The following is a 288,358-nucleotide window of genomic DNA, read 5'->3' as shown; positions in this document are numbered from 1 at the left end:
GGTAGACAGAAACAAAATGCTTTATACCAAACTGCTTTCATGCCGCATATAATTACTATGTATTTTAATGTTTTACAATGAAGATGATACAGCTGTCACTTTACCTATAATGGCAGTGTATTTTAATGTTTTACAATGAAGATGATACAGCTTTCACGCCGCATATAATGGCGGTGTATTTTAATGTTTTACAATGAAGATGATACAGCTGTCACTTTACCTATAATGGCAGTGTATTTTAATGTTTTACAATGAAGATGATACAGCTTTCACGCCGCATATAATGGCGGTGTATTTTAATGTTTTACAATGAAGATGATACAGCTGTCACTTTACCTATAATGGCAGTGTATTTTAATGTTTTACAATGAAGATGATACAGCTTTCACGCCACATATAATGGCGGTGTATTTTAATGTTTTACAATGAAGATGACACAGCTGTCACTTTACCTATAATGGGGGTGTATTTTAATGTTATAGAATGAAGATGATACAGCTTTCATGCCGCATATAATGGCGGTGTATTTTAATGTTGTACAATAGAGATGATACAGTTGTCACCTTACCTATAATGGCGGTGTATTTTAATGTTGTAGAATGAAGATGATACAGCTGTCACTTTACCTATAATGGCGGTGTATTTTAATGTTGTAGAATGAAGATGATACAGCTGTCACTTTACCTATAATGGCGGTGTATTTTAATGTTGTACAATGAAGATGATACAGCTGTCACTATATATATATATTATGTTATGATCTCATCATTATTCTTTTGTAAAGCAATAAGGAATGACGTTATTGGTAGTTGAGACATCTTGTTGTAAATTGTTGTCACAAAGAAATTATTTCTACAAATATAACGTTTGGGAGGAAATAAATTGTGATATGAATCAGTTTCATTAGAACGTGATGCCTTTTAATATGGGGATGACGATGGTCGTTAATCATTTATCATGCTGAATCATCGTTCACGTATTTTCATGTTGTAAGCATAAGGTAATTTTCAGCAGGACTGGTGCCATGATATCTGACGGATAATTTAGGGACGTACCAGTGTTTTATATAGTCTATACCTGGTCAATTTTAAAAATGCTTGAAGTATGCTAATAGTCCGATGGCTTTTACAGTCATTGGTGAAGCTGTTTGTGACAGGCTCACCAACACACATATATTTGAGAATGTGCTCATTTGTATAAATTATCTCCATATAGATGCTTAAGATTGTATACAACGGTTAAAGGTAAACAGCTTGGTCTCTACAGAAAGGTTAGCAGCATGCAACATCCTGATGTCACTAGGAGATACTCATCACACATTTACGTCCATATGTATAGCACTGCAATTTTTTTTTCTCGCTGCATGACGCAATATGATCTGCAATTACCCAGGTAACATATAAACCAAATTGCGCCTGGCTTTACGGTTCGACTTTTAAAATATATATAAAGAATGGAACACAAGCCGCATGATGGGCGCCATGAATCTACGACCGCTGTAGATATTTATTCTTAATGGATTCTGATAAAAACCTGATGAAGATGTTTTCTTCGCTAGTTTCTCTGATAAATTTGCTGTCGTAGACTCATTTGATATGTGACTATATATCATATTTTCATAATTTACCCTAGATTTTGTAAGGGTTAAAGTAAATTGTAATTTTTGTATTAAACCATCTCTAATGTGTGCCGATTTAAGGTTAAGGTATTGAACGTTCGAGAGTTTTGACTTTAAACACAATGTCCCTAACGAATCTGTCAAACATGACCTGTCGGTATAAAGTGTATTGGAAACTTTCATGCAAACAAATACAAATCAAACATTCTTTGAGCAAGATATCGATTATTTCAGTGAGGTAGCTGTCCCAGCAGTCCAATCAGGGGTTGAGGGGCTCAACTGAGGCAATCCAAACTAAATCGGGTATAAAACAACCAGGAAATGATTATTTAGAACATTTGAGTAAAAACCTGTTAGTTAATGCATGGGATTGACTCATAAGACTAGTGACCTGTAAACATAACTGATATTTAAAATAAACATTTTCATAATTTTTTCTGTGTGTGTGTCACTCTCACTCTTTCACACGCTTTTTGATCTGGGTGTTCCTCCAATATTAGTTCTGACCAAATCTATATGAAGCTGAAACATATCAAGTTTTTTTCTTTTTTTTTTTTTCTCTTTCTGTTTTGGGGGATGGGGTGTTTGAAGGTTGATTTGATGTTCTGATTAGAATATTTAATTTGGTGTCGTTTATTATAAATCCCCATATTTGCATGTTAAAAACATGTGTGAGAGTATGTGATGTAAACGACTATAGTGAACATCCCAACAGGCTGAATGCATGACATTCATTTGACTTTGGTCTTAAAGATCCAGATTATCAAAGCGCTTCGCTCATTGGTTGTTCGGTTTGTTTTATTGGACGATTGGGTGTGCTGGGATGACATAGATACATTATACTGACAAATTTACCCTCTCTGCACTCCCGCGAGATGATCTTTACAATAAAATGATGTCACCCACTCAATGATTTGTCGACCTCCTTGTAAGATTTTTATGTCCTACACGGTGCATGTATGTATGATTGAGGTACAATTGATAGAGTTTATTGGATCGTTGTCGAGAGTGATTGTGCTATGTTACTTTAGGGAATCCACCAATGTTGACAGCGGAGACGACCACCATTAGGCAATCCGCTGTAAAATTAGTTTATAGTTTTTCGTTGTGAAATCTTTTGTTAAATCAGCATGGACACAGCACCGTAATGTTTGGTGTTAATGCTTTTAAACCTGAATACAAAACACACGACTAATTTATTTGCATTTGAATCATTAAAAGGTTTTATTCCGAAATTCGGTTTTGCTTGCTATGACCTCTATTCCTTTTTCATACTGTGAGAAAACATTAATTAGGACCGTTCTCGTTGTATAATTATAATGTATCAATGCTACAATAATCAGCTCTATCACAGATTCCAAACGTTGCGTGATAGATCAAGAGTGATTTCGAGTATATTTGATTAACGGCCAAAATTGGCGAGCAATTAGTATGTGTCTGCTACCCACGTACGTCGTTGGTGTGAATCGTGTATGTTTAATGACATGGTTTGGTTGAATGACGTAATATTTTGCTGAACCGCGTGCAAAACAGAGGTCAGGGATCAAAGGAGAAGTACTATCGTGTGCAAAGTTGACGACACAATATGACTTAAAATGAAAATTACTGTGAAATGCGAATTTCAGCAGTAAAACAAAAAGTGGTAATTATACAGGGAATGGTACAAGATACCATGTTGGTCAGCGTTGTTAGTATACTCTGCTAACAGATAAAAGTAAATTCGTTTGTAAGATAATTGAACAATCATAATGTTTTGCGTTTTGAAGAAGTGTGTTGTGTGTCGTTTGAATTCATACCATCAACGTTACTGCGAGTCGCCATCAGAAAATATTGCTAAATGCTAGTGAAGAATTGTTATTTATCTGCAGAGAATTTTGAATGCTAGCTGATAATGGTCAATTGGACATTCAGGACTAAGGGATATATGTGGGGAATTATCAATTGTTAGTAAAGGATTGCGAGATAGAGGCGGGTAATTGTCAGTAGATACTAGGTGATTGTGAGGTGCAGGTGGATAATTGTCAGATTGTATTCAAGGATTGTGAAACGTAGATGAAAAATTGTTATTTGGTAGTGTACGACTGTGAGATGCAGCCGGAGAATTGTCTGTTAGTAGTAAAGGTTGAAATGTGCAGGTGGATAATTGTTAGTTGGTAGAAGAGGATGGTGCGATGCTGGATGATGATTGTAAGTTGGCGGTAGATTGTCAGATGCAGGTGGATAATTGTTAGTTGGTAGAAGAGGATGGTGCGATGCTGGATGATGATTGTAAGTTGGCGGTAGATTGTCAGATGCAGGTGGATAATTGTTAGTTGGTAGAAGAGGATGGTGCGATGCTGGATGATAATTGTAAGTTGGCGGTAGATTGTCAGATGCAGGTGGATAATTGTAAGTTAAAAATGTATATTGTTTATGAAAATAAATGCGCTGTGTGGTTGATAAGATGATAGGAAATGTATGGTAGTGTATACTTCAGCTTATAAAATGTCCATATTGATATGTAAATATTACTTGAGGCCACAACAGCTAACTTTTTCTCCCGAAACAAGCTTTGAAATCAATGAAAATATCAACATTACGGTTAAAGTAGCATTGGTAGATTATGAGTTGTTGGTTGTATGATGACAGCAGGCAATGCAGATGCATGCTACATTATAAACGAATTAAATTTGTCTTGTAAAACATACACTTACCTAGATAATAGAGTTGTAACGTAGAAATATTATAAGCAATATCGATTTTACCGAGTCAAGTCAATTTGTGTCAGCCTTACCGAGGTCTGTGACGACGTATTACCGGTCATTAGGGTACGCTGTGTACAACTTGATATACTTGTCTGTCACGTGATACTCCAGGCTCGTGTCAGATCAGAGACACAAGGCTACGTGGGAAGTCTTTCAGATGTCTTGAGTTCTGTTGTACAGTTGGTAATGTTTAGACGGCATTTGCAAGCAAGATCAAAGAATATCAACATTAACATGTCAACTGCCTAGGCATACAAAATGATATAAACATAACGAGACAATTATCAAACAAGCTTAAAAATATCACAATCACGTTTCAATTCCCAAACCAAAATCCAAAAATGTGTACATTACATGTCAGTTCCTGAGCCAAAATCCAAAAATGTTTACATTACATGCCAGTTCTTGAGCAAAAATGTAAACATTCATTACATGTCAGTTCATGAACCAAAATCCTAAAATGTAAATATTACATGTCAGTTCCTGAGTCAGAATCCTAAAATGTAAACACTACATGTCAATTCTCAAGTCGAAATCCGAAAAAGTAAATATTACATGTCAGTTCCTGAGCCAAAATCCTAAATAGTAAACATTACATGTAAGTTCCTGAACCAAAATCCAAAAATGTTTACATTACATGTCAATTCTCAATCCGAAATCCAAAAATGTAAACATTACATGTCAATTCTCAATCCGAAATCCAAAAATGTAAATATTACATGTCAATTCTCAATCCGAAATCCAAAAATGTAAACATTACATGTCAATTCTCAATCCGAAATCCAAAAATGTAAATATTACATGTCAGTTCCTGAGCCAGATCAGAGAATATCAACATAACATAGCAGTTCCTGATCATAAGTATAAAATGTACGATCCCAAGCCAAATAACAAAAGGAACCATTACTCGGTTATTGCTATGTCGCATGAAGCTTTATCAAAACAAAATTACCCATCCCGGTCACATAATAAAAGCATTACGTGTTAATTCCTCAACCATTTGAGTTTCAATTCCAAAGACAGGGACCGACTATCGCCAAAAGCTGTCAATTTCAAAGCAAGAACAACGAATGTCGACCTAACTTTTCAAATCCCAGATCAGATAAAACGTCAACATAACGTACCAATGCCCAAACAAGATAAAACATTACGTATCATCTCCGAGAAGAACAATGAAAACTCTCTAGAAAAGTTGCCTGATCCATCTCCCTTTTGAGCAAACGTTCATATGATTTGTCGTCTTCAACTTTGATTCGGAAAAGAAACATAAGAAAATCAATTCTCTTTCAGAACAAAGACAATTTATACAAAATTTTCACCGATTTTTGACAAGGTATTGTAGAAGTATAAAATTTTAGTTTTAATATTTCAAATATGTGGAGATCAGAATTTTTGCAATTTTTGGTTACCGTCGATGTGAACATGTGGTTAGTTTTCATTGAGTTTATATACTTTACCGTTAACATTCCAGTCACCCTGATACGAATCAACGAAAAAGAGAAACGTTTCTTCATGCAACTTGCAGTTGTAGACTGCTTAAATATGGGCGTCGTTTTATTTGAAGCGTCACTATTCATCCGGACAGAATTAATCAAACAAGATTCAATCAACCGAGAGCTTCGGTCGGAATGTCATCAAATATTTGTCTCCCATCAAAATCGAAGGGATTGGCCTGTATATATAGTATACAGAATGTATACGAAGTGGATATTTCATATATCTTCGTTAGTGATTTCGATCTGTTTAGTCAGATTAAATTCTCCAAATTAAGTTAAGGATGTTCGGGGTTATCAATTTCTCCCCTTTTCGGAATAGAATAGTAGATAGCCCGCTGTGGCAGTCGTTGCCTTTCATTATATTAGTTTTTCTTGCAATTTCGCTCCGAACTTCATTCAGAATTGGCACTATCGGTAACAAAAAGGCACCTTAAGGTGTTTAAGTACAAAAACTTCACTAATGTCATACAGGGTATTTTATTCTCTCATTGGATGTCAAGCCTTACATCAATAATCCAAATTATCAGAAGTTGTACCTGTCACTGTGTTAGGGGTTACAAACATACGAAATACACTGTTTATAAACACTGTTTATACAGTATATGGCATAAACATTTTTCCTGAAATGTGTGAAGGAAAAATGAACGTAAATAACAATAAATAAAGACAAATGATAAAATAAAATGAAAAAAAAAAAAACAGAATAAAGTTTTGTCTTTATGCTTATGAAATTGAGGAAAAAGATGTAAACTATTTTCGGTGGTGTTGTGTTTTTAAAGTCTTATTGTAGATATATATCTAATACTCTTGGACTCACAAATATTATACAATCGAATCATTATCACATGTAGATGTATATAAGAAATTGCCAGACTGATGTTGACATACAGTGTGTATTAAACATTTTCGGAACCTCAAAATGACCGGAAGGTGTAATTAGGACAACCATTGTGAATTAAGCATGCGTGAAACTAATATATCCGGAGTATAACCAGTAGAAGATCTGCTTCCGCTGATCAAATGTGGTGTGAAGGAATGACCACTGGTCTGAGTGATTTGGGATGTAATTTCCCAGAAACGCTGAAGGACAGTCCATTTATTCTCCCCGCGGGACATTAATTTGCCATAACGCGAAAACACGTGCTGGTGTATTCCATATCGATGGAGAGAGATGCACCACGGAAATATACGTTATATGTAATGTCGTGCTTGCTATACCATTATCAGGAACATGTGAGGGGTGACCCCTTTTACCATAAAACAAAGGTGTTACTCCAGACAATACTGCTATTGAGCCGGCGTATGTATCTGATGGCATTGCAGTTTGATATATAAAAAAAAAACTTTTATGCGTCTAACAAAGCGTGGGCAGAAATATATTGATTTTTTTTTCAAAATGTTTCCATAAGTTCTTTGTCGCGTGACACTAACACAGTGTAATGCCTCTCCCCTACTTCTAAAATCGGAGTTAATTGATACCAATTTGCGATATTAGTGTTTACCTCTCAGACAATGCTATTTCAAAAAAAAAAATGTTCTTAAAGATATAGACATCAGTGAAAATATGCAGCGATTAAAGGGATATTAACTAGAAAACAACAATTGTTTGTGAATCCCATGACGCTAGCGACGTTTGGTGCTTGGAAATGTCAAGCGTATATCTGATGAAGCCATTCTCCAGACTCATCTGGCTTCACTAGATCCGGTTAAGTGGTTGTATTGCTAGAGCAGTTCGGCTTCGTTTCACCTAACAAACGTAATGTGTCTTTGAGAAACACAGAGAAAATCAACAGGACTTGGGTGGTTATATGTATAGTGGGAATCAGCTAATGACGAACAGGTCGCAATTTCCAGATCTAGAGAACAGCGCCTTGTACACGAAACGTTGTCAAATATATCAAATGGGTTTGCAATTATTTTGGAAGTCATTAGTAGATTCATTGCCATTTTGCTTGATTATGTATTGATTATTTTCGACAACACGTGCATTGTTTCAATACCATCGTTACTTCAACGTCGACTCAGATTTACACACCTTTTTCCTGCAAATTAGATAATTTTACCTATATTGCAAAATACAACGCATATTTTTAAATTGTTTAATTTGGAGATAAGACTCTGAAGACAGCCTAAGTCTGTAATGATTTTTTATTTGTGCTGTCTTAGAATATATATTCCAGCAAGAAAATATTCTACATCCCCTCAAGGATAAGGACTTTGAGTCTTTTTAGAGCATTGTTTTGTAAGAAATTCTCAAATAGGCAATGATTTTTTTTTCACTTTACGATTGTATTCTTGATCAACTTACTTGCATTAATCAAATGTTCGAGCATAGTGTAGTATTACTAAAATATTTTTTGCAATAAGACGACAAATCTGAAAAATACTAAAACGGAAAGACCGTACAAGATATTGTTTTATGTCAAAATAAACACATCTTCATAAATCAATTTCTGTTCGAGTTTGATTCAATGAAAGTACCAAATTTTAATTAGTGCAGGAATTAATCAGATAAACGTTGATCTGGGCATATGGATGTCCTTTACAGATTCAGTAAGGGGAAAGAACCCTTACACATGTTTGATGCTAAAAGTAACCAAATTTACCACACATTTGCTGAAGATAGATAATGGTATATATATAATCATTCAATAAATCAAAATGTCACATTATGGTATTTTTAGCACGACATATTTGTTTTCTGTGTTTTGGTATTTGCACGAGACCTTGCAAATGTTGTCATCTGCTACTACATGGCAAGCGAAGAAAAAAAAATTAAAATCTTATACAGAACTTGAATAAGCTCTTGATGCCATGTATACCTACTGAGAAAGGTCACAACACACTCTGTGGCAATTTTTAAAATGGCTGCCGCCCAAGAACTCAATAAAGACTTCATTCTTCCGCGTAGCTGTCGGAGCATTTTTATAATTTCTTAAATAAATTGACAAAATCAATTATTGCAATTTAGTTATTCTTGTTATGTATTAATTAATGTCTCGCATCATCAAATTTAGCCCGAGATTATACTGCTTGATCATCCTCTACTTTAAAAAGTCGGACTTTTTCACCCATTCCGTTGTACTTGCACAAGTTCTTGTAACTGTAGAGTTGGATTTGTTCATAAAGTTAATAAAAACAAACCGTCTTAACTGAAATGGAAAGATTGAATCTCTCTTCAGAGTGATTTCAGGGATTGGGGGCGTGAACTCTAGAGACAAAATCAACATGAACTACGTTGCAGTAGCAACCCAATCTATCACTCCATGAAACTGACCAAAGCAAGAATAAATGCTTAAATGAGCGTAAAGAATCCAATAGGTGTGGATATAAACTTCTTTTACGTTAAGAACGGATAGAAAGCAAACATACACATAAGACACGACATAATTTGGGATATTATGACTTATCTATATACGAAGTAATTTTTTACTTCCACATGCAGTCTTTGGTAATTCCTCGTCTTTGGTCTTAGTGCTGAGCTCCAGTCTCTTGTCTCGGATTCTGTTCGAACCCAATGGCATAAAGAAACAATGTACACTTTATTGTGATTACACTATCAAAACATCCGTAGCGGACCCCATCATCCACGAACACCGTATCCATAAGGTCCAAGATAATAGTTATGGATAAATGATTACCGATGCTTACATGCATTTCATAAACTCGTTTTCTAGGGGACTCAATCCACAGGAGGAAATAAAGAACTTGTGCTTGTGAATGTATGTTTTATGATTAAGATAAAGACACCACAGAAGGTGACTGAGCGTCAAGCGTGGGAGTGAACTACAAGACTCCTAGAGTTCAAATATAGTGGTACCGTCATCGTTAGTGACTTTAATCCCCCATCAGGGACACTGTAAAATAAGTCATTCCTTCGTAGAATAAGAAGCAGAAAAAAAAACCGTCAAGTGACGCATTGCTACTTCAGATACAATTCAGTTCCAAGCCATCTAAATCCATTACCGATCTATAAAAAGTGCGGTTTCAATAACGCTCGGATCCTATTCTATTGTGTTGAATTTCCAGTGAGCATTGATTGTTAATTAACGCACAGTCTCAAATGCACTACTACAACATTAACTTGGCACCAATGATGGCGGAAGGGTTAACGTGACCGTCATATATTGGCAGTGACAGCAATCACCTGGACAATGGCGTACGTGGCAATAACTATCAGTAATGTGCATGCTCTTACAAAAATCGTCAGTGTATTCCATTGGCGCGTCCAAGACGGCCATATCCCAAAAGTTTGAGACTTGTTAGCTTTTTATTTAGTCGTACCACGGTAACCTCATGCTGGATGACTCATATTACCAAACTAATTGCAGGTATGTCAATACATCTAATGGAGTTGTACTCGCTCAAGATTACAGTTGAATAAGTGGCACATTTCCTCGCTCTTTCTGTAGTCCTGCAGAGAGTGTGTGAGAATTGGTCCTGCTGTCCCATTGCATGATTGTAAGAGACACCAGAACTTCTAACGAACTTTCTTCTTTTTAATATATTTCTTTACAATGCCTCCCTTTTTGGCCTTCAGTTAAGCTTTCGCCCCATGAGGATGACTTTGTGATCTGTCTCCTGGAGGAAACATAATGGTGTTTTTTTTTTTTAAATAGTGTCCACTTGTGCTTAACACTAATCATAGTGAGGGTGGTGTGACTGGTTCGCCCGATGTCAGCATAATGTGAGCGGGTGGGATGTCCTGCTGGGGGCTTTCGGCATAAGGTATACTTCAGTCTGGAAGAACTATAAAGTCTCCCTCAGTTCTGCGCTATCAGAGAGAAACCTACATGAACATGCCGCAGGCTCTCAAATATACACGATCTCACCTCCATACACCGGGAGGAAATCATTAAATGAGCCTAGCTAATGCAAGGATGTAAAACAATACAGAACAAATCGCTCTCTCTATTTTCGGTAACATTTGTATATATGTACATGGTGACTTATTGTTTATGTTATCAAAGTCTATCGTTTTCTGCTTTTCGCGATCCCTCCCTTCTGAAAAAAATGGAAAAAGGGTTCAAATGAAAATCTTATCATTATGATGCTGATTGATAACATAAACAGATACGCCGAATAAAGCTCTACACGAGAGACTAGTTTGATCTGGCTATAAGTCTGATTAGATTTTCACGCACCGTGAGAACCACAGCTTAAACTGGAAACACGAAGGCTGCCACCATGTCGTTTACGAGTTATACCAATAATATATATGTCGTCTTTGTAATTACTTACTCATTGGCAAGTGTCCAAACGAGAGTTTTAGTATTATCTATTATTACGCGCGGTGCGTATATCACACGTGCCGCATGCTCGTTAACAATTAACCAATAATCAAATATCATTGCTTGCACATCACGTGCTTTCTGTCATGCAGTGCATGCTCATATATTTTGTATGGTCCCCCTGAGAAGGAAACTGGCAACTGAGAATGAGTCTTAACTTTGAGAAGATATTTTGTGAAAGTGGAAAATTCCTTATTTATCAAATATCGTATTTTAATATAATTTCTTTAATGTCACAAATTCCCATGCAATTTAGTTTTTCTACATTTTATATAAGATAGTAAAGTAATGAATGTTTATTTCCTTCGTCACCCAGCGCTTTTATATCTTAAAACATATCGGTCACAAAGAAGTTCCAAATTATCATTTTCTTAAAATCTCCAAAACCATAACCCATACCTATTTTGAAAAACGACTATAGTTACTTTATTTGTATTCGTCATGCAACTGCAACTTCATTGGGATAGTTGCAATTTTGATGTAAGGTAATTATATCAACCTAACATGAAGAAAGTAATGTAAACCGTATTCGCGTATTAAAAATGTCCTTATAATTCAAACTTCTTGAATGAAGTATTAGCGTCCAGCAAATGGTATAGAGAGACATCCGGATTACTGAAGCTTGTTATTGGAAAAGTGACTATTCCACAATTTTGGTAGATCTTTCGTTTAAAAAGCATTTCGAAAGAAACTGAAAAAGATAAAATGTCGTTTTAATTGAAATAATTGGAAAACATGTTTTTACTTGCAAAATAAATATGTGCTGGAATATTTTCACAAAGATGCGCTAACGAGGATCTTAAAGTTAGTTTGAGCACAGCTTATCGTTAATCTAAGGCAATACATGGCATGAAATAAACAGCTTCCCTGAAACTGAAAGCTTAAATTAATAACTTTGAAGTTGAGAGCTGGCAACATAGATTTCAGCAATATTATTTGTACCCATGTTATAATAACTATAACCCATTTGCAAATGAATGTCAGAACTCAAGTTTATTGAAATTAAAATTATGACACCTATAACATATTTTGTAAAAAGTTTTGTCTTATTTATAACCAATACGCAACAAATTAAAGTTTACAGAATTGAGGTCTTGTTTGCCTAGACTGACATCCAAGTGTATAGTCTATAAGTTGTATTTCAGCACATTTCATACTTTCCATATAATGCGTGTTTAAACTGCTACATACATGTATGTTTTAACTACTGCAAAAACAGTAATCAATAGAATTAATAATATTTTTTCACGAAAATGTACTGATGTAACAATAGCATAAACGGATTTAGATGGTTTGGTTTGATGGCAGGAACACAGATATCCGACCGAACATGATTCCTAACGAGTTTTGTGTTAGAACCATCGACCGTAGAGATAATGGGATTAAACATGTTGTCGTCACCCGATGCAATTATTTGATAACAGTACAAAACATCATATGCAATCGCTGTACCGAACTTATCTTAAATCCTATAGTAGTCAACTTTCACCCACAATCGCAAATCAATTCCGATTCCTGTCGTTAAGCTGCACAATTGGGTTTTGGATACAAATAAATGTAAATTGAAAAAAAAGGAAAATATTAAAATATGGAATTAGAGATTAAAAGATAGCTGCTCCCTAATGTATCCGCCTTCAAATACCAAGAGGGACGTTTAATATTTATCAGTCGGTAAGAATTGTGAATTATCGGAATCCATCAGAAAACATTGTCGAAGTCTCATAAGATATGCGACAAAGCTTTGTAATTGTCATATTTTATGAGCAAACACACTTCCATGACATCAAACCCATTCTGTCCTTGGTCGTTAAAATAATCTGAACCACTAGAAATAACACCAGCTTTTAATGACTTTTGTCAAAACTAAAAATCACCTTTTTTATTTCAGGAAACATAAACAAATGACTCGCTGTTAAATCTGTAGAACAACGGTCAGTTAGAAAGGTTGTCAGAAATTTATCGAATCGCATTAAATAGAGTCACTAGTCAAACAGATGACTACAACCCACGCTTGTTTTTGATATATTACCATTTGATCGACTTTGAATTCCTTCTTCCAGTTTTTGTATTTCCATATCTTTACCTTATAAATTCTATTGAAGCGCACATGTCGCATTTAAATGGAAGAAAGTAAAGTTCCAAGGGAAAAACGCAATAGTTTTAGCAGGTTAGTATGACCGGATAAGAAAATCAACCTGCTGTTCGGGGGATAAACACACAGAATCACGTTATTGACGTTAGCCACCTCTATTGTTTATTTGTGTGTCTATGAAAGAGCTGACCATTAACTATTACTTGTTAGCGTGAATCACCATAGTTCCCAGTGAACAAATCCGTTCTAGGCGCTGTGGTATATGGCTGTGTACTCCGTAATTGATAATGAATTATAAAAACCCGCAAAACTAGAAATCAGAAAACAGATTCACTTGAACAACTGTCTGGTCTACAGGGCACGGCTTTAAGAAATGGAGTGAGATGCACTGCGTCTCTTACTATATCAATAAACCCTGTGTGATTGAACTTACAAGCATGCGAGCATTAACATTAGCTATACTTGCGGCTATTTTAACTAACGATGGATGGCAAAATGCGGTTTCGTCGGCAGCTTTTGCTTGGCTTGGGGCTTCTTCGCACCAAAACAACACACGCTCCATCACTTACGACAGGCCCAGCATAAAGGGATGTCAACGACATATTGATCTATCAATAGAAATGTGAGGTTCTGTATATATTTCATCATTCGCGTCATGTAAGAAAATTATTGTTAATGTTTACACGCTCCAAATGGATGGACCTTTTTATGGTAAATGTATTATCACAGTTGCTGTATAATGTGATCGCAAATTGGTTTGCTTGCTTTCAGTGTACTCAAAGCAGAGTCTGATGACAGCTTCAGATGATAATTTATAGTCGCTGAACCAGAACACATTGAGCATAGGGATAGGTGAAATCTTGTATTACAGTACTAAGTTTGCCATATGTTTGAACTATCAGTAAAATTTACAATAAATTAATTTACATATTGTGCCAACATGATATTTATCATTGTGTTCCACTGAAATATGGACTGCGATAGGCATTTGTTACTTATTCGGTGCATCTGTTTCGAACATTTGATGAACGGAAATCAAACCAGTTTCGCAGAGTATTCTATAGAAAGAAAAAGTTGTCGATTGCATACGAATAGCAATGCTAATATCAGATGAACGGGGATAATCCTGTGATCTTTTGTCAGGTCTCGAAATGTGATCTGCAAAGTTTATTTAGGCTTAATGACATAAAACGAAATCATCGATATTCAGATAAGGACTGGTGATAAAAAAATCAAGAAGACCAACATGGCAATATACACATAATTCAAACTCAACTTCCATAAAACTAGGGCAAACTATCTAGAAAAGGAAATTTAATCGGAGACTCATTAAAAAGTCCAAGAAGAATAAGACCAGGTGTTACAAGAAGAACAAAGGCTTTCAGACAAAATATATGAAATGTACCTGCATCGCTAATGCAGGAATGCACACATGTAAAAAATGTCAACTCTGTTTGATCTTTAACAAGCAATTAGACAACTGATGTTTAATTAAATAATTTGATCAATTGTGTATATATTTGATGTACAGTATGGCGAACTATATAGAATTGAACTTAGACAAATGTAATCAGAGGAGTAGAATCTAAGACGATCTGAATGGTAAAATAATTATATTGAAAGAAAGAAATATGTTGTTACATGGATATTTCTACCCAAGAATCACTGATTTAACTAGTCGGATCTGCAATCGCTTAATCGTCGGCTTACATCGATATAGGATTAGGTACACGTATTGGCATTGATGAAGTCAAAGTGTAATGGACACATTCCCTGTTTTTTTCACTAAAGTGTCATTCAAATAATTACGTTAACACTGAGTGGTCATTACAACAACCAGCTATAATCAGCAATCAACCATGCGGATTATTAATTAATCAAAAAGAATATCAGGTTTATGTATCACCAGCGAAACGAGACTTTGGCGAAAATTGAATCCATCGGCATTAATAGGAATGGGTCGATACAAGCTATTACGCATACCATGGTATACAAAAGGTCAAATCTCAACAAGCAACCCTTGGGTAGCATTAATATAACCGTGGTCATGTAGTCAAAGAGGATTAATCTCAGCTGATTGGATTAAATCTTACTGTTTCCTTTGGCTTAACTAAGTTCATGTAATGGAGGTCAAGGAAGTCATTGTTTTGGAGCTCCTTGTAAATATGTATAAGGAAGGGTTGACAAGACGTTTATTAATTGAATGTATTGAAATCAATTAAAAGGAAATCATGACATATCTGTATACAATTCTATCACATAAACTGCCTGTTTTTCCCCTGATAAGTCGCTTGTGTGAAATACTGTGGCGTGTTTTCATTAATTGTGTACTGATGTTTTAAGTTTTGCTCGCCAGGCTCGAAACATAAAACGTTCCAAGACTTGTATCATAAAATATCATATAAAATGAAACCTCGTTTAAGGTAGTATACACGTGCATCTATTGTAGGTATGTCCATAGAATGTCTATTGCTCATGTGAGATTGAAGAAACTATCAGGATCATTCATGTCAAAGTTTCTCTAAAGTCACATTCGCATTTATCAATTAACAGATGACAAAGCGTTACATTGTTTTTTCTGCTCGCGTGAAATAATACCCATTGAAAGTAAAGTAAAGGCTTTACTGTATTGGCATAAACTGTGATTACATTTCAACTGAGTGAAGACCTTAAACTCTAGATCACGTAGGAAACGGAGACAAAATCACCAGGGTGGCCCAAGGGATAAGTAAACAGACATTTAACTGACAGATGTGATATCAATAGGGTCAGGAAAATCAATTTAAACATCGACAGCTTCTTCCATGGCAGACAATCCTGTTGAAGCGTAAAACACTTATTGAATCATAGTTAAAACTATTCTCATGCTTGTCGTTCGAACACCGAAATACAACAATATGACGATAAATACTGTATTATTATTGCAATTAAGCATTTCTGCGCAAGACTACTTTGTCTCAATTTCAACAACATACGTCTCTTAAATAGGCTGTATCGTAGATGCGGGCTTCTAACAATAGAATTGCATGAAAACTAAGAGGCAAAAATATTTTCTTACAGTCTTCTCCTCGGTATGTATCTGATTTTGATTTTGCTTAAAACATTTTGTCAAACATATCATATCGGGAAAGATTAACATAAACATGTCTCCTGGCAGCCGGAAAAGGAAGTACGAACACACTGGTTTCATCGTAAATTGAACATGAACTACTATCAATAGATATTTCAATAATAGCTGTAGCATTGATATAAATATGTGTTATTATTAATGTTCATAGCACAAATGCAAATCTCTTTTTATTTTGTAAAGTCGGCCTATACCCTAAAATGACATTAACAACGTTATCAGAAAATATGCATCAGTTCCCTTCAAATCATGAGTTGTGACTGACTTTGAAAAATAACCCTCATTTAAAGTAAGCCAACATATCTCATGATTGCGTACTTTATCATAATTAGCCCGTATATGTCCTTAAGCATTATGAAAGCTACCCCTATCACAAACATTCAAATTAGGAACGGATAACGAAATGAGAAGTTTTTGTCGTCTTTTTTTAAGAAGTGTAGTGCACTTGTTGGTTTGATTTGAAGACAAAATGATTTCATTATCGCACTGAATCCAGTAGAGACTTAACAAATGCATGCCTGCTACACTTATTGTATAGTTGGGACCATTTAAAAGTTACATAAAGACAATGATAGTCGTTTTCTCTGCATTTTCGATATCATGATATGGTAAAACGTTAGAAATGTGATAATTAACAGTTTATTATATTACATGGATAAAACAAGAACGCAAATACATCGAATCTCATTGCCTAATGGAGACAAAACTATTCTAAAGTGACAATCTCTTATACTTAAATTTCTTGTTGATATTGATCTTAAACACTTTTAGGAAAATGATAAAGGAATAGATTAAACATAGAAGTGTTACCTCGTATATCAGGCATTCGATGTTGCAGAGAATACAAGACTCTTGTGACATTAAAACTACATTATGAGACCAGGCATGTACTGGTAAGTCACAAGCGTACATGTGTCACCATTTGTAACATGGATGTAGATAGCAAAATACAATCGAAAACCTTTTCTGCTTTCACAAATTGCATTCAGGTTCGATTGAGAAGTAAAAGAACATACGTAGTAGACCAATGCATGAGAGTCATTTTGTTTACTGTTGAATACTTCGTCTACTCAGTAATGTATCATTAGGCTTGCTTCATTATATACCAGCGATTTTCTTAATAGAAAATAATGAAATAATGATACATCATTATGTAGAAAGAATCAGTGAAAGTTCTCCCTAAGTAGTAGTCATTGTAGCTATATATTTCAGTCCGCTGTGTACGTCATCTTCTGGTAAATTAGGAGATTTCTTCTAAAGACTCCCTCATTATCTAAGACAAATAATATACATCGCGTAAGAAAGGAAATGGGTCGACTAAACCCGTATGTCATGCTTCTCAGATATATTGCGTTTCTTCCAGGGTAAGTAGGTGCACATGAATACTTATAATTTTTATATATCAAAACCTGATACTTCTTCATTGTTCACTTCCAGCTTTTAATAAAAGACAAACTTTTGTTTCTAAATATAGGATATTTTTGTCGATAAAAACGACAATTTACCATCAATCACAAAACTTTTCTTTTCTATTTGATTTTTAAAACGTTTACATATTACTTTTCGTATTTTGCACTCGATTTATCGATTTTAGCTTTGATGTTTGATTTTTGGTCTAATTAACACTTAGATGAACTCTTGTATTATTTTTCATTGGTCAGAAAAAAGAAATGAGATATGGAACCCATATAGATACTACAATTCGTACATTCAGAGTGATGTCATTCTTAACTTGGCAGCTTTGATGTCTTGTGTCATTGCCAGTGACTGTTATGGCGTTTTTGTGACGAATATTTAACACTCATATGTTAATTAACAATATAACTTGAGATTGACCAAATTACGCACAATAAATACCCTGATGTTTATGAACATACAGCAAAATTATGAAAATATTACTGAGAATGCTCTAATAAATTCTAGCATAGAAAAGCCAATGACTAGTTTTAGTTTTTACAATAAATTTTAATATTTTTTATTTTATAGTTAATATTTTTTCATGCATTTTTTTAGATAATACAAAACACTTTGTCATATTGATGATCTTACAAGGACAAATGCGGTTTCATATGTCAGGAGAAGGCATATTACAAGAGATATGGAATACCTAGTGTTTAGAGATGAACAAGTGAAGGTGCCAAAGCAAGTATCCTCGTGTGCTCTTATCACACAGTTCATACAGATTGATGTACATGTTTTTGTAATTTCCTATTTTCCAGTCTTCTACTGTGAAAATTCTTCTACTGAAGTCAACAAGAATCGAACAGCTCTATCTTTCTGTAAAAATATATGAAAAAGGAAAACACCTCTTCTCTTTGTACCATGTATAATTTGTATTCAGAGCCTTGCTGACAAAATCAGTAGTTTTGGGAGTCCTTTTCATTCAATGCCAGCTAGTTTGATCAGAAAGAAATATGGAAATTAGGCTCTAGGATTGCAGACGGAGTCGCGATGCTGCAAAATAAAGTTGTTGACTTGAAATTGAAGACACACTCTACTATGCCGCAATTTCATTCTGAAAATTGAAATAGCAATCTTACTTTCACAAAAAATGCTCTAATTGAAATAAGGAATCATTCGAACAAACCGCATCTGAAACTGCCCGATTTATAAGATTCTGTTCAATAATGTCAGACATGGATACTTCCATTTCGTGATATATGCTACGTTGATAATTTTTTAAAGTCGCAATATTGCTGAAACCTGTCATTGCAAAACGCAAAATGTGGTATTCTAATAAAATTGAGGGTTAAGAGGGGAAGTATACTTGACATCTCAATAATTCCAAATTATTCTCGTAAGTTCCTCTTGGCCTTCAGAGCACTATGTATTCAGACTAAATTGGTATTTTTAAATGTCCACGTGCCTTTGTTTTATGACATATATATGCTAACCCAACTTAGATCGTAATCGTTTGTAATTATCGTTATGACGAAATCAACAAAAACATGTAACCTTGCTCAGTTCCTTTCATTAATAATACAGTTGTGAAAGTAGAGAAAATGAGACTGACTGAACCTTGGAATTTTAGTTGGTTGTAAAGGAAAAAAGAAGAAGAGCAAACTGCCTAATTAAAACAATAATTTAAAAAACACTCATTGTATTTACTTCGTAGGTATTTGAAACCGTTGGAATTACTTAAGATTATGTAATGACGAAAAAATAATATTGCTGCCAAGGTTAGCATAATATGATGACCATGAAATCCCATCTTGCTTTGAACTGACGTAGAAAACGTAAAGTTTACGATCTCTCAAAAGACGGAAATCAAATTCTATTCCCACATGTCATTTTTAGATACCAAACACATCTTAGTGAACAATTTTATCACAGAATGAATAGGCTTTGTGTTTTAATTTTTTCAATAGAAGATTGTAAAAAAAGTTAAACAAGTGAATAGCACCTTTTATTGGTAATTTAGAATAAGACAGTGAAAAATAAACGATGAGTCAAGTTGCACCATACAGCGATTTCGCCGTTCTAGGACTCTTCAGTCATGCTAAGGACCTAAAGTTTAAAACCTAGGAGGTGAGGGAGGAAATTTTAAATTGATCGAATCTAGATGTGGAGATGCATCAGCCCCATAATTAAATTAGTTTCGTATTGTTCGTGTATCTGAGAGTTACAGAAGAGCGTTCAGTACACGACATACAAGATACCATCCGTTTTTCGTTTATAAATAAATCTTTTCTTCGTTAAGGAAACAATCAGTTTTTAAACAAACTTACGAAGCTCATGGAAATAACCTCGACAGGTGGTCGTTTATATTATTAAAGAAACGTGTACAGAGATAAACGTACCTTAACATCCAAGATAGTTATTCCATCCCATAACCTATGTTGTGATTATTCTATCTCAGAACTGAAGTGGTATTTCTGCGATATCTAAAGCCACGTAACTGTTCTAATACAATCATACTTGCGGATAAGCCTACCGTTTTTGGGCAGAAGAGCTAGCGATCTTTCTAATATCATTGACGAACAGACATTCTCATGTTGACAGATTTTATTTCGGCTATTTGTATTTCAGTCAATCTGTATCATTTAATGACCACATACATAAAAAACTGCAGATTTCAAAAGTCTTATTGGAATACCCTAGTGAAATGCCAAAACAAGCCTACTATTGAATTACTATTCAGGCAAGGTAATTGGTAGCAAAACTTTGTTATTACATGTCTCATGAGTACACGAGTTAAACATTGTGTCCAGGACCTGGCGGAAGTGACATTGAACCAAACAGCACCTTTCAATACAAATTTGCAATAAGTTAGTAATTACATTACTTTATAAGATTTATTGTCCTTCTAGGACTCGTACGTGATGTTAAGGGCCAATATTTGTAAGCCTAGGAGGCGACTAAGGTAAATCTAATTTGATCCAAAGGAAAGTCAAAATTAAAATAGGGAGATATATTTGCAAAAGAAATTTCGTCACTTTCAGACAGATGATTTTAGAACAACGTCAAATACATGTGTATGTTCTGAACTGTTCCATTATTTGCATGAATTAAACGTGGACTCGTTAGTGATAATAAAGGCATAAATTTGAAGCATTTGTTGTTTAAGTCTCATAGATTCACAGTGGATTATAAACTTTTTTGAAATTAGGTGGCATTTATGATGAAATAAGTTTTTTTATTTTCTAAAAGGAATCTTACTGAAACAGTTTTCAGATTTCATATTGGCCCTAGAATGTCATTGATAATTGTTTTAATGCAGTTTTCTTTATTGTTGTATAATATGTGATAATACATTTATTATATATCATTTATAATACATAATATTATTTAGTCAAAGTAATAGTATCAAATTCACAAGTACGCGGGTTATTCTAAATTATCTCATGTGATAATGCTGAAGGTCTCGCCAACGTAAACATTTTCAAAGAAATGTGTTTTCCATCTCTAACATTCTAAAATGCAATTAACTGATAAACCAATGCAGTGCGAGCCACATTTATACTACAATTCGTATGACGTATGTCTCCTTAATCTAACTGGGTTTGTATCGCGTGGTGAGTTCCTGTAACTCTCCTTCAGATGCAATGTTGCTTCATGTCACTAAATCACTATCTACTGTAAATGCAAAGCGACAACACATTGTATCAGAGCGTATTGTCCATTTCAATTTCTCGTAGAATGGCTTCTTCAGCAATTACCATTACAAAAGCCGTACTTTATAGAAATGTATCTCAATTCGCCTAACCACTACTATAAAACTTGTACTACTCTATAGAATATCGAAGTGCTGTCTCATTTAACACTACTAAAGTATCATATTACTGTCAATTTTCTTTCTGATTTATATTATTTTATCAAAGATAATTCCAGTTCGGGTTTCACCGGGATTATTACTTCGAAGATTCATATTAACACTTATTAGGAGTACATAATGTAATTGTTTCAAATATTACACGGCTTTATCCTGAAATCCCATCCACACATATAGGTGGATTTAACCTAATTTTCCATAGATATATGCATGTAAATACGTTTGTAGTGAATGTCTCAAAGACATGATATATCCGAAGAATGTTCCTGCATTATACTATCACAAGCATAGTTGTTTACCACGATCAACAGACCAATGCTGATTAGATCTCTTGACCGTTTGTATTGGATCCGTGACATCTATATCAGTTTAAGCGAGACGAGGTTCGCTCGTCCATTGGGTCATGATATCATTCGAGATATCGCTTCTGAATCAGTTGGTGGAATCATTGGTCGTAACCCCGCATGTCGCCCTGTCTGAATTAGTGAAAATAATGGCACTATTCAATATCATATACATACACTTAATATTTTTTTAGATATTGAACATTTATGAAATCTCCCCGTTTCTATGTAGCATTTGTTATGTATCATTACTAGTTTTATAAAATTTCAACGCTTTGGTCCTAGCTTCACTGAGGAGTTATAGAATCACGAACCAGTTGTAGGATGTAGTTTTCATTTCGAATTACTTAGACATCCGATGAAAATTAATGATCCATCTAACCGACTTCTCCATTTTTAAAACACACTGTTTTCTTATTGATTTCACCTGCTTAGAACCGTGTTTGCTGCTTATCATCAGAAAATGCATGCACAACCTAAATGATTTTCTGTTCGTGGTGACACACTAGGGCTAAGTAATACATCACAATCACGCTGTACATCCGGACTTGTGACACAAGCTAATGTCATTAAGCCGGATTTCATTACGACAATCACCTTCGCGAGTTAATCCTATCGGATATCGGATAACTCCTAATTTTCGGGCTATCTTGATATGAAATGAAATTTATTGCCGGCTGCATTATCGGCGTCGATTTGATTATTTCTTCCGAAACCAATTATTTAGAATTTTCAAAATATGCACGCTTTTATTATTATATAAATATGATTGACAGTGAATATCTCATAGCATAGCAGTGGTCATTTGATGATGCTTGTTATATGTACACTCTGTTGCTTACTGTTCTGAATGCCTATATATATATATATATGTCCGAGTTTTAGGAGGCTCGACTAACCTTATGATAAGTTGTACCGACTAGTCATATGTAAGACAGTTACTCTCCATGATCTGTGGTATATGATCATCACTTTTTAGAAATGCAAATGCTGTGATGAGATTGTGTTTGAAATGCTGACAAAACTTGAATGCGTATAGGAAACTAGCGGTTCAATTTTGATTTATTCCATAGAGAAACGTCTGTTAAGTATTGTGATATTGCAGTGGCAATTAATTACAAACTTCTCGAATAATTAATAATCGTTTTGAAAGCTTCAGATTTGTAAATAGAAAATGGTAACTTTCTTCAGTGATTTTTGTTTTTAATTTGTGATCAAATCTGTTACTTAAAGACTTTGTGATAGCTATGTGTGTTATAATTAACTTCAATACTCAAATATTTTCTCCTTGTTCGATGGAAATAATTTCGGATAACAACACTACAACATGTTACGTAATGTATCTGTATTACAATAAGAACAGGATTGGTAATAGAGACATTCAAGAAAATTGTTAGGTGTTTACCTGTTATGAATTGTGGTTTATTTCTAATAGATGGAAGTTGTGCAATATTCACTTAGCTTAGCATAGTGCCATCATATAGCGTGGTCGTTGCTAGGTGACAGAATCGAAACCAAACAATTAAAATGATTCAATATTTTATAAATGCACGATCAATGCATTTGTATCATGCTTGTAAATCGACAGCCATTGTTGTGTTTCCCATGTTAGTTGATGTTAGATAGTTTAAAACGCTGTAGTGATTTAGCCAAGCTAACATTAGGTTATTAAAACGAAGAAATAAAACGAAAATTCTCTTAAATATGGCATTCTACGTAATTGTTATACACCTTGTTAAAAGGTTCGACACAAGTTTAAACAGGAAGCAAACCTATCTCTACCAACAATCCGCCTTTGCTCAACGCATTCGCTACAAGTACTTCTCACGGCCGTTCTTGGCTTGGTGTGTTATTGGATATGTTCGTTTGTAAACGCGTTTTTGTTGCAATTAACTTAAACTTCTATGATTTTTGGATGAAGCCACGGAGAGCAGCATTTCAATGAATGTTACATATATGGGTATATCGATTGTAACCAGACAAACCCAGTTAGTCTGAACGTCAACTGGATTTAAGTGTTACCATACGATAACGACTTAAGATTTTTTTAAAATCATAAAGATGCCTGATTTAAAATGTATACATTTTATTCCGGTGATGTTCTTCAAGTTTAAAAGAATTTAGTTAAACATGCGATCATCCGATTATTTTGAAATATGCCGACAGCGTTGTGTAGCTTTCCAACTCGCTTAGTTTGGATTTGTTTCCTTGTCGTAAGGAGGTAATAAAAAACAAGCCATAGTTAAGTCTGCTGGTAAAAGATTCTTTTACAGTAATCATTTCCTGATAACACTCGATCTTAAGCCTATAGGGTTTCTATCCTAAAACAATGGGCAGGAAGCTTACAAAATACCTTCATTTTTAGCCGGATGAAAACAAATGGAAAACAGAATCTGCGTGGGATCGAACTCCGTGATAGTGATAACTTTACAGACATGTAATAAAATACCGTTTCCACTGAAAGTTTGATAACATTATTTATGAGTTTGCTTCTACAGCAATTGTCATGTTCCTAATTACCATTGTTCAAATTTCCGATAGAAAATATGGTTTTGGATGAACAAGCTGATTTGACTAATATGAATACAATTCGATATGGTGGTTTATCTCGGTGACTCAGAACGTTTTGTTTGCTGCATGTAGAAGTTTTTTTTAATATGTTATGGGCTACTCAAATTTATACAAATGTTCATGTGATTGTAAATATATTAATAAGTTAATCTATGAATAAAAGTGTATATTTGTATGCAGACATTTTGTGAAAAGACGCGAGATTAAGGTAAACATAAGGACCTGTAAGCAAAAGGACCTAGAGTTTTTCCTATCAAAGCGTCAGCGCCATATGTCCAGAGACAAACTGAATTTCAGAGTGTAGACAGTTATATACTGCATCTGTCTGGATCCGTGTCTCTGGTTCTTAGTGAAGACAGTGTTATTCCGAGTCTGTATGTGGAGCTTTGTATCTTGTCCAGAGCGTAGTCAGTGCTATAGAGTATGTTTGTTGATCGTTGTGTCAGGTCCTGAGAGTAGACAGTGCTTTACAGAATCTCGTAGAAAATTTTGTTTCTGGTGTTGAGTTAAGACAGCGCAATATCGAATCCACCTCTAGATAATGAGTATAGGCAGTGCTGTACCCAATTTGCCTCTGGATCCTTGTGTCTAGTCCTGTATGTAGACAGCGCTATTAGGAATCCATCTTTAGATCTTTGAGTGTAGACGGTGCTGTAACGAATTCATCTCTGGAACTCTGTGTCTACTCCTGTATGTAGACAGCGATATATCGAATCCACCTATGGATCTTTGAGTGTAGACAGTGCTGAACCGAGTTCGTCTCTGGATCCCTGTGTCTAGTCCTGTGTGTAGGCAGTGATACTGAGAGTTCTTGTGTCTGGTCCCGAGTGTAGATCCTTCTTTATGGTATCACGTGTACACTTTATGTATGAATCCTCCTATTTCGAGTACAAAGAGTACTCTATATTATCTGTGTCGTTCTGACCTCGGACCCTTTACATGAAAATCTAAGGAAAGAATGTAACCAGTAGCCAACTGTTTGTCCTCGGCGATGAAGTCTTTGATACAGCATTACTCGGATAACAACAAAAATATTTATATAAAATCGTGCATTGTTAACTAAGTGACAACATATTCTTCCCTTCGCTATACCAAGTGTTTGCTTCTTTGTGCATATGGTTGTATGTAAGGAAGACTCTGAATGGGAGTCATTGGTTAAGTTATATGAAGAAAATATAGATATTCTCCTATGCATTTCGACAATTAACGAGAACATGTAAGTTGTCTGTGTATTGTCTACATTACCAGGTGTTTCCGTTCTAGTGTTCAGTGTAACATACATTTAAACAATCCAGCCAATGTCTATCCATTAAACCAAATCATTAACAACGCAAACAGCAGCCAAACTCACGAACCATTATAGAAACACTAAAAACTTGTTATTAGTTTAGCGAATTCAACGACGTGTGGGAAATGTTACTATCCAGGGATAAGTGCTATAGACGGCCCATGTTTACCAGATCCCAGAATAAGTCTTCGTCAAAATTTAGTTTGAAAAACAAAACGATAAAACCACACTCGTGAAAAAGGTTCCGCGCTTCAAACACTCCATGTGGATTTTTTTCTGTTGTGCCTATATTGAACTATAAACCTTTGTAATGGTTAGATTGGTTTGGGGTTTACATACCATGTGTTATATGTTGGCGTCACAGAGCTACACGACAGCAATACATCCAGTAAAGTACAATTGTAGATAAACATCCTCTCTGAGATACGATTTCAATTACTCCGTCCAATTCTCAAAACATCTGCCCGCACTACCCGTCGTCAGATTCATTATTGTTGTTGAAAAAATGATGCCGGTTTTCAATCCTGTTTGGTTATCTGAGAATTGCACCGATTAAAAGTCACGCCGTCTAAATTATCGAGGAAATTAATGCCTTTATTTGTTTTTAAACATAATTCACCAGCGCAATTACATTTCAAATTGATTTTCAAATTATTCGAATTTAACTTGTCATTTTAATGACTAATCTGACTTTGATTTATTTTTTTTTATTTTTTTTTTATTTTTGTTATTCTTTTAGAAGTAGCCGAGATATCAAACAAACCTTACAACATCACCTGACAGTTTAAGTTCAGGGCTTTGTGGGAAAATGCAAATCCATGTGGTTGAGTTCCTCGAGCCTGTTCATGCTGTAATTCAGTTTCGTTAGAGATTCAGCGTAGCACATGGAAACACGGGTATTGTACTCTGGGGGACCCTATTTAACCTTAACTAGCCTATTGACCTTACCATTGAGATGATAGTCGCAATCCGTGTTCTGTCATCAGTCACCCGGATGTGAATCAGGATAAACCCAGTAACTGATTTGCTATTGTTAGAATGGTAAACATTCGCTCGTCACGTCGATAAAGACTTGCTCTTTTCAAAGGCCAAGTTCGTCACTATCGACAACACTACATATTAAATTAAAGCAACATTCCACATCGATTGAGCAGTAGACAAGCGAGAAATATTCCAATACCTTGCGTGAGAGATGATTTTTCTCATTACTGTAGGCGTGCATGAATATCACATCAGCAATATAGACTGGTTTATAACACTGTTGTATGTACCGTAGACCGACGTACACTGAATGTCTGTGGTGAAAACATCGTAATTCTGTGACAATACTTCCGCGAGTGAGACAAAGACGATACAAGTATTGTGTACGTATATTTATCCTTGACTTCAAAAAACAATAGAACGGAGAGCACACCCACTAGAAGTTTAATTTAAGCGCCGAAACCTCTTCGTCCATCAGACGTCGATGGGTAATTCTCCTCGAAGGATTACAAGGACGTTCAGGTCAAGATGTTGATTGTGCCATCTATATTGCTTCGGACTTATGTAGATAAACCTTGCGCACTTCAAAGAATAATATCACACTTGCATCCAGTATTTTGCAAACTGCAACTACAACATCTGGTTAGATTTAGACCATCCACTGCAGGAAAGGACAAATAATTATGAAGCTGTCAAGTCTCTTTTGACGTTTGAAAGGAACAGCATCCAGAAATTAAGATTAAATCAAATCGGAAAGCTCACTGTTCGAGCCTTTAAGGAGTTGTCACGGAATTAAATCATCGGTAATTTCTCCAGCAACTGTTGTGGAGTGACAACTGGCAGGCGTTCCTTTCGGAGAAGTTCATTTTGATTAGATAGAATAATTTGATTCGAAAAGTTACATCTGAGTTCAATCTTTATAATCAGCGGTCAGAAAATTTATGAAAGAACTTTGTTTATTTACGAATTTATATGCATGTATATATCTTTTTAAAAATCGAAATCATGAGGCACGCGAAGATGCGACACAACCGCGAGTTAAATTAATAACTTCTTATGTGTAATTCGTTGATTTAAGGACATTTCATACACTTACTCCATACTGTAATTCTGATCAGGTATGACCAACCCATTTGTATTACTAGGACGCTGACACCTTGGCGCGCACATAAGCCTATGACTTCATACGTGACTGTACTTGAGTGATGCCTAGCACAGATGAAGTCAGCACTATTTATAGGATTTTGCAAAACTCAACTGGCGTATCTGATCCAAATATTTCTAAACATCAGAATTAATTATACACATTAGAAGATAAAATCAGTCACGTCTACAGTACGTGTATATTTAAATATATTTGAGTACTTACCAATGAGCTAGAAAAGTATTAAGTCTAACAGATCTATCATCAATGACGTTCATGATAAGAAACGACACAACTCTAAAGTAAATAGCATATCTAACGGGCAGTAACTGATAGACTTTATCCTGATATATATATATTAAGTGTTTTTCATGATCAAGATTAATATCATGTTAATGTTCCCACTTTTGATCTTACTGTGATCTGAGTAAACACATAGGCTATGCAGAAAGCAAACTTTACAATACGCTCAGAATCTACAATTAAGTACATTAACAATGTTACATATTTACGTACGTATAGAGATGGAGTGGTATACTTTATGAAGCAATATCGCCGGGATAGCTATGGAAACCCGCCGTTGTAGTGTCAAAAGGGCAATTTAGACATTTAGAACGACACTGGTCTCCAATTTCAGGATGTGTTTTAAACACGAATGCTGAAATCATTGTTTTAGATACTATCTTTCCGGATTTATGTATGCAATGATCAATACCCCTGTTTATTATAGACAAAACTCAAATCGAGGTCACGACAGAAGTGAGAGGTTTAGACTGATCTCGGTTTCTTGGGATTTCCTTTCAAATCCGATAGATGGATAAATGGTTTCTTTTCGCGTGAGAATTGATTAAACAGAGCCGAGATTGTTCCGTTCTTAAACAAACTGTATATCGGTAAACACGTTTAGTTTCTCTGATTCGACATGGGACGTGTCGTCTCCTCACGTGACTTGGTGGTTGACGCATTGTCGGTCAATAGGCGCCCTCCCAATATAGCGTGGCGACACCCCATCTAAATCACACTGATCCGTACCAACAAATGATACTTAATGAGGCAGGATAAAAATGCAAGAACAATCGGTAGTCAAAGGTTTAGCGACGTGTCTTTTTTTGTTTTTTTTTTTAGCAAAATCGTATTGGAACTATGTAACCACGCCATACTATCAGGTAACATTAGTTTATATAGAATACAATGTGTCTCGGAAAGAAAAGGCAAGGATTCCTTACAAGCTGTGACTATATATATATATATTGGTGAAAGAGGTAGGAATTCGTTTCAGTATATTGAAATCATATTAGGAGACACTGTAGACACTAGTAAGTCAAATACGCAATATGAATGTACTACAATGGGAGGACAAACAAAAGGATCTATATAGATAATGTATTGCGTAAATGACACCAAACGTGCCCTATTTAATGAACCATTCCTATCTCCAATAATCACTTCTACAGAAGATTTCTTGCCAAACCGTCTGACTGCATGAAGTAGAGTGAATTGAGGCAAAAATCTCTGATATAATTTTGATTGATGACCTAACATATTTTTAAGTTGCTTGCAAATAAGAGTATCGCTTATGTCGGATATTGAATAAGTTTAAGTCTTCAAATATACTAAACTAGTTTCGGAGAGCAATGATCGACAACCAGCTCTGAAGAACATCTTCTTAAAAACTGGTCAGAAAGACGTTGCAAAGTCGTTTAATTTCATTTTCAAAGATATTGACGACGGCTTGCCTTTAAATAGCAAGAAATTTATTTTAGCCTCCGTGTAAATCATTCTTTAGTTCATAGCTTGCACTAGTTTTATTGAATTTGAGTTTGGATAATGATTATGTTGACATTTTGGTATTTTCTTGTTGTTTTTCTAGGTGTAATAAACGTTACTGAACATTAGAATTCTGAGACCCGTACCAAGCGGTGTGTACATTTGATGTTTTCCCCATCACCCTGAGCTATCGTTAATCAAAATACCAGATTGCGACTGTCCGTTTTTAAGCCTTACTAGCTGTTTTCCACCTGTACCGGGAAGGCACGGATAAAATTTAAGGGTCCCAGTCCGGTCTACCGTGATGTAGAGGTATAACGATATTTGTAATTACATTAAGCGAGACATACTCAATAATTCATCATACTCGCCCAACCATACGTGGTTGTGGACGGACGTGAACAACCCCACACGTGGTACAGTGTAAAAAAGTTTCGTGGATGATTTGATCGACCGGTATTTGCAGTGGCTGTAGTTCTGTTACTTATAAAACGGAAATAAGTATAAATTGATTTGAAGGAACCGCTATTTTATTGAAGTTATTTAACAATGTGTATCTTAATCGGATTTCTCGTTTTTTTCGGTGTTTTTAAATGAAATGTAACATTTTCACCGCGAGACATGATAACAAAGCATCTCTTTAACGTCACTCCACCGCTGTCTCTCAGCTTTCAGTTACATCCCAAATCACACGCGATGTCGTACGTGGCGTACAGTACGTCTTAGTCATTCTGTCAATATGAAATGTTGTAAGTGACTTAAATATACCAACAGGTGGAATGCTCTCGTTATCGAAGTTCAATGTCATTTTCAGCCGGTAATCAGTAAATATTCACACAGAGCATAAAACGAGGTACATTCGCTCTACCGTTAAAGTGTGCCATTATCAAGAGATTTTCACGACAATGAAATTTGCGCGAGAAACTCAGCAAGATTATGAGAACGACATATGCTATAAACTCACATTAGTGTTACTTCACTGTCCGTGATATATTCCGTATTAAAATTTTCAGGATTTTTTGCATAATTTTTGTTATTTTATAGTGACCCATCTGACATTTCATTGAAAAATACAATATGATTCCGATATGGGAAAAGAAAATCGTAATACGCACTCAGAAACTACGGGGAAAAACAAAAACACCTAACGAACGAATTCATATTGTTAATGTAACAAATATAACTTCCTTTGTTTACTTTGCCAGTACTGTGATGCCCGTTGTGATAGATGTATGGTCCATGATTTAGAAAATGTAAAATATAAAAGAAAGTATAGTCATGTATCCTTGATATACAAGCGAATTACCAACACTAGTAAAACGTATAGAGAATATCGAGGACTGCTGACAAGGCTTTCTGTGATTCCACTGCCTTCATTGTGGCAGCTTTGATTACAGTGGAAACGTGTTCCGCGACTGATGCAGGAAATGTTGCATTATTTGTTTGCAGACTGGAATCGGACCACATCTCTAATGTTCATGATGAACAGAATGTGGACATTGAATACCTGACTGTATCCATGTAACCATAAGCATGATCAAACTAAATTCTAAGTTAATGACTAGTTTCGTTCTCATGTTATAGATATCAAATTTCGAAGTAGTACGCATTCATTCATTTTGAAGAACTTCGGAGGGATTTGTTGAGAAATTACTATTTTCTTTAGTAAAAGCACCATTTGGCCGTATCGTATGATTTCAATAAGGTGAAAGCAAATCGGGTGGTAGTGTGGCACAGAGGCAACACGTTCGCTTTTCATCTAGAAGTCAGGGGTTCGATTCCCAGAGCCAACGTGAAAAGGTAAGGGGTTTGTCCTGGTAATCAAGTTTCATTCACATTAATTCCGATCGCGCGCTTTTATCCGGGCTAACACAATTGAATTATAGAAGTGCTAGTTTGTTTCGTAATTGTTTATATGAGATTTTATACTTCTCATTCATAAGCAAAATTTCGATGTAACGCTTCTGCTATGTCACATAAGGTTATACCTACATACATTTCTGTTGTTATTCATTTTATAAGTGTACTTCGATGTAATGCCCTTGGCTGTAACTTAGCAATAACAATTCAACATTTGATACCTCATTCGTCTGTTCGGTCACAGCCAAGCCTAAAACATGTTTGTTTCCCGTTCAGCTTTCCCTGATTCCTAGTTTTAGAAGCTTTTAATGTAGCAATATAAAAAGTAAAAATGTTATGATCTTCCTTCTAAATAAACCAAATAAAAGCATTTTAAACATAACATTTCTTCCATCCAGTTTGGTGTCAAATCAAGCATTATATCATGGTCCTATCTATTTACTTTTAAACTCGTTTATTTGTGCCAAAATGTTAGGTTATGCACATTCTTATAATATTATGACAGCTTTATCTGTATAAAGTTGACTAAATATAAATATCAATGGAACTCCTTAAAAACGGAACTTTTGTCACATCGGTTTGCGTCCCTGCCACCATAATACAAAAGACATGTTGCCACTGGAGTGCATGTCTTGGTATAGTTAGGTGGCCTGCAACACCTCTACTTTTTTGCACTTGGCCAATGTCTTTGACTCTTGACACACACTTCGTGGTAATACAAACAGATTGGTCTGCATTGTCAAAGGAATTGGTAATCTGGTGTGTCAGTTTCCGTGTCTGTAAAACGTCGGCATTTGGAACACCCTTAACAGCATTGGTGTACTTCACCCCTCTGAATTATTCACAATTCCACGTCTCCAGATACATTATTAAATTCCGTTGAAGACTATGGTCTGTTTTATTCTTGCCCTAATCTCCCCCACACCTGTGTCTGTACTTTCTCCATAGATATCGACTATGCTTTCCTCATTTAGGTACGGTCGACCTCTCGAATATATATTAACGTTACGTCAACAAACGCAAATAGGAAAGTACTAGTTCGCAAGCATACTTCAACAGAGCATGTCTCTAATTTAGAAAGGCTATGTCATTCAGTTAGGAACCCGTTTTAACAAGTTCTAGCTAATATCTGATAGTTTTATACCCATTTTACGTTTTTGGGAGACTCTGTGTATATGTATGAACGGACATAGAGACACTTACAAGCAGTCTAGCTATAGCTATTAACAAGAGCTTTTACCAATTAGTTGAACTATACCCCTATTGTCATCTAACCTCTTGAGAGTGCAAAACAACATATATACTTAAATTTTATGGGAAACATATTCTATGCAAGACAAATAATCGTAATTACTTTTTTTTATCTATAATATGAAAACATCCTCGGCAGATTAAAAGAAAACAAAGTATAATGGCCCTACTTGTAATTTAGGTATTCAAATGCGTCTGTACCACTTGTTTGTTATTAAGAGCGATAGACAATATACTTCATATCATGAACATGTTATGTTTCATGTACATTTGCAAAAATAACAAGCATTTTCATTTGCCTTAACTTTGGTGAACACTGACCTATTATTGCCAAATTAATATCGCACAAATTCAACGTTGAATTGTTATGATATTAGGAGGAACTGAAGGACATGATAAGCACTTGGCTTCATTGCATTGAATCCTGGGGACACTTAGAAAATTCCTTTCGGTACTCGATGTTCACTTTTAGTTCTTTTCTTCATTGTTATAAACAGAAACCGATACCCCTACTCTTACTGCTCATTCTACAATGACCTCGTATCTGTAGAATATGGTACTTTACCTAACATTTAATCATGAAAAGATGTCATAAGACACGTATATGCCAAAACAAGAATCTGCATGGTTTGAAATTTCGTTTGAATTTACCAAGATGAAAACAACTCTAATTGTTACTTCATACAACCAAGACCCGATAAATGGAATTTGAATGAATATTCTATTGTCATTTCAAGTGTCAATAACACATTTTTCACCTAGACGTCTAGGGTTCGATTCCACGAGCTGACGTGAAAAGGTATGGAGTCACCTGCCCGATCACGTGTGGTTTCTCTATGCAAATCGGTTTCTCCCACAGAGAGGCCCAATGTGAATCACGGCCCACGAGATTAATTAAAAGACGCTGATATCTTGTTCCGCAATTGTTGTAATATAAATAGTTTTATATAATAATCATCATTGGATATTTTAGTGAAGATGTCTTAACACTCAGCAAGTCCAAAGCTATTTAAAACATTTGAAGCAATCTTTAACAAATAACAAGTAAACCGACAAGAAAGACAAAAACAACTATCTGATCAGTGATCCATACTTGTCTTGCGATGAGAATACAGAATCTTCAACCAGGTACATGAATTTATCATGGGAAGTATATTCTAAGCGACTGAATGGATTTCCAAATCTAAGAACTCGTTATCATCAATTCCCCGTTCTTCCTATTCCACTACATCTATAATCTTTCTACTAAAAAAAACATTATTCTTTGATCCTAATGTTTCCTATTGCCATTTCTCTAAATGCCCAATTACAATATATATTGCAAAATATTCAACCATGTATTGCATATTCGAAAGGTAAAATATTGTTTAACCTAAACTCATTACCTTTCCAGAAATTAAAAGACCACATGCGAAACTCGTAAATACCACGAGCAGTACGATTTTATAAATATTTATCAATAAAAAGTAGCATTTGCATAAATCTTAATCCTTCAGAAATGACTTGTGACATTTACAGAAAAAGAGGTTAAAATTATTCATATACACTTGCAATGTTTTTTTCTTGCTTGCAGTCTGACAGTGAGTTTTGATTAGCCGTTTCATATAAAGGACTAAAGTGGCTAGACTCCATTTCCCGAACGGGGTTGAGTTGTAAATCCGGCAATTTGTACAAATTCAAAACAAAATAGTTTGACAAACATGTCTGCCACTTCAACGCCACGTCACCACAAATTCGATCTTTGCAGAACACTGATAATTATGTTTCATAAAAAACCACTAACATGAAAGTTAAATCTAATTATACGAACAATGGTTTTGGCGGGATCTTGCTTGTGACCTTTGCGATTCTCATCCCTTTAAGCTGTGTTGAACATGTTTGGCGCCCTCTATCGTAAAGCGTGTGACACTAGGGCGGCAATATGTCCGCCATCAGTCAATGTTGGTATCAATCGAGAACACGATTTATCACAATTTGTATGCTGTATCCTATAATAGGATACCAATGCTACTCTTTACTGGCACATATACATAGAAAAGCAGGATTGAAATAAAATAATGACCATGTTTTGTATGATTGATTCCCTTCCATCCAGGTAGAATGACATCAATTTCTTTATTACTGTTTTTTTCTCGAATTCGAGAATGTCAATGACTGCAGTATTAAATTAAATTGAGGATCATTGGAAGTTGTAATATTGCATCTAATTGCATGTCATTGCTTAAAACAGAACACACTTGTTCGGATCGTTTCCCTCTTCTTTAATGAAAGTATCAACATTTACATAAACAGTGGATTCAAGGGCTGGTGTCCCTGGATTTATTAACAATTAACAATTAAATAATTTCATTTGAAACAATATTGAAATATATTTTGTTTGGTAAAAATATTAGGTTAAAAAATCTGCTGAACTAAATCTGTACATTTCTTCTTGCCAAATTCAGATTTGTGTGTGTCTCTCAGCAGTACGATACAGTTGTATTATACTTTTCGTCAAATATTGTGTTAACGTCTAAAACTTGTGTAAGAGTTTTGTTCACATGTGTGTGTCTCTTGTTCCCAACATCACGACGAGAGATGCATGTTGATTGCGATCATGGGAAAGTTTAGAGTCGTCATGTTGAGTTGACATTTTCATCATAATCAACAATGAAACAATTTATTTCAGTAGTACATGCGCACGGCATGTAAATAACAAAGCCCATTGGTATACATACCAATGTTGTAAACATGTTTATTTTCAGTTTCGTCTGCATGTGATCCCTTGTGGATGGTTCATTACGATATACCTCGCGCATGAATTGTAAAGGACATAATTCACCAATCATGATGTCTGAATGATGGTGCCTCCCAAACTTCTCGTCTATCCAGTATTATGTAAATGTCCGTTGCTGTATTCTAAAACCTCTATTATTAAAAGGTGCCAGCAAGTGCAGAAAGATATAGATTATAAAACATATGCTTTAAAATGGTAACAGTGTTGGAAGAACGCTTTAGACTTATTCGGATTGTACAAAAACCAATAAATAAAACCGATTGAAAGAAAAAGATACTATCTTTACACCGTCAGATTGTATTTCAATCACGGACAACTTTTCATTGTCACATTCGACAATCCTGTCAAAGTTGCAACACGATATGAAATTGTTAAACGTGATACCGCTGGACAATGCAGATACAACAAATTGGTTCCAACACCAATTTAGGGAAACATTTTCTTTGTTGAGTTCATAACACTCAAAAGAACATCAGAGAATTCTCTAGAAACTTCACCAATCACACATCTGTCGAACTTACTAATCTTCAAAGTATTGTCAATTGCATTGATACGTTACCAAAACATGAGTAATTTCTTTTAGCCGTGTCCACAAAGAGAAGAGAAAAATAAACGTAATTGCATAATGAATATAATTTGATTAGTTTTTTCTGAAGAAACGCCTGGCTTATTCCTATGTAATTCTTTCTAAAAAATGTTTAGACAAAAACGAGAAAATCGTTACAATACGGATGCAACTGTGATATCTTGTTTTAAAGTATTATATAAGAGGATATACACTATCTAAGAAAGCTCTTCAGCCCGTCAAAGGTATGCGCTATTTGATAGATTTATTTCGATTTCCCTTGAATACAGCTTTCATGGCGAGGTTTTATTTTATACATGATGTGTATATGAGATGAGAGGAAGCGCTAAGGTCTCTGACGGACTCATTCAATTAACGTAAGAGATAGATTTTACTAAAGCCATCACGATATGTGTTCAATAGGAATTAGCGTTGCGATACAGGCCTGCGACGAGCCAGTAATCAGTGCCAACCTTTCTATATATCGCGCTGAAATGTTCTCCTGATATATGAATATAAACCAATTACCAGCATAGCTATGATAGCTCATACACCACATACGGTAGGACACTCTAGCTACCTACAGCAGTACAAGGAAATCAGCGTATACGTCTCCACACGAAAATCCGAGACTCGACGTCTCGAGTAGAACACCACGTACGTTAGATTCAACAATATGTCTCAAGCAAAAGAGTCAACTAATATACCATATACGGTAAAACTCCACACTCTGTGCATTAAGTGGGAAAGTGAAATGTTTGGTTTAGTTCGGTTTAGTTTATAATTTTAATGTGCTATCAACATACAGGGTTATTTAGAAACAGCCTTCCAATGTAGTGAGATGAGGACAAGTGTTGAATGTATGTGTTCTTGTGAGTTTTGAAAAAAAAATAGTTAGTCAGCTCATACACCATGAACGGTTAAACCGTTTTATTGGAGAGAGCAATGTATGGAATCTCATGAATCACATACGGCAAACCTCGACACTTACTGAATGAGCTAGCAGAGTGTCGTTATTTCTGTGTTCTATCATAATACATAGAAAATCATTGATCGAAAGGAAATTGATAGAAATCAGTCTCCTGATTGTGAGTTCTTGCTCTTTTTACCAGCAAAGTAGGATAATATCACGACACAAAGAATGGTATTACGATTGACCTTTCCCTTCTGGGAGAAAGGCTCCTACATACTAACGACGAGGATAAGAGAAGAGCAATGTCTGAGAAATCTCGAACATCGTATCGGTTAGACGTCTACAACAGCTAACAATAACAGGAAAATGTGGGTTTACAGCTAGAGTGAACGCCCTGAAAGGTCAATTGTATTCTGTGATATTCTGTTAGACTAGCAATCAACCTAAGCATGTTAAGAAATACCCTTCTACAGTTCTTACTTGCTTGTATCCACTTCTTGTGAAACTTCGAGCTATCTAAGAGATCAGAACTGTAAGACTGATAATTAGATTAATTAGATATTCTGGAGACTGTGACTGGTCTAATATTCTCAATAAAGCAGTATATTTCGGGAATCATATTACACAATAAATTAAGGTAAACAAAAGCTCAAATTCCCAAAAATTCATCAAATTAAGACGACTTAAAATCTTTTTCAGTTAAGACATGTAACTGAAAAATTCTAACGTAACTGTAAGATACTTTAATCGAACCTATTAAGGATATAATTTCCATTTTAGTAAAAAAACAAATTTTGCACTATTGCTTAATGAATTCATAACGCCTGGTCATAATAAAACGTATTCAGGATAAAAATCCAACCAAGCTTATATTAAAAAAATGAAAATGCATAAGACCCATTTGATAAATTTTTCATAATTTCAGTTGGAGGCTAATAATTCGGGCATTTCATTTCATTTTGGTAAAGAAACAAGTCCACACGTGCCTTATTTATGTATTCATCAGTGAAATTGATCGTCATACTTTCATGAAAACATGTTGAAGACTAAATGTTCCTTGTTGAAGTAAGGTTCAATTCTTCTTTTTAATCCTAAAGTTTTAATTGTAATAATTAAACCAATATCTCCCTCAAAACAATACAAAAGGTAGTGGATTATACCTTGAACTTTTACTATGTTCTGTGTTGTTCTTTTATGTTTTTGTGATACAATTCAACAAAACACATGCTCTGTATAAACTACTCTAACATGTTTACAACACCATCTCGTTTCTGAGTTAAAATTTCCATGTGGTACTGCATACATATACACGAGCTTCGAACGATAGGGAATCGTATAGATAACTAGGAAATGTTGTCTATAATCTGTATCAGAGATATCGTAAACTTTATCCGTGTTTCTTTTATACTTGTAGTAGCACCCTGTCAAGGTTCTTATCCGTAGACTTTAACACCTACCATTGATCTTAACGGCGTTGATGAGAGCAATGTGTGAAGACGATAAACGGTTCTTATGAGACATTATATGGGAAGATAGGAGCCAAGAAGATCAGATATACACTTTTATTGGTGTACTTAATAGTAAATATTCCGGATGCATAAACACAAACGAAATTATGCCAAAAATACCTTTACAGTGATATTTTGATACGAAATTTGTTTACAGAAATTGCTATCAGCGTGAGCGTGTTTCGAAGTTGTTGGTTCAGTGCTGAATGTCTATGTGTGATCTCAGTTAGGTCACTTTACGACACTTTAAGTGAAAGTCTTAAGTAGGCACAAAGGCCATTTGAACTAACAATATCCGTCTCATCTCTGGTATCCACAAATTTTCTGGCGTGTTTTTTGTTTTTACCTAGCTTCCATCCATGTTTGTTTTCTCCACATTCTGATTTTCTGTGCCTGCTACTTTACTGCCAGCTGTGATAATGTGGCTCCTGTACAAATGTGTTGTTGTCTGAGCATTTCTATATTTCACGACTAATTGAATTAGCAAAAATGCACATGGCTTTTATTGAGCAACGATCGCCAAGCCCAATGAGAATATATTCGCACACTATGTAGGAGTTCACACGTATTAATAATGTTTTATGAGTATAAATGTGACAAGCCTACGTAACATGTTCCTGCAGCATCCATATCAATACTTACTGTCGTAGTATTCGTGTAATTCCATAACAACAGTTGTAACAACGGTTTAATATTCAGTGTACACTATATGAAGCTGTGGTTGAAGGCACTTATTTAACACACACGCTTCAAATTTTATAACGCGTATTGTAAAAGAAAAATTCTGTTTCATGCCCGTGAAACGTGTGAGTAAATGCGTAATAATATTATTATCAGATAATTAAAATGGAACTTCAAAGAAAGAGCTCACAGAAACAATTAAACAATTCCTCTTAAAAGAAACCATATAAGAGATAGCGAAATCTGAAAACTGATAATTGGTGTTTTGTTTGTGCGAGTAAAATGTCGAAGTGTGATTACCAGTAATGATACAAGAATGTTCATTGATGATTCCACTGCGAGTTTTGCTCCGAACGTTTCTTCTATCTAAAGCCTGTCACAGCAAGGCAGAGGATGGAATGCTTGATTTGCAAGGTGTTCCGCCCAAATTAAGGTTTGTGTGTCGCAGTTATAATGATTTTGCTCGGTCTGGAAAGGCAATAGATCAAATGATGTGAAATATTGATGTCGGTGATAAGGATGACCTCATTAGGAACAACCAATTAAGGTTTGGAGGATAGCTACTTTATGTTGACTACCCCAACGTTCACCTGCGGTTTCTCTCCGAAATATGTCTCTACTTCCACAAAAAAACCAAGTCAGCAGCAATTACTGCACTGTCGTTGACAGCATGGCATGGAATACCAGGCAGAGCTCAAGATATTGATATCATTAATAACATCCCAACCTACCGTGATAAATAAACTGTTATATTGTTTGTTATGTGCTTAATTGAAATACCTTAACATTCAAATGCTAGTGTTCCATTCAAGACATAATATTGACAGACAAAGCAAATTGTTTAATTCTATACGTTGCAGCTGTTTAGACACTCTTCGCTGTAGTGTATGTGCCATTCTAACTTGTTTTGAATACAACATAATTTGTCATTTTCATAATTTTAATTTTTTTTTAAAATATAGCTCTTATATTTTAATCAACCTGTTTTTATCTTTTTTCTGATTTATCGTCTATTTTCGAAAATCCAATGAAATTCAATCGATGGTTCTAGATTCATCTTTTCCCACTGTACGAGTAAATTCAATGTGGTGTATAAGCTAACCAGTTAACTTGTGTTAAAGGTACCCATTAATGCCAGCAAGCATGTGTATAGAAACGGTTCACCGTCAAAATGGCTGTTAAACTAGACGGATTGTACTGTCGGTAATGAATATTTTTTATTTTATTTCAAATCAAGTTATGATCGTTTTAAGACAGCAAAATGCGAGGGAAATGTAAGTTTAAGCATTTTTTTTTTGTGGAATTTAACGTGCACAGTATGGAGCTTGCCAACCAAGCTCTGTCATTAAATCAACAAAACAGTCTAATTTTGAAAACTGTAGTAAGCACTTCTAACATTCCAGTTGTGGCAATGCTGCCACAATAATGCGCACTTGTATCGCTTGAGTCAAGGTGATGCTGTCATTCTCTAGAACATGATTTCTTATCAGTGCGCAACTGTGTCAACGACGTGTTAACAAACTCATCTTTCCACTTCAAAACCGATAACACGAGAGCAAAATATGACAAAAAGGAAGGATTTAACTGAAAGAAAACTTGAAAAGTCACATGGAAACAAAATCAGGTGTTTCGGAAGGTTAAGTGTCGAGCGCCTCAGCAATAACATCCGCTTTGTCAATCTTGGACAATCCATTTCACTTTCTTTAAACGGCAACCAGTATTTTGTAAGCGGGCATTTAACAGAGGAAATATGATACGCAAAGAATTATGTTCCACTGAATTGAAAACTTTTTCCAATGATCTTGTAGCGGCTTTGCTACTCCGCAATCGATGACATGGCGTGATGAGAATCGTCCCTATACCTCTATCAATGCCAACTGGGAGTTAATCACTGTGAAAGCTAGTCATCAGTGTGTTTTCAAAGGACACCTCGGAACCGGACAATCAACAACGAGGAATAATTCCATCATACCCATATTTTACCAATCCTGGGGAGCTTAGGTTCGAAAACCATTGATTTCACCGCCAGACCATACATATCTCCCGATGTCAATATTACTTCACTGTAAAACGTACACTTCGGATCAATCACTACCGCAGTCGGATCAGCACAGTTATATGAAATAATTGTTTGCTGTTTTTTACCACGTACTAACCACTTCAGTATGGCATTTCAGAAAAAAAATCTCGTTTTTCAACCCTGAATTATCCAATATCTGTTGATTTTAAGCATGTCCATTATGTCTTCATATTACTTTTACGACCATTAGAGCGATGCACTGTAACCAACTTTAAGTAATTGAGAACGATCTACGACTCATTCTATTAATGTGTTCGTTTATGATCGAGAGGTTTTAATGCATATCACCCTCCCATACAAAAACGGTGTCAATAAATATCATTATTCAAACCGCTGTTTATGAGATAAGTTCTGTAATAACGAATTGAATAGATGTCATTTCAAACGAGGTGCCCATTGGATTTGATCGTTTATCCAATACCGCAAACGCATAAAAATTGAAGTACGTTTAATATACATCACTCCTACAACTTGACTCCAATATTTAGTGTTATCGTTAGACACACTTAAATAGCTGTTGGTACCACTCTGTATTGTAAAACTTAATTGTTCAATTGTCTTCGATTGTTGCGTATTTCCAAACGATATTTTAGACATGTATAACACAAACGTCTTGCAATGACCGTCATGACGAATATTTAAGACTGATCGTGTAATTTTCTTTCTGAAAATATCATAATATTCCTAATGGTACTTTACAATTTAGTCAGTGTACTCTGAAATGGCAAAAACTTACAGTCATATTGAAGTTGTCTAAGAACATACCAGCACTTCGTTTGCATATGAATGAACCTTTATTGGACTTAGCCATGTATCAAGATGGAAACATTCGGATTTTAAATATTCTGTCCCTTATTCAATACCAAAACTATTGATCACGGTTTACCAGATATTGATTCACGTGAAAAAAGTTTAGAATACTAGATACTTTGTCACCCGTGTCAGTAGAAACTTCTAGAAAACCAGATATTGTGTCAACAGTGCAAAGAGAGAGTCTCTATACTACCAGGTATTTTGTCACCTTGTTAATAAGCGAAAATGTAGAATACCAGGCATTCTGCAAACCTTGGAAATAACAAAATCCTTTAGAAAAGCAAGTATTCTGTCAATCGCGTCAATACGGAACATATAGAATACCTAGTTCGTGTTCTGTGGTTTTCTGTTGTCCATGTCATAGTCTACCTATTTAATACCAGGTCATTTATGTCCATCCAATAAGGATCCCCTAGAATACTTGGTACTCTGTCTTTGTAGGTCACCGCCGTTCTTATTCCGAAATAAGTTCTCCGGTAACCTGACTCTCGATCTCCTGCCCTGCAGGTAGAGAGTAAGCAGTTCTTACTGCCTCCATTATGTGATCTGAAGAGACAACTTCTTCATGAAAGATTGTCTTTTCCTTCGTTTCTTCTTTGATTTTGCTTCACTTTAATTGTGCGTTCACATCAATGAGGATTTAAGACTCTTTCCCGTGTCCATGACATACTAAAGACGCAAAAGAAGTTAGGTACTCATACTTAATGTTCAACATTTGGAAAGTCGCATGACCGTATCAACCGTTATCAGTATAATGTGACAAAGTGAGGTGTCTTAGTTCGTTGTCAGTATAATGTGACAAAGTGAGGTGTCTTAGTCCTTTGTCAGTATAATGTGACAAAGTGAGGTGTCTTAGTCCTTTGTCAGTATAATGTGACAAAGTGAGGTGTCTTAGTCCTTTGTCAGTATAATGTAACAAAGTGAAGTATCTTAGTTCTTGGTCAGTATAATGTGACAAAGTGAGGTGTCTTAGTCCGTTGTCTGTATACTGGTACAAGATGGGATGTCCTACCAACTGTCCTCTGTGTTTCTTCTATAAAGTGGTAGTGATAGGTTGGAATTAGCAGTATTTTTGTATTTTTAGCATTTTTTCAGTAGGTAACCATGACAATCACATGTCAGAAATCAGAGGAAATTTATGATTAACACACATTTTATCTATCTATAATGAATGTAATTGATATGTAGTTTATAAATATATCTACATGCAATGATGCATTTTTCATAACCAAACTGCTATACCTGTATATCTCAAACATGACCATTAATTTCAGGAAAAATGCAAATTAACTGCTTCCGGCTACCTTATATGACCATAGCTGATAAGAAGTCATTGTAAACGTGTGCTCTAATTTTGTTTTATGTTTTAGAAGAACACAAGTGTTGATTAGGTTACCTTTAGTTATCATATAACAACCTTTGTTTACACACTCAAAAGTAGAACACAACCTTTAGTTATCATATAACTTACACACTCAAAAGTAGATCATTTGTTCGAAGAAGAAATTTAGGCATGTACTGCAATATATACACTTATATTGCCTAGAAAGGTAAAGTTTAGCACGACCTGTCATTTCGGGAATGGGACTTGTTGTATTACCGTTAGTTGACCTGTTAAATTGATGTTATTGTTGAAGGTTGATGTTTCTGGTTTGTTGTGCGTTCTAATACCGTGGTTATTCAGATCAACACTACTCGAACCAACATTGCAATTGAACATGCGTGCAAGACATCATTTTCGTCCGTGCAAACACGATACCTCGTTTCCTAACCGCCCTTTTTTACCTCTACATAAAGGAGAGTTCTATAAACAGTAAATACTGTTTAATTACAAATATATGATCACATGTTGTGTATATCAATCAGCCCTAACAACGAATGTTCTCGTACTCCATCGTACAGGCCTACTGCTGTATCACAAAGACGTAATCAAAACGACTCCCTCTCAAACCCTGCGTGAATTTTTCGTCTAGTATAGAGAACTCTCTTTTCATTCTAATAGGATTTCCATCAAACGGAAATGCACTATTGATTGCCTGGATTTTGATCAATAACAACCAATAACAAACATAAGGTGTGCTGTTGTACACCCCGTAAAACGTGTGTTGATGCTGTGTAGAGACAAAGACCAAACAGCGACTCACGCATGCGTACCGAACAAGTCGGTCATTTCAGGGCGACGTCTGCACTTTTTGAAAGGACTTTAATTTTCATACATCAATGTTATTTTTTTCTATTGTGTGTTTGACACACCTAGTTACTACATAGTTACTACTCAATCGTTCGTGGTAGCCAGTATGCCATGATGTGTCTTGCTTTAAACTTGTTCTATTCATAGATCTAGTATTCAGATCTATAGATGGATAAGTGAAGTCTACAGAGCCACAGCTATCGGAAGCTAACAGTCCTCGAACAACACGGAGATTAATACTGATTCAGGATGTTTCAAGAAATACATTTTATCTTTTACGTTATTCAACCAATTTGATGAAATATTAGCACTTGACTAATGTTCCAGTATGGATAATTTATTCCGTGTGGTATATTTTCGTGCACTTAGGCATGATGGTTTTATTTCTGGGACAGAACGCAAGATTCCCGATATTATATATAACATAGCTTCTGAAACATTGATGAAATCGTCTTTGATTGAGAGATAGAAAATTGTGTCCTGAGGAACATTATATATTATTACACTGTCGGAGTCCTCCTTGCCAAGATGATACCATGATTGCTTCGATGGCAAATACCCAAAAAATCTCTAAGATAGATGGTGTGAAATCATATGCTATTTCCCATCGATTTCTGCTATTGTAGTTACTTATAAAACTGCCTTCAGTGCTGTCATCTCTTTCATGTCAAATTATCTGTCACATTACGCTTACTTTCGAGAGCATTTTCTATCATCATTTGAATCAAGTTAGATGTAAGGATTGTTAAATTGCGAAAAACGGTCTTCAAAAATACTTGTTAAGAAGACACATTTTATATTTTTAAAAATGAACAGCTGAATCCACAATTTTTCGTCAAATTCAATTAAAATGAAAGAAAATTTCATTTCATTTTTTATTTCAATAATGCAACATCAATATATCAAAACTACAGCGTGTTACCGTAGGTATGTACCACAATATGATTTGACTGGTTAAGAAAACGAACATTGCTTGAAAAATCGTTTAAATCCACCATCCAACCCCTACTCCTTCCATTATATCACTGAATAAAAAGACGGACAGGAAGGTTTCCGTTTGAAATTTTTATAGACAACAAGGAAGTAAGACACTTGAGGCGTCTATCTACCGATTGCTGAAGTCACTTTGTCTCGGATATGGGACATGAGGAAACAGCTGTGACAAAGATGGAGGAGATAATGACACGAGACGCTGAACCAAGGATAATTTGTATCTGTATCATATATCAGTCTCCGGATATTACTAGGAATATGTACAAAAACTGTCTTGTAAATATGCACATATCAAGATGATGTATCACAACACTTTGATGATGGCACCGCCAACCGTTTCTAACAAAAAACCGGTTTGGAACCAATAAGACTTATATTACCGAGATTTTAAGCAAGCAATGTTGAATTCCTGCTTCTTAGGGGAATGGAATATATATTAAATATTGAAGAACATTGTACATCTTTGCTTTTCCCGATATTTTGCAAATTCTCCTGTTTTGAAACATGCATAATCCATCATTTCAAATCACACACTTCTTTTTTCAACCAATGTTAGAGAGACTTTGAATTCTGTCTTTAATTGAAAAGATAGTGTCTACGTTTGGACATGTTAAATATTAATGCTGATCTTAGGGAACCGATCTTTCGACATCGCGATCGTGTTTTACTAGTTTCAATACCATTCACATGCACTTAAGGACTCTTAAGGGACAATAGAAAGACCCAATTTAATCTTTTATTCCTGATGATAGATAATACATACGGACTTAAAAATCTTATTTTGTCCTTGTCTCACATTTTATTCGCAACTGTTGCCACTAATTTGTATCGTAACACAAATGTTCTGCATCTTATCCTTACGAGTCTTTAATATGTGTAGGTTTAAGGTGCTCATAAAAAGGTACGAATGCCTTGACTTTGATAGTGATAGACACACGAGAGGGTGAATAACACATGGTGTATGGAGACTGCAAAATCCTCTAGACAAGTATCACGAGAAATCTGTAAAACAAAATGTCTGCAAGCATTGTAGTTTCAGTTTTCACGGATTCACTATAACTTTGAAATAAATAGAATGTTTTTATTCCAGGAAGTCATGTAATAATCCGAAGGCTTTTCTGTAAATATTGCTTTCATGTTATATATATTCACGATAGATAATAATTAAAACCTTTTGGGAAAAATAACTTTAACAGTAACACAAGGAAGGTACTTGATTGAAGTATCTGTAAAAACAGTTTTTATCTTTAAACAACTAGAAATATATTGTCTCATCATTTCAACATGACATATATAATCACAAATGACTTTTCATAGAAATTTTGTGAAACTAGCTTTCAAAATCAAAACTTAAAAGCGAAATACTTAAAGATACTATATTTTGAGTAAGAATCAAACAGGGCAGTCATTTTGTTTCATAATTTTCAACCCATGACGAAATGAAAAGCACTTTAGTGTATATAGCACTTATGATATACTCGAAAACATATTACATTGGCGAATTCACAGGAAAACCGGCCGATCAGGTTATAATCATACATAAAACAACAAGTATTTTTCTTCGATCAATTTCGTTATTTTAATCGTACGCCATTTACATTATCAAAGAAATATATATCAGTAATGACATAAGAAACTTGTTTGTGACATTACTATCAGCATGCCGTTATTATAAATGTTGTTAGGGTTTAAATCTTATGTTAAATGGTATTTTGTTTTCTTCTCAAACATACAATTTCTTAATCTCGTCATGAAAATGTTGAAGATAATTAATTATGTGCTTTCCTGATAATGTTTGGAGATGATATTTTGTACACTTGGCAAGTTTTCAGCTTTGATAAAATGTTACATGATTAGAACTGTTACATGCTTTATGGATACACATTTTATAGCAAACGTGAACATTTATCACATGCCTGCAGTGATGATATTTTACTTACTTACTGTTTACTTATATATATATTACATTTAGGTCTTTTATTTATATAATGGAGGTCAACAAAATCATCACAAAATCATCTTTGGTATTTAACAATCAAAACATTAAGACATTTCTGTAATTGGCAGCTTATGATTGCATTAAGAGGTCGTGATTTGGGTTTCATGAACTTCTAAGAGTCAACTTAAGTATTTATTCGATCTCCTTTGATTCGGGTTGTATGTACCTTTACCACCAGAATCGTTACAATAAAATGTCTTACATTGGACATTGTAGATCAAATAATTCCGGAAAAGGCATCAACATAATAATGTCTAGAAAGCAAAAACTTATTAATATCTGCAAAGGCATTAACTATTTAATGTCTAGACAGGCCTCAAATGATATGCACCTCGCCTGAACACTGATGTTCGTCGGTAAGACGATACCCGGACACCGGAGAAGTCGCGGAGACGGAAAACCAACCAACCAACCAACCTAAATTGATAAATGTCTGGAAAGACATCAATTGATAAATGTCTAGAAAACATCAATTTATCAATGTCTAGAAAGACATCAACAAATTAATGTCTGTAAAATTATCAACTAATCAATGTCTGTAAAGTTATCAGTTCATAACTGTCTAGAAAAACATCAATTTATCAATGTCCGGAGAGTTATCAACTAATTAACGTCTGTAAAGTGTTCAACTAATTGACTGTCGAGAAAGACATTACAACAAATTATATTCTGTAAAGTTGTCAACTTGTAACTGTCTAGAAAGACATCAACAAATTAATGTCAGTAAATTGACCAACTAATCAATGTCTAGAAAGACATCAACAAATTAATGTCTGTCAACTAATAATCTAATCAATGGCTAAAAAGCAATAACATTATATCTAGAAGGACATTAATTAATTAATTCCTGGAAAGGCTTTTTCTGGAAAATAATTAGCTATTTAATGTCTATAAAGGCATAAATTAATTAATTTCTGGAAAGTCACCAACTAATTAATGTCTGGAAAGTCACCAACTAATTAATGTCTGGAAACTCTTCGACTAATTAATGTCTAGGAAGTCATCAACTAATTTCTGATTAGAATGGCATCAACAATTCAATGTCTACAAAGACATCAACTAATACTTCGGACTGAAATTTTGTTGAACTAGAGCTATATGTACACTCAATGTCAATATGTAACGGTAAATATTTGTCAACATTATTTTGTCCACAAAACAATTTATAACATGTGGAAGTATCCTCTGTCAATGAATATTGATGCGTTCCCATGACCTACAATAATAAACGTGAAAGATGCTTTTGTCTTGCGTGTACTTTAATTGCTTACCGAATGTTGATCTAAACGGTACATTATACAGACATAAATATAGGTTGTTCGGACATTTAAAAAACGTATAAAACCTAAGCGAATGTTGACATCTCGACATATCTCCTGGTAACACCCATGATTACGATCACATCAAACTTGTGGTAGTAATGATATGTCGGTCTGATTAAGAATAATTGAAATTATCCGACAGAAACAAAAAAATCAGTGACTTTCATTTTTATAAGTTTCCTTTCACGCTGAATTCATAGTTTAAATAAATATTTTAAATTCCTTCGGATACCGCAGGAGAATCAATTATCTAAATAACTCTATCTCACGGATATCTACCAATAACTCTCAGCTATTTTGTCTTACGGACCTAATTGGCGGTGAAACGTTTGAGGAATCAGGGCACAGACAGCCACTAGAACTAGTGTATTATTCTAAATAGGTGTTTGCCCCAGTAGTCTTCGGCAACGGTGACAGGCTGTCCGGATCTAATTGATACATATTATGAGGTAGGAGTACCTCTCGTATCTTAGCAGCGTGTGTTCAATAAACGTAGCACGTCGTATCCTATCCAGGCCAGTTTTGTTAATAACTTTCCAATACATCTTAACCTTCCATTCACTGGATTCATCACAAAAATCCATGTATCTCTAACGCTTGTAGTCTTTCGTTTACTTCGTCAATAAAATCTTTGTTCAGCTAACGCTTGTATTGGTAACATTATTAGAATGAGCTTAAGAATGACCCGGAACAAATTGTACTTTAACGCCGTTTTCCTGTTTTTGATAAAAATGAATATCGAAAAATAAAATATCGGTCGCCTTTCAATGGGGATTGACTTTGAAATGTAAGAAAATTAGAATTGACGTATTAAGATGTAGAGGAGAAATGGACTTTGCCATGTGATCAAATTTCGATGACAAGAGGAGAGGTAATTGGTGACAAGGGGCGATATATCTAGTGTAAATCTGACGTTATTGATAGTGTATGTATGACAAATGAAAATTTATGTATGAACAGAAGAAACTCGATAAAACACTTACGAACACTGCTTTCAAATTACAAACCTATGGTAAGAAAATGTTTTATTTATGGATTGATATGGCCGGGGTAAAAATATCCTTCTAAAAAGTCGATGATTTATTACGTCATCGCCAATGTCTTCGTTCACTCTTAAATTGATTAAATAACAACACATTTCAATAAAATCAATCTCTTTCGTTATTCCTATAACTGTTGAAAACAACTGCGGTAATCACTCTTCCAATATGCGGGGTTATAATCATATTTTGAAACTACATAATTTAATCATTCAGTCAGAGTCGTTGATGCTGGAAAACGTCCCCGATATTTACCATTCCTCTCCTACATAACGTGTTCAGTGTAATCAGTTGATAAATAACAATGATAATTACACCGTTCTGTCGATATTTAGAGATTTGACTAAACTTAACACGTAATCATCAGTCTGACACCATCTTATTTCACCTGTAATAACGGTAATCTGTCCAAGATTTTTGGACAGCATTTTGAATTTCATTTTTTATTTCGCTTTGATCTGATTTTTTGATCTTATATGGCTCAAGTCCATTTTCCTTTATAAACTCTGCTTTAAAGCGTTATCATTATATACTCAACAAAAAAGAAACTCACAAAGTTCCCCCTGCAGTATACTTTAGCTGTAAAGAAATAATTTAATATTTGGTCAGGTATTACATCAGGAATGATCTCCTTTCTCGACAATCTACTCTAAAAGCAGCCAAGCGTGACGAAGCGATGGTTTGACTTTGTGAGCTTCTTAAGTCCAAATCGGCGTGATCAAGCGAAGCTGAATTTTTCAAACGAATAATTTCAACGGATACTCTAAATTCAGCCACATGAATTTACCACGTTGGCATTTTGATTTAAGATGCCATGCTGAACGCCAATTTAGAGCAAGTGCTTGTTGAAGGATGGTCATTTCCAAACTGCTGTCGCACGGCAGTTTGACGTTGCCCCGAGTACAATTAACCGTCTCTATACACGTTTCCATGCTAGTGGGTTAGTCCCAGGAGCGGTTGTAACGACCGCACAAGACAGGACGATTCGATTGTCGCACTTGCGCAACAGATTCAAGACTATTGTAGAGACTGCATCGCATACCTTAGGTACTCATATCAGACCCATTATTGCTCAAACTGCCAGGAATCACTTTGCATGCTGAGAGAATCATTGCGCGCCGACTTATGTCGGGCCACCTCTGACACCACGAAGGCGGCAAGTGCGTCTTGATTGGATGCGCAGACATTGCTCGAATAGGTTTAGGATGCGTCGATGAAGGCTTGTGATGTTTACCAACGAGTGCAGATTCTGTATCGCTCAGACGGAAGAAAAAGTGTATATCGCAGACAAATTGAGCGTTTCGCCGACGCGAACGATTCGTTTGGGCTTATGTAATGGTTTGGGTAGGCATCTCCCATGGAGTTAAATCCCCCTAAGGCGAACTAATGTTCTCACGAAATCAATTCATAGGAGAATCCGTGAAGGGATTCGTGAAAGAGGTACCCATACCAGGTACTGAAGTATCATTTTGTTTTTCGCGGGTATATCAAATTTTGTACAAATTTCTCAAAATATCATAGACTATTGATTGCATTATTTAATTGTGCATTTCTTTTTATGTTTAGCACATATTTCTTTGATGGGAAATACAATATTAACGAGGGAAGTGCTATGTCAATCATTAGCCAGTGACCTATTGTCATATTTAAGTATGAATAGGAATATATGCTAAAATGTTCTGGCGTATGATTACAAACTATGCCTACTTTCAACTTGAGGATGTCAGCAGACTTATACCTATATTTTTTATTGCTTTGGCGGGGGATGTTTATCTATTTTCCACATAGGCAGTGTCCGAATACAATAAAACTGTTGAGAGGAGATCATTTTTATATAATATATAACTGAAGCTATGCGACGTATTGCCAAACACAAATAGGGACAAAATCAGTACGAAAATATAACAAAATCAAGAAGTAAATAAACGCAGCTGAACGAATAATAAATGAAATCTAAAAAAACGTATACCAAAATTCAGCTGGTAGAGCATGACATCAAAGGAATCAAACATGTTGTCAAACAGAAATTGCGACATTAATATGCACGAAATGGACATTCTTATGTTATGCTAGAAGTTAGAATTTCATGACAAGGGAATTCAAAGCCGTTTTAACATTTAAAGATTCACTTCTCATTGATTCCACTTCCGGAATAGTTGTGACTGAACCCGTCATATACTGATACTAATAATGATTATAAGAGTTTTAATAAAAGAGGTTTGTGTAGTGTTAAGTTTAATAAGCAAGTAATAAACGTTGTTTATTTCCCTTATATTGTTCGTTAAATATAAACGAAGAAAACAAATATCTATTAAACATGATTCGGAACATCTTGTCTTGATATGAATTTTTTTGCTTTCTCTTAAGGCCAGCGTGTTCTGTTCTTGCATCCTATCTTTTGAAAACATTGCTATAAAACAGCTCTATCATCATGGCAAGGTTGCAAGCAATCATTAAAGTATTCATGCATAATGAAATTTAGCACATGAGATGTGGCTTCTAGGTGATATTAATTTAGACATATTCTTCCAAAGATGGCAGTAGCTAAATAGTTTAAAGGGAAACCCGCGGAGGACGTTAGCAGACAAACCTACAGCCATTTAGGAGAAGAGACTTCACGGGTTATTACAAACCTAAGTTAGAATGCCTTTTTACTGCAGATGATATTAATAAAATCCCAGAGAGAGAACATGGTCATGCGTCACCAGGTGGGTGAATCTGTTGTCACCGACACCTGCAAGGTGGAAATTGATTGGCTGATGATAAAACACCAACTAAGCAAGGTCATTAACAGGCTGATATCGACGGAAGTTCGAATACTGTAAATCTGGAAACTGGTGTCAACAATTGAAATCCTGCTGGAGAGTGTGTTGACAATCCGACGACACTTCTATGAATACTTTATCAAAAGGGTACATCGAAATGTTGATTAATTGATGTAACATGGGCAGCACTGCACATTTTCAGTAAAAGTAACAACAATGAATCGATGTAAACATAGGAAACACTAATGCGCTTGCAATGCTTGATTATAAAAATGCATTCAGTTGAGAAGGAAACGTTTCTAATAACAAGGGTGATACATATGTCCATTATTAATTTTTTTTCTTTCAAAGAAAACACTTTTATGACTAAGACGTGTTGAAGCGCCATAAATACTGTTGCAATTTCGACAAAATTTCCTCATTCGATCGATTGCTGCTTGGCGTGATTAGAATTTTAGGTACTACTGTTTGTTGGGTGGGGGGGGGGGGTGTCACTAATTACTAAGTTTTCATTTCTGAGTAAGTTTATTAATAGGTAGATGAATGTGGAGAATTTGGCCATTGCATGAGAAACGTAACAATGCATTAAATAAACCACAAGCAGCGTTCCGCAAAAAGGCAATCAGCTCAGGAAGAAATATCACAAAATGAAATTTCATACTTTCAAATGATATTTTGAGGATATATGTAGCTTAAGTACGAATGTGTCATTAGTTCAGACATTTGTTCATCGAGATGAGTCTTTTTTCAGTATATCCATCATTGTATTTATGTGACGTTTCGTAGTACAATTTAGCAAATTCATATCCTTCAGATAACAGAAAGTTCGATTCAGTTGAACGAATCCGTATATCAACTTCATTAAAAAGTACAGAAAACATCATCACCGGTATCTTCTGTCTGGACAAAGGTCTCACCATTAACCTCTGTGTAGACAGATAATGTATCTGCCCCAGACTCGTGGTGTCAAATGCCAGTCAAAATGTTATGAACTGTATCGGAATGTCTCATTACCAAACGCTATATCCTTAGTACTTATATAAAAAACATTGGTCGTATCTTCAACTTATTCATTATCTGGTTTATGAATTCCTTTGCTGCCGGTCTCGGCTTTGTTTTCGTCCCAGTCATTTGAAAGTCCTTTGTGAATAGGATCATGCTTGAGGGAGAACAAGCACTCAAACTTGTGTACAGATATCCATGACGGTTTATATAAAGGTGTCTATCTCATTTGCTATCATCATATGGGTCTATAGCATAATTTCGTCACAAATTAATTCATTTTGGTTTTATATAACAAAATCCGACTTGTCAGATAAAGGTAAATTCAAATCTACAAGAGAAGACTTCCTCTTAGTTCGCATTAACCTCCATTCCCCCAATCATGTAGATAGCCAACAAGCAAACTTAATGAACAGAAAACATCCAAGTGATTTAAAGTATTTTATAGTGAAAAACAAACAAACGTATCATAGACCCTTGACAAGGGAAAGTGTAATGTGCTGCCGGGAAATTTCACGAATGGATTGGATATCGTTACGTTATGTTTCAACGCCTAAAAATAATCAAACCGTGTGAGGAAATGTTTCAATAACGGTTTTATTTGTTATAATTCTTTATTCTTTATTTTTCACACTTCGAAAATAGATTTTAAGATAGGGCGGTCGTTGTAGAGGAAACATATTCTGATCTCTGCTTAAATTATGCTTATTTTTGCTATTTTTTCTTTGCAGTGCTGGCCATAGACTGTTATGTGTGTTCTTCTCTACAGCATGGAAATCGGGACTGCGAGGACAAATTCGACCAGAATCTTAAGACGTCCGTGTTTATAGCAAGGAAGTGTGATTTTGGCTTCTTCAAAGCTACACACTGCATAAAGCTTAAAGGAACAAGAGGTTTGTCGACATTTACATTTCATTGAACTTGTCAGCATCACTTTGTGTCTTCCAAATTTAGATATACAGCTTCCTTTGTGTAAAAATGCTACTTATATCTCAGTCACAAGACATTCGGTAGATCACTGTAATCAGTGTCTGAATTACACTGGATGCTCATTATTCCGGTCCGTTATTCTTTGAAGTGTCAAAATGTTCTCTTGTTCTCACGCGTGCTTATACACCGTTACTACAGTATAGTGAGAATGGAGCGTTACTAATTCACGTCCGCTTAAATAATAATACAAGCAGACAAAGCTAGATGGTGGGCACTGTATTGGATATTTGATACGTCCTCAGTTCCGTAACGCGTCAGGCCTATGAAGAAGATGGATAGACACCTCGACTCAGCATCTACGTGCATTCGCCATTCAATCAGGACCTGTAATTTGCATTTCCCCTTCCCCAAATTATATATTTGTTTATCATTTATTTCAATCTCATTCAGAGACAGAAATTCGGTAATAGAGTGTCAATGAGTTGTGGACAGCTGGTCTAGACGGTTAAATCACTAAAAACGCCCTCTCGTGGAATTATGATGACGGTAGTAATGGCTGTGATCACTGCACCATTGTCCCGTCCTACAACAGTTAATAAATCAGGAGAACGCAGAGTTTGTTTCGGCTAAAGTACTTTTGAACTTAACAAATGTTTCCTTGAGGACTTTTATTCTGCAAAATATTTCTAAATTGTATATAGAATATATCTGGCATTAGCACGCAGTCAGTTTTATATTTATATGTGACTTGCCTCAAAAACGTTTTGTACCAAAGGAAAAAATATCCAACAGACATGCAATATATCATTATCAGCATCATTTTAGCTGGCCAGATACCACGATGCGAAAATCATTATCAATTTTTAAGATAATAAACTTATTTAATGCATTTTTGATTTAGTAATCTTCGTAAACGGGGTTTCAAGTGTTAGGTAGCTGAAATTCATTATATATCTAAAAATTCTTAATTAACTTTTGGAAAATGAGACTATCTGGTATGTACGATATAGTTATAGTTTTTGCACTGGAGTAGGTCATTACATGAGAAGATCTTCCCGGGAGTTGATCTTTATCACACATGTGTAAGATAAATTCATGTTGATGGGATCAGATCGCTGACAAATTTGCTTACAGTTCTGATGGTATAAATCAGAAGTTTAAAACATACTAATTATATTCTTGTACGTTAAATAGGACTATATCGTATATATTATATATGTAATTGTGAGATTACCAGTTGCTGAATATATCTTTACGCTAAATTATTTTTGAACTTAAAAGGTCTCGACCTTTATTTAATTGTTCGTATTTCTATAACAACTCCATTTAAACTCAGAATTATAAACTATAAGTCATGGCGTTTTCGTGATATAAAAACACGACCGTACATTTGTTTTGAATATCAATTGTTATATCAATACTTATTCATATTTTAGTTAGATAATGGGATTAATTGTGAAGTTTATATTGATTACTATTAAAATGCTGTTGAGAATTCTTGATGAACTTAATGAATATAAGTATATTCTTGTATAAATTACCACCTGCAACTCAACAGAACATACACAATCATAGGTGTTAGATTCCATTACATATTTGCATGCTGTGCATTCTACGGGTGCACTTACCTTTTTCATTATAATTTACTCAATAACATTCTTACACCCTTGAAGCTCAGCAGGAATTGTTTTCGTACGACGTTTAAAACATTCATCTCAACAGTTTATCGAAAATGTTGTTTTTTGGCTTTTGTTTAAAATCAAACACGCGCTACTTTTTTGTAATGTATGTTTTATTCTTATCTTTAAAACGTAAATAGAATGTTGTTGTGTGGTACTTAAGAAAGACGTAGCTGATAATTTGAGCATCTCCATCTACCTCGTGGAATGTTGTATATACCTAAAGGCCTGATGGCTGTCGGTGAATAACGAATCTTATCCTAAATCCCTATGAGCAGTGTAAAGGCGTCTACAGTGCATACCTGCAGTGACAAGAAACGCTCCTGATAAAAACACACCACGGAAAACTTTAAGACAAGCGTAGTTTACGTGCCTGTAAATTTTAGGTATAGTTCAGTTTCATGATGATGTTTCAAAGATCTCTACTAAAATCATTTTTGAAAATATGGAAACTTATCAGCGAATACATGGCGGGTAAAATTTTTTAAAATTTCCTTTACTCAATCAAAACATGATAATAAATTATTTTACTTATTGTATCACTTATGATCTACCCGGGATATTAAAGATTGTGAACTCTTTAATAATATAAACATATAATTCAGTAGTTTCCGGGCATCTTGTAGGGAAACATATAGAGCGTTTTCTTATTTGAAAATATGATTCTACCTGTCATTTGGATGGATATTTCACATACACTGGGGAATAGCAAATTTTAATACAAAATAAAGTTAAGAGTTAGACGCAGTCATACATTCAGTGAGGCTATCGGCCTAAACTTTGGAGCTTAGGACATAAATTTCAATGATTTGCTTGACAACTTGTTATTATTAAATACCTCAAATCAACATCAAATGTGAATAATATAATGGTCGTCCCGAATGAACGTCCCAAATGATTGGCTTTATATCCACATTATGCTGAACTGACATAAAGACTGCACAAAAGACACACAAATCAATAGCACCTTTCTATATAAATTTAGAGTTAAGCTTTTGCTCCTTCTGGGAAACTGATATTCACAAATTATATTCATGATATATACAAAGATATTGAGAGATGGAGGAGATGACTATTGATGACTCATTTCATGTTTTTTTTATATTGCCATTTAATGATTGATGTATGACCACATACAATGTGTAGTAGGAAATGTGGATCAGACATCGAACGTTTTCATCAAATCACTTTATTTATCTTCAATAATCAAGTATGATTTTATTCCAACCGTCAGGTTAAGGATTATTTCTTTGTTGTGTAGAAACTAACTGCTTTTATTGTCTTTATTGAATACTTATCTGATGGGAACGTCAATATAAGATTAATGATAAATAATCCGATCACTGTAATATAGTTAGTCAGTTAAAGAATAATACAACTCAATCTATCAAAATCTTCAGACGTGTTCACACACGTAATCCTGTTATTGAAAGATGACGCCCCGAAAACCTGTAACTGGCTTCAAATCATGATAATTGTAGATTTGTTTCTATCCATTTGTCTGTCACACACAATGAAACAAATGTCCCATTGCTACTGGCATTCTTTATTCTGATTTCGGTTTGGCGCCTACATTTTTTTCCATGTGTCCGTATAAATATTTGTTTTGTTAAGATTTCGCCATATTTCATCGAGTTGGAGTTTTAATTGAATTTCTGTTGACTTGTCGTTGATTTGAGATTCTGTTGGCATCTCGTTGGTTTGAGTTTCTGTTGACATGACGTTGATTTGAGATTCTCTTGACATGTCAATGATTTGATATTCTGTTGACTTGACATTAATTTAATATTCTGTTGACATGTCGTTGATTTGATATTCTGTTGACATGTTGATTTGAGATTCTATTGACATGTCGTTGATTTGATATTCTGTTGACATGTTGATTTGAGATTCTGTTGACATGCCACTGGTTTGAGATTCTGTTGACATTTTGATTTGAGATTCTGTTGACATGCCACTGGTTTGAGATTCTGTTGACATGTTGATTTGAGATTCTGTTGACATGCCACTGGTTTGAGATTCTGTTGACATATTGATTTGAGATTCTGTTGACATGCCACTGGTTTGAGATTCTGTTGACATGTTGATTTGAGATTCTGTTGACATGCCACTGGTTTGAGATTCTGTTGACATGTCGTTCTTGTTTTGATACTATATCTCCTTACTTACGAAGTATGAAGTAATACTTTGCAGACCTAGCGACATGTACAAAATCATAACTGCTACAAGCGAGTAAGTAAAAGTACGGGGTGATTTTATTTATCTAGTTTGAGAAACTTACATCGACCATTATCAATGCAAATTCAACACTCTGTTTTTAGTTATTGCTATGTGACGCTTGATTTCAATAGTTTAAATCGGTAATAATCGGAAAGTAATATTTCTGTGATAATCAACGGAAACAAAACAATATAATCAAAAAGTAAAACCATCAAGCACAATAAACATGCGTCATTTTCTACCACTTGAAGTTTTCTGTTAGAGTCTATGTTTTCATGTATAGTTCTTGTTGTTTTAGGTAAGTTTATTTTTCATTTCAGAGTCTCATTAATTTCAGTCTGGTTAGACTTCCCTATTTTTTTTAATCTATGTTGACTTCTTATACATAATTATCAAATGACGGTGTTCTTCAGAGTTTTGACTGCCTATCGTTTATGTACTCACTAACCTGTTTAATAAATTTCCGCAGGAATAATTGATATGGCGTTTAGTCGTCAGAGATCAAACGGTGCCAAGGAGATTACACTAGCGTAGAAGGCCAGTAACTATATGGGACTCCTGCGTCTGTGGCCTGGCAGGTCCAGGGTATCATTCCAACACTCGACATCATCGCCTCTTACAGGGTTCACGAAGGATAAAAACATATTTATTGATTGTTGTTACCATGCTTGTCCAATAACCGGTCAAATAATGGATGGTACAATTAGTGCATTAAAGATTACAAGGTTGTAGACGAACATCATTAGGCTACGTTCCGGGGTTGATAGAGGGTGCCATCCGGTCGTCTGCTTCGTGTGTTTGTTGAGTATGATCAATGATAGACTTGATAATATCATGGTTTTCGTATAATGTGAAGACAAACCAAACTACTAATGTATAATGACTTGTCATTTTACGAAGTAAGTGTATTTACTTCCAGGTTTAACATACGTTTTCCGCTGAGAATACTCCGTTCTTATTCATTCAAATTATCAAAAAATTGGGATTTTCAGGAGAAACACAACTAGTTTTATTTCCTGAGTAAAATATCAGTTTTCAGTTCTACTTCTATCCTTTTTTCAATATCCATGTTTAAAGGTTTCTTGGAAATTGTTAATATTTATTTCATCTTTTCCATCGAGGGCCGGAACAGGGATCAGTATGTTGCCAATCAGTCTGTGGCGAGTTTCATATTAAGTTTCGTATGGAATGGAAACGAATAATGTTTATCCCATAACCTACTACATAAACATATATCATCAGAGGTGCTATTCACTTGTGTGTCTTTTGTACAATCATTTAGTGAGACTGTTTAGTTAGTACTGTATCACCATAACAAAAATGATGTAATTGGTGTTATCACGCCGATAACATTACATTTAGATATGATTAAAGTATGGTAGTTTGACACAATACCTTTCATATCCTTTCGATATTAAAGAACCTGCATTCGCTGAAAAACGCATATGTTGCAAATAATATATAAACTGTGAGGTTTCCGTATATGTCTTTATTACATATGACATTCCTTTATTAAGGAATTCAAATAGTTAAAGAAACGAAAGCTAGCATATCCGTTACGTAAGTCTTTAGCTTACGACCATAAATATACTTACTATTACATGTAATCATTATGTTATAATGAGAACATCAAGAGGGTTTGATGACGTAATCATTTGGTTCAATACGTCATTATCATATATAGGAATTAAGTTAAATTTCAAATATCTAATTGATCTGCCCATGTAAAATACCATTAAAACAATGCTTTTTCAGGATTACTAAACAACACATCAGCATCTTAAAGTAGTTTTAATTATATAGTACAGGCATTAACAAATTGTTTTGGTGTTTTCCAGAGGACGGGACATCAATCCTTGTCCGCCAGTGTAGCAACGAGGACTGGGGTAGTCACTGTGGGGACATTAAGTACGAGATTGGAGACAACTCGGAGATGGTGTACGGTTGCTTGGAGACCTGCAACTTTGATGGATGCAATACATCCAGTCATTTTACAGTAAACAATATCTGCATGATAGGTATCCTTGGAATCAACTTCCTGGTGCGCACATGGTTGTTATAGCAATTCCAAATCTCAGAATGAAAAACTAATTTGATATGCCAAACAAATCGATTGATATTCATCTGTGTCATTATCGGAGGCGACGCGGATAGGGATGTGTACATATGTGCGCGAAGTAACGGATATTTCTACGGGCATTGAAAAATAATGCGACAGGATTATGTCTCGTGGTTAGATTGCACAGACTTTTGTTATGTTTCTTTGCGTTCCTAATCCACTGTTAATGTTAACGACTTATTCCTGAAATGAAATATAATATATACATATTATGTAAACTTATAATGAAAACGCTTATATTCAAAAAATGAATTATGTGTTCGTGAATTCATTTGTATTGATTTATTCAATTATCTATTTATTTCGAATATAAATGAATTCCCAGGCTTAGTTTAGTGAATAAGTAACATAATTCTTTATATTATCTTATAAAGATGGTTGTGATAAATTTGTATATACATTCAGTAAAAAGCATCAAATTGAAAATTATTTGAGGTGTATGAAATCTTGCCATGAAAACTTTGAAAATGACTCTGAACATATTAAAATTTCAGAATTTGTTGATACATAACTATTGATATATTTTGAATTCTGTTGATGTTTCAAACTATGTTCAGATGCTACCTGATATAGGTAAAAGTTCTCTAACGATGGAAAGATATTGGCCCATCTACTTATGTTTATAACAATGATGTGCTGAGGATGTCTTTATTCTTCCTATTTCTCTACAATTAATATCAAATTGTTGTTCAGAGCAAATTTTAAGAAAATAGGTCACTGTTAATATAAAAAGGCTATTTTTTGTGCGAGTTGATTTGTTTGACTATGTCACGATTTTTATAGTGCTAGCTAATGAAGACACTGATATTGGGTCATTTCTCGAAACAGATTTACACGCAATGCATTTGTACAAAACAATATCAACTCCAGTTATATTTGAATTGAAATGATTTCATGGGCTATTTTCTATTGTTATGGCAACGAAGTTTGTGTTATGATAGGGTCACTTTTAATGTTTTATTTACTTTTTTGTGTATTCCATAGATAGGTGTTGATATCCTTTTAAAATAACTTATGTTTATTATCTTCTGTGTGATTTCACACAATAACATGTGTAATTTAATATCACTGTGTGAAAAAAGGGTGTATATTATACTATTTTCTACTTAACTATGCACATTGAACCATTTGACATGCATGATGTATGATATGAAATTGTAACGTATTTCTGTTAACCGTTTAATTAACGTCACACCTCATGTAGTTACCATGGGACCATTCATATGTTTAAATGTCGTTTTCCCTTCTGTGTAGTGTTTCCAATGTTGTCGTTATCTGAATGCCGTGGTATACCAAAGTAAATATTAGATATTAAAGAGTTCTTACAAAGCTCCAGGTCCTCATAACGTTTGTTGTATACTTACGATATGTGTCAACTACAATGAATGTATTGACGAGTCATCATGTTCATTTGCTAGTGCTGTTCGTGGAAACTCGTTTCCATCTTTGAGAAGTATAGAGTACTGCGCCAGATGTCCAGACAAATGTAGGTTTTAATACTTCAGCATGTTAAATAGCGTTCCGATATTGTCATTTCGACATTAAGAAGCCTATAAGCTTGACGATGTTTCCCCTCGGCGCTATTGATGTTTATCTCCTGTTCTATAAACCATTTACAATTGGGGATTGTGATTATATTTCTAAAATTGCTTGATAAATAAAGCGTATTACAACCACAGTAGACACTAGTGTAGTGTTTGTCTAATAATAATTTGATTTACTTTTCAAAAAACCAGAAAAATCGAACGCCTGGTAGATGCTGGAAATTGATAAGATAAGATAGTCAATGGGAAAACGGTTGTTGAAGGAGCTCAGAGCACGGCGTAAACTGTCCACAAACATTGTCTTGTTTCCAAACTGAAAATCACCACTTTTACTTTTAACTGAATGATTAATTTTTCTGAAGGCAATCTCTGTTTCAACGCTCCCTATGCTGACCTCATATTCAATAACCCAAACCGAACGAAATCTGGGAACAGGTTACGTCGTAGTACTATGCAGATTGAAAGGTGTCGATGGCAGATATCTATAGAAGTACATGATGATATTTCAAATAACATTATTAGGTGTGACCACCATCTAAAACCATACAAGCTACTGAAAGATTGATAACATTATACATGGTGATAAAATTAAGTTAGCGTGGTTCGTTTTCCGTGAAGGTTTTGGTGCATATTTAGATTTCATCCATCACCTGAAATATCATGTCTACACATCAACTATTTATAATGGAAATATAATACACGGGAAACTCACGCAATACACAACTACTAATAATTTAACAGAGAAATATATAAATATCCTACCTTGCAATAAAAGTGTTTACAATGAAAGGAACTTTAAAACTAATTCTGTGTTTTCTATTAATAGATAAAATCTATTAAAATCTAGACAAACGACATTATATAGCGAATGATCCATATATAGAATAAATATATTTGACAAGAATGAGTAAAGGAAGGTAATATGACATCAGAAAGTACTGTTTGAATGGTGAACATTATGTCAGTACATTTTATCAGGTCTTTGACTATATACCGAAACTCAAAAAGTAACAATATCATTTAAATAATCTAACCATTAGACTTACAGATTAACGACAGTACTACTTAAATGCAGCTAGTTTCGAAAACATCGATGGAAACAGATAGTTATACGAGTATGACGATTCATGAGAATCCTCCTCCAGGACATGAAAAGCATTCAAACATGCATGCACCATTTTATCTGGTGAGCAAATGCTGACATAAAAAGTGGTTGTGCAGAAAAACATCCACATGTCAAAATTAGGATAAACACAATCCGGATTGTCTTTGTATGAGTGACACTCTTAGGAAACGCAAAGACATTTACCTGAGAACTGTATATTTACGTCATCCTGTGATTTTTTTTTCTAGTTGTCCATCAAAAGTTCATAGATTATCAATTTGCGTCATTGAAATGCTACTGGAATTTTGTTTTTGGTAGTTAGCATCCAGAGAGTTGCTTAAATTTTCTAAATATAACCGATAGCCTGCTTGCCTGTTCCCGATTTTCATATATAACTTGATGTGAATTGAAAATAAAACCAATAAAGTTGAATCAGATAAACACCTTATGTGTTATTTTATGTGGACAAAATGAATCAATCAAGAGATGGGTTCCCTGGTGAGATAAACATTTGTTGATAAAAGTCTAACATAACTACTAACAGAGGAAGCGTTAAATTGTGATAAGTTTTATCCTTCAGCACTAATTACAATGTTGTAAAGCTAACAAATACATGCAACAATACCTTATCACCAACACTTTGTTTAAATCAATACAGCAGTCTATCGCACCATCGCCAGATATACCTTTATCAAAATCTTTGTTGAAAATTTATAGAAGGATACTTCAGTAGACGTTTGATAATTACGATGTGATTTTAACACTATATCATAGATTTGTAGTATAATGCTTGACGTAGGGGAGATCACTCTTACATTTTCAGCTGAATTTTTTGTTTTACTACATGTCTACCTGTATGTCTGAATAAGAAGTTTTAAGAAACACTTCACAGTTTAACAGTTGATATTTAAGTGGGTCAAACATCGCCCTGGGTATTTGTACACGTGTCAGTGTATATGTCCGCTCTTCTGATCTTAAAAGATCACTGACTTCGCCGAAACGATTAGTTTCAAATGTCAATGATCGTATAGGTCAAACTATTGTGTGTCTTACTAGGTCAAATCACTACAACGTTATCCAGTCGGTATATCTACTGTATAAAAGTTGTTCCTTGATGACAAGGTAGGACCTATATTTCAGGTCACACTCACATATGTATAATTGCTGTTTACATATTGTTTTGTAATAAAAACTCATGCCTTCTACCAGTATAGAAACTTTTACTCAGAGACGAAGTCTTGTCCAATTCTTCAATAAAAAAACACAAATTATTATAACAATAAAATGACAGTAACAAAACAGTGACAATATAATTACTGCACTGGTTGTTTTTTGATGAGTTTTATTTTCACTGTTCTCAAAGATGGAATAAATCCGAGAAAAACAAATACATTGCAGAGTCTATTTCATCATTTTTGCTTCAAATTTTCGAGAAAAATTGCAATTAAAAACAACCTTTACAGTTATTATTTTAGCGATATCAGTGTTATCACGAACACAGAACAATTTTAATTCCTTAAAATTTGATCAGACATAAACAGAAAGTCTTCATATTATCACGATCAATGTTTTTCCATGCTGAAGTTGGCCTCCCGTCGACATTTTACCCAGAGGTATATAGGATGTATCAACGACACTGCCGTTAGACATATACAGAACACGTCCGACTGAAACGGAAAGGGAGATATTAATTACGTTCTTATATTTCTTACACTGTTTACTGACCACTGTATTGATACCGCTTAAAAGTGTATATAACAAAATTACATCTACGTAGAGGTAGTACTTTGTTAATCTATGATCTATGTACAGTAGGTGTTTATCACATAGTATACCAAATACTAATATCTGTTACGATCACAATGCGTTAATACAAAACAATGTTAAGTGAAACAACATTTAAAATCATCAGGTGTATACCATTTATACTACATACATGAAGAACTGCTCCTAGATAACTCATCGACCAGGTAAATAAGGCAAACTGTAGACAGCCAAATATTCCCGCCGATATAATCATTAGTCCATATAACATTTCAAAATATTCGCTTGGAAACCTAGGGGGAAAACACAAACGTAGAAACGTTAATAACAAACAGGAAGTATCAGTTACGGATATCTAGATTAATCCTAATTGATTCATTATAAATAATTAGAAATCTTGATGTTGTTATTTGCATGAATAAATAAGTTGATCTATGTAATTTAATAGCCACTATCATCACAACGATATCAATGTAATTACTTCCATTGCGTTTTACAATTTAATGTTATATGTTTGTTCTATCAATTTCATTTTTCGAATACATTCCAATTCGAAACCTTATTTAGGTTTTAATCAATATTTTGAATTATTATGAAACACAAATATAATGATATACAAGATGAGTTAATTCTGAATGATAGCTAACAGCAATACCCTTCCAAGGAGGTTAACGTGCCAACCAATGATATTAACGAGCTATAAGGTACAAGATCTATTGTCATAGTGGTACAGATCGAGTAATAAATCTTAGCTTACTATCACTGAGAAATTTTTTTTTTTCAAATACGTACACGACGGTTAAGAAAGTAGTTGCGGTACTGTACAGGAAAGATCGCAGGAACGTCATAACGATGAAATCGACGTACAGAATATTTAGACTAGGCAGGAGGGCCAACACAGACAACAAGAAACCGAGACCACTGGCAACGCTCATGGGCAGAACGGCAGGCATCAACTTACTCTGAAGATCTGATTGTTTCTCTAAACATTCACAAAATCAATAGACTCCCTCATTAGTACATTCAGGTCAAATATAAAATAGTGCTTATAGATATAATATCACCAAGTCATCTGATTTAAAGATTTGACTGAAAAACAAAAATAAAATTTTTGTTAAAAGATGTATTATTAGATTTCTAAACTTACACTCTAGTGATGAAAGTCGCTGGTAATGAAGAAAAATAGTACCCTTTCCCTATATATTGCTATATTCCTTCCCGCTGATGACTTTATTTTACGCTGTCCGGTATCGGGTATGTGTTCAAATATTATCTTTGGTTTTTCATTAAACCAAATCCGAATCGCCATGGCTTCATCATCCCTGTTTGGAAGAGGGGTTTGCAACCTTGAACTCTACTGATAAGAGCTAGTAAACGCATCCTTATCACTCGATAGCGGGTGAGAAGCTGTCACCAGTGTTTATTTTGTCTTGAAACTACCGTTATTCAAATTGACGAATGCCCGGATTTCTGTTGTTATAGCTTATTGACAGACACTGTCATACTTATCTGTCTATTTATTTGAAATGGCCGTGACAGTCCTATTTTGGTTGACAACCTCTGGGTAATGAAGACAATTACAAAAATAGGCATCAATTTCGATTATATTATTTTATCTTCTTTTCATCGCTTTCATTGCTGATGAAAACATCATATTTGCATGAACTTAATTTGTGACTTCAATCTCGGATCAGTCTACTCTATCCAGTTTTGTGATACGTACTGCGAAATATCTTTCGTTGCCAGTCATATACAACACCAGCGAAGGGTGAGAATACGGCGCCACCCACCATTGTGTACATCATGGTATTAGTGAATTCACTCACTGTGAATCAACAGAAACAGAAAATTAGACATACATTAAACGCTATAGCAATTACTTTGCATTAATTCCATGACTACATCAGCAGCATTTACACAGGTAAGGCATTATGCAAGTCAAATGATAATCTTAGATTAGACATGAATATGTAACAACAATTAGAATACTAGACAACATCAGAGGGATCTTCCATTTACAGAAAACGCCGTTCTTGCACTATTTGTAGCATCCCCATGATGTCGCCCATTGAATCCTTTAAGTATTTAATATAAACATTGTTACATAAACTATTTTAGTAATAAGAGATGCCTATCAACCTAAAACAGACCAGAAATTGATATTTGTGAGAAATCGTTATGTTAGACTTGTATACATTGTTTTGACGATTAAAGTGAATGTAGTTGAAAGAATAATCCTATCATACCTGTACCGCATTCTGTTTGCTGTGTTTATCACCTGAACTACAAATGCTATTTTAGCGGAGCTTGCTTTTTCTCCTTCAAGCAGCTGGTGGCTAACTCACAACTCAGAAGGGTTTGTGATGTAAGCTTCCTGAGAATTATGACCACCAGAAATAGATCCACACATCTTTGATTAGATGCTCTGCCGAGGGAGTTATTGTGACTTATCAAAATCATAATCTTCGGACAGTCAATTGAAATAACAACTACAAACATCTTTCACGAAATCTTGCAACAAATGTTAACGTTGGACACATGCCATAAATTGTATACAACCTGACGTGACAAAGAAACGCGTGCTCTTACTCATCAGACTATCATAAAAGTGTATACTTATGAGAAAAAGTCATGTTATAAACTAGACATATAATGCAAATGACTGTCGATACAGATTTTATCTATCAGACATTTATATATCATGTACATTGACTAATGACACAATTTTATGTAACTCATATGTTCTAATGTGATTCAAAAATGAAATATATATTGATTTTGTAGTATTTGGTCCATTCGTCAGGTTGATGGTAACACTGATACTATTAGTATAAAACACTTGTGTATGAATAACGGAGACTTTATCAATACCTACTTTATCACATTCTAACGGTAAAATGAAAATATTCTTTGATATGTTATCATAAACATTCATAATCAATATGAAAGTAGATAAAACCAGGCAGGGATACTTATGTTGAATATCTTCCTGAATACTTTCTTCATACACATTATGTCATACACATGGATTTGTTTTCTCACGAATTCGTCTTAAAATGTGAGATAAATTACTTAGATTGACCTAGATTTACATGGCTGTGTCGTCGATAAAAAAGAAGACGCTTATTCTTCATGAACACCTGGTCTTATTCTCCTTTTACAGGAATTTGTTTTTCAAAATTGAGTTTGGATTATGATCATGAGCACATTTTGGTATTTTCATGATGTTTTCGGATTACAATATCCCACAACGAGTTTCAGTTTAATAGATGCAAAATAATACTTCAGCCAAAAAGATGCTGTGATGTTTCTGTGGTGCCTGTTGCATTCATCTAATAGTGTACTTAAGTAGTTTATCAAAGGAGTACTCTCTGTTTTTTTGTTTTGGATCAATAACTTCAAAAAAATAATCAAAGTGCATCCTAGATTTTAAATCAAGATCGCAACATTTGTGACATTCATAATGGACTCTTTTCCTTGGTGATGCCTTGAGCCATTTCATTGGTCAATCAAACGTGATGTTACAATATCAAGTCGATTTCATGTTATTGGACTGAGATATCGTACAAACTGCTTGTTAAATAGAGAATTAAAATATGTTAAAGTAACTTGGATAGATATAAGTTGTATTGTGTTGTCTTTATCAAAAAATCATATTCCGTGAACTCTCATTCAACAGATTTGTTGTAGTTTTTACCCTGTGACAATTTTCATCGTTGATATTATTACCTAATAGCTTATTGTTGTCGGTGATCCTGTGTAGATAACTATTCAGAGAGCCAAGGAAATAGTAGAAACGCAGTTGAAGTATGCAGACCCAAAATACATGAAGTATAAAAGTATCTGACAATACACAACTTTTCAGAGACGGATGGCGTCTTTCAGGCTTGTCTTCCGAATTACTTTTAAGCGGGGTGTTAGTGTGCACATGTACAGGAGAATCTCCTTCTGATAATAAATTCATTAAACACATTAGTACATACAAATAAGTACAACTTAGATTAGTACTTTTTCTATACGTTTATACATCACTGACATTGTTCCTTTTTTGATATATTATAACCGCTTTCAATTCTTACATGACGAGAGCACGGAATAATTTAACCAAACTTTGACTAAAAGAACCATGATTACCCGTTTGTGGTAATATGGCCAAATATCTGAAGCGGCTATTTCTAAGCTTTGAGTTATTTGCTTATTTTTAGTGAAACTTCTGTCAATAATTGGATAGAAAACAACGCCTTACTTTTTCACTACTTGGTCTCAACTTTATGACTTCGTTGGCGTAAAATGCCACGAACGACTCAAGAAAAACGGAAAATTTAATAAATACAATTAAACGACTAGTCACGTTTGGAAACCATCGTTATACAACAACTACACTAAACGACTTTCATATTTCACAATTTATAACGAGCAGAAGTTTTTTCTCTAAATGATACCTTTGCCATTTATTTTTTCTGGAATGAATGTTTCCATGGTTCCTTCCTCCTTTACCGGTTTTTCTGAATTACTAATGCGATCTTTAGGTAAGAAAACGAATGTACTTATTGGGACTATCATATGCAGAGCTGCCAAAATAACGAAGGAATACTGACTTTGTAGTCCCTCTTCATAAGCAAACTGCAAGACAAATTGTGTTAAAGAGGCATGGCGTGTATGAAATACAAGTTTCAATGTATATATCAAATGTTATTTAAATTTTCCTCTGATTCCTATGACGTAAACAATTGTGTAAGTAACGAGTAGCTTTGGTGATAAAGGAAAGAGCGCTGTATGTTTATTAAAACGTCCATGGTTTAAACTTTTGAATTCATACAGCAATCGTAAGTTATTGATTGGTTTATTCATTTCAAAATGCACATACGTTCGATGAGAATCTTTTGAAAATAATCGTTGACCCAAGTATTTGCAAAATGTTCTTTACACATATAAAAAATACATGGTGATAATGTTCGTCAGATACCAAGTGAACATTTACCTTAAAGATAAGTAACACCGCAGCTGATGCATCATAGGCTCCAACCAGCAGACCGATGAAGGTAGAACGCCCACTTACAAATAGGTTGGAGATCTGTTAAAACAAAACCGTGTTTATTTTCCAATTGTATTACGCAATCATGCAGTGGTGTACACAAAATAACACGGACATTGAGATCGTTTGTAACCACAGTACATCACAGCATATTCCTAATTGAATGTCAATATGTACTGCCTAGATCACAAGTTTGTTGACCCTAAAAGATCGAAACGTGACATAATTTATTTCTTTGTACATCTTGTGGGCGTGTTTTGCTGAAGGTGATTTCCTTAGATGGAATTCTGCTTTAAAATGGCAGTCTTGGCCCATACTAGAAAATTATTATGATTCTTGTACTGTAACATTTATCAACTTGTATCGTTGTAAGCGCAAAATACTCTTAAATTTCAGATAACGGAGAATTACACCTCTACTATTTACATACAAATATAACATTTTTGCCAGTAATATAGAGATGTGTCACATTGATAAATGTGTTATTTTTCACTTGTTTTTGCAGACGTACATCAATGAAAACAGAGAACACAAATCATCTGATAGGATTGGCAAATCACAAAGCGTGATACAACGCCCTCCCCCCACAAAACCAGAAACCTGACGGGGTTGTTTACCAGTGAAACGACGTTCTTTTCCATGGTAAACTTTCATTTTCATGGATGTCAGCAAGTAGTGCAACTCAAATTACCTGATCAGTGGTCAAACCCACTCTCTAATCGAAAGCCCAGAAAGTGGATGTAGACTTTTTTGTTATTATCGACAACGACAACTAGATTGCCTCACCATAGGTAAAACTCACTCTGACCGCTTTATAGCAAATTTTGTCTTGTATATGAATAAGTAACATTTTCTATGTATATATCTAAATATATTTGCATTGAAATTCATTTTTGTGTTGATATATATTTTAATGATTTTTTAACGGACTATATTTTGTCGCGTACTGTGGAGATACAATAAGTATCCACTAAAAGCATAGTCAGCTTCGTCTTTTTATGTCTGTACTTGATATGTCAGTAATTTGACTGTTTTGTGTGTATCAAATATTTTATATATTAGACACACTTGTTAAATATATTTGTTATTACTGAAGACAACATTAGATATTCTTTAGGTTTCATCAATTACAGTACCAGACAATCGTAACTCTCAAATAAGATAGCAAAAATACTTTTGCATTACAAACATGAAGTATGAAATCAATACAGAACGTCTCTTATGTGACTACACACATAACATATAGTGTGATATCCTACTTAGGAGTCCTGCACCATTAGGGAAATGCTATGTGTTTTTTTCTTTGTTTGTTTCTTTGTTTTTGATTTCACAAGATCATAACGGTGTTATACAGGCTTTCGTTCCTTAACAAGCTTTATGTTAAATGTGTACGTCTAAGTGCTGATCGACATCAAAATTTTGTATATCCAGACACGGAAAACGAACACCTGTTCTTATTCTCCGTATACGGTTTCTCATATCTTCATAAAAATATTTTGACAAAAACAAAAAGACATAAATAAGAAAAGAACGCTATCGTGTGACATGTAAATTGATATTACACCGTGTATATATATTTATGCATTCGTTGAGTCTTATTGCTCAGTACATTAAATAAAGTTAAGGTACGAAAGATTAACGTTGTAAACAGATTAAGTGTTGTAAAATGACCACGGATATATACCTGTGCATTCGTCATCAGGAGAGGTAAGCCACCAACACCCATGATTGTAAGTCCCGGAAAAACAAGCCACGGTGTCTCTATGAAATATATATACGATTAGATAACAGTCATGTATAACGACGTTTATCACTCGTAAAGATATTCATCGTGATATCACTTTTAAAAATTGAACTTGAGTTATGTAGTGTTAAAATCGATTTGAATTCTTTTTAAAGGTCATTTGAAAATATCTCACCTTTGTCAACGAAAGCAAGCATCATCGTTCCACATATAAAAAATGTCCTAAAAACAGAAAAAAAAATCCTGTGTATGTATTTATGACGACAGGGGAAAACAAACAATGTCAAAATGTATGCGTGTGATAGAAGTTTGCCTCTGAGGTGTCCATGTCCTGAACAATGTAGGCATGCAAATATACGTTTTACTGTGTACTGTGAGACAAGGTGATCTCATCTAAAATCAATGTAAAAACGCTTTTACTCTAATAATTCATGCAGCAAAGCATGGCCATTCAGCTTTTAAGAAAAGTATCCCTTTGATAATGAAAGAAGCTTAACTATAACAAAGTTCGTTTTACCCACATTGAGATAATACGAGTCACTCTTGTGCCTGTCTTGTACACGATAATTCCGCATGCTGCTGAACTAGCACAGAATATAGCTGATCCTATAGTGAAAACCAATGCAAACTTATCATCCTGTTGTTGACATGTGAAGTCCTGTTCTACGCCCGCCTCTGTGGTCGGCACGCTGCTGCTCCTCATTGTCATGACATTATACGTGCTTTGTTCACTCGCTGACACATTGTTGTAGGAAACGGAGATATTACTGCTCATTTGGCATAAATTGGCATATACGTCTTCCTGTTTAAAAATCCATACCAATGGAGCCCATCCATATAGTAGCCCAGCAAACAAAAATGTCTCTATTGTGGCCCAAAGAGCCACTAGGTATTTTCGCCATCCGTTGTACTTCATGATTTGCACTTACACTGTATTGCAAAATACCTCAGTTCTCATTACAAGTACGACGACACACTGCTGTCGATAGAACGCTATGACCTAGGAATTCATATGTGTGTTACGTGTTATTGCCCCTCACGTTTATCAGTTTAAAAATAGATTCTGTATTTCTATATCAACCACCTTTATCCGAAGTCAAACGTAGATAAACATAATAAAATAGTATCGATGTTAACTTTGGCATTTACTGTTCTGCATATACGCGTATGCATCTAGTTATATCGTCACGAGACTTAAATACCTGAATCAATAAATGTAAGACTTTTTACATGCTAATGTGTTTACATATTTACAAATCCGTATTTGAATGAATCGTAGCGACTAAGCATACTGAAGTTTTAAATTTCAAGGTTTATAAGCAGAATTAACGAACCACTCACAACAAAAAGGTGTTGGTATTTAAATTGAAATGTTTATACAAACATGTGTTTGAAGTTTATACACTAGACGCTGTAACTTATTCGAATAGTGTTACAGTTCAGAATATACACATGCACTTGACTTTTGGAAATATCAGATAAATGAAAATTGTCACATTTATTGAATTATGGGATGAGTGCATCTCCCAATCTAGGTTTTAGTCCATTTGGTTTTCATCAGTCCCTTTAAAGTCTCAAAATGTAAGCCGATAATATCATCAACTCGCCCTGAAAGGATGAAACAGCTGTATGATGCACTTTACAACATCCTATGGCTCTGATGTATCAAATTATATTGAAAGAGGTTACTCGCTGGCGTGTTTTCGGTACAGTTATTAAGAGGGAGACACCAAAGACATATTTCGTCTAGATTTCCTTAATCTTAACCTTTGAATACATAAAATGCGATGCAAACAGAACTATTATCATAAAATCAAATAAGTGAATCGATGACTCGGTTGTATCAAAATTCAGAAATTGAGAACCAAGAAATAATACAATGGCAGCCATGAATTTCTGTAGGGATGATTCTGCTTCATCGAAAACATATCATTGCTTTAATACAATCTGGAAAAACCTTCAAATTCTATCAATTTTGCCTCATGAAGTACTGGATCAAATGTCCAGTTTAGAATAAATCTTTTTTTTTTCTCGATTTTGCATGTCCGAATAATCGGGAGAATGTTGTCGGAAAGGCCGCACGAGTAACAGTCGATAAAAGCATACATCGAACCAGATATCAAGTTCAATATACATGTATATTAGACCAAATCATGAGGATTTATGACAAGAACTCATAAGTGCTTGAGGCTTAGATCAACTTCAAATATGCGCAAATTTCTTCTCTAAGGAATACCAGATGATAATATATCGCAAAAAGATGTTCACATCGATATAAAAGAAAAATTGAAAACTTCTACACACCAGAATAGGCGAATTGGATGAGAAGTAAAATCGTCTGATTTGTCAACACTATGGACTGCCATGTATCACGCCTTAGCTTTCCATAAGGCAGTATAATAAACATAATCTTATTTCCCCTTGCGATCTTTCCGTTTCTAATAGCAACATATCTTGCTATCTCATCACCTTGTTAACAGAAACAGCTGTCCGTTTATCAGTATGATAAATAGGATTTTGATCCCGCTTGTGATCTCTCCATTTCTCTCTTATTAATATGAACGCTTTCCACTAAAAACATTTTAATTTCCTCCTTGCGAATTTTCCATTTCTAGATAGTAACATATCTAACGTATCAGCTTTCCACTAAGCATAAATTATAATTTCCTCCTTGCCCATTTTCCATTTCTTGATAGTGACAAGCCTTGCTTCCCTAGCGTCTTGTTAACAGAAACAGATTACCACTTGGCAATGTGAAGCATAAGTTTAATTTCCTCCCTATTCTATATTCTATAAAGTGACTGCTCCTCCAATCTCTTGTTAAGAGGTCACAGCTGGTCGATATCCTTACGCTTCTTCCCGTTATCCTGGTTTCCGTGATAAACTAATATGTATACCACTTTGTTTCGAGAGCTACAGATTAATGAAGACTTTGGAAAAGTTGTCTGGTCATCGCTTTGATCTCATTGAGAAATGTATTTCCTTGTGGAAAATGAAGATAGATGTTTGATACCTACACGTATACCTGGTGTTACTTTGTTCAACACATGTTCTTCTAAATGACATAGCATTTCCTAATCGCGATCATGTTGTTGCTTCTTTTTTTAAAAAAATAACTCCTATAATATTTTGTTTATGTTTCGTCATTATGACAGCACTGTCTCACGTCCATTGTAGCCTGTAACCATAAGAATATTTTTTGGTTCACATTTTGCCATCGCTGCATTTATTTCGAATTATTATTTTCAAATAATATAAATATTCAACAGCAAGGTGAAATATATTCACATACAAAATTTTAAAAGCGTCAAAAAGAAAAAAAAATGAATAAATAAATACATAAAAACAGTGTTGCACAAAATAACATTTATTTCTGTTTCAACATTTCGTGTTAACACTGGACTGTTTAACAAACAATACATGATATGTTGTCATTTGTTTGGCAATAACATATTTGTATACTTGTGTAACGCACAAATTCATGGATAACACTGTAACAACCATTAACGCAAAACGTTTATTGGCTCTCGATGCAATGATACACTTAAAGAACCAGTTCAATTGACATCACATGATACAGTAGAATATATGCAAATAGTGGAGATGAAAAATACATGTACAACAATCATACATAACATTGCATACAAAACATCTGAACACATTGTTGATTTAAAACTAACCTCGACATATTCTTATCTGTTTCTTTTAAAACCATATAAAATGTGTCGGTTTACAAAATAAAAGTTATTTGTATTGTTCTTTCAGCACCAGTAAAAAGCACGAGTAAAAACCTATTATGGAATGATCTGATCATCCTGAGGAGCTAAACAGAGGTATTTAGACAAAAATAACTGTCCTAGATACATGTTACCGGGGAAACTAGTATAAAGATACTACATGCATTAAAAATGGTATTTGATTTTGGGAAAAATTGACGGATAAAAAACGGGATACATGTTCATGACAGATAACATTTCATCGGGAAATGCAGAATAAAGCTTCAGCAAATGACAAAACATTATTTAAATTGGTCTTTAAAAGACATACAAGTGAATAGCACCTTCTGATACAACTTTTAGAGTTGGTTACAATTAAGTCAAGCAGTGAATTAAACTACACCATACAGTTGTTTTGTCCTTCCGACTCGTCTAGGATGCTAAGGGCCTATTTTTTGAAGCCTAGGAGATGAATGAGGAAAATCCATAGTGATCAAAAGAAAAGTCAAAATCTGGACAGGGAGAAAGAAGCATAAGCCCCGTTACCCAATTCATGTGTAATTATCATATATGTGATATTTTAATAACAGCGTCTAGTGCACGTGAAGCGTGGTCATATTCGAATGAATTAAACCGTGGCATATAAATATTTAATTTACTTTACACAACAATTTTAGCAGATTGATGCGTATAGTATATAGTATATGTGGGTTAAAAAAGAAACGTTAAGCTTATATCAATTCCTTTCCCGAATAAATATTTGATCAGTGTAAATTGTCTTAAAAACAAAGTAAATACATACAATGGGTCATTTGATCTTGAGGAAGTTAGTACACATTTGTAGTTATCACTAAAATGTAAGTAATGCGTTATATTTGTAAAATCACATTGAAATGTACGATATTATAATACTATGTACTCACTTGAGGAAATTTACATTAGTAAAAACATAGAAATATCGGAAGCAAAACATAAAAATAACGAAATAAGCACTGCAAACAATTAAAATGTCACTGTCAACACTGTTAACTTTGGAAAATACAGATTATACAAAAGTCTCAATATTTTTGTCAAAAGATGTCGTTATATCTAGTCAAAATAAAGAAAAGACCCATGGGTCTTAACGGTCATCTGATTATAAAGACCTATACATGCAAAATTTCTCAACAACCAATTACTCCGGACCTACTGCTTGTTGATTAAGATCTCACTTATTTAACCAGAGACTTTTATTATAGGTCAAGGTCAATTATCTGAATAAATTTGGAAGCCCTTCATCCACTTACGTTTTAAACCAACCTCGACCATTTTATTATTGATAAGTCATCGTTTGAAGATTTTAACACAATTGACCCCTGCGATCTTTAAAAACAGAAAAGGTCAATCACATGAAAAAATTGATAAAACTTCATCCCAGCATGTCATAGACCCAATATAAGCACCCTAAGCCTTTTGGTCATTCAGAAGAAGTTTTTTTAAGATTCTGACATATTTCAAGGTCATTCATTTGAACACAATTGATAGCCCTTCATCCAAACATGCTACAGACCTAGTATCACCACTCTGGGTCTTTTGGTTACTGAGAAGTCGTTCAAAGATGTTTAAATGTTTGATACCCGTGACCTTGAAGTGAGTTAAGATAAATAAAAGGAACAAACTTGTTAGCCCTCTATGCCATCACACCACAGGCCAAATATCAGCACCCTTGTCCTTTTGGTTATTAAGAAGTTGTTTAAAGACATTTTAACAAACTTGAACTTCATCCCAGTATGCTACATGCCTAATATCAACACCATGTGTCTTTAGGTTATTGAGAAGAAGTTGTTTAAAGATTTCAACACATTTGACACATGCGACCTTGAAAGTGGGTCAATAATATAATTAAACTTTGTAGTCCCAGGGTGCTACAGGCTTAATATCAGCATCATTTGCCTTTTGTGTATTGGAAAGTCATTTAAACATATTTGGCATCTGTGACATTGAAAGCCGTTCAAGGTAATTCATTTTAACAAATTTGGTAGCCCTTCACTCCTGCACGCTATAGGCGGAATATCAACATTCTGAGCCTTTTGGTTATTGAAACAAAGTCACTTGAAAGTTTACGTAAGGCGACGGCGCACGACGAAACATGACAACTATATGACATCTTGAATCTTCGGGTATGATGACCCTAAACACATCGGAAACAAACAAAACTTATGAACTACGCACTACAAACAACTACAAAGTCACTGTCTTCAACACTGTGTACCGTGTGGAAATACAGTCGATTAGAACACTATAAGTCTCAATACTGAATTTTGTGAGAAGAGGTTGTGTAACATGTAGTCAGAATAAATTTAAGAATGTATTTCAATATTTATTTCTGTTAGTCAACCATTTCTGCTTACATACGCCGCTACATAGAGTAAATGGAACCTATAGCAAATGCAGCGAGAGCCGATTCATCTACGCTGATAAGCATGGATCTGACCTTCCGTGAAATCTGGAATAAACTTTAAAAGAAATCACAATCCAATCTGTGTCTGTCGAAAAACTCTATGATTGGTATTATGCCATGATTTCACATTGCTACGATTTCTGTTAAGTCTAAGCACCAACGCTGTTCGCTAGTTTTGTTTTGTGACAAATCGTTATGATCTCCTTTACTATGGACAATTATCCCGAAGAATTCAGAATGGAAAACCGATATGCCGAAGTTGGGAAAGATGCTGTTACGATAGATTGTAAGCCTCTCTCCGACAAGTCCACCATTGATAAGCTGGATGGATGAACGAAAGGGACACAAAACATAGGCAAAACAAGTCCGCCTAGAACAAAAAAAAAATATTCATCGTATGTTTGCATTTTTAATTAATAAGTCATTTTTGAAATCATACAAATTTTAATAGCTGATAATTTAAAGTTAAACAAAGGAATAACTATCTAATCAGGGCGGTGTGAAACCACAATTAATATAACATTATTTCAATAGTAAATTTTAAAACACTTACATGGAAGGGTCCATCAATATACGATTGTGCCCAGCTGAAGAATGCGATCTGTAGAAAGCCTACTAAACCAGCCACAATAATCCAAACTCCATACAACAAGCCGAAGTACTCATTTGGAAACCTTGCGAAAAGATATTATTAGTTATTTATTTACATCATAATATACATTCTTAAAGCTCTAAATTGACAGTAAAAATAGACACACTTTAAAATTTGTGTTAAAAGATAAATAAAATAAAAAAAGAACACATTGTAAATGAGTGAATATATTGTTTTATTATTCTCAAGGCAAAATCTTTTCTATTATTATCATGATTTGTCCAAAATCAGTTTAGTTATACGGCTGTGAGGTATTCAAGCTTGCACAATAGTCAGCTTATTTTTCAATTTTATAATTGATGTATTTATTTATAGTGCAAATAAAATTCACTTTGGTTTTAATATGTCAGGAAAATTATGTATTTAGAATAAACTGTGTCGCTAGATTTATGAATTGTGTTACAATAAAGACAAGAAAAACTTCAATATTTATTTCAGTTCGATAATTTGTTTATAACTGAAACATCGAATTCGGGAGATGGATTCAGATATACACGATCGGCTCGTTCCCGGACTCGCTGTAATAAAGGATGTTGTTGAAATTTGATACAATACAAATATAATTACTTTGATAAATAACTAAATTAAGTTTAAACTTATCATCACTTTGCTGATAGCGTGTTTTGTTACATAACGATAGCAAAAGAAGAGGTGTAACTAAAAATGTCTTACATAGCACTCAGGTAGGCGGCACCAATACTGTAGATAAACGATCGATATAATGTCATGACGATAAACACAAAGTACAGGACCTCTTCGTAAGGAATGAGCACCAGCAAGGACAGTAGGACACCTAGTCCACACGTGATCATCAAAGGCAAGATGGCTGGCATCAACTTTCGCCTAAGTGCCACTCTACTATCTGTGAACATATTGCATAGTATCATTTTCCGTCTGGATTCTAAATCTGCTGATTAATGACAGTCACTTTAACTTAAGTATAAATGAAGTAGGCAAGTTATTAAACATCATTTCAGTATTATTAGTTTTAACTCTCATCACTGATCAAACTAATTTAAATATTTAAAACCTCAGAAAACAATGTTTTTCCATAGTATGCATACTAAGCTATCAGGTAGCACGTGACAATTATACACATTTCATTTTGTAACTGGGAAAACGTAGATTAATATAACGAAAGGCAGATATGAGTCTGTGAGGATGTTAGTAACAGAATAAATTATTATGTCATTCGATATACGGCAGACACATAAAGTGTTAACACTTTGTTATAATTCTGTAAAGGAACATCTTATTATCATGAAAGATATGCTCAATTTTTCAACGTGAAATTCGATAAAAGACCAGAAATAACAATAGACTTTTGTCAAGCAGTACAAAGATGTACAAGTGTAACTTTATAGAGTCAAATCAACATACCTTTGAACATCCTTCGCTGCCAGTCATACACGACTCCAGAGAACATGGAGGAAAACAATCCTCCGAGCATAGTGTACATCATCACATTCGTAAAATAGCTCACTACAATAACAAATACAATACTAATTGATACACTGAAGGCGGGTCCATCTACTACCAGAAACTGTCAAATCTATATTCCACATGTCTGTTTTCCTGTTACGGATACAGGGATACAATTCCAATTTCTAATTTATCTTTGGTCAACTTTACTTAGTTGTATGAACTGACCTTTAAACCATCAGCAAACTTTTTGGAAGGAAATTGAAAGAATACGCTCTATTATGTCTAGTTCCTATCACGTAATTAGTGTATATATTTACCTACCTATGTAAGTGTTTACCTACCTTTGTATTTGTCATCATTTGTGATTCTGTGGAGATATGTGTTGACGGAAGCCAGGAAGAAATAGAAACGGAGCTGAAGCAAACATAGCCAAAGGACATGTAGCAGAAAGGTAGCAGACAACATACATGCCTTTAGAGAGGGGGTATCAGAAGCTTTTTCGTCGCTCACCTCAAATGTCGTCTTTTCGTAAACCTGACCGTCTACAAAAAATTGTTCAAAACTACAGGTGAAAAGCACATTAATTACTAATATATTAAAATAGATGTAGTATACTGTACTGCTAGATGTTTTGCCATGACCCGTCATCGAAGCAAGGATGATGGGATAAGGATGTGATAGGGGCGCGATGGGAAGGGATAAGGATGTGATTGTGCGGGATGGGATATGGATATGATTGGGCGGGATAGGATCAGCACATTATGAGGCGGACGGGATAAGGACATTATGGGACGGGATGGGATCAGGATATGATTCGGCGGAATGGGATAAGGCTATGATTAGGGGGGATGGGATAAGGATATGATTAGGGAGAGACGGGATGGGATAAGGATATTATGGGGAGGGACAGGATGGGATAAGGATATGATGGAGCGCGACGGGATAAAGAAGTGATGGGAAGGCACAGGATAAGGCTATGATGAGGCAGGATGGGATAAGGATATAATTGGGCGGGATGGGATGGGATAATGAAGTGATGGGAAGGCACAGGATAAGGCTATGATGATGCAGGACGGGATAAGGATAGGATGTTGCGTAAGGGATTGGATGGATATGTTTAGACGGGACGGGATTAGGATATGATTGGGTGGGATGGGATAAGGATGTGATGGGGCGGGACGGGATAAGAATGAGACGTGGCGGCATGGGATAAGGACGTGATGGAGCGCGACGGGATGGGATAAGGATGTGATGGAGTGGGACATAATGGGATAAGGATGTGAGGCGACGGGACAAGATGAGATAAAGATATGATGGGTGGGATGGGACAAGGGTACCATTGGGCGCGACGGGTTGGGATAAGGATGTGATGGGGCGCGACGGGTTGGGATACGGATGTGATGGAGCACGACGGGTTGGGATACGGATGTGATGGAGCGCGACGGGTTGGGATACGGATGTGATGGAGCGCGACGGGTTGGGATAAGGATGTGATGGGACGGCATGAAACTAACAATGACAACACTGCATGTCATCTCCCTTTAAACATTTAGAAACATAAAATTTGGGGTAAATGTAGTATCTTAAAATTTGTCATTATTCTGATGAATTTATTTGCATTGAGTGGCACATACTGCTTTATGTCCGCAGTTTGTCGCTGATTAGGAAAATCATTGTTGAATAACGGCACCATGACAGCAACCCCTACGGAAAATGTAACTAGTAACAGAGCAAGGTTGTGTTATGCCTATATTACAATAAGAAGATATTATCTGAGGACAGCTTTTATTTTCAATCTGCTATAGATAACCAATTATAAGAAATGTGAATTTGCAACTTTTGCCAATATCAGTTACACCTACACCAATATGGTCGTTAAATAGCCAAGTATATGATATATCGATTTGGTAAACATCTTTAAACAAGCCTACTTTCGTTGGTGGCGCTTTGGTCCATCTTTTCGTTCTCCAGAAGGTCGACCGCCTTTTCGTCCTGGGCCACTTCAGTACTCACTGTTTCTGACGGACGAGGAATGAAGTATTTTGGAAGGAAGACAAAGGTGCTCACGCCTACCATCAAGTGCAGTCCAGTCAACAAACCATATGAGTACTGTATTCTTACTCCGGCTTCATACGCCACCTGGGACAAGAGACCAGCAAACGTTCTAAGTAGAATTCGGAAAATTATCACCCTGGAGTTGCAAGATATGGTAAAAAATTTGTACATCATGTAATCTGCATCCAAATAATGACAACTTACCTTGACCAGAAGTTGTATTGCTGATGAACAATCGAATCCCCCACAGAGAAGTCCTATCCACGTCGAACTTCCTTTGGGAAACAAATTTCCGATCTACAAAAAAATTAAAGTAATTGTATATTTATCATTTCGTATTCTTATCAATTTAAAATATATGTATGACTTCAAACCATACATTTATTATGATTATTGCTTACTTGGGCGTTGGTCACCAATAGCGGTAGTCCGCCCATCCCAATGAACGCCAAACCGGGATATATCAGCCAAGGTTTTTCTACAATAGAACGGAGAGGGATGCCAGTATTAAACGATAAATGCATTCTAAAATATTTCTCAGCATAAAGAACGCAGAAACAATGATCAGCTTTCATTACGATTTGAAAAAAGCATTGTTATCTTTAATAAATATTTAAATATATTTAATAATATATTGGAATACTCCAAACTGTATATATCTTTGCCGAATTCAAACACTGTACAAACAGTGATAACGATTAATTAGGTTATCTACCTGTGTCCACGAATGCGAACATAACAGTTCCCGCCATGAAGATGACCCTGTCAAATAAAGTTAGCTCGTGTTTAAATGTATTATGTAATGTATAAATGCGTAGAGGTATAAAATTCCTAACACAGATGATCCTATAAGTAAATACCGACTGTGTCATTACTGTCCTGTCCTTACTCACCCAATGTCTACTTCATGCAGAACATATATGAATGATTCTATAAACCCCTGAAAGGCGAATGCTACAGATAGAACAGAAAATCGTGTCGTAAAGTTCTAAAAACGGTGATGGAGTAGCTTACCCTCTAGAAACCGCAATAAAGACACAAAGGAAGGGTACATTTCCATATAAAATTTAAGAATTAATATACTATTGTCAACGATGATGGGATAATTGAAGCTACGTCATACAGGTTTTTCTTCTTCTTAATCACGTTAAAGATGTTTGGAGCTGGATGTACAGCTAATACTCTAATCGAGGCTCTGCCATTACGAAAATGCAAACCAAATGATTCCAATTGAAGCAATTCAAAACAGAATAACTGACATTGTGACATTAAGAGTTTTTACAGAGTCAAGTAATTTGTTTTATCTTTTAGTGACTTCTTGAGCTAATTGTCTGCAAAAGTCAAATAGTTCATCACCATCTATTGATTTATTTATTTCTTGATAAAGGCTAATGAGGTCACCAAGGACACAACCATTAGTGTTAAACAGCAGTGAACGTTACCCACAAAAAATGTTTCTACCTTTATTAATCTACCTTAACGACTCTATGGTGCAGTTTTAACATAGTGAGAGTCCGTCACGACGTCAATAGTAAACCACGTGTGTGCCGTCTTATTTCCGGTGATCTGTCAAATGTTGTGAGCCTACATTGGTATGTTTGCACTACATAAATGTCAAGAATAGTTAAGTGATTCTATCACAAATGGTGACTTTTCGCGAAGTGTCTGAATCATCGAGTAGCGTCGTACATCAACATGCATTAAATTGAGTTAATCAAATCATTTCCGGAAGCCATGTGCACCTGAAAACCCTCAGTTAATTTCCATTAACACTATACGGTAACTCACTGAATACATAAAATCGGGGACAACAAATGAAAATATAGCCCTAGGATACCGTTAGATTGTACTTACATGGAGCATATTCGAGTAATACGTGTTCCAAACTTATAGTTGATATGTCCGAATAGTGCCGAACTTGCGCAGAATAGTGCTGAACCGATCGTGAAACACAGAGCAAATTTCTCGTCTTGAGGTTTACACTGGCGCCCACGTCCAATGGGTATTCCGCCGCTATCAGTCTCATTTAATGTCGTCGAATTCGCGGATAAAATATCGTACGACACCACAGCGCTTCCATTAAAAGTCGCATTTGTATTGACTGTTGTTTGAGGACAAAGGTCTGCGTACACATTTTCTTGCTTCAGTACCCAATTCACTGAAGCCCATCCATACAACAACCCTGCGAATAGAAAGGTCTCCACAAACGCCCAAATTGCCACCAAATACCTTCGCCAGCCATGGTACTTCATCGCGATACTTGTTGAAAACGGGTCAGGTTAAAACAGCTTAAAGACAGATTCGTGAATAGTTTGCCACGGGTCGTCGGCACGCTTAGACCTGAAAAGAAAACCGTGTAAGCATGTCAATGTTTACCGACCAAATTGAAATCCAAGTTATTTCAAAAGCAAGTTGATGAAACAATAATAATGCGATGTCTCGAAAGGGGAATTGAATGATAAGTTCATCGATGTTTATGTAGCTGAAGTTTTGAAGCTATACCAGGCACTTGTGCATTTACGTTCATAGAACAGATCCTATAGATTACAAGAAGTTTTCGAGAAGATTTCTACCTAAAACTATAATTAGTAGATATGCTTAATCTCACAAATATTAAACATTTTCCATTGGAAGTTCGATTATTCGTCTACTCTTTGTTTTTTTCAGCATTGTCACGCAATATCAACTGGAGGTAACGCTAATTCTTTGACCACCATTGGAAAACAGTATTACTAGTTCTGTATATAACATATGCTTTGTAGCGAATTTACATGGTAAAACTACATTTAGTTTAAAACTCTAGTTCATTCGTAAAAGCCTTAAACATTTGTATCAAATGTAATTGACTCCGCGATAAGGAAGCATATGTATTTACCTCTCGTAAACACCTGCTTCGTACACGTGTATACGATTTAAGAACAGTTGACTAGAATTTGAATAATCTTTCTGTAACATCTTACGTACCTTACACTATCCATACAAAACATATGCCTAGATGAATGTGAACACATCCCCCAAAGGTGTGTCCCTTAAGTGCGAAATCATACGACAAACCATCCGCTACTTTCTGACATAATTACAGTGACGTCAGCTAAGTATTCCCGCCAAAGGAAACAAATGTGCTGTCAAATGACGGCTGTATCGTAACGGGTGAATGAGCATCTTTGAAGATTAAAAAACACATCTGAATGCAAATTGAAAATGTATTGATTGTCAGATGTTTTAATATTAATTGTTGTGTAATACACGTGGTGTTAATAACACATAAGCAGGTGTTACACACCAATGACAGTAGTTTGCAGTTAACGGGTGGTAATATTTTGTTACCTGGTATTACCCTATACCCAGAACTCAGCAGGATAGCATGGGGTAAGACCATGCAGCAGTATTGGAGCATTGGAATGATTAATAGAATCATTCACCCCCTTTGGGGTGAGACAGGTTTGAGATTCCCGGTCTCATCCTAAAGGGGGTGAATGATTATTTTTCTCTTACCCTGTTCCCCCGCTGATTGTAAAATACTAAATAGAATGTTTGTAAACAAAAACTCAAAGACAATGTATGATTATAGTGATGAGGCCGTCTCAACCGCGTGTAGCTTGTCTCAACCCTAAGGTGAGATAGAAAAAAATCTCACACCGATAAAAACTGTGGATATTCCTGTCCGGGGTAAGAGAAAAAATTGTCCAGATTTTTCCTACTATGACTTTGTAAAACAAAAACAGAATGCGAATAAACAATTGTTGGATTTATTTTTTTATCTTTTATGTGTTGAAGGGCCAAGAAGATAGTACTTCTGCGGGGGAAATGAAGCTGTGTTCGGTAGCCGGAATCCTAGCACTGCATCAGTACTGTATAATTATACAATGGCCGACGAGACCTTATGACTGTTTTTGAACCATCAGTATACAGAGATTGAAAGTTATTATATTTAAAAAGTATGACGGTCAGTGTCATATTTGCTAATTTCACGATAGACTCTGGTAAAGTTAAAAGCCATAGAGAACTTTAAATTGTTTTAAACGACTGAATTGTGTCGATATCACAATTAATTTGGCAGAACATTTGTTCAGTACCCCTCACCTGTTGATGAAGAAAACGTTGCAGAGGACAAACCAGTCTATTTTCAAAACTTTTCACTGCCGATGATTTTGTTATTAGATCGAAGAACTTTTTTTTTTTAGTTTCACAGTGTATGTATAACGTAACACGAGATCCCAGAGGTATCTTAGAGCCCACTATTGTTTGATCTTTATATGCTCTTTTCCTTCTATTCTCTTCTCTGTTTTGGCCCTTAATGATAAGACATTTGAACATTCCATAGCAATAACAATCTTTACTCGGCAAAATCCAATATGGCTGCCTGTCGACCATTATGTTTTTCTAATCAGTCCCAAACTCACACAGGCACAACTAGGGACCTAACGGAACCTATACATGAAATATGTGAAAGAGCTATAGCGTACTCCTCAAGAAATAGTGATCACAAACTTGCAAAGTCAAAATCCAATATGGCCACCTGTCGGTCATTTTGTTTTTCTGATCAGTCCCAAAATTAAATTGGCACAACTTGGGACAAAGAGTGACTTACACATGAAATTTAAATGAGATCCATCGAGTACTTCTTAAGAATAGCGATAACAAACTTTAAAAATTAAATCAAAGAAGGCCGCCTTTCGGCCATTTTTGTTTTTCTGATCAGTCCCAAAATTACATGGGCACAACAAGAGGCCAAGGGGAACCTACATATGAAATTTGAGACAGATCCATCTCTTACTTCTCAAGATATAGCGATAACAAAAATTGTTTACGCACGGACGGACAACGGACCACGGACGTAAAGCGGTTGGAATAGCTCTATGATAATTGTGGGCTAATAAAAAAAGAAAAGAAAATTCCGCCACTGTTCTATTTCTATAGGTAAATTCATTTTATACAAACATCTGTAGGCAGGGTTATTTAACATCGAGGCTTAATAGCACACTGATGTGAACTTGGTATTTGTTTCAATGTTGTAAAGACAGTCAAACATATTTACTACACAGTTTGTATTGACGAATAAGCTGTGTCATTAACAAAATGTCACAGAAATGGAAGAAGACGGTTCTATTTCATTTTACAAATAAAGTTGTTAATTATGTTAATCATGTTGTAAAAGAAAACAAAAGACCCAAGGGCCTTAACGGTCACTTGAGTCACAATGCTTCTAGTAACAGAAGTAATTTTGTTAAAATGTAATATAACTTTAACTATGTTGAACACATAATGCAAATGTAAATTGTGCATACATTAACTGCAGTCCTATGCTAGGCTTCTAACCAAGTTTCAATTAAAGAAAATACACTCAAGATTTGAATTTTTCTGTGAGAAATCTCCCATTCAGGTACAGTAGAGCATCTTTGAAATTTCGACAATTTGACATTTTTTGGCCCCGCCCATCAGTCCCTGGATGTTAGTCAAAGTCATTATGTGCATCTCATCAAACTGTCATCTCAAACTAATAATTCTAATCAGGTTTGAACTATTTCCAATAAAAAACAGCAAATGATGTTCAAAAAATGTGAATATTCTATATAAACTATAGTAAATTTTACTCACCTGGGGGAAATGCGAGACCCTGGGGTCATTAAATTTACTATTTTGGTAAAGCATCTGACAGCATTTCCATCAACGAAAATAACTTGATTCTACCATACCTGAGATTTAAGAAGAAGTTTTTTTTTTTAAATTTTCAATCCATTTGACCCTTTTTGGCCCCGCCCCTCAAGTCCCCGGGGTTGGGGACCATATAATTTACAAGTCTGGTACGCCTTTAGTAGCCATGGAAGGTTTTCCTAAATTTTTAATGAAATCGGATCAGGGGTTTTCCAGAAGCCGCAAAAGTTAAAAGTTTACGAGGCATGAGGCACAACGCACGACGCCGGACAAAATTGGATCACAATAGGTACCCTCAGACTTTGTCTCTGGTGACCTAAAAATGTAAATACAAATTTCTATGATTTCGCCTATGATTTACTTGTAACGAATTTGTATTTGAACGTAGATTTTTCATTTTTACTCTTATTTCTGTTTATATATATATATATCATACTGATATCATATTCTACAATACCAGTTATGAACATTTATTTTCACGACTCGTCATGCGTATGTGTAACTTCCATCAGGGAGATTTACTCGCCTTCAAACTTCAGTAGGCATGCTTTTAAAAGTTAATACCTTGAAACAACATATTTTAAGCTGCTCTGTCTTCGAGGCAAATTTGATTATTAGCAAATTTGAAGATTTCTATGTGTTGTTTCTTCTTCTAACAGGTAAATTTAATAAAACAAACAAATACACTCTTGCAAAAAGGAATAATAAAGTCAGGTCTAACAGTACAGAATTCCTTGTCAGCATATGAATTTAGAGATGATGTGGACATTTACTCCGCTGTAAAATATCTCGGAAGCTACCTATTCAAACTTATGTGTTAACAGAATTAAGGTGTGCAACTTAACTCGAATGGAATTTAAAGCATTTTTTGTTAATAAGAAAACCGCGGGAAACTTTACCACACCACTCCCTGCGTTCATGTCATGAAAACATCGGTTATTACAAGGTTTTCTATGTTCATAACGTGTCATGGGTCTTAACGGCCATTGTGGAGCCCCTTATAAAGCATGTATCTGGTACAAACACAAACTATAAAATGTTCAACCACTGACCTCATTGTTTACTATAAAAAATAGCCCCACTCGAGCCCCAGTCTGCGATAAATGTAAACACGTGGTGAACACTGTAAGATAACACGCTGAATATCTGTATATATGGAACATGATTAATGAAATATTCGGATGATAACATCAATGTGTACAATGTGTACATGTTACATATACAGCACGTATGTGTATACATGTGTGGGAAGTAACTTACGTTCACACCCCAATCAAAGGATCGATCATCAACATAGATCAAGGCGAGCTGTTGTGGTATATGCATCCCCTCCTGTGGAAGAAATAATCCGGACTGGTCAATGTTTACACGGACCAAATGCTATGCTGAATTAACTATTGTCCAGAAGATTTACCTGGGGACAGCACGATAGCCCTGCTCACAGTAACGACAGTGAAACTCTCGTCCGCCGTTTCATTCCTCAGCGAGATTTGTCCGGGGGCCTTCCGTGGGGAAATCATACGGCTTCGGAAACTGGTTGTGCCAGAATATACAATGTAAACAATAAATGCATCCTGGTATAGCACAAGACACGTTAAAATACTGGAATGCCTTCAATAGAATATATCTGGCGTTCATTAACATTACTATTCAAAGATTTTTGGCTACCTAAAATTACCATCATGACTTCAGCATGTGCTTGCGAAACCGTCACATGCAGGTGAAGCATATGATATCATACATCCGGCGGGATGCAGCGCCAGCAATGTGTATGATAAATAATTGGCTGAGGTCACATGTAAACGGCCACGTATGTAACAACCATTCATGATGTAAGTTATAGACCTACCGAATCTAACGTTTTCGAGAAAATGCAAACTGAGCACCAGTAATAACCGTATAGGGAAATAGTGTCACAGGGACGAGGAAAAAAACTAATAATATGTTAGGATATACAACAAGCAGATTAGCGTCATCGTCACCAAAAACTACTAAAAAATGATTAAATACAATGTACAAAACTAAAACTATCCTCGTGACAGAAAAGTATTGGGACTGGAAATAAATATAAATATACATGGACGTGCAGGACAGAAAACGTACGTACAATGACGTATCATGGTTACAGGGACGTTCAGGACAGAAAATATACATACAGTGACGTATCATGGTTACATGGACGTGCAGGACAGAAACCATATATATACAGTGACGTATCATAGTTAAAAGGACGTTCAGGACAGAAAACATATATACATTGACGTAACATGGTTACAAGGACGTTCAGGACAGAAAACATATATACAGTGACGTATCATGGTTACATGGGATGTATATATACATTGACGTAACATGGTTACAAGGACGTTCATATATACAGTGATGTATCATGGTTACAGGGACGTTCAGGACAGAAAACATATATATAGTGATGTATCATGGTTACAGGGACGTTCAGGACAGAAAACATGCGTACAGTGATGTTTGATAGTTACAGGAAGGTTCAGAACAGAAAACATACATACAGTGATGTATCATGGTTACAGGGACGTTCAGGACAGAAAATATACGTATAGTGACGTATCATGGTTACAGGAAGGTTGTGGACGGAAAACATACATACAGTGACGTATCATGGTTACAGGAAGGTTCAGGACAGAAAACATACGTATAGTGACGTATCATGGTTACAGGAAGGTTGTGGACGGAAAACATACATACAGTGACGTATCATGGTTTCAGGGACGTTCAGGACAGAAAACATAAGTACGGTTTCGTATCTTCTGGTTACAGGGACGTTCAAGACAGAAAACATACCTACAGTGACGTGTCATGGTTACGGAGACGTGCAGCGACAGTAACTTCCTATGGTTACAAGGACAGAAAACACTAACAGGGGCGTACAATAGTAGCACGCATGGACATAAAACGCGTTCAAGGTCGTCCAATAGTGCAGGAACATGAGAGAACAGAAAAAAAAACATAAACATGGAGGTACAATAGTTCCGGGAAGGAATGAAACGGAGTTACAATGACATACAAGGTCATATAAAGCATGTACACGATCTACTAAACGTAGACAGTGATTTCATATTGCATTAACCCAAAAACACTTGACCGACTATTGACAATAGATTTATACTGACGCCAGCCTGAAAATACTACAGTATCATCGATTGGTTGTCTGATATTGGACATTTACTGATATTTACCACTAATATTACGTTTTTTCTCGTACTTAAAATAAGGTTGGCATCTGAGTGTGAGAAGTAACACGGTGTCCATAGGAGCCACTTATGTAGGTATTTCGTGGCATTGTATTAAGTGTGAGATTTCAGGCCACGTCCTTGAAATAGGATATGTATCTACAGATCTGGTCACGACGATAAAAAATAATACGAGTCCAGATGTGCTTCACAACATTCCCTTCTCTTATTACTATACATTGTAACATGTAAGGACACCAAGGGGAAATATCTATCGGATATTTAATGCTATCCCGTTTAATATTATAATACCGAATTTATCCATACTTACCATTCATGCGACGACTTGATAACATAAATATGTCATGTCATAGGAGTGAATTATATATGATATTTCTTTTTATTACTTCGCTTCGTAAATCCACGAGCGCAACATTTTCTCCCAGAGTGCATTACGGTACCCCAATAACACTTCTGTAAACGTTTCACCCTATTTAAAGATTATTGAAAAAGTATTTTTGTCAAATAATAAATTTATTTTATGATTTTTCAGTTTTGTTATTTGATTCATTATTTTGAAAACAGATGTTTGTTCATCTGAATACTGACTACATTAGTTTATATGGCATAAACCATTTGGATTATATCCCGGAAAATTAATTTTGAGTAAACAGTCACCAACCGTCATGTCTACTTTTTCTACTTCCTCTTTTCAACAACCGACATGTTCTTGAGATACATGTTGATATAGTATAACATCAGTAATAACTGATGGTTATTTGACAACAACATTGGAACATAACCTCTCTAAAACCCCAATTGTTGATTTTAACGCAGATCAATGGCACCCAAAACAACCTACATATGTGTCCTTCGTTGTTGTATATTGGCTGTTAAAGAACGAAAACCTCGCATGTCCAAACCTTAGAAAGATATTTTGAGCCTGACAATAATTTTAAATGTCAACAGAAAAAGTTCTAAAATGGTACAAAACAACCATAAATTCACATACCTGTGAAGAATATACCTTTTACCCTTTTTGTTATAAAGTATCTAAAAATAACCTTTAGTTGTAAAATTTGATTTGATAGATCACAGATTAAGTTTTGTCATTTTTGTCTGCAAAATCGTTGCAAAAATTTCATGTACATGATGGTGCCAAAATATCAAGATGAAGGGTTCCCAACCAGAATATTTATATAATCACCAGTTGCTATATCAGATTCCTTATGTTATCACTGTACTGATGATAGAAGTATTACAATTTGGCAAGTGAAAAATCACTCGTGCTTTCCATTCGTGAAAAATACAGATACTCTGTTATACTTGTGAAATATTTATGATATCAAACGATAAACCATTAAATATCATCTTTATATTTCACAGACACAAATGTAATATGTGAAGCAATCATCAATTAGACGGTTGGGAAACCAAACGAGGACATACCAGGTGTAAGATTACCTAATAAGCGAATAAGGCGGGAAAACAAATATTGAGATTTTTTATGGTTTTGTTATTCCCGCTTAATTTGGGAAACTAAGAAGAGGGGAAAGTTCATCCTCCAAAGTCATACGAAGACGGGTGTTAGTACATCTATCCACTGCTTATAATACAAGATTGGGAATATTTGGCCTATTTACCTAATTTCATAGCGTTGTAAGTTAAAGCCTTGTTTACACCATATCCCGACGAAACAGGATATTGTAATGAGCATTGTGTGGACAGCAGTCTGTGATATGTGTTTTGCCTTTACACTTGTTATCGCATTACAGAACATTGTGTTTACTTCCCAAACACCTGTTTCCATAGATACCAAAACTTGGCAGTTTGACCCAGCTAAATCTGAGACTGCCGATTGCCAGCAAATACTGTAGACCGTTTAAAATTCTGTTAAGTTATGTTTACGTATTATGTAATCATCAAATAAATGTAAATGGACCATTCAATTTAGTGGTCAGTGATGAACAGTTATGAACGGGCATAGTTGAAATTATTCCTCGAGATATATTTACCATGAATATATATCAACGTTAAGTTACATCACGTCAATATCAATACCAATAAATAACACATGTCAAATTATTGATTAACTTCTTGATTACATTTTTTTTCTTCGGAAAATTTATTGCAATCGAATGTTCGCCAGTTCTTGTGCAACTAATTGTATGGATATTATGGGTTACGTCCCATTAGCGCTTATAGAGTCGTAGGCACAAGAGCACACAGGTAAAATGGGGCCAGTCATGGTTGAGTGATTTTATCAAATTCTACTCTGTACTGGGTGTTCCCAGTTTGCCAACACCAATAATCGGGTATGTTATTTTAAGGGATTAAAGTCAGTTTCTAAATTACGGGTTACCGGTAGAATGTCTCTTTACCTGTGGGAGGTACTTATTGGGCAAGCATTTTGACTATAGACTTATACAGTGGTTATTGTAGGCTAATATAGTTATTGACCTTCTGTACTTATTCGGGAGACCCGTACAGTCCTGGTTATATAGGTATCTATTGTAGCCTACATATATGTTACACATCTACTAGTCCGTGAAAGTACGGTACATATCGGCCTTATTTCGAACTTAAATCCGTGATAGCATAAGTATTCATATTCTAAATCATAAATAAAAATGACCATCTTCAGTTATTATTATACAAATCTGAGTATTACAATTCAGTTCAACAATATCTGTTGAATAAAAACATCACATCTCATTATATGAGTGCATTCAAGTTCAAGTTTTCTTAAATCCAAATGCAATACAGCATATAAGTACAAGTACATTGTATACGTATATATATGTGTTTGTTTAGCATAAAGAAAAGTCGACGTCATTATCATACCTTTACCTTTTCTCCCTTTCACATTTTTTATGATGATGATGATGATGATGATGATGATGATGATGATGATGAAATTTAAAACGATGATGATGATGATGAAATTATAAGATGATGATGATGATGATGATGATGATGATGATGATGATGATGAAATTATAAAATAATGATGATGAAAAAGGAGATGAAGATGATATCATCTCATGATGTTGATGATGATGATAGCGTGTAGTCTTGAGATAATTGTGTGTGTGTGGTGTGTGTGTGTGTGAGGGTGTGTTTGTGTGTGTGTGTGTGTGTGTGTGTGTTGTGTGTGTGTGTGTGTGTGTGTGTGTGTGTGTGTGTGTGTGTGTGTGTGTGTGAGGGTGTGTGTGTGTGTGTGTGTGTGTGTGTGTGTGTGTGTGTGTGTGGCATGTGTGTGTGTGTGTGTGTGTGTGTGTGTGTGTGTGAAATAATGATAACAACATAGAAATAATAAAAAGGACCGTGACATATCAATAAAGTACTATTTACCGAGTCATTGACAGATATCAAATAACTGTTATTACACATTCATACGTACAACTTAATTAATCTTTCAAATGATATTCCAATATAATGCTTACTCAGAGAGGATATTTTTTATTTTTAGCGGTAGTATACAACAGATATTTACCCAATTTGATTAAGGATCTAACACCTTTATAGGTAAATAATTCTACTAGTTTATGAATACTTGAACGTCTATAATAGTTCTGTACGTTTCACTTAAATCAGAATATGTTGGACAAAGTAATACAAATGTACCTCATCTTCGACGTCATTTTTATTACAGCGTACATGCTCTCTGCCGTCTTGTGATGTTATTATAGCGCCCAGATTCTATGTTAAGATTGTGTCCTTGTATGCGAAATTGACTCAATAATTTTTTTTTAACTTAAAAATAATGGGCTTTGTTAACCAGTAATTCATTATGGCTATTTTTAATGAACGTACATTATCAAAAATTGATTTAATTACAGTAAGAAGTCTACTCCTACTACAACTTCTCCAAAGTTTTTACTACTAATTAATGTAATTCTCCGATAATTATTGACGTTGTTTCTATCGTGCTTTTTATATAAAGGAATGATAACGCCCTGAGCCCTTAACTCTGGAAAATATCCTGTTTGTAACATAGTATTAAAGAACCTTAATAAAACACGTGAAAAAATATCTCTGCACTCAATAAAGTATTCGTTATGTATGCAATTAATAACAGCAGGTTTACCATCAGATAAACCCTTAATTATTTCTAATAATTCATCTATGTAAAAATTTACATCCAATTCAGGAAAAAGACAGTCAGTGTTTTTGTCTTCCAAAATATCAACGCCATTGGCCTCACCTGCTAAACCTTTACAATAATTGAAGAAATCCTCTAATGATATATCCCCTGTCTTACATGTCTTACACTTAGGAAAAATACGATAAAATTATTCAGGATGCTTACGTTCTAACAAATTTAGCATGTTCCCTTCTGTTCTTAAATACTCATGTTCCAATTTCCTCTCACAAACCTTATACCGTTTTTTACCCTGTGTCAGACTTAAATTCACTATGATTTAATTTTATTCCCTAAGGTTTTACAATTTATTGGATACATAAGATTTTTACAAATGATTTTACATAACATGCATTCAAGAGTGGTCGTGCATGCATCATCAAAGTCGGCTAATGTATACATCGACAACAACAGTGTTATTGATATAACAAGAAATTACTACAATATATATTCGTCATATTCTGATAATTTACACACGGACTAGCTAATATAGTTATGAGCTATTATAATCATTAATTGTGGCCGTACTTTATTGGCCTCAAATATATATCCAGCTAGTTTACAAGATCGTTTATAATCATTAACACTAAGCAATTGTAAAAGTTTATACATGGAAGGAATTCACTAATAAAATAGATTTATATATTTCATGCTTACATTTCGGTAATTTCTACATACCAAAATAAAATGATATTCATCTGCTGTGTCTAAATTACAACTCGGACAAAGTCTTTGCATTTTCGGTGTGTTACTATATCTGCCAGGTTCAATGACCAGTTTAGATAAACAAATTTGATATTTTTATAGAAATAAACTTCGTCAAATAATATTGTAGAGTAAAATTATTTGCAATGTTCTTATATAAAGTACATTTAGATGAGGACTCCAGTAATCCTCTCAAATGTTGCTGACTTTGGTCAAAAACTGTTAGCTTTATCAAATACAAGATACTTTTATTTTTACTCGAAGCCGAGAGGAAAAAGACAATGTTTAACATGATTACCTATATTACTACTACTTAAAAAGGAATACGCAGTATTTAAAATAGTTTTTCGAATACATTAGTTTTAACCAGTATTAGATCATTCTGTACTTTCTTATGTATTCTAATGGATATCGACCTAATTCAAAATAAACCATTGCATTACATGTCGACCTCTTAAGATTTAAAATCTTCTTACAAACCAATAGATGAACCTTTTCTATATCAATACCCTTTAAAGAACTCCAAACTTCACACCCTTAATGCAATATACTACAAAAGTTTATACAAAATAAATGTAACAAGGTTTCGCAATTTAGACTTAAGTTAGAACAAGTTGATAAAAATGCAAACATGGCTTTACGTCCCTGGTAAGATAACTGTTGTTGTATCTGATTGAATTTATTATTGTATTTAAGCTTCACTACCAGATAGGACAAAAAGTCATCAACGTCCATTTATACCACTATAAGTCCATGATTCTCGATCATGTCTACGACCTCCATTTCTAGATTTTCTCTGTAACAACTGTCAGTTTCCATGCTGTGGAATAATTATGAAGACTATCTAGAAGACTCTACAAACCTTCCATGGATTCGGAAAACATTACTAAATCATCAGCATACGTTAAAAGAAATGACTTAATTCACCAACACCGTAATCAGTTGCTCCATTTGCAATAAATGAAATTTCTCAATCATTAAGAAAAAGTGAGAACAATATAGGTGATAATATTTTCCTTCGCATTCTATTTAGTTATTACAGAGTGTAATGAAAAAATAGCATCAATCGTACTAACTTCAGGGCGAAACACAAATTGTGCATCTCTTAAAATGTAACACTTCATGCATACATCTAAAATGCGTTTATTTGATACAGATGTGAAAAGTTTAAAAAGACAGCTAATTAAGCTGATACCTCTAAAATTATTAGGGCCATTACGATCGTCTTTCTTATGCACAGAAATAATAATGGCTGATGACCAATTAGAAGAAAAGAAACCAGATTCGAGTATATTTTTTAATAATGTGGATAGGGTGGGAAGAAGCAAATTTTGAAACATTCATTTAATATGCCATTAGGTCCAGGTGATTTACCACAATTCAATCTTCGTATAGCGCTATTAATTTCCTGTAAAGAAATATGGGCATCTAATTCTTCAAACACAGTATTATTGTCACTATACTAATGTCGTCATGAAAAACTTAATCAGTATTTTGTGAACAAAGACAAACTTTTAAAGTGACTATATCGTTGACTGTAGTTTTAAAAAGGCGGGGCCGCTTTCTTCTTCCCAATGTTTTTGTTTATAAAAGAACCTTTGATCATATTTACTCGAATATTCCAACATATCACCTTCGACACCAAGGTATTGTCGTTTTAACTTCCTTTCCATTATTTGATACTCCTTTTTCTTACTTATGAGAACAGCATGCATCGAGTGACATTTGTTAACATCGAAACTATTTAAAACAACTAAGTATTGCTTACGCTGAGATTTCAAATGATCATCAAACCAGGGTATATCATCGGAACCAGAAAAAGTATTAGAAATAAGGTTCAAAGGGTTTTTTTCATGGTATTATTGGACAGTCTTCTTTGAAAGAATGGTCACATAATACCAAGTAGAACATCAGTAAAAATTACTAACACATGTATATACATGTGATACAGAATCTTGATTTTCATCATTGTGGATTAAAACTGACTTTTTTAAGGGAAAAAATCTAAGTTAAGACTAACATATCCTGTAAAATAGTGCTGATACTCTGCGTTCCATTTTAACACAGGTCGATCATAAAGTTCATCACCATCGACTTCAAACCTTCGCGAGGGCATCACAGCATTTTTCAATGTGCAAAGGAGCATGATCAGATAATTCAACAAATTTACAAACCATGAACCTTTTAACCATATCAACAGACTAAATGGCAATAATACATAATCAATAACACTCATACAATTTGCACCATGAAAAGTAAATCACCAGAGAGATCGTCTAAATCCCCACCATTCAGTATCGGTAGAACAGTGGATTAATAAAAGTTTGATAACCTAGTACCAAAATCGTTACCTCCTGGACCGTGTTTTTTTCTAACTGACAGAAGCATTTCTTCATCAGTATCACCAAAATAATTGAAATAGATTCAACGTGCGATTTTATTCATACATGTAAAATATCAAAGGAAATAAAATCTTCAGAAGTACGTGTACGACTATTTAAATTATCTAAGACTATTATATTCCTGAATTCAGAATATTCTATTAGATCATTTTCCAGAATTGAAAAAAAATCACAGTTATAATGTTTATAATAACGAGATGAATTGGGTGAAAGATATGTGAATAAAAATATTAGTTTATTCGTATGACTAGTTAAACGGTTGTCAATAGTAACTGGTATGATGGTATCATTCAAAAAAGAATATCATTGCTCATTAATAACACTGACCCACCACCTTGTGTACAGCGTGTTCATTTTCGTTGTACAATCATGGGATGAAAATCGTTCAACTCCCACGTGTAGTCATTTGGAATCCAACACGCAGATAAAAATTTTGTATCATATTTAAAAATAAAATTTTGGAATCCTACAAATTTTAATTTGTTTTCTAAATCACCATTCACATTTAAGGAAACAATCTTAATATCAGAATTTGTAACAGCTTGTTCTGCCAAATCAGACTTACTACTGTCATTAATTATTACCCCTGACAACCCCTATCTACGAGACTGCGTAGCTGTACATTTGAATCGACATCTCCACATGGAATAGCGTTGGCCGGAAGTCGGTGTCCGATCAAAAGCATCACGGTAGGACTGCCGTCTGATGTCTCCTTGTGAGGAACTGGGTGTTGTCTCTGTAACTTCATCCGAAGAGACATCATGGCACAGTTTTCCGTGAATGTACAGCCGATCTTATTATTCTGTTGGACAGGGAACATTCACCATTAAACACAGTCAGTTATTTTGAAGGACGCGTCTGTAAAACCTGAGAACTCCTGTGGTTTACATAGCAAGTTGTGAACTATGGCCATCTCTATCCTGGGCCAAATTCTCATCTTCCTATTCTATTTCCTATAAGATCTCACACATTACTACAGTAATACGCAGAAATCATCTGCCACCCCGGATTTGGTTAAAACAAATAAAGCTGCGAGAAGATCTAGAATTTGAAAATACATCAGAACAATTGATTATGACTGTAGCAATTAAAATTTGAAGATTGACAACTGAAAACTCTTGACCATTGAAAGGGATCTACAACATCTACAGTTAACTATATCTTAAAGCTATCCATTACGCTAAAGAAAAGAAAGAAAATGACAAGAAATTGATTCACCACTACATTTTTTAAAAAGATATCTTTTTCTCTCTACTGTTGCAATGCTTCTATTTAATGCAACTACATAGTACAGAGAAAATCTAAAATTCATTCTTTTTCTCATTCAGATTATGACTTATATTTATAAATAGCAGTCAATAAGTCAATTCTTTTATGTAATCCATTAGATTGTTGCAACATCAGTCCATGTTCTTAATTTTCAAGCAGCAAGTCCATGAGCTTTTTGCAGGTCCAATGTAATGATATACAATGCACTAAATGCGATACTAGAAGCAAACATAATCAAATCTTCTTTTAACAAAGAAAGTCAACTATGTCAGGTAAAATCAGAAACGTATAATCGAGGGATTTAAGACTGTTTTTCTACTTTTCCTGTTTGTTTTAAATGCTAGAAAATCCATGTTTGTATCTATTTTGATATCTAATTATTATAATTGTCTTGACATGTGCTAATCATAACGTATGAATTGATATTTTCTGTATGATGATTGTACCATGGAATATTTTGAATCGAAATACTGTATCAACTATAGTTGATTAGCGTTGCTGTTAAATTAGTATAGATCTCAATTTTCAAATTAATCTCGCTACCTTTTGAGACAAACATTTTCTGTTTACTTAGATTTTTTAAAAACAAAAAGCGTGTTTGTGCTTTTCACAACTGAAGTATCACCCTATATCTCAGAAAGTAATTTGTAAATCCGTGGCACTTAAATTCTCAATAATTTTCCGTTGAACAATGTAGTTTTTATGATTTGTCATTTTAATTCATTTGTGTTACTAGATGAGATTCCCTTTTCACTGTCAAATTTGCTTTGGTTAGACCGGTCATTGCAAATAGTCATACAACGTCAGTCTTAATCAGTGTCATACGTTGTACAAAGTCTTATCTAGGTATACTCGTTATTTCTTATTGATTACAAGTTATGGAAACTTAGTTAATCACTTGTAGTAGACATGAACATTTTTTCTTTAGAACACGGTTTTGATACATGTAGTAGTGTGTATTCGTTATTTTATTAAATTGTTTGTATTTTATTTAACAAGCTGACAAGACATATTTTTCTATCAAGCTGACAAGACATATTTTTCTATCAAGCTGACAAGACATATTTTTCTATCAAGCTGACAAGACATATTTTTCTATCAAGCTGACAAGACATATTTTTCTACCAAGCTGACAAGACATATCTTTTCCTACCAAGCTGACAAGACATATTTTTCTATCAAGCTGACAAGACATATCTTTCTATCAAGCTGACAAGACATATGGTCACAACAAAGGTTCTCAGGTTACTCCATTGTATAGTATTCTACCACGCTGACAAGACATATATTTTTATACCATACTGACAAGAAATTATAGTTTTTCTACCAAGTTGACAAGACATCATTCTCCACCAAGCTGACAAGATATATGTTTTTTTCTGCCAAGCGGACAAGACATTTTTTTTCTGCCAAGCTGACAAGACATATATTTGTTCTACCAAGCTGACAAGACATATATTTTTCTACCAAGCTGACAAGACATATCTTTTCCTACCAAGCTGACAAGACATATCTTTTTCTACTACGCTGACAAGACATATATTTGTTCTACCAAGCTGACAAGACATATATTTTTCTACCAAGCTGACAAGACATATCTTTTCCTACCAAGCCGACAAGACATATCTTTTTCTACTACGTTGACAAGATATCTATATTTTTATACCATGCTGACAAGACATATTTTATTCTACCAAGTCAACAAGACATTATTCTGCACCATGCTGACAAGACATATGTTTTTTCTGCCAAGCTGACAAGACACATATTTTTCTACCAAGCTGACAAGACATAAATTATTCTACCAAGCTGACAAGACATATATTTTTCTACCAAGCTGACAAGACATATATTTTTCTACCAAGCTGACAAGACACATATTTTTCTACCAAGCTGACAAGACATATTTTTCTACCAAGCTGACAAGACATATGATCACAGCAAAGGTTCTGGGTTTACTCCGTTGTTTTTTTCCAAAACCAGTTATTTTCTCTCTAAAGGACACTAGAATTCAATTTCCGAGTGCAACACACGTATTCTGTGTAAAGAGTGATTAATTGAATTCCGACAAATCGACATTACCGTCATTCCTTAATATATACCAACATTTCATATTGTAATATCATTTTATCTGAAATTAATTCCTGGTAATAGATAAGATAGTGGGGCTAGAAATGTTTTACGACGGAAATAGAACATTGACTAGGAATAGTGTGAACACTGCCTCATGTCTATTTTTAGAACATGTATATATCCACATGACAGTGTGTATACAGTCAGTCGGGATATCGAGGATCAAGTCAGCCAGGTAAGTAACATTACATTGCTATATAACTATATCTGAAAACTGGAGAAATAATATAAAATTGTGTCCATATTTTAATACTAAACAAATGAGGATTATTTGATAGTGACTACCATCTAGTATGAGTTAGCAAAAGACAGCATCTGTCGTGTTGTATCAGTTATACATATATGTACATATATGGTGTGATTTCATTATTACTAGAATTAAAGAAAACAATTATTGTCAAATATCAGCTAGTCAACAGTCTTAACTATGTATCTTATTAATCAGTCTGGGACGAATTCAATTCTTGTAGCGTCATATAATAAATTTAGGTTTCAGTTATCTAAAGTGACCTGGCGGACTTCGTGGTTACATACCTGATAATAGATATACATATCTATCTAGCTTAAAAAGATCAATTCATTTGTTTGTTTTGAATTATTGTTGACACGTTTATAGTGTCATCACACTGAAACGGTGTGACGTTGACATATAAGTATGCCGCGTTGATTATATTATACTAACAATGGTCCGCTAGTTCTTGTACATCCTTTTCAATGTTGAGCGACATTACCATCCCTGTTTTTGACTGTGTCGAGTTTGTTGGGACGTTACATGTGAGGCAGTGTCTCATTAGTTGTTAAACAGACGCTTCTGTTTAAAACATTCAAAAGATTAGTCACTTCTCACGAACATGGAAAAGGGAGGGTAAAATTCTAATTGGTATCCATGCATGGCATTGAACAAAGTTTTGGGTGGTTATTGAAACACAAACATTATCATCATTCAGCTTTATCATATGCAAATAGAGCATACGTACGTGTATCTGTAATCGCATTGTTCCTCAAAAGAGATAACTTCCAAAAAAAGGGGGACAAACTTTACAGACGCTTACAGACACTTCCGTTACTCGCATCTAGTTTAGTCTGGTACGGTTGGTCACCATTACTCGCAATTGCCCTGTCGTGTAATGTATGCGAAATAGTTCTGACGTCATACGCTGTGTATGATATACATACTAAATATTGTTCTTATAAACCACAATTTGCAGAAAAATACATACTCGGAGGGAAACATTTCCAATAATTGCATAATTCTGAAACTAAAATGCAAATAACACTGCAGTCTGGATACGACACATTGTTAAGATCGTCTACGGTCCATCTAAAAAATGGTTTAGTTTCATACAAGTATTTAAATCTTTCAGTAAAAGAATAATGGCGTCCGTTTCTGTGCTCAACAACACTTTCTGTTGCCTGAAAATGTGTAGTAATAAAAGTCTAAAGCCAAGTGACAATAAAGTCCATGTTCGAGCACCTTATCAGCGCAAGGAAGGCGGGTTCAACGCCAAGGAAGGTAAGCATAGCATTATATGGTAGATTACCAGCGCAAGGAGGGCGGGTTCAACGCCAAGGAAGGTAAGCATAGCATTGTAAGGTAGATTAACAGCGCAAGGAGGGCGGGTTCAACGCCAAGGAAGGTAAGCATAGCATTGTATGGTAGATTATCGGCACAAAATGAATTTCATGCATACAAATTACATTCAAACAAGATTTTTATCAATGCTTGTGTCAGAGGCAATGCTAAGATATGTTCCTGTGTAAATAATAGTAAATATATTATGTATTGAGTTCATAACATAAATATATCTACTCTTTTATTTACTTTACTATTTACTTTTAAATGTATTGATATATCTTTCAGCCGATTTATCTATGACTATAAAGAGAGGGATATCTAATTGGTTAATGGTAGTCACTTCAGATATCAAACAAATGCCCAACAAACTGACCTTCATTGTTATATAAATTTAGCGGAAATGCTCGCTGTCTGGGACGTCAATGGAGAGGCGAAATTTCACATGAAATGTTGGAAGACCATGCGGGAGGCAGCAACCAAAAAGTCGAAATCAGATAACAACTTGCAAAACAGTAACAACGTAAAAAGCAACAACCATGTCACACCTGAAAACCAAGGTTCATGTAACACGCACATAACAGAGCTGGAGAAACTGCTAGTGGCCGAGGCATCTTTGACAGTGGAATTTTATAACTCTGACGTCACGTTAAAGAGAGAAGCTAAGAGGATAGCTTCCATGCTGAGGAAGTGTAAATATTCTATAGTGTTTACTGGTACGTACTGAAATTTTTTAATCATCTTACTGTGGCCAGTTCAATAACATATTTGCGATGGCGCTACTGCCTTTCAAATTCAAATTTATGATATACCTCATAGTCAGATGGTGTCTTTTTCCCGTTCAGGTTGGTAATGTCAATAGAATAGAAGTTCTTATAGCACAACCAGTGGCAGAGTATGACGTTTCGATGGCTACACGGTCACCTTCATCAGACAAATGACCAGTGTAAACTGACGTACGTAGTGTGCGAGATGGTGAAGAATCAACCTATTTTACCGCTGAACTCTAATCCTATATACACTATAATCTAAAATAGTGTGACGAGATGGTACACATATTTCATACCAAAAAAGCAATACATGGTAACAATACACTGTAGTCAATTCGGCTACGCTTTGTTTAGCACTTGGTCATCGATGTTGTTACCATCTGGCGTGATTTTTGGTCTATAATCTGTATACCATCTCGTCACACTATTTTAGACCTTAGTGTACATAGGATTAGAGTACAGCGGTAAAAGTTGGTCGATTCCTTACCATCACGTATGGTGCTTACGTCAGTGCCAGTGCTCTCCACAGTCTCATGGAGGTGACCATGTAGTCATCGAAACGTCACACTCTAATCTTCCACTGGTTGTGTAATAAGAGCTTCTATTCTACTAAGAAGGTGTCTGTTTGTTTTACTAGGATCTGGGATATCAACACCTACAGGTGCTGGGGATTACAGAGGCATCAACGGCAAGTGGACAAACCAGGACAAAAACAATGGTAAACCTCCTGTCTGTTTACAAATAATATCATGCTTGTATGGGTAGCGTTAGATTCAGATTTTATATCACAATTACATAAGTGACATTTTCCTTGCAGAAAAAAATCATACATAATGGAATAAAAAGAACACTTATTGTATTCTCATGCTTCAGCAGGAATTAAGACATACATATAACTGAACGAACATTTATATTAAATATATGAGCAGTTCTTCTTGGACAGCAATGTCCTTGAATCTTGCAAAACTCCGATTGCTATCATGAATTTATCATGAAAGGACCGAATACCTTTATTGATTCTTACAAGCAGGTGCAGCAACTGCTAAAAGTCGTGGTCCTCGAATTGAGGACATTCGACCGACCTACACACACGAAGCTTTGGTCAAACTTCTGGACATGGGTCACGTGAAGCACGTAATCAGCCAGAACACGGACGGTCTGCACCGACTCTCTGGCATTCCTGAAAGCAAGTTGTCCGAACTCCATGGTAACAGCTTCATAGAAAAATGTGAATCCTGCGGCACGACTAGTGAATTACATCATGGATATCGAAAAGGGCCGACAGACGCATCTATCCCGCCGACTATTTGCGAGATGTGCAAATGCAATCATCGAACTGGTCGACGATGTGCTGAAAAGGTAGTCTGTTCAATATTTGTATCACCCAATTACTCAAACATGTTAATATATAATATAAACAGACATCTGCTTTCCAATCAAACACTTTTATAATCACTTTTATTTTTTATAGTCTTAAAATTCAAATCCAAAATCCTTATGATAAGCAAAAATACGTAAGATTATTCCAGATAAGCAGATGCAGTTTCTCAATTGTGTTTTTTTTTTTCTTCTCAGAACTGCGGTGGTTATATGCGGAGTACCATTGTCAAATTCGGTGACACATTAGACGAAGAGGTTCTCGGTGGCGCAATGGCACAGGCAGAAATGGCTACATTTATACTAGTCCTAGGTTCAAGTCTGCTCGTATCACCAGCTAACAGTCTTATACAAACGGACAAAGAACCACTACGACTAGCAATCTGTAATCGGTGAGTAGTTTAAGTAAATTGTCTTAACTTTTTTTCCTTTGTGGTTCGTTGTTAAATGGATTAGACGTGCAAATACAACCGTTTTTTAACCCTGCATTTTGTTTCTTAAAATGAAATTCACGAATACAGTAAATGATCAAATCAGACAACCGTCATGCATTATCTATCTCACACTATATGTTTTCTTTGAGAAAATAAATCTTTTGCAAATCATAAATAAATTTGACTTCCAGACAGGTAACGGCGTACGATGTGAAGTGTTTCGAAATAGACAACTCTGGAAACCAGCTTGGATCGCGTGTATTCGGCGACTGTGACGACCTCATGCGGGAGGTGATGAGGTGTCTGATGGATCCGGACGAACACCAACTCTGGGAGGACGGACGTGCGGACAGAATGAAAACATACGATTCCAACAGGGCTCATAGTAGCCGTCAAAGGAATGTTTGATTAAGTTGTAGTCTCGTTAACAAACTGTTGCTGAGGGCGAACCTGTGTGTGAGTGAGATACACGGCTTTTACAATCAAAACAATCGAAACATCGTCGTAAAACCTTTTACTGTGTATACTATTGTGAAACTGACATACTTTTATCTATTGTGTTCAGATTAATACATAATATCACGTACTAAAACATTTTAAGTCCTTGATAACATTGAAGTATCTAGCACTCGCTATTCATATTGTGTCAAATGACTGATAATTACATAGGACAAGGAAGTTATCTCTAAATGGCTGCATCTGTTGTTTACAAAACCAGCCATGCATGAAATTATTTCATACTTGTTATTGATATCAATAAGATGAAATTATATTATTGCAAAGTATAGAAACACGTAACAATTCAAGTATATAGATTTAAGTCATTATTGTGTGGACGGAATTCATCTCCACGTAACCAATGGTCTCTTCAACCCGGACAGGCGTGATGTTTTCATATAATGCATGCTTGTATCTATTGTGACAATGCATAACAAATGATTCATAACAAATGAGATTATTAAAAGCCCGAGAAATGCATGACTTGTACTGAGTTTGAATAACTGATATAACCGGTAATTACATCTCTGTAAACATTGGTTTCAAAATCGATAAAAAAAAAACGTATTTGAATTCATGTACGGACGAACTCCATTTTCAACATTGTCAATGGTAACTTGCTGAGTGTATATAATAACTGGACATTATAACTCTGTCATACTCTATTTCATCCCCTGGTACACTCAACCGAAGTTTACATCAAACTCTGATGTGGGTAACATGGAGTTTATAGCAAACTGTGATCTCGGTAACATATGGTTTAGTTTAAACTGTGATCTGAGGAATGCCTTGTTTCAATCAAACTCTTGTTTGGTGGGTAACATGGAGTTAACATCAAACTCTGATGTGGGTAACATGGAGTTAACATCAAACTCTGACCTGGTGGGTAACATTGAGTTAATATCAAACTCTGATGTGGGTAACATGGAGTTAACATCAAACTCTGATGTGGGTAACATGGAGTTAACATCAAACTCTGATGTGGGTAACATGGAGTTAAATTCAAAATCTGATGTGGGTAACATGGAGTTTACATCAAACTCTGAAGTGGGTAACATGGAGTTTACATCAAACTCTGAAGTGGGTAACATGGAGTTTACATCAAACTCTGATCCGAGTAACATTAGGTTTACATCAAAGTCTGATCTGAGTAACATTAGGTTTACATCAAAGTCTGATCTGAGTAAAGTTGGGTTTATGTAAAACTTGGGTAGTGTGGAATGTTACGATTTTTTGTTCATATTGGTATGTAAATGGATTTTCGTTTACAGTAATATCTACAAAAATCTATTAGCAAAACATGGAATGTGGTTTTTTGTAACCAATTTATATATCTAAAGATATTTCTGAATTTTCTACATGTATATAATAACAGTTTGTGATTTCAAAAATAATCTAACGAATTGTGTCTCCAAAACTGCCATTGTGATATACCTCGAAGACTATGTTCGCTGTTTTACCTGGTCAGGGTGGCGATGTACTGATGTGTAAATCACAAATAAACTCTCATAATTTGTGAAATTTGATTTTCAAACTTGCTAGTATTCAAATACTGAAATTATAGTTAAGATGTCAGAAAAACCTCTTTGTCAATGCATCGTTCATTCTTACATACGCTACCTGTAAAATATTACATTGTCTCATACAGTGTCACATACAGTGATTATAGTATGTAGAGGGATAAGAAACTTGAGTCTACAGCTAGTCCCCAGTTCCTAGTTCTGTTTAAGAAAAACGAAACTGCGAACCAGATCCTGGTATGGTTTGAGAAAATTTATATGTTGGCAAAAGGAGAAGTCGAATGGCCATGATATTGTGTTAACTTGGTACAGCATTCGAACCTAAAACCTTTCATTTAGAAAGTAATACTACCATAGCTTTCTTAGAGGTATTGGTTTTATACTGAACTCACATTCAAACTCCAGTTTCGTTTAACCTTAAATGGAGCTAGGAACTGAGAACCAACTTCAGTCTCCCTAAGAAACTTTTGCTTTTGGTCTTGTGCTCCCGAGTCGTGAAATCCTCTCTTCACCATGTTGCTATGTAACCTTATCTACCTATGCACTATTCACTTCTATGGCCCTGGAGCTGTCAAACCAAACTAGTACATGTATAATCAAACGATCACCACTACTGATGGTTCCACCCCTCTGAGGAGGGTGCAGGTCACCTCTTTGTGTCGCCAGAACACTGATGTTCGCTGGTGAGACGATACCCGAACACGGGAAAAGTCACAGTGACGGAAAACCTGTCAACCAGAAAAAAATGTCCCTTCTATGCTGGTCGACCTGATAGGCATGTGAGAAGTGCATCTCGTAATCCTAACAAAAAATAACACTGATAAGTTACAATGACATATATGTGAAGAAATCTTAATGATTGCTAGATTTCATACATCAGAACATGGAACACAACCACACCATGACACCGGCATTATTAATTACACACAACTAATCAAAATCTCGCTTTGACAGCTGTGAATTTTAAAGCAGGTATTGTTCACATATTTGATCAAAACTAATAGTCCTCTACCCTAGCATGCTATTGGCCAAACTGACTATACACAGGCACAATTTCAATAATATACAATAACATCATGTACAATTTTTATCCATGCATTTATATACAATACTGATGTTAATATCATATAACAGACAATTTGCCACTATGATCATGTCAACAATTTCCAGCTGTCTACCGTTAAAACTTCCAAACATCCTTTTTAGGGGGGATGATTTTGGGGTAGTTTAGTTGGTTGAGCAGTTGTTGAATTTCTTGACTAGGCGATCTGGTGCAAAAATTATGAGTTTGAGGCTTAGTTAGGGCATGAGTCAAAAACTGTTTCTTTATCACTTGTATAACCATGTTCAGAAATATACATGTGTGTATATCAAGGTTAACAAAGTATTTCTTCAAAGACATTCATAGCACTTAATCCCAGCTAGTAATGGAAAAATACAACCCTGGACCTCTTGTTTATCTAAAATTAAAGAAGCCAATTAAAGGCTTAAAATATTTTTACCCACTTGGCCTTGAATGCATAAAAATTATCTGTCTGAATAAAATTGCATAGTCCTTCATCCTAGCATGAAGCTATACTGTACATATTGTTGTGTGAATACATAACAATAAGAATCTCTACATTTGAGGGTATATTTAATACTCTTAATTTTCTGTAAACACAATCATTTTTGTCTAAGTTTTGGTCATAATTAATAAGCATGTGATCTGATCAAGGCAAGGTACCATTCATCAAAAAAAAGTCAATGTTTTGTCAGAGAAGTTTCCGTCCAGATTTCTTTTTATATTTAATTGGAATTTCTGTGAGTTGAGATTTTTCTGTTTCAAATGTTTTCAGTTTGGCCACCATCACTGGGGGAAGCTTCATTACTTTGGGACGGTTATCAACAACCTGAAGTTTATGATCAATTTTACAGAAAGATTCCTCGTCTTCTCTTGGTACCAGGTGCCAATCCTGTTTCATGCCACTGTCTATCTGGAAAATTTTATCAAATGTATGTCCTCTATGCACCCTGTATCCTGTGGCAGTACCTCCCTTAAAATTCTGAAAAAAGGAAAAGAACATACCACACTCATTCAGGTGAAAACTTCCAAGCCCTTCTTAGAGTATAACTAGATATATCTGTCAATCTTGCTATACATTCTAAATCATATGATTAGAATGCTCAGAATGGTAAATTATGAGAGAAATTCAGGTTTTTGGATAAAGTAGAAAGCATGGGTAATGATATGTGAATCTTGTCTGAGAGTGATCCCTGATGCACCCTTAATTTGAAAAATGTGATAACTTATTTTCATTCTGTTTTTTTTTTCTTCAAGTTTTTGGTTTTGAGAACAATTTGCTTGCTTGGCAGTTCAACACAACTCACCCTTTGAAGGTTTTTTAATTGATGATCTTTCCAAAAGATCTTTCTGATGAAACTTTGGAAATTCAGAGCGAAACATGTGTTATATATATACAAATGTTATACTTTTACAATGCATATTACATTAACTGAAGCAGTTATACTTAAAATATTTATCACTATTCCATATACATCAGAACTGGGATTTTTTCTTTCATTAAAAGGTGCTGTTAATAAAGCAAAAAAAATAAATCTGAAAGCATTGTGCTGGAACATCTTTTATCATGTGTCCCAGCGGTGCCTCTGATAAAGTTCCAAAATAACGCAAAGAATGAGGAAATGTTCATGACATGTGTTTATAAAATGAGAAAACTGTTTCAACAACCGATTTTCTGCCCCCAACTATTTGAGTTACTTCCCTTGGTACGTGTCGAACCACAGTTCAAGCTTACATTAGATATATCGTTGATGATTGTATAACAAGCATAAGTTTGAATGGTACATTACAATTCATCACTTTTTCATTATGTGGTGATGCTTATCTTGTTGTTGTTTTTATTTGGCTATTTTTTTTAATTGCACTATCTTGAATCGCTTCCTTTTACCGAATACTATCAGGGACTACGGGCAACATTGTAACCTATATAAAGAGATGAAAATCACAGAACATATTTATGCTGTAAATGAAAGTCTATATCCAACAGATAAAATGTTTTCATTTACCTCCTTTGAAAGATCTGGCTTCACGTCTTCCAAGATGACATAAGTTTTGGCCGGATTTGTAGAAGCCGCCCATTTAGTTCTGTACACAACACGACCTTTGCATGACTTCAAGTTCGCAGCAATCTCAAAGATCGTCTTTCCTTTGAAGTGGCTTTCACGTCCAATATATCGTATAACCTTTGCCATATTTACAAAGATTTCCTAATTGTTAATATATTAAAATGAATGAAAGATGTATAAATAAATTGAAGTTTCTCAAAACGTGACAAACGCAGCCATATTGAAAATTAGTAAAATATGAAAACAACACCGGTCACGGCTACATCCGGAATGGAAATTGGCAACAGAAATTGATAATAAATAAATAATAATTTCGGAATCACTAGGCGGCAAGCGAAATGTAAAGGTTAACCATTAAAAATTTGTATCAGTTACAGAACATATAATTATCGTAATTCTAAACTAGGCCTGACACTACCTTATGCCGATTGAAATACAGAAATATATTATAATCAGGGCGAAATAAACACTAATGTGAACTTGTCTAGGATTGTGTCTGTTTATTTACCTTTAATAAATAGCAATAATAATAATACTTGAAAGTATTCAATCTCAAACAATGGCAATAGAATTATTTACATGCAGACTTTGATAAAATATTTAAAATACGCCACATTCTCAAATGAGAACGAAGTAAAATTTTATATATTCTAACATACCTGGCCGACATTGTGAGATAGAGCAACAATTCCAGTTTCAGTTTTTACCGATTTCCATTGTTAATAAAACTTCCCACTATAATATAAATGCAGAGTTAAGACAGCTGGCCAAAATGTTCACTAACAAAACAAATCTCATGAGCCTTACAGGATATCATTTGTCAACCATTGCCATACCATTCAAGTTTACCATGAGTGTTTTGCTATGTTTAACTATAAAATACTTCATATTATATGATAAAATGTTTGGTCCGCTTCCAAGATATATGGGTAGCCCACATCTGTGTCGTCACAAGTTAACACCAAATTAAGGAGTTTTGCACCGTCCGTTAAAGTCTTGCGGATATAAGTAATATATTGTAGTAATGAACAACAATCTGATCAGACTTCCGCATTTTATTTATTGGTATATATCTTCATGACCGAGTACGCATAATCAATCCGCTAACTAACTTTAAGTTCATGTTACCTCTTACTTACTTGCTGACGTCCCTTTGATCACATAGCTTGACAAGGGTATAAAGGTTTATATTTGGCCTCTTGCCATGAGCACGTGAAGATGTACCTGATGCTGGTACCCTCTACCCTCTACCCTCTTCTCCACCCTGTTCCTTCTATCCCTATGACATGCAGCAATCAATATTCAGACAGACAGACCTTCGCACATCTATAACCAAGTGTTGAACAAAGCTTAGCCGAAATGGTTACAGTACATTTTTGCCACATCACGTGTTTCTGGTCTGTAATCTGTTCACCATCTCGTCACACTATTTTAGACCTTAGTATACATAGGATTATATTACAGCGGTAAAAGTTGGTCGATTCCTTACCATCTCGTACACTACGTACGTCAGTGTTAGTACGCTCTACACTGGTCATTTGACTGATGAAGGTGACCGTGTAGTCATTGAAACGCCACACTCTAATATTCTACTGGCTGGGTTATAAGAACTTCTATTCCAAATGTAATTGTGTCTGAGTTACAGACAATACTCTGTTATATATTACTGTAGCTATGCTTTAGTACAAAATGACGCGCGTGGAAGTGGTGAATATGAGCTGCTATTGGCACTTGTGCATATATAACACGTGTGGTTTTTACATACAATGCATTTACCTGTAAATGAACAGCTGCTTTTTTTTTTTTTTTTTAATAAAATATAGAAAAAATATTGTATTTTCACGGCGTCACACGTTCGATCCCTGTTGTTGTTATTTTTTCCCGTTTATTTTCATTAATAAACTAACTCTAGCAGCGAGTGTCGTTTAATTCAATTTTTCGTGTCAAGGAATGATTACTGGTCAAAAGACAACCTGTAGTCTCAGGTGATAATGAAAGGCAGCCGACTAATTACATGATAATTAGTAACAAAGATTCCGACTTTAGAGTGGAGGTATGGTAAATGCCACAAGTTACATCAAAATAAAAACCGCACTCTCCCCTCCCCTCTCCCTCCCCTCAATACAAGTAGAATTAATCTGATCATAATTGATACATTATTTTATTCATCTCAATAATGATAATAATATTGATATAGTAATTACTATAGTTATGATAACAAGTTGATGAGTTAATGATGATACTTTTGCAAACTTCTAACAAGGCGCTAATGGCACCTGTATTGCCCATCTGGTTTAGTTTGCTGAAAGTTGTTTAATATAAACTAAAAGAAAAAGAATTTATAACACTTGTATTTAAAACCACGTAATGTACTTATCCCCGAGGCTCCCCACAAAGGGTGTTAGGTGCACTCATTTTTTTAAAAAAATAAATCAAAATAAAAGAAAAATAATTGAAAACACTCGTATCAATGTACCCTTAATATAATTGTCCCTCCTTACAAAGGGGGTGTTACATGCACTGTCTTCAGTACCAATAGAAGAAGGATTTTATAGAATTTGCTCCTTTTCCGCTACATTTGTATTTGTCCACGTACCTCCTTTCCCAGCGGACATTGGAGGGGGGACTACTGTTTATACATTGATCCCCTTCACCAAATTATGTCTCAGATCAAATTGGGACAGAATCCATGCATTGCCTACATAAAAAGAATGCTTATAAAGAATTTTCCTTATTTTTCCTATTTTATCCAATTTCTCCCACCCTAGGGTTTAGATCCACCGATGATACAAAACTGATTCCTTTTTTCAACCAGGTATGCTTAGGCTTGCCAAACTGAAACAACATCCAAGTATTTCTACAGAATGATACTGATTTTAACAACTGGTACAATTTCTCTTATTGGGTCCAACCCACTCCCATCCCCCACCCCCATTTTCCCGCTCCAAAGCGCCGAAACACGAAGTTTCAACAAAACTAACTCCTCTTGCAGTGATGGCATAGATAAAACATGTATGATGTCATGTTTAATGTCATGTTTAAGGGAAGAGGATGGAGAGAAGAGGTAGCGGTAGGGGGTAGAGGATAGAGGAAGAGGGTAAGGGGGTGGGAATAGAGGATAGGATCGAGAGTATGGGGTAGAGGGTAGGGATTAGAGTAGGAGGTAGCGGGTAGTGGGTAGTGGGCGCAGGGTACAAAGTACAGGGCAGAGAGTAGGAGGTAGGGGTTAGAGTAGAGGGTAGGAGGTAGAGGTTTGAACATACAACACTTTTCCCTAATACGGTCGACTATGTAATTGTTTATACTATAAGAAGAAATAGATTACAAATCATTGTTATACCCAATGATATACCGTTATAACAGTGATGACGGACTTAGATTGTCCAAAACACACTCAAGTGAATAGCTCCTTTTAATACAGAGAAATTCGGTATCTCTAAAAGTTGCATCATTCCCATTCTTTATTTTTCTCTCTATTTTTGCTCTCAAGAATGGGAAATTTGTAAATTCCTATTAAGAAATAGCAATAATGATCATATTTTTTCTTATTCGCCATGGTCGCGTGTAGGGGTAGAGGTACGGGTACATGGGGCAGGATAAGGGATAGAAGGGACAGAGTAGAGAGAACAGGATTTGGGGTTGAGGGTATGGAAGAATTCTGCAAAGTTTCATTGAAATGGGTTTTTTTCAGAAATAGGGATAGAGGGTAGGGTTTAGAGGGGGTGGGGCTTAAATTCTGCAGAGTTTCGTTGAAATTTGTTTAGTTTCAGAAAGAGTCACAAATTATTAAAAAAAATAATTTAAACGCACGACAGAGAAAAGGGTCGCAACAGGTCGATATGACATGTAAATGGTTCAAGATATTGAATTTTGGGTAGAGGGTAGGGAATAAAGGGGGTGTGTTAAATTCTGCAGAATTTCATTGATATTGGTACAGCGGCTTTCCAAAAAACAATTAGTCGCAAATGTAAAAAAAAAAAAAAATTACAGCCGCATGACTGAGAAATGGAATCGCGTGAACAGGTCGCAATGACCTGTAAACGGTTAAAGATACTGTAGTTTGGGTAGGGGTCAAACATAATGACAATCAACCTCTTGGTAGACTAAGGGAAAAAAACATTATACCACTGACAGTAGATCAATTTTAACAGTCTTGATTGGCGTTAATCAAAACGTCTTGCTAGTAAAATATTAGGAAGATTTCTTCGCTGTACATTTGACCCCTAGTTGTTTAAGGGGACTAAGTACGAAGCCTTGTGAAGCTATTATATTTTACAACAACATCAACAACATCTCTTTGTTTTTGCCACAATTGACTTCACCTCGCGATAAAGACAAGAAACAATATTTATGGCGTTTCCTGTACCAGAACTATGTGTATAGGAATTCCTTTTGTATTGTTGAATTGAATTTTTAGGTCAAGAATTTGTCGTGTTTAACCGATTTAATTTAACTTTGCGCCAAATCGCCAATTTCGATCTATTTTAGTAAATAAACCACCTATGTCATATGTCTTTAGGCTTTGTTGTGTAGGTCTACATTCCTAAGAAATCGTTTAACATTCAAATATCTGATAGTGTGAGTATTAACCCTAGGGTTCGCGCTTGGCGGTTTTCATTTTCAGGACATGGTAGGCAATGTATGTAAACTATTTTAAACAATTTATGGACTGACCTTAATATACAATGTACTATCTCTCTACAAGTTATTACATATACAAACATTGTCGTATTAGCCTATAGCAAAACACTTAACTGCTTTTTTTTTATCTAGGGCGCATTCTACTATAATGCTAAGTAAAAGCAGCCGTTCACCTGTTTTAAAAGGAAAGAATTTGTCATAAACATTAATGTCCTTGACATTTGAATTAAAGATATACATACAATCCAGGCGACTGACTAGGGGTTTAAACGGCATAGTCAGTCACTGTCTTGTAAAATCTACAGTAGTTAAATTTCATTATCACAGACTTTCTTCACGAGTCTCGTTTTACATACATGTTTATGTAGCGTAGATATGGTACATATGTTTGTGTCGGATACACGTATTCATGTACGTAGTGTACATTGAAAAGGATAGACGTGTTTCTGTAATAAAACATGTTTTCTGAATAGAATGTGATATTCCTATGGATGGTGTGATACTTTTGAGTTACTTGGTATGATTAAGTCGCCATGCTAACAAGCTAAAGCTTTACACTTTTCACCTGTCGCGTCCACCATTTACAGCGCGCAGTGTCCTTAACATGCATCAAAAAGTGCGTTGATTATAGGGGTAATCAGTATATCTAAATATGAATCGTTAAAAATTTCAGTATTTACCTTAAACAAAATTAGTTGAGTGATGGATCAATATAATTTCTGAGACAGGGGGTTGATTACCTCTGAAAGAAAGCAATGTGATAATTACATTTTGATCTCACAGGGTTTTACAGCCGGTAGGGAACCAGGACTCTCCCGTTATTTGGCTCTGCAGTTGTGAGCAAGGATACGTACATTCATGAATTGTTATTTTACTCTTTGAACTAATTTTAAAACTAACATTTTTTTTTATTTACGGTTTCGACATTTTTTTCACGTAAACATCACTATGTTTTGGAATGTAAAGTAAAAAACCAACATATTTTACGTCATAAATGATTTCCCGTGTTGTGTATTTTTCCAATTATTTACTTATGCATCAACTCTATATCATATAAAACACTCATCAAAATACGCCATTCTATTTTCACTGTAAACATTAATATGTTTAACAATTATTCAAATGAGCCATTAAATATTGAATTATTACAGGCGGATCAAAAATTAAATTAATTTCAATAATCACATACAACGTCATTATTTGCACATTATCACATACAACTTCATCATTTACACATTAACACACACAACTTCATTATTTATTACACATTATCACATACAGCTTCATTATTTACACATTAACACACACAGCTTCATTATTTACACATTATCACAAACAGCTTCATTATCTACACATTAACACACACAGCTTCATTATTTACGCATTATCACACACAGCTTCATTATTTACACATTATCACAAACAACTTCATTATTTACACATTAACACACACAACTTCATCATTTACACATTATCACACACAACTTCATTATTTATTACACATTAACACACACAACTTCATTATTTACACATTAACACACACAGCTTCATTATTTACACATTAACACACACAACTTCATTATTTACAGATGAACACACACAACTTCATTATTTACACATTAACACACACAACTTCATCATTTACACATTAACACACACAACTTCATTATTTACACATTAACACACACAACTTCATCATTTACACATTAACACACACAACTTCATTATTTACACATTAACACACACAGCTTCATTATTTACACATTAACACACACAACTTCATTATTTACACATTAACACACACAACTTCATCATTTACACATTAACACACACAACTTCATTATTTACACATTAACACACACAACTTCATTATTTACACATTAACACACACAGCTTCATTATTTACACATTAACACACACAACTTCATTATTTACACATTAACACACACAACTTCATTATTTACACATTAACACACACAACTTCATTATTTACACATTAACACACACAGCTTCATTATTTACACATTAACACACACAGCTTCATTATTTACACATTAACACACACAACTTCATCATTTACACATTAACACACACAACTTCATCATTTACACATTAACACACACAACTTCATTATTTACACATTAATACACACAACTTCATTATTTACATATTAACACACACAGCTTCATTATTTACACATTAACACACACAACTTCATTATTTACACATTAACACACACAGCTTCATTATTTACACATTAACACACACAACTTCATTATTTACACATTAACACACACAACTTCATCATTTACACATTAACACACACAACTTCATTATTTACACATTAACACACACAGCTTCATTATTTACATATGAACACACACAGCTTAATTATTTACATATAAACACACACAACTTCATTATTTACATATGAACACACACAACTTCATTATTTACACATTAACACACACAACTTCATCATTTACACATTAACACACACAGCTTCATTATTTACACATTAACACACACAGCTTCATTATTTACACATTAACACACACAGCTTCATTATTTACACACTAACACACACAACTTCATTATTTACACATTAACACACACAACTTCATTATTTACACACTAAAACACACAGCTTCATTATTTACACATTAACACACACAGCTTCATTATTTACACATTATCACAAACAGCTTCATTATTTACACATTAACACACACAGCTTCATTATTTACACACTAACACACACAGATTCATTTACATTATTACACACAACTTCATTATTTATTACACATTAACTCATACATTTATATCATTTACACAGTATCACATACAGCTTCATCATTTACACAGTATCACATACAGTTTCATCATTTACACATTATCCCATACATCTTCATCAAAATTGTCTCGTACAGTTTCATCAATCACATATGCAACCATGTAACAATGGCGACAACTCCGCAGTACTGTATGTTTTGCGTGCCTATTCGGCGGTCACACAGGTAGATAACTGATATTTTATCTACAAGTTAAGTACCTGTTTCTGACATATCATATGTCTTCATTGGACATGTCCGCAGATCCTTGATCATTGATTGTGCTGACCAGTGCACTGCAGTAAAGTCCTGTGCTAACATGGCCACCTAATGCGTAATTTGTATGGTGGTCGTCGTAATTAATATGCGTTATGATTATCAGTATTTCTTATGTCACATAACGCATACGCGTTGACGTAAAGTAAGTAGTTAAACGTGAGGTCGTGGACAACTATCTGTCTAGTCAACAGAGCCCCGGGCCCCGAGCTTACATAGGAGGCCTAGCTGTCACCATTCCCCGCCTCCACTTGTCGCTTTGTGATTTTCACGCGTTGAAAAGGAAAGTTTGAATTGCGTCAATTCAATTACCGTTGTCATTAATATGACTGGACAAACTGCTGTGACCTAAACCAAAAACAGGACATACACCTGCTAACATCGGAGGTTAAATTGACAGAAGACTGACAAAGCTTGCACAATTGTATCAACTTTCATTAATTGATCTGTTATTTTTGGTATAACTTCTCGCCTAATCACCACCACCACCATCGCCACAGAACAAATAAACGATACATTATTAGCAAAAACGGTTTTTTTAACACAAGAATAATCTACTAAACTTGGACAAACATATGTTACCAATCAATTTCACGCCTTATATCGGCGTAAACACACAATACGTCTCCAGATAGACCATCCATCTCGACATCTAACACATAGATCTCACACAGCTGCGCCAGATCAGCCTGTTTAATATATACCGACATATAGAACCAATGATCAAAGGAAACATGAAATGATTATTATTCTGTTTCAATCTTCCTCATACGAAGAAAAAATTGTCGAGAAAAAATGAAAAATATAAACAAAGATGAGAAGACTTCAATAAGTAGCTTGTTGACATGGAGCAAAATGTATATACATTTTGTACAGGTATTTACATGGTAGTTCATGGTTGTACCTGTATCGGTAGGAAATGTAAATGTATAGTGAGATAGGCAACGTAGACATCGGTAATATACCATGAAATTGATAAATCTAAATAGCCTTTTTGACCTATATAATAAATCCTTATCCTTCAAATGCTTGTCAATTATCATATTCAGCAAAAGCAACTATTATTATGTCTTTATGGCGTTGCTTGACGTAACACTTGTCATATAAATCACGTGTAATTAGATAGACCTGTCAGTGTGTGTTATTGGTACAGAAACTTGACGTGTACCTGACATTATTTACATATGGACGATATTTCTGTGGATTTTGTGAAGGATGACAATTTCCCGGAAGGCATGAAGGCCACTTGAATTTATTACACATTAACACACACAACTTCATACCATGTGTACACATATAACACACACAAGTCTGTCTGTAGTTTGTCGGAAAATCGATTACGTTACAACACGAACTTGCATAAAGATACACATTAACACACACAGAGTTCATCTTATGTTACACATTAACACACACAACTTCATGTATTTACACATTAACACACACAACTTCATTATTTACACTATAATTGGACACACACAAAAATTCATTATTTACATATTAACACACACATATATGTTCATGTTTACACATTAACACACACAGCTTCATTATTTACACATAACACACACAGCTTCATTATTTACACATAACACAACAGCTTCATTATTTACACATTAACACACACAACTTCATTATTTATTACACATTAACACACACAACTTCATCATTTACACATTAACACACACAACTTCATTATTTATTACACATTATCACAAACAACTTCATTATTTACACATTAACACACACAACTTCATTATTTACACATTAACACACACAACTTCATTATTTACACATTAACACACACAATTATTACGTTTACACATTAATTACACACAACTTCATTATTTATTACACATTAACACACACAACTTCATTATTTACATATTAACACACATATTAATTACGTTATTTACACATTGTAACACACACAACTTCATCATTTACACATGTATTTCGATATTAATTACACACACACAACTTCATCATATACACATTGTAACACACACAGCTTCATTATTTACACATTAACACACACAGCTTATTATTACACATGTTATCACACACAGCTTCGATATTAATTACGTTGTGTTAACACACACAGCTCATATGTATTTACACATTAACACACACAGCTTCATATTACACACGTGGTGTTACACACAACTTCATTATTTACACATTAACACACACAGATATTATTTACACATTAAAACACACATATTAATTACGTGGTGTTACACATAACACACACGGCTTATTTATTTATTACATTAACACACACATTCGTTATGTTACACACTAACACACACAATTACATTATGTTACACATTAACACACACACGTTGTGTTATATTACACACTCGATAAATTACGTTGTGTTACACAGCTTCATTATTTACACATTAACACACACATTACATAACTCGCTTACGTGGTGTTATTACATTATTAATTACACAAACTCGATATTAATTACGTTGTGTTATATTAACACACACATATTAATTACGTTTACACACTAACACACATTACATTCATATTAATTACGTTGTTATATTACACAACTCGATATGTATTTACGTGGTGTTGTATTACATTAACTCATATTAATTTACGTCATTATTACACAGATATTAATTACGTGGTGTTATATTACATAACTCGATATGTATTTACGTGGTGTTATATTACATAACTCGATATGTATTTACGTGGTGTTATAACAGAACTCGAGATTAAAAACGTGGTGTTATATTACATAACTCGATATGTATTTACGTGCTGTTATATTACATAACGCGATATTAATTACGTTGTGTTATATTACATAACTCGATATGTATTTACGTGCTGTTGTATTACATAACTCGATATGTATTTACGTGGTGTTATTACATAACTCGATATTAATTACGTTGTGTTATATAACATAACTCGATATGTATTTACGTGGTGTTATTACATAACTCGATATTAATTACGTGGTGTTATTACATAACTCGATATTAATTACGTGGTGTTATTACATAACTCGATATTAATTACGTGGTGTTATTACATAACTCGATATTAATTACGTTGTGTTATATTACATAACTCGATATGTATTTACGTGGTGTTGTATTACATAACTCGATATTAATTACGTGGTGTTATTACACAACTCGATATTAATTACGTGGTGTTATATTACATAACTCGATATGTATTTACGTGGTGTTGTATTACATAACTCGATATTAATTACGTGGTGTTATTACATAACTCGATATTAATTACGTGGTGTTATATTACATAACTCGATATGTATTTACGTGGTGTTATTACATAACTCGATATTAATTACGTGGTGTTATATTACATAACTCGATATTAATTACGTTGTGTTATATTACATAACTCGATATTAATTACGTTGTGTTATAATACATAACTCGATATTAATTACGTTGTGTTATATTACATAACTCGATATTGATTACGTGGTGTTATTACATAACTCGATATTAATTACGTGGTGTTATTACATAACTCGATATTAATTACGTGCTGTTATTACATAACTCGATATTAATTACGTTGTGTTATATTACATAACTCGATATTAATTACGTGGTGTTATTACATAACTCGATATTAATTACGTGGTGTTATTACATAACTCGATATTAATTACGTGGTGTTATTACATAACTCGATAATAATTACGTTGTTTTATATTACATAACTCGATATGTATTTACGTGGTGTTGTATTACATAACTCGATATTAATTACGTGGTGTTATTACATAACTCGATATTAATTACGTGGTGTTATATTACATAACTCGATATGTATTTACGTGGTGTTATTACATAACTCGATATTAATTACGTGGTGTTATATTACATAACTCGATATGTATTTACGTGGTGTTATATTACATAACTCGATATGTATTTACGTGGTGTTATTACATAACTCGATATGTATTTACGTGGTGTTATTACATAACTCGATATTAATTACGTGGTGTTATATTACATAACTCGATATGTATTTACGTGCTGTTATATTACATAACTCGATATTAATTACGTTGTGTTATATTACATAACTCGATATGTATTTACGTGGTGTTGTATTACATAACTCGATATGTATTTACGTGCTGTTATATTACATAACTCGATATTAATTACGTTGTGTTATATAACTGTTATTACATAACTCGATATTAATTACGTGGTGTTATTACATAACTCGATATTAATTACGTGTGTTATTTACATAACTCGATATTATTTACGTGGTGTTGTATTACATAACTCGATATGTATTTACGTGGTGTTATATTACATAACTCGATATGTATTTACGTGGTGTTATATTACATAACTCGATATGTATTTACGTGCTGTTGTATTACATAACTCGATATGTATTTACGTGGTGTTATATTACATAACTCGATATGTATTTACGTGGTGTTATTACATAACTCGATATGTATTTACGTGGTGTTATATTACATAACTCGATATGTATTTACGTGGTGTTGTATTACATAACTCGATATTAATTACGTGGTGTTATTACATAACTCGATATTATTTACGTGGTGTTATATTACATAACTCGATATGTATTTACGTGGTGTTATTACATAACTCGATATTACATTACATAACTCGATATTAATTACGTTGTGTTATATTACAGAAAAAAATTACTTTAAAATTATAAAAATCAAGTCTCCGGCATTGCATTAAAACCATAAAGTAATATATGTATGTGTGTTTTAAATCACGTAACGCGATATGCACAAACGTTTTGTTATGTTATATAACTCGATATTAATTACGTGGTGTTATATAACATAACTCGATACATATTTACGCGGTGTTATATTACATAACTCGATATTAATTACGTTGTGTTATATTACATAATGGATATGTATTTACGTGGTGTTATTACATAACTCGATATTAATTACGTTGTGTTATATTACATAACTCGATATTAATTACGTGGTGTTATATTACATAACTCGATATTAATTACGTTGTGTTATATTACATAACTCGATATTAATTACGTTGTGTTATATTACATAACTCGATATTAATTACGTGGTGTTATATTACATAACTCGATATTAATTACGTGATTTTGTTTCACACGATAAGTGTTTAAGTGGTGTAATACATTATATTCACAGTCGTGTTGCATAATCTCTAGGTGCTGCTTGTTTATCACGGTACGTGTTTATTATTAATATCTTCGCATAACGTAAACGGCCTTGCTATTATTTATACCGGTTGTATATGTGCTACCGTTGTTGTAGATGTGCTACCGTTGCTGATATCCCTTACGTGTTTTGGCTGAGAAAGGAACATCTACATGTTGTGTTACATTATGTATGTATTTGCAAAAGGTAAATAAAACCATCAACTTAATCAGTTGCCCTGCAAACTATGTTGTTGTCATTGCGTCGTCAATGACACCAGAAAGGCACCACATTTTGCTTTTGGTATAACAAGATAGTTCCTTTGCCGCTGTTCTAGTCGTCGGAAACCCGCAAAACACTAGGTTCCCGACAATACCCTGCAGTAAGTTTACTGAAAATCGGTTCTTTAAATCACGATATAAAAAAAATTAACTCACAGGGGGTACAGAAACTAACAACGAAACATAATGCTATGCAATTCTGCTGTGTTGACCCTGAGACGTATATGTGATATAAACGTCTCTGGTTGACCACATTACATGGTGGTATATTATATAACACTGAAAGTAACAAATATTTGTAGCCAGACAAAATGAATGTTATGGTTAATTGCTAGTAGTTTCAGAACAGCAATTAATTAATTAGTCTAGGGCCATGTGCTAGCGATGTTCTGCTCGTTACATGGTGATATCGGCACCATAGATGACTTGCACGTGTCACGTCTGTCCTAACCGAGATAGTAAACGCCGACCCGTGCCCCCTGGGCAGCAACTGACTAAGAAGAGATTCCTTGACACGATAACGTTCCACTCCTGTTACGCGTCATCTCGTAATATCATTCGTCGTGGTTTCATCTCCTGTAACAATTTATTGTTGTCAATATTTCTCACTTTTTTCTAGGTCTCGTTTGCAAAATATCAACGGAATACACGAGTATGTTACAATTACATATGCGCTGGGTACCAAGTCTTTATATCATACACCGTCTCAGTGAAAACCAAGTTTTAACAACCTTTAGTATCAATCCTGAATTTTGTCATTGATTTTTAATTCATTCAATGTCTTTCAAAATCATTGAAGGGGCATACAAGCAAAGACCTAGAGAGTTATTCGGTATTGACTATTAGGTAGTTTACCTTGGTTTTCTTGTTGTTGATACACATAAGTCAGTCTAAACCAGGCTTTCCATTCTAGAGGAGAGGTTATTTGACAAGACTTATTAGAAATTTCTACATTTTGTTCACATATACACTAAATTTATCAACAAGTGTTCTGCCTTACTCAAACGTTGTTCATTATGACATTTCAGATGAGAGAATTTGGTAGGTACTCAAGAGTTGTTGTTACATATCACAACTTCTCATATTTCTAAACCAAGTTTGCATAAACATGGATCATATTACTGTTTTTGTTAAAAGTGAAACGATAGGAAAGTCTCATTATCACTGTATAAGCAAAAGCACTACATAAATATTGAATAATGTTCATATTCTATACAGTAGTGACATTTACATAATAAAAACCTGCTAATCTGCAACGTGATGGCAGTGGCTAAAAGGCTGGGCTGGAAAAAATGTGACTGGTTGATACCAATTCAATTAATTCAATACTTCAATGCTCAGCCATAGCCCGGTGCTATTAAGTAACATCTATTTACAAGTAGGTTTCTGGTTCAAGTATTTAGAAGTTTTATTATAAGGTCCTTGAGGGCAAGCAGGGGAACCAGGACAAATGTGACTTCCCAGAGGCAAATGGGTGTACAATTTAGTTGATACCAAAACAAAATGCCCGTCATAGCGCTTGAAAAAAAAGATAAAGAAAAACAAGTGTAGATTATATTATTTTACTTTCAATTAATATTGTAACATGATTAAATAGTAACAATATATTTGTATGAGGTTAGCTACACAGAATTACTTGCTAGTGAAGTCATCACTACAACTTTTCAACTACAAAGGGTTGAGTATATATATGCAGCCAAGCATTATGATCACAATTAGAACATTTTCAATCTAGACAAAACAAGATCTTTTTACATGAGGTATTGCAGATCTATATTTTATCGGCTTCAAACCTGGAGGAATTCCTAATCGGAAGACAATATCATACAATATCTGAAATAAACAATTGTAATGTATAAAGAAGCACTCTGACACAGTCACATTCATACTTTCTTCATCACTTCCTTAACTGACCTCTCTCTCAGAATGCACTTTTAATCCACACAAGGAATCAGTATTGATGAGCATTATTATGTTAAAATTCCCAACTCTAATTGTCAAACTTGTGTCATCACTGATTTGTAAAATGAAAATGAGAATTTTGTCTTTAATGACCAACAGTAAAAATATTTGTGACATACTTAAATCACTCATACAGAATCATTTCGTTAAAATTAATGAAAATGTCATGTAGTCTCACAGTTGGTGTAGATTGATGAATATATTAATTAATCTTAATAAGCAATCTTGTTAAAATATTATTCAAGGAAAACAAACGGTATATATATTTAAAATCATTTCACTCAAAATCACTATTTCTGTATGTAGGTACACATATATGATTAAAATCTAATTGTAAAACTTTCAGTTGTAACCACAATATTGTTCATATACCTAAAGATTGAAGTTAATCTCAGTGATGGTGACAGACTACTATTTATGTGTAATATTTTGAAAGTAATTGATAAAAGTTGAAGTCAAAATAGACCCACATAACTTAGCAATAATTAATACTGTTTTTTCAGTAGTAAAAGTTCAAGGGGGACAAGGAGTCAAGAAATCTTGCTGGGACCCTAAATACTCTGCAATAACAACATCACTGCCTGTATGCGATAAGGAACATTTTCCTTTTGAGTTTTTCAGGGTAATTGTATGAATTTTCAGAATACACTTAATCAAAATAAATCATAATATTTACTCAATGACATTTGAGTAGGTTATTACCAATACAACTTTCAAAACAACTACATACTTAAATACAGATCTAAGTGTGTCAAACAACCAACATAATATTAATTTCAAGCAGGCATACCATTAAACAGTTAATGTAATCAAATATAAGCAGATATGATGTTTTTAAGTGCTGTTTTCCTGGCACGTTTACTTCCCTCTAGTAGTTCTGCTTTACACAGCACTAAAACACTGGTATGTTATCTAGTATTGCAGCTTGAGTCAGACAGGACATGGATTCAGAAGCATATAAGGCTCTTTGTTTTTTTTTTTAGACTTGGACAAGTCCATAGATTCAGATTTATTAAATGTCAAATATAATTTGTTGTTTGTATGCTGTTCCAATATACAGCAAGTCTTTCTTTGAAAATGCAACTTAAAATGTTATTATATACCAAGAGTCACTTTGTGATACTACTCTTTTATAAAACAGGAAAATGATACCTGGTGGAAAAAATTCTGATGTGTTGAACAATCATCAAATTAATAAAAAATATCAGCAATTTCACCGTCACAAATTTGAATGGCATTATGTTTTTTCTTTGAAATACACCAGTAAATGTGTAAATCTTGTTAGAGATATAGAGGTCATGTTAGAAATATTTCCTCTCCTTTTGAGGAATGATTATGATACTGATCCCGACCCCAGATCACAGACACTTCACACACAGCACATACAACTTCAGCATAGTTAAATATTGTTAAAATCTAAAAATAAAATGTAGGGACTTTGGGTTTAAAACAATAAAAAAATCAGCATGCCATTTTAAATGGTGTACTTATTCACAATGTTAGTCTAAAAATGTCTCACTATTGTGTAAAATGTAGACCAAAGTTAGACATTTTTCGACTAGTAAACTACCACAGACCATCTAGAGGTCTTTGATATGACAATCGCTTGTAGGAGAAATTAGCACATATTACTGGCAATCTCAGAGTAATAACAGATATAGTTAAATATGCAACAATGTCAATTCACTTTTTCTTTTTTGTCTTTTTCCGTTTTTCAATAAGTTCATACATGGAGTCCATGCACTCATTAAGTCCCTCTCCTGTGATTGCACATGCAGGATGCGAGGCCCATACCTGACTCGGAGGCAGTTCATGTAGACCAAGGTGTTTTTCCACCTCTGCCAAGTCCAGTGACCCAGGTAAGTCCTGTTTATTGGCAATGACTAACACAGGTAAACCTGGATTTTCTGAACTTTTTAACAGTTTAATTAACTCCAACTTGGCCTCTTCAAGTCTTTCTTTGTCCACACTGTCAACAACAAATATGATGCCCTCGGATGACCGCATATAGGATCTCCATAAAGGGCGGGTCTTGTCTTGACCACCTACATCCCAAATTGTGAAATTGATTCCTTTTGTTTTTCCTGTCTTACCTTTAATTTTCTCACAGTTAAATCCTATGGTAGAATTAACATTCATGTATTGGTCAAATTTAAGTCTGTACAATAACGTCGTTTTGCCCGACAAGTCCAGCCCCAGCATCACGAGCTGTACGGAGACTGAACCTCCCATGTCCTAAGGGGCTGCTCAGGATCCCAAAACAGATGATCAGGTGTCAACGTGACACGGGAAGGAGATCACTTAGTATCGTTCACATACCTGTCAAACTACGAAATACCGATTCATCAAATGATCCACTCAACAACGCCCAGATTCACAAAGAAATAATCTGAGTATCAACATCAATTTTTTGTGTAAAAATATCCAATATAAATCCCGGGTAGATGTCGGTATTCATTCCGACATTTTGTGTGGAATCTTGTGTTTGACTATAGACGAAATCGTAAACGGATATGTCCGGTTTCATTGCTGTCTGCATAATACACAGAAATGGGTCAGACGTCTGCTTAATATTATCTCAGCGCTGCACAGTTTCCCGCTTGTAAACACTATGTGGATTGATACATGATTACGTTGTAATTATCACAGGTTTCCTCCAGTTTGACAATGCCGATATGTCATTGTAGAAATCACCAGTCGGCGGTACACACAGGTAGAAAGGTTCGGGTACTTCCGTTGTAAATTAGGATAACAGATTGTGCTGCCCCCTATGGACAGGTACGTTAGTGAAAGACTTGCGACCAACGTTAGATTGTTGACAGAATGGCTACCAAAAACCGATACTGTATGAGAATGATAAAATACTAATACAGATGTATTTGAATAATATGAAAATAATTTGAAAAACGAAAATCTTGTTCTTACCACTGTACTTGAAACTGTTCAAAATTTTCCGTTGAGAGCGTTATGAAGGTAGCGTGGCCGAGCGGTCTAAGGCGCTGGTTTAAGGCACCAGTCTCTTCGGAGGCGTGGGTTCGAATCCCACCGCTGCCACTGACTATTTTTTTCATATATATATTTTCAATTCTATTTTCTTTTCTGTGGAACTTTAACTCCTATTATATACTTGATATTTTCTTTATCTTGCGCATGATAACAAAAAAGCTTATTACAATCATATTGTAACTCCCTCATGAAGAAAAGTCAACTTCGTTATCATTATTTGATAGAAATAGATAATTGATTTTATAATAAGTGATTGATAGATAAATAATGACAGTATACAGAAACGAGAGAATGCACACAACTACATAATAACGTTTTCTTCTTAAATCGCAAACTGTGAAGTTACTTCTATATCAATCCAACAACATCAAATTGCTGAACATTGTCAGTAAATCAAGCTTTTACCTTTAATAACAGGTAACATTGACGAGGCTTTGACTAACAGAATAATTTACTTCAGCGTTGACGTAATAAGATCACTTTCCGAAAAAAAATGTAAAAAAAGGTCTTTTACAATTACAATGAGAATTTAGGACGACACAGTTTCGTGTGGGCTACAGGCAGCGATAGCAAAAATGAAACTTTTTGTTCTGGCGACGTGGCAGGGACATAAAATGCTCATTTAGCAACTGCAATTATTAGTGAAAAAACAGTCCAAGAGAGATAACTCACATAATCGTTAATTAAGTGGTTCGACTCTCTGTTGAAACAACAGACTCAAGTAACGTTATATACGTCTTTGGATGCAACCAATTTTTAAATATTTTTTTTTCCAAGTAATTAAGTGAAACTGTCATAATAAAATGCAGATACTTTGATAGATATCCTACTTCGAGTAAGTCTTAGTCTACATTCCACTCATGTTTAGTGCTTACTGCGGCTACTATCTTTCTAAACATATTTGTTATAAAATTCTTGTCTTTCTAATATCAACAATTAACTACCTTTGATATGTTGGATTGTTATTTCTCTTATCAATATCTAAATTACCATTTTTCCGGAAAATATTTGCGTTCGTCGTTTCTGCTTGTTGCTATTTTTATTAAACTTCCGGCGACTTTGCCGACTGTTCATGAGGACTAGGAAAGAGACGAATATAATTCGACACGATGTTCTGTCGATGCGTGCGGCTTGCTTTAAATGCAAAAAGTTCACTTGTTACGAAAAACTTAAATGTTGTACAGATATTGAGGACTGATGGGTATAAGAGTAAATTGAATCCAGAAAATCTGTATCGTAACGCCAAGATCAGCTCAGCCTTTGAAGTAAAAACGATAAAGGTTTATATTTACAGTCATTTTTAACGTCTCACGATCTATCCAATTTGCCATAAATTGTCTGAAATGGATTGGGAAAAGGAGATAAGTGTAATGAATTTCCACAAACTTTTCCCACTGTCATTTCCTAAAACATGTTTATATGAAATATGTCCCATGTATAACGTGATATTTTGATTTTTTTTTGAGGTTTTGCATGATGAGAAAATTTTGAAGGCCACCTTGTAAAGCTCAATAACTAACGATAATGAATCAGTCAAGCAGCAGTCTCTTATGTAGGAGCACCATCACATTTTCATTTTTCAACTGGAATCACTTGTCATCCCTGTTACCTATTTTATAAATTGTGAAATTAATTAAATGTTTTCAACTTTTCAAACTTTTTGGCTCATACAGCACAGCTATACAAATGATGGCCAACAGGAAGAACCATTTTCAGGATTTATTCCAACAGGTATGTGATATGAAAATAATAAATGCTTGCCCTTTTAAAGTCTGTGGATGTATACTTTATAGAAATCAGGCTGTATAAATGCAGTTACCAGGTTTTTTTATTCACAATTTTTTCTCTAAATGATAAATCTGGAAGGCTATTTCTAATTGAGTTGATGCAACTGTAAACAACAGAAGGCAATCTCAAGGACAATTAAGATGGAACCAGATATGAATGATTAACTTTAAGGTCAGGTACCAACTGTAATAAAAAGGAGGAGAAAAGGTTTTGTGAAATAAGGGAAAAATAATACTATTATAACATTTCTCTATTACTAGTACTATTATGTCATGTACATAAAACAATAAGCTGACAGATCAATCCAGAATTCTTGGTTGCGTTGTGGTAACTGTTGTTTCTAATTTTGTAAAGATTTATTATATTTAGTCGCGCATCTATCATTATATTGGTTTTTTTTTGTCCTGTAGATAATATTGTATTTTTTGTATTTTTTAGATGAGTCCAGAACACTTAAATTCCAAAATTTTGATGAGTTCAAATACTCAAATATATAGTGGGTTAACAAAATTTGATAGAGTCCCACAGGAAAAACACGAGTTCAGGACTCAAATATCTGAGTCCCAAAAATCAATGCTGTTCACAATTTTATCCCTCATCAGATCTCCTGTGAAGTTTGCTTTTTCGTTCTTTCTTACTGGTAAATTATATAACCCAAGTTTATACAATAATTGCTGATATGTATTCTCTTTTTACAGATAAAATAGACTTTACCTACACCAGAAGTAGCGGAGCTGGTGGCCAGAATGTAAATAAAGGTGAGACTCTGAACTAGTGATATTTTTCTATATCTATGTTAAAATATATTGTAATTAAAAATCTTCTTTTTTGCTTACCAAGTTTCCTTACCTCATTCAAGGATGAAACGAAAACATGTTGTGATACTGCACAAAAAAAAGTGTTTTTTTTTTTTTTTTTGCTTTTTTTGCGCTCTGGTCATTAGATGATATACAATTTAGAATACTTTTCAACTGTCAGTGTTGTAGGATTCAGATTGCTTTTTAGCTGAAGTTTTCATTCTGATGATAGGTCTGAAAAGAAAATGACAGAACTTATCTATTATATTTTCTGGAAAAGGTAAGTGTATGTGAATAAACTTAGCATATGCAACAGATCCCATGTTGTACACACCCCAGTTTAAGATATATTTATTAGAAAGATCATGATGCACTTTACTTTTGATGACACTTTGCCAGAACATGCATCAAAGATCTTCTGTTTATACCATCAAATAATACTACACCGCTTACCCCGGTAATTATTGAGCTGGAAAGTGGTTGTGTAGAATATTATTTTGATATAACTTTGTATGCTAACGTTTGGCTTTTTAATGCCAGGCATCAAATAAACCAAATTATAACTACAACCAAACTATTCTGATTTACAGTAGAACTTATATAGCTGAAAGTTTTATGTGATAGTTTGGTGATAAGAGCAGTGCCATTTTACCATCAGGAATCACTTCTACTTTGCTAACCTTGAGTTAAGAACAGGCATGTACATTTAAGATATTTTTTAAACTGTTTTTATTTTGCAGTAAGCTCAAAGGTTAATGCAAAGTTCCATCTTGAATCTGCAACGTGGATACCTGATTGGATCAAAGAAAAAGTTCAGGAGCAGGTGAAACAAATAAACTTTTTTTTTCTTCTGTGCAAATCTTTTTTTTGTGACAATAGCAATGACAGAAAGTAATAAATCTTAGCATATTTTATACAGTTGCATCAAAGAGGTAAAAATATAGTGATGCAGATTTTTATTAGGTCATCTGACCCGAAGGGTCCGATGACCTATAGTCATCATGCTTCGTCCGTCGTCGTCCGCCGTGCGCCGTCCGTAAACTTTTCATTCAAACGACTTCTTCTCAAATACTAGAAGGTCTAGGGGGCTAATACTTGGCACAGAGGATACTGGCATGGAGCTCTACCAAGTTTGTTCAAATGAATGACCTTGACCCACTTTAAAGGTCACAGGGGTCAAATATGTTAAAATCTTTAAACAACTTCTTCTCAATAACCAAAAGGCTCAGATTGCTGATATTGTGCCTGTGGCATGCTGGGATGAAGGGCTATCAAGTTTGTTTAAATGAATGACCTTGAACAACTTTCAAGGTCACAGGGGTCAAATATGTCAAAATTTTTAAATAACTTCTTCTCAAATACTAGAAGGCCTAGGGGGCTAATACTTGGCCCATAGCATGCTGGCATGGAGCCCTACAAAGTTTGTTCAAATGAATGACCTTGGCCCACTTTCAAGGTCACAGGGGTCAAATATGTTAAAATATACAAAGGACTTCATCTCAATAAGCAAAAGTCTATGAGTGCCGATATTGGGTCTGTAGCATGCTGGGAGGAAAGGCTACCAAGTTTATTCAAATGAATGACCTCAACCCACTTTCAAGGTCACAGGGGTCAAATATGTTAAAATCTTTAAACAACTTCTTCTCATTAACCAAAAGGCTCAGAGTGTAGATATTGGGCCTGTGACATGCTGGGATGAAGGACTACCAAGTTTGTTCAAATGAATGACCTTGACCCACTTTAAAGGTCACAGGGGTCAAATATGTTAAAATCTTTAAACAACTTCTTCTCAATAACCAAAAGGCTCAGATTGCTGATATTGTGCCTGTGGCATGCTGGGATGAAGGGCTATCAAGTTTGTTTAAATGAATGACCTTGAACAACTTTCAAGGTCACAGGGGTCAAATATGTCAAAATTTTTAAATAACTTCTTCTCAAATACTAGAAGGCCTAGGGGGCTAATACTTGGCCCATAGCATGCTGGCATGGAGCCCTACAAAGTTTGTTCAAATGAATGACCTTGGGCCACTTTCAAGGTCACAGGGGTCAAATATGTTAAAATATACAAAGGACTTCATCTCAATAAGCAAAAGTCTATGAGTGCCGATATTGGGTCTGTAGCATGCTGGGAGGAAAGGCTACCAAGTTTATTCAAATGAATGACCTCAACCCACTTTCAAGGTCACAGGGGTCAAATATGTTAAAATCTTTAAACAACTTCTTCTCATTAACCAAAAGGCTCAGAGTGTAGATATTGGGCCTGTGACATGCTGGGATGAAGGACTACCAAGTTTGTTCAAATGAATGACCTTGACCCACTTTAAAGGTCACAGGGGTCAAATATGTTAAAATCTTTAAACAACTTCTTCTCAATAACCAAAAGGCTCAGATTGCTGATATTGTGCCTGTGGCATGCTGGGATGAAGGGCTATCAAGTTTGTTTAAATGAATGACCTTGAACAACTTTCAAGGTCACAGGGGTCAAATATGTCAAAATCTTTAAATAACTTCTTCTCAAATACTAGAAGGCCTAGGGGGCTAATACTTGGCCCATAGCATGCTGGCATGGAGCCCTACAAAGTTTGTTCAAATGAATGACCTTGACCCACTTTCAAGGTCACAGGGGTCAAATATGTTAAAATATACAAAGGACTTCATCTCAATAAGCAAAAGTCTATGAGTGCCGATATTGGGTCTGTAGCATGCTGGGAGGAAAGGCTACCAAGTTTATTTAAATGAATGACCTTGAACAACTTTCAAGGTTGCAGGGGTCAAATATGTCAAAATCTTTAAATAACTTCTTCTCAAATACTAGAAGGCCTAGGGGGCTAATACTTGGCCCATAGCATGCTGGCATGGAGCCCTACAAAGTTTGTTCAAATGAATGACCTTGGCCCACTTTCAAGGTCACAGGGGTCAAATATGTTAAAATATACAAAGGACTTCATCTCAATAAGCAAAAGTCTATGAGTGCTGATATTGGGCCTGTAAGATGCTTGGAGGAGAGGCTACCAAGTTTGTTCAAATGAATGACCTCAACCCACTTTCTAGGTTTGGCTTGCTTTTTGTCAGATGACCGTTAAGGCCCATGGGCCTCTTGTTATAGTTTTTTTCTGAGACCAACATATTATAATCTATGTAGTGTGTCTTATCAAAGGGAGATAACTTTTGGAACAGGCATTTATTCACCAGTAAAACATTTTATATATTAAGTTGAAATAGTAGATACTATCGATTTTCAGATAGTTACTAAATGATTCAAGGATTGCTGAAGTGAGACATTTTACACCTGTGGCCACTATCTAGTAGTATAGTGGACTTATCCATTTAGATTTTGACAATTCTTCAGATCAAGTTTGATATTTTCCTAGGTTTCAAAATTTAGGCTCTTAAATTCACTGATAATTTGTTTATTTGTCTGTTGGGTTATGTTAAATGAACAACTAGGATCGTTTTCTACCAAATGGTGACTATCTTACTGAACAACATATTGAAGGTCTGTCACATGCCATCCAACTAGTGCAAAGTGCTAAAGGAAACAACCACAACGGCACAGATAGTTCATTTCTCAGCTTCCAGCAAAACACAAATTGTCAAAGATTAGGAGTGTCAAAACACACACCTCAGATCCTCACCTGAGGTTACATAGGTCATTGCTCTAACTGACAGAGCTATCTCAGCTCCTCACATCACTGATGAGTTGAAGGACAAAATCTGAATGAAGCAGATTAATTCATTCTACTCTGTCTAATTTTAAAATTGAAAGGTGCTGTTTATCTATCACTTTCAATTATCAGAAGGTAACATTACATGGTCTTGCTCATGCATTTTTATGTAAGTGTAACATCAGTGAAATGACCCTACCACAGTACTTAAGTATGTCCTAAACAATGAGTTCTCCGGGGTGTGATGAAGTAAACATGAAAGTACAGGTACATGTGAGTGAACAACTTTTCTGTGCGGGATAAGTTATCAGGAAACCTTGTCTCTTATTTATGAAATGAAAAAAGAAAATAGATGCTGTATATATTATACGGCACATCTTATTAATAAGACTTGCTTTTCTTTTTATCACCAGCAAAAACATCATATAGATAAGGAAGGGTATTTACGGATATCCTCAGAGAAAACACGTAAACAGATAATGAACAAAGCAGATTGCTTGGATCAAATACGCAGTATGATCTTCAAAAGTACAGTCAAACCAAAGGAGCATTCACCAGAGGATTTAGCTCGCATTGCCAAGGGGTAGGTACTCAGTATCATAACCCAGACGTTTTCAATGGTATCATTTCATGTCTGTACATTGGTCAAATTGTTACTTTTTTTTTTTGATTTTGCCAACCTGAAACATATTGTCTGTGAAGAGTATCATTTCATGTCTGTACATTGGTCAAATTGTTACTTTTTTTTTTTGATTTTGCCAACCTGAAACATATTGTCTGTGAAGAGCTATGGGACCTACAGAATTATCTATACTAGGTAGCATTCTCAGGTACTGGTCTGCTATGGGACCTACAGAATTATCTATACTAGGTAGCATTCTCAGGTACTGGTCTGCTATGGGACCTACAGAATTATCTATACTAGGTAGCATTCTCAGGTACTGGTCTGCTATGGGACCTACAGAATTATCTATACTAGGTAGCATTCTCAGGTACTGGTCTGCTATGGGACCTACAGAATTATCTATACTAGGTAGCATTCTCAGGTACTGGTCTGCTATGGGACCTACAGAATTATCTATACTAGGTAGCATTCTCAGGTACTGGTCTGCTATGGGACCTACAGAATTATCTATACTAGGTAGCATTCTCAGGTACTGGTCTGCTAAGTTTGTCCCTACCAAATTGGCCCAAATCAATATCACATCTGCATCCCCACTTGCTTTGTCTAATCAAAGGTTTCCTTGCGATATCTTCAGTTCTCTCTGGCCCTATAAACCAAAGAAAGTGCTTCTTTACAGAGAGAACATGACTGGGATTGTTTTTTATATCAAAGGTTGGGGGTGTTACTGTTATTATAAAAAAAAAAACAAACTTAGTGTTCTGTGCTATACCTTAACCTCCGTTTCCCAATTTTCAACAATTGGAGATGAAGTGATACAGTGTCACCTGCCAACCATGTTAGTTTAGTCTCGGTACTCAGGTCTCCTCCTATATTAAGACCCCCACTTCCTGTGCAATAAACTTTGAACTCTTTTGGCCCATTAAGCAAGATCAATGATTTGGATTGCTGGGTGGCACAGTGGTAACACACTTGTTTTTTTTTATTTAGCTGTACAGGGTTCAAATCCTGGAACAGACATGAAATGGTAAAGGGTCACCTGCCTGACCATGTGGGTATTTCGTTTCCTCCCACAATAAGACACCTAACACACTTACATCTGGGCTAACAAGATTGATTAGTATCAGCTGAAATAACTTGTATCACAATTGTTTCAAAATAAATAGAATTGTTATATTAAGATGAATAAAAGAAGTTTATTTTTGTAGTGAATCTCTGCATTTAAACGTTAGAGAATGTTACCTGGATAATAAGAAAAAAATTAAAATACTAGGTTTATAAAATTTTCATTTGATTTAATTCTTTATTTGGCCATGTTTCAAAATTAAAATTTTTATACGATAGAGAAAAATTCAAAATATTTAAGGATATTTGTGATGATTCGAAAGAGATGGTTACTATACTTTTTTGTTTTGTTTATTTTTCCACCTAAATAGCCATTTTCCTCCCCAAAGATCAGGAAGCAAACTGAAATATTCATTTTTAGGTCCTTGAAATCAAGGGAAGTGGTTCTCAAAGTCAAGGATTCACATCATCATAAATTCATGCCAAATTTTGTTGAAATCAAATAAAATCTTTCAGGCTGTTTTTTCTTGTCATTGAAGTAAGAAGAATACAAAGATAAATTGATAAAATTTTGAGGATTAATTAGTTTTCTCAGAATCTTTGTTAATTACAGTATTTTCAGGACCAAAACCTCCTTGTAAGAGTACACACATTGTTCTTGTGTTTTATGGTTTTTGATATCCTCTGCTTGTGTTTCTGTAAACCATTGATTATGTCTGTTATTGAATATCTATATGAAACTGTAAGTTTAAAGTTATATTTTGTTTTTTTAGGAAAGTAAAGTTCCAGAAAGAAGTGCTAAGAAAGAAGAGAATGCATGCCGATAAAAAAAGATTCCGATATGCTCCCTAACACAGGTTTTTTTATAACGAATTTCACAATTTTATGTACATTGTTTTATTTGAATATATACGTAACCTTTAAAACAGAGTTTGAGTTATGTTTTGATACAAGAAACAGCTGGCAGGTTAAGAAGAAATCCTGAAGGAACCTTATTTAATCCCCAATCTAAAGGAAGAGTGGAACTCGTTAGATATTTGTCCCTGATTTGTAATGAGGCTTCCTTCTTTTGAAGAAGAGTGCCACTGTTATGAGGTGATTTACAGAGAAGTGACTCTTATCACAATAAACAGCATGATCATACATGATAATAGAATGTAAATTTAAGTTAATTTAGTTTTAATTTGGTGATCAGTTATGAAATTGAAATATTTTAACCTATTACAGTAAATAATAAAAAAAAAAAAAAATCAATAAAAAAAATAAACGTTTGAAATATATCAAGTGTATCCTATTTCAGCAGGAAATATCTATTGTAAAAATTTTCTTCCAGACTGAGTTTAAACAGTCTGCATTACACGTCATGTTACTCTGTACATGTATTAAGTAGGGGGAGGATCCAGTGATATGGAAAAGCATTGACAACAGATTAAACATGATGAATGCATTTTGTTAGAAATGTTCGTTTGACTTCTTTCTGTAGATTGAAAAGTTCCTTAACATAAATATATCACACAAAACCACAGTAACACTGGAGTAAATGTTTTATTTCTGAATAAATATCAATAACAATAACAAATATTGAAAACCACACATAAAAATAATAAATGTAGTTGCAGACAGTTTGAAGACAATTATACAGCAATGCCTTGAGTGTATTGCTAGGAAGTCTTTGGACTGTTGATCGTTAGATAACTTGTGAAGTACATAACCAGATTATGGTTGTCTTAGATCTTAAATAAAGTCCTGGTTTATTTGTTATGGGTAACCATTGTGTCATTGCCTTAAATATAGGTGACTAATGTGTAGTTTACTAAGTAATATTGGAACAGGTGTCTGTGAACCTCAGATAATGCTAGTTTACAATTAACCACCCAGTGCGATGCTGATCTAGGTGTCAAGTGAGTCTGTACAAATCTAAATCTGTGGAACATACAACATCACACAAAATACATGTACAGTATAACATTGGGTTTGTAAGGTGGAGAGGATTTGTGGTATTAATACAATGTACAACAACATATGATGTAATTCATAATAAAATTGGATGGTTTTGTTCACAACTAATTTATGTACTACCTTACATCTTATAATGAACACAACGTGTGATGTAATACACATCAGTGATGTAATACACAACATGTGATGTAATACACAACCATGAGATGTAATACACAACATGTGATGTAATACACACCATGTGATGTAATACACAACATGATGTAATACACAACATGTGATGTAATACACAACATGTGATGTAATACACAACCATGAGATGTAATACACAACCATGAGATGTAATACACAACATGTAATGTAATACACAACATGTGATGTAATACACAACCATGAGATGTAATACACAACATGTAATGTAATACACACCATGTGATGTAATACACAACATGATGTAATACACAACATGTGATGTAATACACAACCATGAGATGTAATACACAACATGTAATGTAATACACAACCATGAGATGTAATACACAACATGTAATGTAATACACACCATGTGATGTAATACACAACCATGAGATGTAATACACAACATGTAATGTAATACACACCAGGTGATCTTGTACACAACTACTTAATGTTATACATGTCAACATTGTGGTGTAATACACAATAACATGTTGTGTGATGTTGTACACAGTATAAGTTATATACAATAAACAGTGACATCATACTCAACATGTGATGTAATACACAACTATGTGATGTAAACATGTGCGATGTCATAAATTACAACATGTGAAGTTGTACAAAGCAATCTGTGATGTCATACAAACCAAAATGTGACGGTATTTAAATTGAGTTAATGTTCAGTAGGAATGACATTTTTCACAAGGTGTATTAATAGTATTACACACAGGCAAATTATTGTCATTTCTCAAATTCTCTATTACATTGTATAATACATAGCCTTTCTTGTTCAATTTCAAAATGTTTTAAGTCTTCCCACTGAGGAAATATTGAAAAAGAAGAAAAAGAAAGAGTATTTCTTATTTTTAAGGTTGTAAAATTTCACATGCAATTCTACCAGTGTGCTGAATATGAGAAATACTTCACATATTGGAACTGAAGCTATTATCAAGTGTGAAAATTTAATACAGAGCATTTAATGATGATGTTATAGTTAATAACATTTACAATAGAAGCTAATCTGACTTTTACAAACACTGTCAATGAGCACAGGTGTAGTTCAGTAGGAATGTGGATTTGGGGACCTGATAAGTCAAAAACTTGTCTCTGTATAGAGTCACATCACATCAAATGAAAAAGTAAAAATCTATTTGAAAGAAAAGAAAAGACTTGAATGATGCTAGGAAATTACATAGGCAATTATTACAAAACAAAGTAACTGCATAAACCATCAGGGATAAGAGAACGGAGCAGGTTTCAAGTAACACTGTCAGGGAGACAGTAGCAGAATGTAGCAGGTCACAAGTAACACTGTCAGGGAGACAGTAGCAGAATGTAGCAGGTTACAAGTAACACTGTCAGGGAAACAGTAGCAGAATGTAGCAGGTTACAAGTAACACTGTCAGGGAGACAGTAGCAGAATGTAGCAGGTTACAAGTAACACTGTCAGGGAGACAGCAGAATGTTGCAGGTTACAAGTAACACTGTCAGGGAGACAGTAACAGAATGTAGCAGGTCACAAGTAACACTGTCAGGGAGACAGTAGCAGAATGTAGCAGGTCACAAGTAACACTGTCAGGGAGACAGTAGCAGAATTTAGCAGGTTACAAGTAACACTGTCAGGGAGACAGTAATAGAGTGTAGCAGGTTACAAGTAACACCGTCGAAGTGGCAGTAACAGTGTAGCAGGTTACAAGTAACACTGTCGAAGTGGCAGTAACAGAATGGAGCTGGTCAAAAGTTACACTGTCAGGGAGACAGTAACAAAATTGAGTAGATCTTGAGCAACAAACTTCCATTGGACAATAACATAATGGAGTAAGGTTTTAGTGACACTGTCAGGAAGACAATGAAATAATGGAGCAAGTCTTTGGTACCACTGCCATCGAGACAGGAACAGAGTTGTGTATGTCTTGAGTAACAAACACTGACAGACAGGTTTAATACTGTAACTGTTGTGTATTAACATGAATTTGCATTACATCAACACTCCTAAAGCTACACTGTAACATTTAACACTTATATAATGTGTAATGAAACATTAAACATAACTATTAACATTAACAGTTGCTACACACAATAACAAATTGTTATATTTACATGGAATCATTACACATGCAATATGTCAATTAAGCAGGGAGGAGGGGGACCTTTAACAGAAACAGATAAAAGAGAGAGAGAAAATTTTTTTTTCCTGTGGGGAAACTCGTATGATATAAAACAAAATAAGCCAAGTTTGATCTCCTGATCTGCCAGAGATCTACAATAGTCACACAAAATTGCCAGGAAATAATACAAATTGTTCAGAACGATCTAGTGGTTAAACTAAACATAATCTAAAAAACATAACTATAATGTTGAAGCTGTTAAAATGATAAAATCTTAAATCCCTCAACAACTTTCTGTGCTTCAATCCAAAGATTAATTAACATATACAGTAGATAAATTCAATTTCTTTTCACCAGCATCAGATTTTAAAAATGAAGGAAAATAAACGGTATCAAAATCAGTTAATCTTGCTTATCGACTATTAACGGGCTTTAAACTCTGTTCATTCTATGTATACAAAAAGGTTCATTAACCTGATCCTCTCCTCCTTGGACATACATTTATTCTTAATTAAGGAAAATCAAGATTTTTCTTCCCTATAGAATAAAGATTCCAGATCAATCTCCCTTCATGATGTCTGTTATGGATGATATTTTACCTTAAATAATATTAGACTCGTAAGGTAAATCCATACCATGAACATTAAACACTGCATGTGCAACAAAACCAGAGGTTCTACGAATAAACTTAACAATAGGATATAAATAAACAAATCCTGCTGGAAGATTTTTTACAGATCAGTGTATGATGTTTGACATTTCCTTACACTTGAAACCAGGCTGGTTTGACCTTCACAATTACAGTGACCTTGAACCTGTAGTATCATAATCATTACAGGTATTCTATAGTCCTTCATCTCATAAAGAAAACCATTATGATGTTAAATGACTTTGAACCAAGGTGAATTTGACCTTTATGGTGTATGTAAAAGTGTCCTTGAATTCATTGTAAAATGACAGTTACATACAGGTGTTCTTAAGCCCAGTGTGATATGATCTTTACAAAGTAAGGTGTCTGGAATCCTGTAAATATCGTGTGAATCAAAATGGCCTTTACAATGTAAAATGTCCTTGAAAACAGTGAGAGCGTACAGTTTTGTCTACATAAGACTAGCATTCAATATTTTGATCATTGTTTAGAAACCTGATAAAGCGGTAATCAATTTTTTACCTGAAAACCATGTTTCACACCCGAGTCATAATTAAAACAATATCACCAAGTCTCATTCTGTATGACAGTAAAGGAGATCCACAGTGGTAGTATCCCATCAGTTTAGATTTTTACCGGATGTTTGATGTAAAAACTAATTCAAAATATTTGTGAATCTCTCTACATAGAGAAAATTGTTTGTTAACATACAATTATTTACAACATGCAATATTTATCCAACGGGAGATAATACCTCCTAAAACACAATGGGTGTACAGAGACATTCATCACAGACAGATAGATTATATCCAAGCCCTTGCTATTATATATATGCCATGAAACTGCCTGATTTGTCTGAATTAATTTCAATGATGTTAAGAAATTACCTTAATTTAAATAAAGAAAAAAAATAGCCAGATTTTACAAATATAAGAAAAACTCAGGCATGCATATGGCCTTTAATTTCTAATGTAAAAACAAACAAATCAATGAGAATATTTAATGTACTGCTAGCTACAGAAGTGCCACAGGGGCTTGGCATAAATTCCCTGCTTCCCTGTTCATATAACATGATATAAGACTGAGGGGTTTGGAATTTGTGTAAGGTCCATGTGGGAAGTGCAATGCTTTTCCATTCTATTCTTCATGCAATGAAATTATGATTTCGGACAATTCTGACACAATGTTTTATATATTTAATCAGGAACAAAAGGCCAACACAATATGAGACAAGTCTATTTGAGATGGGAGTCACAGCTCAGAAAATCACTGATTCCTAGGAATAAGTCAGGTAGATAAGAAACTAACAAAATTTTGTATAATAGGACTCATTTCCAGTCAAAATAAATAGCAATTTTCCTAATTACATTGCTCTACGCTTTGAAAACAATTTACTGCATTGCTTAATCTTAAATTTAAACTTAAATTTTCCAATATTTCGAATTCTTAAGTTAAAAAAAAGACCCAAATTTTGAAATGTGTTATTTTATGATAAAAGCATAATGTGCAAGTTTGGAGTTTGAAAAAAAAGTAAACTGGTTACTTACAACGAAAAGCAGAATACACAAATTCTATCTATCCACACTTTGAAAAGCAAATGGTCATTTTATATGACTCCATAAGAGCTTTATCAGCAAATAAGATTGAATTAAAAAAACACTGTGGTCACAATAAAAACCAAGTACGTAATGCATATACAACATTAGAGATCTAAAGATGTACTACTAGGGGAGAGATTTCACAGGCTTTATATATAACAACATATACAGCTATGTTTACATATAAAATATATACCAAACACAACATATCAATTCTATATTATGTAATATTTACAGATATAAGAACAAGACAAACAATCAATATTTTCTATGTAGGAGATTCTTTATAAGATACCTGTGTAATATGTAAACATTCCTACCATTCCTGTATACAAGGGACCATAGCAATAATACTACTATAGGACCATGAGATCTGTTTGTGAAATAAAAAATAGGTATAATCGACAAAAAAACAAATTTGGCAAGATTATTATAACACTACCATGCAGTGGTAGATCTAGACGACTCTTCTCGTCACATTCCCATTGTTTATCTCTATGAAAATGTATTTGGAATATGCCCATCCTCTGTGAGTAATCTTAAATGAAAAAAATGCTTGGTTTCATTGATATCACCGTTAGATGAAGACTAATGTTGTGAATATATGTTTTGGTACAGAATAAAATAGATTCCAAGTTCATACTTGTAGACAGACGGAATAAATGTAGAACTGCACAGGATACAAGTAATTAGAGGGGAAAGATAAGAACCATGTGTCAATATTTAACATGCCAAAACTTAAAGCACAAAATTTAGATAACCACCAATATATAATGTTCCTCTTATTGATCATTGTTGTCAGTGGACAGAAAGAATGAATCTGTGACTGTGTATTGGTATCAGAGTGATTCTGTGTTATAGTCCAAGTACAATGACCTGCCTCTTTGACCTTTGTCTTGAATAATCAAATGGGGTAACCATATAAGTTCAGAGTTATACTGTCTGTTCTCTGTTTGGTGTATAAATTGAGAAGTGTAAATAAAGTAAAACACAAAGGTGTGATGCCTGTTTTACCACTGTAATAACCTGTTAACAATTCTAGAGATTCACAGGTCTATAGATGAGCTCCAGATTAAAATGTTTAATAGGTTATCAGTATGACAATGAAAGGTAAATAGGACAGACCATATACTTTCGGTGAAAACAGAAAACATTAAACACATCTGGTAGTTTTATGTAACTTTGATATATCTGTGTAGAGATCAAAATACTTTGGAGTGTGATACCCCTTAGATTACAATTAATCTGATATAATTTAATTAACATAACACTTGGCAAGGATGATTACAAAACACTACAATATCACTAATCTTAAGGTGTGGTGATTTATTGCACAAGTTTTTTAAGGTTACATTGCTTAATTATTACTATGTAGCTTATAATGTAATTTCAATCAACAAATAGTTTCACCAGTTTACATATCCTGATTGTTTTTACAGGAAATACCAACAATAAATGTCTTTGCCAATGAATTACAGTATATGTGAATATATAATAAAACAAAGAACTTTTTAAATATCATACGTAATAAAATTATGATTTTTCTTGTCTTAATTGCTCCTGATAAGGTCATTTGTGTAAAAAAACACAGTACTAAAAAGTATTTGAGTGGAAGCCAAGATTTCCCAAAATTGGGGAAAGTTCATATGTTGACATTGATATTGTTTTGAGCATGATGCATGAAAAAGTATATTGGGGTCACCCGGCATATAAAACACTCAACATTAGTCTGAAGAATGGTCTCATGAAAAAATGCATTGTGGTTACCATGTAGATATAGCTTTCAACATTAGTTTGCAGTATGGTCTCGCATGTCAAGTCATTTACATATTACAAAGAACTGTTTATAATGATGTGTATTTAACCAATGACTCAAATAATCACTCAATGATACACAATACCTGACACAGCACATGAGACTTGAGTTATCTCCCTTGCAAACTAACCTTAAATAATTAAGAATTAATTAATCTATCATTAGTGTATTTTCAGGTATATCTATTATACCTTCTTTTATGAAAATCAACAAAATCAAATAACATTCATCATGATATTCTAAAGAAGGTCAGTGGACTCTTCATGGAAAGGAGATACATAATACAATACGGCAGCATATATCCTTAACCTTAATGCATCCTGTAGCTTTTAAAGAGCATGCAGTGATCTATCCATAAGTCACTCAACCATGAAGTGTTCACATTTTCCGAAATCAAACAATAAATCACCATCATGAACTCTGAGTCTCATAAAAAATTCTAGGGATGAAAACATTCTTAATTCACAATCAGCATTTTTCTTTTCTTTTTGTGTTTTTTAAGAGCAGATCAGACAATAATGATACAGTATAAGTTCATCAAACAGAATCTCAACATTCTTCATTGTGAAACTAGGGTCTTTTGTTTCTACATGTTTGATATGCCAGATTTTATCTTTTGTGTCATCAGTAGATTTAGGAAGTATGGTATAACAGGATAAGTGTCTACTCTAAATCAAACTTTGGCTGGCTTCCCTATTATATCTGTTATAATACATGTATAATGTGTCATATTCACAAAATGATCTCCATCATTATCGGCAATTGTAATTCATAGACACAATGATTGAACCACAGAAGATATCATGTGTATACTTGGACTATATACAAGAAATGATCTACAAGAGTAAGGCTAATGAAAGCCGGTTCAGATTGTAGGTAGGTCTTTACCTCATCAAGTCAATTAGCGTGAAGAAATGCATGAATTCAATTATGAAAATTTAATTGACACAAGCTGAAACATAAATAAAAACAAGATACATCAATTACTTTAAATTTTGTTACTAATAAAAGATTCATTTCAATTTAAATCTGCCACTGACTTTTTCTATCTACTGTGAAATGAAGAAATGAAAGGGAGATAACTCCCATATCCAATGTTGGCTTAGCTATATGAAGTTATTAAGAATCAAGTTGAAATGTGGATCAAATTATCTATGTTTTTGAGATCTTTAGCTATACATAATTAACTAAGCCACAAACACACATCTGTACAGTTTCTAGTGGAACAACACAAGAAAACAGTGGACAAATACACATTTAAAAACAGATTTAAAAGTATATACAAAGAAATATAAACACCTTAAAGAATTTGTTAAAGTCCAAAATGCTACGCTGTATGAAGTTATGTATGAATGAATACATCACAAACAATAACTCTTGTCTATATTACATTACTATGTAAATGACAAGCAACATGGCTTCACTCTTACATCAACATTTATAAATGACCCATATTCAAAATAATTCAGGAATGATGAAATGCTATCTGTTACAATGGGCAGAAAACAGTTTAAGATTGCAAAAAGCTTAGAAAAACATCCTGTAAGTAGTAGTGTCATTATGCATAAAGGCATTCTTATTCTCTGTTGACGGAAATGACAGCCGCATTTTCCATAATGTTCAAATGTTAAGGGTGGTAAACTGTGTAGGGTCATTCAGCTGGCCAGCCAGTGTCGATCCCTCTCAATTTCTTGAGCCAGTGTTTAACCCCTTTGATGGTCACGGTAAGACTCTCAATGAAGGCGTCCCATCAGTCCCTTGATGGAAGTCACCACAGATGACCATCATTTTTCAAAGCCTTCTTTGAGAGTCCTCAAGGTTGATCTTCTGAAATAGAGGCCTCCTACAAAAGGCTATGATGAAACCCACAATGAGGCTCCTTTGTCAGTTTGTTTGAAGGGGAGGCCTCCTATGAAGACCATGACAAAATCATCCATTAAGGCTCCATTGGTCAAGCCTCCAGGATAGGAGACCCCCAACTCCAAGCAAGGATGAAACCTTCAATGAAGGCCCTCTTGAAAATGCCTCTGAGGTTGGTGGTCTTCTCAGAAAGCCATGATAAGACCGACAATGAAAGCAACTTTATTCATGTCTTCTGGATAGGATGCCTCCCCTAGCTAAGACCATAATGGGAGTCTTGGTCACCTCCTTTGGATGTGAGGCTCCCAAGCAAAAACCACGATAAGAAACTCACTGAAGGTTCCATTTGTCAAGTTTCTTTGAAAGAGGCCCAATCAAAGGCTTTGATATGATCCTTATTGAAGGCCCCTTTCTGTTCAATCTTCTGGATGTGAGGTCCCCAGCAACAGCCATGATACAACCCTCAATGAAGGCTGTCTTTGTCAGGTTTCCCATCTCAGGAGATCGCCACAGAAGGCCATCATTTGATTCTCCAAGAAAGCCCTCTGAGTCAGGTCTGCTGGATGGGAGGCCCCCAAAAGTCACAATAGGAACCATCAATAAAGGCCACCAGGGTCAGGCCCTGGATAGGAGACCCCCAAGGAGGCCATAATCAGACAATTGATAAAGGCCCTCTCATTCAGGTCCCCTGGAAGGGAGGCCCCCACAGAAGATCTTCATTTGACATCAAAGAAAGTCTCTCAAACAGTGACGATATACTCTGGGTTGACAAAAGAGAAACCGGTGAATTCTGTTTGGTCCAAGTTCATAATGAACAACTTGTCTGTAGGAGTCATCTTAAGGGCTTCGCTGGTAAACTCACGATCAAAGTTACTGACATCTTTCTTTGTTTTCTGAAATAGAAAAATGAAAACAAAAAATGAAGACAGGTTAGAAAATGCTTATAAAACTGTATAGCTCCCCTTAAACAAAACAAAAAAAAAGAACGATATCTAGATTCTGTTTAAGAACGAGAGTTAAGCAAAGTATGAGCAACTTCAGTGAAATGTAAAATGTAGGCTGCAGTAATATCTATTGGAAATTTGTGCAGTATACCTGAATGTGTAAACATATATAGCTGAATGACTTTAAAAATCTAGTGCTGGAAATAAACACAATCTAATGTCTGTTTTATGGAAAACTTGACCAAGACTGTAACATATAGAAGTATTGGTTAAATCTGTGTGATAAAATGTGCAAGAGATCACAACATGTTTCAAATGTTTATATTTAACTTACCTTTTCCTACAAAATATATCTCAATTACTTTGTCTACACTTAACATGTTTTAAGCCATGTACAACTTACTACAGAGAGCTTTGAATCAAGTATGGTTTAGAGAAGAACTTATTAAGATCACCTTGGACATTATGTAGAATATTATAAATGAAGGAGCATTTTTTCAACATTTCCTGTTTCCAGTCAGAGAAGAAATAAATACCTGTATATGTGGGCCATTTATGTGGAAACTCACTAGATGTGAGTCAATTAAGATAAACTAATTACATGCGAGTCAATGAAGAGAAACACATTACTATACTTCTCACTTTTAATGGATGTGTCTTGTATTTTGATAGTGAAATTGTACAGTACTCATATGTGTTATTTTCAGCTACCACTTTTTTGAAAAGACTGATATATAATTAGCCAATGTAATACCTGTACCAAGCAAGTAAAGATTCTAATTAAAACTTTATATAAATATCATAGATATTTCCAAATGAAACAAGTTTCATTAAAACATAAAACCCACAACTAACCATCCAAGTAAGACAAGGGCGCAAAATGCAACTACTGGTTATTTTTGATGACCAAAACTTTTGTGATTTTCATTTGAAAAGAAAAAATTGAAATTTAAACATTTTTAAATATCTAATCTATGAGAATATTTCCCTCAATAGCAAGCTTCAAATACAGTACATGATGGTATCAGTCAAGCACCAACCTGATTCATAGTAATGAAAATTACAACGATACATTCTTCAGAGTGTTCTTTACCTTAATTTGAATCAGACTCCTTTTAATCTGTCCCATCAATTTTAATTGCTAAAATGTCCTTGTAGAAAAGAGTCAGATAGTGAAGGTGCAAATGTGACAAAGATCTTAATTTGCATTTTTATTATAACACAGATAATATTAACACGTTTTTTACTCTTTTATGGATCAAAATCATTCCAAAATTTTCAAAATATGATCCCTGTGAAAACAACCTGCTTCACAGCATCATATGGGATTATTAATTAAAAATTATAAAGAATTAACAGCCTTTGTATCATCTGTTTGCTGGGTCAGCCAAGCTTTCGTCAAATGGAAAAAGGGAATAGAAGACTACAGTTATCATAACTACAGATAAAATTCTGCATTTTCCTGGCAAATGTAACTATAAAGATTTTGGAACGGGTTCTTAAGAAGATTGGCGGGTCAATAAAAAAAGTCTCTGTTGTAACAGTGGTACGATCTATAAACAATGGGTGATCCAACATTCCTTACTTAGCAGTAGCCTCAGATAGAACTAGATCTGTAAGGGATTCAATAGAATTCCTAATAAAACAAAAGTTCAAATAGAAACCTGAACACTCTAAGGAGGTTTGTTGTAATTCACTTGTTGACATAGTAATAGTTAATATTATAACAGGATGAGTCTTAGATCTAAAGTAATAATGTAACAGAACACAGACTTGAGTGTAAGACCAATGGTAGTATTATAACAGGACACAGATCTGAGTGTAAGACCAATGGTAGTATTATAACAGGATACAGATCTGAGTGTAAGACCAATGGTAGTATTATTACAGGATACAGACCTGAGTGTAAGACCAATGGTAGAATTATAACAGGACACAGATCTGAGTGTAAGACCAATGGTAGTATTATAACAGGATACAGATCTGAGTGTAAGACCAATGGTAGTATTATAACAGGATACAGACCTGAGTGTAAGACCAATGGTAGAATTATAACAGGACACAGATCTGAGTGTAAGACCAATGGTAGTATTATAACAGGATACAGATCTGAGTGTAAGACCAATGGTAATATTGTAACAAAACACAGACCTGAGTGTAAGACCAATGGTAGTATTATAACAGGAGACAGACCTGAGTGTAAGACCAATGGTAATATTGTAACAGAACACAGATCTGAGTGTAAGACCAATGGTGATATTGTAACAAAACAAAGACCTGAGGTTTAGAATGATAGTAATATTGTAACAGGACACAGACTTCAGTGATAAATACTGAGAATTAAATGTAATTCTGAAGAGTGGTGCAAATCTGAGTTTCTTCAGAGGATTTAAGAAACACATATTTGAGGGTTGGGGGATTTTGATCTTAAGACAGGTATGAAATTTCAGAGGGTTTCTTTTAAGACCATTACCAGAGTTTGAACATTAGAGCTTAAGTACATGTTCACAAGGTGATCCAAGCAATACCTTGTTGTTAGACTGTTTGTCACTCAGCTGGAAATAATCAACATCTTCAAACATTGTGATGATTCAGACTTTAAACAATGTGATACAGTAATGATCGTGATGTTTTAAGTAGGACTTTGAAGATTAATGTATACACTGGTTCACAAATGTGGTAGTTCTTATATCTCAAACCTACATTTCTAGAAATTAATACAAATTATAGTATGGAGTGATGTTTGGTGAAAAATTGAAATAGAAAAATACAAGTCTTTTCACTCTCTTTTCCTTTCTTTTGAATACTCAAACTCTTAATAACTTCATCATAATGAGAATATTTTTTAACAAAAGAATGAATTTCTAAAGATTATACATATCATCAAAAGGTCAGATTAAATATCAAAGTGGAAGAATAATTTACAACCATAAATCAAAAAAGGATTTTTCATTGGCTAATGTCTTAATCAAGTACTCATGGAGATGATTGATATTTCTGCAAGAGATTTTTTTAAATATACAATTAATTTTATCAATGATGTATGATGGTACATCTGGAGAAGTTGTATCTCCACCCCTGTCATACCGGTTCTTCAAACACACATCATAGCATCTATTATCAGTCTCCCATCACAACTGGTTTACAGTTTGATTAAGGAGAAAGTTTATTTCTTGGTGACTCCTGCATTGTTCGTTTGTCATTTCTCCTGAGCAGGTTTCCTCAATCTGTGAGACGGAGTTAAAAAACGCAGATCCTCTCAAAACAGTAATGTGAAATATAGCTCTATCTATCATATCATCTCCAGAAATCAATGTTAAATCTAAGTCCATCTTCATCGGTTTTCTCCAGAGCAGCAAACTCATCAATCTTACCAAATTTTTGTAGGAGGATTAATAACATTTAAATGTATGCTCTTTTAATGACAAACTCCAACTAATATCCATTAGCTGTGAATCCTTTTTGCACTTGATTCAATTGTTCATGTAACACCTCTTGTTGAATATTGTTGGTTATTCTAACAGTGGGTGTAGGTTTTTTTTATTGTACCAGGAGATAATGGATGCTGTTTACTTTTTGTTCCAATTTGATGGTGAAAGTAATTAATTGTTATTAACAACACAGTTTCAATGAGGGCATGTTAGCGACACAAGAAATTTTATCTAATGGATTTTTATTCCCGTATAAATGGATCAAATAAATTTAATACGGAATCAGTCAAAATCAACAGAAATGATTGATTAGCTGTTTCGTTGTAGGAGATATCTTTTGTAAACAGGTTTACCTGTGATATATTCGAGTTTTATAGCATGCTACCTTAGATATGTAAAATATATACAGTATATGATGTGTCTTTGTTTTACAGCATGCTACTGTAGATATCTAGATACTGTACATATGATGTGTCTTTGTTTTACAGCATGCTACTGTAGATATCTATATACTGTACATGTGTCTTGTTTTACAGCATGATACTGTAGATATCTACATACTGTACATATGATGTGTCTTTGTTTTACAGCATGCTACTGTTGATATCTAGATACTGTACATGTGTCTTGTTTTACAGCATGATACTGTAGATATCTACATACTGTACATATGATGTGTCTTTGTTTTACAGTATGCTGCTGTTGATATCTAGATACTGTACATGTGATGTCTTTGTTTTACAGCATGCTACTGTTGATATCTAGATACTGTACATGTGATGTGTCTTTGTTTTACAGCATGCTACTGTAGATGTCTATATACTGTACATGTGTCTTGTTTTACAGCATGATACTGTAGATATCTACATACTGTACATATGATGTGTCTTTGTTTTACAGCATGCTACTATATCTAGATACTGTACATGTGTCTTGTTTTACAGCATGATACTGTAGATATCTACATACTGTACATATGATGTGTCTTTGTTTTACAGCATGCTGCTGTTGATATCTAGATACTGTACATATGATGTGTCTTTGTTTTACAGCATGCTATTGTAGATGTCTATATACTATACATGTGATGTGTCTTTGTTTTACAGCATGCTACTGTAGATATCTATATACTGTACATGTGATGTGTCTTTGTTTTACAGCATGCTGCTGTAGATATCTATATTTATATATAAAGATGACATGTATAATGTTTTTGCAGTAAACTTTGTCTATCTTACCATATATTGATTCCCAAACGATCAGCTAATATCATGAAGTAACCAGGTATATATTAAATCTAGCATTTTATTAGTTTGACAGCTGTGGGTTGTACTATATTGTTAATCTTTTATTTTGTGATTGTATTTATTGGGTATGTTGTATGTCCCTATGATGTGGTTTTATAACAGGTGATCGTCCCTGACACCTAGCATTAATCTTACAGTGCTATTCAATGCGTCAGTCTTGGCTCTTTCGGAGCCATTCATTTTCACTGTCAATAAAGGGAGAAAAACTTTGAATTAGATTCCTTTGATTAGTGTCCGGCAGGACCACCAGATCACTAATGATCTCCCAACCACTACAACATCTAGTCTGCTTTAAAACATCAATATCTTAATGCTGATCCAAATGGCTTTGTCAGCCTAACCTTGTAGCTTACTTTTGTCCTTAGTCTATTTACCCTATTTTACTGGAGAGTAAGCTTAGCCCACAGAGGTTTGAAAATAACCCACAATTAACACCAATACAGTGTAATACAATTATTCTATCAGAACATCGAAGGTAATTTATAAATTTCCTCTGACCTACGTACACCTTGTTTACTGATTGTGTTTAAATACTAGGCTCACAGTATTGTATTGAGAATCAGTATATCATTGTGGATATATCTTCTTTCACCTTATATTTAGTTATAGTCAGTGATTCTCACCAATATCAACTTCTTTCATATATCCGTGTCCTTGATCTCACATTGGCAGTCAAAATGACAAGAAAATCCTGTTTAATGTTTGGCAAAAAAATATACAGTTCTGTTTGGTGTTTCTGGGTTTAAAATAATATTGTTATTTTAGGTTTAAAAATGCAAATAAAGGGATAAAATTGTAAAACGTATGTATCTGGGTCCATATTTATGTAATTTATTCTTTCATTCAGCTGATGAAATTTTGTACCTGGGTACATATTTATGTAATTTATTCTTTCATTCAGCTGATGAAATTTTGTACCTGGGTACATATTTATGTAATTTATTCTTTCATTCAGCTGATGAAATTTTGTACCTGGGTACATATTTATGTAATTTATTTTTTCATTCAGCTGATGAAATTTTGTACCTGGGTACATATTTATGTAATTTATTCTTTCATTCAGCTGATGAAATTTTGTACCTGTTAACATATCAATAACATCAGAAACAATGTCGTAAATGATAAGATATAATGCTTTATTCAGTGTTAATATTGGTAATGTGGAGAAAACAGGACAGTCAAATGCAACTTTTGACATTAACAAAATGTCTATTATCAATAAAGTATCATTACAATCTGCAGACATGACAATGTCTACTAACATCTTAGTGTCCATCAAATCACACACTAGGTAAGGCACCATTCTTGTTTCAACAGAGACAGCACCATATGGCACAAAAATTCTTGACCAAGCACCCTACATTTTACAATCAATAGACATATATTCCCGGTAAACTATAAGGTCAATCTGTATATCATAACCTACCTTCACCTCAACGGAGTTGTCAAATGTCTTATTCAGTTTAATTAGATGTTTATATCTAAAAAATTCCACTATTTGCTTTGAGATTCAACAACATACCGTAAGTTTATATTCAAGACTTGAAAGGAAGATAGGTTAAAAAAAAAAAATTACATCTGATAGTTTTGAAATGACTCAAAAAAATTGGACAAGACAAAAATATGATGTGACGTTCTGATCTGCCGTCAAACATCACTGGAGATAAATCAGAGACTGGAAACAAATAACATCTCAACACTTTCATCATCTATATCAAATTTCACCTACAACTTATGAGCTGTAGCTGAGCTTACCATGACAACAACATGTCATTACTATGGTAACAGGCTCTTGTCAACATTGCAGAGACTTACAGTAAAATGTTGGTCTGTGTGAAAAAAAACAGAGCCTATGAACATTGTTATAAAGTGGTAAAATTATATATATCTAGAAAACTCAACCATAAAAAATGTGACATCTACTATACTAGGAAAATTTATATAAGAAAATATATGAAAATAGTTTTTTTCATCAAAAGTCCAAGGCACAAAACAAAACTATGTTTTCACTTGTAAATGTGGCGAGAGGAGTGTCAGCATCATTAACTGAGTAAGGGAAACAACTCTGTTTCCCAAATGTTGATATTACATTGGTGTATATGTGATTCCCCCCCCCCCCCCCCCCCCAATATGAAATGATTACATCTTAATCATCAAAATGTTTCTCTGCTGTACTTCAAATATTTGATCATGACATGATTTATTCATTTTAAAATCTATAAATCTACATACTGGACTAGTGCTATACAGTCCAAAGTATAACTAAGTGTACACTATTCTCAACAAGATATGTAATGTACATTATGAAACATTGATTTAATAAGTATTACATACTTATCTGTTTGATCTGATTTTATAATTCTGTAACTTATAAGATATTCTTAAACAGTTAAACAAAGGTTATTCAATCCAAACTTCTGAACACATGTATATAAAATATTGGTGGGATCTTTTCACAAGAGTTACTTAGTATATTTACATGTGTAGAATTAAAAACTGCTTTTTATAAATTGTTTGGTTTTTTTTTTCCCTCGAATTTTTTGTTTCTGCTTTTTATTTTTTCTATTGAGAAAAACAAAATGTGTTTACAAAAATATCAAAATATAATATACAGAGATTTTTTTTTTTAATTTTTGTGTAAAATTATATTGGTCATAAGATAGGTATATGCAGAGCAGAAATAATTACTGGCAAGTGATAAAGCAAACAGAAATGCTGCAAGTTGGTTTAGTATTGTAAACTTGTGTGGTCTATCAGGCTAAAGCACAAACTGCCTATACATGCGATTAAACACATCTGAAGTATGCATTAGTGGTTCTCTGTAAAACATCATTTCTTTGTAAAATTCTACAGATCCATTGTCTCCTGTGCTGTTTTCTACTTTCGTTGATTGTGTTTAACATTCGTGGACTACAGCACCACAGAGATTAGACAGATGTATATCATCGTCTGAAAACTTTGGCGATCTGAGTAAAAACTTGTGTAAGACTTGGACATTCACATCTAGTTAGTTAAGACCTTGACCTACATATGCCTAAAATAGGTTACATTAACACTGTTAAAGTGAATCACATAAACAGGACAGCTCTTATAACCCTTAACACCATATTAGGGCATATATCATCAACATGTTAGGGTATGTATAATTACTAATCATTTGAGCATTGGACAAGAGGAGCCAATTGACTTCCACCTAACCCATATAAGGGCATACATATATATACACATCACAGGTATCAATCACTTGGAATAAAATCACATGTTGTACAAAAAAAATCTCACATCTTTAACTGATATAACTCATACGAAACTTGTATACCTACTCTATGTATATGAAAAAGTTTTGAAACATTTTGCAAGTGCAAAACCAGTGCAGGACAAAACACAACAGCTTCCACAAGGGCTGTGTTATGTACAGTGCAGAACAGCACAGGAAAACTTCTCCTGGAACTGTGTTCTCAGCAGTGCAAGACAGCACACACCAGCCTTCCAAGGGGCTGACACGATGCAGTGCAGGAGGGCACACAACAGCCAACATTGGGGCTGGCAATGGGCAGTGCTGGACAGCACACAACAGCCACCCCAAGGGCTGTGTTCAGTGCACTGCAAGACAGTGCAGGACATGACAAGCTACTGAAAGGCTAGTGTTCTGTGGGGTGCAGGATGACACGTCGTAGCCTCCTCAATGTTCTTGCACCATACAGTGCAGGTCAGCACACGGCATGCATGCTGCCTCCGAGTATAAAATATAGTCTCAGGATTATGTACACTTAGAAACAAATACATTGAAATGAAGTTGTATTATCTAAATTTTAGTGTTACATGTTAAGTAACAGTAAACAGTTTGAACAAATATAAATAAATATTGCTGAACTTGACCAAATTATACAAATATACAAAATCTTGCTTGTGAAAATAAATTAGAGTTCAAAGCAACAGGGTTGTCATGATCCAAAATCATGAGGAAATGTTTAAAAGCATCCTAGCAAAGCAGGAAACTAGGGATAGGTTATAGCATTTTCTGAAAAAAAATCTATTATTCTAAGATTAACTTGTAAAACACTTAGTCTACCATACTGCAATACATGTTCACCATCTGTTACAAAATTACAGGTTTCCTTTTGTTCTTTATCACGTTGGATATTGCGACAAAGAAACCACATTCAAAGTACATGACTATTAGTGTTTCGGCAGAAGTAGCATTGATATATCTGTATGTAAAGCGTGAATTGAGACTTAATATCAGACTTCAGTACTGATTAATGTTTGTTAAAATTTCTTTGACTTCTACAATTATTGGGAAAGTCTTTATGTGATTATCTTATCAAAATATGAAGTGAAACACTGCTGCTCTTTGACAATACACAAACTGACATCCCATGATCTGATTGCTTGGAATAGGTATACAGGGGTTGGGGCCTCAAAGATGTGTCAGCTGGCATGAGTATTGTGTTACTGCAAGATGAGAAAGAACTCATACTAAATCAATGCTACAATTAAGTGACATGTGTGTGTATAATTTAGAGTTATCAATTGCTTATGATGGTCTTTTACAGCTTGCTACCTAATATGCTTAATGTTGATGGGGATAGTGACCACATACAGCAAATATTGAGATGTCAATGCATTTATCAAAAATTATGCATCAAATTGTATGCAAAACAAGACTATTGTTTTTATTGAAGAAATCTACTACCGAACTACCCAACTATTCAAAAAGACTGGAGATTTACTGTAGTTGTTAGTTTATCATCCATGACTTGTCTATTAAAAGAAACAACAGATTTCTGAAACTTTGCATAGATTTGAATAAAGCTAACTAAAGAAAATTCCCAATTCTACTTAATAACAAGAAACTGTGGTTTCATTTTTAACTGGTAACATCCCTGTGTACACATAAGTAAAATTGAACATGGCTTTTCATGTTCTGTGTTCCACCCCTAGACTGTGTGAATGACTCTTAACTGAGATTTGCTGTTCGATGTTCTGTGTTCCACCCCTATACTGCATGAGTGACTCTTAACTGAGGTTTGCTGTTCAATGTTCTGTGTTCCACCCCTAGACTGTGTGAGTGACTCTTAACTGAGGTTTGCTGTTCAATGTTCTGTGTTCCACCCCTAGAATGCGTGAGTGACTCTTAACTGAGGTTTGCTGTTCAATGTTCTGTGTTCCACCCCTAGACTGCGTGAGTGACTCTTAACTGAGGTTTGCTGTTCAATGTTCTGTGTTCCACCCCTAGACTGCGTGAGTGACTCTTAACTGAGGTTTGCTGTTCAATGTTCTGTGTTCCAACCCCTAGACTGCGTGAGTGACTCTTAACTGAGGTTTGCTGTTCAATGTTCTGTGTTCCACCCCTAGACTGCGTGAGTGACTCTTAACTGAGGTTTGCTGTTCAATGTTCTGTGTTCCACCCCTAGACTGCGTGAGTGACTCTTAACTGAGGTTTGCTGTTCAATGTTCTGTGTTCCACCCCTAGACTGCGTGAGTGACTCTTAACTGAGGTTTGCTGTTCAATATTCTGTGTTCCACCCCTATACTGCATGAGTGACTCTTAACTGAGGTTTGCTGTTCAATGTTCTGTGTTCCACCCCTAGACTGCATGAGTGACTCTTAACTGAGGTTTGCTGTTCAATATTCTGTGTTCCACCCCTAGACTGCGTGAGTGACTCTTAACTGAGGTTTGCTGTTCAATGATCTGTGTTCCACCCGTAGACTGCGTGAGTGACTCTTAACTGAGGTTTGCTGTTCAATGTTCTGTGTTCCACCCCTAGACTGCGTGAGTGACTCTTAACTGAGATTGGCTGTTCAATGTTCTGTGTTCCACCCCTAGACTGCGTGAGTGACTCTTAACTGAGGTTTGCTGTTCAATGTTCTGTGTTCCACCCCTAGACTGCATGAGTGACTCTTAACTGAGGTTTGCTGTTCAATGTTCTGTGTTCCACCCCTAGACTGCGTGAGTGACTCTTAACTGAGGTTTGCTGTTCAATATTCTGTGTTCCACCCCTATACTGCATGAGTGACTCTTAACTGAGGTTTGCTGTTCAATGTTCTGTGTTCCACCCCTAGACTGCATGAGTGACTCTTAACTGAGGTTTGCTGTTCAATATTCTGTGTTCCACCCCTAGACTGCGTGAGTGACTCTTAACTGAGGTTTGCTGTTCAATGATCTGTGTTCCACCCGTAGACTGCGTGAGTGACTCTTAACTGAGGTTTGCTGTTCAATGTTCTGTGTTCCACCCCTAGACTGCGTGAGTGACTCTTAACTGAGATTGGCTGTTCAATGTTCTGTGTTCCACCCCTAGACTGCGTGAGTGACTCTTAACTGAGGTTTGCTGTTCAATATTCTGTGTTCCACCCCTATACTGCATGAGTGACTCTTAACTGAGGTTTGCTGTTCAATGTTCTGTGTTCCACCCCTAGACTGCGTGAGTGACTCTTAACTGAGGTTTGCTGTTCAATATTCTGTGTTCCACCCCTAGACTGCGTGAGTGACTCTTAACTGAGGCTTGCTGATCAATGATCTGTGTTCCACCCCTAGACTGCGTGAGTGACTCTTAACTGAGGTTTGCTGTTCAATGTTCTGTGTTCTACTTCCCATGTTGATTGTAAAATAAACACTTATCAAAGACTTGCTATTTAATTATTATTTGATATTGGAGAGTTAATAATTTTGAGAAGATATGCTTCATATAGATATATATACATAATAAATTTTAAAAAATTTCTATTTATATGCTGTTAGTTCATGGAAGCTAAGGGAGGTAATTTGATTTGCTGATTTGACCTACATGTTTATGATGTATCTACCTGGGAGATAAGGGGAGGTAATTTGATTTGCTGATTTGACCTACATCTTTGTGATGTATCTACCTATTTTAGGATATCACTGTAATGCTTGTTGATATGTATAAATTATGACCTCTCAGAAGGTCACATAAAGCTGAACAGATCTAACCAAATATATGGTAAACTTCCCATTATGCCAATAAATCCTGGAATTCTCAGCATCATAACTTTATCTGTCCTATAAATCCTCATCTACATTACCTTTCCATGACTGCGTGGGGTGACAACGAAGCCCACTTTGAACTCCCTTTTCTCTCTTGCCTGTTAACACTATGGGATGTATCAGAATAAACAAAGATATCTTTATACTCTAAATCATGAGGTAGCATTAAAGAGTGATTGCCTTTCATCACGAATTACCAAGTAAAGAACCATGCCAGCTAAGCCCTGGGGCTGTACTGACGTTGAAGCCTCTGTGTATGTGGCTAAGCTCATCAACATGTGTAACAAAGGGAGCTGTTGTGCCCCTAACATGAAACATATTACTGGGTCCCTCAGGAGCCATCACTTCTCTCACACATTACCAGTAATTATAAAGATTCTGCCTGCCACTCCAGTATGATCAGTGTCTTGGGAAAGCAGACATAATCTGAATGGATCATTATGGCAACATGTGATTTTTGTTCCTTTGTCTAATGACTCTCTAACGGGCTATATCAAAATGTTCTCTACCTTATCCTATAGTCTGGAGACTTCAGATCATGGTCCTTCTCAGTCTTAAGATTTCAGATTCTAGATCGTTGTCATTCCTTTCTCATAAAAGCTTCATTGTCATGAAATATTCTTGATTTTGCCATAATTCTTGGAACTTAAATTTGAAGATTTTAAGTCTCGGCCATCTTTTACCTATTAAAACCCTCTATGTTACAGACCCTTCTATCCTGGTAATGATTATGAATAACTTAAAGTCCCTTTTGTTTTAAGATTTCCAACACAAGGTGGTGTTATCTCTCTCACTTGAAGATTTCTGGAAATTCTATTAAGAAGCCCCTTTGTCTAATGATTATGTCATGAGCATCTCTTTATCACAGTTCTAGGGTAAAAGCATAACAGTTAAAAGGTATATTGAAAATGTATCATCGAAGGCACCAGAAACAAATCAAACCAAAATTCTAGCTGTCCTATACTAGCTGTCATGTACCATATAAAGTACCAGAATACTCCCAAACAGTCTAGCTGTCCTATACTAGCTGTCATGTACCATAAAAAGGACCAGAATACTCCCAAATAGTCTAGCTGTCCTATACTATTAATAGCACCTGGATACTTCCAGATAGCCTAGCTGTCATATACTATTAATAGCACCTGGATACTTCCAGATAGCCTAGCTGTCCTACACTATTAATAGAACCTGGATACTCCCAGATAGTCTAGCTGTCCTATACTATTAATAGTACCTGGATACTTCCAGATAGTCTAGCTGTCCTATACTATTAATAGGACCAGGATACTCCTAAACAGTCTAACTGTCCTATACTAGATGTCATGTACCATAAATAGGACCAGAACACTCCCAAACAGTCCAACTGTCCTATATTATTAATAGGACCAGGATACTCTATACTCTGACAGTCTAGCTGTCATATACTATTAATAGCAACAGGATACTGCGACAGTCTAGTTACCATGTACCCTAAAAAACACAAGGATACTCCCAGACAGATTAGCTGTCATATACTATTAATAGCACCAGGGTACTCCAAGACAATCTTGCTGTCATATACTATTAATAGCACCAGGATACTTCCAGACAGTCTACCTGTCATATACCATCAATAGCACCAGGATACTCCCAGACAATCTAGCTGTCATATCCTATTAATAGCACCAGGATACTCCCAGACAATCTAGCTGTCATATCCTATTAATAGCACCAGGATACTCCCAAACAGTCTAACTGTCATATACTATCAATAGCACCAGGATACTGCCATACAGTCTAACTGTCTTATACCATCAATAGCACCAGGATACTCCCAGTCAGTCTAACTGTCTTATAAATACCTGGATACTCATAGACAATCTAACTGTCATATACTTTTTATAGCACCAGGATACTCCCAGACAATCTAGCTGTCATATGCTATTAAAAGCATCAGAATACTACCAGATAGTCTAGCTGTCATATACTATTAATAGCACCAGGATACTCCAAGACAGTCTAACTGTCATATACTATTAATAGCACCAGGACACTCCCAGACAATCTAGCTGTCATATGCTATTAAAAGCATCAGAATACTACCAGATAGTCTAGCTGTCATATACTATTAATAGCACCAGGATACTCCAAGACAGTCTAACTGTCATATACTATTAATAGCACCAGGATACTCCCAGTCAGTCTAACTGTCATATACTATTAATAGCACCAGGATACTCCCAGACAGTCTAGCTGTCATATACTATTAATAGCACCAGGATACTTCCCGACAATCTAGCTGTCATATACTATTAATACCACCAGGATACTCCCAGTCAGTCTAACTGTCATATACTATTAATACCACCAGGATACTCCCAGTCAGTCTAACTGTCATATACTATTAATACCAAGGATACTCCCAGTCTACTGTCATATACTATTAATAGCACCAGGATACTCCCAGACAGTCTAGCTGTCATATACTATTAATAGCACCAGGATACTCCCAGACAATCTAACTGTCATATACTATTAATAGCACCAGGATATTCCCAGTCAGTCTAACTGTCATATACTTTTAAGAGGACCAGGATACTGCCACAATCTAGCTGTCATATACTATTAATAGCACCAGTATATTTCCTGACAATCTAGCTGTCATATACTATTAATAGCACCAGGATACTGGGACAATCTAGCTGTCATATACTATTAATAGCACCAGGATACTCCCAGACAATCTAGCTGTCATATACTATTAATAGCACCAGGATACTGCGACAATCTAGCTGTCATATACTATTAATAGCACCAGGATACTCCCAAACAGTCTAGCTGTAATATACTATTGATAGCACCAGGATACTTCCAGACAGTCTAGCTGTCAATACCGCCAATAGCACCACTATGGCAAGTCGTTCATCAACATATATATATTGCTGTTCAGAAACTTTATCAAAAGTACTATTCTATTGTCTTTTCATAAGCCCACCATCTGACTCTGAAGATGTAGTGTGTTTTCCCTTGTGTTTATTGAAAGAAAAAAAGATAAGTATATGAATTATATTAACCTAAATAACAAAACGCTTTAAGGCAATAATTCCAAAATTTTAGGATCAATTTTAGCCTAAATTCTCATTCAAAAAGTTTCTTAAACAGGAAACAAGCTGTAAATTAGACATGAGCTACAAACACTCACCTCTGTTTTGAATACTATATATTTTATTTTTCATTACTCGTTTTATAATAGTCCCTAGGGATACCTCAGAAGGAAAACTTTCTACTCTAAACAGCATTAGACATCAGGCCATGCATGAACTTAGAGACACAGGTGCAAAGCAACCAGGAGTGAAGACAATCGGCATGCAAGAAAAAAAAAAAAAAAAAAAAACAATATGGGAGTGAAAAAGCTATGTAGAGATCAGTACTTATCATAGTGGCAGAAATGATGTAATGAACCAATAATGTGAAGGCTTATTTAGATATTTTGTAATATAATATCAAATATGGTATAATCATGATTAAATACATATAAAGACCATCTTGGGGTCAGATTGCAGATGAAATTTGTACAGGTCTGAATTAACAGCATTGTTAAAACTGTCAAAACTAGTTAATACTACAATTAAGCAATATGACAATATATTTGAAATTCTCAAAAAAAAAAAGGAAGAAAAATAATATTTTCAATGTTTCATTTTTGTTTACAATAAATTATTCATTGATAATTTTTTGCTGATATAAGCAGCATTCTAGAACTCTTCAAAAAATGAAAACACATTTCTTTTGACAGCTGTTGTACCCTTAAGTATTCAAATTATGTACAAGTATATATAACTATGTACAATATCATAACTACATGCATAAACACTAATATTAAAATTCCATATAAAATCTAAAACAAGTCATATTGAAAAAATGTAAACAGTTTTCTTTTCTGATTAACATACTACTATATAAAATAGAAAAATATCATTTTCAGTAGAGGAAAAAAATACATCAAAATTGGAAATGAACATCACAATTCAAAATTTTCTTCCACACAATGAGAAAAAAGGGTTTTATATCTTTCAATCAGAAGAAAGTAGATGCATCTCTGAAAGTCTTGATGTCTAGGTAATAATCATGCTGGCCTTAAAGAAGCTTCACACATACTCTGATTACAGCCAGTTACAGCTTACCAATCACCTAGCAGAGATTCATTCACAGTTATAGATCTTACACTGACAAACTTTACTTTTTTTTAACAACACAGCAGTACTGAGCCAATAAATACAAATTGATGACACATCATGTCCTATAATGATGGAGATCACAGTGTTGTATTTCTATATTAACAGGACTAAACAAAGGTAACTTTGAAAAAAAAATTGTAATTGATTTCCATATCTTTTTTGATCTTCAAACATGTAAAAAATATTCAGATTAAAAAATATCAGGAAAGTGGAAGATCAAGTACTGTCATGCCAGAAAAACTGTGACCAAGGTTACCTGTTTCCTCATACAGGAATATACTGGAACTAATTCTCTCTGGTTAAATGTTGTTGTGGCTGTTTATAGTGACTTTTGATGGCCTTCTTCATGTATGAAGATCAATAATCACAGCTGAGACAATCCAGTGTAAATGTGCGAACACTTCATGCCGGATCACACACAGTACATTCTACCACTTTCCACAGCACATTCTACCACTTTACACAGCACATTCTACCACTTTACACAGCACATTCTACCACTTTACACAGTACATTCTACCACTTTACACAGCACATTCTACCACTTTACACACCACATTCTACCACTTTACACAGCACATTCTACCACTTTACACAGCACATTCTACCACTTTACACAACACATTCTACCACTTTACACAGTACATTCTACCACTTTACACAGTACATTCTACCACTTTACACAGCACTTTACACAGTACATTCTACCACTTTACACAGTACATTCTACCACTTTACACAGCACATTCTACCACTTTACACAGCACATTCTACCACTTTACACAGCACATTCTACCATTTTACACAGTACATTCTACCACTTTACACAGCACTTTACACAGTACATTCTACCACTTTACACAGTACATTCTACCACTTTACACAGTACATTCTACCACTTTACACAGTACATTCTACCACTTTACACAGCACATTCTACCACTTTACACAGTACATTCTGCCACTTTACACAGTACATTCTACCACTTTGATACACACACACTTACATTTTATTGAGCATTAATTTCACATTTTAACCCAAATGCTTTAAGTACTGGATCAATTTCCGCAGTTGTAATTTTTTGCTCGGTGTTTTGTTTGATTGGAAATTATAGAATAAAGCAAGAAAGACTTATAAATAGACACACGTACAAAAATGAAAATTCAGACAACATAAAAAGACATTCAAATAAGTATTTCATTATTAAATCCATTTTAAGGTGTCTTTCCAGAATGAAAGACTTTCCAACAGATATGTATGCCCTTCTTTTCACCTTACCTAACACTGAGCATAGAGTCAGAATATCAGAATATAAGCAAGATATGTTTCATTATTATTCTATTTATCAATTATATGCAAATTTTTGTAGACATCAGAAAAATATATACATCTTCTTGTAACATCTCCTGTACACATCTCAATTATGTTAAATATCTATGTGCACTAGGTGGTGACCTGAGGTATATATAATGATATATTGGAGTAAAATTGATATGAAGCTAAGATTCTAGATTACGTTACAAGCTAGAAAGCACAGTCAAGTATAGTGGCAAGGATTGAGAGATACTCAATTTCATGTCTAAGATTTAAAACTCAATGCGACTGAATCTTTCCCTTCTTTGCCTTTTTCTGATTTTCGGTTGGCTTTTTTTTTTTTTTTGCAAAAAGATGTAGGCAGAGTAAAAAATGACAAAACAAAAGAAAATTATGGAGAGTTTTCCAAGTTTGAAGGTGTGAATATTCAATTGAAAGTTAAAATGATAAAGGATGTCTTCCTGTTAAGATGGGAACATAATGTACAGACTAACACCTCACTAGAATTCCTTACTGAACATAGTCGTCTGTTCATGCCAAGCTAATTAATCTGTTCCAAGAAGAATCTGTGAAAATAATTTCAACTGAGTATAACTGGAGTTCTTCATGCTAGATCAGATTAATTCTAATACCTCATTTTCTTTCAAAATTCATTCTCCTTCCAAAAGCAAATAGGTATTTCTAAGGATGAGTACTTTTGAAAATAATTCCAATAAATTTCTCAACAAACTAATCAGAATATAGAGTTGACATAGATCACTATTGGTTTTCATAACATCACAGCAGATTTGTTTACAATAGACCGTTAACTTAGACAGTTACAAGGTTGGATTATTGACAGGAATCTGTTCCTCAACTAGAATTACCTCTAAAACGTACCACAGGATAGATCGTTATTTTCCTTGACAATGTCCTGCCATTGATTTAGGCCTCTGAATATTATTCTTCTCTACTGAATAGCAAAGCTGAATGGACCTCTATCTTATGTAAAAACTTTTAAACAGCATGTTTCTTGTTCTAAAACAGATACTAGTATCATATCTAATATTGGATCCAACCCTACACAAACCCCATAGGGTCTTTATCTTTCAACTGGCCTTGTTTGGCTGATACTGCTTCATCTCATCAAAACACAAGACATATCTATTTTCCTATTAGACCCCAACCCTCTGTCCCTAGGAGGTCAGCCAAAGCATTCATACACGAGAAGTAGGATTTTAAAGAATTTGTTCAATTTCCCCTATTGAGCCCCAGCCTTCCTGCCCCTGAGGATGACTCCCTTTCAACAAAGAATGCATCAAACCAAATTTGGGCAAAATCCAATCATTCCAGAAAAAACAACAATGAAATACCTACATGTCAACATAATCACAATCCGAACCCAAATTCAATAAAACTCAGACAAAATATAAAAGATTTACAAAGATATTCCTGAAAACGTATAAGGAGGATAAGACAAGGTTTTCCAGAAAAGTTAAAAGTAGGAGTAGGATTTTAAAGAACTTGAACATTTCCCCTCTCAGGCCTCTGGAGGTGGAGAACCACCTTTTATACAAGGTTTATTGCCCTTCTCATAAGGATGCTTCGTTTATGACTAGTAGCGATTTGAAGAAGTATTTGACAGACGCTGCCATGTGACAATAGCTCATTTTTACAAAAATGATGACAGTCTTCTTCCTCAGCATTAAAACCTGACAATGAATGCCAACATGTACGATGGCAAAATAGCTAACAGATAGTTTTAATAACAAAGCCAACACTTTGTTTCGAGATGGTGAATAATACTGAAATATTTTAGAAGTTTTATGCAAAAGAACAGTAACTTTACAGATAGCCCTTTTCTTGAGTCACCTCCCTTTGCAGGCATCTTTAAAACTCTAAACTAAAGCATACTTGGAGTGAAAACTAAAATAATGATATCAATTTCCACAACAGAAACAGAACTAAACAAATTCCAAAGAAATGGAGCTTAACTGAGATGTGTTTGGTCATGTATTTTTCATTGCTTAACACTAACCATTCTGACTGTATGCAAAGTACAATAGGCAAAGTTTTGTAAAGGTTTTTACTCAGTTAACTTACATCAGCTCATAAACAAGTTTTCTATATAATTGTTACCGAAAATACATAGTCACAGTACACACACTGTCACTGTACACAGGGAGTCACTGTATACCTTGGGTCAATCTACACAGTTGTCCTTGTATACCAGCTGTCACTGTACACAGAGAACCACTGCATGTAAACAGGGGTCACAGTATACAGACTGTCACTGTACACAAGGAGTCGCTGCATCTACACTTTGGTCACCATACATACAGATCACTTTGAACAAGCTGACACAGTACACTAGAAGTCACTGCATGTATAAAGGGGTCACTGTACATAAAAGGTCACTATGTACAGGCTGTGGCTGTACATAAGGGGTTACTGTATTCAGGTTTTCACTGTACTTAAGGGATCACTGTATACAGGTTTTCACTGTACTTAAGGGGTCAAAATGTTTAAATATATTTTGTATACAGCCAATGTTTAACACAGTGTTATAGAGTTTATTCTGGTCATTATCAAGCACATATTACTAACAAATGTGATAATAAGTTGGATTGACAAAAGAAAAATCCTTGAAAAGTTTTTCATCAATATTCATGATAACTACACTATCCGTTGGCGTCATTTTCAGTTTTGCGCTTGTGAATGACTTGTCGAAGTGCTCCGCTTGCCTGGCATTGTGCTGGAACAATCAAAGAAAATAAACAACAATCAAAAGGAAAGAAACAAAATGTAAAACAACAAGAAAAACTAAAACGCACAGAAGTGTAGGCAGAGTGACTTAGCAAGCTTATCTATTCTCCCTTAGTTTTTCATACTAATCCAATCATTCTTAGATCATACACTAGTCCAAACTGATCTCTGTTGGATCTAGGTGATAGTGACTGATCCAAAACAATCTTAAATGGATTTGGGTGATAATAATCTTAAATGGATCTAGGTGATAATAATCTTCAATGGATCTAGGTGATAGTAATCTTCAATGGATCTAGGTGATAGTAATTTGATATAATCCAATCATTAGGCGTAATCTCTCATGGATAAAACGGCAGTGACACTTTCCAATCCAAATGAACCGATTAATAATCAAAACCTAACACCCTCAGATCTAGTTGTCAACTGCTTAATAATCAACACCAAACACCCTCAGATCTAGTTGTCAACTGCTTAATAATCAACACCAAACACCCTCAGATCTAGTTGTCAACTGCTTAATAATCAAAACCTAACACCCTCAGATCTAGTTGTCAACTGCTTAATAAACAACACCAAACACCCTCAGATCTAGTTGTCAAACGTTTGATAATCAAAACCTAACACCCTCAGATCTAGTTGTCAACTGCTTAATAATCAAAACCTAACACCCTCAGATCTAGTTGTCAACTGCTTAATAATCAACACCAAACACCCTCAGATCTAGTTGTCAACTGTTTGATAATCAAAACCTAACACCCTCAGATCTAGTTGTCAACTGCTTAATAATCAAAACCTAACACCCTCAGATCTAGTTGTCCACTGCTTCATAATCAACACCAAACACCCTCAGATCTAGTTGTCAAACGTTTGATAATCAAAACCTAACACCCTCAGATCTAGTTGTCAACTGCTTAATAATCAAAACCTAACACCCTCAGATCTAGTTGTCAACTGCTTAATAATCAACACCAAACACCCTCAGATCTAGTTGTCAACTGTTTGATAATCAAAACCTAACACCCTCAGATCTAGTTGTCAACTGCTTAATAATCAAAACCTAACACCCTCAGATCTAGTTGTCAACTGCTTAATAATCAACACCAAACACCCTCAGATCTAGTTGTCAACTGCTTAATAATCAAAACCTAACACCCTCAGATCTAGTTGTCCACTGCTTCATAATCAACACCAAACACCCTCAGATCTAGTTGTCAACCGATTAATAATCAAAACCTAACACCCTCAGATCTAGTTGTCAACTGCTTAATAATCAACACCAAACACCCTCAGATCTAGTTGTCAACTGTTTGATAATCAAAACCAAACACCCTCAGATCTAGTTGTCAAAAGTTTGATAATCAAAACCTAACACCCTCAGATCTAGTTGTCCACTGCTTCATAATCAACACCAAACACCCTCAGATCTAGTTGTCAACTGCTTAATAATCAAAACCTAACACCCTCAGATCTAGTTGTCAAAAGTTTGATAATCAAAACCTAACACCCTCAGATCTAGTTGTCCACTGCTTCATAATCAACACCAAACACCCTCAGATCTAGTTGTCAACTGCTTAATAATCAAAACCTAACACCCTCAGATCTAGTTAACAAAAGTTTGATAATCAAAACCTAACACCCTCAGATCTAGTTTTCCACTGCTTAATAAACAACACCAAACACCCTCAGATCTAGTTGTCAACTGCTTAATAATCAAAACCTAACACCCTCAGATCTAGTTGTCAACTGCTTAATAATCAACACCAAACACCCTCAGATCTAGTTGTCAACTGTTTGATAATCAAAACCAAACACCCTCAGATCTAGTTGTCAAAAGTTTGATAATCAAAACCTAACACCCTCAGATCTAGTTGTCCACTGCTTCATAATCAACACCAAACACCCTCAGATCTAGTTGTCAACTGCTTAATAATCAAAACCTAACACCCTCAGATCTAGTTGTCAAAAGTTTGATAATCAAAACCTAACACCCTCAGATCTAGTTGTCCACTGCTTCATAATCAACACCAAACACCCTCAGATCTAGTTGTCAACTGCTTAATAATCAAAACCTAACACCCTCAGATCTAGTTAACAAAAGTTTGATAATCAAAACCTAACACCCTCAGATCTAGTTTTCCACTGCTTAATAAACAACACCAAATGCCCTCAGATCTATTTGTCCACTGCTTAATAATCAACACCAAATGCCCTCAGATCTAGTTGTCCACTGCTTGACAATCAACACTAAACACCCTCAGATCTAGTTGTCAACTGCTTAATAATCAACACCAAACACCCTCAGATCTAGTTGTCAAAAGTTTAATAATCTAAACCTAACACCCTCAGATCTAGTTGTCAACTGCTTAATAATCAACACCAAACACCTTCAGATCTAGTTGTCAACTGCTTAATAAACAACACCAAACACCCTCAGATCTAGTTGTCAAAAGTTTGATAATCAAAACCTAACACCCTCAGATCTAGTTGTCAAAAGTTTGATAATCAACACCAAACACCCTCAGATCTAGTTGTCAAAAGTTTGATAATCAAAACCTAACACCCTCAGATCTAGTTGTCCACTGCTTAATAAACAACACCAAATGCCCTCAGATCTAGTTGTCAACTGCTTAATAATCAACACCAAACACCCTCAGATCTAGTTGTCCACTGCTTCATAATCAACACCAAACACCCTCAGATCTAGTTGTCCACTGCTTAATAATCAAAACTTACACCCTCAGATCTAGTTGTCAAAAGTTTGATAATCAAAACCTAACACCCTCAGATCTAGTTGTCAACTGCTTCATAATCAACACCAAACACCCTCAGATCTAGTTGTCAACTGCTTAATAATCAACACCAAATGCCCTCAGATCTAGTTGTCCACTGCTTGACAATCAACACTAAACACCCTCAGATCTAGTTGTCAACTGCTTAATAATCAAAACCTAACACCCTCAGATCTAGTTGTCAACTGCTTAATAATCAACACCAAACACCCTCAGATCTAGTTGTCAACTGCTTAATAAACTACACCAAATGCCCTCAGATCTATTTGTCAAAAGTTTGATAATCAAAACCTAACACCCTCAGATCTAGTTGTCAACTGCTTAATAATCAAAACCTAACACCCTCAGATCTAGTTGTCAACTGCTTAATAATCAACACCAAACACCCTCAGATCTAGTTGTCAACTGCTTAATAATCAACACCAAACACCCTCAGATCTAGTTTTCCACTGCTTCATAATCAACACCAAACACCCTCAGATCTAGTTGTCAACTGCTTAATAAACAACACCAAATGCCCTCAGATCTAGTTGTCAACTGCTTAATAATCAACACCAAACACCCTCAGATCTAGTTTTCCACTGCTTCATAATCAACACCAAACACCCTCAGATCTAGTTGTCAACTGCTTAATAAACAACACCAAATGCCCTCAGATCTAGTTGTCAACTGCTTAATAATCAACACCAAACACCCTCAGATCTAGTTGTCAACTGTTTGATAATCAACACCAAACACCCTCAGATCTAGTTGTCAAAAGTTTGATAATCAAAACCTAACACCCTCAGATCTAGTTGTCCACTGCTTAATAATCAACACCAAACACCCTAAGATCTAGTTGTCAACTGCTTAATAATCAACACCAAACACCCTCAGATCTAGTTGTCAAAAGTTTAGTAACCCAAATAAAACACTCCCAGGCCTATCAACAGTTAAACAAGAGATCCCACAGTAATCTTGGTGCCCACCAATGTTTGGTCTTTATATGCTCTTTGAAAGTTGGATCTTTTCCTTTCTTTTCTCTGTTTTTGCTCTTACTGACAAGACATTTGAACATTCCTTTGCAGAAATAGCAAAGATAATCTTTACCTGCTAAATCCAAAATGGCCACCTGGAAGCCATTTTGTTTCTTCTCATCAGTCCCAAACTCAAATGAGCAGAAAGACAGACCAAAGGGAACATACATATCAAATTTTTGAGATATTCATTCAGTACTTCTAAAGAAAAAACAATAACAATATTTACTAGGTAAAATCCAAGAAGGCTGCCTGTTGGCCATTTTGTTTTTCTGATCAGCACCTAACTCAAATAGGCATATCTAGGGACCTAAAAGAACCTATACATGAAATTTGCAAAAGATCTATTGAGTAATTCTCAAGAAATAGTGATAACAATCTTTCTGAAATAAAATCCAAGATGGCTGCTTGTGGGCCATTTTGTTTTTCCTGATCAGTCCCAAAATCAATTTGGCACAACTAGAGACCAAAAGGAACCTATACATGATATTTGAGAAAGATCTGTACAGCAGTTCTTAAGAAATAGCAATAACAAACTTTCAAAATCGAAGTCAAAGGTGGCTGCCTTTCGGCCATTTTGTTTTTCTGATCAGTCCCAAAATAATATGGGCACAACTAGAGACCAAGGACAACCTACACATGAAATTTGAGAGAGATCCATCTCTTACTAAGATATAGCAATAACAAACTTCAGTGAAAAAATCCAAGATGGCTGCCTTTCGGCCAGTTCTTTTTTTTTATCAGTACCAACATCAAACAGCCAAAACTAGGGACAAAGGCGAACCTACATATACAATTTGAGAAAGATCCATCTAGAAAGAACAAACACCAGAAGGACCACAGAGTGAAGATCGATTTGAATATCCAGCCATCTGATGATGTTGTCGACCGTTTAATAACCTTAACCAAACACACTCAGATCTAGTTGTCGACTGTTTAATAACCTTAACCAAACACCCTCAGATCTAGTTGTCAACTGTTTAATAACTTAAACCAAACACCCTCAGATCTAGTTGTCGACTGTTTAATAACCTTAACCAAACACCCTCAGATCTAGTTGTCAACTGTTTAATAATCTAAACCAAACACCCTCAGATCTAGTTGTCAACTGTTTAATAATCTAAACCAAACACCCTCAGATCTAGTTGTCAACTGCTTAATAATCAAAACCAAACACCCTCAGATCTAGTTGTCAACTGTTCAATAATCTAAACCAAACACCCTCAGATCTAGTTGTCAACTGTTTGATAATTAAAACTTAAAAAAACCAGATCTATTTGTTGACTGTTAAATGATGATAAAACCAAACACCCCCTAATCTATTTGAGAGTTACACAAATCTACATATGTTGAAAAGTAGAATTGCTTGTGCATGGCCAATCTTTATACTTGTTAACTCTTTAGCAACCTTCACACAACTACAAACCAACAGCTACAGCCATTACATCAGTATTCCTATCTAATATCTCATTTAAGTTAATGGTCCTATAAAAAACCCAGTGGTGACTAAATAGTGAATAGACAGAACTGACTCCGTAATTTTCTCCTAAGATTCCTACAGCTAGAAGACTTTTGAAACCAAGTCAGTATCTCATAGGGAGCTAATTTTCTAATCCTGTCAAATTCACTTTGAACTGACAAATTTGTGATAACTTATGAAAGAAACACTAGCATAATTTTTTAAATACTGCCAACCCAAATCTCTATTCCTATGTACCAATCACCTCCCCCAAAACTCCCTCTATATCTACTAAATACTTATCTTTTAAAGCAGTGACACAAACCTTGTAGATTTGTTTTTAACTGATCAGAGGTGTTCCCATGACAAAATAATTTATTACTGAAACAAAATGTCCTGTTATCAATGCTTGATGCTGATGTCCCCCTTTCTTCTCTTAGAAAAAAAAAATATGATTGTTTAATGGCATTTGCTAAAAAGTAATTTTTTTAACCATCAGAACCAAATTTAAGAACCATATGATATGAAAATATATATGGCGACCAGTTATATGGTCTTTATGCAAATTAATTACACGAGAGGATCGGACATGCCACAATGTTATTTGTACCATGAAGTTAGTCGGAGATGGATAAGCTGCCAGTCAAGTAAAATCAATAAAAAATATAAACAAGTGCAAGAAATAAAAATTATATATATATATACATATTGACCATTCAAAAACAACATACAGGTGCAAGAAAAAGGCAAGCAAATATATAACAATTGGTCCAAGCTTAGCATGCCTATCAAGTAGCCTGGCAGGGAAATTCAGGTCCAAGGAAGCAGAGATAAGGGAAAAAAAAGGATTCTACTTCCCCTTCAATGTCAGGCTAAAGTTTTAATCTTCACACACAGCATCTAATGTCTACTACTCCCTCAATGTAATAAAGCAGGCATCCAATGCTTTATGCTGGCACTTGGAAATCATATCTACACCTCAAGTTTTCATCTAACATTCACACTAGAGATCATCAATTCATCAATCAACGTAACTTTATCAATAATTTAGAAACCATTATTCTGATTATTACAAACAATATTGAACATTCATTGATCTTTTTTGTTAATCATATTTAGTAGGCAAAATTTCAGAGCAAAACTTCTGTTTTATCATACTTTTTTTATCGATAAACAAAATAATCTTCAATGTACAAGATATATCTTACACAAAACTCGTTCATTTAAGTTTGAAAGCTTATTGTACTGTATTATTTTCATACATATTCATGGTATATATTTGAAGTACTGATGTTTTAACAGTGAGTGTTCCTTGTTTTACTGTTTTTATTGAATGATTTCATTAACTTTTGAAATTCTGTTGATTTTAAGACCTGCAGTTCAAACAGTATTATAACTCACCACAAGATGTTAATGTACCATACATAACTCTTTAACACAATACAGCAACCATTTATCCAGGTATGTAACTCGGGCAAACATCTTTTTTAAAGCTTACAGTATAGTAAATATCTTTTTCTACGGCATGCAAGTCATTTGTGGGTTGTCTTGAAATGCTTGCCATCTAACAATGCCCCATACTACTATAGATATGTCCATGCCATATGGTCTTCTTGAACATATAGTTTTCTTTCTCTTTCTCTTTTTTTTTAAACAAAAAAAAAGCGAATTTAGATTTTGCAAACAATATAACATGTTTTATAATTCATCATCAAACCACCACCTGAAGAAATCATAGGATGGGAGATAAAACCTCAGCTTGCAGAATTCATCCATCAAACAGACATTCCAAACCATGTAATGTGATTGGCTGGCTTGTAATCCAATGAAAAGACCAAACATACAAACCAAACTGCTGTTAGTGTAATATTGGGTAAAGTGTTTAAGAGTAAGGCTAGTTCAGTGTCCAGTAGCCATGTAACTTGATGTAAGGAGGAGTAATGTTGGGCAGTATCACACACAGCCAGTTCTAGTCATGGTTGATTGTTACTGCTACTTCAATGGTCTGGGCCTAACCAGAACTCAGGGTAAAGATTGAATGTAGTAGGAGGCCTAGGGGCTTTGGGAGGTCGGAATTATAAATCCACACATCTTGTGATGATGACAGAAAATGTGAAATGTTTAGAAATATTCTGTATGTTTTTTTTCTGATGAGGTGGAGTCAATGACGATGGTATGTGGCTATACAATATACAGATAGAACAATGTTACTCACAATCTTTGGCTTGTAAGGGGGCTGTACATTCCTACTCTGGATCTTATCCCACACGACCCTCTTGAAGAAAGAGTGGTCTTGGATGTCTCGTTCACCATTTGGCCCACAGCCGAGACGCTTGGAAGGGTTCTTTGTCAGTAGCTGTAGACAAATTATTATAAATGTATGAACTTACAGTTGTCAAGGACACAGACATTTTGTATCAGATGTAAGTAAAAGAGTTACAACTGGATGTTAAGTGCGAACTTTAACCTAAACTTCATACGTGTGTTCCTATGTTTTCAAGGGAAAAGTCATATGGATAATATAGATTTTGACAAACATTTCAAGGGCCATTTATGATGCCACCACGTTTTATGTAAATAAAACAACATTCAATTTAAAACAATCCAATCCAAAGTGTGGGAGAAAATAATCAATTACCTCTTTATGATGTAGACAGAGAAAACTCTTTTGAGATAAGATGTTAAAAATTTAGCATGAGCCTTTAAACTTTTAAGTTCTGAACCCAACCTGTCGACAGATCTCTGTCTGCATCACACAGAGGTGGAAGATGCTATCAGTTTGATGGAGAACTCTCTTTGGATAGAGAAAAGTTAAATGTTACATTCAGTACTTACTGCCTTGCAGAGGGACACAGCCTCCTTGGACATAGACTTGGGGTAGGATACATTGTGATCTGTGATTGATGTGAAGAGCTCTTCTTCGTCTTCACCATCAAATGGAGGCTACAACCAGTAAACCTTGTGGTCAGATTCTTGACATAAAATAAATCCCTAATAGATCAAGCAAGATTGCCTACTGTCAGACTTCATTTATGATGCCATATTTGGATATTTACTTCAAAGGATGACATTTCTGATGTCAGATTTTGATTCACTGATGTTTACACCTGAAAATTTTATATTTGGATTTTTTTTGCAACATAATATCAAAACCTCCACTTCAGATGATATTAAATGATATTTAGTTATAATTATGACATTGTAAATAGTACATTGCAACTGACGCCATTATAGCTACCACATAGAAACAATGACAGCCTAACATTTTCTATCCTTTTCAGTCTGACTGACTTCCTTAACTAAGTCATTTATCTATCAAATACTTCAAATCCAAGACAAGGTCACTTATCTGTCCTACTCTGTCTAACTGACCTTTATTTCAAATCCAGGTCAAGGTCTTTTATCTATCCCAGCTTTTATATCTATGACAAAGCCACTTACCTGTCCTGCTAACATTTCATACAGCAGCACTCCATAAGCCCACCAGTCTACAGATTTACCATAGGGCTGATATAAAACTATCTGTAAACACAAGAACAGACAACATTTAATTTCTATTTCTTTAAAAAAGAAAAAAAATCATTAAGAGGCCCAGGGGCCTGGGGAGGGGGGGGGGGTCACCCAGGGTAAAACAATTTAAAAACCTTCCATCCATAAAGAGTATTTGATTCTACCATTTTTGGTTATTGAGAAGAATAATTTTGAAATTTATGTTAAAAATTGCAATTTTCCTGTACTATGATTTACCCCCTCCTCTGGGGCAATGTGAGACACTGTGGTCATGAAATTTACCATTTTGGTAAAGCACCATAAAACCTTTCCATCCGTGAGGTGGTATTTAGAAGAAGAGTTTTGAAATTTCAGTAAATTTGACCATTTTTGGCCCCACCCATCAGCCCCGTGCGGTCAGCTAGGATCAATATGAGCATAAACATAAAATTGTCATCCTATACTAAGAATTCAAACCAAGGTTGATACATTCACAAAAAAATAAGCAAATTATGCTCAAAAATGTTATTTTTCTATATAAACAAAAATAAAATTACTAAAATAGTAAAAAAATTGGGTATTGAGAAGGAGATTTCTGAAATTTCAATAAATTTGACCCTTTTTTGGTCCTGCCCTTCAGGCCCCTGGGGCAGGGAACCATATAATTAACACTTTTGTTAACTTTTGGTCATAGAAGATTTCTGCCAAGTTTCATTGAAATCAGGTCAGGTTTTCCAGAGAAACTAATAAATGTAAAAAGTTAATGAATGCATAACAGATGACAGACCACAGAAGTTGAATGGTGAACTACACCAGACAAAAGGGTATTGCAATAGGTCAGCATGAGACTTTGTCTCGGTTGACATAAAACACATTTTCTAAAGCTCTTTGAAGTTACTCACTAAGAACTTTTATAAATCTTCTGTTGAATTATGCTTATAATGAGAATTTCCAATATTTTGTTGACTGGCAGAAAGTCTCTTGTATAATTATCAACAGCCTTTGTGGACTTACTTCTGGGGCAATGTAATCAGGTGTGCCACAGAATGTTCGAGTGTTTTTGTCTCCCAAAATATTTTCTTTGCACATTCCGAAATCTGCAATTTTTATGTGTCCATCGGCATCTAACATGACATTGTCTAGCTTAAGATCCCTGTAACAGAAAGAAAAAATCACTGTTTTTGTCAGCTGTTTGTATGCCTAAGAGGTACAACATCAGTTGTCTACTGGATTTAAAGGTAAAACATCAGTTGGCTGTTGGTTTAACAGGTACAACATCAGTTTCTGTTGGTCTAACAGGTACAACATCAGTTGTCTGTTGGTTTAACAGGTACAACATCAGTTGCCTGTTGGTTTAACAGGTACAACATCAGTTGTCTGTTGGTCTAACAGGTACAACATCAGTTGTCTGTTGGTTTAACAGGTACAACATCAGTTGTCTGTTGGTCTAACAGGTACAACATCAGTTGTCTGTTCAGATACATAGTAATTAAATATTAATTATAGATAGAGATGACTAAATTGCTCTGGCCAATATATGTACATAGTTCATTACCTGTAGATTATGCCTTGCTTGTGTAAGTAGCCAATATATTTACTAAATTCATTACCTGTAGATTATGCCTTGCTTGCGTAAGGAGCCAATATATTTACTAAGTTCATTACCTGTAGATTATGCCTTGCTTGTGTAAGTAGAACAGTCCAATAGCAATTTCTGCTGCATAGAACCTATGGAGAGAGAAAATACAAATCAAACAACTATATGTGTTTATTGTTCACTAAACAAATTAAGCACTACATGAATAAGATAATCAACCTCGCCTTCCAACACTCTTAGGTCCTAATTACACTGTAACAGGTAGTTACCGAGACCTCCATCTCAATTTGCATCCAATCAATGTTATAAATGTAACAATGACCTCGGAAATTAGTTTTTTGATTACATTACACAGTGATCCATCAGGTCAATGATTACCATTATCTAGACTCTACAGGACCATAGACCTCTGTGACATTGAAATTAGGTCAATGTCTTTCATTTTCATAAATTTGATAACGTTTTATCACAGCTAACAATTGGCAAATTTCAAATAAGCTTCAGCATTATTGCCTCTTTAGGGAAGTTACTTGAGTTTATGTTTTTATCAGATTCCAGTGGCCAAGAAATAAGTCAGTTTTGCACAATTCATTGTCTTTCCTTGTCATAACCAACGAACATATTACCCTACATCTTACAAATCATTAAAAAGTAACAAAGTCGAACCCTATGTGTTTCAGAACATTTAACGGTCATTCAATCCAACAAGGTAAAGGATGGAAAACTTACTCAAGGTTCGATAGACTTTTAAAAGAAGTTCTTGAATGCCTTATTTGCTCACATAATTTGAACAAACTGAACAGCCTGTTACAATAGCATTGTTAAAGTCAAATATAACAATACACAAGATTTATTCTTAGAAGTTGTTCCGACATTTGACCTTTGTGACCTTCACTTATTTTGTAATGAAGTAGAGAGATTCAGATCTGGTTTTTTAAAGAATAAAAATAAATGTAATTGAAAGAGACAGGATCGGTGAATGTTGCAGGTGAACTTGACCAAGTCTTTAATACCATTCAACTATACACACTTACACTGCAATAGGCTCCTTGAACTTTCCTTCTTGTTGAATTCTATACATAAGGTCACCTCCATTTACATACTCCATCACAAAATACAGACGATCCTATTAAACGGAAAGAATTGTAGATAAAATGGTGATGACTTTGAATATTATAGACATTTCTTATTTCATTTGATATGTACAATGTCAATAAATGCTGTCTTGAAACTGTCTAATCACTTGTAACATTACACAGCCAAATTCTGAGTGTTTGAGTTTTAGTTTTTACAGCTTACTGCAATGCTCCACATTACAACATTAGGAATGTAATAAACAACAGACAATATCCATTGTTGTCTGCTGTCACATGAACACATACTTCAAGGGTCATGTGACTAGAAACCAATCAAATAAGGCAGTTTGAGAGTTACAATAAGTCTTTCTTGGAATTTAAGATGTAGAAAATTCACTTATAGATTCACAAAACTGCCTCAGAAGATTGGCTTAACTCTCTTGAGACAAACTAGAGGCATATTGAGAAGATACAATTCTGGAAAACTGACCTTTTAACCAACAACCTCTGACCTCTAAATCAATATGCATCACATGCACTTGCCAACACTTAATTTAAATGTAGATTATTTATTAAAAAAAAGATCTTGCATGACAATGATGAGTGGATCTCGGCCTCTACTCTGTCTGTTGATGAGAAAGCAAAGATTGTTGAATGATACAATTGAGGTGAGGAAGGGAAATGGTCCATCTGATAAACAGACAGACTGATAAAATGAATTGATTTTGTTTAGGATGAGATAATAATGCAAGTTGAAAGGGTGAGATGCATTCGAACTTCAAGGGAAAGTTAGTTTTCTAACATTGATTAATTTTTTTCCCCCTCCCCAGTTATTTTTCTATTACTTAAAATGACATATGATTATGTAAAGAAAGCCAACTGGAATAATACTGAAGCTATCACGTAAGTCATTTGTATTGCTTATCATTGCTAATTTATTACATTTTTGTCTGTGGAAAAACAGAATTTATCAATCTGATAAAAGAAATTTTGTTACATTTTTGGTATTTACAAAGGAATTTATCAATCTGATAAAAGAAATTTTGTTACATTTTTGGTATTTACAAAGGAATTTATCAATTTGATAAAAGAAATTTTGTTACATTTTTGGTATTTACAAAGGAATTTATCAATCTGATAAAAGAAATTTTGTTACATTTTTGGTATTTACAAAGGAATTTATCAATTTGAAATTTTTTTTTATATCTTGGCCAGTTTTGATGAAACAAACTTATTATGTTTTGGCCAGTATATATACCAGGTAGGAATTTATCAATCTGATGAAAACCATGGCAACACAATTAAGAAAGAAAAAACAACAAAAAAAAAAAAAAAAACCAAGGAAAAAAGACCCATTTTATGTTAAATGGTAACATTCAACGAAGGTGTGAACCAAATTCCAAGTCAACTGTATGCTCTGATAACAGCTATTTCTCAAAATCCGAAGCTGAATAAAATTGTGTTCTCTTTGTTTATAAAAAAAAAGGCGAAAACTCTATGAAAAAGAGGGAAAATGCATTCAGTCACTTCAGGGAGCACATCTAAATATTGTTTTGGCCAATCTCACGATTTTTTAAAAAAGATTCATTACAAACTGGGTAAGTTCACTGCTGGACAAAATATTTAAACAAAAGATCCATTGTAAACTGAGCTCATGAATGGGCATTAAAAAATTCCCTATAAATAGATATATTTCACTCGTAAGACTAAATATCTCTATACTTTACTTTCCAGTCGTGAAAAATATAGGTATTTTTTGTCATACTCATTAGATATGTAACCATTATCCTCTATATCCTATATAATAGCACTATTTAATACATATTTGTATATCACAACTGTTGCATTTCCACTCACTAGAAATTTCAAAGGAGGCTTTGCTCAATGGATGCTATACTAGAAAATGCTGAAATTCCACAAATCAATTCTCATAGCTTGTTGAAGGAAGTCACTAGCATTTACCCTTCAAAACACATTACCATGATGGCATTTTATATCTTTCTGTCATAGCTACAAGTGAGTTGTCTAATAGTCTGGACCTTATGGCAATTTGCTAGGATTTAGTCGCACATTCTTTTCCCTGTGGACTAAACAGGTTAGAATTTTCACAAAAGTTTCAGCAATACAGTGTTTATTATTCACTGATATGCTGCTATTGTACCTTAATAATACTTCTTTTATCTGTTTATCCAGGGTTATATATTCAAACAGGTATAATTCATAATTTACTTCAATATTTTACTTTATTCTATCTACACAAACAGCTCTTTATTTCATTAGGACCATATTCTCAAAAGTATAGAAAAAGACACTGGAGTACCACAGATGTGACCTCAAGCAAACTGAGTTGTGATTGATCTTCTTCCTTATCAGACTTACATCATTGACACTGTATAGACATCTCATAACCACATCGACATCCAACCTTCTATATTTGCGTATAAAAGCCACACAGATATATGCCTGTCGCTCTCCCACATTTACATAACAGCACAGCCATACCACAGACATCTCCATACATACAAATGCTGTCAGTTATGACTGTCATCCCCTTCGTACACAATATTGTTTGATTAACTTTCCACAGAATTGATCTCGTTATAATTATAATATACATAAATCTGACTGCCTTTGAAGATGAAGAAAAACTAGACACAGCGACGTGTTGATAAGCTGTTTGACCTTTTTAGATAGAAAAGCAAGTGCAGGACCTATCTTTATCAGGCTTGTGTAGTCTGTTATACAATCTTGAATAGGATTAAACCAAGCCATATTTTAATTGAAAACCATGACAAGATCAATACCAAACCTGCTTTATTCATTGTAACTTATACACCATATCCTTAGTAAGGTCAAATCATTTGTTCCTTTGTTTCCTCACAACTTCAAATATTTCATTTCCCATTATCTTATATGTTAGCCCCCTCTAGTTTAACCAATAAAGTATCATGCCTCTAGGCATTTTAAGTCATGAGAAAAATTTGTTTAAAGGTTTTAACATATTTTTCAACCCTGTGATCTTGAATACAGGTCAAGGTCATTTCTTTTCGCATACTTTTTCGGGCTTCATCCTAGGAACATTCCAACTACATATCATGCCTTCTTTGGTAGTCCTTTATCCATGCATGCCACAGACTTAATATCAGTACCCTAGGTCTTTTCATTATTGAGAAGAAATTGTTTGTAAAACATCTGACTCCTGTGAAAGTTGCCCAAGATTCTTCATTTGGACAGAGGCCCAACATCAATATGAGAAGTTGTTTGAAATTTTTAACACATTTGACCTCTGTGCCCTTGAAAGTGGGTCAAGGTAATTCATTTAAATAAACTTGGTAGCTCTTTATCCCAGTATTCAACAGGCCAAATATCAGTATCCTGGGCTTTTTCAAGTTCTTTCAAGATTTTTCTACATTTGACCCCTGTGACCTCTTTTTTACATCTTACCTATCACAACGACTACAGAGTGTTTCTTTTAAGACTTGCTTAAGTAATCCAAATGAAGTAACAACCGGTGTACCCCAAGGTTCAATAATTGGACCATTGATGTTTTTATTGTACGTAAATGATATGCCTCTTTACTCAAATCAGTGTGAAATTTTCATGTATGCAGATGACACATCAATGCAAAAAGCAGACAAAAATATTGATGTTATTGAGTCTTGTCTGCAATCTGATTTTTCTAATGTAAAAAGTTGGTGTGAATCAATCAAAATGGTTATTAATACAGAAAAAACAAAAGTAATGTTGACAGGTACCAAACAGAGAAAACAGAGAGTGTCAAATGAACTGTGTATATTATGTGACGAGTTTGGTGATTCAAAATTAGAAAATGTGAAAAACGAAAAATTACTAGGCGTGTGCATACATGATACACTTACCTGGGATAAACAAGCCCAAGAAGTAATCAAAAAAGTAAATTTCAAAATATTCCAACTGTGTAGAATTAAACAATTTTTACCAGTATCTTCAAGAATCACGTTTTTTAACTGTTTCATTTTACCATACTTTGATTATTGTTCTAACGTTTGGGGGCATTGTTCTCAAACATACCTGAAAAAACTTGAAAGAATGCAAAAACGAATACTCCGCATAATTTTAGATGCTGACTACATTGTCTCTGGAGATGAACCATTTTTAAAACTTAAATGGTTACCTTTCAGCAACAGGGTGAAGTATAATGAGTGTATACTGATGTATAAAGTTATCAACAAACTATGTCCAAACTATCTAAATTGTAATACCCTGGTCTCCAATGTCCATAACAAGAAAACTAGGTCAGCAACTTCAGGTAAATATGTATTACCTCAAAACAAAACTGAAAAATTTAAAAGTTCATTTATATACAATGGTCCTTTACTCTGGAACAGTTTACCAGTTACTGTGACTGGAAGTGGGACATTAAAAACTTTCAAGGTGGAATGCAAAAAACACTTTTTAAATCTATCTCAGTTATGATTCTAACTACTTTCCAGTGGCCTTGTAAGGTTTTAGTAATATGACTGTCCAGTAACTTTTAGTTTAGAATTAAATGTCCATCTTTTTAGCTACAACCAATCAATTTTAATATATGCTATATTAGCGTATAGTCGGTTAAATTTTATTATTTGTCACATTGACATATATGTATATTGGACACTTGAATATGTGTTTTAATTCCAATATATATGCATCATGAGCTTTATGTAGTGCACTACTTTTAATTAATGATCCAAATTAAAACTATCATTATGTTCACTGTGATACATTTACTCTATATGTGATGTTATAACCTTTTAATAATACAATGTAATTTAATGTTGTAAATACTGTACATTTTACTGTCGACTGCTTGTAAGAAGAGTCTTTGACTCAAAGTGTTATCGACCTGAAATAAAGTCTATGATTATTATTATTATTATTATTATAAGTGGGTTGAGGTCATTCATTTGAACAATCTTGGTACTCCTTTTACTAAGTGTGCAAACGGCCCAATATCATTACCCTTGGCCTTTCCCTTCTTGAGAAGAAGTTGTTTAAAGTAAAAAGTTGATGTTGGACAGACAACGGATGCTGCACCACAACATAAGCTCACTTGGCCCGTTGTGCAAGGTGAGATGAAAATAATAATTTTTGGTAAAATGTTCTAAAGACTAGTACCCGTAATAAGAACTTTGATCTCTACTGCAATATACAACATAACAAATTCCAACAGTTACCAATAACCTCATGTTGCCTACCATTGTTTGGAAACAGGAGTGTAGTTGTACTAGGAATGGTGGTTTATTCGGAAGTGCAAGGACTCGTTTTTCTATCATTGTACATTCCACATCATCGTCTTGAATGATGACATCTTTCTTCAGAATTTTTACAGCATATAGTTCATCTGTTCCTTTCCTTTCTGCTAAAACTACCTGTAAAATAAAACAGGATGTCTAAACTTTTGTTACATGTATCTTTATGGTATTGTGAATCTAATCATATTTGGTCTGAGAAATAAGTGAAGAAATATTTTCACAACAGCTACATTTTCTTTATTAATCAGCACTAACTTAGCATATCTCAATGGTCTGACTACAGCCAATGTATAGTTGTACAATACCATTGCTTATAACTAACTAATTTATTACATTTGTATGTCCGTTACAGTCCAACAATATAACAAAAACTCAGCAAATATTGATAAATTCAACACAACTCTGCCAACATCTCAGCTGACTTTCAACATACAAGCTTAATTTGACACTTTATCCTGGATATTTCCAAAACTAAAGTCTAAATCACAAGTATAATAAAAGAGAAAAAACAGATCATAAAAAGTACCCATGTCTTTGCCTTAGATTACCTCAAAGTATTACTTTATATAAAGTTCAATATAAACACATCTTTTCAAAATTCTTTAAGAAAATGAGTATGTTGGCTTGCCTTTAGGTTTAAGATGCAGTATATCTTGAGTCAAAAGACCTTCAGAATTTTTGCTGTTAATATAGAAACCATAAAGTCTTATTTCCCATCCCTATAATTTTACTATTTCAACGACCAGCTATGGAAACATCTATGAAACCAGAAGTATGAGATAACCACAGTGTAAAGAATATAAAGGAAGCTGCAGTCATATCAATCACTCATATGGATGAGTTATTAACACACTACACTCACATTAAAATCAATTTCATACAGACACTGGTAATGTTAACATGTCAGACTTGCCACAGCCTCTGAACCCATGTTGACATTTGTCATGTACACTCTAAAATTCTTTGATCTATCTCTGCTAAGGTTGAAACAAGACAAAGCATTATCAGACAACAGTGTGTCAACCCTCACCAGACATTTTCTCCAGGCTAAACAGGGCTTCATTTTCTCAATGGAACAAAAACAGCACTGCATCTTGCCATACCATCTTTTTAACACCATATATAAGGAATTTTGCCAAAATTATGTAAGGTATTGTTAAATTTACCATTCAATAGACTTTCTTGGAGATTTGTTACCTGGAATGTCCAAATCTCCAGACAACTGGACCAATGTTGAGGGAGGGCCCTGCCTATAAGATATCACACAGACAGTTTCGCCTATGCTTGAATATTATTTTTGAAATAATTATAGGGTTGAGTATCATATCAAAATATAAGACTCCTTTCATGATAACTTAAAAAAATGTGTTTAAGGTTTATTGTGATATTTCAATGAGATGGGTCTAATTTACAATGAAGTAAAACTTGTCATTTCTGTCATAAATTCTATTTATCAACAGCATCATGTTTCTCAATACAAACCAAGTAGAAGTGTTATGTTCTGGTTGTGGTAATACATTAATACAAACATATCAAGTCCACACAGTCCACAGACATCTTTTTATGATTGCTATGATATATCCACATTTGGATGACTTAAGAATGATCAATGTCTCCCTTCCAAACAGGATCAATATGGGAACCAAACAGGAACCAAACACGATCAATATTGGAACCAACATGGTGAGTTGGAACAGAACCCACCTAAGGTCTCCTGTATAGGAGACAACACACAAGTTTGGTGGAAAACCAAATACAACATGAAAGTCATTTAGCAGAATGATATAATATTGTTAAGTGTTTGGAATTCAAAGTCCAATAACTCTTGTAAATATGAACAGAACTACTGTGCGGAAAGCAAAAACAGACAGACGGATGGACTGACAGACAAGTTGATGACTATAGGACATTTGCATCTTGATGATGCTCCCTAATTAAGGATGCCATTATCAAAGTACCCTTCATCAGGAGATGATCGATAATATAGCCAAACGTACCCTTCATCTGGTGATGATGGACAATATAGCCAAACGTAGCCTTCATCTGGTGATGATGGACAATATAGCCAAACGTAGCCTTCATCTGGTGATGATGGACAATATAGCCACATGTACCCTTCATCTGGTGATGATGGACAATATAGCCACATGTACCCTTCATCTGGTGATGATGGACAATATAGCCAAACGTAGCCTTCATCTGGTGATGATGGACAATATAGCCACACATACCCTTCATCTGGTGATGATGGACAATATAGCCAAACGTAGCCTTCATCTGGTGATGATGGACAATATAGCCAAACGTAGCCTTCATCTGGTGATGATGGACAATATAGCCACATGTACCCTTCATCTGGTGATGATGGACAATATAGCCACATGTACCCTTCATCTGGTGATAATGGACAATATAGCCACATGTACCCTTCATCTGGTGATGATGGACAATATAGCCAAACGTAGCCTTCATCTGGTGATGATGGACAATAAAGCCACACGTACCCTTCATCTGGTGATGATGGACAATATAGCCAAACGTAGCCTTCATCTGGTGATGATGGACAATATAGCCACATGTACCCTTCATCTGGTGATGATGGATAATATAGCCACATGTACCCTTCATCTGGTGATGATGGACAATATAGCCACATGTACCCTTCATCTGGTGATGATGGACAATATAGCCACATGTACCCTTCATCTGGTGATGATGGACAATATAGCCACATGTACCCTTCATCTGGTGATGATGGACAATATAGCCACATGTACCCTTCATCTGGTGATGATGGACAATATAGCCACACATACCCTTCATCTGGTGATGATGGATAATATAGCCACACGTACCCTTCATCTGGTGATGATGGACAATATAGCCACATGTACCCTTCATCTGGTGATGATGGACAATATAGCCACACGTACCCTTCATCTGGTGATGATGGACAATATAGCCACATGTACCCTTCATCTGGTGATGATGGACAATATAGCCACATGTACCCTTCATCTGGTGATGATGGACAATATAGCCACACATACCCTTCATCTGGTGATGATGGATAATATAGCCACACGTACCCTTCATCTGGTGATGATGGACAATATAGCCACATGTACCCTTCATCTGGTGATGATGGACAATATAGCCACATGTACCCTTCATCTGGTGATGATGGACAATATAGCCACATGTACCCTTCATCTGGTGATGATGGACAATATAGCCACACATACCCTTCATCTGGTGATGATGGATAATATAGCCACACATACCCTTCATCTGGTGATGATGGACAATATAGCCACATGTACCCTTCATCTGGTGATGATGGACAATATAGCCACATGTACCCTTCATCTGGTGATGATGGACAATATAGCCACATGTACCCTTCATCTGGTGATGATGGACAATATAGCCACATGTACCCTTCATCTGGTGATGATGGACAATATAGCCACATGTACCCTTCATCTGGTGATGATGGACAATATAGCCACATGTACCCTTCATCTGGTGATGATGGACAATATAGCCACATGTACCCTTCATCTGGTGATGATGGACAATATAGCCACACATACCCTTCACCTGGTGATGATGGACAATATAGCCACATGTACCCTTCATCTGGTGATGATGGATAATATAGCCAAACGTAGCCTTCATCTGGTGATGATGGACAATATAGCCACATGTACCCTTCATCTGGTGATGATGGATAATATAGCCAAACGTAGCCTTCATCTGGTGATGATGGACAATATAGCCACATGTACCCTTCATCTGGTGATGATGGACAATATAGCCACATGTACCCTTCATCTGGTGATGATGGACAATATAGCCACACATACCCTTCATCTGGTGATGATGGACAATATAGCCACATGTACCCTTCATCTGGTGATGATGGACAATATAGCCACATGTACCCTTCATCTGGTGATGATGGACAATATAGCCTTCCTTCATCTGGTGATGATGGACAATATAGCCACACATACCCTTCATCTGGTGATGATGGACAATATAGCCACATGTACCCTTCATCTGGTGATGATGGACAATATAGCCACACATACCCTTCATCTGGTGATGATGGACAATATAGCCACACATACCCTTCATCTGGTGATGATGGACAATATAGCCACATGTACCCTTCATCTGGTGATGATGGACAATATAGCCACATGTACCCTTCATCTGGTGATGATGGACAATATAGCCACATGTACCCTTCATCTGGTGGTGATGGACAATATAGCCACATGTACCCTTCATCTGGTGATGATGGATAATATAGCCAAACGTAGCCTTCATCAGATGATAGGTAATATAGCCACACATACCCTTCATCTGGTGATGATGGACAATATAGCCAAACGTAGCCTTCATCTGGTGATGATGGACAATATAGCCAAACGTAGCCTTCATCTGGTGATGATGGACAATATTGCCAAACGTAGCCTTCATCAGGAGATGATGGATAATATAGCCAAACGTAGCCTTCATTTTGCAGTATTTGTTAAAAACCTTTGAGGTAGTATCACTATAAACATTGCTAAAACTCTATAACCAAAAGTGCCCTTCTTATGAAAAACAAGGCATTGCCAAAAATATCCTCCCTAGAACACCTTGGAAGTAAAAGATTTTCTCCCCAGCTTCAGTTACAGTTTCTTAAACACAACATCCAGGAATACATCTTGTCATCCAATCCCATCCTTACAACATCAAAGAAAGTATATGAAACAAAAAATAATTTTTTCAGTAAATGTTCCCTTCCCTACAAATCAAGGAATCAATATTGATGTTGTTCCCTTCCCAAGGATATGTATTTGTTATCATTACTTACCTTGCCAAAACTGCCCTTGCCTAGCACAGTAAGGAAGTTGAAATCTGTCTGGCGTACTGTGTCATGCTTGCTCATGTTTTTGGAAATATCCACATGGGGTGAGACATCTTTTTGTAATATTGGTTTCTATCAAAAAAAGACAAAAAAAATTTTAAGCTTTATTAAATATCTATATGTCATTGGTCCAATTAAACATCATAAATATATAAACAAAGTATTATGCTTACATGTTCACCTGTCCCAATTAATTAAAGAAACACACAACAATTCATGTCTCTTTTAAGTTTTTTGCCCAAAATACACCAAAACATATAATTCATGTAATCTATTGTTGTTCATACTACAATGTAACTGTTTTAATTGGAATAACACTTGTACATAATGAAAAATACAAAACTTTTATGTCCAACTTCTCAGCATCCCTAATTTACAGAGCAGAGTGCTGGACCATACTGTCTGGAAGTTATCTTTAAAGTAATGATTGTATTGAAGTACCTACATTGTGATCCGACTATATACAAGTTTGGTTAAAATTGAACTTTTGAGCAATAGGTCTAAACAAAATAATTAAAACTGAAATGTAGACCAAGTCACCTTTGAGAGAAAAGTGTCACTTCCAAAAGTTTTCTTCACAGGTGAAAACAAATCAAAACAGGAGATCATGAGGGGACAAGAGAAAGCACAATAGAAATGAAACATCAATGTGAATGTATAAATACTTTAGGGACTGATTATGTGTAAAAAGTCTCATAAGAATTTGTATTAAGAAGCAGTCATTTGAAAATGTTAACTATGACCTTCAAAGAGGGTCAAAGTCATTAATTTCAATAACATTTAACTTTAACCACATATGCTGCAAGGCCAATATTAGAACCCTCTAAGGCGTCTTAGTTACTGAGAAGAAATTGTGACCATTAGAATACATGAAGGTAATTCATTTGAACAACATTGATAGCCATTTATCCTGCATGCTACAGGCCTGTTATCATGACGCCTTTTGGTTATTGAGAAAAATTTGTTCCAGAGAAAATTTCATCTCTGGCATTTACTGAATGAAAATGAATGATATTACTGTCAAATGTCAGCTGATGTTTCATTATTATAAAGGTTTCCAATATTGCATGGAAAAGGTTTTTGACCACAATTCATGCTGATAGTGTTTATATATATACAATGTACTAAATTCATTTGAAAATGGAAATAAATGTGTATATGGAAGATTTCTATAACCCTAACATTTCCTAATTAACTTACAAACCGAGCAAGCTTTGTTTTGTTATGCTATTTCTTTAAGGTTTCAGCGCTGGCAACCATTACACCGATATGACATAAATTTACTGTTGAAATTTCTTTAGCAAAAGCAATTGTAGCCACCATGACATATTAAACCTGTTCTTTTCTGAGGCTAATTCTGAATTTTAGAAATATTCCTGAAAAACAATGCTGCTTCATTAAATTGGTTTACAAGAAAGGATGATTCAGCAGAATTAAACATGTTATGGTATATGGAACAACAGTAAATCGTCTTCCTTTCAAGTATTACCCTCAAATCATTATACTGCTTGTTTAGTTCAAACAAATGTATCAATGTTCAGTAATTTTATCTAAACCCAAACTTTCAAGCACATCAGGCTACACAAATTGAATTACAGATAGCGTCCGTATTATTACTTTTGTATATCTATACCGATTTAAGTTTGCTGATGACTCCAGGGCGTTCATATTTAACAAGAGTAGAATGATAAAATGACCACCATGATTTGTAAAATTATATTAGGTATTTCATAATAGTTTTATGGGATCCTGCATGTGCCATTTAGATTTACCAAACTATCCTGTTTCTGAGGCAGTATGTTTGTTATGGAAAACTTCAATAGATTTTGTTTCAGGGTTTGTATATCTTTCAATGTGCATAATAGTTTACCAATAGACTATCATAGGAATTGGTTTCCACCATTACGATCTACTCTTGAAAATATCAAACTTGTAAAATTTGAAAATGGATTGGTTTGTCACAAAGCATACTCTGCTTTCATGTCAAGTGTCACTTCGACTTGCCAATTCAATTCAAGAAAAATCAGGACATACAATTATCTGTAGAGAAAGTTCAAGACATTGAACATGTAAAGTATCAAGAATGATTACATAATTTTACTTGAATATGGAACCCAGAGACAATTTTGTAGCCTGAAATGTATTGACATTGGAAATGCAGACAGAAACTCCAAGTGAGGTGGGACACCACCGCATGAACACTCTGACATTATCATCATTTACGAGCAGGCAAAAGTACAGACAGCCGCAGACTTAATTCAGTCATATAAATATTTTCTAAAGAATGTATTTGACTCTGAAATTATCACTAAAGAGGGAAAATAGACATAATGGGACGAAAACATAATTCATAACTGTCAAGAGTATGAAATGTAAAGTTTGAAATGAAATTGCCCTTGGTATATGGTGAATCTAGATGCAGCAAGCTAGGATTGGTAAAACTGAGACAGAAAAAATCTTCACTATATCACAAAGGCAGTATGTGTGGTTAAAGGTCTGACATGAGGATTGATTTCCTTCTTAGGTAATATTCTTTTCTCATGGTATTAACATCTTTTGAGAGAGTGCTGCAGATAAGTCATGTTTTGTGTGAGAATGTCACACAATGTCAAAATGTGTGCCAAAACCCATTACTTCATTACCACAATTAACAGTAAGAAAATGGTCCATATTACAGACTCATTGAGGAGTGAAATCTACTACAATACTAACCCAAAACCAGAAATACTTGGGAATCAAAACAAACAATGTATGCTGTTTTTTTATCAGTGTTCTGATTTTTTTAAAAGTACAAAATGGTGTATCAACCTCTATGCTGATACAAATTCTGTCGACAATATGTCAAGAATACGAACCATCCTGGCCACTGCTACAACCCTATATAAGATGTAAGTGTGAGTGTGTATGTGTGTGCGCGCTGTCAGAGTCTAATGGTCGATCTTTGTACTTCAGATGTTATTTGATTTCCTACACTAAATAAACAGTACATCCAATATTCAAAATGACCATCAAGTAATCAAAGTTGATGGATTTTTGATTGAATCCTTACTTTTACTTTTCACTGTTGGACAACACTGGGCGTGTAATTTTGTGTAGCAGCCGACTGATCCTGAGGCTAATGGCTATACACTTACCGTAATCTAGCACTAATGTGGGCGTTTATGATTGATGCTACGTAATACGACGAAAGGCTGTTATATTTAGTGACCACAGAAAGGCTTATCTTTACAATTAGACTCCCAATGCTGTCACCAGATCGAGACTTGGTCGTGGTTCTCCATCATACTGACAGCCACTTCCCCATCTCAGCAGCAGCAAACTGCAAATTACCTTCTTTTGATTTTTTGTTGGGTATTTGACAGAAAACATGACAGTGTCATGGGATGAGACGAGCACCAACCTTAAGTACGATCTTACCAAAATCCCACATCGCATGTCTGTGTCTATTATACAAATGAGAAATACATCACCAGCCATATTAGGACTGTCCTTGTCTGTGTATTCCACAAGTTTTTCACTCAGTGATTTGATGTATGAGGAAAAAACATAAAAACCCAGACCAAATGCTGACTGCAGCACATCAGGGCTGGTCTGGAGAAGGTGCTAGTGTTGATATTGTAATATTAAACTGAGGTGGCCTTTTGATTAAAAGACACCATTGGAATGTTTAGCAGTAAGTCATGCTGCAGTATTGCCAATTCACCCGATTTCCCCATGTAAACACAATATTTAGACTTGTCAGGTTATCAAACAACCCACGTTTTTTTATTAAGATGGCGTGCTTTGGAACACCTCTAGATTTACTCCTATAAAGTTCTAGACATGGTATTATGAGGAGGGGATAGAGAGACTTTTCTTGTATGAAAGATGGCTTGCTTTGGAACACCTCTAGATTTACTCCTATAAAGTTCTAGACATGGTATTATGAGGAGGGGATAGAGAGACTTTTCTTGCATGAAAGATGGCTTGCTTTGGAACACCTCTAGATTTACTCCTATAAAGTTCTAGACATGGTATTATGAGGAGGGGATAGAGAGACTTTTCTTGCATGAAAGATGGCTTGCTTTGGAACACCTCTAGATTTACTCCTATAAAGTTCTAGACATGGTATTATGAGGAGGGGATAGAGAGACTTTTCTTGCATGAAAGATGGGTTGTTTTCAGTTTAAATAATCTTATGTCAATGATTTAATTGTTAGTTAAATTTGTTTTGAAGACGGATATTTCTTATTGTAAGCAATCGCTGCCAGAGGCTGCTGAAATCAGCAAAGCATAGAAGCAAGATACATCGAAGTTCATGTAAAAAACATTTTGAAAAATTTGAATTTATCCAGCCTATAGGAGTCTTTATTACAACATATTAAGATATATTGAAGTGTGCATCAGTATGTAGTTTATAAAAATGTTGCTAACCATGTTCTTGTGAGAAAACAGCAGCCCATGTAATGTTAGCTGGTCATCGCAGACTCGGGACAATATTAATAAAACATCTTAAACATTTTCCGTCAGAAGTACCCATAATCACTATCTAAATTTTGGAGCTTTTTTGACAAGAATTTTAGAGCTTATTTTCAAAATGTGATTAGAGCCAGGTATAGCATAACACATTGTGCTACATTTGATAAGTTCCTTACATGCTGTAACAGTCTCAGATGTCTTCTTAAAAAAGATGCACAATACTTCTACTTTTTAAGAGCATGATACATGTAATCCAAATTTAGGAAGGGGTGTTAAGAATCAAGACAATAATATGTTTGGGTATAATAAACCATTCACAGTGTTACTAACAGCCAAAGCTGCCACGTATAATAAAGTTATGTTATCATTATTGTTATCATTACATTCTTAACGGTCCGTCAACATATATAAGGTCATTAGGGTCATCAACCAGTGAAAGACACAATGATCCAAATAAGGAAATAACATCAAACAAATAAAGATATACTGTTTATAATCAATGATTTAAAATGGTTTATTTATTTTTGTACATGTTTATATTCCCTATTTTAGCGAAAACCAAATATAGAATGAGATACAAAAGGGGTTGTTATGCACACGACCTTTACAGTTTTGACCTTTTCACCATTGTTTTAGCTGTTCATGACCTGATATTTCACTCTTGAGTAGTTGGCAATACTGATTCAGGCATCCACACATGTGGAGGTATTATGCCAAAAGGCATAAGACTAGAATGGCTGGTACACAAATGCATTGCAAAAATCCTACATTACTGAAACAGAATGTCATAGATGTCTTTTTAAAACTAAATTGGGCACAATACCTCAAATTATACATGATGTTAAGAAGAACCTATAAAGTGTTTTGTTTAAAGTGTAAATGCTACAGTACATGAAATTAATCTGAAAACAGATTTCCTGAATACTCTGAACACCATGATGTTTCATCTCACCTCCATTTTTTTGTTAATCTCTATCATGTCGTTGACAACATCATCCGTGACAGGAATGCCATAAAACTCTCCCTCTTCCTGGCTCAGTAACTTGTACCAGCCATCAATAGGTTCCTTCATCAACTCAGAAACCCCAAATGACAATGAGCCCATGAAATCGTTTCTTGAGGTCCGGTCCCAGTCCCAAACCTCAAACGAAAGCCTCTTGGAATGGTCCTCTGGAAGCAACTCACTGGAGACAGAAAGCATGGATATAGGGATAAGTATATTGAGAAAGTTTATCAGGACAATCATGTATAAACCAATTGTTACTTTGTTTGTCAGCAAAGTTGGCAAATTGCACACATGTCCCTGACTACCATTTACTTGATTTAATTTTCTGATACAAAATTTGACGCCGCGAATATCACTTATATTTACAGCAACATTTATGTATTAAACAATCTTGATAAAGCATCTATAGCTAATATAAATGACAGAACTTGGCAAACAAGCATTTCACTGCATGTTAATGAAATGATTTTATTTTCACTTTCTATGCTATTATACTCTTAGCTGTTTCATATACATCCTAATTCATTTTTTACTAAAATAATTTGTTTATTACAAACTGTAATTCATTAAATGAAATAGCCATTTTCTCAGTGTACTGTCACAATGTTGGAATTGTTATGTCGTTTTTGGTATTTATTGTCAGACAAATCTCTGGTAGGTTCAGAGGAGAAATGTCATACAAATATAAACCGTAGTACAAAAGTCCCATTCTTCCTATCAATGGTAATTAAGGCTGAACCACAGACACCCTCTACCAATCATACATCACACCATCTACCAGAACCTTGTATTGTTAAGTACAATACAATCATATATTTTCATGTGTTTCAATTCTGGTGATATCTAAAAAACAACAAACTATTTCATGGATATTTAATTTTGTGAATAAATATACCTTGATAAACCTTCTTACACTACTTTTAACAGTTAATGGACATATGAATGATAAAAGGAATAATCATTAAATATTCCAGGAATCTAATTTTTGTGATTCAATTTTTCCCACTGAAAAAAGTGAAAAATCGAAATGTCTCCAAAATGACAATCAGCACTTTACTAAACTTGCTTCAGGTAAAATATCACTGCCATTGTTACGTCATCATAGCCAGATGATTGGCAACAACCTACAATTACCTAATGGCTTATATAATGATGACTTTAATAAACATTTCCATAGCATGGCAGACATTATATACACTTATAAGGAAATATTTACAACTGCTGAATATCATTCATATGTGATTTTTCTAGAATCAAGCATACATTACAAATTAGAAGTAAACATAAATGTTAAAATTTACTGAATGTACCAAAGGATTTGGTACCCATAATATACAGTAATTTCTAATCATCCAGAGCATTGTTGTTCATGTCACGTCACTTTTACAACAATGTTCATGTAACGTCACTTTTACAGCGATGTTCATGTAACATCACTTTTACAACAATGTTCATGTCACGTCACTTTTACATCAATGTTCATGTAACGTTACTTTTACATCAATGTTCATGTAACGTTACTTTTACAGCGATGTTCATGTAACATCACTTTTACATCAATGTTCATGTAACATCACTTTTACAACAATGTTAATGTAAAGTCACTTTCACATCAATATTCATGTAATGTCACTTTTACAGCGATGTTCATGTAACCTCACTTTTACATCAATGTTCATGTAACGTCACTTTTACAGCGATGTTCATGTAACATCACTTTTACAACAATGTTCATGTCACGTCACTTTTACATCAATGTTCATGTAACGTTACTTTTACATCAATGTTCATGTAACGTTACTTTTACAGCGATTTTCATGTAACATCACTGTTACAACAATGTTCACGTAACATCACTTTTACAACAATGCTCATGTAACATCACTTTTACAACAATGTTCATGTAATGTCACTTTTACAACAATGCTCATGTAACATCACTTTTACAACAATGTTCATGTAACATCACTTCTACAACAATGTTCATGTAACATCACTTTTACAACAATGTTCATGTAACATCACTGTTTCAACAATGTTCATGTAACATCACTTTTACATCAATGTTCATGTAACATCACTTTTACAACAATGTTCATGTAACATCACTTTTACATCAATGTTCATGTAACGTTACTTTTACAACAATATTCATGTAACGTCACTTTTACAGCGATGTTCATGTAACATCACTTTTACAACAATGTTCATGTAACATCACTTTTACAACAATGCTCATGTAACATCACTGTTACAACAATGTTCACGTAACATCACTTTTACAACAATGCTCATGTAACATCACTTTTACAACAATGTTTATGTAATGTCACTTTTACAACAATGCTCATGTAACATCACTTTTACAACAATGTTCAGGTAACATCACTTTTACAACAATGTTCATGTAACATTATTTTTACATTGACAGAATACAGCTAACATGTGATTACATGACCAATAGTGGCTAAAATAAACATACAAAAAAAAATAAGATTAGAAAAAATGTCAAAAAAACATCACTCTCCATCCTGTTTCACAGACACTATCCACCATTGTCAATAAGTAGATGTGATAGTGATTGTGGAGTTAGGTTGTTTCAAGCTCTACGTCATGAAAAGCCTGTACATTTCCCATGAGATGTGTATATCTCAACCAGACCACTGTATACTGGTAGATATTTAGCTTCATCTTGATGTACATTCCTACCCCAACATTAAATAATCAATTCCTTAAGCAATTAGTAAAACATTTTAACATCAATATCTAATAATCAATTATATTTCATAATATATATCTCTTTACCCACCTCACAAGATAATAGAAATTGTCTATAGAACAGATGGTTTGTTTTTTCAGCTTTTATTAAGGACTGCTAGAGATTTCCCAAAGGTACCTTTCCTTCTGTTCTTTAAAACAAAATTTCCTGTACACACTTAAAGCCACCAACTGATAATTAATGACAGGTTGCCTGGAAAAAGATGAGAATATAAAATTGGTACAATATAATAGTATCAGTAGCAAATTTCCTTTTGCCGTGAGCAAAAGCTATACCTAATAGATCAGGAATCCAAAATTTGGTGTAAAAATCTATACATGGCAGAATTCAAGGGATTTGTAGAAGTCTTGACGGAATGCCTTTGAACCTTCAGTATGTTAAGGTTCCATTTATATTACACTTACAATATAAATTTTATTGATAAAAAAACGTCCAACTGGGCATTTTGATATGAATGACTTCAAAGCCTCATTCCAGAAACGGTGCACTGATCTCTAATAATTCAGTTCCCACCAGATTTTGTCAACTTTCTGGGAAACATCAATTTTTCCAGTCCAAAGCTGAATTATTCATGCCATCGTTAATTTAGAGAGTTAGAATTGGTGGCTATTACATAAAAATCATGGTGAATAATTCAAAATGTGATCTGCGTTATAGTTATATTCGAAATGATCAAATAAAAATAATTTATTGCATGAATGTAATGAAAACAGATTAAACTGTCTGACAGTTACAGTAACGTCCTACAACAGTTTGTCACAAATTCACATTAACAGCAGCACTGATGGCGATGCTGCAGTGGCAAGCATCAAAGCATGGGCCAAGTCTTTATGTCACATGAAGTGAAGACTTAGAGCTTGCTGACAAGTCATTTACGCAAATACAACCACTACCAGCATGTGATAAGTGCTGTCTGGACGGTGATGAAACACATGATTTTAATGACCACTTGATAAATATTTCAGAAACATTCTGTGGTATAAACCCAATAACACATTTATGCTTTGAAATCATATCAACAAAGGACACTTATTATCCAATGTTACAGATCAGTAACTGTTAAAAATAGTAAACAATGATGAATTGACTAAAGATTTCAATATGTGCCAAAAGCATAAATCTTGAATGAGAATTGTATTGTTGTGATGTCACCAATATCTAGAAAACATGATCCCAGCGTACTTTAGAGAGCTGTTAATTGACTATTTTAGCAGACAAAGCTTTAGAAGTGTCAGGATATTGAAGCCTCCTACATAACACAAAGTCATGCAGTAGCTTGTTTTCTTGTGTAGGACATACAGGGAGGTCTCTTGTCAGTGCAACAAGGTCAGGCTTTAACTGCTGGCATTCTGATGAGATTACCTCGTGATAATTAAAGAGAATCACTTCATTTAGAGGTGACAACATACATAATGAATAGAGTTGATGTTTTATTCAAACAAGCATAAATAATGATTATTGCTTTAGCAACACATGTTCCCTATTGGCCCCTTCAAGCTATTACATTGTAATCATTTATAAAGCTGTTTGGTGTTGATTTGGAAAAAAAACAAAAGGATATATTTAGTTTGTAACTGATTTTAATGTAATATGCAATAAATAAATAATGAAGAGGTTAGAACATTGGCATTGGATTTTTTTTGTCCATGATAGTGTGGTATTTATATATGTGTGAGGTTTGATCCCCCAGAGAGTGAAGTCTCTTGTTAACTGACAATGATTTTCTAATAGTATTCTTAACTTAACCTTGACCAAACAACCCTGAAACTTTCTCTTGTTTAAGATAATATGGTCACCTGTAAGTGTGAGAGATTTGATCAAAATTGTGAAAGGAATGAAGCTGCAAGAGTGCTGACAAAAAAAATCCAATGCCAATGTTCTAACCTCTTCATTATTTATTGACGCTGACCTAACAATCCTGAAAACTGAACTTGTCCAAGACAATGTGGTTATTTTGTAAGTGTGTGAAGTTCGATCAAAATTGTGTAAGGAAAGAAGCTGCTTGAGTGCTGACAAATATTGACATGAAAATAATGATAGATAGCTAATCAATTGCTCTCACCTCCCTCAACACCAGCTTCACCAATAGGTAACAAATACAGCATGGTGGTTTTTCACCAGATCTGAATAAGGCAGGGATGATGATGATGCCTCACCCAAATACCCTTAATTAGAGACTGCACTATGCCAAAATCAAGTAAAGATTGGGAGGACACCAATATAAGATTAGTGATACCAAGTTCAAATGATGCAGGAAGGTGTTGTACCCTTTCCATCTGGTGATGTACATCCAAATAAGGAGTGGAGATCACACTTTGCCCATATATGGCATGGAGGTGATATAATGTTACTCATCTCTTTGCTAACATATAGAAGGATGGAATTTTTTGAATTTATTTATTCTGTCAGGAAAAGACTTCAAGGCTTTTGGTTAATACAATTCATCCTTAGTTCAAGTTCTAACAGGACAGCAATCATCATCATCATCATCATCATCATCATCAAGTCTCACAGTTATTCCAGACACTGACTACTCATCATGTACTCTTAAATGGAATGATTTAAACCTGGCATATCTGTTGGTATAAACCAAAATATCCAAACACATTCCTTCCCTCAATGTAAAATTCACACCTTCGATCACTAGTGAGGAGACCTTCTTCTCACCTTTCATAGTTTTTAAAATAAAATATTTCAATCCTTTGAAAATCAATATTCTCTTAATGTATGGATTTGTCAATGGCTTACAGAGATCTCCCAGAGAGATGTTTTCAAATCACATTTAGGAATGGAGGAAACCATTCTAAAACAATTCCTATTTGATTTTATTTCTTTCTTTAATATAAATGCACTTCACCTAGCCATAATTAATGTCTTTCTTTACTCCATGTACAAAATCAGGATATAATAAATTGATTTTAGATTTAAATATCTTAAGGTATTTATGAGCTTCAGATAGTTTTTATGAATTATAAGGACACATGCACTAACAACCATGCTTATTTGAACTAATCAGTACCAGTAATTTGGACAAAAAAACAACAGAAGATTGCATAAACTTTCAAAAGTTTTAAATAATTAAATTAGACAATAAAATACATCATTTGTTAAACAGGTAAATTTCATTAAAAGGATAAAACACTGACAGAAAAGAAAATTATGGAGCAATTATGTAAAGCATGGGAACATTTTTTGTGGTTAAATACTGGAACTGCTCATTAAATTTTGAAAATACAATAATGGTTTTCGACCTGAAATATATCTTGTCCTAACAGGCTTGTAACTTACATGCTAAATGATTCATTCCAAACAGGATTAAGTGTTGCTTTTTGTGTTTTGGTCTTCTGCTTGCTTCCTTTTGAGGACTCAACTGGAATCACTTTGACCTTCACATATGGATCAGCTAGGCCGTTTGGGTCCATTGGTATTAAGTTCCTAGCTTCTCTAACTGTAAAGTAAAGAAAAAAAAATGAGAACACAAGTTTTGGTTTACAATTAACTTGCGAGCCAATTTTCTAGCTTTTCTATTGCTGCTGCCCACTACAACCCCGCGAAATTTCAGGTTAATTATCTCCTCCTGCTAAAAATACCCTGAATTTCTCACACTGAACAACTCAAACTAGTTTATCATTTTGAAAAAAAGAGATCTTTAGATATTTCGTTGAAGGCTTTCATATGTTTAAAGAATTTGGAATGTTGGTTAATAAGTTTTTCTAACAACCTTATTTTGCTTAGGAAAACATTAAATTTCCAAACTGAACATGCCATCGACCAATGATATCAGAAAAAAACTATACAACGCAGAGACAGAAAAAAAATGAAAGCAGCCAAAAAATCACCTTTTCACCATGAATTCAGACAATTGAATTGTTAACTTGGGACTATGAACACACTCAAAAAGAGCATGTCAGCATATCACCATGGATACAGTCAATAAGAGCAAGTCTTAATACATCACCATGGTTACAGCCAACAAAATACTGTCAACACATCACACAGGATATAGCTAACAACAGTGAGTCAATTCATCAAAAAGGATACAGCCAATGAAAGGAAGTCAACACAGAGTCAACATATCACAATGGATACAGCCAATGAAAGGAAGTCAACATAGGTGTCAACATATCACAATGGATACAGCCAATGAAAGGAAGTCAACATAGGTGTCAACATATCACAATGGATACAGCCAATGAAAGCATATCACAATGGATACAGCCAATGAAAGGAAGTCAACATAGGTGTCAACATATCACAATGGATACAGCCAATGAAAGGAAGTCAACATAGGTGTCAACATATCACAATGGATACAGCCAATGAAAGGAAGTCATGATATATGCAAAATATGAAAGCCCTGCCAGTGCAATAATTATGGACAAGATTGAAGTTGGCAACAGACAAACAAACAGCACAAAAAATGATGTACCCTCAATCTTTCAATCTGGGGTCACAAAAATTCAACTCATCATCATGGACACAGTCAATGAGAGCAAATCAACTCATCAACATGTATGTAGCCAAGGCCAGTTAGTTATCTCATCATCATGGATACAACCATTGAGAGAAAAACAACAAATCACCATGGATACATCCAATGAGAGCAAATCAACACATCGCCATGGATACAATCAATGAAATGAGCAAAGTCAACATATAAATATGGATACATTTGATGAGAGAAAGTCAATTTATCATCTTGAAAACACCAATGAGAACAATGAAAAGAAGGCAGCAAAACTGATACTATAGTTTGACACCAATCTATGGACTAGCTTTACTATTCATCTTTAATATTACAGATTATTTGAATTAGGTCAAATACTGACAATATCTACTCATATACAATTTGTATTCTGCTGGATTTTAGCTTTGTTATACAGAACAGTACACAAGTTCTACAGCTCTCAGAGCAATGAAAAAGTCCAGCTATGTACAGAGTTAAATACATTGAACCATCACGTGCTGTTACACATGTCTGCTGCGCCGACAATTTAAAGCAGACAAAGACAAACTCAAATTGAAAGACAAGAAAATTATTCCTAAGATTTTTAGCATTAAAACATATCAATTAAAAAAAACACTTCTTAACAACATTAAGTCACTTCAACATGGACATCCATTCTGTCATCTAAAACACACCAAATACTCTGACACAAAGGCAGAATAGACAGGACAGATGTGGGATGGACATGCCACCGACTGTATCAATGCATTTCAGCACATGATATTGACTGAGAGCAGATATCTATTACACAAGGAAATTACTGCACAGATAAATCAAAACCATCAATCATTGCAAAGATAAAATAACCCATCAATCACTGCAAAGATAAACCAAACCAACCAATCACTGCAAAGATAAACCAAACCCACCAATCACTGCAAAGATAAACCAAACCCACCAATCACTGCAAAGATAAACCAAACCCACCAATCACTGCAAAGATAAACCAAACCCACCAATCACTGCAAAGATAAACCAAACCCACCAATCACTGCAAAGATAAACCAAACCCACCAATCACTGCAAAGATAAACCAAACCCATCAATCACTGCAAATATAAATAAAACCCACCAATCACTGCAAAGATAAACCAAACCCACCAATCACTGCAAAGATAAACCAAACCCACCAATCACTGCAAAGATAAACCAAACCCACCAATCACTGCAAAGATAAATCAATCCCACCAATCACTGCAAAGATAAATCAATCCCACCAATCACTGCAAAGATAAACCAAACCCACCAATCACTGCAAAGATAAATCAATCCCACCAATCACTGCAAAGATAAATCAAACCCACCAACCAACCAATCACTGCAAATATATAACAAACCCACCAATCACTGCAAAGATAAACCAAACCCACCAATCACTGCAAATATAAATAAAACCCACCAATCACTGCAAAGATAAACCAAACCCACCAATCACTGCAAAGATAAATCAATCCCACCAATCACTGCAAAGATAAACCAAACCCACCAATCACTGCAAAGATAAATCAATCCCACCAATCACTGCAAAGATAAATCAAACCCACCAACCAACCAATCACTGCAAATATATAACAAACCCACCAATCACTGCAAAGATAAACCAAACCCACCAATCACTGCAAAGATAAATCAAACCCACCAATCACTGCAATGATAAATCAAACCCACCAATCACTGAAAAGATAAATAAAACTCATCAATCACTGTACAGATAAGTCAACAAACTGAACTTCTGCATTTGGTTATATTTTGATAATTTTATCATTTGTAAAGATATCAATGGTATCATTCTACTGATAAGACATCTGTATTCCATTTCTTTTCTTTCTCACACAAACTCCTTTTAGGGTTACTCAGTAACAAAATATATAATTAATTTGACTTAAATCAAGGTAACCTCTTATGGTTTGAAACTCTATATAGACCTGGAATAGTTATGTCCTACCAAACAGGATTTTTTCCAGGAGATAAATGGTCTGAGAAATAAAGATTGAGGTTAGCAAATCTGCTAGTTTAAGCTGTCTTAGACTACTAAATATCAATAACTTCAACCTTCTTGACAATTTGTACATTTCTGAAACAATCATGAAACCTCATTTCTTTCACAAATGTCCATTGAAAGTGAAAGACAAAAGAGAAATATGAAGAAGAATTCTCTACTTATTTACAGCATGTTTACATGAGGCAGGAATCTGGGGATTTTCACATGCCACTGATTCTCTTTCTGATAAATGATGAAGTCTGTTTTTTGTTAAATATCAAACCACATATAGACAATGCACAAGTAAATCTATCTGAGTACCTTTTATAATATTCTATGTGATCTGTCACATTAAAGAGAATAGAGCAGGTTTTAATAGCCAACTGGTATATACACATGGAAGTGTCATACATGTGACAGTTTCCACAAACACCATTACAACAACATGCAACAAGACCATGCAAGAGGGTTCTCCATGGATTATCCTCAAGGATTATCTCCATGGATTCTCAGAGCTTCACAGGTTTAGAACAAGAGAACCCAGACCAAAAGGGACATTGGAGCTCAATCACCATTGTATGATCCTTATTGATTCCATGTAAAATTGATCTTTATTCATCTTTTTAATCCTTCTCTTGTCTTGCTTTATAGTATTTTACAAAGTTCCCATTTAGATGCAGTAGAGTCAAATAATGAATCATACTGCCTCAAACAGCTGTTTAGTCCTTCTGATGTTAGTAATGCTTCAATACTAATGAGTTGAAACATAGGAGGCAACTAATGAAAATCAAAATTAACCAAAATCTGTCACAAGGAAAAGCAGGTGCATTTATCTCTTAATTCTTAAATATTAGCAATTTTTATTTGTTATACATACATGTGATTGGACCAGAAACATTTATATTTGTTATACATACATGTGATTGGACCAGAAACATTTATATTTGTTATACATACATGTGATTGGACCATGAACATTTATATTTGTTATACATACATGTGATTGGACCAGAAACATTTATATTTGTTATACATACATGTGATTGGACCAGTAACATTTATATTTGTTATACATACATGTGATTGGACCAGGAACATTTATATTTGTTATACATACATGTGATTGGACCAGTAACATTTTTATTTGTTATACATACATGTGATTGGACCAGAAACATTTATATTTGTTATACATACATATGATTGGACCAGTAACATTTTTATTTGTTATACATACACGTGATTGGACAATGAATATTTTTATTTGTTATACATACATGTGATTGGACCAGAAACATTTATATTTGTTATACATACATGTGATTGGACCAGTAACATTTTTATTTGTTATACATACATGTGATTGGACCATGAACATTTATATTTGTTATACATACATGTGATTGGACCAGAAACATTTATATTTGTTATACATACATGTGATTGGACCAGAAACATTTATATTTGTTATACATACATGTGATTGGACCAGAACATTTATATTTGTTATACATACATGTGATTGGACCAGAAACATTTATATTTGTTATACATACATGTGATTGGACCAGAAACATTTATATTTGTTATACATACATGTGATTGGACCAGAAACATTTATATTTGTTATACATACATATGATTGGACCAGTAACATTTTTATTTGTTATACATACATGTGATTGGACCAGAAACATTTATATTTGTTATACATACATGTGATTGGACCAGAAACATTTATATTTGTTATACATACATGTGATTGGACCAGAAACATTTATATTTGTTATACATACATATGATTGGACCAGTAACATTTATATTTGTTATACATACATGTGATTGGACCAGAAACATTTATATTTGTTATACATACATGTGATTGGACCAGAAACATTTATATTTGTTATACATACATGTGATTGGACCATGTAACATTTATATTTGTTATACATACATGTGATTGGACCATGAACATTTATATTTGTTATACATACATGTGATTGGAACATTTATATTTGTTATACATACATGTGATTGGACCAGAAACATTTTTATTTGTTATACATACATGTGATTGGACCATTTATATTTGTTATACATACATGTGATTGGACCAGAACATTTATATTTGTTATACATACATGTGATTGGACCAGAAACATTTATATTTGTTATACATACATATGATTGGACCAGTAACATTTTTATTTGTTATACATACATGTGATTGGACCAGAAACATTTATATTTGTTATACATACAAATGATTGGACCAGGAACATTTTTATTTGTTATACATACATGTGATTGGACCATGAACATTTATATTTGTTATACATACATGTGATTGGACCAGGAACATTTATATTTGTTATACATACATGTGATTGGACCAGGAACATTTATATTTGTTATACATACATGTGATTGGACCAGGAACATTTATATTTGTTATACATACATGTGATTGGACAATGAACATTTTTATTTGTTATACATACATGTGATTGGACCAGAAACATTTATATTTGTTATACATACATGTGATTGGACCATGAACATTTATATTTGTTATACATACATGTGATTGGACCAGAAACATTTATATTTGTTATACATACATGTGATTGGACCAGAAACATTTATATTTGTTATACATACATGTGATTGGACCAGGAACATTTATATTTGTTATACATACATGTGATTGGACCAGGAACATTTATATTTGTTATACATACATGTGATTGGACCAGGAACATTTATATTTGTTATACATACATATGATTGGACCATGAACATTTATATTTGTTATACATACATGTGATTGGACCAGGAACATTTTTCCAATAAGAGATATCAATACATGAAATTGACACAGATCCCTTTAGTACTTTCTGGCAAAAAACTATAACAGCTTTCAGATGTCAAAATCCAATATAGTTGTCTGTGGGCCATGTTCCAGACTAGAAATTTGAAATATCTTTTCAGGACAATTAAAGCTACTTCCTCAGATCTAACATGCTCTGATGAACTGTTATGGTGAGCCTGTCACTGAGTAGTTTACAATCCAATTATGTACTGTTTCACATAATCTATTAATATACAGAATAGATTAAAGTCGACAATGTAAGTTCAAAAGTTTAAAAAGAGGAAAGGTTAGTGACAAGAACAAAATTCATCCAAACATGCTACAAACCTGATATAAGCACCGTAAGTCTTTTTTAAAAGAAGTTATTTAAAAATTTTGACATATTTGACACATGAGCCATTGAAAAATGGTCAAGGTCAATGATATAAACACACATGAAAGCTCTCCATCCGTGTATGCTAAAGGCCCAATATCAGCACCCTGGGCCTTTAGGTTATTGAGAGGAAGTTGTTTAAAGATTACAACACATTTGGCCCCTGTGACCTTGAAAGTCGATAAAGGTTATTCATTTTATCCAAATTAGTAGCCCTTCATTCTAGCATGCCATGGGCCCAATATGAGCGCTACGGACCTTTTAATTATTGAGAAGTTGTTGAAAGATTTTGAAATATTTGATACCTGTGACCTTGAAATTCAAGGTCAACAATATAAAGAGACTAAGTAGCTTTTCAAACCAGCATACTACAGGCCCAATATCAGCACCCTATGTCTTTTAGTTATTGAGAAGAAGTTGTTTAAAGATTTCATATTTCACATTTGGCCCCTGTGACCTAGAAAGTGGATAAAGGGAATTCATTTTAACCAAATTAGTAGCCCTTCACCCCAGCATGCCACAGGCCCAATATGAGCACTCTGGACCTTTTTAGTTATTGAGAAGAAATTGAAAATGTAACTTGTTTATGAAGCACAACGCACACAGCAATACACTGGACAAAAGGCAATCACAACAGGTTGTCTCATGTAACCTAACAAGGTAGAGTTTGCAGTAGTTATTCATTTGTTGATACGTTGTACGCTTGTGTAAATTGTAACAAAAATAAATGTGTATATCTGTTTCATGGCTTATATTGTATATGCTCAACATCCATATCCAGGTCATTCAATCACTTGGAAGTAAACATGGAAGCAGTAAATGTTCTCATGCAATGAGTCAATCAGTCGTGTTGTGTTGAAATAATGAAACCGGTTCGACAGGCAGCAGGCAGTTCTGGTACTGTAAGCATATTGAAACAGTGATGTATTTAACTTGTACGATGACACCTACGAGTGCACCAGATGTGCTAACCCACTAAAAAAATGACTGTTCTGCTCATGTTTAAGTATTGGAAATTCGGTTTTAAGATTTAAAGAAATAATAACTCATATGAACAAAAAAAAATAAAATCAAGAAAAAAGTAGCACTTCACTGTTTGCTATTAGGTCAATCAATGTGTACTCCATAACGCTGATGATCTGAAGTTGATCTTGACCTGTTGCTGGTTGCCTGACAATATTTCTCAGGCCGGACATGTTCTTCTTGACAACCCATAATTCTGACCAACACAAAAATGTCATATCAACGACTATGTTCTTATCTTCTAGTACAACAACCATCCATAAATACTATTGATAGTAATTACAAGTGACATATGATGTTAATCATTTGAGACAATTTAACTGTATAATCAGATGAAATATGACTGGTATCTTCTGTAGTGGTAGTATTTACAGTCCCTAAGAAAGTATAGATTCCAATGTGTACAGACCTGACCAAGACATTGACAAATGAAATAAATATAAGTCTCATTTAATACATTACCATGACAACATGCTAAAACGAACACAGTGAGTGACGTTCTACAATCTTTATAATCCTCAACAGATAGAAGATATTTTGTAGACTTTTTAAATGCTTAATAAAATTATAGCTTTACAGCTGAATGACATTTTTGGTAGACTTTGGAACAGCTGGGAAGTTGAGTGCTAATTGGTAGTCTTAGGAACAGCTGGAAAGTTAATTGATAATTTGTAGTCTTTGAAATTGGTAAGTAATTGCTGTGTGACAGGTTTGTAGTCTTTGGGACTGTTGAGTATTAGGTAAGTGATAATTTGTTGTTATAATCATCAACTGATAGAGATATTTTGTAGACTTATGATACAATTAATATAATTATAGCTTAACAGCTGAATGACAATTATTTTGTAGTCTTTGGAACAGCTGGAAAGTTAATAGATAATTTGCAGTCTTTGGGACTGTTGAGTAAGAGGTAAGTGATATTTTGTAGCCTTTGGGACTGTTGAGTAATAGGTAAGTGATACTTTGTAGTCTTTGGGACTGGTGAGTAATAGGTAAGTGATATTTTGTAGTCTTTGGGACTGTTGAGTAATAGGTAAGTGATATTTTGTAGTCTTTGGGACTGTTGAGTAATAGGTAAGTGATACTTTGTAGTCTTTGGGACTGGTGAGTAATAGGTAAGTGATACTTTGTAGTCTTTGGGACTGGTGAGTAATAGGTAAGTAATATTTTGTAGTCTTTGGGACTGTTGAGTAATAGGTAAGTGATAATTTGTAGTCTTTGGGACTGTTGAGTAATAGGTAAGTGATAATTTGTAGTCTTTGGGACTGGTGAGTAATAGGTAAGTGATATTTTGTAGTCTTTGGGACTGCTGAGTAATAGGTAAGTGATAATTTGTAGTCTTTGGGACTGTTGAGTAATAGGTAAGTGATATTTTGTAGTCTTTGGGACTGTTGAGTAATAGGTAAGTGATATTTTGTAGTCTTTGGGACTGGTGAGTAATAGGTAAGTGATATTTTGTAGCCTTTGGGACTGTTGAGTAATAGGTAAGTGATATTTTGTAGTCTTTGGGACTGTTGAGTAATAGGTAAGTGATATTTTGTAGCCTTTGGGACTGCTGAGTAATAGGTAAGTGATAATTTGTAGTCTTTGGGACTGGTGAGTAATAGGTAAGTGATATTTTGTAGTCTTTGGGACTGTTGAGTAATAGGTAAGTGATACTTTGTAGTCTTTGGGACTGGTGAGTAATAGGTAAGTGATACTTTGTAGTCTTTGGGACTGGTGAGTAATAGGTAAGTAATATTTTGTAGTCTTTGGGACTGTTGAGTAATAGGTAAGTGATAATTTGTAGTCTTTGGGACTGTTGAGTAGAAGTTAAGTGATATTTTGTAGTCTTTAGGACTGTTGAGTAGAAGTTAAGTGATATTTGTTGTCTTTGGATCAGTTTAGTGACATTAGTTTGGTGATATTTTGTAGTCTTTTTAATCAATTTTCTGTTTTTCCTTAAAGGTATGAATGTATTTCAGATAGCAATGCATCATTGTATTTTGATATTCCAACTTACAAGTCTTATTTGATTGTCCTGGTACCCTACTGGTTCTAATTTGACCTTAGAACCTTTAGTCTTCATTTTTTCTAGATTATTGATGCTCTGCTTTACGTATGTCAAATTTTTACATCTCATCACCCTTTCCCCAACCTTCCCCCTTATCCATCACTGAAATATTTGTGCACTTTTACTTTCATTCTGTACACATAATGTGTACTCCTTCCCACCTACCTCTCCCGGAGGTTTTACTCTGAATAGTCTAATCTAATTATCAGTTGTACCTATTCCTGCCATCAACAGTGTATTTGGTCTACACAAGATCTGTGTTTGCTTAAGACATCCGCATTATTAGATTACCAGTAGTAAACCTCCTGACTGTGGTTGTCTTTCCTTGAGTTGTCTAAAACACTTGTTCACTAATATACGCACAGTTGTAGAATGTAGAATACCCAGTGTTGAAGAGAACTGTTTTCTCTCAACATAAAATGTTATGAAAACTTATAAGCAATACCTGTGTTTGTTTAGTACATGTTACAGACACATTAACAAGTCTGTATTCAGTGAACCTGGAACCCGTAATTAGGAGTAGTAGGTTGAGAGGGTTTAACAAAAAGGATCGACGAGACAGCTAGGGCTATAAATGTATGAAATTCTGTTTGTTACAGTAAATAACCCTGAATGTGTGAGATGGACTGCTACTGTTACATTACATATGTGGCCTTTTTCATCCTACATTTTCCCACCATCTTGACATACATCTAAAAAGTTTTTGTTAATAATAACTTCTCTGTACAAAATGTAGAAGTGTCTTTCTTCAGGTAAATTGAAAAAGACACATATTTATATTACAACAATAGTTATTTTTCTAATGTAATATTATCTAAATATATGGCTACTCTTCAAGGATACTTGTGACTGTATCACATTAAAAAGCATTTTAAAGCATGTTCCAGAAGAACTACGAACTAGTAATTGTTCATGCTAAAATCACAATTTTTCTGCAAGGTGGGTGGGTGGTGGGTGGTTGAGGAGGGAGGGGGGTTCTAAATTGTCAGTACTTGTTTCCTGTTCACATTCACAGAAGTGTGTATGATTACCGTAATTCTTTCCATTTATGCCCTTAATGATTTTGAGTGTTAACAAACAACATGGGCATGGATAAAAACATTTTGCATAAACTTATACCTAGTGTCCTTGACACCATTTTACCCTTGATAAGATTGCCTTCAATAAGTTTGTGGTCACAACATGTCTGTACAAAGAAATACTCACAAAATAAGTGGACAAAGCAATGATGAAGACATTTTCTATCTTTACAGTTCAGTAAAACCTCAGTGTCACAGATGGAACAAAGGGCAATAACTCTGAATATGACAAGTCAAAGATTCAAATATTGCCAATTTTATGATATTCTGAAAAAGTTGCATGCAAAATTTGGCAAATTTGGCAGCAGTACACAAAAGATTAAATGATATCTGTCACCAAACACCAGTTCAAAGACAGATTTGACAAGCCTTTTATGTCCGTGATTAGTCAAAACTTCCGTGTTTCAGTGTACAGCTAAAATAAGTCTCTTCTAAAGAAATTTCTCCAGCAATTTTTGTTTATAAGTCTCGTGTTACAGGGAAAATGTAGTTTGACCAAAACCTAATACTGGTAAGTATTAAGCTGACATTGGTTTACCTACTGAATTATTAACGTACAAATTCAAAAAAAACTTGGTTATTGATTGGATAAATAATATATAATCAATATATCCACCATATAAAATCTCTAGAATAATCAATATCTCCACCATATAAAACCTCTAGAATAATCAATATATCCACCATATAAAACCTCTAGAATAATCAATATATCCACCATATAAAACCTCTAGAATAATCAATACATCCACCATATAAAACCTCTAGAATAATCAATACATCCACCATATAAAATCTCTACAATAATCAATATATCCACCATATAAAATCTCTAGAATAATCAATATCTCCACCATATACAATCTCTAGAATAATCAATATATCCACCATATAAAATCTCTAGAATAATCAATATATCCACCATATAAAATCTCTAGAATAATCAATATATCCATCATATGCAATCTCTAGAATAATCAATATATCCACCATATACAATCTCTAGAATAATCAATATATCCACCATATACAATCTCTAGAATAATCAATATATCCACCATATAAAACCTCTAGAATAATCAATATATCCACCATATAAAATCTCTAGAATAATCAATATATCCATCATATGCAATCTCTAGAATAATCAATATATCCACCATATACAATCTCTAGAATAATCAATATATCCACCATATACAATCTCTAGAATAATCAATATATCCACCATATAAAACCTCTAGAATAATCAATATATCCACCATATAAAATCTCTAGAATAATCAATATATCCACCATATACAATCTCTAGAATAATCAATATATCCACCATATACAATCTCTAGAATAATCAATATATCCACCATATAAAATCTCTAGAATAACCAATATATCCACCATATAAAATCTCTAGAATAATCAATATATATCATATGCAATCTCATAATAATATATCTATACAATCTCTAGAATAATCAATATATCCACCATATACAATCTCTAGAATAATCAATATATCCACCATATAAAACCTCTAGAATAATCAATATATCCACCATATAAAACCTCTAGAATAATCAATATATCCACCATATACAATCTCTAGAATAATCAATATATCCACCATATACAATCTCTAGAATAATCAATATATCCACCATATAAAATCTCTAGAATAACCAATATATCCACCATATAAAATCTCTAGAATAATCAATATATCCACCATATACAATCTCTAGAATAATCAATATCTCCACCATATACAATCTCTAGAATAATCAATATATCCACCATATAAAATCTCTAGAATAATCAATATATCCACCATATAAAATCTCTAGAATAATCAATATATCCACCATATACAATCTATAGAATAATCAATATATCCACCATATAAAATCTCTAGAATAATCAATATATCCACCATATAAAACCTCTAGAATAATCAATACATCCACCATATAAAACCTCTAGAATAATCAATACATCCACCATATAAAATCTCTACAATAATCAATATATCCACCATATAAAACCTCTAGAATAATCAATATATCCACCATATAAAATCTCTACAATAATCAATATATCCACCATATAAAATCTCTAGAATAATCAATATCTCCACCATATACAATCTCTAGAATAATCAATATATCCACCATATAAAATCTCTAGAATAATCAATATATCCACCATATAAAATCTCTAGAATAATCAATATATCCATCATATACAATCTCTAGAATAATCAATATATCCACCATATACAATCTCTAGAATAATCAATATATCCACCATATAAAATCTCTAGAATAATCAATATATCCACCATATAAAAACTCTAGAATAATCAATATATCCACCATATACAATATATAATCAATATATCCACCATATAAAATCTCTAGAATAATCAATATATCCACCATATAAAACCTCTAGAATAATCAATATATCCACCATATAAAATCTCTAGAATAATCAATATATCCACCATATACAATCTCTAGAATAATCAATATATCCATCATATACAATCTCTAAGAATAGACTCCATCTGCAAGTCTTATTCATAAGCATTTACTCCAATTTGTTAAGTCCAAACGTGAAAAAAACCTTTTCACAATTATGAATAGTGATTTATGAATGATACATTCAGATCATCTCTACTTTCAACAGAAACCATATCTCCATTTCACTTCCAAAGGGCAATTTGCTAGCTCTTTTGCACTGCTTCCTCATCAATACTACTCTTTATTGATTTTGAAAACAGCAATATGTCCTAGCACTTTTTTCTTGCCTGCCTGTCGACCAATGATAACTCTATCTTCCTATACATACAATCAACATAGAGTGTTGCCCTTGTAAGCTATCATGGTGATGGTATTCTAATAGAGTAATAACATGCCATTGAACATGGATTTGTGGAGGGTTTCAAGCGACTGTCAAATCTACCTCATACAAAACCGTGATTAGGAGTAACACACATCTCCAATAAAACTATATGATGTCAATAAATGCCTCTGTAATTTATGATAGTTATCACCATATATGTAATGTACAATTATCTAGGTTACATATAGGATCATGTAACTCTGAGAGTAACAGGTAAACAGTCCCTAGATATGTTATACAATATTAAGTATCAGAGAAAAATGGAACGACAGCTATGCTAAAGTACATATGTACAAAGATCAATGAATTCTTGGTTTGATATGTGCCAATGAGGTGTACTTACAGCCTCACATGGTTTGTACACACCTTCAGATAATTTAGTATTGTATTGTATCACTCGCACTATGCCATTTTTAACATTTGCATTTTCAAGTGTCCTGTTATTCCAAAGTTAGTTTCATCATGTTCCTTCAATATTATTCAAAGGTAAGGACAATCTAAAGTGCAATCACACTGAAATGCCATAACCAGACGAAAGTAAAATGACACCAAGTGGTCACTTAATTACGAAAATCCCAAACCAGACAAAATAAGGGTCATATTGCCTAAAGAATGAGATTATGAATACAGCAGGAGAATTAATTGATAATCTTCCATAGCATCTGACAATCCTTAATAAGATTGTATAAAAAAATGGTTCAGAGCAGAACAGACTAGCTACCTTAATTGTGTATAGCTGTCTATATTAGTTGCTTGAAATTATTTCATGATCATGTGAAGTAGAGATGGAAACCCTTGCAATAATACCTCTAGGACTTACATGATGCCATAGTAAGATCATTTAAACTAATTCTCAAATTTACCAAGAAGTAATTCTTACTCTACATATACCATTTTGATGTCATTTCAAACTGAATATTTATTGATTTTATTAATATTGATAAATAAATGACATCATGCAATAATCACTCACAAGCAAACAGTTAACGAAAGAAACAGAAAAGTTGTCCAAAAATTTGACAAAATTTGAGTAAAATCTGTGAAAGACAAAAATTTGTAATCGAATAGAACAACGGACAACAAAGTAATCTGAATCCCCAATTAACACCAAGGAATACCTTACTGTATGACAATGGACTACAGGTACACACCAAGGAATACCTGACTGTATGACAATGGACTACAGGTACACACCAAGGAATACCTGACTGTATGACAATGGACTACAGGTACACACCAAGGAATACCTGACTGTATGACAATGGACTATAGGTACACACTAAGGAATACCTGACTGTATGACAATGGACTATAGGTACACACCAAGGAATACCTGACTGTATGACAATGGACTACAGGTACACACCAAGGAATACCTGACTGTATGAAAATGGACTATAGGTACACACCAAGGAATACCTGACTGTATGACAATTGACTACAGGTACACACCAAGGAATACCTGACTGTATGACAATGGACTATAGGTACACACCAAGGAATACCTGACTGTATGACAATGGACTACAGGTACACACCAAGGAAGACCTGACTGTATGACAATGGACTATAGGTACACACCAAGGAATATCTGACTGTATGACAATGGACTACAGGTACACAATAAGAAATATTTCATTGTTTAAGATTGAACCACAAACCAATGCAGGAATACATATCATTGGGGAATAAGTGTTTTGCAACAGACCAGTTAATGTAACCCAGGGTAATTAAACATGCAGTTATAAAACAACAAAAGAACTGTTTGATAATAGTCATTTCACCTAGAAAAATTTCACAGTTTGACAATGGGTTAAATTCAATTATTAGATAATATTGCCAACATACCCAACGCGACCATTTTCTGGCCATCCATGTGGACTTTGATGCAGATGCGACCTCTTCTCTCCGTGTGGTCCATACCGCACAGTTTTGGCACATTCTTTTCACATCTTTTATGGACGTTCATATCACATGCTGAAAAGATACAGAAAACAAGAGGTTACTCCATTGTCATGTAAAATACTATACAAGGATAACAAGAGGCCCAATGGGCCTGCATAGCTCAACTGATATTCAATGTTCATCAAAAATAGAATCAGTATTTATCAAAAATGCACTCACATGTACACCATTGGCATATGTTTTGACAAATTTGACCCCAGTGACCTTGAATAAAGGTCAACGTCATTTCTTTTATCAAACTTCATCTTAGGAACCTATCAGCCATAGGCAATGCTTCTGCCACTTTTGGTTAGTCAGTACTAGTTTTTTAAATGTTGTAACAAATTCAACCCCTGTGACCTCGAATATGGGTTAAGATAATTTCATTTTTTAAACTTTGTCAGGTGTCATCCTAGGAATCTCTCAGCCAAATACCATGTTTCTGCATCTTTTAGCTAGTTGGTTACAGGTCTTAACAAATTTCACACCTACTACCTTGAATATAGGCCAAGGTCACTTCCTTTAGAATTTTGCCAGGCTTCAACACAGCCATTTAAATGAAAAAGTTGACACCAGATGGACACAGAACCCACCACAGCACAAGCACCTTGGGCCATGTGAGATAAAAATATTAAAAGTACAGATTTGTATGAATACATATTATATAGATAGAAAATTTCTATATAATTTTACTTTTTTATGGAAGTGGTACATCCTAAATGAACCCAAGAAGGTATAAAGGAATGAGGCAATTTGAAATATTTATGCCCTTCAGTTTGATAAAACCATCAACCTCATTGCTTTCAGCATACATTCACAAATCGCATTCATCCAGGCCATTTTTAACATGCTATAACTAGACCAAAATTTCAAAACCTGACAGATGGAAATGGTTACATCTGAATTCTGCGACCACAATGGTAAATAGGCTACTTCCAGAATACTGATTCAGTTTTACTAAAAAATAACTGTAAAGGGGGAGAAGGGCTTGGTTTGTGGTCTCCTAAATACAGATGGTCTTTATATAGAGGTTGATGTTTGGAGCAGGACAGCGAGCCAATCTGACATCATTATTACATCATATTATAGCATGTAAGGTATAGAGTATCTACCATCAACTACTGTTTATATAACAATTCATTATATACTGAATCTCCACTACTTATTTCTAACTGACAATATTATGAAGTCTCTTTTTGTATTGCCATTGATCAATTAAGCTGAGTTTATCATTTTACTACATGGCAAAATCAAGTCAAGCCTGTTCATAGAAGGCCCTTTTATGTGAGGTCACATGCACTAGAGATCACCCTGTGATAAGAAACCACCTTCCTTGTGTAAAATATCTACATCTGCGTCCTCTAATAGCAGTTCATACCAAATTAATTTATGATGACCTTGTAAAAAACAACCACCTTAGAGAAAATGGTATCTACTTTGCATTCACTAGATTGGCCTCTAATAAGCTTCAATAACGTTTGTAAAGGTACTTGGTCTTCTACTGATTATTCACTTATACCAGTTATATGTACATGTGGGTATCTCTTGGTCTTTTACTGCGTAATAAAGAAACCTGCTTTAATATAGCTCAGTGCACAAAGTTCTAGCACATGGCTCCCAGAGGGGTATGTATGTCGGGGACTACCAAAATTTACAACAGGATCCTGAATTTATTTGACGTTAATTCTACTTTGCTATCTCCGCCACAATAACCAATCAAAGGCGTGACTCAATACCCTTGTGAGGAGTTAGAATCTCTATTTCGGTTAATACCTCCTATGTTAGCTGGTTCAAATACCAAGCTTACCTATTAATGTCTATCATGATGGCCAGCTATAGTAAAACCTGTTTACAATTTCCAGGTACCATGACAACCAAAAGTTTTGGAGAAAAAGTTGCATGCACATCTACATATTGTCCTTCGAATGTCCTTTACATTGATATGAAATTTCCTTGGAATGAGTTAACCAGTTTAGGAGGAATTCTCTTGATAATATGTGCAGACGACCCAGACAGACAGGGGCATTTCAGTATATTTGAACCCAATTTTTCAGTAAATCTTATACATTCAAGATTTCAAAATAACAATTGAGCCAGTAGAATGAGCAATTAAAAAGATCCTGTTTTAAAGTATAAAATTTTCAAAAGGAGGTTTAAGGGCACAGACTGACAGGTTCAGACAGGTGGACAAACGAACAGAACACAAACCTATTTTCACTTATTTTTCTTTTTTTCTTCCAGACTTAAAAATTTAAGGCTAAAAAATGTTTATCATGACAGTGCCTCCAGCCGTATCTGTTATGTCTTTCCTATATATGGTCAGAGACCTTCCCTTTGCATGAAACAAGCCGATACGTGGGGGAGGCTATGAGTAGAGGAGACAGCATTGGGCAATTTGGAATATAATATAACTCCAGAACCCAAACTATCACATGCAGATAATCATAATTATACCAATGAAAACTAATTTATCATACTGTCAACATTCATCTTCCAAGCAATAATTGTTTGGGGACCACCTGGAACTATTTCCCAATGACAAATCTTACAAATACACTCGGGCACTGCGTCTGACACTCAAATAAATCTAAGTATCCTGGAGGACATCCGTAAGCTCATTCAAGAGGAAGAGACTACAATCTGGTTATGTATGTAACTTTACCAGTGTCACTGAACAGGCCATCAAGGCAGTAAGAAAAAAGCCATTTTCAATTACTTCGCTTCAACGGAGACACAACTAACTGAAATATTAAAGAGGCGTCACTTTTTGAAAAGTTAGTTTTAGGCCGTTTCATGCATGTGAACAGTGTGTATAATTTATTTATGTTGGAGCAACAAGGTTTATCTGAAGAGACCAGTGTGATCAGCAGAGTCTAAAATACCCTTCATCCACCTCTTTACATAAGCATCTGATGGCACAAATAACCACGTAAGTCAATCACAACGAGAGCCTGCTATCACCTAGCCTCCATTCCACATCACTCCCTTATCCACTTGGAAGGTTAGGCAGTTTCGTTCAGTAATTGAATCCGCTACAAAAGCTCTTCAAGCGACAGTTTCCAGTTTGCCATCTGTATGTGCTACTATACAGAACACATTAAGGTTTTTTGTTTTCAGAATTCTATGTTGTTTGACAACAGTGTCCTATCAGGAGGGAAAATATTGTCTCTCAGACAATTACCGACACCATCCTCTCGTTCATCAGACCAAATCACTGCCAGCCTGTTGAAATTAACTAAGTACAAATATGGCCATGTTTGTCAGCATCAAGCTGTTAATACACTATAAATAGCATCCAGAATACAAAGCCATGAGGGTTCCATTTATGGATTAACAAATTATTACTTTATCCAACGATGTTCATGTGACAAGCAAACTTATTATTTTTACATTATATTTTTTTATATTATTTACTAAACTTTGAATACAATTTCAATCCAAATGTTTAAATTTTCAAATAAAACACTCAAGACACTTAAATACGAAATTATTGTTATTATTATGAAATTGCAAATGACAACAAAATCACTAAAGCAATATATAGGGTTGTAATTACATTAGTGAAAATTATTAAGAGTAAAATAACAGTGAGATAAATCTTCAATAACCAAAACTGCATGCATTTTGTTCCCTTTCTTTTGATAACAAACAAGTAAAACCATGGCAAGTATATGAGAAAGTCAAGCTATGATCCGAAACCCTTTGGACACTGCTGTCACAAACACTCCTTATCTCTCAACCAATTATCATGGTTTTGTTGGAAACAATGCCAGAACTGTCATTTCAGTAAAAGACAAAGCAATGCCCTAGTGATGAGGTAATTATTGGATCTTTCCTTTTCCAACTGACTTCATCACTTCATTCTGACAGATGTTTGCATAGTGCCTGTTTAATGTTTTCATTGGCTGACCAGTCATATTGTAATACAGGATTTCATTTTCTGTCAGCATACACTCTTGAAACATCACATGGACAGCTTAAGTGTCCACAAACCCTGAAATTAAGCATTAATGAAAACTTGTAGGTCTGCATCTGATTGAAGGTTTTATATTAGATAACAACAATATTACTGAATAACAAGGTTAAGTGACTGTGAAAATTGAGAGTGTTCAGTGAGATACATTTTTTATATATGCTGAAACCCCCTTATTATCATGTTCCATTTGTCTGGGGGAAAATGTGATAATAAATGGAATGTGACATTAACAGTTGACACTTTTTTTTCGACGTCTAAAACTGATTCTCCAAACTGACTTGTTTCTTAAAGAGATTGTTTAAAATCTAAAATGATGTTATGTTATACATGAAAGTGACATAATGGGTTACATAGAATATATAGGGAAAATTTGGTGTTTCAAGAAATTGTGATATTAAATGGAAAGTGACATAAACAGACATGACATTAAGTGGGTTCCACTATACAGCAATCTTCATTTGCAATAATGTCCTGAATTCACATGAATTGACTGTTAATTGCTGATTTAAAAGAGATGAGAGCCTGTTCTAGAGCTACCCAAGTGATTGTCTTAAACATATGTGTGGCATTCATTGTATGCAATCTCTGTTTTTGGACAGACTTGTCAATAAGGATAACATGGAATGACACCATTTTAGCGCTTTAATGGGTCTAAGTATTATGACCTATAAAGGCATTTTATCCTAACTTATATGGAAATTTTTCTTGGATAACAGCATCATTTTCCTGCTAATCCTTCATCAAAGGTACAAGAACTGTCTGTTATTGACATCTATTCTACTCGGCTTAAGACACTAGTTAAAGCCGATTAATAGAACATTAATGAAGTCATAGTTTACGTCCAGTTACAACCTTCTTTATGTCTAAAACATACAGAATGAATTAAGGAATCAGCATTTAGAATACCTCAACATTACTGTATTCTACTGAAGTTATGCAAAAGTGTATGTTACGCCTAATATACTCGTGGACACAAACCAAAATGTCTGGACTTACTAGGTACAACTACACACCCAAACCAAAATGTCTCGACTTACAAGGTTCTCCTACACACCCAAACCAAAATGTCTCGACTTACAAGGTTCTCCTACACACCCAAACCAAAATGTCTGGACTTACTAGGTACTACTACACACCCAAACCAAAATGTCTGGACTTACTAGGTACTACTACACACCCAAACCAAAATGTCTGGACTTACTAGGTACTACTACACACCCAAACCAAAATGTCTGGACTTACTAGGTACTACTACACACCCAAACCAAAATGTCTGGACTTACTAGGTACTACTACACACACAAACCAAAATGTCTGGACTTACTAGGTACTACTACACACCCAAACCAAAATGTCTGGACTTACTAGGTACAACTACACACACAAACCAAAATGTCTGGACTTACAAGGTTCTCCTACACACCCAAACCAAAATGTCTCGACTTACTAGGTACTACTACACACCCAAACCAAAATGTCTGGACTTACTAGGTACTACTACACACCCAAACCAAAATGTCTGGACTTACTAGGTACTACTACACACCCAAACCAAAATGTCTCGACTTACTAGGTACAACTACACACACAAACCAAAATGTCTGGACTTACTAGGTACTACTACACACCCAAACCAAAATGTCTGGACTTACTAGGTACTACTACACACCCAAACCAAAATGTCTGGACTTACTAGGTACAACTACACACACAAACCAAAATGTCTCGACTTACTAGGTACTATTACACACACAAACCAAAATGTCTGGACTTACTAGGTACTACTACACACCCAAACCAAAATGTCTGGACTTACTAGGTACAACTACACACCCAAACCAAAATGTCTGGACTTACTAGGTACAACTACACACACAAACCAAAATGTCTGGACTTACAAGGTTCTCCTACACACCCAAACCAAAATGTCTGGACTTACTAGGTACTACTACACACCCAAACCAAAATGTCTGGACTTACTAGGTACTACTACACACCCAAACCAAAATGTCTGGACTTACTAGGTACAACTACACACACAAACCAAAATGTCTGGACTTACTAGGTACTACTACACACACAAACCAAAATGTCTGGACTTACTAGGTACTACTACACACCCAAACCAAAATGTCTGGACTTACTAGATACTACTACACACACAAACTGTGACTGCATTTAAGTTACATTGTAAATGCAAATGACTGTATGTGATCAAAGAAACATCTTAAGCTTTAGATCTAAACAAATGATTCTAGATGAACACTGTCAACTTATTACGTATAACTTTGTAAATTTTCTCTTCATTTTAAACTTTGCCTTCCAAAGCAAACACATGTTATATCCTTTTGGAATGCTTAAAAATGTGAAGCTTAATGAAATCCAAATTTGACAACAAAATTAGCTGATAAAATACCAAATTAAGCTCAGCTGTATTAGAACCAAACAGAGTATAATTCACAAGACAGTTATTTTCCTTGGTGATACTTGCTAATATGGAAAGAATTTAGCCCCAGGATGAACATTCTCCAGCTGCCATTCTGTCATTATGAACACAATACTTGCAACAAATGTTGACATTTGTTAAAATCATGATGAAATACAATTTTGAATTACCTTGTCAGATACAGTCTAATTTTTGAAGAAATTTACAAAATTTTTATGAAGAGTTATGTTGAAATCTAAAACCAATTTCAACTAAAAATTCAGTTTACAAACAGCACGCAAAAAACCAGCATCAACACTGCAACTGGCAAAACAATTCAAAGAAATAGCATATAGTCATAAGAGACTTTGATAAAGGGATCCTGCAATATCAATTTTGAAATGTTTCAATAACTGTTTCCCAATAACTGCCACAAGATCCTCCCGAGATCAGATAAAAGTGATATTTCGTCCACAAAACTCACTGTAATTGCTATAGATAATCAATTAGTAAGCTAAAAAAGTGCTACCATTTGTCAGTTTCTCAAAGTGTCTACGCTGAATAGCCTCAGAGGAACCAAGTTTCAAGGCATTATCAAATAACACCACAAGTTTATGCTAAAGTCATCAGTTTCCTGGTCCATGCCTCCTCAGTACAGCCATCTGGGGACCTTGTTCAACAGCGAAGGACAGTCATTAACAACAGCACAGGAAATGGGTTGACAATGGAAAATAAGAATACACCTCTTAACAATAAAGACACTCCTCACTACAACTAGTGTGTAACACACTCCTCACTACAACTAGTGTATAACACACTCCTCACTACAACTAGTGTATAACACACTCCTCACTACAACTAGTGTATAACACACTCCTCACTACAACTAGTGTATAACACACTCCTCACTACAACTAGTGTATAACACACTCCTCACTACAACTAGTGTATAACACACTCCTCACTACAACTAGTGTATAACACACTCCTCACTACAACTAGTGTATAACACACTCCTCACTACAACTAGTGTATAACACACTCCTCACTACAACTAGTGTATAACACACTCCTCACTACAACTAGTGTATAACACACTCCTCACTACAACTAGTGTATAACACACTCCTCACTACAACTAGTGTATAACACACTCCTCACTACAACTAGTGTATAACACACTCCTCACTACAACTAGTGTGTATAACACACTCCTCACTACAACTAGTGTATAACACACTCCTCACTACAACTAGTGTATAACACACTCCTCACTACAACTAGTGTATAACACACTCCTCACTACAACTAGTGTGTAACACACTCCTCACTACAACTAGTGTATAACACACTCCTCACTACAACTAGTGTGTAACACACTCCTCACTACAACTAGTGTATAACACACTCCTCACTACAACTAGTGTATAACACACTCCTCACTACAACTAGTGTGTAACACACTCCTCACTACAACTAGTGTATAACACACTCCTCACTACAACTAGTGTATAACACACTCCTCACTACAACTAGTGTATAACACACTCCTCACTACAACTAGTGTATAACACACTCCTCACTACAACTAGTGTGTAACACACTCCTCACTACAACTAGTGTATAACACACTCCTCACTACAACTAGTGTATAACACACTCCTCACTACAACTAGTGTATAACACACTCCTCACTACAACTAGTGTATAACACACTCCTCACTACAACTAGTGTATAACACACTCCTCACTACAACTAGTGTATAACACACTCCTCACTACAACTAGTGTATAACACACTCCTCACTACAACTAGTGTGTAACACACTCCTCACTACAACTAGTGTATAACACACTCCTCACTACAACTAGTGTGTAACACACTCCTCACTACAACTAGTGTATAACACACTCCTCACTACAACTAGTGTATAACACACTCCTCACTACAACTAGTGTATAACACACTCCTCACTACAACTAGTGTATAACACACTCCTCACTACAACTAGTGTGTAACACACTCCTCACTACAACTAGTGTGTAACACACTCCTCACTACAACTAGTGTGTAACACACTCCTCACTACAACTAGTGTATAACACACTCCTCACTACAACTAGTGTGTAACACACTCCTCACTACAACTGGTGTATAACACACTCCTCACTACAACTAGTGTGTAACACACTCCTCACTACAACTGGTGTGTAACACACTTCTCACTACAACTAGTGTGTAACACACTCCTCACTACAACTAGTGTATAACACACTCCTCACTACAACTAGTGTGTAACACACTCCTCACTACAACTAGTGTGTAACACACTCCTCACTACAACTAGTGTATAACACACTCCTCACTACAACTAGTGTGTAACACACTCCTCACTACAACTAGTGTGTAACACACTCCTCACTACAACTAGTGTATAACACACTCCTCACTACCTCCTCACTACAACTAATGTTTAACACACTCCTCACTACAACTAGTGTGTAACACACTCCTCACTACAACTAGTGTATAACACACTCCTCACTACAACTAGTGTGTAACACACTCCTCACTACTAACACACTCCTCACTACAACTAGTGTATAACACACTCCTCACTACAACTAATGTTTAACACACTCCTCACTACAACTAGTGTGTAACACACTCCTCACTACAACTAGTGTATAACACACTCCTCACTACAACTAGTGTTTAACACACTCCTCACTACAACTAGTGTATAACACACTCCTCACTACAACTAGTGTGTAACACACTCCTCACTACAACTAGTGTATAACACACTCCTCACTACAACTAGTGTGTAACACACTCCTCACTACAACTAGTGTATAACACACTACTACAACTAGTGTGTAACACACTCCTCACTACAACTAGTGTGTAACACACTCCTCACTACAACTAGTGTATAACACACTCCTCACTACAACTAGTGTGTGTAACACACTCACTACATAACACACACTCCTCACTACAACTAGTGTATAACACACTCCTCACTACAACTAGTGTGTAACACACTCCTCACTACAACTAGTGTATAACACACTCCTCACTACAACTAGTGTGTAACACACTCCTCACTACAACTAGTGTGTAACACACTCCTCCTCACTACAACTAGAGTATAACACACTCCTCACTACAACTAGTGTGTAACACACTCCTCACTACAACTAGTGTATAACACACTCCTCACTACAACTAGTGTATAACACACTCCTCACTACAACTAGTGTGTAACACACTCCTCACTACAACTAGTGTGTAACACACTCCTCACTACAACTAGTGTGTAACACACTCCTCACTACAACTAGTGTGTAACACACTCCTCACTACAACTAGTGTATAACACACTCCTCACTACAACTAGTGTATAACACACTCCTCACTACAACTAGTGTGTAACACACTCCTCACTACAACTAGTGTGTAACACACTCCTCACTACAACTAGTGTATAACACACTCCTCACTACAACTAGTGTATAACACACTCCTCACTACAACTAGTGTGTAACACACTCCTCACTACAACTAGTGTATAACACACTCCTCACTACAACTAGTGTGTAACACACTCCTCACTACAACTAGTGTATAACACACTCCTCACTACAACTAGTGTGTAACACACTCCTCACTACAACTAGTGTATAACACACTCCTCACTACAACTAGTGTGTAACACACTCCTCACTACAACTAGTGTATAACACACTCCTCACTACAACTAGTGTATAACACACTCCTCACTACAACTAGTGTATAACACACTCCTCACTACAACTAGTGTGTAACACACTCCTCACTACAACTAATGTTTAACACACTCCTCACTACAACTAGTGTATAACACACTCCTCACTACAACTAGTGTGTAACACACTCCTCACTACAACTAGTGTGTAACACACTCCTCACTACAACTAGTGTATAACACACTCCTCACTACAACTAATGTTTAACACACTCCTCACTACAACTAGTGTGTAACACACTCCTCACTACAACTAGTGTGTAACACACTCCTCACTACAACTAGTGTATAACACACTCCTCACTACAACTGCATTGCACACTCACACAACTAGTGTATAACACTGTGTATAACACACTCCTCACTACAACTAAGTGTAGTTTGGAACACACTCCTCACTACAACTAGTGTGTAACACACTCCTCACTACAACTAGAGATTAACACACTCCTCATCAGCTTACACTTCAATCTCAACACACTCCTTCCTAATGAGTGTGAACAATATTACATCATATTGTAACACACTCCAAGAACACTCAGTGGACTCCATTGCTTCCAGTAGTGTCAAATAGAGGCTGTGAAAACCTCAGCCTGTTACTATCTAAAAAATCTCATCAGGCATGTTTCAAAGAAATCAAATAAAATCATTTTTATTAGTCATGATATTTTCAATTATAAAGTGCAAATTTCACTGATGTTTGCAGTGCAAAATATTTAGATATTATTTCATCATGCCTAATAACTTGCATATTCATGTGCTGAAAATCTTTGGTGATTTTGAAATTCAGGGATCATTGACACAGAAATGCTCTAGCAGATATATCCTTTACATCAAAATGTAGGTCATTTTAGATTAATTGTTCTACCAATGCTGATTAAAGTTACACTGACCTACTTAACATGTGTTAGAATGCTGTACTCAATCACTGATGTCATTCTAAACAGAAATACCTGTCAGACAGTTATATGATATCACATAGAAATTGACCATAGTTTTTGACAAAGAGGTCACTTTATCCATTCCTGATTCAGGAAGAAACTGTCCACATCTCCAGTGCAGTGGAAATAAGGGGCTTGAGGAAAGCTGGTGTGATCCTAGAATAGCTGCCATTCGGGGCTAAAGTCATCAACGCAGGAAGCTTTTATAGATCTGTACACCATTACCAGGCATTCAATGCGCTTCAACTGACTCTTTGAAAAGAAGAGCGATATTTACAGAAAAGTTCCATTACAATGTACTTAAAGATTGGCAGGAAAACTGTGGGAGATGAGAAAGGTTGTTAGTAGTTACAAGGTTCTGCTGACAGTACAATAGTAATGTTAGTACATTGTAGTTGTAGTAATATAGTGTCTTGTTAGGAGGACAACAGTAATGTTGGTATTGGTTACTGTAATACAGTGTGCTGTTGGGAGGACAATAGTTATGTTGGTATTTGTTACAGTAATACAGTGTGCTGTTAGGAGGACAACAGTAATGTTTGTATTTTTTACAGTAATACAGCCTCCTGTTGGAAGGACAACAGTAATGTTGGTATTTGTTACAGCAATACAATGTGTTGTTGGGAGGACAACAGCAATGTTGGTATTTGTTACAGTAATACAGTGTGCTGTTAGGAGGACAACAGTTATGTTGGTATTGGTTACAGTAATACAGTGTGTTGTTGGGAGGACAACAGTTATGTTGGTAGTGGTTACTGTAATACAGTGTGTTGTTGGGAGGACAACAGTAATGTTGGTATTTGTTACAGATACAGTGTGTTGTACAACAGTTGTGTGTGTGTAGGAGGACAACAGTAATGTTGGTATTGGTTACTGTAATACAGTGTGTTGTTAGGAGGACAACTGTTATGTTGGTATTGGTTACAGTAATACAGTGTGTTGTTAGGAGGACAACAGTTATGTTGGTATTGGTTACTGTAATACAGTGTGCTGTTAGGAGGACAACAGTAATGTTGGTATTGTGTGTGTGTGTGTTGGGAGGACAACAGTAATGTTGGTATTTGGTTACTGTAATACAGTGTGTTGTTGGGAGGACAACAGTTATGTTGGTATTGTTACTGTAATACAGTTGGTATTGGTTACTGTAATGTGTGTGTTAGGAGGACAACAGTAATGTTGTGTGTTGTTGGGAGGATGTTGGTATTGGTTACAGTAATACAGTGTGTGTTGGGAGGACAACAGTACACAACAGTAATACAGTGTGTGTGTTGTAATGTTGGTATTGGTTACTGTAATACAGTGTGTAATACAGTGTGTTGTTGGGAGGACAACAGTTAATGTTGTTGGTATTGGTTACAGTAATACAGTGTGTATTGGTTACTGTAATACAGTGTGTTGTTGGGTGTAGGACAATACAGTGTGTTGTTGGGAGGACAACAGTGTTGGTAGTGGTTACTGTAATACAGTGTGTTGTTGGGAGGACAACAGTTATGTTGGTATTGGTTACAGTAATACAGTGTGTTGTTGGGAGGACAACAGTAATGTTGGTATTGGTTACTGTAATACAGTGTGTTGTTGGGAGGACAACAGTTATGTTGGTATTGGTTACTGTAATACAGTGTGCTGTTAGGAGGACAACAGTTATGTTGGTATTGGTTACTGTAATACAGTGTGTTGTTGGGAGGACAACAGTTATGTTGGTATTGGTTACAGTAATACAGTGTGTTGTTGGGAGGACAACAGTAATGTTGGTATTGGTTACAGTAATACAGTGTGTTGTTGGGAGGACAACAGTAATGTTGGTATTGGTTACTGTAATACAGTGTGTTGTTGGGAGGACAACAGTTATGTTGGTATTTGTTACAGCAATACAATGTGTTGTTGGGAGGACAACAGTTATGTTGGTATTTGTTACAGCAATACAATGTGTTGTTGGGAGGACAACAGTAATGTTGGTATTGGTTACAGTAATACAGTGTGTTGTTGGGAATACAGTGTGTGTTGTTGGGAGGACAACAGTTATGTTGGTATTGGTTACTGTAATACAGTGTGTTGTTGGGAGGACAACAGTAATGTTGGTATTTGTTACAGTAATACAGTGTGTTGTTGGGAGGACAACAGTAATGTTGGTAGTGGTTACTGTAATACAGTGTGTTGTTGGGAGGACAACAGTAATGTTGGTATTTGTTACAGTAATACAGTGTGTTGTTGGGAGGACAACAGTAATGTTGGTAGTGGTTACTGTAATACAGTGTGTTGTTGGGAGGACAACAGTAATGTTGGTATTTGTTACAGTAATACAGTGTGTTGTTGGGAGGACAACAGTAATGTTGGTATTTGTTACAGTAATACAGTGTGTTGTTGGGAGGACAACAGTAATGTTGGTATTTGTTACAGTAATACAGTGTGCTGTTAGGAGGACAACAGTAATGTTGGTATTGGTTACAGTAATACAGTGTGTTGTTGGGAGGACAACAGCAATGTTGGTAGTGGTTACTGTAATACAGTGTGTTGTTGGAAGGACAACAGTAATGTTGGTATTTGTTGCAGTAATACAGTGTGCTGTTGGGAGGACAACAGCAATGTTGGTATTTGTTACAGTAATACAGCCTCCTGCTGGGACTATGAGAGTATCATTGCTGAGTTGTTCAGCCAAGCCTATTATCAGGATTGCAGTAGATCAATATAACCATACAGCTTGGTAATAAGTCTGTCCAGCCACACCCAGGGTGTGAGCCTGTACGCCTTTATCTGCCATGTTTCCCTCCCCCAAGGATAAACAATCCTGTTTAGGGCACTCTATCATGGATGTGACAGAACCAAGTGTGGTATGTAACATTTGGAGGCAATGAAAGGAAAATATTGATGCTACAAATGATACTTAAGGCTGACTGTATCTGTTATAGAGCAAAAAATAGCACCCGCACAACTTAACCAGTGAAACTGCATTATTGAAGTTTCTGGTAGGAAATACTATGATCAGTCAGGGCCATGCTGGACCATGTCTGGTACATGGTATTTATTCCTGATCCATATTTCTGAAAGTGACCTTGACATTAGGGGCTCTAACTCCTACAATATTAATAGCAAAGTTAACACTGAAAATATATCAACCTGACCTGTCTCAGCAAATCTACTGCAGTAAAACCATGAATAATGTTTCCAATTTTGTTTTACTCATGTTTGAAAGTGTTCACTAACCAATGATCACCTCTAACTAGCCTTGGAACCAATAGGGTCTGGCTTCAAACAACTTCTGATGAAATCAAACAAAAAATGGACAGAAACTGTGACAATTAACAAATGTTTTAGATATAATAAAACTGCCTTGTGATACTAAACCCCATCACTGTTATGTGCAAGATAAATTACGTCAGAAATTAGGAGAGCTTTCAGTAGGGTAGAGTATCATATCGAAATAAGTAAAGAATGAATTTGTTACATGGGGTATTTGACTTATGAAAGACCTCTGCCATTAGAATCCATACCCTACTGCAAACCTCAGAGAAAGCAACCCTTAAAAATAATGCATCATGATCTCTACATACTGTTGGTTCTCAGAGTTCCAGACGGCTGTAATGTGTGACAGCTATTGTAATCGGAAATGTCACATGGACAGACTTGTGATGTTGGCAGAGATATTGAAATCTACAGAAGGTCGTACTGTGAACATAAAGACACTATATGTACACCTAATTTGCTATATACTCGCAAGTCCAGCAGGACATGCTTTACATGGAGTCTACGGATTTAATAGCCACATCCAACCTTCATCAATATTTTAGTCAATAAAACAATGACCTTTTCAAGACATTTTTCCAAGGCCTACAATAAGGCACTGAAGCTAATGTTAACAATTCTGAAATATTTCAAATATACAGACCATTACCAGAAATCTCTAAAGGTGGACTAACCTTTACAACAGAACAAACTTTTCATTAGGTATAAAGTGCAACAAAATAGTTTTTACATTAGTTGTAGAGGGCAAAAAAACTTATCAAAACCGTCTTTCCATGACTTTTCATGAAAAAAGTACAACAGAGCTATTTTTTTCATGAGTTGTGGTGAAAAAGCAGAACAGACCACCTCTTGATAAGTTGTAGAGATAAATACAACAGAATGGACTTTTCCTCAGTTGTAGTTAAAATGTACAACAACACCATCTCTCCATGAGTTGTAGTTAAAATGTACAACAACACCATCTCTCCATGAGTTGTAGTTAAAATGTACAACAACACCATCTCTCTATATGTTGTAGTTAAAATGTACAACAACACCATCTCTCCATGAGTTGTCTTGAAGATGTACATAAAACTGTCTCTTCATGAGTAGTGGTAAAAACATACAACAGACCGTAGTGAAAAAGATCAACTGAATCTATATATTAATGGGTCAGCTGAAACAATGCCATTTCCAAGTTTAAAGATATTATTTATTAAATCCTGAGACAAGTGACCAATACAAATAGTCCAACCTAGAGAAAAGTGACCAATGCCATCTCGAAATCTGATATGTTGACAAGTGATCAACACCAGCCATTGACCAAGAAAAATCTTAAGATAAGTTACAAACACAACTCACATTCCATCCTCCTGAAAAGTGACCAATGTCATCTGTAAGTTTGATATGTTGACAAGTGACCAATAATAGCCAGTGAATTTGACCTTGAGAAGTGACCAATGCCATCTAGCTTTAGTGAACATGGTGACAAATACCTAATATACATGTGAAAGACCAAAACAGCAGACACTAATCTAGGACAAAACAACCAAACCAATATCACAAGTTTGGAAACAAACATTACAAAATTTAGTTAACTAGTCAATACTAATGACATCAACAGGTCACTTATTCATTTGCCAAAGCTTTCACCAAGGACATCTCTACATGATCTTTGATCTTTCCAGTTTTGACCAACTCTAGGACAACATATTGAAAAGGTTAAAACCTTCCTTATAATGGGATTGAAATTTTAGCGTACACACAAAAGTCACCCCAACGTAAAATATTGAGAACAAAGAACAAGATTACTGTTAACATCATTTCTTCTATTCATGGTTTAATTCATATCCTTAAAGTTGAAGAAAATTTAATTTCTGAACTCTTCTTTAGAACTAAAGTTTGCACTTAAGTATTTTAGAGTTGCTTCTACATAGCTAAAAGTGTTCTGTCATTAGAAGCCATCAAAGAAATTAGTTTTGTTTGATAAGTTAACATACACTGCTGTAGTCACACCAAATTACCATTGTACAACATAAAAATGTTTTACAAAATTGATATATCCCCAGGTAATTTGTACCCTGCCTTTAGAATCTGGGCGATAAGATTACTGATAATGAGGACTTTCACCAGTTACTGGGTGTGAAACCCTGGCTGGTGATCTGGTGTCCTGGTTTTGGAGACACAAAAAACAAAGCAGAAACAGTAAACCTTACTTCTTGTTGATTCCTTAGGCTAATCCTACTTACACTAAAGGCCTACCATTGATGAATAAAAACCTACTTCTTCTCAGGACAGTCACTACATCATAAAATCCTAAAGATTATTTTATCAGAACGAATAAATATGAAATCTTCATTTCATTTCTAATAGGTAACACCTAAAGAATGTTTTTCTGTCATCTGATTTAATCATTTCTCATCCTCCATTTAATCGAACAAACCAACACAAGCCAATAAGTTGTCAAGTATTTGGACATGCCAAAGGATTCTGGAATATTAAAGATTAACTTGCCATAAATATATACACTGAACATCAAAATGAAATCTTCGTGAAAAGCAATAAGACAGAGTGTTGAGTCACAACAATAACCAGAGGATATCAAATTCTTTAAGCTGCTGATATTTCCAGATTTAAAAAAACCATCAGACAAACCTTCAAACAAATTAATGGTATATAGCAACAAATCTGATCAACTGAGAGCACTTTCAGTCACTCTGTTAGAACATTCACCATCAAAACATAATCATCTTTTTGGAATAGAAATGATCACTTTGTCGCTGTTTTCAACAGATATTACAAAACGTAATGTTTTTATAAGAATTTTAAATGTATCTCATTTACTTGGAAATTTCAAGAAATACAAGCAAAAAAACATGGACATGGTACAATAGAAAAGTATACAGGTACAATAGTGTATGAGTACAATAGTATACAGGTACAATAGAAAAGTATACAGGTACAATAGAAAAGTATCCAGGTACAATAGTGTACGAGTACAATAGTATACAGGTACAATAGAAAAGTATACAGGTACAATAGAAAAGTGTACAATGTGTATGAGTACAATAGTATACAGGTACAATAGAAAAGTATACAGGTACAATAGAAAAGTGTACAGGTAGAATAGTGTACAAGTACAATAGTATACAGGTACAATAGAAAAGTGTACAGGTACAATAGTGAACGAGTACAATATTATACAGGTACAATAGAAAAGTATACATGTACAATAGAAAAGTGTACAGGTACAATAAGTGTATGAGTACAATAGTATAGAGGTGCAATAGTAAAGTACAGGTACAATAGAAAAGTATATAGGTACAATACAGGTATAATAGTGTACAGTACAATAGTATACAGTACAATAGAAAAGTGTACAGGTACAATAGAAAAGTATCCAGGTACAACAGAAAAGTGTACAGGTATAATAGAAAAGTGTACAGGTATAATAGTGTACGAGTACAATAGTATACAGGTACAATAGAAAAGTATACAGGTACAATAGTGTACGAGTACAATAGTATACAGGTACAATAGAAAAGTGTACAGGTACAATAGAAAAGTATCCAGGTACAATAGTGTACAAGTACAATAATATACAGGTACAATAGAAAAGTGTACAGGTACAATAGAAAAGTGTACAGGTACAATAGTGTACGAGTACAATAGTGTACAGGTACAATAGAAAAGTGTACAGGTACAATAGAAAAGTGTACAGGTATAATAGTGTACGAGTACAATAGTATACAGGTACAATAGAAAAGTGTACAGGTATAATAGTGTACGAGTACAATAGTATACAGGTACAATAGAAAAGTATACAGGTACAACAGAAAAGTGTACAGGTACAATAGTGTACGAGTACAATAGTATACAGGTACAATAGAAAAGTGTACAGGTACAATAGAAAAGTATCCAGGTACAATAGTGTACGAGTACAATAGTATACAGGTACAATAGAAAAGTGTACAGGTACAATAGAAAAGTATCCAGGTACAATAGAAAAGTGTACAGGTACAATGGTGTACAGGTACAATAGAAAAGTGTACAGGTACAATAGAAAAGTATCCAGGTACAATAGTGCATGAGTACAATAATATACAGGTACAATAGAAAAGTGTACAGGTACAATAGAAAAATGAACAGGTACAATAGTGTACGAGTACAATAGTATACAGGTACAATAGAAAAGTGTACAGGTACAATAGAAATGTGTACAGGTACAATAGAAAAGTGTACAGGTACAATAGTGTACGAGTACAATAGTATACAGGTACAATAGAAAAGTATACAGGTACAATAGAAAAGTGTACAGGTACAATAGAAAAGTGTACAGGTACAATAGAAAAGTGTACAGGTATAATAGTGTACGAGTACAATAGTATACAGGTACAATAGAAAAGTGTACAGGTACAATAGAAAAGTATACAGGTACAATAGTGTACAGGTACAATAGTATACGGGTACAATAGAAAAGTGTACATGTACAATAGTGTACAGGTACAATAGAAAAGTGTACAGTTACAAAAGTGTATGAGTACAATAGTATAGAGGTGCAATAGAAAAGTGTACAGGTATAATAGTGTACGAGTACAAAAGTATACAGGTACAATAGAAAAGTGTACAGGTACAACAGGTACAATAGAAAAGTATCCAGGTACAATAGTGTACAGGTACAATAGTATACAGGTACAACAGAAAAGTAGACAGGTACAATAGTGTACAGGTACAATAGTATACAGGTACAATAGAAAAGTAGACAGGTACAATAGAAAATATAAACTTGTGTAAGTTGGTATGTATTCAAGGCACATCTATGTTTATATCCCTCTCATTGGCTGGCAATTTGTGCTTTTTTCCATATCTTTCCTTCTAGATTTAATCGAAATTGGTTAAAGACTTAAATCAAACTTTTGAAATAAGAAAATCTAATGGTGAGTTTACTCCTGACACTTATAATGCTGGAACCAATTATACTATACTATATCTCAGAACCAACACTGCTATCAAAATAACGCAATTAACAATAACCAAAGTGATATAAACCACAAACAATTAAGTGTTTGTGCAATGGAATCAGTGAAAAATGCATCATTGACAATACCCGACGAAACTGGGTGAATGGAAAGCATTAGCAATGAAATATCATTATATCATTGTGACATAGTTTAAGTCTTAGATGGAATAAAAGATTATATCATTGTAATATTTCTACATTTCAAGAAGAAGAAAAATTATATTTACATCACAGTGACACTTCAATATTTACTGAGAATTCTAGTTTATATCAGTAAATGAAACAGACACAGAAGTATATAACATATATTTTTACCTTCTGAACAAGGAAGTGGATGTTTCCTTGACGATGACGCCACCATTTTGTTCTCAAAAACCTTTCCTTAGAATTTTTTTTCTTGAAAATTTGAAAATTCTCTAAGCAAAATGTTGTATATCCTTCCTGTTGCAGATCCACCAGTTGGAAACACAAACTGGCATCTATTTGAGGTAGCATGTATGGACCTACTTTTACAGTGATGGGTAACAGGGTGGAAGATTGTACAAGTGTAGTAAACTAGCCATAATTACATTTTAATCATCATGGATACTATTGTCCTTCCCTTTTTTATAGAAGCTTTCTAATCCCAAAGAGTGGGTCTTGGTCACCAATATATTGTTATTCCTGACTGTCCTTGCCTAGATACCACAATGTTAGTACCTGTTCACTCCTCAGCTGCACCAAGTGTCCCCCATCAATCCAATGTGTCTAATTCATTCTATTAATTTGAGACCTTTTTACTTTGTGTCCTCTTTGAACAAATTGCTTTTCTCTGATGTGTTACCAGTAATTAATTTAAAATTTTACATTTCACAACCTCTTTCATATCAATTCACAACATTTTGTTTTGAATCCAATTTTATTTTTATTTTTTTCCCAAAACTCTCACGCAAACCAAAGCGACATGTAAATTTCCCAGGGTACCTTCTCTCATCAACTTTTCCCCGAGGTGTTAGTTTGGCGGTATTTCGTGCTGATTTCGGAGTTACTGATGTGTCATCCAATGTATACATAGGGCAAGTTGCAACAAAAAACACACTGCTGCATCATTTCTATATGCATCTGCACTGATCTGGTGCCAACTTCATCATGTATTAATGTTCAAGGATACAGCAGGAAAATCATGATTTCAGTCACAAGAAAAATTGATGATTCATATCAATCTTCACAAATGTATATTTGTACTTGACTTCGCTCCAACTAAAGATGACAAAATCATGGTTTTTGATAATTGTTTGTTGGGTAAAATGCCCCATGAACAGCCTTGGTCATTTTAAAACAGGGTCTCCTGAAACTAGTTGCTACTTTACAGAACAACATGCTGGAGGCCAAATACATTTTATCAAAAACAATTAGGTGAAGTGTCTCGCCAAAGGACATCAACCACAACAGAAAAAGCACTTTCTGTAATCTCACCAGAAACATAAACCTCTTAAAGTAAGGATAAAAAGGGACACCACTGACAATTGAGATTCACAAATCAAAAGCAATATTTATAAAAGCTGGTCAGAAAGATCCAATCACAATATTTACATAAGTAAAATGATAAGAATTTACAAAATACTGTACACTGACCATTTCTTATGTAAAACCCTGATCATTCCTATGTTTCTAGAGTTACAACCAATCGGAAGCCTCCAAAGTGTTTCCATGGTAACAGCTTCAGAACATTTAATATGTCAAATTATATGCTATATTTAGCATTAGAATTTGATCAAATCTAAATGAAAAGTGAAAGGACACAACTTTATATCATAGGGATGTAGCATACCAAAAGAGAAATATTGCTTCAGTACTTTTTTAGATACACTAGACACGATGTTTTGGACATATGGTCAGACAGTCGGACAATCAGACAGGGTGATTCCAATATACCACTCATCAGACTCAAAATCAAATGGGCACAGCAAAAGACCAAGGGGAACCTAAGAAATAGCAATAACAGAAATTGTTTACAGAGGGACCAGCCATGGACCATGAACCACAGATCTAATGGATGATGGTGGGCTAAAAATATCTACTCTAAAGCCAACAGTTTTACAAAAGGTTAGAAATCATGAACGTACATGTTTTGCACTGCCTTAACTCAATGGAAAGCATCAATATCAATTTGCACTGATTTCTATACAATAATTACATAAAACCATGTATCAATTTCAGAACGCTGTTCAACAATAAGTGTCAGAAATGAATTCAATGTCACAATATCAAAACTCATGCTTCCTGTATTAAGTATTTAATGCAAATGATATTTTTACTGCTAGGAAAGGTAATGTTAAAAAAAATGTATACCATCCATCATTTTACCAGGAAATTACACGGATATTAACAATACATAGCTACTGCTAATCTACTGATATGCCAACAATCACTTTAATAATTTACTGACTACCTGTATCAAATACACCATTTACTGTTCCTTATCAGTGACTCTTAATGAGGAGACTTGTACATAAATTCTGCTCCTCAACTTTGCTGATAATTGACCTGGTGCAAGTTTAATGAAACTTCAGAACCAATCATGAAAAGACCACAGAAGTTATTGTATTCCTGGTTAAATCAATTATTTCACCAATTCCATGTACAAATCATCAGCAGCAAGCGGCTACAGACTTAAGTTGACATGGAAACAGAAACAAAACAGCAACCTAAAAGTAAAGGATGTCTTGCTGCCTTTTAAGAGCATAAAAACCCACAAACATTATCTACAAAATATATATGTGACCAGAGTGTTCCTTGCTCAATTCAATGATAGTATAAAGTGTTTGACGAATCTTTTAGACAACATCTGAAATTCAATTTATAAACTCTCATTATATTTCTAAAATTTGGAAAGATGCAATTTAAAAAAAAAACACACAAAAAAATACCACTTAGCAGCATGTTAACTTTGCAGTAATTCTTGGAGGAAGACTTCAATTTGTTTTCAATAAGTTGTTTACAAAAAACAATGAGATCCCACACGATCTTGGGGACCAAAATCTGATCTTTATTTATTCTTTAAAAGTACTAGTTATATCTTTTCCCTTATTTTCCTATCTTTTCTGTTTTTGTTCTTGATTATATGAAATTTGAAAATTTCTCTAGAAATCAAGAGGGCACAACTTAGTGTGTTCAACATATGAAATCTAAACAAGATTCATCTCTTTTTTCACCAGGTATAGCGATCACAATTTTTCATTGTGAAAATCCATGACAGCCATTTTGTTTTATTGATCAGTTCTAACATTTAAAAAGGGCATACCTAGGGCCCACTGGAAACCTAAACAAGAAATCTGAGAAATGAATCCTAAATCAGCCTAAAAGAGAGAGCACGATTAGGGACCAAGGCAAGCTTACACATGAAATTTGATAACAAGAAGCCCAGCGGCCTTGAAGGTTACCTGAGACAAGCAATATTGAATAGAAAGGTTAAAGGATAGTTATCAAGTGTCATGAAACAGAATATGTGACAATGAACATATCATCAAAACTGTCATTCTATACTGATAATTTTTCCAAAGTTATTTCCAGTGGCAAATAACCAACATCATCCTCAAAAATACAATTTTTGGCAATAAAAATTACTGTCTAAAAAAAAAGAAATGTGAGGCTCATTTTGGTAATTAAAGCACTTTAAGAGTCTTCCATCCATGAAGAGCATTCGATTCTACCATATCTGGGTTTTGAGAAGAAGATTATTGAAATTTTAGTCAATTTGACCCCTTTTGGTCCCATCCATCAGCCCCTGGGGGTCAGTCAGGAACAAAATGGGTTACTATCTAGCTGTTATCCTTTACTTATAATTCTATTTAAAATTGAAGTATTTCCAATGGAAATCAAATAAATTATGCTCAAAAATCTAGTTTTCCTATATAGGTATAGTAAAACCCTTCCCAACTGGGAAATTTGAGACCCTGGGGCAATGAAATTCACAATTTTGGTAGAGGACCTTAAGAGTCTTCTATTCATGAAGAGCATTTGATTCTACCATATCTGGGTGCTGAGAAGATTTTTGAAATCAGAATCAATTAGACACATTTCGGCCCAGTCCCTCAGATCCCTAGGGGACTGTATGCTTCACAATTTTGGTTCATCTGAGGCAATGGAAGGTTTCTGTAAAATTTTATTGAAATCGGATCAGTGGTTTTTGAGAAGTTGAAAATGTTAAATTGTTTATGGACACATGATGCAGGAGGATGGTGATTGTAATTGGTCACCATAAGACATTTTGTCTCAGGTGACCTCATGATACATCCAATCCTTCTCCAGAAATTATTTGAAAAGTCGTCTCAATATTGTGGGCTTAAAAGACAATAGCTCTCTTAAGAGACAGGCCCACTTAAGCAGACAATAATAGCTGTCTGCAGTATCTAGGTAGGCATTTTGTAAAGGATAAAATGGATATTGTTTAGCATCTACTGAACAACATTATCAACTTAAGGATGAAGTGCCAGGTTATCTACCTGGTACTTCTACTTGGTATATCAAACAATTATACACTCCTTTTAAATTTTAGACTATGAAAAAATTAATTTAATACAGCTTTGGGTTTATCATGATAATAGCTAAATGGATACCAAAATTGATTTCTACAGAAATTCAAGCGCCCATGACTGGAGCCACTGAACAAGCTACTGTCAAAAGACAAGAGAATTTACAAAGTCTCAGCTAAACTGAAACAAAAGATGTTGTGACATTACTGCTGACAGCAGTCATTAAGGTAAAAATCTATTTTACACTAAAATATGGTGGGGAAAAAATACAATATTGGTGAGGCAAATAAGTTGTCCTTGCATCATTCCCAGGATAGCCTTAAAGACTCAAATCTTCAGCCTTACATAACGATATAGGAAGTAATAAAACCTAACCCAGACTTTACAGTGTTCAAAATTCCACTATAATTTGCCACAACTGAATACAACTTGTATTAAGCAGGTTGATGTTTCATATTGATTTCTCACAATGCTACAATCCTAGACAACATGCTGTGATTTTTAAAAAATGAAGTTTTCTGTTATTCTAAAAACAGTCCTCATACCATATGGACATGTCATCTGCCACTCATTAACCACTACAGGGTTGTTACTGTTGTGTCATTAGAATTTGAGTGGAGGTGGTGGGTGGGTTTCAATTATATCTGGTAACCCTATAACATGATTATACTATAACAAGGGAAGTTCATGTCTCTCCTATCAAATACTTTCATGAAACTTCTTAATTAAAATGTAGATAACAAAATAGGAATTAATGGACGTTGTTTTTCAGAAAAACCCATTTCATTCCTGATTTTTCAAAATTTCATTTCTTCTTTATTTTGAAACTTTAAATAGTTAAAATCAAGCATATTTGTGAAACTGATACATGCTTCCCGAAAACAACTCCATTGGACACTATTTTTTACCAAAGGGCAATAATTCTGTAATTGAAGGGTTGCAGGCCCTGCATTCAGTATATAGGACATTCTCTTCCTATGACTAATGTCTACATCAAATTTGTCATCCTCGTTTTAATACAAATTTATGCTCATGACTCAAAATTTTAACAAAGGGCAATAACTCTGTACTGAGGGGTCATTGACACTAACTTTGCTACACTACACCTTGCCTTTGTATGACTGATGTATACATCACCTTTCATTATCCTAGTTTAAATGCTGACCAAATAATGCTCATGACATAAAATTTTAACAAAGGGGAAACACTCTGCAATTGAGGGGTTGTGGGCCCTAACATTGGTACACTGCACATTGTCTTAGTAAGATCAATGTATGCACTAAGTTCCACGATCCTTGCTTGAATGTGAGTTAAGTAATGCTCTGGACACAAATAGAAGTGCAGATGGAGGGACAAGGGACTATATGCATAACAACATATCTGAAGAATTGTTTTATTGAAGTGGCTGTTAAAACTATTAGAGACCTTTAGAAAGCTGCCTTAAGAACTGGCATCAACAAGAAAACCCTGACAGACCTGTACAGTTTTCCTAGCCAAGAGACCATTATTTTCCGATTTTTTCACCTCCCATGGACATTAAATGTCTGAATAATGTCTAGAATGATTCTCAAAAAATTGAGCAGAATTTCTGGTGATCAGTTTCCTTCGATTTGTGTCCCGACACTCACACCAGAGCTATGACATGGTCAATTAAGATAAAGAGGAAGGTGAACACCAGACAATGGCACTTGTCGTCATGGTAACAAGATGATAGATGTACTCACCATCACACTTAAGTCCTTGGTGAATAAGACCGTAAAGCAGAGATCCACAATGGTCACAAAATGTAGGACTTCCATAGGTGTGCAGTTTGAACTTGTGCGAATTTGTGGACTGTAAAACAATATGAAAAAATTACTCATAAAAACATGTGACCATAATTTCAAATTATCATTTCAGTTAATAATAATGAAATTTTGGTAAATACTAAAAATATTAGCAAATGCTCAAATAACGATTGTAGACAAAGTTCATAGCTTCTATCATGATGATGTATACTGGTTTTGTTTTTCCACAATGTAATGATAACCACGAGTAGCTTTAATTAACTCGTGGTCGTGGTAATTAAATCTTCTTATATTGTATTCTTTTTCAAAAGTAAATAAAAAAATATCTCTCTGTAAGTTCCCAAATATATTGCATTCAACACAGGGAGAATTATATTCCTTTATCTGCTAGATAAGGATTATCTCCCCTTTTCGGTATGTGGATCAAATCTCTTCAAAAATTACTGATTTTTTAATTACTTGATAAGAAAACGTTAGTTACTACTACTTACAATGAATTCTAAAATTTAATTAGGATTGTGAAGCACACAGCACGCTTGCTAAGTAAAATACGGTATAGTTAGGTAGACTGGAAAAGCCCTAAACTCTAAATATAAACCCACTGCAGAAGAATTGAGGTAATAAGGAATATGGTTTAGACTGTGTACATTGTGAAAGTAAGATAGATCTATCAAAGCAAGGCAAATCACAACAAAATATATGTATATAAATTGTTATACAGGTTTTGATAATAAGGAATATGTTATGAAGTGATGTGTTATAGAGATGTTCCATCATAGTGTTCATACCAATTATCGACAATTTCATGTCTTAGATCAAGTACATATATTAATGGTCAAAGATGATATATTTGTATTTGAACTAAAAATGCATGGCACAAATAAATGTTTTATTTTGAAAGCTTTGTGTGCTTTTAAACATAAACCATTACCACACAATGACCTAATTAAATGATTTAAACCTACATGATCTTTTTAACTTGACATCATTTAATTGTCCAAAGAAGTAATTGTTTTTATTAGTAAATTGGTCTTCACCAACATGACCAGATTTCAAGGCTCTGACTCTGAATGGATATCAAAATATTTTGTATGTTTTTGGCCTGGTATTCCATTTTTCAAGACTTACCAAAACACGACCACCCAAACATCCAATCCTCCTTGTCCACACCCAACCCTCGAAACCCCCTTTGTCCACACCAAACTTTCAAACTCCCTCTGACCACTCCCAACCTTCCAACTCTCTCTGTCCATACTCAACCCTCCAACTCTCTCTGACCACTCCCAACCTTCCAACTCTCTCTGTCCATACTCAACCCTCCAACTCTCTCTGACCACTCCCAACCTTCCAACTCTCTCTGACCACTCCCAACCTTCCAACTCTCTCTGACCACTCCCAACCTTCCAACTCCCTCTGACCACTCCCAACCTTCCAACTCCCTCTGACCACTCCCAACCTTCCAACTCCCTCTGACCACTCCCAACCTTCCAACTCCCAACCTTCCAACTCTCTCTGTCCATACTCAACCCTCCAACTCTCTCTGTCCATACTCAACCTTCCAACTCTCTCTGTCCATACTCAACCTTCCAACTCTCTCTGTCCATACTCAACCCTCCAACTCTCTCTGTCCATACTCAACCTTCCAACTCTCTCTGTCCATACTCAACCCTCCAACTCTCTCTGTCCATACCCAACCTTTCAACTCCCTCTGTCCATACTCAATATTCCAGCTCCCTCTGTCCATACTCAACCTTCCAACTCTCCCTGTCCATACTCAACCTTCTAACTCTCTCTGTCCATACCCAACCTTTCAACACCCTATGTCCATACTCAATATTCCAGCTCCCTCTGTCCATACTCAACCTTCCAACTCCCGCTGTCCATACTCAACCTTCCAACTCCCTCTGTCCATACTCAACCTTCCAACTAACTCTGTCCATACTCAACATTCCAACTCCCTCTGTCCACACTCAACCTTCCAACTCTCTCTGTCCATACTCAATATTCCAACTCCCTTTGTCCATACTCAACCTTCCAACTCCCTCTGTCCATACTCAACTTTCCAACTCCCTCTGTCCATACTCAACTTTCGAACTCCCTCTGTCCATACTCAACCTTCCAACTCCCTCTGTCCATACTTGACCTTCCAACTCTCTCTGTCCATACCCAACCTTTCAACTCCCTATGTCCATACTCAATATTCCAGCTCCCTCTGTCCATACTCAACCTTTCAACTCTCTTCTGTCCATACTCAACCTTCCAACTCTCTTCTGTCCATACTGAACCTTCCAACTCCCTCTGTCCATGCCCAACCTTTCAACTCCCTCTGTCCATACCCAACCTTCCAACTCCCTCTGTCCATACCCAACCTTCCATTTTTTTATATATATCATGCTATACCTTTATATACATGGATCTTCCCTACTACTGCCTTAGAAAAAAGAATTACATTAAAATTTATCAAATTTTATGATATTTAACAATACAAGATGTTCAAGGTACTTTAATTGCTTATTGTGCATGTATTTTCTTAACTGTCAGGTTTATATAAAAAAATTAAAAGAAACCAATACCAAAATAAAGATTAATGATTATATATCATATTCATCAAAGAAATAAGAAGATGGTGTGGTTTGGACTCCAGCTGGACTTTACAGCATTTAATGAACTTTACATTAATGTATTGTAAACCTCATATGTACAATATTTTACATCCCTTTTTACATCCTTGAATGCAGAAATACAAAAGAAAAAAACCCTTTATTCAACTAATGAAATCATGGAATACATATATAGTAACCTTTATTTATAAGACTATTTATCAAATATAAAATTGGTACTGAAGAGAGAATGTGGCACAGCCAATCATACCTATAGAAGGCAGCACAATAAAGTGCCTGCCACTCTCCAATACAGAATTAATTTACATCACAACCAAGTTAGTGCTAGCTACAACTGATTTAGTATTGGCTGTGTATCTGGCATATCAATCAATCAAGCCAATGAAATATATCTAGTCCAGAGTATGTGACGGGCCAACTATTTTATCTATTATACTGACTGTTAATATAAAGTTTAGTGACACACAATATCTCATAGGATTAACTAGGTCACAGTGATCCTTATGTCCTTCATATAACTGATAAATTAATTTTCTGTTATAATAACTGAGACTACCAAATTATCATGGTTTACCAAAGTCACAGAGATCCACATGACCTTATTCTTACTGATAACCTAGGTCACATAGATCCTCATGACCTAATTGTTACTGATAACCTAGATCAAAGAGATCCAAATGACCTAATTGTTACTGATAATCTAGGTCAGAGATCCACATGACCTAATTGTTACTGATAATCTAGGTCACAGAGATCCACATGACCTAATTGTTACTGATAACCTTGGTCACATAGATCCTCATGACCTTATTGTTACTGATAACCTAGGTCACAGAAATCCACATGACCTAATTGTTACTGATAACCTAGGTCACATAGATCCACATGACCTTATTGTTACTGATAATCTAGGTCACAGAGATCCTCATGACCTTATTGTTACTGATAACCTAGGTCACAGAAATCCACATGACCTAATTGTTACTGATAACCTAATTAACAGTTAACTGCACTGCCTCTCAGTATCAATGATTATCTATTTACCAATGGCTCAATAACTGCTTCTATTGGACATTTTCTCCTCAGAACAGAAAGTAAATATCTATGCTAAGCATAAATCCACTTCCCATGCAATTTGTCAGATATTGTAATCAACAAGTTTCTTAGAAATGTAATACCTCTCTATTTCAGTCGAAATTAAAATTTGAAATTGCTTCTAATAGGAATCCTCACACTGATACAATGATGGGACTACATATCCTGAATATGACAAAGGCCAATAAATTTAAACAGATCAGAGCTAGAGCAGCACAGATATTGACAGAGCAATACCATAAATATTTCACAGTGAAATCATTCTATTTCATCAATCTAATCTGTTACAGAGACACCTCTACACCAAACTTTTAAAACATTTTTGAAAACTAATCAAAATCCATTTAAAAATTGCAGGCACCTCTCTCTCCCGATGACAACTGTAGTCTCCTGTCAAAAACTTAAGTTTGTATTGCAATTGATCTATAATTTTCATTTTCGAAAATTCCTCTTGGTAGCGTGATCCAGGAGTATTTTGGAAAAATTCCATCTCATTGCTTCTGACAATTGTTCATGTGTGCATTTCTCCAGACAATATGCCTTCAAAGATCTAGTAAAAACATCAAAAATTTATTTTTGAAAAATGCTGAAAAGATGTTTTCCAATATGTCTCGTATTGCTACCATCAATTACACAATGATCACATCATTCTAATGGATCGTGATCACATCACACGAAGGGTTCCCGCAGGATTCAGATGTTTTCTTGTTTGTAAAAAAAAATATGAATTAGTCAAGAAATAAATTCTCATGTGTAGTAAAATCTTGTGCAACAGACATCCATTGTTGCCATCTGCTACTGGTGAGAATAGTTCCTCTGTAGATTTTCAGAGTCTACAGGATGAGTATTACAAGGCTCTTTAGTAACTGCTTCTGCTAGTCTCTTATCCATTGAGTAAGTAATGTAAGTGAGTGTAATGCGGAGTTGGCCACAGTTCAAAGGGCAGAGGTTAGAATCCCAGTGGAGAATTGCTTTGATGATATGCCATTCAGATTGCTGTTACCTGATAATTGTGATGTATGAGTAATGGAAATATCTATTGCATTTGGTCAGTCCAGTCCTGTTACCTTCTTATACACTAGGACAATGAAAAGACCTAATTCTGTAAGAATGACCAGTGTTTTTTCCTCAGAGACCATATCAATCACATCTTGTAATCATATCAATTACATGTTGTAATCATATCAATCACATGTTGTAATCATGTCAATCACATGTTGTCATCATATCAATCACATGTTGTAATCATATCAATCACATGTTGTAATCATATCAATTACATGTTGTAATCATATCAATCACATGTTGTAATCATGTCAATCACATGTTGTCATCATATCAATCACATGTTGTAATCATATCAATCACATGTTGTAATCATGTCAATCACATGTTGTAATCATATCAATCACATGTTGTAATCATATCAATCACATGTTGTCATCACGTCAATCACATGTTGTAATCATGTCAATTACATGTTGTAATCATATCAATCACATGTTGTAATCATATCAATTACATGTTGTAATCATATCAATCATATGTTGTAATCATGTCAATCGCATGTTGTAATTGTGTCCATCACATGTTTAAATAAATATAGTTACTAAGCATAACATTCATTTTGGAAAATATTTTTTTGCAAGGAAATTATTGCTTTGCTATCTGATACAAACTAGAACATTAGAGTTTCAGTCTACAGTTTATTGCTTTGATTTCTAGTCCAGTCACTGAATTTGTCTCCATCATTTTCCCCCTCCACTATATAAACATTTAGATCTTGAATGTTTTGTCCACATAAATGACTTCTGACACAAATATTCTTAAGAACAATTTGGGTCTAAATGTCTTTGATTTTCAGCATATCTCTGACACAACACTTAAAAACTGCCTAATTTTTTAGGGAAATTCCAATTTGCTTTAATCCGTAAATTCTCTGACGTATTTTTATCATATTATTCACAACTTCAAAATACAATTATTCCATGAGAAATCTCAGGAAATCAGGCATAGTAGAGCAGACATGTCAGGAAGCAAGCTCTACAGAAAACAGTAATCTATTTATAAGTGACCTGCTTTAGCTACGTAAATCTTCCCAACCCAAACAAAGATTCTGATGTTCACTCAGCAAGATCAAAGACCACAGTTTACAGTGAAATATACACAGGTTCATGAATGATATAAACATTATATAAACCCATTTTACAGTAAGGTGGTAACAATGAGTAAAGCATATCAAAGACATTTATAAAAAACAGGTGATAATTGTTAACATTTTAATATAACACAAATCTAGTTATGAAACAACTGCAAGTATTTGTCAAGTAAAAAGTAAACAGATATGGAGGACTTATACATGTATAACAATGTATCTAGATGGAGAGCCATCTAACAGAAAGTCTGACAAGCTTGTATTGTATCTAGATGGTGAGAAGTCTGACATACAGACAGACATACAATTTGATACTGCATCTAAATTGAGAGATGTCTGGCGGACAGATAGACTGACTGGCCAATTGCTATAGTATCTATATGGAGAAACTTTTGACAGAGAGACAGACATACAGGTTGATATTGCATCTAGATGCGGAGATGTCTGACAGACAGACAGTCAGACAGACTCAAACAAGCTGATGTACTTTCCATTTTGTTGCTGAAGTACAAGTAATGCTACTTGTAGAAGCACTGACAATTTATCTCTTATGATAGATTCCTAAAATGGTGATCACACAACAGATTATACAGATTTTCTTCTATTTGAATATTTTTATAATGAACTTCAAACTAATTCAGCTGTCATATAATACATGAAATCAGCTCTCAAGATAACAGACGAAGTGGGCAGCTATGGCAGACATTTTAGGATCCTCACAATTCTGAACTGGAAAATTTTCAATGTTAGGAACCCAATCACCGATGAAGTACCAATTCACCTATCGCTAGCCAAGAACTTCCTAACTCAATAAAGATCCTGGCTAAACCATTGTGCTGAATGTAATAAAGCAGAGGCAAGTCACATGAATGGCCTTAACCAGCCTTAAATACACCATCATTTCCTCTTTGGGTAATAATTAGGCAAGGAGAAATAGCCTACACACAGGGTAATACTTATGTATTAAAAGTTTCCTGGGAAAGAGATAGCTGGTAGTGTGAAGAAGTGCTATAAATACAACAGCTCTGTAATTTCCTTCTTTGTCCACCTAGAACAAAGCCAGACCGTCAAATTGACCCGAAATCCTACCAAAAGCCAAACACACTGTGTCAGTGACACTGATAAAACAACTCTATACTCACAATGTATATAAGATATTACTACAGTGGTACAACTCTCGAATCCAGAGTCAAATAATCAGACAAAATAAGAATAAATTGAAAATTTTATCAAATTTAAAAAGAAGAAAAAAACAATTTAATTAGTATTTAATGGATTTCTGTGGGAAATACCTCTAAGTATCTCAATAATCAAGAGAAAATGACTTATTATAGCTTGACTCAGCTCATGGATGTGTTGTTTATAGATCTAAGGTACATCATGTACACACAAAACATAAATAGATTTATTTAACATAAGTTGATGCTGTATGACATTTGTGTTAGAGTCTTAAAGATAAGACACTATTAACTAGAACCAAATATACATCTAGTTTCTCTATAAAGAATGTCATAGTCTGCCAACTGAAGAACAAACTATGATAAAGATACTATATAAGATCAACTACTCTATAAAAAGATAGTGATTAGGGAGAGGAGATTTACCTTATAATCTTAAAAGTCTATTAAATAAGGAAAATAAATTACTATTCATTACATATACAACAAAGCAGAGTAGTGTCTGAAGTCTATTGTCCCTAGCTTTCTAATGCTATCCGATCTGTAAAAGGAAATTAACTCGGTACATTGTTAGGAACAGGACATGGTATCTCACATTGCCATCCCAATAGTGTTTACTCACTTAAAGCAATGTATAACATAGGGACATGTTACTGTTGTTGACCAAAGGACAATAACTCTATATACATGCTATATCAGCAATGTACCTGAATACAGAACCAAATTTAGAAATTGTGAAATAATTACACCCCATAGAAGTGACACACAGACTAATACTTAAAATAAACAATTTTCCCCTCCTTATCACATTTATGCTGCAAAAAGCCAAAGCTTGACCAATAAACAATATGTATGAATATATAGATGGACTTATTAACAGACATGTGATTTATGGACAGATAAATACCAATATTACAATAACAATATGTATAGATATACAGATGGGCTTATTACCAGACATGGGCTTTATAGACAGATAAATACCAATATTACAATAACAATATGAATGGATATATAGACAGACTTACTAACACATATAGGCTTTATGGACAGATAAATACCAATATTATTACTATAACAACAAACTCTGTTGCATTAAAAACAAAGCAATTTCTTCAATGTATCTTTCTTTTTTAACAATGTGTTTTTATCCTTAAAGCATCTGTGATTGGCTGCTATAGTTCCATATTTCTCAAAAAACAGAAACAAGTAACACATGCACGAAAAGATCATGTATATATTGATACAATTATTGTTACTTTATGTCTACTCAAAACATTGAATGTGCTGGGACATCCAAATCAAGGTTGCTAAAGCAACAGTTCAAATATTTATGTTGAGTGAGAAACAAAAATTTGTATGTGAACCCGGTATGATCCTTGGGTATGTTATCAGATTACACCTCGCCACTGGCAGTGTTTTGGTGGAGATGTAGGATCACAAGACGTTCCTGAACATTGCTTTTAGATGATCTGGGTACAGCCATCACTTCAACTTCAATGGACCCCTTGTGTTGATCAGAAACACCATCAGACTGTGCTCCAGGTCAGGTTTCTGTACCTAAATCAACTTTATGTAAACTTTTATAAACAGGAAAGACTGAAGTCTTGCACAACCACCTCAAGCTATCTCACTTTGTTTATCCAGACTGAAGATGAAAAATTGACATACTTTTTCTCTTTTTTCACTTCCTTAACATCTACAAAAACAAACTGACATCATCAGTTATTATCTAAGTCAAGCTATCATCAGTTAATACTGATGGTGTAGTGCCTTTTATATCTTACAAACAAAAGAATTGATTGTTTTGGTTTGACTTTTCACTGACAATGACCTCATGCTATTTACTATATTTAATGGCCACCGTGGTAGTCAGGTATTTACTATAAAATTTTCCGGATTACAAGCTGCACCTTTTTTCCTAGTGAGTTAAGCATGTGGCTTATATGTGGACAAAAAAAAAGGCAAGGCAAGAAAAAAACAAGGAAAACAGGAAGCGTACCAGTACACCAGTTCAAGCTGGTACAGAGTTTATTTTACAAGATTACCTGCCTATCAGGTGTTTGTGAATGAAATAAATCATGTAGAACGGTCACTTGTAATCATACATGGGATGATTTGAATATTGAAATAAAAATAACATTCTCACAGATTTAATTAATCATACCTTTTCATATAAATCACAATAATATCTTCTGGACTTCCACAGTTGCTTCGAAGCCATAACGGAAGCCTGTTGCATTGTGGGATTGATAGGTCGTCTGATTAAAAGTCAAATTCTAGAGCAACCACCCTGCTTGTTTAAGATATGAATGGCTTTGGGTAACTTACAAGAAGAAATAACATGGGACTTTATGAATTTTTGTCAGCATGCAAGGTCCTTTGTTAATATTTAACAGTACAGACACTGATGGAGAGATTGTTTAGCAAACCAAATGTAACATCAGGCCCTATATCTGTTTAGACAATCTGTGAAGGCACCTATACCAAAGGAGATTGATACTTGGGTTTTTTTATGTTTATTTAAATACATTGATAAAATAAAGAATTATCTGTATATAATTCATATGCAAACCTTATTTAATGTTTCACTGACGATCTCAATAAATTGCCCTCTGTTGTCTGTTATATCAACAAACTTTGGTCAAGCCAATGGTTAGCACTTAGTAAGAAAGGGCGAGGCTTATATTCCAGTGCAGCTCATATCAAGGAAAATAGGGTACATGAATCAACCTCTATAATAGCCATCATAGCATTCAGATATTTACTACATGGTACAACCTATATAATGGCAATCATGGCATTGAGATATTTACCACATGGTACAACCTATATAATGGCCATCATGGCATTGAGATATTTACCACATGGTACAACCTATATAATGGCCATCATGGCATTGAGATATTTACCACATGGTACAACCTATATAATGGCCATCATGGCATTGAGATATTTACCACATGGTACAACCTATATAATGGCCAACATGGCATTGAGATATTTACCACATGGTACAACCTATATAATGGCCATCATGGCATTGAGATATTTACCACATGGTACAACCTATATAATGGCCATCATGGCATTGAGATATTTACCACATGGTACAACCTATATAATGGCCAACATGGCATTGAGATATTTACCACATGGTACAACCTATATAATGGCCATCATGGCATTGAGATATTTACCACATGGTACAACCTATATAATGGCCAACATGGCATTGAGATATTTACCACATGGTACAACCTATATAATGGCCAACATGGCATTGAGATATTTACCACATGGTACAACCTATATAATGGCCAACATGGCATTGAGATATTTACCACATGGTACAACCTATATAATGGCCATCATGGCATTGAGATATTTACCACATGGTACAACCTATATAATGGCAATCATGGCATTGAGATATTTACCACATGGTACAACCTATATAATGGCCATCATGGCATTGAGATATTTACCACATGGTACAACCTATATAATGGCCAACATGGCATTGAGATATTTACCACATGGTACAACCTATATAATGGCCATCATGGCATTGAGATATTTACCACATGGTACAACCTATATAATGGCCATCATGGCATTGAGATATTTACCACATGGTACAACCTATATAATGGCAATCATGGCATTGAGATATTTACCACATGGTACAACCTATATAATGGCCATCATGGCATTGAGATATTTACCACATGGTACAACCTATATAATGGCCAACATGGCATTGAGATATTTACCACATGGTACAACCTATATAATGGCCATCATGGCATTGAGATATTTACCACATGGTACAACCTATATAATGGCCAACATGGCATTGAGATATTTACCACATGGTACAACCTATATAATGGCCAACATGGCATTGAGATATTTACCACATGGTACAACCTATATAATGGCCAACATGGCATTGAGATATTTACCACATGGTACAACCTATATAATGGCCAACATGGCATTGAGATATTTACCACATGGTACAACCTATATAATGGCCAACATGGCACAACCCGAGAGATGAACTGTTTAACAGCCTTAATGGCAGGAATATAGATATAACAGGTAATTCAGCTAAGTTTCGTAGGTACCAAGCTTTGTGTTATATTTGATAAAGTTGCCTTCCTATTTTTTCTATTTCATTTTGGCTAAATGTAGGACATTAACTGTGAATGGGTTACGTCAACCTGTATTTATGTAAAATATTGTGTAAATCTATCACTAGAATGACTCTGTCAACAACTGAACAGTGAAGTTTCTAGAATAACTCATTTTTCAATCAAACTATGGGAGCAGCTGAACAAAGTTGTTTGCCAGTTAAATGCATTTTCACTGTTCATTAATGCAGTTACAACTGAATGGCAATTAATTTTCCCTTCATTGCATCTCCTATCACTCGGCACCATTTTTCTTCACCACTATATCAACACAGATTTTCTAGTAGTGTAATAGTACTATAAATACAGCGACACTTATACTTACTAGCATGTAAATGCTGTACAAACAAATAGTCCTGTAATGGAGTCTAACCTGCATGGTACTGTCTAAAGCTAAAATATAGTGAACCTTAACTTAACCTTAAGTACCTCGGACACTTAAGTTTAGCAATAATCTAACTACTTACAAATAGTAACAATCAAATCGGAATTCCCCTGAATACTGCCATATACATGAACATTTGTGACCATGAGGGATAGCAGCTAGGATCCTTCCAAATATTGTCATTTTTTCTACAGTTGGGAACATCTACTTTAGACAGATATTTGCATGCGGATCTTAGTGTCAATGATATAGTAATCACAATGTCTACATTTTCAATCTCTGTCAGAAAGCTTGTCTTTTTCTCCTGGATCTTAAATCCATGGTCTGGCACATAGAGTGTGAGGAGAACAGTTTTCGTGTGCCTAATAGATCAGTTTTGGTAGGAGGTCCAAAATACAAGGACAACCAGTTACACTTGCTCCACTGTTTCAAGGCCGACAAGATACGTCTGGAGTCATAATTGTTTTTTGATTTGAATTCTCGTCCAAGAATGAGCTGCCAATACTACAGGAAGAATTCTTTAATGTATTGGACAGAACTGTTTCTTTGAGTGTAGAAATAGTTTACTTATTGATGGTGTTGTTTTATTGATGACCAACTGTGACATAAGGTTTGTCTAATAATGACAAGATTCTGATGATGTTGGCCAGACAATTATACATACAACATACACCATCCTAGATTTTACCTGTAAACTTCTGTTAAATATTCATTAAGTGTATCCTCAAAGCAGTTTAAGCCACAAAGAAACCTCAGATCTTTAAAGAAATGACCAAGAATTGTTTCATTACTTAGGCACTACATTGCCTTCTCCATGAATACTTGTGCCAACTGGCTATAATGTAGGTAAATCAGTACACAAGATTTGTCACAAAGGATGTGACAAAAAATCAAAGAAAGAGCAGATTATTATTTGAATAGCCCCTTTCAGAGCACCAATGGCCAGTAAAAACTGTCTGCAATTTTCCAGGTATTCCTATTATCTTCAAAACAGAAATGCATGTGTGTTTTTTAAATGCCTTCACTTGAATTACCTAAACAACTAATTATAACAAACACATGTAAGAAACACTTCAAGCGCATGAGTATTAGTCTGGTATCCTGTGTTACTAGGTTTAAAGTATTGTCTGAAAACCTGTTATGGAGGAAAAAGCTCAAATGATATTGTACCAGTCTTGATCAATCTAGAACTACTTGGTAGTCTCTTTCAGCTATGATTCCCTCGCTGACGTGAATCTCTACATACAAAAAAAAATCTCCCTAACAGTTGTAGTCTTCCACTAAATGAGAAAAATCGAGAATAATTCTGCAAAAAAAAATTTTACTGGCTAAAAGTCTACCTAAATATAGTACATTTATTTAAAATGAAACAGTCATCAGCTATTATCATCTGCAGCACTGAATAATAATTGACATTATCAGGGTTATAAAGTTGACAATACACGATCACCTACGCATATCAGATAATAACACACGACTCCAGCATAAACCAGCTAAATACCGAAAATAGATGCAAATCCAGGTAAACACATTTTTATTAGAATAAGGATGTCTTAAAATACATACTCCTACCTTTTGTAGATGTTAATACACAGATAATATACAAACGTGACACTAAATATAGCGATGAACTATAATGAACAGGATTCGTATTTATTACTAAAGGAAAAAGATGACTTAAATATCTATTGAAAAGACCTTTAAGGAGAGGATTGATATTAAAGATTATATCTACACTGTATTTCTATATCTGCAATTTAAACTGAATAATAAAATGGAGCATGAAAGTTAAATATCACCACCCCCTAACACATGCATATTGCTTTGATTTCCTCAATGAATTTATAATGTTTACAAAAATATTTCTTAATAATGGAAGTGTCATGAATTTCTTTAACGTTGTTAATCTGTCACAGTGAGTAATATATGCGTTATATAACATCTGTGCATGTCTTGCTAGTGCAACAGCCACACAGAATATAAATTACAACTTTTATCCTGAAATAAGTCCAGAGGCTAATGCACTACCTCTCATTTAAAGTAGAGAATTAGATATATCACTGGGTAATCATGTAGCATTTGTTGGACAGATTTCTGCTAACAATGCAGTAGATGTGGGTGGGCTTATTACTGCACATTGATTTATTGTAAGGCAAATAATGTACATTAGTTGTATAAGAAATGCTTGTTGTGTAAACAATTATCGGACTTTTCATTTCTAGTACCTAAACTACATACTATACTGAGTATAGGGTTTAGCCACTGGTTGTAACGTATACAGCACATAGAAACACTGTTAAAAGACTTTATTTACCGGGGTTTAAGCCACACCAATATAAGTCACAGGTCCCATTTTTAGCATTTTTTTTTTATTTGATCCACAATTAAGTCACACTCTTTCTTACGACATGGTGACCAATGTAAATTGTTGACATTCGATAGGCTGGTAACAGATAACAGAAGGAAGTTGTTATGAAGTCGTAATTGTTGTGTTGACCAAAGTTCACTAATATAACAGACAGTGGAATGCATCTTATCAAAATCATCAGTGAAAAATTAAATGCAGTTTGCAAATGAATTATACACAGATAATCCTTTATGTTATTGATATATTTCAAAAAAACGTAAAATAGCAAATATCAAGCTTGTTTGACTTCTACAGATATAGATACTGATATAGGGCCTGACAATAACTACAGTTCACTACACAATTTCACCTTCGGTGTCTGTACTGTTAAATAATAACGAAGGCCCTTGCACACCAAATTCTTATAGTCTCATATTATTTCGTTTTGTAAGTAACATAAAGCCATTCATCTTGTTGTAAGTTACACAAAGCCATTTATATTATTAACAAGCATGGCGGACATTCTCATTTGACCTATAATATGACCTATTGATCCCAGGATGCAACAGGCTATTGTAAACTTCCACTATTTGGAAGTTACTGCAAAAGTCCAGATTTTATTTCTGTGATTCAAATTAAAAGATATGATTAATCAAATCCATGAGAATGGTTTTCTTCTTTCAATCTTCATATCATCCTGTATACAATTACAAATGACAGTTCTGCACAATCTGTTTTGGTCACAACCACGTCACAGGCAGACTATTGTAAACTTCTGCTATGGCTTCCAACGCGAAAGTCCAGAAGATATTATTGTGATTCCTACTTAATTTGGGGCAATCACGTTTTACCGTATAATGATGAATTCAAGCATCAACAACTATTGCTATATAAACACGGCATAGGATACAATACAAATACTCTCGCCCCTCAAATTTGTGGAACATGATAAGAGAAAATAGAAACCTACACGTGTTCACAAACATCATCTTAAGTAAGACTCTGCATTTGTACTTTCTGCAGTGCAAATTTAGATCACAGTTACTGTAAATAAGCAAAATTGTGTACCTTTTATTTAAATGCTGCATACATGGCAGTGTGGTCTGTGTAATACTAGAAGATGGTGCCCAATTTGATGACATGAATGTCTGTGGTATTGATATGGTCTAATAACTTACTAAAATGACGGGTAGGTGACTTGATATGCTGCTGGTAAAAGTTTTTTTATGGATGACTATGCAGTTGGTGTTTAATTAATGTCACAATTGAAGTCTCGCATGGTAGTCAAATTGCAGCCTGTAGAGTGGTGATGTCTAGATTTCAGCCTATTTCTATTCATAGCCAAACTGACCTAGCTTTAACCACCAGAGGTAGTTATCTTTACCACCCCCGCAAACCACCTGAAGATCCTTCCATCCATGAAAGTATTTGATTCTACCACATCTGAGTGTTAAGAATATTTTTTAAAATTTGAGTCAATTTGACCCCTTTATGGCCCTTGCTCATCAGCTTATGGGGTCAGACGGGATCAATATGTGCAAACCATTATGTTGCCATCCTTTGCTAAGAATTGTAACCAAGTTTGAAGTAATTAGGCCACTGGGGGTGGGGACCATATAATTCACAAATTTGGTTCATCTTTAAACATCGAGTGGTCGGGTGGCTCAGGGTGGTCGGGTGGCGCAGTGTTAACGCACTCGCCTTTCACCTAGCCGGCTGGGGTTTGATTCCCGGAACTGGACGTGAAAAGGTAAGGGGTCACCTGCCCGACCACGTGGGTTTCCCCCGGGTACTCCGGTTTCCTCCCACAATAAGACCCCTCGCGCGCTTACATCCGGGCCAACAAGAGTGATTAGTATAAGTTGACATAACGTGTTTCGCAATTGTTGTAAAATAAATAAAGTTTATATTTATATATATATATCAAAGGTTTCTGCAAACTTTGATTTAAATCAGTTCAGGAGTTTTTGAGAAGAAGTTGAAAATGTTAGAAGTTTTGGGCTTACAACTCTGGATAAAAAGGCAATTATAATAGGTCAACCTGAGACTTTGCATCAGGTGACTAATAATTTCTATCACTGGATATCATATTTGATTAAAACCTATTAAAAATCAAAACTTAATATAATCTGAGATGATAGACACCATTACCCCCAACAGAAACCCATCACATTTGATCACCTGCTAGGAGAAATGTTCTACTGGAAATCTATATCCATATATACAACATGATGTAAATCCACAGGGACAGACCTCAAATATCACCCATAATAACTAAGTTTTGTCTTTTGTTTTGCCAGGTATCTCACAATATTTTCATTCATGTGAAAACCAATCATCTAATGGGATTATACATATTGATAATCTTAATTTAGAATCAAATATTAATATGTTTTAATCATGTATAATGGCTTGCTATAAATATGTATTAATTAACTCCTATGGTTGTATTCAGACACTCCCAAACGTGTTGTAAAACAAGCAACTAATCATAATTAAAAATGTCTGCTTAATTTCTGGAGTAATAGCAACTGTCATGAAGGTCAGATTTCTGAGTGAAAAGTTGCCATGAATGAAGGTCTTTTCTTTTTTGGGGGGAAATGTCATGAAGGTCATATTTCTGAATGAACAGTTGCCATGAAGGTCATATTTCTGAATGAACAGTTGCCATGAAGGTCATATTTCTAAGAGAACAATTATCATAAATATCATATTCTAAAAGCAACTGTCATATATAACATGAGGCCAAAGGGCCTTAACGGTCACCTGACCATAAAGACCTATACATGCAAAAGGCCAAATAGGCCTAAACAGGAGATCCTAGAGTGATCTTGGCACTAATCATTGTTTGATCTTTATTTGCTCTTTGAAAGTTGGATATTTTCCATTCTTTTCTTTGTTTTTGCTTTTTATGATAAGACATTTGAACATTCCTTTGCAAAAATAAATCAGTCTTTAGCTGCCAAATCAAAAAAAGCCACCTGGAAGCCATTATGTTTCCTCTGATCAGTCCTAAAGACATATGACCACAAGGAGAGACCAAATGAAACATAAGTATGAAGTTTGAGAGATATCAATTCAGTTCTTCTTAAGAAATAGCAATAACAATCTTTACTAAGCAAAATCCAAAATGGCTGCCTGTCAGCCATTTTATTTTTCTGATCAGTCCTGAACTCAAATAGGCAAAACTAGGGACCTAAAGAGCCCTATACATGAGAAAGATCTGTACAGTTGTTCTCAAGAAATAGTGAAAACAAACGTTCAGAGTCAAAACCTAAGATGTCTGTCTGTCAGCCATTTTTGTTTTTCAAAATAAAATTGGCACAACTAGGGACCAAGGGGAACCTTCATATGAAATCCAAGAAAGAGCCATCAAGTACTTTTCAACAAAAAGCAATAACAAACTTTCAAAGTCAAAATCCAAGATGACAGCCTTTCTGCCATTTTTTTCTGATCAGTTCCATAATTACATTGTCACAAATAGAGACTTAAGGGGAACCTACATATGAAGTTTGAGGAAGATCAATGAAGTACTTCTCTCAAGAAATAGCAATAACAAACTTTCAAAGTCAAAATCCAAGATGGCTGCCTTACTGTCATTTCATTTTTCTGATCAGTCCCAAAATTTCATTGGCAAAACTAGAAACCAGAACCTACATATGAAATTTGAGAGAGATCCATCCCTTTATCTCAGCATGCTATAGGCCAAATATTGCACTCTTAGTCTTTTGATTATTGAGGAGAATTCATTTAAAGAGTTTGACATATTTAACATCTGTGACCTAAGAAGTAGGTCGAGGTGAATAATATGAACAAACCCATCCCAGGATGCTACTGGCTCAATATCAGCATCCTGTGTCCAATATCAGCATCTTGTGCCTTTTGTGTGGGTCAAGGTCTTTCATTTTAAGACACTTGGTAATCCTTTATCCAAGCATACTACCGGCCCAAGATCATCACAAAAGTCACAATTCAGAGTAAGTAAACATTGTAAAGCTCATGTTTTGAGTGATCAGCATTCTCTACCAACAATTTCTGGTGATAAACTGTCATTTCCTCTGTTAGGATTTTAAAAAAATGACAAATGAAGAAACTACATGACACCTCTTATATATATAACATTAAAGTTTAACTTACTGATTCGTTTTCAAAATTTTCATAATACATCAATGATTTTTAAATTCAAAAGACATTTCCAAAGTTTTCAAGCCTTAAACTCTTCAAAATTGAAGTTGTGATCTTAATTCAACGTGCATGCAAGGAAAAGTCTCATCTGACTGTGATTTAGTGATCAAAGTCATGTGATGTTCATATTTGCTACACATTCCCTGATAATGGATGCTGAAATAAATGGCACCATCTTTCACGAGCATGACATGTACTCCGAGCATTATGGGTAGGAAGAAACTCGTTTCGCGAACAAAACATCATTAAAGACATGTATATTCTAAGCTAGAAGTTTTGTCAGAAAGAGGATATCAATTCATTTGACAGTTTTTCAAATAAGTTCGAAATATTAACTGAGACATATAATTGTAATCTGAAATATATTTAAATATAAAAGAATATCTCTATCCCATGATGATATTGACACTTTCATCCAGATAAGTAATTATCAAAAGCATGCCCATAATTCAGGTATATACTTCTAATAAAAATGATTTGTAAATCCAGTTGAATTCTATGGCAATGCTTAAAACAATGACTGTTTCCTTACAGTTTATCATTCTGATTATATTAAAACTTCAGTGCCATTTCTGAGTTTAAAAGTGCAGTAACTCACATCCTACTTTCCCAGATATAAGTCACACCGGTATATAAGTCGAAGCACCAATTTTTAACCATTTTTATTTTATTTCTAAGCTGCACCCTTTTTTACGATGTAATAACCATTACGTTGACCAAAGTTTGTTGATATAACAGACGAGAGGCAATTTATCAGGATTGTCAGTGAAACATTTAATATAAGTTTACTAGTGAATTATACACAGATAATCCTTTATTTTATTGTTGTTTCACAAACGTAAAATAGCAATTATTGAACTCACTTGGCCTAGAAGCCTTCAAAGATGGTCTAGGCACAGATATAGCGCCTGACGTTACCTACAGTTTACTTAACCATCTCCATTGGTGTCTGTACTGTTAAATATTAGTGAAGGCCTTTAGATGCTAAAAATTCTTATAGTCCCATATTATTTCAATCTTAAAATCATCCTGTATATGGTTGCAAATGACAGTTCTAGATAATCAGTTAGTCACAAACATGTGATGGACAGGTACTTGTAAAAGACCTGGTATTGAAGTCTTGTACTGGTATACTGGTATCCTTGGTTTAAATCACTATTTTTATTCTTCCTAGAAGCATGACATGTTGCAGCATACATAATGGTCTGGATCCAATGTCAAAACAATATGCTTCATTCTGTCAGTTTTTTTCATCTACATATATGCTACACCGGTATATAAGCCGCACACCCGACCGCTGAGAAAAAAAGCTGTGGCTTATAATCCAGAACATGCGGTCTTTGTAATCACCAGATTATTAAGGAAACTATGAGCCTCACTGAAGATCAATTATCAGTCAGTAATCACAGAAATCAATGAGCATCATTCATTTTCAAACAGAGGATACCACTGAACATGACAATTTGTATTCCTGTGCTCAATTTGCTCTCAATATAATATTCATGGTATTTAATATTCACTCATTAAGGACAAACCAACTGTTTAATTTTCCTATTTTGCCAGCTTCTACGTCTCTAATCAACACATCACTGTAAATCTTGTTCTTTTTCTTGGAGTCATCTAATGGTTCTATTTTAAAAAAGTAACCCGTTGCTAAAACAATTCTTTTTTTTTCTTTTGTTTTTTGATTAAAAGAATAAATTTTTAGCTTTGGGTATAATTTTAGAGTTAAACATTGCTTGTCAATTTTGTACAGATGACGCCACCTGCTTTCAGGTCAGATTAAAGACAACAAACAAGCTGATGACACGATTATTATCACAAACCTTCATTACTGTGTATACATGTTGTGTTCCTTTTATTCTCGAAAAGCTCATTATGAAAATAATATTATCCTAAGCTAATTAAGACCAACTTTTCTAGGTAATATTATTTTTCAGTTAATGACATCAACACCTGTGACAAAAAGGATTTTCCCAGGCTATAAATGTGAAGGACACTCTTTCCATGATATGTTAAATACAGTATGTAAAACTCTACCCTACAGGTACTAGGGGACAATGGAAATTTATTTGGTACTAGGCCCAAGGGACTTGTATAAAGATGGACTTGATTCAAAACCACTAAACCACACCTTTTTGAAAGCTCCTCTGCATTGTGACCATTGTGATGCCATTTTATTTTTGGAGAGCATCACCAACTGAAAGCTGAACAGGATAACCTTGTGTCAAGTACAAAAAGATAATAAAATAGAATTGTCTGTCAGTTTAGACGTGCCAAGCATATTTGCATGTCATTTGCTTTAACATGTGGAAAGATTCATCTTTATGTTAAATCCAATCAACAAGCCACCAATAAAACGCTCAATTTTTTCAGAATATATAAAGTAGGATGTTACCTGACAATACCACAAGGACACCTTGACCTCAACAAACCAAAACAAAATTAATCATTCTTTAAACATAGTTTTGCATCTAGTTTTTTGTTTGATGACAATCTTTGCCCTCCACTTGAGTCGCTATATTTTGCGTTTTTATTTGTCTAGCATCCTGGGCTAATTGTTAAGCACCTTACACCTATAATGCTGGTATGTCTGTCAGGTTGACAAGAAATGCAAACCTTTTTTAACAACAAGCATCCCATACTATAACAAGGATTTAAAAACATGTGTTCTTATCTAACCCTGATGCATGTTAAATTACATAGAAAGTATTGGCTATCTAACTAAAATTAGACCTCAATATTCTTTATTAAACATAAATGTTCTCAGATTCTGGGAGACAATCACTGGGAAATTTCCATTCGACAACCTGTGATTTACAAAGGAAAGATTACAAGCACATGCCAACTGGGTGGTTTAGAATGTAATTTGAAGATAATATTCCATTTCATAGGAAATTGTTTTTGTGTAATCTGATTTGGGACAAGAAAGGAAGAGGGGTCAACATTAAACCTATGAAAATAGCATTACTGATATGCACGTGGCAGATGCATTAGCTTATCTGTGAAGAATTTATCTAGTTCTGGGACGAAGTCACATATCATTCTGCATGCACAGCTTGGACTAGCCGACTTTACTGCTGTCAGCCCTGACGTAATGAAGCCATTCTGCAATACATAATATCTTGTATGCTAAATAAATCTCAGAGTATCAATTTTCACTTTAAAGCAATACATGTAATTATTTATTAAACATGAAGATTTTAACAATCAAGGTTAATCAAATGCGTTTTCATTGAAACAAGAGTAACTTGTTGATCCATTCTGATTAAACAGCTGTATTGACAATGAAATGGGTTTGCTTTATAACCCCATTGGCAGGGAATGATGGATGGCTAGAAATTTTTATCATATTTCCTAGAAATGGAAGTAGAAAGTGCTTTTAATGTAAATTACATATTACCATCAGACATTCAAGTCTCTTATACACACTAAACTGTTCCTACACAATAGAATTAAAAAAACATTTCTGGAGAGAAAATTACCATTAAACTTTAAGAGGACAGTAAATGATCACAGTCAAATTGTGCAGGTACTTATCTTTTCTATCAGGTTATATATCCACTACTAAGGCCTTTCGCCCTTTCAACTTTCAACTTTCAACTTTTCAACACAAAAAGTAAATGTGCATATCTTTCCAGAAATTCTGCTTCAATCTGTTTCACCAAAGTCTCCATGCTTTAAAAAACCCAGTTCATTTTGACAATATTTAACAAACTAACAATCTATTTCATCAAATTCTTCACACTTTAAAAAACAAACAGTCTGTTTCAACAAAGTCTTTAAAAAGTAATCTCCTGTTCACTTAAGTTTTACTAATTAACAAACTATTTCACCAAAGTATCTACAAAGTAACAATCTGTTTCTCCAAAATCTTATCAAGGTGCTCTAATAATATACTGAAAGGATAAAGAAACGCAGGGTAATATTTATTCCGATATTTTGAAAACGCGTTCTCCAAATAAAGTGAAACTTTGTGGATTGAGTAATTAGGTCATATTACATCTTGTCATGTATCGAAAATTTAGTCACGGTAGAGTGCGCAGCTCTGGTAAATGGAGGAAGGAAAAAACAAGAATCTCGTGCACCGTGTTCTGGTCTCATGTAGCGTTGGTCAAGTCACTCTTCATTAGTCTTTATACAGACCAACTGCTTCCCTAAAATTAATTAAGAATTTGATTCGTTTTAAGAATGGCACGAATCACAGAAGTTCAGAGGGGTCAGGCCATTCAGATTCTGATGCAAGGACAGCTGCAAAATCAGGTTGCTAGGCACTTTGGTGTTAATGTTTCCACCATAAAACGTCTTGTAAGACGTCTTCGGGAAACTGGGCGATTGGCGTCCGCGCGTAACGTCAGGATGTCAGGATCGCTATATCGTAGTCTCTCATGTGCGTAATCGGTGCCTTACTGCCATTGAGAGTGCACTTAATGTTCGTGGAAATCATGGGCGTCCTATAAGTTCAAAAACTGTAAGGAATCAATTACGAGAAGTTGGTGTAAGAGCACGTCGCCCCTACGTAGGTCCACACCTTACCCCTGCTCGACGTCAGCGTCGTATGGCCTGGGTCGCTGCACATGCTCCACGACGGTTTCCACTGAGGCAGTGGAGACAAGTTTTCTTCATGGACGAGTCTCGATTCTGTCTTTATCGATCTGACGGCCGTCAACGTGTCTACCGACGTCGTGGTGAACATTTGCGTTGTAGAGAGGGATAGGTTTGGGGGCAGTTCAGTAATGGTGTGGGGAGAAATCTCACACGGGTTAAAATCTCAATTGGTTGTTATTGATGGCAATTTAACAGCAGCTAAGTATAGAGATGAGATCCTCCGACCCCATGTTATCCCTTTCTTACAGCAGCATAATGTAACCCTCCTGCAGGATAATGCTAGGCCCCATGTAGCAAGGATTTGCCAAGTCTTTCTGGCCAACAACAACATTCAACCACTAGATTGGCCACCATATAGCCCTGATTTGTCCCCGATCGAGTTGGATAGACAGGTTCAAAAGCGCCAGCCACCCCCTGCTAATCGAGAGCAGTTGACCAGAGCTCTGATTGAAGAGTGGGACAACATCCCCATATGACGGATTAATGCTCTCATGAACTCTATGACCAGAAGAATAAGGGCCGTGACCACAGCAAACGGCGGACACACAAGATATTGATGACTCAGTTCAATTTCAATTTCAAAATCCTATGGGTCCATTCAATTTAATCGTTAGTACCTCTAAACCAATTGTCAGATGCAAAATACAGACTTTGGAACTTTTTAAGCTTTAATTTATCTGTAAGTATACAAAATTTCGATTTAAATGAAGCCCGATATCATACTTAATTTCTGGTTTAAAGTTCATCCTGCGTTTCTTTATCCTTTTAGTATATATCAGACTATATCTCGTGACCTGTGACCTTGAGAATATAATGAACCTGAACCATGCAATACAAGTTTTGCAATATATGTATTAAAATGGAACAGTTTGTGTGATATCCAGATCTCAAACTTCAAGTCAAAACTCCGATCAACACTCAACTGAAACATCAGGAAATTATCAAAGTGGAAATGCTGTAGAAAATGCATTTAAATGGAATATTTGCCTTTAATAAAAAATGAAAAGCATGTCTGTCATGTCTTTGTCGCCAGAAAGATCTCAAACTACTAAACAATAACCTGATGGATGTTGCCAGCAAAAACCTCCAGGTCTGACTCAGCTCTGCTAATAATTCTTCAGAAAATTCAACGGACACATAGGATTTCTCAACCTGAATATGTGTTTAAACCCATTACAAAAGGGAAGCCTTGATTATACAGTAAAACATCGTTTTTAATTTAAACACAACTTAATCTACATATCAGGCCTTCCTGGGCAACAGATTTCAAATGAAATGTCAGATGTCAAGATCTATTATTTAAACATACTTGTGAACCATAATCAAATACAAGTCTTCACTAATGCACAGAAATGTCTTTATAGAATGCCATTTTGCTGTCTCATATTTCACGCTATACTTGTAGTATAACATACTTTTTCAGCAGGTTCAAAAGGTTCAAAGAGAATTCTCAGGGATGTAGTGATGGTAATTTAATGGTGACATCATGAATGTTTCTCAACTGGAATAATGAGAACAATCATGCTACCTGATTTAACAATCAGCACATGCTTTATAGACTCTATTTATAAATCTATCTCAATAAACCTGCATAAAGCCTGCTGTTTTAATTTCCAAGTTACAAGTTTCCTTTCACTTTGTCTGGGATTGCAATCTTAATGCAATCCATTACTTTCAGGATCTTTTGATCCAATACATTAATTTTTAAAATGTAGATGAAAGTCTTAGGTTGATAATCATGCTTGTCTGACAAAGTGAATTGTCACTTAAAGTGACCTACTTTGTAATATCTGACATATAAATATTGAAGTCCCCTAGACTAGGTAAATCTATGACATCTTTACTTTGGTCTAATCATACCATGTGATAAAATCACTTAACTGCACAGGAGAAAATTTCTGAAAAGATTTTTTCTATACATGTTCTTAAATATATTTCCAGCAAGTCTGATATGAAATATTCCATGTGATTGACATTGTACTCTTAATACATGGAGTTAGTTCATTCTATTCAAAGCTTTAAACAATTTTCCCAAGAATGAGGTCACAGGTCAAAATATAGGTCACTGCCTTCAAGTGGTCATCGTTATCAGGGGGTTATTTGTAATATATCTTGCACACAAGCTTGTTATTCCTACAGTATTGTCAAGGATGACCTTTGACCTTCATCCTGACCATTATTTACCAAAATTTAATCAGGTGTAGGCCTTGGTTGCATGATGCTATGATGTGAATATGAACCAAATTTGGTCAGGTGGTCTTAGATATCTTGTACACAAGGCAATATTGCAGACACATGCACTCATACACAGACAATGCATTAATTGATGACTATATACCTCCTCATCCCCTCATCTAAGCCAGGGATATAATGTTAACATTGATCATAAATTATGTAAGAATGCCATTCATAGTTCTGTGTCTGCCACTGCCATTTGGATGAATGATTATAATGTCAATGCCATGCAAATATCCCAATGAATAATTGCTCCAGAAACCTTAAATGCTATATTGTTCTAGGTGAAGCCTCTCCGGGGCATTGATCACGATAACCTATTACATAAAGTCTCTTCCAAAAGATTTATATAATTCATAACACTTGACAATTGAATATTTAAAAATATCATGGCATATTTATGTCCACAAAATCTAGAATTTCATCCTCTATTTCCTATTTCAATTATAGCATATCCAGTCACTAAAAAATTACAGACAGTAAAAGTGGCAGTAAAAATTTAAGCTGACAACTGTCTGTATTAATTGACAATCACATGATGAGCTTAGACCATTAGCAGTAAAGACAATTATTTAATTGGTCTACAACCACTGAGTTATTATTATTCTGACTCCTAAATGGTGACTTCTATTTCTGGTCAGGCCACATTTCACTGACAAATAGTGACTGTAAGTGTTTCTGGTCAGGTCACATTTCACTGACAAATAGTGACTGTAAATGTTTCTGGTCGGGCCACATTTCACTGACAAATAGTGACTGTAAATGTTTCTGGTCGGGCCACATTTCACTGACAAATAGTGACTGTAAGTGTTTCTGGTCAGGCCACATTTCACTGACAAATAGTGACTGTAAGTGTTTCTGGTCAGGCCACATTTCACTGACAAATAGTGACTGTAAGTGTTTCTGGTCAGGCCACATTTCACTGACAAATAGTGACTGTAAGTGTTTCTGGTCAGGCCACATTTCAATGACAAATAGTGACTGTAAATGTTTCTTGTCAGGCCACATTTCACTGACAAATAGTTTTGGTATTTCTAGTCAAGATTTTAGAGATCCAGTCTGTGGTAACATGTCATTATAACATGAACTCATGAATTTATTGACAGGAATATTAATAGGAGTGTTGTCTTATTTTTTTCCTTGCTGAAATATCAGTATAAAACACTTTAATGACATCATATACTATAGAGTAATGAAATGATACTGTTGGGTTAGTTACCGTGACAACAGAATATCACTAAGGGGAAACAAGTCAGCCATGATCATCATTGATAAGTTAACATTGAGACAGCTTTAATCAGCATTTACAACACTTATTCCTAGTAGATCTTGTTGCTTTCAATTCATGTCAGAGAGCTGGCCAGAAAAATGTGATGTTGAGACAACTGTAAATAAACCATTTACTGCTTGACTTCAGAATTTTATGTAACTTCCCAAAATAATAGCACTTTGAAATAAATGAAATGTTGTTCTGAGCCAGGAACGTTACACACCAGACATCCTTCTTCCCCCATACACAGACCAATAAGTTATCTATAGATATTGAACCATCCCCGTGGTGACAGTGCGTCGAGTCCACACCTACAAATTGTTTAAGAGTAGCATCAGATGGAGTCTATTAAAAATCAACACCTATGACATCCATCACATCATTTACTTTCTTTTTTTTTTCTCTTAAAAGGAATTCCAATTGAAAAACAATTTGCTGCTACTGTTTATGTACAGGTAAGCTGCAGAAACATTCCCCATGGATCAGCTAGCTTTACACAGTTCTGCAGAAACATTCACAACTGATCAGCTAGCTTTACACAATTCTGCAGAAACATTCACCACTGATCAGCTAGCTTTACACAATTCTGCAGAAACATTCACAACTGATCAGCTAGCTTTACACAGTTCTGCAGAAACATTCACCACTGATCAGCTATCTTTACACAGTTCTGCAGAAACATTCACAACTGATCAGCTAGCTTTACACAATTCTGCAGAAACATTCACCACTGATCAGCTAGCTTTACACAATTCTGTAGAAACATTCACCACTGATCTGTTAGCTTTATACAGTTCTGCAGAAACATTCCCCATGGATCAGCTAGCTTTACACAGTTCTGCAGAAACATTCCCCATGGATCAGCTAGCTTTACACGATACTGCAGAAACTTTCACCACTGATCAGCTAGCTTTACACAGTTCTGCAGAAACATTCCCCATGGATCAGCTAGCTTTACACGATACTGCAGAAACATTCCCCATGGATCAGCTAGCTTTACACAGTTCTGCAGAAACATTCCCCATGGATCAGCTAGCTTTACACGATACTGCAGAAACTTTCACCACTGATCAGCTAGCTTTACACAGTTCTGCAGAAACATTCCCCATGGATCAGCTAGCTTTACACAGTTCTGCAGAAACATTCACCCCTGATCAGCTAGCTTTACACAGTTCTGCTGAAACATTCCCCATGGATCAGCTAGCTTTACACAGTTCAGCAGAAACATTCCCCATGGATCAAGCTAGCTTTACACGATACTGCAGAAACATTCACCACTGATCAGCTAGCTTTACACAGTTCTGCAGAAACATTCCCCATGGATCAGCTAGCTTTACACGATACTGCAGAAACTTTCACCACTGATCAGCTAGCTTTACACAGTTCTGCAGAAAAATTCACCACTGATCAGCTAGCTTTACACAGTTCTGCAGAAACATTCACCACTGATCAGCTATCTTTACACAGTTCTGCAGAAACTTTCACCACTGATCAGCTAGCTTTACACAGTTCTGCAGAAACATTCCCCATGGATCAGCTAGCTTTACACAGTTCTGCAGAAACATTCACCACTGATCAGCTATCTTTACACAGTTCTGCAGAAACATTCACAACTGATCGGTTAGCTTTACACAATTCTGCAGAAACATTCACCCCTGATCAGCTAGCTGTACACAATTCTGCAGAAACATTCACCACTGATCAGCTAGCTTTACACAATTCTGCAGAAACATTCACCACTGATCAGCTAGCTTTACACAGTTCTGCAGAAACATTTACCACTGATCAGCTAGCTTTACACAATTCTGCAGAAACATTCACCACTGATCAGCTAGCTTTACACAATTCTGCAGAAACATTCACCACTGATCAGCTAGTTTTACACAATTCTGCAGAAACATTCACCACTGATCAGCTAGCTTTACACAATTCTGCAGAAACATTCTCCACTGATCAGCTAGTTTTAAAAATTCTGCACAAAGATCTGTAACAAAGGGTGGTTACTACCACCATTACTGTAACACTTGTCAGAGTGGTTACTACCACCATTACTGTAACACAGGGTGGTTCCTACCACCATTACTGTAACACAGGATGGTTACTACCACCATTACTGTAACACAGGGTGGTTACTACCACCATTACTGTAACACAGAGTGGTTACTAGAGTGGTTACTACCACCATTACTGTAACACAGAGTGGTTACTACCACCATTACTGTAACACTAAGTGGTTACTACCACCATTACTGTAACACAGAGTGGTTACTACCACCATTACTGTAACACTAAGTGGTTACTACCACCATTACTGTAACACAGAGTGGTTACTACCACCATTACTGTAACACAGGGTGGTTACTACCACCATTACTGTAACACAGGGTGGTTACTACCACCATTACTGTAACACAGGGTGGTTACTACCACCATTACTGTAACACAGGGTGGTTACTACCACCATTACTGTAACACAGAGTGGTTACTACCACCATTACTGTAACACAGGATGGTTACTACCACCATTACTGTAACACAGGGTGGTTACTACCACCATTACTGTAACACAGGGTGGTTACTACCACCATTACTGTAACACAGGGTGGTTACTACCACCATTACCGTAACACAGAGTGGTTACTACCACCATTACTGTAACACTTGTCAGAGCATTTACTATCACAATTACTGTAACACTTGTTAGAGCGTTAACTACCACCATTACTGTAACACTTGTCAGAGCGTTTACTACCACCATTACTGTAACACTCATTTCCTTGATTGTATTGCCAGTTGCTGATGTAGAATTAATGAGAGCAGTAGTTTAAAACAGAAATGTCATTTGGTAACAAAGATTATGAAAGCTAATTGTAGCCTAAGCTTGTTATATAAAGGAATGCAGTTGTTCAGGATAACCTCATTTACATGTAAAACTATTTTGTGATGCTTTACTGAGACATTTGGTGAGGTTATCATTTTCTTCGGATCTAATTTGCATTTCCTGCGTACAAATTTACATCCTCTGGAGACATAGATACAGACTGCAAAACCAGGTGGAGCCTGAACAGATTGATACATGCCACTGAAATATGGACTATTATAATGCTGAACATTTACTTTTTCTAGACCCACAGCTGCAGAACATTACATTTCTAGACCTGCAGATTATGTAGATTATTTCTAGACCGACTGAACATGGGCTTAGTTTCATATCTACTGAACATCAAACGAATTCTAGACCAAAATAACAAAGCAGAACTTCAGCACCTTACTATGACACAGTATTATTTCTAAACCTGCTGAGCTGTCACAACATTTTATACCCTTACAGAGTCAAAATATTACTGCAGTATCAATTCAATCGTGTGATATTCATTTATGCACACATCTATTTAAACTTTTCATCAAGAATTAAGACTTGGAACATAGAAATCTATTTTTGACCAATCACCAACAGTAATAAGTCTGACACCAGGCATCCATGTAACTTTTATCTGACACTGAAAATGATAATCCCTGGTTTGGTTTGCTGTATTACTTAATGTGTGTAAAATCTCCATTAATCTAAGCATCTATATATTTAGCATTTTCTATTCATAGCTATTAGCTGCAATCACATCTATTGAAAAATTGGCTTAAGCACTTTGCAAAATGGGGAGACGAATGGTGCACACAGTTATCATAAGGCTCTTATGAGGAAGTATGACATGTGCACAGAGTGATGTATAAACAGAACACATGAAGTTAAGAAATATTTTCATACTTAAAACCAGAATGATATATAACGAGAAAAGACATCTTGGATACAAGTAGGGTAGTGATGAAAAGACTGATTAACTGCTTCAAATATTCTTACTTTATAAATAATCATTTTTAAGTTACAAAAAAGTATTAACTAAACAAACAAACTTATTATATAGAACATTATGATATATTTAACAGATCTGAAAATTGTTTTCAAAACATTTTTATTTTGTCTCTATCAAAAAAGATCATAAAGAAACAAAAAAATTTACAAAAAAAATTGTTCAAAAACTAAAACCATGCAGGTCTTTTTCAACGCTGATAAACATAAAGAATGAAAAATTTAAAAAGAATCAAATAAGTTCATTATGCAAATAAGGACTTGAAAGCAAGTTCATTCTAGTTTGACAATGAAACAACACAGGGTTCAAGGTCGCTTGAGAGTGGATCTAAGGTGCACACACACAAACTGCAGTCTTTGGAAGTAAAATGTGGAAGATTTTTTTTAAATATTTCAGTGTGGTGGACAGAGATGATGTAGCGGTGATTGTATAAAACGACACAGAAAGACTTGTGATATATAAGAACAGGCAACATGGGGAGTCGTGTGCCCCTAGTGATCAACACACAGCGAGGCGTGCCTCACAAGAACTACAGATAAGACACACGAGTGAAGATTTAGAGAAGTATTGACTGTCGAGTGACAGGTCTATCTATATAGAAACTGTCTCACCTTCCTCTGTGAGTTTCCCTTAGAGAAAATATGGCTACAGTTCAGCTTACAAATCAATAAAATAATGACTACTTAAAAATGCTAGATAACATGTCTTGTCTTTAATTTCCTGAAGGAACCAGACCTCACTGATTAGGTTGGTACAGATAGATTTGACAGGATGTATGTTTTTTTTTTTCCTCTGTTATCTGTAATGTAATGGATTGACGTTAAGACTTTTTCATTTACCTTGTTACTTTTCTGAACAAAAAAACACAAAAATCATGAAAGACAAATTAACAAAACCAACTGGTTGCAAGGAAGGCTTTTTTAGAATGAGATAACCAGGGGAGAAAGAATATGACAGGATAACATTCTAAGATGTTCTTCCCAGAAGATTGCTGACTCTTTGAACAGATTTTTGTCGGGTCAAGGTCAAAGCAGAGGTAAAATTGGTCAGGATACAAACATCTATGGTGACATGAGAAAGCAAATATGGCTGATGATTTGTAAAAGCAAGCCCGTATCATTTGTGCACAATGCCTTATTTAGAAGTTTCTCTTTACGAGTGAATAAACAAAACTTAAACTGGAAATAATAAAAATCTTCAATGGGCATGTGATATAAACAAAACAGATGTCTTTGACCTTGACCCTTATCTACCCTGGCAGCCTCCTTCGAAATCCACCAGAGATTGATATACAACGACAACTTGAAATATTTTCCTTCCTTTTGAAAATAAATTGCAGCTTACTCTATCATTATTTCTCATTGATGTCCTTGTGAGGTATTTCTAAATAATGATGAATGATCAAAGTAAAAATGAAATGAAGATATTTCCCATGTGAAAGTCATATTTCTTACTTAGTGCAGTCTTCTGGTTGCTAAATTACCATGGTTTTCTTGCATCAATTTAGGAATAGCTTTGCTATCATGATAAATATACTTATATTTTTCCATACACTTTTTTAAACATAGGATTTTCAAATTGCTTTATTTTTATACGATTTAAAAAAAACTGTTTTTTTCTTATTAGATTTTGTTGGAATATAATGTCCAATCATCTCTTATAATGGACCCATTTTACCAGTAGATACAATGATAAAAGACTGGTTACACCTTCCTAGTGTTTATAGTACTTGGCAGCAACTGTCAAGGATATCAATTAAAAGCTACTCATTTAAAAGCTACTTACATCTGAATCGGGTCCCACATCTGCTCCTGGACAAGTGAATGAAACAAACTCATGGCACCGCTTGTGGACAACAAAACTGCACACTGAAAAATACAATCCATTAATGGAATTAATATTTCACTAAATAGTCAAAATAATTAAGTTTAAAATTTCAACAGTGTTAAAAATATCCCTACTTGTTCCAAGACTGACATCATGTAGACATATCTCAGCAAAATAGAACAGAACTCTTTACACCTTTTTTGGTACTAAATAAAGAAGTACTCAGATTAGAGGTGATGAGATCAGAAGTACCCAAAACCAAAGAGTTGGAATGGAGGAGGCACTGAAATAGAAAGTACTATCAGAGAGAACCAATAACAAAGGTAGTCAAATCAGTGGTACTCAAATCACAGGTACTCAAATCAGAGGTACTCAAATCAGAGGCACTTCAATCAAAGGTACTCCAATCAGAGAGAACCCATAACAAAGGTAGTCAAATCAGTGGTACTCAAATCACAGGTACTCAAATCAGAGGTACTCCAATCAAAGGTACTCAAATCAGAGAGAACCCATAACAAAGGTAGTCAAATCAGTGGTACTCAAATGACAGGTACTCAAATCAGAGGTACTCAAATCAGAGGCACTCCAATCAAAGATACTCAAATCAGAGGTACTCCAATCAAAGGTAGTCAAATCAGTGGTACTCAAATCACAGGTACTCCAATCAGAGGTACTCAAATCAGAGGTACTCAAATCAGTGGTACTCCAATCAGAGGTACTCAAATCACAGGTACTCCAATCAAAGGTAGTCAAATAAGTGGTACTCAAATCACAGGTACTCCAATCAGAGGTACTCAAATCAGAGGTACTCAAATCAGTGGTACTCAAATCAGAGGTACTCAAATAAGTGGTACTCAAATCACAGGTACTCCAATCAGAGGTACTCAAATCAGAGGTACTCAAATCAGTGGTACTCCAATCAGAGGTACTCAAATCACAGGTACTCCAATCAAAGGTAGTCAAATCAGTGGTACTCAAATCACAGGTACTCCAATCAGAGGTACTCAAATCAGAGGTACTCAAATCAGTGGTACTCAAATCAGAGGTACTCAAATCAGAGGTACTCAAATCAGAGGTACTCAAATCACAGGTACTCAAATCAGAGGTACTCAAATCAGAGGTACTCCAATCAAAGATACTCAAATCAGAGAGAACCCATAACAAAGGTAGTCAAATCAAAGGTACTCAAATCAGAGGTACTCCAATCAAAGGTAGTCAAATCACAGGTACTCCAATCAAAGGTAGTCAAATCACAGGTACTCCAATCAAAGGTAGTCAAATCACAGGTACTCCAATCAGAGGTAGTCAAATCAAAGGTAGTCAAATCAGAGATACTCCAATCAAAGGTAGCCAAAACAGTAGTATTCAAATCAAAAGTACTCAAATCAGAGGTACTCAAATCAAAGGTAGTCAAATCAGAGGTACTCAAATCAGTGGTACTCAAATCAAAGGTAGTCAAATCAGTGGTACTCAAATCAGAGGTAGTTAAAATAGTTACTCAAATCAAATGTACTCCAATCAAAGGCAGCCAGATCAGTGGTACTCAAATCAGAGGTACTCCAATCAAAAGTATTTATATCAAAGAGAACCAGAAACAAAGGTAGTCAATCAAATGTACTCAGATTAGGGAGAATTTTACTGGTTATTAATGGCATTGAGCTGCTACTGGATGGTAACAAACAGTTGATATGATTTCAATTTGTGTGACAGTTAAATAGTTATAGCGTCATGATTATTTATCTGTCACCCAGATTGTATTCATATCAATAGTACATTATACTACCATCTAGTTACAGTTCAATGCTTATATCTATATTCATATACAAGTTTTGTCCACTAAAAGTTTACATTTCCTACTTAATCTGAATACTGACATCAGCAAGTTTAAATCAGAGAGCGGCCAAAATAATACATATATCCTTGTGTCATCATAACAATGAAATAAACTAGTACACTCTAAAATTTTAATTGAATTTATGAATAAAAGTGTAAATTAAGGTTTTTTTTTTAGATAACTGCATCAGTTTATTTTGTCAAAAAGTGATGTGACTCTCAGTCAGATTTCATACAAAACATGTCTAGGGTTTTTGTGCCATGAAGTAAATTGATGTAATTTTCATAAGATAACCAATACAATTATTAATGGAAGTTGTTTCTATCAGTTAGTAATGACATTTTGCTTGTAACAGATTTTACCTGTAGAAAGTCAGGTCAACAAACTTTGTAATCTTGTGTTTTGACAACATTAAATATTTTAAAACAAATTACATGTTTGACAATGAATTTGTTCTGTGATAATTTTAATGCTTTTGTGAAATTACTTTCTCTGAAGGCCTTTTGCTTATTTCCAACAAATCAGAGGAACTCAGATAAGATGTACTCAATAAAGTGAGAACCTGAATCAGAGGTACCCATATCAGAGGGAAATCCATACAGAGGTGGTCAAATCAGAGGGAAATCCATATAGAGGTAGTCAAATAAGAGGGAAATCCATACAGAGGTAGTCAAATCAGAGGGAAATCCATACAGAGGTACTCATATCAGAGGGAAATCCATACAGAGGTAGTCAAATCAGAGGGAAATCCATACAGAGGTAGTCAAATCAGAGGGAAATCCATACAGAGGTACTCATATCAGAGGGAAATCCATACAGAGGTACTCATATCAGAGGGAAATCCATACAGAGGTAGTCAAATCAGAGGGAAATCCATACAGAGGTAGTCAAATCAGAGGGAAATCCATACAGAGGTAGTCATATCAGAGGGAAATCCATACAGAGGTAGTCAAATCAGAGGGAAATCCATACAGAGGTAGTCATATCAGTGGTTCTCAAATCCAAGTAACTTTATCAGAGGTTCTTGAATTGGAGGTACTAGAATCGGATACATGTGAAACTGTTTATACACAGTATTAAATACTGGATAGCTGAAGCTGTTGGTCTTTTCCTGACATAAGCATATTTGATACTTGCATGTGTAATAAATACAACAGGCTCAGGGGCCTAAACAGTCAGCTGAGTGAACTCACAAACAGAAACAATTGAAATAAAGTGAAATGTAGAAAGTGAAAAATGAGAAATGTTAGTTGTATTTCAGCAGAAAAGTTTTATTAAAGTTGTTACTCATTATTGTATAACTTTCATCACATAATGGTAGCCTAATAAACTATCGTAAATATACCCCCTCCCAAAAATGTTCAACTCTGGGGTCATGAAATTTACTATTTTGGTGAAGCTCCTTTAGTCTCATCCATCCATTAATAACAAGTTTTTGATTCCACCATATTTGGATATTGAAAATATTTTTGAAATTTCAGTTAATTTTATCCTTTTTGGCCCTGTCTATCAGCCCTTGGGGGCCAGCGTGGGTCAGTATCTACATAACATTAAAATGTCATTTTATACAAATAATCCTAATCAAATTAAATCTATTTGCAATTGAAAAAACAATTATGCTCAAGAACGTGATTTTCCTATATAAACTGTAGTAAAATTTACCCCCTCCCCAGGGGGAAATGCAAGACCCTGGAGACATATAATTTACTGTTTTGGTAAAGCATCATAAGACCCTTCTACCAATGAAGAGTTTTTGAGTCTACCAACAATTTTTTAATTTTTAGTCAATTGTACCTTTCTTCCCTCTGCCTCTCAGGCTCTTTGAGGTGGAGACCATATAATTTACAACTTTTTTTTCACATTGGCCTCACAAACTTTTTGCAAAATTTCACTACAATTGGTTTGGGGTTTTTCAGAAGTCAAAAATATAAAAAGGTTACAGGCAAACAACAGACACTTGATGCAGAGGACACCAGACAAGGAGGGGATCATTATAGGTTGCCATGATACTTTGTTTCAGGTGACTCAATAAAATATAATCTTACATGGACTTTCAATGTAGTTATTATTTTTATGAAATAAGAAAACTTTCAGCATATATCATTATTACAGTCTTAAAGGATTAAAATAGTAATTCATAGTCTATTATATAGACCAACATCTTTCAGATAATCTAGAATTTGATAAATCTCAACAGTTTCAAAAAGGGTCTTTAGACTTAAAACAATACGATAAAAAATTTCTCGAGTAGACAGAAGGTCAATGCAGTCTAATAAAAAATGTTTAACAGTGAATGGCTCATCACATCCTATGCATTAAGGATTATCTTTGCCTTATATATATATGAATATATAAGGTAAGTATGGTCCGTGCAACGAAAGGCAAGGACAACTTTGTCTCGGTGGTTGTCTCTTCTACAGTATAAAGACCATAAGAGGCACTTATTAAAGCACTGGTACATTTCATTTGTTTATAATTTCCAGTACAATGATTGTTTTGACATCTGCATAATGGTCTCCTAGTTACCATGGATTTGGGGAGAATGCTATAAGATCAGTTAGTTATTCAGTAAATATAAACTGGGTCATACCTGATTATATCATTGGGTGCACTGATGCTTGTATTGTTTTAAAATTGAAATAACAGAGGCTAGGTCCTGCTCTTCGAGCTACAGATGTAATATCAGTGAGCCGCACTGATAAATGGCGATGAGAGTGTAGTGCTCTAATGCTGTGGTATATTGATGATGAACACCAAGATGACAGTGACAGCACTGTACTGGTGTGGTGTATATCAGAGAGTATAAAGCAGTGTTGAAATCAAGTACTCTCAAAACATCACTCTTTCTCTGTCTTTCATGAAATTCTCTCTACCTTTCCCTTTCTTTTATGTTTCCAAATTTCAATCTGTCTTTCCCTTGTTGATGCCTTCTTTTTCCTACACCCTTCCTTTCCTGTCCCATTTGTTCCTGTGCCTTTGCTTTTCCTATACATTTTTGCCTTTTTAATAACCTTCCCCTTTCCTTAACTTTTGTCTTTCTCATACCTGTTTGCCTTTCCTACACCAATGCCTTTCCCTTACCTTAATGCCTTTCCAGTACCTTCCCCTTTCCTACACCTATGCCTTTCCCTTACCTTGATGCCTTTCCAGTACCTTCCCCTTTCCTACACCTATGTCTTTCCCTTACCTTAATGCCTTTCCAGTACCTTCCCCTTTCCTACACCTATGTCTTTCCCTTACCTTAACAGCTTTCCAGTACCTTCCCCTTTCCTACACCTATGCCTTTCCCTTACCTTAACAGCTTTCCAGTACCTTCCCCTTTCCTACACCTATGTCTTTCCCTTACCTTAACAGCTTTCCAGTACCTTCCCCTTTCCTACTCCTATGCTTTTCCCTTACCTTAATGCCTTTCCAGTACCTTCCCCTTTCCTACACCTTTGCCTTTCCCTTACCTTAACAGCTTTCCAGTACCTTCCCCTTTCCTACACCTATGCCTTTCCCTTACCTTAATGCCTTTCCAGTACCTTCCCCTTTCCTACACCTATGCCTTTCCCTTACCTAAATGCCTTTCCAGTACCTTCCCCTTTCCTACACCTATGCCTTTCCCTTACCTTAACAGCTTTCCAGTACCTTCCCCTTTCCTACACCTATGCCTTTCCCTTACCTTGATGCCTTTCCAGTACCTTCCCCTTTCCTACACCTATGTCTTTCCCTTACCTTAATGCCTTTCCAGTACCTTCCCCTTTCCTACACCTATGTCTTTCCCTTACCTTAACAGCTTTCCAGTACCTTCCCCTTTCCTACACCTATGCCTTTCCCTTACCTTAACAGCTTTCCAGTACCTTCCCCTTTCCTACACCTATGTCTTTCCCTTACCTTAACAGCTTTCCAGTACCTTCCCCTTTCCTACTCCTATGCTTTTCCCTTACCTTAATGCCTTTCCAGTACCTTCCCCTTTCCTACACCTTTGCCTTTCCCTTACCTTAACAGCTTTCCAGTACCTTCCCCTTTCCTACACCTATGCCTTTCCCTTACCTTAATGCCTTTCCAGTACCTTCCCCTTTCCTACACCTATGCCTTTCCCTTACCTAAATGCCTTTCCAGTACCTTCCCCTTTCCTACACCTATGCCTTTCCCTTACCTTAACAGCTTTCCAGTACCTTCCCCTTTCCTACACCTATGCCTTTCCCTTACCTTAATGCCTTTCCAGTACCTTCCCCTTTCCTACACCTATGCCTTTCCCTTACCTTAATGCCTTTCCAGTACCTTCCCCTTTCCTACACCTATGCCTTTCCCTTACCTTAATGCCTTTCCAGTACCTTTCCCTTTCCTACTCCTATGCTTTTCCCTTACCTTAATGCCTTTCCAGTACCTTCCCCTTTCCTACTCCTATGCTTTTCCCCTACCTTAATGACTTTCCAGTACCTTCCCCTTTCCTACACCTATGCCTTTCCCTTACCTTAATGCCTTTCCAGTACCTTCCCCTTTCCTACACCTATGCCTTTCCCTTACCTTAATGCCTTTCCAGTACCTTCCCCTTTCCTACACCTCTGCCTTTCCCTTACCTTAATGCCTTTCCAGTACCTTCCCCTTTCCCACACCTATGCCTTTCCCTTACCTTAATGCCTTTCCAGTACCTTTCCCTTTCCTACTCCTATGCTTTTCCCTTACCTTAATGCCTTTCCAGTACCTTCCCCTTTCCTACTCCTATGCTTTTCCCCTACCTTAATGACTTTCCAGTACCTTCCCCTTTCCTACACCTATGCCTTTCCCTTACCTTAATGCCTTTCCAGTACCTTCCCCTTTCCTACACCTCTGCCTTTCCCTTACCTTAATGCCTTTCCAGTACCTTCCCCTTTCCCACACCTATGCCTTTCCCTTACCTTAATGCCTTTCCAGTACCTTTCCCTTTCCTACTCCTATGCTTTTCCCTTACCTTAATGCCTTTCCAGTACCTTCCCCTTTCCTACTCCTATGCTTTTCCCCTACCTTAATGACTTTCCAGTACCTTCCCCTTTCCTACACCTATGCCTTTCCCTTACCTTAATGCCTTTCCAGTACCTTCCCCTTTCCTACACCTATGCCTTTCCCTTACCTTAATGCCTTTCCAGTACCTTCCCCTTTCCTACACCTCTGCCTTTCCCTTACCTTAATGCCTTTCCAGTACCTTCCCCTTTCCCACACCTATGCCTTTCCCTTACCTTAATGCCTTTCCAGTACCTTCCCCTTTCCTACACCTATGCCTTTCCATTACCTTAATGCCTTGCCAGTACCTTCCCCTTTCCTACATCTATGCCTTTCCCTTACCTTAATGCCTTTCCAGTACCTTCCCCTTTCCTACACCTATGTCTTTCCCTTACCTTAACAGCTTTCCAGTACCTTCCCCTTTCCTACACCTATGCCTTTCCCTTACCTTAACAGCTTTCCAGTACCTTCCCCTTTCCTACACCTATGTCTTTCCCTTACCTTAAGCTTTCCAGTACCTTCCCCTTTCCTACTCCTATGCTTTTCCCTTACCTTAATGCCTTTCCAGTACCTTCCCCTTTCCTACACCTTTGCCTTTCCCTTACCTTAACAGCTTTCCAGTACCTTCCCCTTTCCTACACCTATGCCTTTCCCTTACCTTAATGCCTTTCCAGTACCTTCCCCTTTCCTACACCTATGCCTTTCCCTTACCTAAATGCCTTTCCAGTACCTTCCCCTTTCCTACACCTATGCCTTTCCCTTACCTTAACAGCTTTCCAGTACCTTCCCCTTTCCTACACCTATGCCTTTCCCTTACCTTAATGCCTTTCCAGTAGCTTCCCCTTTCCTACACCTATGCCTTTCCCTTACCTTAATGCCTTTCCAGTACCTTCCCCTTTCCAACACCTATGCCTTTCCCTTACCTTAACAGCTTTCCAGTACCTTCCCCTTTCCTACACCTATGCCTTTCCCTTACCTTAATGCCTTTCCAGTACCTTCCCCTTTCCTACACCTATGCCTTTCCCTTACCTTAATGCCTTTCCAGTACCTTCCCCTTTCCTACACCTATGCCTTTCCCTTACCTTAATGCCTTTCCAGTACCTTCCCCTTTCCTACTCCTATGCTTTTCCCTTACCTTAATGCCTTTCCAGTACCTTCCCCTTTCCTACACCTATGCCTTTCCCTTACCTTAATGCCTTTCCAGTACCTTTCCTTTCCTACTCCTATGCTTTTCCCTTACCTGAATGCCTTTCCAGTACCTTCCCCTTTCCTACACCTATGCCTTTCCCTTACCTTAATGCCTTTCCAGTACCTTCCCCTTTCCTACACCTATGCCTTTCCCTTACCTTAATGCCTTTCCAGTACCTTTCCCTTTCCTACTCCTATGCTTTTCCCTTACCTTAATGCCTTTCCAGTACCTTCCCCTTTCCTACTCCTATGCTTTTCCCCTACCTTAATGACTTTCCAGTACCTTCCCCTTTCCTACACCTATGCCTTTCCCTTACCTTAATGCCTTTCCAGTACCTTCCCCTTTCCTACACCTATGCCTTTCCCTTACCTTAATGCCTTTCCAGTACCTTCCCCTTTCCTACACCTCTGCCTTTCCCTTACCTTAATGCCTTTCCAGTACCTTCCCCTTTTCCACACCTATGCCTTTCCCTTACCTTAATGCCTTTCCAGTACCTTTCCCTTTCCTACTCCTATGCTTTTCCCTTACCTTAATGCCTTTCCAGTACCTTCCCCTTTCCTACTCCTATGCTTTTCCCCTACCTTAATGACTTTCCAGTACCTTCCCCTTTCCTACACCTATGCCTTTCCCTTACCTTAATGCCTTTCCAGTACCTTCCCCTTTCCTACACCTATGCCTTTCCCTTACCTTAATGCCTTTCCAGTACCTTCCCCTTTCCTACACCTCTGCCTTTCCCTTACCTTAATGCCTTTCCAGTACCTTCCCCTTTCCCACACCTATGCCTTTCCCTTACCTTAATGCCTTTCCAGTACCTTCCCCTTTCCTACACCTATGCCTTTCCCTTACCTTAATGCCTTGCCAGTACCTTCCCCTTTCCTACATCTATGCCTTTCCCTTACCTTAATGCCTTTCCAGTACCTTCCCCTTTCCTACACCTATGCCTTTCCCTTACCTTAATGCCTTTCCAGTACCTTCCCCTTTCCTACACCTATGCCTTTCCCTTACCTTAATGCCTTTCCAGTACCTTCCCCTTTCCTACACCTATGCCTTTCCCTTACCTTAATGCCTTTCCAGTACCTTCCCCTTTCCTACACCTCTGCCTTTCCCTTACCTTAATGCCTTTCCAGTACCTTCCCCTTTTCTACACCTTTGTATTTCGCATTACCATGCCTTTGCAATACCACCCTTTTTCCAATACCTCCTTTCCTTCAATTTTGTCTTTTTAATATTCCTGTGATTTTTCCAGTACCTTTGCCTTTCCTATACTCCTATCTTTCTTAACTTTAACTTATATACACTTTACTTCTGCCTTTCTTATACCTCTTCCTTACTTATTAATTTGGCAACAATCAAATTAAAGCTTCAGTCCAGAGTTTTCCATGATCTTGGTGGTAATCAAGTAAAGTGGCAAAAAAAACAGAATGTGAAAGTAAAAAGACTTTTTTCTAAGAAACACAGAAATAAAGAGAAAACCAATGTAAACAGAAAATTTACCACATACAGCTTCAAGTGAGCTGATATACAATAACTTCTGAGTAGGAAAATCTGTTGACTGTCCTAACAGACAGTGTCCAACCCTACCTTCAACCCTATCAATAAATGTCTGTAAAGTGGATGATGACACATCACAAGTATTCACAAAATCTTATAGGTCCTTTTTGTACTTCCTTAGTTGTGAAAAATCTAATTCTTTAAAAAACTGACAGCATCCTCTTTCACATCACATCTTCCTTGTGTCCATGTGTTCAAAGTAAAAATATCCCCTTTCTATCATTTCCTTGTTGACTGTTTAAACACTCCTAATGTATAGGCATATCCGTTACTGCTCTCCAATATTTTTAAACCAACATCCTTACTAACAGCTGATGGAGGTTTATACAATATAAAGTGGTCCTTTACTACAGATATGACCATTAACACAGGTTCAATTTACATTAATAAAAGTGAAATGGCAATTATTAAAATTTCTTTTAAAACAGTTGATGACTATAATCGTGATCACCACAGACCTTCAAAAAGCTCTTTGATTTAACCATCTGTTTGACAATAGTGACCACAAAATTTCACTCCTCAAATAATTCTTTTATGATTTGGAAGCTTCAGGTAAGAAAATTATAGGTAAAGACACAAGACAATGCAAACAATAGACAGGATATCATCTGTCAATACAAAATATAAATTGAGCAAAATGAGAAACAGTAAATATTGTATCCTATGACCTTAATCGAAGTATTATTTAAGAAACAAATTTTATTAACTCAACAGTGCATCTGACTACAGAAACACATATCTTCTTTGCCTATTTAAACGAGTGTTTCATTTGAAGAAAATAAAATGGATTCCTCCAGAAAATGAGTGAACTTTATCAATCATATCTTGAGTCACTTGACTGCTAGTTTTCTAATCCTAAGTGATTATACTACAATGATTCAAATTATTTTCCTGGTGATCAAATCCCAAATCTGGGTAAAAAATACAGATATTTTAACTTGCTGATACATGGCCATTTCTACCTCAAATTTTCCATTTCTTTTTGCTAATTTACTCATTTTCATCAACCTCTTGTCATCTAATACCTGGTCATTACCTTGAAAATCAAGGGTGACAGGTTGTCTTGAAGGGTTATCAAAGAAAAGATCTTATAATCGATTCTATTGTAAAGCTATCACAGCTGCATATATTTAGATGATGTTCTATGTTATGTGTGTATTGTATAGTTATCACATCTGTATATATTTATATTATGTTCTATGTTATGTTAAAAAATTATTTTTTACATTTTTCAAATATTGCATCAAAGTCAGGTAATATCTGGTGATTGTTGCACTTTTAACAATTTGAACAGGTAAATCCTATGTCCACTCTCAGGTTGTACTGACCAAATAAGGTGAGTTAGTGATACTGTTTCTACATGTAGATTCCTGCTATCTGAATACACCACACACCAGCTGGTTGTGATGGACATTTACTTGACATAATCCGCCTATGTAAATACACAAAAAACAACAATCTGACATTTTGTTACTGTAACATAAACTTTCAAGAAACATTGGCATGGTATCCTAAATCCCATTGGACATGACCTATATAGAAGATCTACACAGGAATGAAATTGTCACTGTATTTTCAAACTTCCTGTTGATTTGCAATACAATGGAAATAAAGTTTGCTTCAATTGCTATGATTTGCCAATAAACCAAAGCTGTCTGGTCACAGTACTCTTTAAAGTCCCTTCAAAGAAGATTGTGCATCGACCATTATACCAACACATACAACCTTTAAGACCCAGAGCTAGCTGGCTGATACATAAAGGTTAAAAATCTCTACTATATGTAACTCTAACTTTGTATTAAAAGGTGCTATTCACTTGAGTGTCTTTTGTACAATCTACAGAGATTTTCATTTTCTAATCAGGCCTTACACTACTACATACATGTAACTAAATACAAGTATTTGTTTTCGGTTTTTCATCAGCTGCTGCCAACACAGAAAGTGCTTTTCCATCGATACAATAATATCAAACACAAGAAATGTAGGTTTGTCAGTGGACAAAGAAATAGCATTTAGCAATGTTACTGCAGAACTGAAATAGATATAATATGGGTGACTTGTTACTACCGAACATGGGCTTATTGCCAGATTATACACAGGATATAATTCCTGCACAGCAGCACTGTAATGATCAAGACTTGGTGGAAAGGTCAATACCTTATTGCTGTAATATTTTCACCATTTCATTTTCAATTTTGCTTAAAGCATATACTCTTAACTAAAACAAATCACGAAGTGGGATTTAAACAAGAACACCTGTAGAATGTGATTCTGGTGAATAAAATATGTTATCTTGATCCTTCTCTTTTAATCTTTGTGTTAATTACTATGGCTCTGTGAGTAATTAGAGTTAATTCAACACCTTGCTAATAACAACTGTTACCTATACAACTGATCGCCCTATTGGAAGGCTTTTAATTCCTAAGGAACTTTATCAAATGGATAGATAAATGAACATGTACATAAAACACAAGAACACAGAGATAGTATGGTAATGATAGGGCCAGTCAATGTAATCTGACACTAAAAACACTATATATAACAGACCTTGTGTCTGCCGTTTGATACACACCCACCATCACACCCCTCTAGTCCAATTTTCCAACATTTGTCTACTCTTACAGATTTCATCAACTCTAGTAAGGAAATGCCTTTCCAAAGAGAAATCACTTTTAATTCTGGTATTGCATATTTCTTTAAATAACACAGGTCCTGTATGTACCCAAATCAAGATATATGACCTGTATTGTGAAATCTTTTTGATATAAGTTTGAATTTTAACCAACTTGAATCTATAACACAAAATGGCATTTGAAATCTGATATTCAATGTACATGTATATATCAAACAACAGAAGAAATCTTGTACAACAGTATGAGTTTATCAATACATAGACTAACTGATGCATTTAAGAAAACAGCAAACATCATGTGAACTTTGACCCGGCCCCTAGTGTAATACACATGAAACAACACCTTACCACTGCCACAGATTAGGAGGTGAGCTTATAGCAGAAGAAACTGCACAGTACTTGTGTTTCCTCCAGAAACTTCAACAGATATGAGTGGGCTTATCACCAGAAATATAGTATACGTTAGATAGATTGTACAGGACACAAGCCAATCAATCCAGGTACATTCTGGAGAAAAGTAAAAAAAAATTGCCCTATCAAGTCATGTATTCTATAGTGATATAGATATTTGTGTATTGTAAAGTAGTATTGTCCACAAAGTCTTAATTAATTACTATCTGACTTTATATTTGAGAATAAGTTAACATCCTCTTAAGACCTAATGTGTTTTGTATATACATATGTATATATCTAGTGTCACTCTCACCAGGAAAAGATTTAAATAGGCTCTGCCTGTTGTACAAATTCCACATCATATGAAACAATATGATATGCCCTTGACTTCCTTATAGAGCTAGTTGTAAGGTTACACCTTGTGGAAATGTTAATCATTTAAACAACTGCTTTAAAACAGCATTGAAAGAAAACCAGGACAAGCTGCACTGAAAATTTTAACATGAAAGGATATTGTCCTATGTAATAGTCTTATGTTATCATCATTAAAATCTCATTTATTATGTTGTTACATAATACCCATTAGCATTGCTTGTAGATAAGATCCTCACAGGTATAGACAGATAGACCTGCCATTACAGCTATTACCTGGAAATACACAAGTTAGTGAAAGTCACTTGAGGTCATCCCAGGTCATGCATGACTGGAATGGTAACTTTTGTCATGAATGATGGATCAGTGAACGTGTCAGTCAAACGACAGACTGGTCAGAAGTACTAAAAACAGACACTAATTAGACATTCCTATAGTCGAGGTGATAATGGCAATAAGAATATTTGTGTTATCTATGTGACGTATAATACTTGCCCTTGACTTCCCCTAGGCTATCACACCTCAACAAACTTTACAAGTCTGCCATAATTACCAAGCTCAAGCAGTATACAAGGATAGTTTTGCCACTTGAGACGTTGTCCTTCTCCACACAAAATTTATGCTACTTAACATTTAAATTTCACATTCCATTGTGGAAATACTGCATGTCATAATCTGTGTTGTAATTTTTCTTGTGAAGCCATTCATCACTCTTATCATCATAGTCACCACAGGGGTTAAAAGGTTGACAGTCACAAGGGTTTTTACTGGAACACAAAATTTTAGTCCTTTCTCCACAGTATAAAAAATAATGATATATCATGTACAACTACACCATTACTACAGTACACCACTTAAAATATGAAGTTTGGATTTTTCTTTTTTCATTGTTGTAATGACTATATATCAGAAATCTGAAGACAATTAGTCTACTAATTACACTACCAAAAAGTAGAAATTAATGTACATTGATGTAATAGTCAGACGTAATATACATTATTGGTATTGTCATACATGTGATATATACATTGTTGGTACAGTATTGTTAGACATGAGATATGTACATCAGTGGTGTTCAGTAGTGACAGCGTATGTATGTACAGAACATACATATCCTTCAATTTC

General features: G+C 35.0%; 8 protein-coding genes and 1 non-coding gene across 11 annotated transcripts in view; 4 read left to right on the top strand and 5 right to left on the bottom strand.

The window, feature by feature from the left end:
* Positions 1-60,670, top strand: part of LOC132545719 (uncharacterized) — a 65,453-nt gene extending 4,783 nt beyond the window's left edge. Inside the window, exons 2-3 of the mRNA XM_060209410.1 lie at positions 54,226-54,387; positions 60,162-60,670. Of these exons, the coding sequence (XP_060065393.1) occupies positions 54,226-54,387; positions 60,162-60,385 (386 nt within the window). The 3' untranslated portion in view covers positions 60,386-60,670. The remainder of the gene's footprint in view (positions 1-54,225; positions 54,388-60,161) is intronic.
* A 3,632-nt stretch (positions 60,671-64,302) lies between these two features.
* Positions 64,303-72,550, bottom strand: LOC132545721 (equilibrative nucleobase transporter 1-like). The gene is made up of 10 exons (XM_060209412.1): positions 72,156-72,550; positions 71,810-71,856; positions 71,575-71,651; positions 69,837-69,929; positions 69,298-69,478; positions 68,585-68,803; positions 66,579-66,680; positions 65,648-65,837; positions 65,028-65,148; positions 64,303-64,758 (listed from the first exon to the last, which is right to left on the bottom strand). Exons 1-10 carry the CDS (start codon positions 72,548-72,550, stop codon positions 64,654-64,656), a joined length of 1,530 nt encoding a protein of 509 aa, XP_060065395.1. The 3' UTR covers positions 64,303-64,653.
* A 2,435-nt stretch (positions 72,551-74,985) lies between these two features.
* On the bottom strand, positions 74,986-90,461 carry LOC132545670 (equilibrative nucleobase transporter 1-like). 3 transcript variants are annotated; one of them, XM_060209351.1, is made up of 12 exons: positions 90,395-90,461; positions 88,838-89,110; positions 83,777-84,262; positions 82,638-82,684; positions 82,324-82,400; positions 82,127-82,219; positions 81,799-82,006; positions 80,209-80,409; positions 79,823-79,924; positions 79,115-79,304; positions 78,344-78,464; positions 74,986-78,160 (listed from the first exon to the last, which is right to left on the bottom strand). In XM_060209351.1, exons 3-12 carry the CDS (start codon positions 84,172-84,174, stop codon positions 78,065-78,067), a joined length of 1,533 nt encoding a protein of 510 aa, XP_060065334.1. In that variant the 5' UTR covers positions 84,175-84,262; positions 88,838-89,110; positions 90,395-90,461; the 3' UTR covers positions 74,986-78,064. The 3 variants fall into 3 exon arrangements, with proteins under 3 accessions (XP_060065334.1, XP_060065333.1, XP_060065335.1); XM_060209350.1 differs by lacking the exon at positions 90,395-90,461 and having other exon boundaries at positions 88,838-89,249; XM_060209352.1 differs by lacking the exon at positions 90,395-90,461 and having other exon boundaries at positions 88,992-89,249.
* A 12,349-nt stretch (positions 90,462-102,810) lies between these two features.
* LOC132545694 (NAD-dependent protein deacylase sirtuin-6-like) lies at positions 102,811-105,998 on the top strand. The gene is made up of 6 exons (XM_060209384.1): positions 102,811-102,949; positions 103,408-103,725; positions 104,417-104,497; positions 104,810-105,138; positions 105,355-105,548; positions 105,782-105,998. The coding sequence occupies exons 1-6, from the start codon at positions 102,811-102,813 to the stop codon at positions 105,996-105,998; spliced, it is 1,278 nt and encodes a 425-aa protein (XP_060065367.1).
* A 3,229-nt stretch (positions 105,999-109,227) lies between these two features.
* Positions 109,228-110,914, bottom strand: LOC132545689 (small ribosomal subunit protein mS34-like). Its single transcript, XM_060209379.1, has 2 exons — positions 110,678-110,914; positions 109,228-109,653 (listed from the first exon to the last, which is right to left on the bottom strand). Exons 1-2 carry the CDS (start codon positions 110,861-110,863, stop codon positions 109,363-109,365), a joined length of 477 nt encoding a protein of 158 aa, XP_060065362.1. The 5' UTR covers positions 110,864-110,914; the 3' UTR covers positions 109,228-109,362.
* Positions 110,915-125,530: 14,616 nt separating this feature from the next.
* LOC132545671 (ADP-ribosylation factor-like protein 4C) lies at positions 125,531-128,713 on the bottom strand. Its single transcript, XM_060209353.1, has one exon. The coding sequence runs from the start codon at positions 128,176-128,178 to the stop codon at positions 127,630-127,632; it is 549 nt and encodes a 182-aa protein (XP_060065336.1). The 5' UTR covers positions 128,179-128,713; the 3' UTR covers positions 125,531-127,629.
* A 205-nt stretch (positions 128,714-128,918) lies between these two features.
* Positions 128,919-129,000, top strand: Trnal-aag (transfer RNA leucine (anticodon AAG)). Its single transcript has one exon. It is a non-coding gene; the product is annotated as a tRNA-Leu (tRNA).
* A 1,025-nt stretch (positions 129,001-130,025) lies between these two features.
* LOC132545693 (large ribosomal subunit protein mL62-like) lies at positions 130,026-137,815 on the top strand. The gene is made up of 6 exons (XM_060209383.1): positions 130,026-130,232; positions 130,626-130,683; positions 131,439-131,498; positions 132,278-132,360; positions 135,616-135,785; positions 137,663-137,815. Exons 1-6 carry the CDS (start codon positions 130,062-130,064, stop codon positions 137,739-137,741), a joined length of 621 nt encoding a protein of 206 aa, XP_060065366.1. The 5' UTR covers positions 130,026-130,061; the 3' UTR covers positions 137,742-137,815.
* Positions 137,816-147,817: 10,002 nt separating this feature from the next.
* Positions 147,818-283,929, bottom strand: LOC132545677 (calcium-dependent protein kinase C-like; the record flags this gene model as incomplete). Its single annotated transcript, XM_060209364.1, has 15 exons — positions 147,818-147,970; positions 175,528-175,668; positions 176,148-176,255; positions 176,754-176,834; positions 177,816-177,954; positions 178,467-178,529; positions 179,433-179,524; positions 184,691-184,864; positions 189,618-189,743; positions 195,082-195,313; positions 201,203-201,362; positions 216,558-216,686; positions 242,264-242,372; positions 274,256-274,338; positions 283,867-283,929. Coding segments are annotated over 15 exons (1,853 nt in total), but the record flags the coding sequence as incomplete, so codon positions are not given.
* Between the last annotated feature and the right edge of the window lie 4,429 nt (positions 283,930-288,358).

The sequence above is a fragment of the Ylistrum balloti genome, unplaced genomic scaffold (assembly GCF_031769215.1).
Source record: "Ylistrum balloti isolate Yb309-2 unplaced genomic scaffold, AGI_CSIRO_Ybal_v1 Utg369852, whole genome shotgun sequence".
In the NCBI taxonomy this organism is placed as follows: Eukaryota; Metazoa; Mollusca; class Bivalvia; order Pectinida; family Pectinidae; genus Ylistrum; species Ylistrum balloti.
Note: the sequence above shows the minus strand (reverse complement) of the source record. Positions and strands in the feature narration are given on the sequence as shown.

Excerpts from the sequence above, each read along its gene's own strand:
- LOC132545693 (XM_060209383.1), top strand. The coding sequence starts at position 130,062 with ATGTTCTGTCGATGCGTGCGGCTTGCTTTAAATGCAAAAAGTTCACTT. Across the intron at positions 130,233-130,625 it reads TTGAAGTAAAAACGATAAAG|CACAGCTATACAAATGATGG; the intron begins GTTTATATTTAC and ends TGGCTCATACAG. Across the intron at positions 132,361-135,615 it reads AAGAAAAAGTTCAGGAGCAG|CAAAAACATCATATAGATAA; the intron begins GTGAAACAAATA and ends TTTTATCACCAG.
- LOC132545694 (XM_060209384.1), top strand. The coding sequence starts at position 102,811 with ATGGCGTCCGTTTCTGTGCTCAACAACACTTTCTGTTGCCTGAAAATG. Across the intron at positions 103,726-104,416 it reads ATATTCTATAGTGTTTACTG|GATCTGGGATATCAACACCT; the intron begins GTACGTACTGAA and ends TTGTTTTACTAG. Across the intron at positions 105,549-105,781 it reads CGACTAGCAATCTGTAATCG|ACAGGTAACGGCGTACGATG; the intron begins GTGAGTAGTTTA and ends TTTGACTTCCAG.
- LOC132545670 (XM_060209351.1), bottom strand. The coding sequence starts at position 84,174 with ATGAAGTACCATGGCTGGCGAAGGTATTTGGTGGCAATTTGGGCGTTT. Across the intron at positions 82,007-82,126 it reads CAATACAACTTCTGGTCAAG|GTGGCGTATGAAGCCGGAGT; the intron begins GTAAGTTGTCAT and ends CTCTTGTCCCAG. Across the intron at positions 78,465-79,114 it reads GCCGCCTACCTGAGTGCTAT|GTTTCCAAATGAGTACTTCG; the intron begins GTAAGACATTTT and ends TCTTTTCGCAAG.
- LOC132545689 (XM_060209379.1), bottom strand. The coding sequence starts at position 110,863 with ATGGCAAAGGTTATACGATATATTGGACGTGAAAGCCACTTCAAAGGA. Across the intron at positions 109,654-110,677 it reads AGCCAGATCTTTCAAAGGAG|AATTTTAAGGGAGGTACTGC; the intron begins GTAAATGAAAAC and ends TCCTTTTTTCAG.
- LOC132545721 (XM_060209412.1), bottom strand. The coding sequence starts at position 72,550 with ATGAAGTACAACGGATGGCGAAAATACCTAGTGGCTCTTTGGGCCACA. Across the intron at positions 71,857-72,155 it reads GTGACTCGTATTATCTCAAT|GACATTTTTTATATGTGGAA; the intron begins GTGGGTAAAACG and ends TTCTGTTTTTAG. Across the intron at positions 64,759-65,027 it reads ATCTAGGAGCAGTTCTTCAT|TCGGACGTGTTCTGTATATG; the intron begins GTATGTAGTATA and ends TTTCCGTTTCAG.
- LOC132545671 (XM_060209353.1), bottom strand. The coding sequence starts at position 128,178 with ATGGGAGGTTCAGTCTCCGTACAGCTCGTGATGCTGGGGCTGGACTTG.